The 288,358-nt window shown below is 40.8% G+C and overlaps 3 protein-coding genes and 1 non-coding gene across 8 annotated transcripts; 2 read left to right on the plus strand and 2 right to left on the minus strand.

Annotated features, from left to right (window-relative positions):
* The first annotated feature begins 7,727 nt into the window (after window positions 1-7,727).
* Window positions 7,728-7,800, plus strand: TRNAV-UAC (transfer RNA valine (anticodon UAC)). The gene has a single exon. It is a non-coding gene; the product is annotated as a tRNA-Val (tRNA).
* Window positions 7,801-9,661: 1,861 nt separating this feature from the next.
* RS1 (retinoschisin 1) lies at window positions 9,662-35,974 on the plus strand. Its single transcript, XM_019431639.2, has 6 exons — window positions 9,662-9,773; window positions 18,937-18,962; window positions 19,841-19,946; window positions 27,314-27,455; window positions 29,723-29,918; window positions 32,000-35,974. The coding sequence occupies exons 1-6, from the start codon at window positions 9,722-9,724 to the stop codon at window positions 32,150-32,152; spliced, it is 675 nt and encodes a 224-aa protein (XP_019287184.1). The 5' UTR covers window positions 9,662-9,721; the 3' UTR covers window positions 32,153-35,974.
* CDKL5 (cyclin dependent kinase like 5) lies at window positions 21,953-235,953 on the minus strand. Of its 5 annotated transcripts, XM_053891794.1 has the most exons (21): window positions 235,828-235,953; window positions 166,567-166,786; window positions 164,033-164,067; window positions 110,796-110,841; window positions 99,595-99,731; window positions 94,359-94,479; window positions 91,528-91,587; window positions 89,037-89,127; window positions 85,357-85,546; window positions 79,916-79,996; window positions 74,709-74,860; window positions 68,768-69,734; window positions 64,064-64,165; window positions 63,665-63,770; window positions 60,083-60,206; window positions 53,034-53,133; window positions 49,302-49,424; window positions 48,026-48,145; window positions 45,286-45,502; window positions 26,130-26,174; window positions 21,953-22,142 (listed from the first exon to the last, which is right to left on the minus strand). In XM_053891794.1, the coding sequence occupies exons 2-21, from the start codon at window positions 166,628-166,630 to the stop codon at window positions 22,054-22,056; spliced, it is 2,970 nt and encodes a 989-aa protein (XP_053747769.1). In that variant the 5' UTR covers window positions 166,631-166,786; window positions 235,828-235,953; the 3' UTR covers window positions 21,953-22,053. The 5 variants fall into 5 exon arrangements, with proteins under 5 accessions (XP_053747769.1, XP_053747768.1, XP_019287173.1 ...); XM_053891793.1 differs by lacking the exon at window positions 21,953-22,142 and having other exon boundaries at window positions 25,994-26,174; XM_019431628.2 differs by lacking the exons at window positions 21,953-22,142; window positions 26,130-26,174 and having other exon boundaries at window positions 45,067-45,502.
* LOC109256389 (gap junction alpha-1 protein-like) lies at window positions 139,499-142,281 on the minus strand. The gene has a single exon (XM_019431638.2). The coding sequence runs from the start codon at window positions 141,761-141,763 to the stop codon at window positions 140,864-140,866; it is 900 nt and encodes a 299-aa protein (XP_019287183.2). The 5' UTR covers window positions 141,764-142,281; the 3' UTR covers window positions 139,499-140,863.
* Window positions 235,954-288,358: the final 52,405 nt, after the last annotated feature.

Consider the following 288,358-nt stretch of genomic DNA (forward strand, 5'->3'; position numbering starts at 1 on the left):
ATACACTTTAAGAAACAAAACAAAACAAAAGAACTCCCACACTACCCAACACTGTGCTCCTAGACGTGTTGCAGCCATGTGATAATAGACAACTTGTATCAAGGGACTGCAACGCGGGGAGTCCTTCAGGACGCCTTCCATTGCAAGTACTAGTAAGCCCAAATCCGGCTGGCCTAAACAAAACCAGGAATGCATTCTTCAAACAACTGAAGAGTCAACAGGTGTACTTAAGGCACGGCTTGGTCGAGGCTTTCCAGGACAGCACCCGGTCGGTCTCTTTCTCAGCTCTAATCCCTTGCTCTTGGCCCCATTCTCAGGCTTCAGCAGGCAGCAGATGACTCTCGTGCTTTGTGGTCACCCACCAACTTCTCCATTCGCCACCTTTGACTCCACTCCCACCTCCTCACAGGAGAAACAAGAAAGTCTCTCTTCTAGCCTCTGCCAGAGACCTCAGCTACGAGGGCAACGCGAGGAGGCAAGGGGTTGCGAAAGCCGTCTTGTGACAACGTTAGTGGCTCAGGGGGCCAGTTTTCAGAGACTTGGTGTCCCGTCACTGGCTCGAGTGTACTCCGTGGGGCAGCAGTGGGTGTCTTTGCCGGTGCAGCCCCACGGTGAGGTCAAGACACTACTCCTGGCAGGGCTCCTGGGTAGCTTGGTTCGATGAGCTTCTGACTCTTGATTTCGGCTCAGGTCGTGATCCCAGGGTCATGGGACTGAGCCCTGTGTTGTGCTCCATACTGAGCGTCAGTCCGCTTAGGATTCTCGCTCTCTGCCCCTCACCCTTCTCCCCCTCCCCCCCTTCCACGTGCTCTCTCTCTTAAAAAAAAAAAAAAAAAAAAAAAAAAAAGACAGCATTCCTGGCTTTGGAGTCTCCAAGGCCTTCTTGGAGATCCTGTGAGCTACCAAATATCCTTTAATAAACTCATTTTCTTTTTAAAGTAGCAGGAGTATTGAGTCCGCTTAGGTGATGTTACGCTTTGGTAACAATCGACCCCCGAATCTTAGCGGCTCACACTCCTCAAGGTTTGTTTTTCACTCCTATGCCATGGCCAGTGCAGGCTGGCTGCGGTTCCATCTCGTGGGGTCTTCTCTCTCTCTCAGGCCAACCTCCCTCGCAGCGTTGCCGCTCCCACAGCAAAGGGGAAACACTGAAGTAGCAAATCACAAGCTGGCTCTTCACACTTTTACTTGCAAGTGATACACCTCACTTGTGCCCACATTCAACCGGCCAAAGCAAGGCACTCGTCGAGCCCATCCCTGGGGAAACGGCGTAAACCTCGCACATGGGCGAGAGCAGTGAGTACTGTGGACAAGAGGGCCCTGCTCTGCACGCTGAGGGTCCGGCCTGAGGCAACGCACCAGAGGAGGGGCGGCAGAACCTCCAGCCTCTGGATTATCTCATGTTCAAGTCAAGGGCGAACTAGGAAATGTCTCCTGTCACGAGTGTATGCAAAGGCCCCAGGATTAGCTCTGATTGGGAGCAACTGACTTGGCTTGAGTCCTCCCCAGCCCTGAACAGGTTCATTCAGGACATATTTATTGGACACTTACTATGCATTGGGCACCACATAGGCTCTGTGGAACATACCAGTGAAGAGAACCAGATCTAGGCCTTCGTGGAATTTTCATTCTAGCAGATGGTGGGGGACAAGCAAATAAAGCAAATAAGTAAATATCTGGGAAATGAGATGGCGATAAGCATAGCAAAGAAAAATAAAGCGGGAAAGGGGGATACTGAGTTTCCAGTGTGAAGGAGAGAGGAAAAGAGTTAATTCTAAATAGGGCAGTCAGGAAAGGCCTCGCTGAGAAGATATTTGGGCAAATACCTGAGCAAGGTGAGAGAGTTAACAATGGGATGGTGGAGGGAAAGAGCATTCAAAGCTGAGAGAACAGTGGGTTCAAAGGCCCTGAGGCAGGGGCTCCTGGGTGGCTCAGTCGGTTAAGCATCCGACTTCTGCCCGGGTCATGATCTCACATTTTGTGGGTTTGAGCCCCACGTCGGGCTCTGTGCTGACAGCTCAGAGCCTAGAGCCTGTTTTGGATTCTGTGTCTCCCTCACTCTCTGCCTCTCCCCAGCTCACGCTCTGTCTCTGTCTCAAAAATAAACAAACATTAAAAAAAAAAAAAAAAAAAGGCCCTGAGGCAGAGGAAGCCCAGCCCAAGCAGGCAAGTGTGGCTGGAGTATAGTAAAAGAAAAGGCAAAGTAACAGGATATATCATCAGAGAGGTAATGGATGGGTGGTCAGATCATGCGGGGCCTTGCAGGCCCTGGCTTTCACTCTAGTTATGGTGAGGAAATATTGGAGGTTTTGAGCAGAGGAGTGACAAGATCCAAGTTGATTTTATTTATTTATTTATTTATTTATTTATTTATTTTAATGTGTATTTATTTTTGAGAGAGAGAGAGAGAGAGAGAGACAGAGAGACAGAGCATGAGCGGGGAGGGGCAGAGAGAGAGGGAGACACGGATTCCGAAACAGGCTCCAGGCTCTGAGCTGTCAGCACAGAACCCAACATGGGGCTCGAACCTACAAACTGCGAGACCATGACCTGAGCCGAAGTTCAACGCTCAACCGACGGAGCCACCCAGGTGCCCCTACTTAGATTTTAAAAGGATCACTCTGGCTACCTCGTAGAGAACAGTCTGTAGGAGGAAAAGGGCAGAAGCTGGGAGACCAGAAGATAAGGTTTTTGGCAATGATCCAGGCAAAATGTGACGATGGCCTTGACCAGTGTGGTAGCAGAGGAGGTACAGAAAGTGATTAAGCATATTCTACATAGATCTTGAAGGTGAAACCAATAGGGTTTGCTAGTAAGCTTAGATCTGGGGAATGAGAAAAAGGAGAGTCAAGTGTGATTCTACGTTTTAGGCCTAAATAAGTGGCAAGGTGAGGAAGACGGGAGCAGATGTAAAGGTTTAGCTACAGATATGATAGGTCTGATATGCCTCTTAGGCATCTAAATGGACATGTTGAGTAGGTAGATTCGGAATTTGGGAGGAAAGTTTTGACTAGGGGTATAAGTTTGAAAATCATCTAGGTTGTTGGTGTTGCAAGCCTTTCAATTGAATGAGGTCAGTGAGGTGGTGAGAATGAATAGAGAAGTCGAAGTGCAAAGGTGGCTGAGAAGGGGCAACCAGTAGGGCAGGAAACAAAAATCAGGAGAGGGCCGTACCCTAAAAGCCAGGAAGGGAAAGTGCTTCCGAAAGGAGACGAATTGGAGAGAGTGTCTACAGACACATCTAAGAGGTCAGCTGTAAAGGAGAGCAACAAAACAGAAGTAGCTAGAGGCAGAAATGGGATTAAGGTATTGTAATGACGGGAGAAGTCCCAGCATGTTTGTATGTCTGTCGGAACGATGTAACAGAGAAGGTGGATGATGACGTAGGAGAGAGGAGGCCAGAGCAGGCGGAGGGCTGGACTTGGGTGGGTACGCAACCAGTCCGTCGAGGGCAGGATCTCTCAACTATAGCACTCCTGACATTTCGGGACTGGGTCACCATTCGTTGTAGTTGCCGTTCTGAGCGTTGCCGCATATTTCACAGCATCCCTGGTCTCTCCCCACCGGGTGCCAGTCCTATCCCCAACCCCTGCACCCAAGTTATGACAACCAAAAGTGTCCACCGACGTTGCCAAGTGGCCCCCAAGACTTCACCCCCACCAGGGGACATTTTGGGTTGTTACAAGTCAGGAGAGGGGTGCCGTGGACATCGGGTGGGTAGAGGCATCCTACAGTGCACAGGACAACCCCCGCGACAAAGAGCTACTCGGGCCCAAATGTGAACACAGCTATGGTTGAGAAGCCCTGATCCACAGGAGGGGCCCTGGTCTAGAATCCACAAGTACCCACTGTTCTCTTCTGATGGCTTCCATCTCTTCACTGAAAAAGGCAGCACGTTCATCAGCGGCAAGTGAGGCTGGAGGAGACACAGGCAGTTGAGGGAGAGAAGGTACGAAACCGCCCTTGAGGAGAGGTGGAGAATGAATGGACGGGGGAAACAGACATGATTCTGTGCCGCATTAAGGGTTCGCTTGAGGTTAAGTGGTCAAGAATCTAGAGTGAAACCAGTTGGCCTGGATACGTGTTCTTCTTGGGACCACGAACAGGGGCAGAGTCGGGAGAGAGCTGGATTTCAAAGACGGTGGTCTTGCCAACAAGTACAAGCAAGACGAGGGCAAACGAGTGGTAAAAGTGGCCACAGAGTTTGAGCTAGGGAAGAGGACAGAGGGGTACCGAGGACTACGAAAAGGTAGGTGGGCAAAAAGGGCAACAGATATCAAACACCCATTCCAGTGGGCTAATTGCAAATGTTTTGAACAGGAGCTGCAAAAGGGGGACAAGAAGGTAAGCTCTGACCTGCTAAGGTAGGGACTTATTTTCTCAGTAAAACTTGGGCAGTGACTTATTTTTCTCAGTAAATACTGAGCACACTCCTGAAAGACCAAGCATAACCGTTTCTAAATGAAATCGGATAAATTGAGCTTCCTACGTGAGCTCAGTGTTCGGGGAGGTGGTTTCTTTGCTTGAGCTGCTTTCCCTCAGTGAAGCCAGACCCTGGGGAAGCCACCTAAACATCTGAGAGATGACAAGAGTCAAAAGTCTGTCCTTGTTTACTAGTTTGTTGAGGTAGTTGCCTTACAGTTGCTCGGATGCTTATGGGCATCCCCGGCGGGGTGAGAGGCCTCACACGTCTCACTGAACTGCCTGAAGTGCCCGGCAAAACCGTGGCCATCTGAAGGGATCTCCATGATGGGGACAGTTTCAAGGTCAAAGCCATCAACAGTTGTTTCCGGCAGGCTTTTGGTGCCTGCTTTCGAGGATTTCATTTTATTTCTTTACTTCTTTATGTATGTACGTATATATGTATGTATGTTTATTTTTTAATTTTGACAGAGAGAGAAAGAGAGAGACCGAGCAGGGGAAGGGCAGAGAGAGAGGGAGAGAGAGAATCCCCACACTGTCAGTGGGGAGCCCTACGCAAGGCTTGAACTCATGAACCGTGAAATCATGACCTAAGCCAAACCCAAGAGTCGCATGCCTAACTCGCTGAGCCCCGCCATGTGCCTCGAGGATTTCATTTTAACATGACAAAAGAAAGAATAAAAGGGATCCATTTCCTCCCTGCATACACATGAAATATTACCAGAGAGCAACGGCACTCCTCCGGGAACAACGCATAGCCTTCACGCGGACATGGGTCCCATAAATCACTTCGGTATCATAAGACTGAGTATAAGCCCGGCCCTGCTACTCACTGGCAGAATGGTCTCAAGCAAGGCCTTCAAACTCGTCGGCTTTAACTTCTTCAGCTGAAAAGCAGAGATGGTAACACTTACCATGGCTGCCTCACGGGAATGTCTGCAAAAGTGCCTTGTAAACCATCTTGTGCTTTACTAACAACAGAGATCGTGACTACACTTGCAAGGGCAGCGGAGGAGTGGAACAAAAGCCTCCCTCCTCATCAGAATGGAAAAAAGAAGGGGCGCCTGGGTGGCTCAGTCGGTTGAGCCTCCGACCTCAGCTCAGGTCATGATCTCGCAGTTCGTGAGTCCGAGCCCCGCATCGGGCTCGGCGCTGACCGCTCGGAGCCTGGAGCCTGCTTCGGATTCTGTGTCTCCCTCTCTCTCTCTGCACCCCCACCCCCACTCACGCTGTCTCTCTCTCCCTCGAAAATAAATAAGCATTAAAGAATGTTTTTAAGAAAGATACTATAGAATGGAAAAAAGGAACAAGAGTTCCTCCCGAGGGGCAGAAACCGACCGACGTGGCATGCATCAGAGGTGAACCAGCTTCTTCTCTCTGTGACGTAAGTGTGGGAACTTGGCTAAAGCCTGCACTCCCTTTAGAACGACGGCAGACAGAAAGCTGGAGGGTCAGCAAACCATGCCCTAGAGAGAAACCGAAACACAACTGGCCCAATTCGTGGCAGCCTTTTCTCGGGCATCCTGGGAGTCACGGTTCGCTGACTGGCAGGAAAATGGAGCTTTCATGAACCCAGACTCCTACCCACTCACGGTCGTCCGCATCAAGCGCTCAAGAGGCCTCTCGAAAGGGATCCGCAAAAAAGGCATTCTGCACCGGGCCCCATGAGGAATATCACAGGGAGCTAACTAGGACACGGGAAACCTGGCACGGGAGAACCCAAGCACTAGCTGCAGGCCTCCCTCTATTCCTGGGAAAAAACTTCCGTGGCCGTAACTGCCTCCTGCCTCCATTTTCCCACGGGGAAAGCAGCCATAACAGTGAGACTCAGAGGGGGAGTGGGGGCGTCTAACCCAACCCATGCATCTCACAAAGGAGGACACTGAGGCTTGGGAGGTGGCCCGAGGGTACACTGCTAATGAGTAACCAAGGTAGGACCAGAATCCAGATTATGCCCCTCTCCCCGGACTAGCGCGCCTTCCACCCACCTGTTTCTTCCAGGGGTCTTCCCAGGAAGACAGCAATTGGCTGAAGGGGTTGCTTTCAAACAATCAGTACCATTTCTCCATCATTCTGCCAGCTGCAGGGAAAGACACGGGTGGGGGGATGGGGGGAGACAGCCGCGGCCTTCAGCCATGTTCAACGCAGCACCTAAAGATCCCCCCCCCCCACCCATGGTTTTAAGTAAGTTTTCAAGTCCGAGGATGGTGAGCAATCCTAGGACGGTGAGGAAGATCCTTCCAAAAGCACTGGGGAGGGCAATGGCACTGACGATGAAAACCAAGAAACGAGACCATACAGGAGCCCTTCGTAATAGCAGCGTTTGGTTACAGCACCTTCTCAGGCCCGCAGTCCTGGAAGCACAAGGACAAGTTCATGGGCCACGACCTGTGCAGTCGCAGGGACCTGCGCTGGGTTCAATGCTCTGCTGTCACCGTTTGGGAATTCTTAGTAACTCATGAACAGGACACCTGGAATGTTCATTTTGCACTGGGCCCCTCAAATCTTGTAGCTGGTCCTGCTTCATCACCCTCAGCCTTAAAGGGGTGTCCCATCTACACCGCCCCTCCCACCCCCACCCCAGCCCAGCCAAATAGGAGCAAACAAAAGTCCTGCGCCTCTCGGCCCACGTGGGCGCGGAGGGTGGGGGGGTGTCCGGGGTTCGGGAGACGAGGAATCCTGTGACAATGTCAGAGGAGCAGTAGGAGCCTACATCCTCGGGGAAGAGGCCCACTAACCAGGGGTCTCTTCCAGCCCTGGCAACATACACGCCGCTATGACAATGACCCCCAGCCCACCCCCCAAACCGCGTGCTGCCGGAAGCTTTGGTTCCAAGTGATGCTCCCGTCCGCCCTGCTCCGGACTCAAGGTCCCCAGTGCTGCCGGAAGCGACTCAGCGCGCCCAGGGGGAAACGGGGAGAGCACGCGTCCCTCCTGAGCTGAGGGAAGCTGCCAGAAGCTGCCGGGCCCGCAGCCTGGTCCGCTTCCGCCCGCTGGGCGGTCCCGCCGACGTCGCAGCTGAGAGAAAGTTTGGGACGGGTGATTAGCGGGGCGGCTCTCAGGAGAGAAATCCCAGCCCTGGTCTCTCCCTGGTCACAGAGGCGACGAATGTGGCGGGCAGGCTGCCCGAAATGCCCAAACGCCGCAACCGGAGCGCGGGACTCGGCCGCGAACACCTCATCTTACAAGCGGGGCAGAGCCACGGCGGGGGGTGGAGCTACCGAGGAGGGGAGGGGTTTCAGCAGAGGCGTGGTTTCTGATGTGAGACTATGAATAAGCTAATGATGCCACCGCTCTGCCGCGAAGGTTCCATAGTGTAGTGGTTATCACGTCTGCTTTACACGCAGAAGGTCCTGGGTTCGAGCCCCAGTGGAACCATGGGTGGAAGCGTTCCTTTTTTTCTTTTCCTCTTCGACTTTTAATATCCTTTGAGTGCCCAGGTGAAAAAGCGAAAAGCAAGACAAAGTTCTTTTCTTTCCCTTTAAAAATAATAATTATTTTAATTTTCCATAGGGGACATTATTTTTTTTTTCTTAATTTTTTTATTTTTGGGGAACAAGGAGGCATGCTTTATCGCAGAAGCATAATGACAAATACCCTCTCCTCCCATCCCCGCCTTCCTGAGAAACCTCAGAGGTGGGAGCCCGGCCGTGGCGTAGTCGCCGGGACGTCCCCGCCTCGCCGGGGCCGAGGCAGCCTCGGAAAATCCGGAGCCCCTGGGAAGCAAGATCACCTGGGGAAGCCCTTTTCCTGCAAAGCCAGGACAGACCTGCCCCACAAAGCCTCCAACTGAAATATGGCAATGCAAAAGCGCTTAGGCTGCAGTTGAATTATTACAGGTTTATGATTATTATTATTATTAAAGGGTTAATGTTTCATTAAACTCTGAAATGCAGAGCAGGGGGAAAAAAGTCCTTTTCTTTTTAATTCGGCAGTAGGGTTTGTGGAATGTGACCTTCGTCTGTGCAATGACGAATCCATACACAGTATAGAATAAATGTCAGGCTTCTGGACCCCCAATAAATGCTGAGTAAATGACAACGTTTCTCTAGCTCCTGTTTGTTCCTCTTTAGAGTCCATGACAGTTTCGTTTGGGGGTGGGGGTCATTGTTATCCTTTTGTATTGGCCTTTTTCATCTTTGACAAGAGGAATGAAGGAAAGGTATCTGGGACCCTGGGGGCTGCGGTGGAATAGTGGCGGCCAAAAACGAAAAAGGGAAGGGGAAACCCAATGTTTTTCCCTGCATTTTTCCACATTGTTTTGCTCATACACTGTGTAAATTTGCGTCCTTTTCTGAGTCAAGAGTATAACACATGATTGTCCCAGTTATCACCATCGCTTCATGAACTTAATTTTTTTTTATCATTATAACCATTTTTAAGTGTACAGTTCAGTAATGCTAAGTATATTCACATTGTTGTGAAAAAGATCTCCAGGACTTGCAAAACTGAAACTCTGTACTCGTTAAACAACTCCCATTTTTACCCATCGACTTTATTATTAATGGCTGTGTAATAATGAATTATGTCTAGCACTGCTTTAAGTATATACGTAATCGTCCCATTTGAACCTCTAACTCTATGAAGTAGGCATTGTTATCATCATCTTATAGATGAGAAAGTTGAGGCATAGAGACCTCAAGTGACTTGCCTAAGGTCACATAACAAGTGGTTGAGCTGACATTTGCACTCAGTCTGGCACGGGAGTCTGTGCTCTTAACTCCACGCTCAGCACTGAACCCCCTAATCTTGGCCATGTAGATCGGTTCCTATTTTTTGTTATGATAAATAACACAGCAAGGTACCTCTTTGTGTGTAACTGTGTCCCCCCTCTCAAACTGAGTCTTTTCCCGAGTGAGTGGGTCTGAACGGGAGGCCAAGTTGCTTTCTAAAAAGGGAATCCATGTCCCTTTTATAGAATTTGACAATGTCAATGCTTGGTTAGCAGGAAATTGCTCAAGGTCACCCGCTAGAAGATGATGGCAAAGAAAGGATTAAGACCTGGGTCTTCTGATTGTAGTTTCTATTGCCCTCCCCTGCTTCCCTTGAATTTAAAGGTAGCATAAAATGCCAGTATCTTCCTTTGCTACACAGCAACGTCAGTTGACATTAGCTTCTTCTCTGAGACTTCCTTGTTGAGGCAGGTAACTGTGTGGGTTAACTTAGTAGGGCTCAGCCAAATCCCTAAGAACTAAATGGAATAAGATGCTTAATGAGGCCAGTGCTCAAGTTAAGCTCCTGCTTCTGAGGAAACCCTCCACTTGGATAAGGTAGAGCTACAGCCAAGGACAAGGGGAGAATGCCACGCAAGATAGAAGGTTTCTTGTTCTTACTTCTCTTTGGCTATGAAGGTATGTGCTGCCCAACCATTAGCATTTATCGAATACTTAAGTACAATTGAATGAATAATTTAGCTGGTTAATAGCAATGCAACCTGAATAATTAAAACATCATTAATTAACAAGGCATGTTAATTAACCAAGGTGCATTGTTAATGAATAACGGTTGTCTTTATGTGGAAGTGATTCTCTTAGTCTCTCACCACTGGCTTTCTGGTTCTCCGAGGAGCCTCCTAAAGTTCAAGGGATGCTCTAAATGGGACAGAAAGAAGGAAGGGTCTCAGAAATCATAGAAAAGAGCTATAAATTGCCACGATTGATAAGGAAGTGTGGTGTGTCCTTGAAAATTTTGAGGAGTCAAAATTAGAGTGATTGTAGAATTTAATCTTCCAAAGTAGGACGCCATCGAGAGTGGAAGACGATGCTATTAATAATTCTGCTGGGGCAACAGGTGTAAACCAGGGCTGTCCCGGGCAAATCGGGACGTGAGGTCACTCTCGTTTAAACATGGATTAACATAACACGCCAAGTCCCACTGGACTCTAATAGAAAACATAATCCAACTGAGAGTCAGGAATCTCCAAAGACTCTGTAACACTCAGTCATTTTAAAATGTCTAAATATGGCCCTGGCAGGAGTAATATGCCTAAATAAGAAGAAATTAAAAGCAACTCTCTAAAACACCATCCAATTCGACGATGAAATTCTCTCTCAGTCTTTGAAAATAACACTCTTCCATGCCTCTCTCAGGTCTCAAGGACCTGTTAGCTGAGAATTCCTTTTTAGGTTCATTCTGGACATTAGCAATTGGCAGGATGGCTTCTTTGGGTCATTGTGTATTTGTGTGTGTCACAGGAAGTAAGTAAGGAGGGCAGGAAGGAGGAGGCCTCTCTGCTCTGCAAATGACCGAATACACAGTCATGACGCAACTCACGCAAGTAGAGTCAGGATCCCTGGTTTAAATCGCGCTCCTCGCTGCCCTCTCCTTAGATGTTATTGCTAGAGTACGTCCTTTCATATCTCCCATTCTCATGACTTTTTTAGTCACCTTTCTCAGTATTTGGAAAGATCTGTATGAATATAATCCCAAGGTCATTTTACAAACCCAAATATATTTCTTTTTTTTTTTTAATTTTTTTTAATGTTTATTTACTTTTGAGACAGAGAGAGACAGAGCATGAGCGGGGAAGGGGCAGAGAGAGAGGGAGACACAGAATCCGAAGCGGGCTCCAGGCTCTGAGCGGTCAGCACAGAGCCCGACGCGGGGCTCGAACTCACGGACGGTGAGATCATGACCCGAGCTGAAGTCGGACGCTTAACCGACTGAACCACCCAGGCGCCCCACCCAAATATATTTCTAAGTAGGGATCGTGTAGACCAATTGTCTGGGGTTTTTTTCCTCTTTGCAATGAAGAGTCAGTCAGCAACTTGTCCCAGTAACTCTCAACACTTGAAGGTGCTTCGGGCGGTTTGTTGCTTTTCCTTAAGTCCTTGCCCTTTCCCTTTCCTCAGCAAGAAAAATCTAAACAGAGCCTTGCAAGGCCTAGATTCCAATACCTCTGGTTGTCTGAGGGCCGTAGGCCTCCCCCTCAGATTTCTGTGTGATAGGCATTGAGATTCATCCATCCATCCATCCATCCATTCTCTCTTTTGTCAGCTCCTTAAAGAACCCATCCCTGAGTTCCTGTTATAGGCCAAACATCGTGTAAGGACGCAGGGCAGATCTTTGTTACTTTCCCAGTGCTGAGCCTAACGACTGTGCTCTGTGACCCCCACGTGAGAAGAAGCCCTATAAAAGTTTCCCAGCCCATTTTTATATTAGACCGGCCCTTTCGGGAGATATCTGTACTAAAACACACACTGTCCCGAGGCACAGAGCACAACATTAGTTCCTGTCCTAGAGCTTACCAATCTGTGTGCGTGGCTGAGGAGCTCCAGGAATTTCCACGAAGAGCAGAAAATACCATCTGTCTAGGCAGAATGGCATGTGGTCCACTGGGTGGCCTGGTGACCATTTTATGGTCAGTGTGGCTTGGCGACCTGTGTGTGCTCTAGCCCGAACTAGAGGGGTTCTCGGGAGACAGAGAAAAACTACAGGATGCGGTTGCTGTATTTAATCAGCTCACCATCCAGATAGAGAATCGAGGCCAACGCAGACGGGAAAGATGTTTTCTATTGCACAACTGGGAACCTGAAGACAAAGGTTCTTTGTCTAATTTATTCTTCACTGTTTCTGTTCCACGGTGGCAGCAGCTCCTTATTACAGTGAAATAAGATAAATAGATTGACTCCACTTAGGCGTCTGACGAAGGTTCATTTGGGAATGCACAAATGATCACAGCCCAAAACTCCGTGCATCTTATAACTGAGGCAGGCTTCTATTTATCTTCCGTTGGACATTTTGGATTCAGTGCAAATGATGGTTTTTAAAAATCCACCTTAGGGGCGCCTGGGTGGCTCGGTCGGTTAAGCGTCCGACTTCGGCTCAGGTCTTGATCTCGCTGTCCGTGAGTTCGAGCCCCACGTCCGGCTCTGTGCTGACTGCTCAGAGCCTGGAGCCTGTTTCAGATTCTGTGTCTCCCTCTCTCTCTGCCCCTCCCCCGTTCATGCTCTGTCTCTCTCTGTCTCAAAAATAAATAAACGTTAAAAAAAATTTTTTTTTTTTTAAAATCCATCTTATTACAATATATAGGTCTATTACTTGGTCATGTTCATTATATATATAAAAAAATCAAGCCTCATCTTACAGGTGTGTCAACCATAAGGGACGTAGGGTTTTTTTTAAGTAGCTGTGTTGAGATGTAATTCTTTTTTTTTTTTTTTTAATGTTTATTTATTTTTGAGAGAGAGAGAACGCAGGGGAAGGACAGAGAGAGAGAGGGAGACACAGAATCCGAAGCAGGCTCCAGGCTCCGAGCTGTCAGCACAGAGCTCGACACGGGGCTCGAACCTGCGAACTGTGAGGTCACGACCTGAGCCGAAGTCGGACGCTTAACCGACTGAGCCGCCCAGGCACCCGGAGAGATGTAATTTCTATACCATTAAATTCACCCATTTAAAGTGTGCGATTCAATGGGTTTTAGTATATTCCTGGATGTGTGGAGCACACAATCCAATTTTAGAACATTTTGTCACCCCCCAAAAGAAACCAGTAGACATTAAGCCCATCTCCCCCTCTCCCCAGCCCCTGGCAACCACCGATCTACTTTCCATCTCTGAGGATTTGCCTATTCCGGACATTAGGTTTAAATGGAATCATACAACATATGGTCTTTTATCTTTCACTTCGAAAATGTTTTTGAGATTCATCTGTGTTGAAGCATGTACCCATGAATGTGCCTGTAGCCAAAAATAGCAACATTTTCACACCAGAACAGTTTCCTTCTTTCTCCTTCTTTGAGAGGGACATTACCGCAGCCTGCTGTTTTCTTCCCGTGTCTTACCCTTATTTCTAAAGTAGATGGGAAGCTAGTTACTGACACTTTTTGTCATTCGTAATCTTATGCTTTTCTCCTCAGCTTCATCTGTTTCCATGGGAAGGAAGGCTCTGTATTTAGTGACATCCATCAAAAGGACTAAAAGAGTCTTTCCTGCGCGTGTCTAATGCCCACTTTTCCTCTTGAGCTTGCAAGGCACACTTTGAGAAACAGCAAAGCCTCGAATTTTCTTGCTGTGGTGACGGGTTTCCCCACGGGGTGGCCCTTTGGGCAAAAGGGCGGCATGAGCCCCTGTTGCACACACCTAAGGTCGGTGTGTGGGGGACATCTCAGGCGCTCTAGTGGAAACCCGTACCATGGGGAGGAATCTCGAGAACAATCCACGTAGGGAGGAAAACACACAACCACATAATCAAAATCTTTTCCTCTTTCTCCTTTAAAGGCTGACCCGTTTTCTTTCGCTCATTCCAACAATGCTATTTTCTGGTATTATAAAATGTTGCAGCCAAACAGGCTTTTGCTTTGGTTTGCCAGCGTTTCGGTGATCAAATCATATTGGGGGCCACACAGCCGTGTTGCTGCTCCCTTGGGAGCAGCTTTTCCTGTCAAGCGCTTGTTGTCCTTTCTCTGCTCATTTCCGTAAGGATCCGGTGCCTCAGATCCCCAGCCTGTCTATAGACAAACACTTTCCGCTTTCCAGGGGGTGGAGGCTGGGAGGGAAAACACATCAGAAATCTGCCCGACGTCTGACCGAACACAGGAAGTGGCTCTGAAACCAGGTCTGCCTCTTAGGACTCTTCGTCTCCACAGGCAGACGGTGGCAGTACGTCCCCCTCCCTTCTTTTTGGCCTTCTCTCTTTCTGCAGAATGCAGAACCCAGAAGGCTCTTATCTGAACCCTGGGTTTGCTCAGTTGCGGCTGCATAAACCCACCTCAGTGACAGACGCAGCCTCTGGGCCAAATTGATCTGGTTATCAAGGCCACACTGTCAGTGACCCACAGGCTTTGTCTTTGACGCCCCCCCCCGGCCCCCAGAAAGAGGATCTTGGCACGACTGACGTTGGCCCCACTGACAGGGCCTTTCTGTACCTCAGCCACGCCCAGCTTCGCTGGAAGGTGGGGCGGAGTCAAGCGTTTCCTGGATTAACAACCCCCAAATCGACTAGATGCCAATTGCTCGTGCGCTTTGCAGTTCTTGGGGAGCAGCTGTGAGACTAAGGCGGTGGCTTCACGTGTGCATTCACTCCAAGGGCCACGGGGCGCCACCGAGCCTGTCTGGGCTTCCCAACCAGCTGCCCGCTCAGCCTCAACGAATGGAACATCTTCGCGCCATTCCCCCCCCCCCCCACCCCGCCCCCCCGTTCCTCCTGGAGCCTTCCCCGCGCCCAGTAAACGGCAGGTCTATCCTCCCAGTGCCTCAGGCCTTGAACCTCTCTTTCGGTCACACCCACGTCATCTGTCAGCAAGTACTCTTGGCATTGCCTTCCAAAGACAGAAGCCAGCCACTTCTCATCACCTCCATTGCCACCACCTGGGTCAAGCCCCCATCATCTCCCTTCTGGATGACCGCTGCTTGCCCGCTTAGGCTCTCCGCTTCCGGCCTTGCCCCAGACCATCCGGTCTACACCCAGCAGCCCGAGGGAGCCTCATAAACCATGATCTGTCTTGTCCCTCCTCTCCTCGAACCCTCGTGAGGGCCTACTCAGGCTAAATGCCAAAGTCCTCACGTGCCCACAGGCCCTGTACTGATTGCGTCCCATACCCCCTCTCTTCATCTCCTAAAACCCTCTTTCATTCCCTGGCTCCAGCCCCAGAGGCTCCTTGCTCTCTCTAGAACACGCCAATTACCCACCCACCGCAGGGTCTTTACACTTAGTGTTCCCTCTGCCCAGAATGCTTTGCTCACAGGGGTCTCACCTCTTTCGGGTCTTTGCTCCAACATCACCTTCTCACTGCAGGATACTTCATTCATTCATTCATTCATTAGCCCTCACCACCCCCAGCCTAGACTATATACACCCTATGAAGGTGGGTACTTTTCCCATTTTGTTAAGGGCTATATCCCCAACGCCTAAAGCCAGGCCTGGACTATGGTAGACACTCAATGAATATTACTTAATGAATAAACGCTTTGGGGCCAGTCACCATCAAGTATCTTCCATATCAATTTCTATAATCGTACAACTGCTTAGATAAACCTGTGCACAAGAAAGGGGTGGGGCATAAAGGCCAGAGCAAGTGGTGAGTTGTACACGGGGGACAGAAAAAGTCCCCTTCGCGGGGAAGGGAATAAGCTGGCACAAAAGTTGGGAGACGAGGGCCTTCAAAGCCAAGAAATCATACAAAGGCATGGAGGCATGAAACAGCCTGGCACGTGTGATGAGTTGCAGGTAGTAGAGAACGCAAAAGACGAATCTGGAGAGGCAGGCAGGAGAGAGATGATGGAGATTTCCTTGAGAGACACATCGTTATCATACTCATTTTAGGCATAAGGAAGTGGAGAGATGTGGCCACACAACCAATAAATGTCACAGATGGAGCCTGGACCCTTGCACCGGGGACCCGCCAAAGGGTTTGGAGCAAGAAGGTGGCACAATCCGCTCTGCGTTTCGCCCCACTGGCAGCGTGAAGGGTGGATGAGGCAAGGTCTCTGTTCAGCAGGGAGAGCATCCAGGGAGAGAGAGTAGGAGCCCAACACAGGCAGTGGCGGCGGGGGCAGAGAGGATAGAGGCCCCTGGGAGACGTTGGCTATGGGGGTTTAGAGAGAAAGAAAGGGGACTGAGACACATCCCAAGTCTCTAGATGAGATGCTAAGTGGACAGGGAAGCCACTCAGTAGGATAAGAAATAAAGGGGAAGAACAATTTGAGGAAGGTCGTAATGAGCTGAGGTATAAAACAGAGTATTGAGGTAAGATATACATACAGAAAAGTATCAAATAGCAGAATATTGCCAGCCCCCGACTGGCAACCGTGGGCTTTCACCTTGCTGCTCCCCACGCCAGCTGTGACCAAGACCCTGATGTCTAATGGCATAGATTACTTTTAAATGGACCCCTATGGTGTGTCCACTTGAGCAAGGGACCCTCCACTCAGCCCTGCAATGTGGTGGCCCACTGTATGAATTTGCCACGCGTACCCATTCTACTCTTGATGGGCATGCGGGTGTTTCCGATTTGGGGTTACTACAAAGACTGCTGCTGTGAGGAATCCAGCACGGGTTTTGGTTAGCTGGAGAACGTATGCACGCGTTTCTGGTGGGTACTTAGGAGCAGAACTGCTGGGTCCTAGGGCGCATATACATTCAACCTTCCTATAGGCTGCCACGTAGTTTTTCAAAGAAGGTAGACCAATTTACATCCCCACCAGCAGCACAGGAGAGTTCAGGTTGCTCCATGACCTTGTCAAGACTTGGTTGTGTCCAAGTTTAGATAGGAAGAGACACCTATGGGGAGATGCCCGGTAAGCCATTCAAAGCAAGAATTGTAATCTTGGGTCTAGCAACATTTATGAGGCGGGTAGAAGAAGCAGAGCTCTCAGAGAAGACTGACAAGGGTATTTAGAGTGATGGGAGCACCAGGTGAACTGTGTGATGGAAGCTAAAGGAAGAAGGAAGGCACTGAGAGCATATTGGAGCATGAAGACATAAGGTCAGTGTTGGAAAGAGTCCATTGGGGACGAAAATAAGAAGTCATTGGTAACGTCTTTTGCTAGCACAGGGCTTGGCCTCCAACCAAGATGGCGCTCCTAACCTTCATTGCTATCTGAGAGGATTAATTCTGCCCATGGCAGGTAGGCCAAGGAATCTCTAGGAATGAATAACCGGTGTACGAGGGCCCAGGAGAGACAGCAGTTTGGGGCCGCAGGGGAGGCGTAGCCCTCAACTGCTCCGACTAAAACATATGCTCCCCTTAACTCCCATTACAGCCTATGCAGAACCCAGTGGAGTGCTCACCGTGTGCATCGTCCAGGGGTCTGTCTTCTCATGGGTCCTCCAGCCCCTTGTGGGCAGAGAGCAAGGCTTCCATTTCAGAAGGCCCAGGCCCTGGGGCAGTGCCAGGCTCACAGTGGACACAAAAAAAGGGGTTTGCAGAAGAAGTAAACATGTATTATTTAAATGAAGGCACAGTTTGAAAAAGATAGCTTTTATAATTGTGATACAAAAGACGAGACCATTTCTCTACTCTCAGTAACAATCTGAAAGGGGTGTGTGTGTGTGCGTGTGTGTGCGTGTGCGCGTGCGCGCGCGCGGGGGCGGTGCATAAGATTCAGCTTTTAGATAGGAAAGTGGTTGAGGGACTTTTATTTCCTATTGCCTACACTCCAGTTTTGGTCAAGATTTTTATAATAGGTATGTGCTACTTTTGTAATCAGAAAAGAAATGAAAATATCCATTTTGTTGAAAATGGAAAACGGAGCTTTGGTACTTTAGCAAGCACTGCCTAATGGAATCTTCTGCTGTGACGAAAATGTTCTGTACCTGTGCTCTCCGGTACATCAGCCACTAGCCACATGTGGCCAGGAAGCACTGAAATGTGGCTGGTGTGACCGAGGAATTGAATGCTTAATTTTATTAATTTTAATTAATTTGAACGCAAGTAGCTTCATGGGACTAGTGCTTATGCATTGGGCACCAGAGTTTAAACAATCAGTTTATGCTAATGTATACAAACTCTTTTCCTATTAAATTGTGCATTCAGGGCACTCACTCTTAAGCGTCCGACTTCAGCTCGGGTCATGATCTCATGGTTTGTGGGTTCTAGCCCCGCGTTGGGCTCTGTGCTGACCGCTCAGAGCCTGGAGCCTGCTTCGGATTCTGTGTCTCCCTCTCTCTGACCCTCCCCTGCTCGTGCTCTGTCTCTGTCTCAAAAAGAAATTTTAAAAAATTTAAAAATTTTAAATTGTGCATTCATTCTCTTTATTCGTACTTCTATAAAGATACTTTATGTGTTAGTTTTGTGTTAAATTTGACATAGTTTTCCCACATTAATTATACAGTATTTACACTTTGTGGTTTGATATTTCCTGTACATTACAGACAAACCTTAACAAGATTTTCTAAACAATTTGTTAATCCTAAATAACCTAAATGTGTCAAGTGCGGGGGTGCCGGGGGGGGGGGGGACTAGGAATCAGCTCCTGACTGGCACATAAGGCAGACCCTAGGGATCCTGTTGCTGCTGCTGCTGATGAAGAAGAAGAAGTAAGTAAAGGAAGAAGGTAGCACTTAATGTCAAATTTAACAATGTAAATTGTAAACATTGTTTAAATACTAGGTTCTCAAGTACGTTTTAAAAAACACACATAGAAAAAAGACTGGAAAGATTGATATGAAAATGTCAACAGTGTTGCCTTTGGCGATAAGAAATACGGGTGCTTCCCCACCCCCCTTTGCTACATTATTTTCCAAAGTTCTATAAAGAATGAAAATAATACAGGCACCTGGCTGGCTCAATCGATAGAGCATGTGACTCTTGATCTCGGGGTCTTGAGTTCAAGCCGTGTGTTGGGGGTAGAGTTTACCTAAAAAATAATAATAATGATCCTTCTCTGTTTAATTTTACTGCCCCTGGTTTCTCAGGATCTGTGGATGTTTTTCCTGACATATATATTTACTTAGTTTGACTTCTTCCCGAAGGGGCTTTGTTAACTTTTATGTGACTATTTTCATTTCACTTCTCCTTGTTGAATTTGTTTCTTCTTTTAACTTGATTTTCTCCTCTCTTGTCCTTTTGCTTAGCCACACTGGGACTGTCGTCTACTGAGGTATGTTACAGTAAGAAGGCTGGGATTTACATGGATACTGTTCTTAAAGATTTTCCTAGCTCAAAATAATGTTTAGGATTATCCTTTTTTTTTTTTTAAGGTACTTTTTAAAGGTACTTTATTCTGGTGGTGGCAAGAGCCTATTTTATCTGGGCAAGTTCAAGATTGGTGTTTTAATGAGAGAATGCAAGTGAACCAGGTCCTAATTCAGGTGGTGTGATCATGAATCCATTACCTTTTAAAACCGGATCCCTAAAAGGGACCTCCAGAAGTGAGCAGCCTGACCTTGAACCGGGCCCCGCCCCCAAACCCTGAAGGTAACTATAATGGGGTGAGCAGTGCTCCCCACACGGTGCGTCTGTGAGATTATTAGCTGTCCATCCACACTGGTGGACATTTGTTTATCTGGACTCAAAGATGAGTGGCAACTGTATGTCTTAAGCCTGGATTAGTATGCCAGTTGTGCTGCTCTTGTGCAAAAGTGGCCACAGAATACAGGCAATGAATGAGCAAGGTTCTTGAACACAAACTCTTCCAGTGGCCAGAGCCATGGTTGCCTTTGCCTGTGATCTTTCTTTCTTTCCCCTGAAATTTTCATACCTGGAGCATTCTCTGTATTTTTATAATTTTTTAAATGTTTATTTATTCTCGAGAGAGAGACAGAGCACAAGCGGGGAAGGGGTTACAGAAAGAGGGAGACACAGAATCGGAAGCAGGCTCCAGGCTCCGAGCTGTCAGCACAGAGTCCGACGCGGGGCTCGAACTCACAGACCGTGAGATCGTGAGCTGAGCCGAAGTCAGACGCTTAACCGACTGAGCCCCCCAGGCGGCCCTGCCTGTGACTTTTCTGACACTCCTTCCCCTCTGGCTTCCCGCAGGATGAGGGTGAGGACCCCTGGTACCACAAAGCATGCAAATGCGATTGCCAAGGAGGTGCCAATGCCCTCTGGTCTGCTGGCGCCACCTCCTTAGACTGCATTCCGGGTGAGTGTCTCCTCTGCTTAGGGCACCGGATCCTCGCGGTGTCCTGGGGAATGTTGTTTCTCCTTTTCCTTTCCGCCTGGCCGAGTTAACCCCCCAGCACGCTAGGCTCTGGGTTTCCTGCAGTTGGCCTCCGAACTTCAAATCCCACAACGGCCACTGCTCCAACATACCACATGGATGTCATTGTTCAGAAACAGCTTCCTGCCTCTCTCCCTGGCCTGGGTGAGACGGTGAGATGGCGCCTATTTTCAATGAAATGGACTAATGGAATTTGTGAAAATAAGTCAATGGTAGGAGGCAGGGCGTTCTGAGAAGAGGACAGCCTTTTGAGTCAGAGAGTCCAGAGCTGGAATCCTGCCTGCCTCCCTTCTTAGCTCTGGGACTCCCCCTCGGGTCTTTTTCTGTCAAAGGGAGGTAATAGGACTGTGCCCGAGGGTTTACTGCTCAGCGAACAACCATGTTCTCCCCCACGTTCCGGCCCCTTTAGAGTGGCTCCAGCCGAAGCGAGCCGCGTCCCTTCCAAGATGAACATTTAAGGGCTGGTACTTGACTCTCCGGCTTTCCCTTCCCTGCTTGAGAAATGGTTCCTCCTCCAGTGTGGGTCCCAGGAAATTGAATGGAGCAGAAACCCTGCCAACCCATAACGGACAAGTCACCTGAGTGAAAAATAAACAGCTGTCGTGTTAAGCCTCTGAAATTTCCAAGACAATTTGTTCTGCAGCCTGACATAGCCCTTCCTGGCTAATACGAGCGTCTTCCTGTAAGGTTCCTGCCAGCAAACTTTGTAAAGGACCAGATGCTAAATATTTGTGGCTTTGCAGGCCCTAGGGTCCCGACTCCTCAATTCTGCCTTTGTAGTACGAAAGCAGCCGCTGACAATATGTAAATACATGCGTGTGGCTGTGTTCCAATAAAACTTTATTTACAAAAACGGGCGGTGAGCCACATTTGGTTTAAGGGCCACAGTTTGCTGACCCCTGCTCTTAGGAGTTGTCACGAGGAATAGATCCTCGTAGGCATGCGGGGTACCCAGCAAACTGTAGCTTACGAAAGGTCCGCTCCTTTTCTTCCTGCCTCCTGAGAGCTCACACTCTGACTTTCAGGGACTTGGGGGCCCAGAAAATCCTTGCAACACTCAGTGCTTTGCACGGCTCAGAGCCTCTTTTGCTCGAAACTGTGCTCGTTACCCTCTGCAGGGTACATAATCACCTAATAATAGCTCCGCTAGAGACAGTATGTGTGTGCGTGTGCGAGCTTCTCTTCATTATTTCATTAAATTTGCATTAAAATAGCATATTGTGGGGGAGGCAGCGGAGAGTCTCCGAGGGCCTTTGCTGCCTCCCCTCCCCTATTTACTGAAGGGGTAGGAAGTGGTTTGTGAATTCAGTCTATCGGAAAGGAACAGTGGGGCCCCTGTCATGAGGAAAGCAGCAAGTGCTGTGCAGTCTGGTGGGCTTCTACTGGATGCCCCACTGTGCTCCGCGGCAGGAGCTCCTGCAACCATTATATACTGGTGTGGTCTGCCCAGTCAATATTGAAGCACCCTCCTTAATAATCCATTTAAAATTCAGTTCCACCCTTTCTCATCATGTGTCTATTATGTGCCAGGCACTGATGGGGAGACAAAAAAAAAAAGAAGTCATTATCTCCTCCCTGAAGGAGTTTCCCATGCAGTGGAAACAAACGTTCTCTTCACTAGAGACACGAAGACCTTACTGGAACTCCATTCCGAGTTCTAAAAAAACCCACCAACTTGAAAAGAGATTATTTATGCAGATTGACCCAATCAACTGTGAAGTTGAGGAGGGCTGTGTGTTTGGGGAATGTGAAGTCGACCGGGGTCCCCCGAGCTCTCTCCCCTAAACATTTGCCGTGCACTCGAAGTTCTGAAATCGGAAATTCTTTTAGTTTACGTGTTCTCCACTCCCCACCATCTTCTGTTTGTCTTTCCTCTCATTTTATTTTTTTAATGGAACAGACATTTCCGGGAAGAAACAAACACAACCTAAGGGTTACACGGTTGATTCATTGACGTGAATTGGTCTTTTTTCCGTGAAAGAGATGGTTCAGGGCAGCAGGACTAGACGCCCATCAGTGCCTCGGGTCCTCAATGGAATCTTAAGAACGCTGCTTGGTCTCTCTGGATCCTGAGACTCACTGCTTCCATCACAGGCCGCCTTAGGAGGGAAGAAGAGCCTAGAAGATACAGAAGGACGGGAGGGAAGGTCACTGGGAGCTGCCCGGAGGTACTCTCGGGTGCACACTGGCTGCTACTGTCTAGTGGTCCCACCCACAGAGGAGAAGGTGCATTCTGGCCTCCTTAATCTTCATCTTAACACTATCAAAACGACTAAAAGGTCTGTCCTCCACAGTTAGCTAAGATCACCTTGGCCCTCGGAGGGGGAAGAATAGGGTAAGGAAAGTATCCAAGCCTAAGAAATCCAGTGATTCGTGAATGCTTTGCCTTTACTCTAGATTTTATACCTCTATATTATCTTCGAGTTTCTACTCCATTCTATAAACATTATTCTATGTTCCACTACACTGTCATGTAGGTTCAAGCCTAATACATGTGCATGTTAATATTCATGTCTCTCTTGTCAAGAACGTCCCTGAACTTCCCTTGTGTTCCTCTAGGTAAATGTTCTTTATACCCATGTCTGGCTTTCACGCCTCCCGACCGCGAGATTATCTACTGAATAAGAAAGGCTAGTGTGCTACGTATAGTCTGGATTCGCAGCACATTATGAACACGCCTTTATCCACGTAATATCCGTGCTTTATCCACTTGTACCACACACGATGTAGGTTTCTCCTTAAGATGAATGTACAAACGTTCCTTTTCTACTTAAGATGAGCATACCAACAGGCTTCATAGCTACCCTAACAAACTGGCATTGGGCAGAAAACGTGGGAAGGACATATTCCGTGTAAGTCTGACGAGGATCCCCTTAATTCCTCCAGCAACATTATTCGTGCCGTTTAATCCTAGTTTATACTCAATTGACAGTTTCCTATGGCTTAGAGCAGTAGGTGTTCTCTGGGCCGGGCGACCTCGAGTTCCTCCCTGAGCTTTCCGCTTCCTGTGTCTGCTGTCTTCTCTGCTTGCTCCTAGAGGCCACCCGAGACGGGTGATAATCTGTGTTTATCCCTTCATTCACCATCCAGTCAGTAACTATCGAGTGCTTAGCATGTGCAGGCATTCTGCTCAGCTCAGAGGATACAATGGTGAGCCAGAGAGCCCAGAGGAGCCGATAAATAATGACAAGGATGGGGAATAAGTGAGAGGAACAGGGTGGCCGGCAGACATCTGAAGGATGAGCAGAGTTGGCCGGGTGAAGGGGGAAGAGAGGGGACGGGAGTGTCACAGGCAGAGGGAACAGCCTCAATGGAAGGCCTCCAGGCTTGCATGAGGACCCAAAGGGAGCCCAGCCAGGACCGTGGAAGGAGGAGGAGAGGGGAAAGGAGGAGTCGGGCAAAACAATAACATAACTTGACTGCAATTGACCCCACGGTCCATAGAGCGTGAGAAATGCCACATTTTCTATTTTTCCAAGTTTAAATAACTCCAGTTTGAGTCCTCCTCATGGCTAGCGAGGAGTCTAAAGACAGGACTGTTAAAGGTCCTTCCTCTCTCCTTGGACTGCATCAAACTCCCATGGGTTTGCAAGGGCTGCCTGGGGGCAGGGCGCAGACTCAGGCTCAGGCTCAGGCTCAGGCCAGGTGGCAGGCTCCCTGCCTGGCCCACAGCCCCACTTGAAGGCCAACACCCCATTGGGGGGTCTTCTCCCTCTGAACCAAGCTCAGCTCAGTCCCGGGGACCTTCCCAAGTTTCCTGAGGGTGTCCAGAGCTCAGGGCTCCCTGGCCCCATCTGTGGTCCAGCCCCCTCAGAGGAAGCATGTCCCTGCTGAGCTCAGGCCCCTACCATGAGCACGCCCCTTTCCCCCAAAAGGGCCAAAGCCCAGATTCTCCAGTCCCCTCCTGTAGCACAATCAGCTAATTCCTGTTGACACCTAGACCTGCCAAATCCATAAATCTGAGAGATGCTATGTGGTCTACAGCCTTTCCTCTCTCAAATCACACACACACACACATGAACACGTGTACACACAAACCCAAGAAGAGCCCAAACCCTTAGGAACCCTCTTTCTTGGGGAGATGTACAGGGGATGATGGGGGCAGGGCAGAGTGGGAGAGGGGGGAGTTAGATTTCTTCCCGGGTGAGTCTTCGCCAGAAAGACAAACATGAAAAACTCAAGAAGACATCAATGCACTCCCACGAATTCACCCTATTACACCGATATAATCTGTTGCTCTTGGCCAGCGACATCGTGGAGGCAGGTACTGCTGTGGGTCCCCTTTCACAGATAAGGAAATTGAGATCCAGAAAGGTTAAGCAGCTTGCCTAAGCTCACACAGAGACGGGGATCCGATCCCAGCTCACACTGACTCTAGACAGACATTCTTGACCTTGGCTGCCCATTACAATCACTTGTAGCTCTACCCCTCACCCGGGTCCTACCCCAGACCAATGACGTCAGAATCTCTGAGGGAGTGACCTGAACGTTAGCACTTCTGTCACTCCCCCCCCAATGATACCCAGGTTGAGACCCATCAGAGAGTCTCTGCTTTGTGCCCTGGGCCACACCACTGGTTTCTGGGTTAGCAGCTGGGTAGCTAGAGGCACCAATACCTGACAGAAGCACTGTACAGGGGCAGGCTTGGGGCTTGGATACTGAAGGGTACCGTTTGGAACGTGTGGGTGTGAAGCATCTTTGGGTCACCCGGGTGGAACTGTTCCCCTGGAAAATGGACAATGGGATAAGGCTTGGGGCCTGGGAATCAGGCACTGACTCCCAGACGCCGGGCAAAAGCCATGGAGATGGTGAGATCATCAATTTCCTGGAGAGTGTGGGCAGGGTCCGTGTCTGGACAAGCCCTCACCAGCCTCCAAGGCCACTGCCACTGGCTTCGTCTCCCTAGGTTTCCACTCTTAACCGTTAGATGGGCAAATCGGAAAGAAATGGCAAAAGAGATTTAAGGGAAAGACACAGAAAGAGCAAAATGCCAAGAATAAAGCCATCAGGAGTGGACTTTTCCTTCCCCTCTGCTTTTCCTTCCCCTCTGCTCCTTCCCTCCAAGCTGGTGGCCCTGGAGCAAGAAAAGGAAGGTTCAAGATGGAGGGGCCTTAGAGACACCCACAGTTAGCATTTAAGTGACAACCTTGGGCCCAACTGAAAACCAGCTTTCTGATGTCTTGTCCCACCTTCTGGTGGCATGGGCTTGTCCTCCAGGTCGGAGGGAAATTGAGGAGGTAGAGGGGCCCCCAAGGCCATGGGCACCAGGCCCCTGAACCTGCCAGCTGACAAATGCCTTCTCTCACAGGCCAAAGTTTCCCCAGTATGCTTTGAAAGTGTGCTTGTTAAAGATGAGGCTGCTCTGGGGGTGGGATACTGAAAACTGCATCCTTAACAAGCCCTCCTGACGATTTGACCGCACAAGGCACGATTGAGGGGCCCGTAAATCACTCCTGTCCTCTCCCAGGAATTCCCGTGATTTTAGTAGGCTCCATCAGCCTTGGGGACTTGATAAACCACAAGTGCTGTCCCCTCACTTCCAGCCCCACTGAGCTACAACTAATGGTGGAGGTTGGACCTTTTCCTTTGGTGCATCGGGCAGAAAGGCAGTGAAGCCTCCCTGGTCAGAGGCCTGAAGCTGTCTTTCTGTCTTCACTCTCTGAGGACAGGGCATGACTGCCTCTGCGGGCATTCTGGTCTCAGGATGCATGGCATTCAAGCTTTTGCATGCTTCGTTCAATTTTAGTGACTTTTGGAAGCTATCCTCCAGAAAGACCCCAGCACTCGTTTCACTGTTGGAAAGGGATGATGCCCCAGTCAGTATGTTCAGCTCTTTGATCTGAACTCAGATTTACACATGGACAAAAAATAATTTCACTTACTTGAAGTTTATTCTTCACAATCGGAAAACTAAGAGAATGTGTAAGTTTACCATTTGTTTTTTACAGAAATATAGCTAGACTTATGTTCGGTTGTCAATAAGGGATCCCCTGAAGAGTGGCTTAGTGAATTACTTTTGTTTTGACTCCCGTAGTAAAAAGAGTAGGGGTAGGGAGTTGCTTAAGGATATCAGGGCTGAGGTCTCGGCGCTTCTTTTGGCCTTACCCCCGTTGTGCAAGAAGCCACTGCGCCAGCCATCAGGTCTTCTTTCTAGGCAACGGGAAGAAAAAAGGGGTGAGCAAAAACGGATCAGAAATCCCCAGCAGACATCGTCGTATATCTCAGTGGTCAGAAATTGTATCACGTAGTCGCTTCTAACCGCGAAAGAGGCCGGGAAAGATTTTTTCTAGCGCCTACATTGCTGCCTGACAAAGTTAGGGTTCTTTAGTCGAAAACAAGGGGAGAACGGATGCTGGGCTGGCAATCGGCGAAAGTCTGTGACCAGGTAACCCAACACTAAATGTGTTTAGAAATACATGAGAGGGGTGCCTGCGTGGCTCAGTCGGTTAAGCGGCCGACTTTGGCTCAAGTCATGATCTCGCGGTCCATGAGTTCGAGCCCCGCGTCGGGCTCTGTGCTGACAGCTCAGAGCCTGGAGCCTGCTTCGGATTCTGTGTCTCCCTCTCTCTCTGACCCTCCCCTGTTCATGCTCTCTCTCTGTCTCAAAAATAAATAAATGTTAAAAAAAAGTTTAAAAAAAAATAGAAATACATGAGAAGCAGTTCCTTTCAACTGTACCTTATTCAATAGTCACTCAGGTACATTTCACACCCTCCCCCCACACACACACCTTTTTTTATTCATCAGACTAGTGAGAAGACGGCACTTTACGAGCGAGAAGTCAGTCTCAGTATATAACTGCCCTTCTTGCCTCTGACCATTGCTTTGTTCCTATAATTAGCATCATATGCTGCCCGAAGACAGCTGGGGCCCCTGACGTCATCACGCCAGACGGCTAAAAGTGTGTTAATGAGGAAAATAAAGAGTACGGCATTTAACTATGATATTTCCCTGGGAACCTCTTGGTTTTGCAAATGTCTAAGTTTGTGGAGGAGGTGAAGTATTTCTCCCTCCCTCCCTCCCCCACCTCAGGTTGCCATAGAGCCCCTTTCCTCTGCTTTTGCGAAGGTTGAGTCTCTATGGCAATGCTTTGACTTCATCTTCACTCTCTCTCATAAGAGCAGCGAATAAGTTGAAGACCCATTGTGGAGTGCGCTGACGAGCAAAACACTCTCCACCTACCAAAGCATGAAGGAGACGGTCTGACTTGGCATGTCAGTCATGTCGGGTTTGTGGAGTGTTGCGATGTGATATGAGTGTTTTGAGGTGCGTTGTTTTTCCCTTTCCAGAATGCCCATATCATAAGCCCCTGGGTTTCGAATCAGGAGAAGTTACACCAGATCAGATCACCTGCTCCAACCTGGAGCAGTACGTGGGCTGGTATTCCTCGTGGACCGCTAACAAGGCCCGGCTCAACAGTCAAGGCTTTGGGTAAGCAGGGCAGGTGGCTCAGGCGGTTTTTCTCACGTGATTTGAAAAATGTAGGTCTCTGTAAGAAAAAATGGCAGAATGCATTTATTTATTCAACAAATATTGACTGAGTGCCTTCCGTGTGCTGAGGACTGTGGGCAAGGTGGCGGAGGTCCTGGCCTTCAAGAAGCACACAGTTTAGACGGGGAGAGGGGCTCTACCTGAAGGGCACGGATGGGGATGGTAAAGGTCAGCAAAGTTAGGGCACAAGTGAGGTAAGGCCAGAGCTCTGGTAGGCAGAAGTCAGATCTCAGATCGTGAAGTCACGTGAAGAATTCTGGTAACTATTTTAGGCATAATGAGAGGACCCAGAATGTGCATTAGTTAGAGTGCAAGTTTGTACTGCTGTAACAAAGAGCCCCAAAGTACAGAAACTTAAATAACATAAAGGTTGATTCCTCGGTCATCTAAAAGTTTCATTAGGCCATGTAGTTTCATTGTTATGACGGCTGATGGTATCAGGGGTCCAGATTCTTTCTACCTTTTTCTGTCATCCTTCACATGAAGCTGCCATCTCAGGGCCCAAAATGGCTACCCTAGCTTCCACTAGCACATCACATTCTAGCCAGGGGGGAGAAAAGAGGAGCAGAGTGCACAAGCATAATCCTATTGGCTACTTCTGCCCACATCTCACCAATCAGAATTTAGTCAGGTTGTCCCACCTAGCTGCAAAGGAGACTGGGAAATATGAACTTTTCTGGGTGGCTGTTTGCCCAGATAAAACATGGTGGTGGTGGTGGTGGTGTTCTATTGCTAAAAGAAGACGGGAAGAGGATACTGGGGGACAATTAGCAGACTCTAGCAGAGAAAGATTTAAAGCTGGGGAATACTACAATAAGATTTGTGTTGTAAGAAAATTCTGGCTCAGGGCGCCGAGGTGACTCAGTCAGTTGTGCATCCAACTCTTGGTTTCGGCTCAGGTCATGATCCCAGGGTTGTGGGATCAAGCCCCATGTCGGAAGCTATGCTCAGCAGGCCGCCTGCTTCAGATTCTCTCTCTCTCTCTCTCTCTCTCTCTCTGCCCCTCTCCCTTGTGCATGTGCGCTCTGTCTCTCTCAAATAAAAGAAAAAAGTAAAAAAGAAAAGAAAAGAAAAAAGAAAAATCTGGCTCTTGTGAGGAGAACTGTTTAGTTGGGAGAAGTAATTAGTGAGGTGAGCTAAAGTAGCAATCCAGGCAAGAATTGAGGATGATGTGGGTCAGGGCAGTGCCAGTGAAATGGAGAAAAGTAAATGACTTTGAGAAACATTTGAGATGGAGTCAATAGACGGATTGGATGTTTGAGGCGACAAAGAGAAAGGGACAAAGATCTCTCTCGGATCGCTGGCATGAACACCCCAGAGGATGGGGGTAGCATTCTGAAAGATGAATATTGGAAGGAGGGGCTGGAGACAATTAGGAGTTTACTCTTGGACATGTTTCTTTGGGGACGCTGTACAGCATCTAGAAGTTGTCTAGACAGCAAATGATTCTCAGGTTTCGGGATTTAGAAAAGGTCTGGGATGGAAGTTAAGATTTCAAGAGCCACGCAAGGAGCAAGTCTGGAATTAGAAGAGAAGGCAGCCAAGGACTGAGTCCCGAGAAGCTAATTAATATGCAAAAAGTAAATAAAAACCTCAAAGGGGAAATTATAGGTTTCCACAATTCATGAGAGACATAGCTAAAAAACAAATCAGTTCCCTCACTGGTTGGTTTGCTTTATAATTGCCAAAAGCTCTTCCAGAGCCACTTGGATCAGTGTTCTGCACATGGGAGACACTCTCTGAAAGCCATGAATGACAGCACTGGAAGGAGACGCAAATATGTATAAAGGGACTGAAATTGGGGTGAGACTCATGGAGAAAGAGACATCAGGAGAGACTAATGAAAAGGGAAGGGAGCTGGTGGGTGCAAAAACCATGCATTTTCATGATTTGAAGACAGACATACTCAACCACACCCAAAGGTGATTTCAGCAACACTCAAAGGCACTTCTCTGACAGATCAGTTGAATCTGGCCATTGTTCTTTGGTCAGTGGAGATGCTGGGAGAAAGAGAATGATACAAGTATGACAGAGGCTGCACACTTCTTGGAGACAGGCCTTTTGGTGCTTAACAGATTGCAGCTCAGACTGCCCGCGCGTTGCAGGGGTTCTTTAGGCACTGGCGACCCCTCAAAGGGCCGTGCCTCTCAGCTCTTTGGAGGCTCTCATAGGAAAGGGCTCCTGGTGATTTGCTGTGTTCCTGGCAGGTGCGCCTGGCTGTCCAAGTACCAGGACAGCAGCCAGTGGCTAGAGATAGATCTGAAGGAGGTCAAGGTGATTTCAGGGATCCTCACCCAGGGGCGCTGTGACATTGATGAGTGGATGACCAAGTACAGCGTGCAGTACAGGACCGATGAGAACCTGAACTGGATTTACTATAAGGACCAGACAGGAAACAACCGGGTAAGTTGGACTTACCCCAAACCACCTTTAGCTCATACTCTATGGGACTTCCCTCCCGTCCCTGCCCCGTCACGCCACTGACTCCATGGCAAGGGAAGTCATCCATGCTTCTTCCCCACAACATGGTCTACTCTCTGACAAGGCAGGGTCTTTTCTTGCTGTATCCTGTGTGCCCAGCAGTTTGTGAGTGAGCACCACTCTTGCATGCAAAAGAAATCTTTGTTTGAATTCTCCTACCAGCTTATAGTTGCTCAAATGATCAAAACTGGCCATTTGGACTATTCCAAACTCCGTGGGCCATTGAACACTTTGCTGCATACATGTGACTTGACCTATTATTGATGTGGCTAGGCCCTTGTCCATTTATGTAGATATGGCCTCTCCTTACCATTGAGACTGACTTCCAGGAAGATCTGGACAATCCAGCAAGTTAGCCACTGAACCATGTAAATGATTAAAATGACTCCAGCAATGAAGACACAGAGGAACTTGAACCTTTGAGCAATTTTATATCCTACTAACCTCTAAAGGCCAAGCCCCAAGTCTTGTTCACAGTAGGCTCTTGATTAAGTGTGTGTGTGTGTATATATATATATATATATATAACCAATATTTTATATATATAATGTCTATTTGCAATGAATTAAAAACTCGCTAGCTGTTTGGAACCGTTAACTGTCCTTTTGCCTGAGAGTAAGGACTTCTGAGGCTAATTTGGACACTTAATCAGATTAAGCAGACACGTGTGCCTAAAAATCAGAAGGCTTTGTACTCTGTGATGACAAGTTGTACAGCAAGACAGCCACAGGTTGAGATTTCAAGGAGTTTGAATACAATAGGAGAAACCATCTTGATACTTAGACATTTTATTTCATTTTTGATCTTGTTAGCTGGCTTTTCAAAAAGAAACGGAGAATTCATTTTCAAGTCCTGCCTGCATTTCTGAAGGCCTTGACGGTTCTTTGCAAAGAGGTACTCCGCTTAGGCACTTGGGCAATCTGCAGGAGCCTGTTCCAACCTCCCTCTTCACCTGTCCCAACTTGAATAGATTCAAGGGCAAACGGCAGAGAGAAGGGGATGTGGGATGTTGCTATTGGGAAGAAAGGCAAGATCATGGCACAGGAGGTCCTTCTTGTTTTGTAGATAGATGAGGCCAAAGTGGCAGCCAGATTTTTTGCAGGAGATAATCCCGGAAAGAAATGAAACGCTCCAGTGTCATCAGGCAGAGCTCTATGACTCTAGAAAGACTGCCAAGAATGATTTCTTTGGAAACGCAGCCGAACAGCCACGGCACCTTTTTCCGTCATGGCCACTGCATCATGCTATGCTGCATCCCAAAACACACGAAGCAGAACCTTTTCCTCCCTACTTTGGGTACTGCACTCCCCCTTCCAGAATCTTCCCTCTAGTTTTTATGTCTTTTCTTTTCTAAAAGCAGTCTTCCAAGTCTAAAAAGTATTTGCCATTGGTATGGAGGTAGAGATACACACTTAAGCTTTGGCTCACAACTTCAGGGCCAGCTCACCAGTTTTTACTCGAGCCTCACTTTGGATCCCTTTGGAACAGAAGAACATTCCTCCTGTAAGTGCAACGCGGTCCTTTTCAAAATTGGTCAAAATGCAAAGAATCAGAACACAGAATTGGTGATGAGAATCAAGAGGCATTTTCCATCAGTGCCATCCAATAGAACCTTCTGTGACAATGGAAATGTTAGGATCTGCACTGTCCAATATGGAAGCCACTAATCACACACAGCTATCGAGCACAGGAGCCGTCACCAGCGCGGCTGAGGAAGGAAATTGTTACCTAATTTTAATGCATTTAAATTTAAATAGCCACGTGTGGCTAATGCTCCCATACTGGCTGGGGAAGCTCTAGATGTCCCCAGAGAATCACTCGGAGATGCCTAGAACATGCAGGCACTAACACACAAGTTCAGATTTCGGGCATATGCAATTCTCTGACCTTTAACCACTTTCTGAGATTTCCCAGACTTCAAATTTGGGGCCAGCTTCAGATAGGAATTGTTCTTCCTTTTCCCTCCCCTGATGTGATAGTGATAAGATTTCCTCTCTCTTTAGGTCTTCTACGGCAACTCAGACCGAACCTCCACGGTCCAGAACCTCCTGCGGCCCCCCATCATTTCCCGCTTCATCCGGCTGATCCCACTGGGCTGGCACGTCCGCATTGCCATCCGGATGGAGCTGTTGGAGTGCGTCAGCAAGTGTGCGTGACGCCTCCTTTGGCTCGGCACCTGCCAGGTGGGGTGGAGGGCGCAGAGCAGCCTGTAGGGGAATATTGACGCGACCAGGGCTTGAACAGGGTGACAAACAGGGCTGAATTTTACAAGCTCTTTTCAAAGCAGAGCTGGGCAGAAATAATTTCTTTTTTTTAAGATATAGTTTCCAATGTCAATGAGAGAGAAAGAAAAATGAACTCATTCCCCACTCAGGGCCAAAGAAAATAAGAACAAAGAAAATGTCCCTAAAGACAATGTTCATCAAAAGCCTAAGTAGCAGGGGTAATTTTCTGCTCTCGGGTTTTTGTGTTTGGCCTGACAGTGTGAAAGGTGTGGTCTCAGGGAACACAAAGGAGCCCAGATAATTTAAAAACCCTTTTGTTTCACCACCCTGAAAACAGGAACAGAAGTTTCATAAAACCTTGATTTGAACACAAATGGGGAGCAGGCTTGCAGTCTCTCCGGAGTTTTCACCGAATCAGGGCCTCTCACAACTTTAGAGCACCGTGTATGCAGAGGGAAAGGTTTTGGGGTGACCGGGGGGCCGAAAGGCATAGTCGGGAGCCTGTGTCCTGGTCTCCTGGAGGCTGGCACCATCGCCCCAGGTAGGAGGGCCTCCCCTGCTCTGCGCCTTCACCCCCACACACACAAGGACTGGGGAGCCACAAAAGCTCTCATCACATACAGATCCATTCTAGCAAAGTTTTCCAGTCTGTGGTCACTATTTGGGTGAATACATGGGACGGGCTGCATGTGGAAGTAGCAAAGTTTCTCTGTATTTAGGAACCCCACAAGACCAAAGCACACCAGAATTTCCCTTCATCTAGGGCTACCATTTTTCAACAGGATTCACATTTTAAAACCAGTTGGCACAGGAGCTAGATCACTGGCTACACGGAGGAGGCCCATCAGCTAACCACATGCTTTGCAGGAAGTGGGCAGACCGCAAGTCCTAAGAAGGGATGTGGATACGTTTCTTGTGACCCACGGTTAAACTTCACCCCTTGCCTTGCAACACACAAAACAGGCCTGCTCCTGAGGCTGAAACCTCCTTGGGAAGGACCGGGCCTGGCATGGGCCTGGCCTTCCCCCTCCTGGAGGAGCTCATGAAGCTGGGACCTTTCGGGAACAGTCTCAGTCTCCTGAGTTTTCAGGCCCTTCCCTGGGGAGAGGCTGATGACATGGGGAGTGGCAGGAGAGGTATATGAAAGTAGGAGCTGAGAGGGGGTGAAACTGGGGGATGAGGGCCCTCTGACAAGACTGGGGAATCCGAGACTGTCCTGGCCCTGACACAGCACAGCCTCTACTAGAGGCTTTCTCCTGAGTTACTTTCTGTTTTCAAATGCCAAGCCGAGTGAAAACTCACACTAACATGATCCTGGACATCACATTCACCTTCTCTGTGAGGGGGGAAGCCTCCTAAAAACCCCAAATCTCTTCCCTGGTGTTTTGGGTTTAGAACAGCTCTATATTTAACCCACCATCTTTTTTTTTTTTTTTTTTTTTTTTTTTTTTTTTTTAACGTTTATTTTGAAAGAGAGAGGAGAGAGAGAGAGAGGGAGAGAGCATGCATACGCACGCGAGCAAGCAGAGAAGGGTCAGAGAGGGAGACAGAGGGTCCGAAGCGGGCTCTGCGCGGTCAGCAGTGAGCCCGATGTGTGGCCGAACTCGTGACCTGTGAGATCATGACCTGAGCCGAAGTCGGACGCTTAACCTACTGAGCCGCCCAGGCGCCCCTAACCCACCATCTTTTTAATCCCCCAACTGTATACTCGGACCTGGAAAAATGCTTCCCTTGCTCAGTATTCTCTCAAATACAAACATATCAAATTCAAGGTGGGGAAAAAACAATCCTTCTCCGGCCTTTGGACACATGAATAAATCCATTTAGAGCAGACGCCTCATCAGAGCCCCTTACTGAAAAGCTGAATGAACTTTCATCATGACACAGATTGTCAGAGAAAATGGTGGTAGCCTAAGAGCTCAGGTCCTCTACAGTGGTCACATCAGACACAGGAGGGGAGTACGGTTAAGAGGAAAGAAGAAAAGAATGAAACTGTGAGGCAGTGATAAAGGTTCTCCAACTAATTGTTCATGTTGGAAATGTTTGCTTTGTAAAGGTTTAATGAGATAAAGTCACATACCGTACAAATTTCAACCATTTCAAGTGTACAATTCAATGACTTTTAGTAGACTCAGAGTTGAGGAACCATTATCACAATTTTAGAAAAATTTCATCACCCCACAGAGAAACCCCGCACCCATTAACCATCACCTCCCAACCTACTCGTCCCAGCAGCCCTAGGCAACCACTGATGGACTTTCTGTCTCAGTAGATTTGCCTATTCTGGACATTTCATATAAATGGGATCATTTTCTGCCTGGCTTCTTTTGCTTAGCATAGTGTTTTTCCAAGTTTCATTCAGGTTGTAGCATGCACTTAATTCCTTCTTCTAGCTGAATATCATTCCGTTATATGGATAGGTCACATTGTATTTATCCGTTCATCTGTTGATGGACATTTGGGTTGTTTCTACATTTTTGGCTATTGTGAATATGCTGCTATAAACACCTGTGTACAAGTTTTTGTTTGGACATATGTTTTTATTTATCTTGGGCATATACCTAGGAGTGGAATGCTGGGGTCATATGGTAACTCTACGTCTAACCTTTTTAGGAACTGTCAGACAATTTTCCAAAGGGGCCACACCATTATGCATTCCTACCAGCAACATATGAGAGTTTCAGGTTCTCTACGTTTGTTATCATCTTTTTGATTAGAGCCGTCCTGGTGTGTATGAAGTAGCATCACTCTGGTTTTTGATTTGCATTTCCCTAGGACTAATGATGCTAAGCATCTTTTTTATGTGTTCACTGGCCTTTTGAATAACTTCTTTGGAGAAATGTCTTTTCCGATCCTTTGCCCATTTAAAAATCAGGTGGCCTTTTTATTAACAAATTGTAAGAGCTCTTTAGTATTCTAGATACAACCCCCTTAGGAGATACGTGCCTTGCAAATACTTTCTCCTATTCGGTAGGTCATCTTCTTACTCTCTTGATGGAGTCCTTTGAAACACATTTTTAAATTTTGATAAAGTCCAATTTATTCTTTTTTGTTGCATGTGTGTTTGGTGTCATATCTGAGGTACCATTGCCAAATCCCGATCATGAAGATTTACTCCTATGTTTCAACAGTTTTATAGTTTTACTTCTTACATTTAGACCTTTGATCTATTTGGGGTTACTTTCTGTATATGGTATGAGGTAGGGGTCCAACTTCAGTATCTGCACGTGGACATCCAGTTGTCCCAGCACCATTTGTTGAAAAGACTTTTTCCCCACTGAATGGTCTTGGCATCCTTTTTGAGAAATCAATTAACCATAAAGGTGAGAATTTGTTTCTGGATCCTCAATTCTATTCCATTATAGGTCTACCTTTATACCAGTACCACACAGTTGTCATTACTGTAGCCTGTTTAGTAAGTTTTGAAATTGGAACAGGTTAACTCTCCAACTTTGTTCTTCTTCAAGGCTGTCTGGGCTACTGAGTCCTTTGAATGTCCATATGAATTCTAGAATCACTGTGTCAATTTCTGCAAAGAAGCCAGCTGAGATTTCACATCAGAAATCGCTCCATACTTGAGAATAAACAATGAGATACTGAGATCCATAATACGTTAATCTGTAGGTAAACTGTGTATAACAGCATATTAATTATTTACTTCATTTAATTTAGAACAGAAAGTATAAAAACAAGACTTTTATTGAGGGGCATCTGCAGCCTAACAGAATCTTGCTATTAAACACATGAACTGTGTTTGGAGTATGATTTTTTTTTTTTTTTTTTGGTGCGGGAAAAATCTTGATTAAAAAACATACATATAGTGTAGCACAAACTCATTATTTTACCTTATGTTAACATGTTTACTTTTATTCTCACAAATGCTAGAGTGTGGTCTACACTTTCAGGAGATTCTTTTTGTTTTTTGTAATTTTTTTTTTTTTTTTTTACACTTCTTCATTTTTGAGAGACAGAGACAGAGCACAAGTGGGGGAAGGGCAGAGAGAGAGGGAGACACAGAATCGGAAGCAGGCTCTAGATTCTGGGCTGTCAGCACAGAGCCCGACGCGGGGCTCGAACTCATAAACCGCGAGATCATGACCTGAGCCAAAGTCGGACGCTTAACCAACTGAGCCACCCAGGTGCCCCGTGGAGATTTTTTTTTTTTTTAATTACGGTAAAATATATATAACATATTGCAGGAAACTTTTAAACAACTAATAACGTGCTATGAACAAAGAAGTAGCATTAAGTGTTGCCGAGATGAAAAACAAAAATCTGAGCTGATTTTGGTATGGAGTGTAGGAGAAGGTTACTTGGACAACGCAAAGGTATTTCAAAATAAAGGTACCACTATGAATTCAGTGTCCGAGGCCAGAAAATTACACCCCTAAGGTGAGCCTCTGAACAGGTGCTGACAGAAGCCCATCTTTTTGTCTACCTGGAGTGTGGGGTGCCAAGGCCTGCTGACAAATGTACAGCTGTAAGGGCTGTGGCTTCCCGTGACCCCAAGAACAGCTCCAAGCTGGGTGCTTCTTAACCCTGACAATTTTACAAGGCTGATGTAAATATCAAATAGGATAAATACATGTAAAGTGCTTAATGAGCTCTCTAGAACTGGCAGTCAAGGTTCAGGGACATTGCTTCTCAACTTCATAGGGCTGCCAACCGAGGCACAAAAAATAGCTAGCTAATATTTACCTAGAACTGATAAAGTGCCTTGCAGGTTATCATCTTGTTAAATCCTCACAATTCTATGAAGTAGGTACTATTATTATTTCCATTTAAAGATAAGGAAACTGAGGCACAGAAAAGTGAAGTAACTTGCCTAAGGCCACCCAAGATCTAGGTGATGGAGCTAGGATTCTACTTGGGCAATCGGACTCCAGAGCCTGTGCTCTTAGCCACTTCACCGGGCCCTGGACCTCCAGTGACTTGTTTCAATGAAATGCTCGAATTCTCAAGTCAAATCAATTACCACCCGCCGGGAGATGAGAGGAAACATGCGTTGCTCCATGTCATGAGCCCCACATCAGTTTTCTACACACGGAGATGCCGGAACTGCACGGCTTACTAGTTGTTTACGGGCGTGGGTTTCACAGCGAGCACACTAGGCTTCAAATCCTAGCCAGGGGACCTGGGGCAAGGTAACGTAAAGTCCAGCCTCAGTCTCCTCGTCTACAAACTGAGGATACTACTCGCTTCACTGCACTGCTGTGAGAAGTGAATGTAGTAATAAAAGTGAAACCCTTGGCATTGTGCCCCGCCACAGTAAGTGCTGCAAACAGAAAAATTATAAGGCCTGCGTGCTTTGACTCAGTCTTTATAAAAATTATAGTTGAAATCACAGGCCACAATTTTCTGGGACAGTAAGGAGAAATTTGGGAGTAAAGAAGTTGGTGACACAGTGCTTTTAAGAATGCCAATCACTGGGTTTTAGCTCCTACCCTCTGTTTAGAAAGATAAAGAACACTGGAGAATATTTATACATGTTCTCACACAAGTGAAGTTCTTTCCCCCATTAACAATAGGACCCACTGAGCAAATGCCCAAAGACAAAAGTGAGGGCCCAAAATGGTCAGTGTATCTGCCCCCCGCCACCTGTTTTTGTAAACAAAGTCTCACTGGAACACACCAGATTCATTCCTCTGTCTACTGCCTGTGCTGCTCTTGCACCACGACGGCAGAGCCGCGTGGAGGCAGAGTCGAGTAGTCAGAGACCTATGGCCCACAGAGCCCCAAATGTTTACTATCCGGCAAAAAGTTTGCCAAGCTCCTTCATCTTTGCTTTCTCCATCACACTGAGCAGGAGGCACACATCTTCCCATCCTCCCAAACCACCAAGCGAGCGTCTAGCAATGTGCAAAGGAGACGACACAACACCGAAGTGTGAAAGAAACCAGTTTTCAAAATGCCAGGAGGAGAAAAAAGCTTTATAAATTGGAAAAAAAGAGAATATCATCATTAAATAACAGGATTTGCCCTGCTTTAACATTACTTTCTGTCCCTTAAACTGCTTCCAACTTCAAAGGCCCATTATCCCCCATTTGAAATCAAATGAGTTCTTTACAAAGAAGGAACTAACAAGGAGCTGCTTGCTGTTCAAAAGCGAGGGACCACAGTGCTCAAGATGGGGACGGCCTGGCAATCACATCAGTCAGTGCAAAATCTGCATTTTATTAAAGACATTTGGGAAGATCCATTCAAAAATACATTGTGCTCAGTAAAAATTGACCATTTCATGCTGATAATTAAGGTTACCACGGAATAGATATTTGTATAATATTTACAGCAACAATAGAAATTTTACAGAAGTTTAGAATGGAATACATGCCAGAAAAAACTTGATAAGATGTACCAACACATGATACAAAGAGTTATATAAACACTTTACAAATGGTTCATAATTAGCTTGTGAGGAATTTAAATATTCAACACTTTAAATTCAGTTTGGATTCAAAAATTAAAAAGGTTAACACCACGTCACACCCTTGCCACAGTAAAAAGTATGGAATTACACTCTGTATTATGGATTATAAAGTCTGTGCAATTAAGAATTTCCACTGATTCTTCATCTACCACAAATTTGGATGTTACATCATTCTGGCTTATCCCTATTTTTTATTTCATGCATGAGTAGGGTTCTCGAAGTCACCCTGCCCTGTGTCTTCCCAGATACCCCCTTTGAACTTCCTAGAGATTGAAGAAGCTCAGAACAGTCTTCTAAGTATATACAGAATAACTACCTGAATTCGAAATGGCACAAAGCAATTCTTGGAGATAGGAATTAGGGGCAACTATTTTGTTTGGTTTTATTGTTTCTGTTAATCAATCCAAGTTTACAGTGAGAATCCACTTCTCGCGATCATAGCTTACCCCTCCAGCCTGACTCAATCAGTGACCAAGGAGGAAACAAGGAGAGGGAAAGAGACTGAGAGGACTATACTCACTTGTGTACCTCTAGTGAAAATGGAGTTCGTACGAGCTTTGCTTTCCATTTTGGAAAATCTAAGCCACGGTGGAGAACTTAAAAGTTCTCCAAGAGAAAAAGCTTCATTTTTTTTTTTTTCTTGAAACTCTGAATGCTTTATAACTAGAGCTTTTGATGACTCTGGCGATAAACACTTTAATCCCCCAACAGGGACAAAAGTCAAGGCATCTACCTTTTCTATTCCTGGGTTTCGTCCGATTAGCCCTGAAGCAGGGCACTAGGACAAACTTGTCTATGCCTGAAACGAATCAGATCAGGCTTTTGGGAAAGTAACATCCCAAACCAAAGGAAGTCCTGAGGAATTCTTAGCAGTCTGTCAAAACGGAAGGGCTGGAGGAACAGATAAGGCCTCTTTCTCCCTGATACTCTGTGCTGGAAGAGTAGCAAACAAGGCAACTTCTAATCTGCATACAACATGGAAACTGATTTTTTTTTTTTTTTTTTTTTTTTTTTAAGATTCCAAAGGAGGGTCAAAATACAACCCGAGGATCAAATGGGGTTCAGAGAGCGTAACCTTATGGGTAATGGAGGGCCTTAGAAGTGAAACCAGTTTCACTGCCGCAGTTCTCTGGCCCTGGAAATCCAACGTGCAGACTACTACAAATTTTTTCTGGCAAAACAAAAGACAAACTCCCTCAAATCTGGGAGTGAACAGTTATTGAATGAAGATACAATGTAGGTCATGATCATCTTTAATATCCTATAGGAAATACACAGAAAGGTGGGCCAGTGCCTGGAGTAGAGAAAGGTGGAGTCAGGACCAGGCCTAACGCTGATGAATCAACAAAGCACTAAGAGAAATGAATATTTACGTAGTAACTGACTTGGCACAAGTCTATGATCTTTTATAGTACATTCAGTTAAAAAAGAATAGAATAGAATAGAATACAATAGAATAGAATAGAATAGGATAGAATAGGATAGGGCGGCAGGCCCAGAGTTTCCTCGCCACCTTACTTCTACCACATTGTGTGTATACAGACAGACAGACAAGGGACTCGCCCTGTCACGGCCTCATTTTCTTGCATTTACTTATGGTTTCGAAGACGGAATTTTTTACCCAGCTGATGGGTCACACCTCAAGATATTCTATATATCTCAGCTGGTTAAGATACAAAATGAAGAAATCAGAACCACTTACAAGTTTTTGTTTTGTAAGATGGTTCTTTAAGTCTCTGAGAGAACGTTCTTGTGAGATTCTGGCCCTGGAGATTAGCAACAGGACACTTTTCTGCAGGCCCTTTTAAAGAAACCATTTATCTATTTATTTATTTATTTTTTTTTTTAAGTGTAAATCAGTTTTCTCTGCCTACACACTTTAATAGTGATGAACTGAAGGAGGCAAGGAAATATTTCAATATGCTCTGACTCGGTTCAGTGTATCACATACCACATCCCCAGCTCACAACAGTATGAGTCTGTGGATCTCAGTGCTCACATGGAGCTCAATATCCCACTATAATGTAGGAGTTAACGAACTTCTAGATATAAAAGCAGTGCTCTCCAGAAAAAATGTTGTGACCAGGAGAGAATATGCAGATTTCTGAGTCCCAGCTGAACTCTGGGAATAAGTCGCAATGAGCGATTGATTGCCCTTGCTGAAAGTTGGGTCACCACCAGGACCTTGGTGAACAGAAATGGACAGAGCCTTCTACACACTTGAAAAGTAACCCTCTGGCCGTTAAAAAAAGTTGTACACTTATTGAGTCATTCTCAATACATAGCTAGAAGAAAAATAAATGGCTTTTTTTCCTTATTTACTCTAAAAACTAGTTTAAGAAGTGAGGATACTATGACGTTAACTAAGATAAGGGGTGCTGGGAAGGGAAAATGGGATAGCATTTCCTAGCGAAGTCCACTAATTTTCAGATTAGGAACATGCTAAACTGGCTAACTCTACAACCACAACATACTTTATAATACATGACACGACTAGAAACTAACCAGCACAGCTCTGAGCTTAGAATTAAAGCACAACTGCATATGGCAAATCTTAAAGCAGGTTTTAAAACAGATTTAACCAAAGCGTACAGCACAAACACTCCTGTAACAGCCACATCACAACCACCAGTAAAGAGTTTTTTGCTTCTAATCGGTCTGTCATACGCCAATATTTGTAAAGAGCTATTAAATGACTTGAATAAAAAACAATGACATTTTCTTTTGGGAGACACAGCTAAAAGCCATGGATGCCTTTGAGCAGTTGGTAAAAATCATGCCAATCTGCCAGGCTGCTGCTTGCTTCTAAATATAAGCCTCATGGCTCTGTGAAAGATTTTCTAAAGATGGTGACCTAGAATTTAAGTTCTCAAACACCTATAAAGCCACTCTGGTCTCCTCCCAAAGAATGCACCGTTTAGCAGGCCCAAGACAATGAAAACAAACAGGATTCCAGGGATTCAAAAAGAGTGGTAGAAGATTCTTTCAGAGACTAGGATACTGAAGAATTCATACCCGCAGTTTCTCCCGTAGCCTGGAGAGAGCCAGGACAGAGCCAAGCTCTGCAGACGAGTGGGCCTGGAGTACAGTAGAGCAGGGTTTCTCAACCTCCCCACTACTGACATTCGGGGCTCATCATGCTTTGTTTGTGGGGGGGTCCTGTGTACACAGGATGTTCAGCAGCATCCCTGGCCTCCACCCACTAGATGCCAGGGGCACCCTACCGCTCCCAGTTATAACAACCAACCATGTCTCCTGACATTGCCAAACGTCCCAGGGAGGCAGAACTGGCCCTGACTGAGAACCACTGCTACAGAGACGACTCACTGGAGCTCCTTAGCACGGAGCACTTTTGATCTTGGGCTCTGAAGAGGCTAACCCTCAGACTGAGACCAAGCAAGGTTCAGTAAAGTTCATCCAGGACTTCAGAGAAGAAAAACGAGGATGGCGACAGAGCAAAAGTAGAAAAAGAGCGAAGCAGAGTTTCTTTTCAAAAGGTGATCAGCAACACTTCTCTAACACAAAGTGACTCATAAGCCTTCATTCAGCCATAGTCTATCCTTTAGGAAGTAAGGGCAGAGAATAGAACGTGGACATCGTAACTTTCCCTTCCTAAAGAAAATGTAGACTTTCGTGACTTTAAATCAAGTCCTTCTCATTGTGGATGGCAATTTTTGTGAGGTCAATGATTCATCAACCGGAGGAAAACAACAGTTAAAAGCTAAGAGAGGGCCCATTAGATTTGAGAGAAAACTTGACCATCCCCCACAGCGAGCAGGAAGAGAATTATACATGCCAGAAGTGTGGATTGTAGTTCACTTATTACAGCTTACTGAGGTCGATGAAAAGTCAGAATGGACAAAAGCTGAGAAGAGGATAAAAGAGCTACCTCAAAAATACTAGTTGAAAACACTGTAGATATTTTCTGGCTCAAATCTGGGAATGTACGAAAAGTATGTATTGACTCTTCATCAGTTAGGTTTACTTTGCTCTAGGTAGAAGGCAATTATTCTAGCCCTTCTTTGAAGAACCATCATGAATATAAATGTTCTGCAAACATCTGAGATCCCAGTGTTAGCAAGGATGAAAACATGGGAAACCAGCCCCTAGGTGACAACGAGCCTCAAATGCCACAGCATGGCAATGTGACTGCGCAGTTCCTAAGCGCACAGCACAGTGAGAAGTCTTTCCGGAGGAAAAAATGTAGTTTCTGGTCTGCAAGGGGGGGATACAAGGTACAAATTTAGTATGAAAAAGAAGAGTTACACACCCTTTCAGAGTCATTAGTGTCCAGGCGAAAACTGCTAAGGTTCGCGTCACTTATATAACTGAGCAGCTGCCTGGGAAAAGCCAGAATTCAGAGCTACTTGAACAGTACAGAACTGGTGAAAGAAACAAGATATAAAAAGAACTGAAGAGCATGCAGACTATTGGTTGGAATCAACTTGTTTTAATGATAGTACCCAGTTGAGTTTCATTTTAGTGCCTATTATACTTATTAAAACCAAATAAAAAGCACCTTAAAATGACCTCTATATATAATCAATACACATCATTATAGTAGTTATATAAAAATGTAATATGCACACAATTTAAGCTTCAAAGAAACCAAGACCTTTTCATTATAATCTTCATAATCATCAGAGCTGATTCTCAAAATCTCGGGGGAGGGGGAACAGTAACTCAGCACATTTCAATTATCCTGACTTGATTCAGGGGCTTATGCTCTCAGAATCCTGGGACAAGTAATAAATATTGAGAAGTTACCCCTTTGAGGGGTGTGGGATGGGGGAGCTTTAGAAATATTATTGCTAAGAGACTACTTCCAAAAATCTAATTCTTTTGATGGACGGCGTTGAGGTGATTTCTGTCAAGGATGGCCCAGAGACACTGGGCTATAACCCTTGCTGGCGAAAGGCCTTGATGACGCTTGGGAGTAACTTGGAAGTTGAAGGAGATCAAATGAGGAAAAGAAGTCCTGTTCTGACCGTGTGTGTGTATATACTGATGTACATGCTAACCTTGTTATAAATGGACAGTCCCAGGAAGAAAGAGTGAATACAGCAATTTTCTCTACATCTGGAATTGCTTCTGGAGCCTTTGAAATATACTGGAAAGAGCAACAGCAACAACAACAACAACAACAACAACAACAACAACAAAACACTTAGAAATAGAAATGCCGCACATGTATCTCACACCCCACCAGCCAAAAGTCTCCGGTACAGTGCACAGGATTCAGGAGCATAGAGCTGGTCTGCAAGACCTGCAGACAGGTGCCTCTTACGAACTTGCAACTAGGAATGTTCGCTGGCAAATCTTTGGTCTACACTCTACACTAACGCGAAGGAGAAGAGCATATTCTCTCTACGAAGACCCATGAGTCACCCTGGATCTGTTCTCCCCTCAGGTACAGGGATCGTCCCTGGATGCGAACAGGAGCCAACCGTGAGGACGGAGACGAGGCGTGCTGAGCTCTCACTGGCCTAGCTGGCTTTCTTGCCTGTGGGTTCGGAAGGAGATGCTGCATCTCATCTGCTACCAAGGACCACGTCTAGAGGCTACTGCTGGGGCCTAAAAGTTGAGCACGGTTCCCACTGTTGGTCACACAGAGCCACAATTCAACTCCCTTGATTAGAAGTATAATACTCACTTCATATCACAAATGTATAAAAATATGGCAGATAGTGTCATAACGATACTTTCTTTAAATGATTATATTTAGAAAACAGACAGATATTTACCATATATATATATTTATATATAGAATAAAATACTCCTGATGCAATATATAAATGTTACTGTTTAGTTTTTATAGAAACTACTGTAGCTGTCCCACTGCTTCACAATGTTCCAAACAGCTCAAAATAACTTTACATTTAACATAAAAGGTATGATTAGAACAGTACAATATTAATTATAAATAAATGTTACAAATCCTATCAAATATGGGAGTTTAGAAAACAATTTAAGACATACAGTTAGTTCATCTGCTAACCCTTCAAAGGGATATGCTTGGATTACAATAAACCCCACGTTTAGTTTAGGCAAAAAAAATCTGTGGTAAGGGCATCGGTCAACATGAATTCTTCTATCCCTTGCAGTACCAGAACATGCCCTGGCTTTCCCAAGTTCAACAGGGATTGCACTAAAGCTGGAATGTACAGGGGAGAAACTGGCAAGAATGTCTTCTTCCTCAGTGGCACATTCTATCCATTCTCACACGAGATCCGAGGGGACTGGTGGTCCCTAAGGAACTCCTGTGCCTCTGAGATCCCTGACTAGCATTTGTGGCCGTGAGGAGCCAGAGGGCTCCACACATACAATATTGCACTCACCTTCATAAAGCTGAAAATACTGGCTGACCACCCCAGCCCAGCCCAGCCCAGCCCATTCCCCACCCACCCACACCCTCCCGTCCCCTCTCCACTGGCTTACCTACCCCCCATCCCCTACCCCAGCGCACACTACAAGGCTGTCTCTTTTAAATCATTCAGATTTGGCATTCGAGACCGATTTGTTCTGTTATAAGGGTGCCCGTTTGGCCCACTCTTGGCACCCAGCTGTTCAGAGTAGGAGGGCCCCTCTGTGGCACTCCGGCTCACAGAGGACACGTGCCAACCAGGGTCCATCTGACCTGGCAGCTGGAGGGCTGGCCGGCCCTTGGGTGTGGGCTCCTGCCGGATGTTACTGCTCCCGCCAGAGGCCTGGCTCAGGGGGTGGATCCGAATTTCTGAGAAGGAATTTTTGGCTTGTTGAGTTGTTAAGGGCTGGAAGCGGGGGTCTGAGGAAGCCGGGTGATTTGAGGCTGAAGAGAGATGTAACAGCTTGCGCAGTGATTTTAACGGCTGGCTCTGAAAGAAAAGAGGAGAGCGCACATAGGAGTTCATTTAGAGTAGACTGGAGAGCTGCGAGAAGTGAGCACAGATCTGAGATGACTGCTTGTAGCCAGCACAGAGGGCATGGGGAAGGAGGGGCTAAATCCAGCCTTATCTGTCCTTCTGTTCATTTTCAGATAAGATCAAAGTTATTTATCTTTAATGACAACTAGCTAAGAAATCTAGAGCTGGTGTGGTGGCGGATCAAAGGCTTAGGCACCTTCTATCTGGCTGCATCCCATCTTCACAGGGAAAGGATCTCCTGCTTCAGCCAGCAGGGAGCAGCAGAAGGAACATGCCTCTCCCTTTTTGAGAAGACTCCCCAACAGCTCCGCATAAAGCTGCCACTTATTTTTCACAAGCCGGGACTCAGCCATTCAACCATATCTAGCGGCAACAGAGAACTGAAGAAATGTAATGTTTCAATTAGGTAGCAGCGTACTCAGCTACAAATTGCATATCCCCCTTCTGTTCTTATCTCCCCGATTTTCCCTTTCCCTTGACATTGCAAAAATCTAAACGTTCCCTTTCCACACTTTTACTTTTTGGGGGGTAGGGTAAGATTTGAACACTGAAAAGTGAGCAAAGCAGAGAAAAAGGAGCAAAAGCCCTACAGACGCTAAAACACAGTTCACTCACAGGAGGTTCTGGATTTCTAACATGGGCTTAAGAGCTGCCCTGCTTGTCTGCTGCGTGGCTGGAGCCCAGACCCCACTGGTGCTGTACTGCGCAGGGGGATTGTGCTTCAAGGCAGAAGGGAGGGTCCTGGCAGCCATCTGCCCCACACTGGCCAACTATTCTCAGGCAACTGCTGAAATGTGGGCTTCCCCACTGGCGAAAGGTGGCTCACTCCTTCTCCTCCTCTATGTGCTGTGTGATGAGGCCACCATCAGAAGAGGCATGTGAAAGCATCCTGAAATTCAAGGTCCAGGGACCCTGCAATCAGGATGTAGCCCTAGCCTCGGGGCACCTCTGGCTGCCAACCTTCAAGGGCCATGCGTTTAAGGGCTCAACAAAGTTTTAATAAAATGTCGATGATCTCAAGGAACAGAGCACTGAAATCAAAGGGAAATTGCTTGAGAATGGACTCAGGTAGAAACTGCTCCTGAGGAAGCATCCTACGTGGCCATTCCAAAGTCTGCCTGAGAAAGCTCTGTGGTCCCCAGGGAAGGTGGCACAGTACGGTACACACCGTAAGTGTGTTTTTTGTTATTGAAATTGGTATGATAACACAATGCGATTCCTGGTGATTTTTATGGCCCTGACCACATGTAACTATCGAGCAATTACAATAATTTGGGTCCAGCTGGATATATAAGGTAACCTGAAAAGAGCTTCTTAGCGAAACAAATGGCTACACAAAGAAGGTTCTAAAGTCCCACGTTCTTTTTTATAAAACTGGGAAGAGGATGTCAGGCCCTCACTCAGAGCCCTGTGCTCTTAATTCAGATACATGTCCAATAACATGGATATCTGGTTCCCTACACCTTCTCTGTCCCCTTCCCTCCTCCCAGCCTATACTATGTGAGAAGCAGAAAATATAAAAGGTTGGGCAAATGCAAGTGAAATCTGGGAACTTGTGTCAGTGGCTCTAAGTAACAGTTAAAGAAAGTAAACAAAAAACCTATGGAAATAGACCCTCTTCCTCCGAATCACAGAAATCTGTGGCCATCTATAGGTACAAGAAGTCCTAGAGCCTCAAAAGCTCATACAGGCTATCAGAAATTATAGTACAGAGGAATACTGGGTTTATAAAAATATTAATATGATCAAAAAACTAGTTAGATTATGTTACTGGGCTCATTATGGGATACTGAAAAGATGCAATATTAAAACACTCCTAATCAAAACAGTTGTTCAAAGGAGATAAACCTCAGTTACCTAAAAAATTTACTGATTGCATTTTCTGCTTATTCCCCCTATGGCAGATAAATGTGATTGCACAATACTGTCTAATATGCAGTTCCTAATGCAACTGCTCAATTTCTATCAAAAATAGTATTGATTTCATAAGTTTATTCTTTCAAGAAAGGTTATCATGTCTGTCTTTCAAGGCCTAATTCATATGCTACCACATTTAACGAAACCTTCATCTTCCCACTCTCACCTCCCCTGCATTTGATGGCATGTCTCACTTTTTACCATGAATGATGATTATTTATAGATTCTCTCTCTCTCTTCTAGGATATGTAGTATTTATGGGCTGGGACCACACCTTAATTATCCCTCTTAATCCCCTCCAACATCCACCCACCAAGCCCAGCCTGGGCTAGCTGAAGGCTAATGGAACCTCACTTTTTTTCCCATGAGGACATGGGTCACTGAAACAAGATTCATTTGGACTCCCGAAATGCATCTGGCTATTAGAGAGGGTATATTCTGAGGAGGCTCTCAGCCTTGTTGTAACACAGAGGCTAAATTCCTCAACCCTGCCCTCCACTCAAGAGAGACAGCCACTGCAGAGTCTAAGAATCTAGGAGTGAGGCAGGCACCGCTCACTTGGGTCTGTAAATCAGAGATCTTGTCAGGACGCCACTCCTTTGGTCTGCTGCCCGGGGTGCTAGCAGAGTGAATGGCTTTCTGTAGTGTCAGAAGGTCAGGGCCATCAGGATTGGGTACCTAGAGCAGAATATGGACAAAGATTCAGTAAGAACCCCAATAAGCCTAATTAAGATATGCAACCACACCCAAGAGGAGAACAAAAGCAAATCAAACGAAACCGAAACTCGACCCCGCCGCCCCCCATAAAAAAAAGAAACCAAAACTCTCCCGACGTTCACAATGCAAGTGATGCCAGTTAAATTCTGCTGCCCTCTTAATAATTTTCCCTGCATTAGGAAAAATTGGCAGATGTCATGCAGCTTTGTTAAAACCTCAACCCTTAAAGCATTCCCATGCTGTTAGTTTTAGTCGCTGTAAGAGAGAGCAGTTAAATTGGGCTGTACCAGGAACTGCTGTCGTATCCTCATTCCATATTGCAGTTAGGTTATGAACCAGTTCAATAAAACAAAAATTTGCTCCTGCTGGGAAAATGACCCAAACACTGTATTTGGCGGTGCCCAAAGAAGGCTAGCAGGCTTTCAAGGATACCATAGTGGGAAAAGTATGGTTTGAATCATATTCCCAAGACACCGCCCAGCATATCTGGGTCTAGCGTTATACACTATAAAAATGCTGGAAATTTGTGCCACAAATTCCAGATGAATGCAATTGGTCCATTCACCGATTTTGGTGAACACAGAATAATGCAAATGCCAAGCAAAAGCCCTGGCTTTACATTAAGTGACCAGCAAAAGCTAGAGCCAGGCAAGGAAAAAGCAAATCACCAACCAAGAGAAGGTGTTTTCGTGGAGCCTGCTAGCTCACTCAATTTGGTCAACTCAACTTGGTTTCAAAGAACAAACTGCCAACCAAGTGTTAACAAACTTTGTGAGTCAAATGAAAAGACACTGTTAATTGTAAATGTTAATCAAATTCTTTACAGGAAATAAGGGATTTTATGAATGCCATCTGCCGACAAGTGGGTAACCAGACAACCCAAACTAGTTCTTCCACTAGTTTGTTTAATAGCTTTTTATGCTTCAACTTCCTTAACTGATTCAGAAAATCCAGAATGGCGAAGAATTGATATTTCAGTGAATTTATGGAACTGGCTCAGGTACTTAACTAGCACAAAGAGAATATGACCCCATGAAAATAAAAGACATGCTGTTGTCATCAGTAAAACAAGTTTACTGGAGCAGTTTTCAGGGCTACCATACATAAAAATGGGTACCATGGGTGGAGTGACTACAGGAAGCTTTTTCAAAGAAGAACTATGCTTTAAATGATTCTTTGAATTAAAAAGAGGAAAGAGGGATTTCTTGATGCTTGGATTCTCCCCGTTGGTGGAATCTGTCTGCAATATAAGATACAAATAAACTAATTGCAAAAAAAAAGAAAAAAAAAGAGAAAAGAAAAAAGAAAAGAAAAGAAAAAAGAAAAAGCAAAGAAAGAGAAAAAAAGAAAAGAAAAAAAGGTGTTCTTACTGAAACTCCTAGCCCTTGGAAGCCCTGATACTGTTAAATATTGATAGTCACTTAAGGAATCCCTGTGCTGTTGTGTGCACCTAGAAGAAGTTCTGTGTCATTTCTCACTTGGACATGAAGATGCCAACAATGTAAATTCAAGACCTACAAAAACTTCAATGTATATAAAGAACGTGTGGTCATGATCCTTACCTATAGTAGGAATGCCTAGAAACCTACACATATTTATTCACATTGAGCTTAACAAAACATTTAAGGATTTATTTATTATCAGAAATACGATTATTATAAAGAACTATGTTTAAAGAGCTACTGATGAACTTCAGTCTTTTCCTAATTGCTAGAGAGGACTTCAGCAACTAAATAATTGACCATGTAATCTGCCTATAGGGGGGAAAAAAAGAGAAGATACTGCAAACCCTTTTGAGCATGGTCTATTGAACCAGAAAACATCACTTGGAAGAGGTATTATCACTGTTACAGGATTCTACCATCAAGGAAGAAGCCTGGTTCCACGCTGTTAAAGAAATATTTACCCCATGGAAACTATGTGGCACAATTCAGAATACAGGTTTTCAAAGTGAAAAAACAAAATTCAATCTTTAAATTGACGCATGATTACCAATTGAGATACTAACTAACTAGGCTACAATTACCAAGTTGGCAAAGTCACCATATGCTCTGAGGGCTTATGCAACTCTGGATGTGGAACTGAGGCCAGATTTCCCAAGGCGGCTTCCAGATTTGCTTGAGTCAAAGCAGGCACCTTTACAATACAGAATTATTTTTTGGCACCACTCTTCCCTGTTTTGGATAGCTCAATTGTCAGAGATTGAGAATATATATGAAGGCATTCATACCACCTTGTATGAAGCCATTCAAGGAAGATAGCCCATGAAGGATTCTGTTCCCATGATGGGATCCCAGGGAAGAATTTAACTCACATCGCTAAGGAGACCACAAGAGAATTCCCAGGAATCAGTGGCCAGAGACTCTCCACCAGAGATAGGCCTGTGGCATGGACTGAGTCTGGGCCTGTTATTTAGAAGACCCCACCTCTAGTTCTCCCAACTGATTATGTGACTTTGGGCAGGTCACAACTGGCCTGGGTAGTCTTCTACCAGTGAAATAAAGGTGTTAAACTAGATTTAGGACCCACTGAGGTTTTAAAATGTCCTGTTTCTCTATGTGCACTGGGCATTACACTTCTTTTTTATTTTTTTTAATCTTATGCAAATGCCACAAAGCTTTAAATCTTTCAAAGCTGGTTTACCTAGTTTCCTTTTGCTGAGTCATAGAAAGTGAAAAACAAAACAAAACAAACAAAAACAAAACAAAACAAACTACCTTTAATTCTGTTTCAATACTCACTTGAAGGAGGCAGAGTTAACATAATGCCAGGCTTAGGAGCCTGAGATCTGGCAGGATATAGAGGGCTCTTTGGAAATCTTACTCTAGATACCAAAGTCCTTAAAAAATTTTTTTTCTTTTAATTAAAAAATGCAGAGGCACAAACAATTTTTGACTTGGAAGGCTTAAAGCATAGTGGCCTATACAGAGATATTTTGCAGTTACATTACATACCGAAAACGAAATGTATAAAAACCTAAAAAAAGTTAAGTTCAAGTGGAGAGACTGTTAGAAAATAATTTTCTTATTTATACTAACCTATACTTTTTGAAAATCTAAAATTTAAAAACCTAGAATTTGAACCAGATCCTGAATAACAGAGTCAATCAACATATCAACTCAGGCCGTAGTAGGCCAGGGGCTTTAGGTTTAATGTTAGTCTAATGCAGACTGACATCAAAAGCCAAATCTATACACAAAACACCTTCAATTCCTTGGTTCCTGCTACGTTCTTCCACTTAATTACCCCACAGTGGCTACAGACCTGAGGTTAAGAACAAAAACAAAATCCTCAGAATAAAAATAACAGTGGTGAGGAGAGGTAGCCTAAGTTCAACGTTCATGATGGATAAGTATGTTCTACAGACAATGATAAAAGTTTTACTTTATTAGCACTTTAAATATTTTAAGCTCCTCTACTTTAAATAAATCTGGCCTATTTTATTCATCCAGTGTAAATAATAAATGTAGCAATATTTGAGTGGCATTTTGATTTAAGTGAATTTCAGTTAAAGGCACAGGTAGTGTTTTTTTTTTTTTTGTTTTTGTTTTTAAACACTTCAGGAATATTGTGCCGCGATTAAAATGAAGATAACAAGATCTGTGTGGTAAAATATATATTGTGTGTATGTGTGATTGATAGATAGATATATTTACTATTAAAAGCCAGGACACAAAACTATACTACAAGGATTACTATTATTTAAAACAAACTTAAAAACCACCTTCTTTCCGCAAACATGCATAGGGTAAAAGCTAGGAGAAATATACCAAAATCTTAATGCTAGTTGCAATAGGGTGATAAGATTAGAAAGCATTTTTTTCTCAATTTTTCTACAATGAGCTCATTTATTTTACAATGAAATATATCAATGTAACAAATAAGCAAATGAAAGAATAGTCTAGAAAGGTAATCTAGAAAGATCTTTATTAATACTTCTAAAACATCTGTGATCCTTACTTTGGGTGTTCCATTCTTTTTCCTACTATCATCTATCTCATCATTACTTACCAATGAGTCATAATCCTAGAATCTTTTTCCCTTTTAAAATAAATGAAAGTCAATCATGTAAGATGTAGAAATAGAAACAAAATCATTTAAAATAGCTGACTCAACAAGCAAAGGGGGAAGCAGGCCTCACGTGGGTGAAGAAAGCTCCCGCTGGCCTGGAGGCCTGGCTTCCCCATGTTTCCTCACGTCACTAACCAGCAGAATCCTTGCTTGGGTGGTTCAGTGATGTGATGTGCACGGTTCCATGGAGCCAAACCTTGGTTCAGGCAGCGGGCTCCCAGGAGATAAGACTCGTTCCATTTCACAGTTCAGTCACAAGATAAACATGTCTTCCTACTAAAGCAAGCCCTGAAATGTCAAATACTATTCTCCTCTCTGTGATTAGGCAGCCCAGAAATGCATTTGTCAACAGGGGAACTGGAAAACCAGCCAGGGAAGAATAATGAATGATGGTTAGTTATAAACTTCCAGGATTTAAGCATAAACAAAACCACTTCCTAAGTTTTCACATATCTTTACTCCCCAAAGAAAACTAAATCCTGCAGCTTCATAGTTTTTTTTTTTTTACATGGATAAGGTGTTTACTGAGAGAGGTTTAAAGTGTTCTCTGTAATCCAAATTAAATTTCTTCTATTCTTAGAGATTCTGTGGAATCTGGAAAAGGCTCTTTGAGAGGAAAATAGTTGTATAGAATTTAGACAGACACATATACAATGTATGCATGTCAAATCTCAATAAGAAAATAATTCACTTTGATTGCCACATACAAAATGTAAAGTACCCACAGACTAATGCAGACTCGTATGTCACTGTATATAGAAAGTACCCATCTACTTACTGTTTGAGATTTCTTCTTTTTCTTTTTCATTGACCTGAAAAAACCTTGTTTTTCCTTTTCCTTGAGTTGTTCAGAATGACTAATGTTTTCAGGACTTTTCCTAAATGGGAAGACATTTTTATCATATTGATCTTTCAATCGTTCTCCTGCCATTATATGACAAATATAATGAAGACTAAAAAATGCATGAAACCAGATTCAAACAGCCATGAAAAATCAAGCACGTAGGTGAAGAGCCTCTACAAAGCACAGGAGGAACTGAATCTAATCAACCATGGTTAATGATTAGCCTCTAGCACAGGCTCACTTTGAGCTATTATTACAAATGATCTGGTAACTGTGCTGCAGGACCATTTTCATGCTGTCGAAAACCTCTGAATTTGAGAGTCTGAAAAGCACACAGTTTAAAGGATGCCTTTTCCATAACCCTCCAAGGGAAATAACTGAAACATTTTCAATATCTTCATTTTTCTATTTACCTTTTAAAGACCAACTCAACAAGTTCATTATTAGTGGCTTGCCAAGATATTAAACATAAAAAACAAAACAAAGCAAAAAAAAAAAAAAAAACAAAAAACAAAAAACGGTGCTACAAAAGCATTGTAAATAAAAGCAAAAATTGCCTTGAACTGGAAAATTCCCTTATAAAAATGTTGTATTTATTTATTGAAACTAAATTGAAAAATAGATCAGGTAAGAAAAAAATATAGACAAGATGAATGCTTTAATACAAAGCACTCTTGGAAAAAAAAGCTTCTAACTGAAAATACTGACAACTTATTAAGCTTCATAGCACTGACGCCACCAGGTATTTTAGTACAAATAGAAGGTATGAATAGACAGCAAACGGGACATCTTGGCCCTAATAAGTTGTGACTTGTATGTTAATAGGCCCTGTATTACTTAATTTACAGTCTTTAAAAAGCAACCCAACTGGTGTTGTTCAAAAAGACACATTCCATGGGCTCTACTGAAAATGTTAATATGTATGACTGTGGAAAGCCATTTTCTAAAATGATTGAATTCCTTCTATTAGCTGTTCCCTAAAATCAAGAGTAAAGCATTAAAGGTGAGAGTGCATTCATATTTATGGTTTTAGAACACCTAACGGTGAAGAAGTTACTAAAACTTCTAAGACAGTATGAGCAAAGCAGCATCCTTTACTTGATTAAATCTGTGTGAAGGCAGAAAACATCTATATAAACTATTACAGAGCCACATGATAAAAAATACCATGAAGCTATCAAAAATAAATCACATCTTCAAAGAATTTTCAGTCCTCTAAAGAAATATTTAAACTATAATACTAGGTGAAAACCACAGGATTCAAAACTTCCTACATAGTGTGAGCCCAACTGTATTTTAAAAGGGGGGCATATATGTGTCTATACACACATTTTTTTTTTTTAAGGCAGGAATAAAATAAAATCTTAATAGCTATCATCTCTGGGTAATAAGATTATTGGTGATTTATAACTCTTCTTTTTAGTTTCAACATCAAACATGTACTACAGATATAATAAAAAGGTTGGACAAACCGCAGAAAATTTATTTGAAAAATCAAAAACTCAAGATCTAAGACAATAAGGGAAGAGATTTAAAAAGAGAAACAGATAAAAAACAAAACAAAACAGGAAAACATGACTGAAAGAGCAACGATCACCTCTTCTTGCTTAGCTTAAAAGTTAATGGGAATACCGAGGAAGTAAAAACACGTACTGTACGCCCAAGTGTTCCTGAAACTCATTAGGACCTGCAATTTTAAACATCAATGAGAGAGTTCCAAGTTCGGAAGTAAAACTTTCATAATACAACACAACCAATAAAAATAACTAGCACCGGAATTCAGAATAATACATTTACAATTTGAAAGCTAGAAAACTTCAAAACCTCACACGATGGAATGGGTAAGGATGGAATAATGAAAAGTTTGATTCTAAGTAACACAGTAAAACAGTGTAGTTTGCTGGAATCACAAAAATACAACTCTCAGGATTGAAAGGAACCTCAGAGAGCATCTAAACCAACCAGCAATACAAATATTTTTACTGTCCTGTAACTTCCAGAAGTCAAAGAACTATTTGCTTATGATATAGCTTATATCCTTCCATAATGGGGTCTGTACCTAACCTAGAAGCACAGCCAAGTATTCAGATTAACAGGCAGAATTTTTTACCAGACAGAATGTAAGTCTAACAAAACGTCAAAGGTATGCCGGGTAGTAAAAGTGCTTTCTGCCAATCCAGGAAAGCTTTAAGGGGGACATGTTCATCATGACTGCAAGCTCAGGACGAGAATGGGCGTTACAGTGAGAATGTTAATGCTGGCATGAGAGCAAGAGAAGGCTTGAGACACTAGGCCGGGAAGGAGCAGATTTGGGAGGGGAAGAAGAGTCTCTATCCAGTAAGACGAAAGTGAAAGGGGCTCGTAAGGGTAATGAAAGAAAAGAAGGAGCAGGACAAAAAGCCCAGGGTTTGCAGTTCCTTGTGACCACAAAAGGCAGGGAAGATGAATCAGAGACCCTCTGCAGGGTCTGTCCAGAGACACTGGATAAACTAGAGCCCAGGGGAAGGGGGAATGATGAGGAAAACATCTTCAGACTGAAGCTGAGCAGAGATGGTGGGGCCAAGATTTACGCAGAGAAAGATTCCAGAGACCAAAACAGAAAAGGAAATAAATTACTCTTGGACTAGAAGATGAAAGCTAGGAGTGAAGCATGAGTGTGCATGCATCACAAAAGACACAAAAAGGAAGTCAGAGAGAAAGAAAAAGAGCACAAGTGTGTTGGGGGGAGACAGAGAGAAAGGACAGAGAAAGGGAGAAGCTACGTGGAAAGACACACATGGCAGAGAATTAGAGAAACAAGGGAGAAAGCCTGGGAGACAGACTCAGAGAAGGGTGGACACGGAGAAAAGCTGCCTGGAACATAGGCACCTGAAAAGCTGTGTGTTATACAAAAGAATGAAGACAGAGACTTCATCATTTACAACCAGCACTACTACAAATGAGTAAGAGTGTGTCCCCATAATTTATCTCACTTGTGAATTCTAGATCCTATGATATGATTCTGTTGGTACAGGCAACAGACAGGTCCAAGAAGAGCAGTACAAGGGGAGGGTAGGTGGGTGGTCACATCCATATCAGGGACAGGACGTTTGAGAAGGACCACCCAGCTAGTCACCTGGACCGTTATCCAGGGCTGATTACACAGTTGGTGGGGGGCAGCAACCTCCCCCTGCTCTGACATCATTTAACACAACCGTTGTTTTACAGGGGGTGAAGAAGAAAGAGAAATTCAAGAGACTCTCCTAAAAAAGGAAGGAATGAAAGCTGACTGAATCAAAGTCAACCAACATTTACGAAGCACTGTGTACGTGGTAGGCCTGGTGTCAGGTGTTGGGGCCAGAGAGAAAAAGAAAACAAGGAGTGTGACCTCAAGCTGCTCACAGACTCAAGGCAGGACACTGGCAGGTTGGATAGAGGGTCAGAATCCTGGTGTGTCAGTAGAATCCCTCTGGGAGCAGCATGACATTCCCTGCTACCTCCCCTCCCCTGGCCATGGGACTAAGGTGATGTCTGAGAAGAAAATAATCAGTGAACAATTTTCTGAGTTATGGTAGCAAGCAATAACGGATGCCAACATATTCCTAACTTAACCAGAAGAAAAAGCTTGGGACTGTGCAAGCAAGTGACAGCAATCCTTCGCTTACCTTAATCACTGGGACTTCAAATTAATTTGGTTTACCATATAAACATTACTTTTAAACCCAATTTTGACAGCAGTCTTTCCAAATGTATTTATACACTTTGTCTTTCTTAAGCAAAGTAAGAGCAGCCTATTTTGTAAATATATATATGCTATATGCATTATCTATTCTACATGTGAAACCAGAAGGGCTAGAAATGATACTGCCACTGGGAGCCCGAGAAAAGGCAAAAATACCCCTCACCTCTCCCTGGCTATTATTTGGAATCCTTCTCCCTCTTCACACTGTCTCGTTACCTGGCATTATTTCTTGCCTGACAACCTCCAGGGCCAACTGCTAAACCTGTGCATAAGAGTAAACAGGCTTATAGGGAGAGTGAAGGTGTTTTCTCATTAGTAAGGATGAATCTGACTGCATTAACCCTGTTTTTCTTGTTCTGAGATATTCTGGCTTATCTCCCAGTTTGTAACTGGATTCTGGATAGCTGAGATGGCCAAAATACCCTGGATAGTATACTATGATATCTATTATTTCATGATTATTTTTTAAAAATTTCTTTATTTTGAGAGAGAGAACATAAGCATGGGCACACAAGCAGGGGAGGGACAGAGAGAGAGAGAGAGAGAGAGAGACTGACTCTCAAGCAGGCCCTGCATTGTGAGCTTGGAGCCTGACGTGGGGCTCAAACCCACGAACCACAAGATCATGACCCGAGCTGAAATCAAGAGTCAGACACCCCAACAATATCTATCATTCGAAAATATGATCTAGTAACTCGATTCTTCCATTGCACGAAGCATGTCCGCTGTACAAATATTCTCTTCCCAAAAGAAATGTGAAGTACCACTATCAAGGAGAAACAGACTGCCCTCAGGCAAGTGATAATTTAGGAACAGCGAGTCACTATGTTACCATAAGAAGGCTCGTTCACGTTTTTGTAAGTTATCAAGCTGCGTTTCTCTCAAATATACACAGTATGGTGAACCAATGAGATATCTTGTTCAAAGACAAAAAAGTTAAGGTAAGTCTCCCGAAGGACAAGTACATAGCAGTCTTAACATGAGGGGCAGTGGAAACAAGAGAATACTGCAATTCAAGCTGCTAATTCTGAAACTCTCTGAAGCCTCATAACAGCAGAATCAGAGTAGGGGTGACTCGTTGAAGACGTGTCTAAAGTTCAATGTCCCAATTATGTCTCTAATTCTTTTTAAAAAAAAAAAAAAACATCTGTTTCCAGGTTTCTACATATACCCTGGTCTAACCAAGCTCTACTCAAATGGACTATCAAAAAGACAGAAACAGGGGCGCCTGGGTGGCTCAGTTGGTTGAGTGTCTGACTTTGGCTCAGGTCATGATCTCGCGATCTGTGAGTTTGAGCCCCACATCAGGCTCTGTGCTGACCGCTCAGAGCCTGGAGCCTGCTTCGGATTCTGTGTCTCCCTCTCTCTGCCCCTCCCCCACTCATGCTCTGTGTGTGTGTGTGTCTCTCTCTCTCTCTCTGTCAAAAATAAATAAACTTAAAAAAAAAAAAAAAAGACAGAAACAGTATGTTGTTCATACTGCCTATCCCATGTTTGGTTTTGTTTTGATCTGACCTACCTAAGGTTGATAGAACCATGTTAATCTTTAATTGATGCTCTTTTAAACCATCACCACTCCATCATGCAATAACCAAGAGGAAAAACCATTTCTTCTCTACTTCCGTATTCTCACTAATGAGAGACACTACACTCATGGCTTGTCAAAGCTGGTAACTACAAGAAGTTGTAGTACAGAAGGGCTGGTCTACAGTCACACAGAAAACGTATCAAAGTTTATCAGCAAAGGAAGTGGAGGGGAGACACCTGACAAGTCATACTGAAGTCAGAGGACATTAAAGATATAAACTACTGCAGCTAACGGTAACAAGTCACGTTGTGCCACGCACTGCTTTAGGTGCTTTTGATGTTCTCCTTCATTTGATGATCACATTAATCCTCTGAGGGAGGTAGTATTCTTAGCCCTATTTTACAGATGAGGAGACTGAGGGACAGAGGTTCAAGTCACACAGACAAGAGTCCAACCTCTTAGCCATTAATGTAAAGACTTTCATTTAATAAATAAGGCAATGGACGTAAACTGTGCTTATAAAAGTATTTACAGCTTTAAAACCATCATTTTTATTATTATCTTAAAAATAATTAAATTGTTTTCACCATAGGGCACAGTAACACTAAGACCTCAATACAACCCTGCCAGCAGTGTGAAAATTACGCAACCACCTAGGGTCAGGAGTACTGAAGGACCTCAGACCCTTCTATGGCTTCTAGCAACAAACACCAGAGTTGAAATCTGACAGGATCGTCTACATTATTATTATTATTTTTTTAAAGGTCCTTGGGGTGCCCGGGTGGCTCAGTTGGTTAAGAATCCAACTCTTGATTTTGGCTCAGGTCATGACCTCATGGTCTGTAAGTTCGAGCCCCGCATATGGTGCTGTGCTGACGGTGTGGAGTCAGCTTCGGCTTCCTTATCTCCCTCTCTCTCTCTCTCTCTCTGCCCCTCCCCTGCTTGCTCACCGGCTCAGCTCTCTCTCAAAGATAAACATTTAAAAAAAAAAAAAAAAAAAGCTTATAAAATAAAACAAAATGTCCTTATTCCCCAAACACATCTGCTGATGAGACTTAATACACAAAATAATTCTCTCCCTACCTTTTTACTACATATGACGCAAAGGACATAAAAGGATAAGCAAAGCTGGCACATCATTTTAACCTTTGACTACCATTATGCTTTTGTGGTGGCATAAAAGGTGTTGCCCTATTTCTATCTTTTCACCCTGAATGAAAGACAGGTGGCATCGAGGTGAAAGCTACAAGCTTTGGAGTCAGACCTCATCTAGGTCTAGATCCTGGCTCCCCTCTCCCTGCAATGGGCCGTCCAGCGCCAGGCAAGCGCTTTCCTTTTTCTAAGCTGCAGCTTCCTCACTTACAGACTGTGAGCCGCCCCTGTCTCAAGGGCTAACTGTAAGAACCAAGCGAGATGGTGCACACAAAGTGCTAAGCAAAGTGTCCACTATGTGATTCAACGGCAACGAAAGAGACAGTGAAGGACATCATTCCTATCAGAAGAATGCAATGGAAGATGTGAGGCATTTATTGACCCGGCAGATTTTTCTTTTACATGACATTTAATATAAACGCTGAACTTGAAATAAATCATTACAAATAATGGCAAATCGTCATCTCCTTAACAAACACTCTCTCTTGAGAAAGAAAGCAAGCTAAAAAGTGTATTCCAGATTTCTTTGAAATCTCCAATCTACAATTGGAAAAAAGAGTAAAAACAAACCAGAATACTGACCATGGATCGAATGCTGGTTGTCTTTTTGAGTGGTTAGTTCCAGAACTACTCTCTGATGGTAGGGAAGACACTCTGGTTGATACATTATTTTCATGGAAAGAATTGTCTGGACGAGGAGATGGCACTGAATAAAGAAAACATCAGTCACTGAGGTACTTTTTTGGCCAAAGCAGTTCTTAATTGATTCGATTGCATGGTCTCTCACACAAATTAAATAAATAAATAAATAAATAAATAAATAAATAAATAAATAAATAAGTAAGTAAGTAAGTCAAAATCCTCTGCCCTTTATATAACTTTTGTGTTTTCTGAGGGTGGAGGCATTCTAGGGAACATTCCCCTCCCCCCCCCCACCCCCCCCCACCCCCCCCCACCCCCCCCCCCCCCGTAATGATCACATTAACCCACATGGGTCAGTTAACGTCAGGCAATATACATTCAAAACAGAAACTGACCTGTCAGCTGATTAACTGAGGAACATCATAGGATATTTAAAAGTATGAATAGGACAGCCCCCCCACCGCTTCACTGTTTTGACATTCTTTGAAGTGGAGGCTTTCTTACATCAAGACTCAACTATGCAAAATCTATTCTTAGTCTGAAGTGACTCTTAACAATATGTGTGCTGGAATATACTAACTGTGCTTTAAGCCTTACACTTGGGAGGCAGAGTCAATTTTGTATTGTTTAAAACTAAATTCCAAAGAAATTCGGTTATTTGCAAAAAATACTATTTTCCTCTAAGTTCTTAATCCAGGAATGAACAGAAAGACAAACCATAACATACATGAGTAAATACTTTCCTGCCCTTTGCAGTGGGGGTGGGGGCGTTAGCATCTTTTTCTGTCAATTTCTAAGCTTGGTCATAAATCAAAATATATTGCAAATTTCACCACAAAAGAAATATACAGGTTGAATATCAAGATAAATGACACCATTTCACTTGACTTTTGACCAGCAGGACTGAAAACAGGAAGTATTCTGGAAACATCGGTCATTTCTATGATATCACTAAATCTTCATCCAGTTAAGATTTAGTAGAATCATTGAAATGACAGATCTCTCCAGATGTTTCACCCAGTTAAATCTTTTCCTTTTATTTCTGGACTTTATAAAAAAAAAAGTTCTACCTGCCAAACCCTGAAGTAGATTATGAGGAAGACAAATGAGGGGCTTTGCTGATATGAACCAATTTAATTTACCTGCAATCAAACTAAAACTGTCTTTCCTAATTAATCAAAACTTTGTGAACATTTTATATTAAAGTATATACCCCAGACATCTATAGAAATAACAAAGGTATGGTCCATTTTGGAAGTAAAACTTACAGTGAAAGAAGAAAAGGCATTTGCTCATATACACTAGAATATTTTAACTCACTTTAACCTGAATTAAAATTTTAGTCCCTTAAGATTCTAAAGTAACCATAGCATGAGAAAAAACAGAGTGGATTAAAGGTATATTTATTGCCCTATGCTCTTTTCAAATGCGGAGGTGGGAGGGAACAAGTAGCCTAATCAACATACATTTAGTCCTAGATAACACTTCAATACATTTATTTAGCTCAGGTTTTGAGTTAAAATGACCAAGCAACTGTCTGTGTTCTCCCCCAATTCCTGCCCCTTTCCAGCTGTCCTCCCAAATCAACAGCATAGTGAGAAGCCAAAAGATGGGGGTGGGGGCGACTGTAGAAGGTCATGATGACTCTTGGAGGCTTTAAGAAGCTGAGCCTCTGGAACACCCAAGACCTTGCCCCTTCCCTGGTGGGCTTCCTGTTAAGTCTCCCCACTAGGGGCTAGGGCTCTGCAAGGGCTCTCATTCTATTACTGCATAGCTCTTCAAAGAGGATCCCTTTCTCTGTCAACATCTCCTAAATCCATACAGCCTCCAAAGCATCTGTTTTAGTTGCCAGTTAACCATCAAAGTATATTTAAAAAACATTTTTTTAGTTTTTATTTATTTATTTTGAGGTGGAGGGCAGAGAGCGAGGAGAGAATCCCAAGCAGACTTCCGCTGTCAGTGTCAGCTCGACACAGGGCTGGAACCCATGAACCATGAGATCATGACCTCAGCTGAAATCAAGAGGTGGATGCTTAACCGACTAGCCACTGAGGCACCCCTAAAGTGCATTTTTTTTTTAATATTTATTTTGAGAACGCACACGCAAGTGCGGGAGGAGCAGAGAGAGAGAATCCCAAGCAGGCTCCACACTCAGCACAGAGCCTGTCTTGGGGCTTGATCTCATGACCGCGAGATCATGACCTGAGCAGAAATGTTCAACTGACTAAGCCACCCAGGCTCCCCTCGAAGTATACTTTTTAAGGCTGTGCAAGTGCACTTGAAGACTTTCTCTCATTCAATCAACAAATATTTATGAGGGGCATCTGGGTGGCTCAGTCAGTTAAGCATCCACTTCAGCTCAGGTCATGATCTTATGGTTAAGTGGGTTTGAGCCCCACATCAGGCTCTGTGCTAACAGCTCAGAACCTGGAGCCTGCTTCAGATTCTGTGTCTCCCTCTCTCTCTGCGCCTCCCCCACTCATACTCTGTCTCTTAAAAGTAAATAAATGTTGAAAACATTTTTTTAATTTATTAACAACAACAACAACAACAACAACAACAAATACTTGGAAACTGCTAGGCAGTGTGCTAGTCAATGAGGGTAAAAGAGGAAAATATGATAAAGGGGCTTGCAACCTTGTGAGAGAGAAATGTAGACAAAGAATCAGTACCATGTAGTCTGTGTCATGTTAGAGGCCTAGACAAGGAACCATGGGTAGAACAGAGAAGAACACACTGGACTTTGGGTGGAAAGGGAAGACATCATACAACAGAGGACTTCAAAGGAGGCCCTTTAAAGGGACAGGAACAAGCGATCCCAGGACGGGGAGGAGTGTGTTTCAAGATGGAGGAGCAGCAGCTAGAGAGGATGGCAAGGGCCAGGGCATGGCATGTCTGGAAAGTCATCTTAGGGAATTCACATTTTGTTCTGATATCAATGGGAAACCACCAGAGGACTCTTAGCAGGTAAGAGGTAGAGGCCTGGGGGCAGGGCGGGGGGTGGGGGCAGGCAATGAGTTGCCTTGCTCTATTTTTCCCCCTGTAGCATTTATCACCCTTTACTTTCTACATAATTATTACATTTAGTGTGGTTCTCTCCTCGTTCTCACGTAAGCTCCGTGAAGGTGGAGACCTTTGGCTGTCTTGTTCATTGACATGTTCTAAATTAGAACAGTACCAGGTACACAGGTGACATCAATAAATATGACTTAATTGAATGAATGAGTGGTATGGTCAGAACACAGCTTCAAGTGGATCATTCCAAGGACTGGTTTGATGGCAACCCTGGGAGACAGGGAGATCAGGTGGGAGGCTACACAAAGAACCTAACTCAGAAGCCATGAGGGCCTGAACTAAGACAGTGGGACACAAAGCAGAGAGAAGTGTTGGAAGGCGCCAGTGCAGACAAGACTGGCACTGACCTGAAGTCAGGGCAGTGAAGTGTTGTGGAGGCCATGGGCTGGAGGTGTAGTGAGGGGGAAGGGAGAGAGGACCCCAGGGGGTGCTAGGGGCTGGGCTTACCTCGGTAGAAACTGCCAACTCTCCTCGGAACAGGATCATTGTACAGGTGTCTATTTTCTTTGGGGGCGGTGCCATCATCAGAGTGGGGGTCATGATATGCTCCACCCTGAGACAAGAAACAGGTTTATAAAAAGTAACAACAGAGCGATGATGATTTGGCCTATGAACTTACAACAGTGCCTAATTGATCCATAACTTAACTCCAGCATCTTTTAAAGAGAACTCAGAATTATGGCATGAGGAAGACTACTTAACTTTATAAGCCCTTACATTATTTGTGGGAGAAGGACTATGAAGAAATTTGAAGAAATTTGAAAAGATAGGCTGTAATGATGTCACATGACCATTCTTTACAGACAAGTTTTAGGGTAAAAGTTAGCAACTGTGGAGAATTCAGACCTCAGACTTCTGCCTTGCGTGGAATGAAGAGGTGCCTTCTCTGGAGGATTCTTTAACGGAAGATCGAGCCACAGTCATCTCCGGAGGGAGCTGTTCTCCAGGCTGGAAGTCAAATTTAAAAGGATTTATAAGAGTGTCCTATTCCTAGGGATGAAAATCACCTAACTCGCCATGGGCTTTATTTGGCATAATTACTACCTTCACCAGCTAAAATAAAAAATGTTAGTTGGCTAAAACACAAATTGTCCCATAAAAGAGTGAATCATCTGATGAATGTAAAATAATTCAAACAAATGTCACACAGATGGAAAGTGAAATTCTCATTAAAGTTAAGGCAAGCAGGGAAAGAATTACGCTGAAAATAGTTCAATTAATTATTAAAAACAAAGAAAATTATCTTCCCAATATCTAGTCATGTTTCTGTGCAGCACTCTAATTAGAGATTCTATTAGTTAATCCAAAATTTCTCTAGCAGATCCCAAATTATTTTTCATGAAGAACTTAAATGGCAGATTCAGATGAAATCAAATATTCTTTGGATATATCAAGGAATAGAATCAGCACCCTTAATAATAGGGCTTAAAATTTCCTACCTACTGTAATGTATGTACTTAAATTTTCTTAATCTTCCGTACGATAACGGTATTTGTATTTCGTGTATTTTCTTAATCATAATCATGACAGCACACATCTCAGGAGACACTACCTATTTCTCTCAAGGAAGTGAGACACAAGCTAAGAGCAGCCTTGGTCCACAATGGTGTGTACTGAGGGGAAAAGTAGCATTTTCCACCCTTGAAGAAAACAAGATTAAGGAACAAAATTACCAAGCCATGAGGAGGAGTTGGCTGCATTGTGTATTTGCACAACACACACACAGAGTATTATCTTGAGCCTTACGTGATGTATCAAAAACACTTTACTTGAATTTTAAATAGGATTCTCTCGGTCTTCGTCTCCCTTGCTCCCCAAATATACTATGAAAGAATATTTTGGGCAGGAAAATCATCCGATGTAGCCCTTCTTCCTACTTTGTGACAAGATCTCTTTTGAATTTTATCACCTGTATTGTTTACAAAATCCTCTAGAAAAGTTTATTTATTTTTTTAATGTTAATTTTGAGAGACAGGGAGTGACAGAGTGCAAGTGGGGAGGGGCAAAGGGAGAAAGAGACACAGAATCTCTAGCAGCTTCCAGGCTCTGAGCTCTCTACACAGAGCCCGATGCAGGGCCCGAACCCACAAACCGTGAGATCATGACCTGAGCCAGTGTTGGATGCTTTAACCAACTGAGCCACCCAGAAGCCCCTAGAAAAGTATTTTAGAAGACAAATGATTTACATCTAACCTAAACTCTTAAGTGACAGTGCCAGTTCAGTCCCCTTCCTCTTGTAGGTGGCCGCAATACTTTGTAAGAGAGCAACTCCCATCGTTTACTCATGGCTTTAGTTACTTGTCAAGCCATCTGCCATCTTTGTGCCTTTAAACTTGTACTGTCTTGCAGGTTGGCACTGTACCTCCTGAACTGGAGTTAAAGTTCTGTAACAGTTGGATCTGTGTTGAGTCCACAGTAACCATTCATAGTTAGCTCATCTCCACCAGGTTCACAAAGTCGGGGTTTTTTGTTTGTTTGTTTGTTTGTTCTGGAACTGTGAGAACCACTCCATTTGTCTTTTCTCCCAAGTTATAGCTTTCTGTTTTTCTTACTTCTTCTCTATTTACACTATGCTTAGTGCCAACACACTTTACCTGGTTTTGACCTCCATCTAATGTCTAGGGGCGGCTGCCACATTCTGGAGATCTTTCTAGGCCCTACGGGTTCTCTCTAGGTGGACTCCTCTGACCACTGCTCTGACTCCAATCATGGCATCTCCCACCACGTGCCATCTCCTCCACATGCAAGAGTGCATCTCTTGCTCCCCCTCTCACCTGGGCACCTGTCCTTCCAACCTCATGCAGAACAGCTCTGCTTAGGGGCCCAGGGTCACTTCAGCCTCAACAGGTCAGCACACTGCAGTGCTAAGAATGCTGGCCCTGAGACCTAGACACTGTTCTCATGATCCCAGCTCTGCCCTGGACTAGTCGGGTAAACTTGGGCAACCCATCTAACTTCTAGGAGCCTCAGCACACTCATCCACGAAATGAAGGGACTGAATTAGGTGACTTCAAAAGTCCTCTCTTGGGGCGCCTGGGTGGCTCGGTTGGTTAAGTGTGTGACTTCAGCTCAGGTCATGATCTCGCGGTCAGTGAGTTCAAGTCCCATGTCAGGCTCTGTGCTGACAGCTCAGAGCCTGGAGCCTGCTTTGGATTCTGTGTCTTCCTCTCTCTCTGCCCCTCCCCTGCTCACACTCTTTCTCTCTCTGTCTCTCTCTCTCTCCCTCAAAAATAAACATTAAAAACAAAAAATAAAAATAAATAAAAATAAAAAAGTCCTCTCTCCTACTCTGAAAAGGAGTTCCTAGGAAAGGAGCCCGAAGGCTTCCTTCTTCCTGTATTTAATCCTTCAATTCACACATCCTGTTGCATGTACTTCTGAGGAGTCCTTAGGACCCATGATTTCTGTTTCCCACTGCAGTGACTTTGTCTAGAACATACTCCCATCACCTCATACTTGAATTACTGCAAAAGCCACCTCAAATCTTGCATTTTTCACTGCAGCAATATGGAACAAATTGCAATCCCCAGAGCACACCATGCTGTTTTACGTCCCTTAGCTTTTGTCTTTTCTGCCTTCCCTTCCATCCTCTTTCCTAACATCAACTCCACTTTCTCCCCCTAGGTAAGCCCTAGAAATCTCTTCTCAGATGCCACCTTCCCTGGGAACCTTCCACAACCCCTGCCTGAACTGGGCCGTGCCTGTGCGTGGCACACTCACCTCTAGCACAGTGCGGGCACACAGCCTCACAGTTATTGCCATGACTGATCCCTGGCAAGTGTGCCCTAACATGCACTCCAAGAGGACAGGGACCATACCTTTTTCCTCTTTCTCAGGAGAGCCTATCATGGTGCCTCGGTCACTAAATACTTGAACACCATAAGAGACTCTTAAATACAGAGAACTAATTGAGGGTTGCTGGTGAGGTGCTGGGTGGGGATGGGCTAAACAAACGGGTGAGGGGCATTAAGGAGGGCACTTGTTGGGATGAGCGCTGGGTGTTATATGTAAGTGATGAATCACTTCATTCTACTCCTGAAACCATTATTACACTATATGCTAACGTGGATTTAAACAAAGTAATTAAAAAAAAATGTAAAAGAAACAAAGGAAAAAGAATATACTTGAACACATCCTCATTCTTTAGCCATCAAAAACTTCCCTCTACATCCTAGCTCAGGGCAAGAACTTTAGTTGCTCCCAAAGCCATTTCTAACTGCTCCTGTTCATGATCTTTTCCTGTTCTCAACTCCTATTTATAGCCAGTGCCACAGTAATCTGCTTCTTAATTATTTCATTGTTATTATGTATAATTTAGTCTTCCCTGAAAGAAGAGAAGTTTCTCAAGGGCAAGGACCCCTACCTCAGACTCTTTTGAGTGTCTGAGAACACCCAGAATAGAGACAGTGTTAAATGTCTAGAAAATAGGTCCCACCATCACAGAAGCAGCAACAACTAAATTTGTTCAAAACTCTGTGCCAGCCACTGGACACGGTGCTTTATACACCATGTTTCAACCTCACAGCACCACTCAGATGAGGAATCTGAGGCAAAGAGAGATTATATCACTTTCCCAAATTGACAGTCTGAAGCAGACCGCAGAACGAGGATACAAACTCAGGTCGGCCTGGCTTCCCAGCCTGAGCCCTTGGCTATGCAGACTGCTCATTTACTGACAATCTCCACCCCACCTTCAGCACCCATCTCGCTAAGCCCCCCATTATATATTCCATCCATATTTTCTGGAGTTCTGACACACGCTGATAAACCTGTTTTCACATCTTCTAAAAGGGGAGTACAGTACTTTCCCTCCATGAAATGCTTTTCTCCTTCCGACATTGGCTTATCTCTACTCTCATTTCTTTGATGCAGATGAATGTTTCATAGCATGAAAATATAATTGAAAAAACATGTGTTCTGTTGTAAGAATGCTACTTCTCTTAAGCAGGTTAGTGTCAGCAGTTCTAGAGTCTGAAAATCAGTAAGATGGAGGAAGCATTACGATAAAAATATTGCCTAGAGATTTACAAAAAATCCAAAAGACTGCAAATTAACATTTATCTTGGTCTGAAGTCAAATTTACCTATAGTTCTAGAAAAAATTGAAATTTTTCAATTCATTGAAAATGAGTAAGGTATAAGTAAAAAGGGTATGTTTTAAGCAAATGTGGTCTGGAGAGACTGAAGAAAATCTCCACAAATCACACTAAATTTTGAGAAAATTAAAAATGAACCCATATAACTGATGAGTTCTGTAATAAATCAAAACAGGATTCTCTCAACAAAATATGCCAGAAAGGAACACTTAAGAATAGCCCCAAATTTCTAAAAACATGGTTTGTTTTTTTTTTTTTCAGTTCTCTTGAGTACTCAACAATTGGCTTAAATAACTAATTATTTAAAACAGTCCTTTAAGTATTGCTTCCCTAAATGCATTTTATCAAAAAAGCACAAGCTCCTACAGTAAGGAAACTTGCACTGACCCCATTCACACCCCTGCACCACCTTCCCATGATGAGCCAACAGATCCAGTGAAGGTCCTAAGCTGTACCTGAGGTGATAAGAGCTGCAGGCTGTTGGCCCTGGCCGCCATTCCTTGCCCTACGCTCAAGTTTCCGTCCAAGCCTTTGGCTCTCACTTTGTCCCGGGTCACGTACATGGAATGCCTGTGTGGACGCTGCTGGGAGGAAAAGGGGCTAGTGTAACCCAGCCCATAAGAAAAAGATTCGTGAGGTGCGGACAGAGAATGGGAATGGCTGCTGTCCATGTGCTCTGGCAGCTTTAATTCCTCCATCGTTTTAGAATGCCTGGTTGTGGTTCGGCGGGAGTCAAGAGTGCCCTCACTTCGATTATTTCTCCCCGAGGGGCTCAGCAAAGTTCTCGTGTCGCTGTGCCTGGTGGGGGTCGGGCTGGTGGGAGAGTTCAAGTCCAAGCAGCTGGATGGGAAGTACCTACTGGTACTAGACTCTGCAATTTGGGCCCTGGCTTCAGAAAGGTTGCTCACAGACTTGGAGTCACTCAAAGCCCCGTGGCTTTTGGCCTTGGTCCTGTAGGAGGGACTCCTAGAGGACTGGGGAATAGTGTCAATGTAGCTATGCCGGCTCTGTTTTTCACTGGGCTGCAGCGTCCCGGCTTTGCTCTGAGAGCTTTCCATAAATGAGTGCCGGTTCTGCTGAGATCTGCTGCTTGACTTGAGGTACTTTGTGCCTGGGCCTTCCGAAGGCTTCGGGTCAATATTAAAATCAAACTCTGTCTTTGACTTAGCTTCTTTTGGGCTGAGAAGATGTGGTATATTGTTGTTGGTAAGATCTTTGCTGGTAGACCCAGGTTGGCTGCTTCCTTGATAGGTTTTGGTATGCATGGGACTAAGAGTAGCTCCAGCAAGATTTCCGTTTAGGAAAGTTTCATTGGCGGGAAGGCCTTCGTCAGCCCGGGGCAGACCCACACTTAGGTTCTGGATATCCTTGCTGTTGGATCTGTGGTGAGACTGCAAAGCAGTACTTTTACTCGCTTGATTTCTATGTTAAAAACAAAAGAAATACATCAGTTTCCTTCAATAGAACACACACAAAAAGTATTGTTTAAAAAAACACCTCAAAGACTAAAAACGTTAACTCACTCAAACGTGTCAACAAATCACAAGTAACCATAAGAAGAAAGCTGCTTACATCAAGTCAGTCTGCAACAAAGCACTGGTCCTGATGAAATGATTTTGGCATCCTTAAATGGTCAAGTAACTTGTTGCCAACCTCCTGTAACTGATAATCTGGGAAAGCATGTTTTTGCTATACTGGTGTTCACATGAGTGTTTGTTATAAGACGCCTGATAGGGAGAGAGCTAAGCTATAACAAACTCTTTGTAACTCTTTGTCTGCTCGAATATCAGAGGCAACGTTTAGATTTGAAGGTCATGACGTTCCATCCTTTTTATCTGTAAAACTTATTGCCTGCTTCAGACATAAATACTAACAGCACATACAGACATCAATATCTCTTTTTTAAAAAAAATATTTATTTATTTATTTATTTGAGAGAGTGGGGGAGGGGCAGAGGGAGAGAGGGAGAGAGAGCATCCCAAGCAGGCTCCACGCTGTCAGCACAGAGTCTGATGCAGGGCTGGATCTCACAAACCATGAGATCATGACCTGAGCTGAAATCAAGAGGCAGACGTTTAACCGACTGAGCCACCCAGGCACCCCCATCAGTATCTCTCTTGTGTTTAGTCTGTATCATCAAAGACTGAAAATTCTTGCAATATACTCAATAAAATAAACACTCTAAAAAGAAATGTAAACTTTGCTGGAAAACACGATGATCAATGTTTGTTTTAGAGAAGTGGCAATACTTGGGGTACTTAGATAGCTCCTTGTACACTAAACAAAAACGCGTCTCCAACTGGATCACAGGGATCTGGAGAGTTAATTTCTCTCCAGAAGACACAATTTATTCTCTTCTTCATCATCTCACATGTCATTATTCCAAACAGACTGAGACCTTCTTTAGGATTTAAAGCTTCATTTCCTATTTGGCTTAAAATACAAAATATGAATCCACAGGAAAACCTTGTCCTCCATTGGAAAGCTGAAACTGACCTCACAGCAAGTTTAGCTTGTTCTACTGTAACTATTTAAAGAATCAAATTATAGTTTAAGGTAGGATGTTTTTAAATGAAAAATAATTTACACAATTCCCTTTTTACTATGCATTCAGGAATTCTGCTGCAAATATTGCTATTGCTAAAGATGGTGTGATATGGGGGAGTTTTGTTCCCATCACATAACTGGAAGAAAAGTCAAATTTTTTGTCTGTATAATGGTAATCTGTGAAACTATGCCTTCCCATTTTCCCAGAGAATCCACTGCTCAGGCATCAAAGGTTAAGGGCTCTTTTCCTGTCCTCCCACGTTTCAGAGTGTTAAAACAAAAAACAAAAAGGGTATCTGGTATCAAGCAAGTCTAGAACAGTTGTGGAAGGCTTCATCTCCTAAATGCACTCTCTCATCTCTCCCAGTTCAGTCACAAGAACTGCAGCAGAAAATAAGGTCCCTTAAATATGAGCTAACTAGGTGCGTCTGGGTGGCTCAGTCAGTTAAGTGACCAACTCATGATTTCGGCTCAGGTCATGATCTTGTAGTTTGTGAGTTTGAGCCGTGCTGACAGTGTGGAGCCTGCTTGGGATTATCTCTCCCTCTCCCTCTCCCTCTGCCTCTCCGCTCCTTTTCTGCTCGTATGTGTGCTCTCAAAATAAATACATGAACTTTAAAAAAATCTTAAAAAAAAATTCGCTAATAGCAGATCCCAGATCTACAAAGAAATGATAAAGAAATGAAAATTTCACTTTCTATTAAATGATGTCAACAGACTCTATCCCCAGATCAATAAAGGGCAGTTAACATATCCTAAAGGCATCAGGTTTTAAACCATCAGAGTCATCTGTCAACTTGTATCTTGGTAACTAAAATATCTTAGCAACTTTTCAAAAACCCAAACAACAATACACAAATAGTCTAACCCATAAATAGATCTACGTGCGTTGGTTATCCTCCATTTACCCAACCTCCAATCTGTTCTCCATTTCTCTCCGCCCCATGCAAGGCCTTAGAAGTCTAATGCTGCCTACTGCATAATCCCGGATCCCTTGCCACCTAACTCCCAGTTGGGCTTAACAGTGCAAGGGGCTGGGTGCTGTCTTCCCTACCCCTTCCTAGCGTCAACACCCTAACTCAGATCATAGCTGTGTCTCTCCACATTATAGCTCTCATGGGATGGATCCTTCTGCCTAGCTGCCCTGGGCTCTCATACTCCTACTTCCTCCCCTTTCTCCTTCAGGCCTAAAGATGGTAATAGCAGAGGTAACACATGCAGATGTTGGGCAATGTCCGAAGCTCCAAAGAAAACCAGAAAAGGAGTGAGAACAGTGAAGACAACCGCTAGAGCTTTTTGAAACTGTTGGAAAACACTGCTCTCAAAGTAGAGCATAAACCTACATGTTAGGAAGAACCTATTCAGAGCAATGTAAGATACAATTTCTAATGTGAAAAGGAAGGCTATAATGTTAAGGTAGAAACATTTATCAAAGAGTTAGGTTTCCCATAAAAGTACAAAGAGCCTAAACTGCTATTCTGAAAGCTTCTCTTAGTATTAATTTGAAGCCATTGAGCTTTGCACATAATTCTCAAGTAGAAAGGGCATCAAATTGTCTTCAAATTGGAGTTCTGCCAAAGCACAACAATAAAAAACTGCTCCGAAAATTCCATAGATCTCTTTGGCACACAACTGTAAGGAATCTGTGTTAAACTGCCAAGCACTTAAGAGGATTTTATATATAAACCCTTCTGAGATGGCTGGCAGGATAATCTCTTTAGTTAAAATAACTTTTCAAAATAAACATCAAAGATGCAAAGCTACATTTTTATGGAGAAGGTTGGTGAGGCAGAAGTAGTGAGAGGGCAGGGCAGACTGAAGTACCATCCCATCATGTCCAAGGGAAGCAGAAGCTCAGGACAGTCTGAAGGAGACTTAGGCAGGGGCAAGGTAATGCATGGGTCCACTGCCTTTTCTACAGAGATATGAACTTGGACAACAGAAGACAAGGTGTGTCAATGTGTCTTGGGGACGAGGCAGGGGAATGCATAAGTGGCAGCCAATGTGCTATGATGCTGTGAACACCTCTACAATAGTGCTGGGAAGTCCGAGTTAGCCATGGTTTGAGTAGAATTAGTGTCCCCAACAAGAAGGGATTCCATAGTGAAAATATGAACCATAGACAAGCAGAGAGAAAAGGACATTTCCAGATACATGCAAATTGAGCTGAGATCATTCCTAGAGAAACCACTTAGGCCCTTTTCTTTAAAATTCTATACAATGTTAAGATCCAAAAAACCCAAATTCTTCCAGAGATTTTATTTACTGCTAATTTCTATTCTGGTCTACCTCAAAAGAAGATTTGGGCAAACTCCTTAAAGACCCATATAAACCATATCCTCATCACCACACACATCCTCCTGGACAGATTCCTAAAGGGGTTTCCCAAGGACAGCCTCGGATCCCCACCGGGGATCTCTCAAGGCCATGAGAGGACGAACACACAGGCCCCCTTTCATGGTATGGGTTATACCACTAATTACTATAGCATGAAGCAAAAATTTATCATCTGTCTACTGAAATTGACATCATTAGGGTCCTTTTTCTTTGAAAATGTAAACTAGGGGAATCAAGTGATAATTAAGGTAGAAGAAAGACAAAAGCACCTGAATGAGGAGTGATCCCAGATAAGACACAGGCATAATGTGAACTTCCTAAATGCAAAGGAGCAACTAAATGATGAATATTATTCCTTAGTGTGCTAAAATCTCATGGAAACAAACAACAAAGTGAACACAAACTTGATTAAACAGAATTTGAATCTGCTCTCAGGTCTCCTTGGTGGGGGAACAATATAGGATAAGTGGTTACTGCCAATTCATGGATATGCTCACAGATCTTGAAAAAGTAGCAGGTTTGGGACTTTCAAAATTCCAATAGATTAAGAACAATTGTTCTATGTGGAGAGAAAACTGCGGTAAAATGAGAAAAATTTATATTCAAAAAGCTTCATATTAAGAATTATCATTTTCTGTTTCTCTTTTGACAGTAGATGAGATAAACTATTTCCTATCTTCCAGAATCTGAACAATACCAGATGACAAGACCAGCTTCTTGGTAGAGGAAGGAAGCTATCCCCACCCTAACTCCCTACCCCATGACACCCGGAAAATAGCTTCTTTCTAAAGATTATGCTAAAAAAAAATTATTTTAAGAAGCACCAATTTTAATCACTATCTACCAAACTGACTTTACTATTTCCATATTCTTATTCTTATGAAAAAAGAACTCTTCAACTCAACGATTAAAAGAGCAACAGGGGCACCTGGCTGGCTCAGTTGGAAAAGCGTGTGATTCTTGATCTCAGGGACATGAGTTTGAGCCCCACGTTGGGAGTAGAGATCACTTAAAAATAAACAAAATCTTTAAAAATAATAAAAAATAAACAAAAGAGCAACAAAAACACAAGACCCTTCTAATAGAGTAAAACCTACTTGGTTCAGTTGCAAAGACTGTCCTAGGTGACTTCCTACCCACATGTGTTTGGCATCCTCTTCTCCCTGAGATCCCTTTACCCTCACCTACTCTTTTTCCTCCAAGCATCACACCTGAGTCCCAGATACACACACTCTGGTAGCTCATGAAGCTAGAAATCCTCTTAGTTGCTAACCCATGCTATCTTTCCCAGAAAATGCATAGGTTTCCATAATATACTTGGTTAAGAAAGTCTTTAAGACCCACACAACTCTTTAATTGTGGTTCTGAATCATGTAATAAGCATAAGGAAGATATTTTTGAATAAAGAGGGCTTTCCTTCTTTTCTCTAATTGCATCATTTAAGCAGCCACCTCCTCCACCTACGTGTAAGACCAACGCTGCATCTGTATTTCCTTAAAAGGGAATATTTACCTATTAGACAAAGTGCTGCTTTCCACGTGGTAAGGTTTTCTTTTTGCTGACCTTGAAGGGGAGCGATCCAAAAGCCTCTGGGTTTGAAATGTAGGGTGATTCAAACACTGTTCTGTCAGGTATCTGTCAGCTGGGTCCAACTTCAGTAAATTCTTAGGAAATAAAGTTAGGATTTAAAAGAACATTATAAAGTCAAATTTAAATTGTAATAAAAACCTTATTTATTTTCTTATAAAAGAAATGCATGGTCATTGCAGAATATCTAGCAAACACAGTTTAGTCCAAAAAATGTTTTTAAAAATCTATCTATCTAAATTACCGATTAATTTTACTATTGTCTTCTGGGAATAAGCCTTCTCAGCCCTTGTTTTGAATATCATACATACACATTTTTTAAATAAAATCTGGCTCATATTATACATATAAGTTTTGGATCCTGCACTTTTCAATTACTAATAAAAAACATTCTTTAAAACATAATTTAAACATTTTTAGTATATTTTGCAAATATATATATTCACATGAAAGAATATACATTCATTTTTCTCAGGTCCCCCTCCTGGGAGGCAGCCCATGTTACTGGTTTCTTGTGCATCCTTTCCATAGACACAGTATCTCTATATGTTCCTTTTATTTTACCCAAATAGTAGCAGACACACAATGGCCTATACTTAGCTTTCTTTACAATGGACGTTAGATCTTAAGAGGTCATTCCATATCGGTTAAAAGCTTTAACTCTATGGATATACCTTAGGTTGTTTTTATCAATTTCCTAATGATAAACATTTTGGTTGCTTTTTTTATCTTATTATTATGAACAATACTGCAACAAATAACTTTACAAAGTTTTTAAATGACTGAAGAAGTTTATGGTATGGATGGGATGTACCATCATTTATTTCGTCTCCTTCTATTGGACATTTAGATGGCTGCCGCTTTTTCACTATTATAATTAATGCTAAGATAAACACCTGAAATCCTTGCATGCATCCACAATCCCTTTCATAGGATACAGTCCTACAGATGGAATTGGTAAAACTATGCAAATTTTTAAGGATTATTTTCTATGTGTTGCCAAATCAACCCCTAGGGAGGTTGTCTAAAACGATACTCCTCAGCAAGTGACAATCTACCAATTTCCTGGCACCTGCATCAACAATAGGCATCATCCTTTTTTTCGTTTTTTTTTTTTTTTTTAAGTACTTGTAAACTAGAGATTTAAAAAATGGTATCTAGAGCCACCTGGGTGGCTCAGTAGGTTAAGTGTCTGACTTTGGCTCAGATCATGATCTCACAGTTTGTGAGTTCAAGCCCCACGTCGAGCTCTGTGCTGACAGCTCAGAGCCTGGAGCCTACTTCAAATTCTGTGTCTCCATCCCCCCCCCCCCCCCACTCACTCACTCTCTCTCTCTCTCAAAAATAAATTAACATTAAAAAAATTTTTTTAAGTGGTATCTCCTAGCTGGTTTTTTTTTTTTTTTTTTAAACATTAACTGCATTTCAGTCGTCTTTTTTTTTTTTTAACGTTTATTTATTTTTGAGACAGAGAGAGAGAGACAGAGCATGAACGGGGGAGGGGCAGAGAGAGAGGGAGACACAGAATCGGAAGCATCTCCTAGCTGTTTTAATTTACATCTGTGATTACTAATGAGGTTGAATATTTTTATGTTTTTTGGTTATGTATATTCCTTCTTTTCTTACTTTTCTATTTGTATATCTATCCTAATTTATAAGTGTTCTTTATATATTACGGTAGCTAACCCTTTTATGTTGCACATAGTAGATGTTTTAACAACTAAAATGCTTTCTTCTAATATTATTTATCTAATTAGTAATTGGACAAGCTTTTAAAAGGTGAATCATTATAAAAACTGATTTTTGTTGGCAAATTAAGCAATTACATAAAACATAAACCATAATACCTAACACAATTCAATAGAGTACACTGGAATTTGCTGTGATGACATTCTTACAGCAAATTTCAGGAGCAGCATTCTCCCTCAGATACGGGAAGAATGTTGAAATTCCAGCATTCCCAAATCCATCTCTAGGCTATTTTCATTGGTTTTTCCCACAGTTAATCTCTTTTGATTCACTGTTGAACAGTGAGAGCAAACTCAGATTTGCTTCCAGTAAGCCAAAATTCAATTTCAGACAACCGTCTTTAACCTAGCACCACAGAAAATTTGAATTCTGATCCTATCACACACTGAAACATTCACTTTGGGTCAAAAGATTCTAGTAACCCACACCACTGCTTACATGCAAGTGGATCGACATTCATATTAACTCAGACACAATTCTACAATTATCTCAATTCCTTCTTCTTCTTCAGAAAATAAAAAAAACTGTGGAGGTATATAAAATGATTTTGGTCTCACTGGCAGTTAAAACAGTTAACATCGAAGTTGGCTCCTGAGCAGTATTTTCAATTAGAAGTACATATGACTTTTCACAAACCAAATATCTACTAGCACCAACATGCTATTTTAAGATTATCAACTGTAGAAATTACTGCATATACACACAAAGAACAAATTTTATATTTATAAATACAGCTGTTAATTTTCAAATTACCCAAAAGGAAGAGGTCATCAATAAGAAAGTATAAAACTTACTGAGTAAATAGTTTCAAAACTCAGTATTTGGGGGTAAAAAAACCCAACATTTTTAAAAACTAAAATAGAGTCCACATAAATTATTTTAGGTTAGATTAATTCTGGTAACTTGTATCTCCCCTAAAATGGCTAATAGGTATAAAACAGATGCAGGATGAGATGGCCAAAATGAATAAATCTGCTTTAGGGAACAGCATAGAGAATATAGGTCTTCATGAAAGGATAAATGATGTTATTTACTTGTCAAATTCACTTTAAAAATAGCTAAAAGACAAAAGGAATAATTGTATTTATATAATACTCAGTAACAAGGTGATATCATCCTTTGCTACAAGAACTCAGAATTATGGTTCTCAGGAGTGGGGAGGGGCAGGAGTACAGAGCCAGGGAGAGGGTCATGAAGAGGCTTCTGGGTGTTAATAATTTTCTATACCTCAATCTTGATGTGGTTACATGGATATGTTTACATTATAAAAAAATAACCGAAATGTATACATAATTTGCATACCTTATGAATATACATTCCAATAAAAATATTTACTTAATGTTAAAGAAATTTGAGGCTAAACATATTAAACAAACAGGAATTGGGCTGTTTAACTTCCAAATTGGTACAAATACAGAAAGATTCAGGTTTCCTTTGTACTTTTATCTGCTATATTTTAACAGGTACCAGACGAATATTTGGTAATTACATTTGGTAACGATTTAACAAAGCTCAATTATTTTAAAAAAACAGACAAAAGCCAGACAACATGAAATTATATTTAATTCAGTTCTTCTACTTTATCCTATTTACATTTTTTTATTAAAAAAAATTTTTTTAAGGTTTATTTTTGAGAGAGACAGAGGCAGAGCATGAGTGGGGGAGGGGCAGAGAGAGAGGGAGACACAGAACCTGAAGCAGGCTCCGGGCTCCCAGCTGTCAGCACAGAGCCCAATGAAAGGCTCGAACTCAGGAGCCTCAAGATCATGACCTGAGCTGAAGTCGGACACTTAACGGACTGAGCCACCCAGGCGCCCCCTATTTACATTTTTTAAGTTACCAAATCATTAAGCCCTGATAAATAAATACTGATTGTGTCAAAGAACATATTGACAAAATCCGACTGATTTAAGAGACAATTTATGCCTAATTAACGTGAAAGAGACTTGAGGGCTATCTTTTTAATAGCATCTCTCAATCGGTGTTCAGAAGAACAGCAGTACTGTAGAGTTGTAGTTTTTTTTTTTTAAGTATTCAGCATTTAATTAAATTTGGGAAATGTTGAGCGAGACAGAAATGCTTCTTCACTATGAGATTTTTGAAAGCCTCTATAAGTTAATGAATATTATGAATCTCTACAAAAGGTTATGTGGTATGTGGCCTTTCCAAAAGCCATGCCCCCCACCCCACAGCCCCCACACCAGTCTGTACAGTGTTCCTTAGGAGAGAGATGAACATAATTTAAAGCACAGCAAAGTTCTGAGAGTGCTGCTCAGCAATTTTCAACTGTGCTAAGTATACCTTTAAAGACTCTATGCACAGTGTAATCTTACTGATTTTGAACAATTAAGTAAATGGGCATAAAATAAAAATGATCCATTAACAAATGTTTTTTGAAGGTCTACTATCAAACAACCAGCACCTGCTTATGCACTGGCTGGCTGCAATGAAAGCTAGAGAAATAGGAAAAACTAGTTCTCGCTCAAGGAGCTGTCTACTGGGGAAGAAAACCTTGAAGAAAAAACTGTGAGAATGCTTCCAAGAGTTCAGAGCAGGAAAACCTTCAGGACAGGGGCGCAAGCATGAGAAGGCATGCTCAGGTGTGGTAGGAGCAGTGATCCTGCTGCGTCAAAAAGGGTCAGAAAGAGCCTCTCCATCAGGGACAGAAGAGGCCAAATTTGAAAAAGGGCAGAACTACGTTCACTGACAAAATAATCTTATGAGAGGCCTTAAAGATCACGTTAAAAAAGTCAGAACTTCTTTTCTTTCAACATTCATTTTAAAATTTGTTTTGAAACTTTATGCCTGAGCAGCTCTTCAATGCTGAATAAATTTTTACATTATTTATCATTTATATCTAAATTGTTTTTATTCTAGGGGCGCCTGGGTAGCTTAGTCGGTTAAGTGTCCGACTTCAGCTCAGGTCACGATCCCTCGGTTCGTGGGTTCGAGCCCTGCATCGGGCTCTGTGCTGACAGCTCAGAGCCTGGAGCCTTCTTCAGATTCTGTGTTTCCCTCTCTCTCTGCCCCTCCCCTGCTTGTGCTCTGTTTGTCTGTCTCTCTCTCTCTCTCTCTCTCCTTTCTTTCTCTCTCAAAAATAAATAAACATAAAAAAAATTAAATTGTTTTTATTCTACCCATTTTAGGCATACGATTGAGGTATCTCATGGTCCTGTCTAGATGGAAAGTTACAACACTGGGTACTGCTGCTATTTTAAATAAAGTGCATGTTTTTAACATAACATAGTCCCCCACGATTCACTATTACGCACTATTAACAAAATGTATGTTATTTCACAAAAGTAGGCTCCGGTCACGTGCAGACACAAAAAAAAAACCCCACAAACCAAAAGACATTTTATAGAGACATCAACTTGTCCCACCTTCATTAAGTCAAGTAAGACGCTATTTAAAATTCCAAGGTATCTTCTCTCCAATGTCTGAGGATGGTTAACAGCTGGAAACTGTAAGAATGACACAAGAGGAGAGTTAGCACAGGGAAGGGAATGTATGTGCATGTGCTGTGAGCACCGGCAAAGGCAGCAAAAGAACAGGAGTTTCTGCCCTAGCGCCAAAGTCAAGTTTATTTTATCTATTAGTTTTGTGTCTATGTATTTGAGGTATGGGTTAATAGGACCAGGTGCTAAATAATGGGAAAATTCGCAGGTGAAAGACGGTATTAAATCTAGTCAGACAATGAAGCATGTAAAATAAACCTAACTATAAAATTTTGAGACTGTATTTATACAGTTTATACAGTACTGTCTGTTTATACAATTTAGTAACAATATAGTTTATACAGAATTTGCTTACATAGACTATTCTTAAGCCTTTTTTACAACATCATTTACTCCTGAAAATTAGAGAAGTTTAAAAAAAAAGAAAAAGAAAAAGAGGAAAAGGCAGAGAGGCCAGGGCCCGAAAGGCCACAGAAATAAAAATAGTGAATTTGGACCCACGTTCTATCATTGTTTTTAAAATACTCTTTTAATGACCTGTTTTCAATTCCTTCCTTTATATAAGCTGGAACAGAAAGCAAAGAGGCTCCTAAGTTAACAAATGAATTTTTAAATAAAATGAGGGAAGAAGTCACATTTATTTAGGTGCTCTGTCCTCTCTGCCACCTCACATTCTGCAATATCCAAGTGGATGAGAAAGTATTAGAGCCCAATACCATGTACTCTCTTGCAATGGGAAGGCTACTTTGCTTTCAATACATATTTCCTTTATACCAACATAAGAACATTTCAAAGTACTGGAATCTGTAAACATGTTAAAATAAGTGGATGGGAGGACTAGTTATGGAGGAAAACTCAAACAAGGCACTTAAGTAGTGATTATGACCTTATCTGCATACTGTGCTAGGTACGGCAGGAGATACAGCATATGGGTCAGACCTAAACCTTGCACTTAAGCAACCCACAGTCTGGCTGGAACAGCACTCAGCACTGAAATGTGCAGCCAAAAATTCTATTTGAAGCTCAGAGAAAGGAGAGACCAAGGTGGTTTGCAGCTGGAGGAAAAAATGAATCCACAGATAATATTTGAAGTAATTTTTGAAAGATAAGAAAAATGGGAGGACAGAGAAAAGTAGGACAGCACCCCAGATAGAGGAAGTGGAAGGAATAACATGAACTTAACACAGACACACAGGCAATAACCTATAAGTGATTACGGAGGGAAGTGATGCTATACAAGGCATTTTAGCAATTCTTATTTTAGAGATGAAGAAGGTGACACTCACAAAGTTCAAATAACTGGTTCAAGGCAAGTTACGTAATTAAAAAGCAGAACTAATATTTGCACCCAGGGCTGTAATCCAAACCCACACTCTTTCTGAACCTAGGCACCTCTCTCAAGATAGGTACAGAGGTTCTTGTGGATGTTGTTGGAACATTGAATATCAGCCCAAAGAGAGACACACCTGTCACGCTGTGATAAACAACTAGGTACTGCTATATTTTAGTTAATATTTTGCTTATGAGGTCTATCTTATGCTACCAGATATCCCTTTTTTTCTCTAGAAGTAACATTTCACTGGTAAGAAAATTATTGCAGAGTCAAAAGGTATCAAAAATATTATGATAAAAAAATGACCAAACTCCTAAGTTTAAAAAATTACTTTATGTGCTTTTGAATGAAATCTACTATTCTCATGTGATAATTCCACAAATAACCAAAACCCAACCATAGAAGTTTAAATTATATCCCAATGAGTAGCCAGTCTCCCTCCCTCCCTCCCTCCCTCCCTTCCTATTTGAATACCTCTTTCCCGACCACTTACTATGTACCAGGCACTGGTATGGGCATTTTACATATAACATTTCATCTTCACAACGGCTCCATCGGATAGTACTTCTTTTATCAGCATTTTATACATGAAGAACACAGGCACAAGAAACTTGCCGAAGTCATTCATGTAGTAAATATGGAGTCGGGCTTTGAACCCCAGCAGTCTAACTCCAAGAGTCTATGCCCTAGACTATGGGACATCAATTGCTAACTTTTTCAAAATAAAGCATACCATTAGAGCAGTATCTTGGCGGCTTTCCCATCTCTACACAACTGAATCAAAATGCCAGTAACAGCAGACTGGTCACTGGTGAGTTTGTTTCAAGGAAGTGACAGGTCACACGCCCTACATGCTTAGCTATCTGTCACAGATATTCTCCAACAAAATGACATTTCCCTCAAATTGCTAAACCTCCAAAAAGATTAAGCTAATTTAGCTAAAACACCACAAACACTTTCAGACTAAATTGTAAAAATATTAAGGTTTATTTAAAAATGTCACGGAAGCAGCAATTTCTCTGAAGGTTATTTATAAGCAGTGTTGTCATGTGCTATCTAGCATTTTACAGATACTATTTAGTGAGGAGGTCTGTGAACAAAAAGGACCACACACAAATGAGGAAAAGATATCCTTCGTTTGACCTATCTAATCCAAATGCTCTTCATTCTTCAGTATCCATTACAAATTTCAAATCTTCCATACATCTTTCTCTAGTGAATCCAGACAACTATGATTTCTAACTTGCCAGAATGTTTAATACTCTCATGGTCTCAACTATCTTGAGAGATGTATCAGAAAACAGTACAATGCGGTAAAGAATGAGGTACTTTATTATAGACCATGCTTTATTATAAGTTATGCTGCTTTCCGATTATTTCATGCACAAACATCTTAATTCTTCAGCTAGTCTGTAAGTTATTAAGGCCAGGTACCATGACACATCTGTTTACACGCTCTTTGGAAAATCCAGCAAGGAGCCTCTTTAACCAGGCAAAGAACAGGCAGCCAGCAGGCCAAGCTTGATGTTCCGGAAGTTAATGTTAAAATCCCGAGGTCAAATATTCAGTCTTTCAATACCATTCAACCTTGAAGGCACTATGGTAGATGTGTGGTGAATATGACGGTGGATGGGAGAGTTCGTTTCCTTGAGGAGTTCATCAGGTCAGTGAAGATACTTTTTTTTTTTTGAAAACAGCTATTTAAAAGCAACTGCAACAAATGCTACAAAGGTGACACGACCACAGTGCTACCGCAGTACAGAATGGGGAGTCATCCACTCCCTGGGGGAGTCTAGAAAGGCTTCCCGGAGGGAGAACACTTGACCTCAGTCTCAGGGAGGGAGGAGGAAGAGCTGTGTAGGAAGTAGAGCAAGTACTGGGAGCATCACAGAAATAAAAATACAGCACTGTAGAAGCAACACGTCAAGGAATTGGTGAGAAGTTCAATATGGCTGACAAGTAGGGAGCAGTGGTGGAAATGAGTTGGAGACAAGGCTGGAGGGCTAAGAGCAAGGGGTTCTTAATGCTACCCTAAGGAGTTTAAATGAAAGCAATCCTGTAGAGGCTTCTTAACACCAAGGAGAGAGAACTGAATGTGTAGCTTGAGGGAAGATTCCTCCAAAGGCAATGTAAAAAGCCTGAAGGGAAGACGGAAAGCCGGAGAGACGCATTTAGGAATGGTTGTCAACAGTGCAGGTAACAGATGCTAAGGGCAAAAGAAGCGTTAGAGATGGAGAGAAGGGAAATACAGTTGAGCTTGAGATGTGATGACACAAACTGGCTCAATCGATTGATCAAATATTCACTCAGTCCCTAACAAGATGTGCTGGGCTCTGCTACAGGTGCTGGAAGTACAGTGATAAAATAGGTAATTTCTGCCACTGGGGAGCTTATACTCCAGTAGTTGAGAACTAGCCAGATAATAATTAACAAGTAAACAACACGACTACATCCTAGGAAGATAAGTGCTAGGAGGGAAAACAGCAGGATTGTGTGCTATGGGAGACACTAGAAAGAGGGAGGGGCAGTACGTTGGGGGCATGAGAGAAGGGGCATTCTTGAGCTGAGATTTACAAAGTGAGAAGGGGCCACATAACAGAAGCACCTTCCCAGATGGAGCCACAAATCCCAAATTCACGAAGCTGGAAAAATCTTAAAATGTTTACAGAAGTCAAAGAGAAAGAAAGACAAGCGTGGTAAGAATTTGAAGAGAGAGGAGAACTGAGAAAGGTATGAGCTGAGGTCAGGGATCTAGAAGGGCACAGATCAAGCAAGGGAGATGGACTATAGGAAGGAGTTGGGATGTATCCTCAATAAAACAGAAATTTGTGAATTATGACTTTTTTTCTGAATAGATTTCACTTTCTACTGGACTGAGGATAAGTCTTATTTATTATTTCCAGCATCTAGTATAACGAATGTTCAGTAACTGTTGAAGTATTTGCATCCTCAATTAACGGTTATAATTTGGCTAATTTTCACCTCACAAAAGCAAAAATAAAAGGAGAAAAGAGAAAATTGCCTCAGGGAACTCAGACATATGAGAGACAGAGAGAGAGAGAAGAGAAAGCAGAAAGGAGATGAGGAAGTGTATATGCTCTGTTTATTCATTTCTTCCACAATGAGCCTCACAGGAGCGGGTACGATGTCTGGCGCTTGTGTGTGAGGAGGGGTGCTCTTCAAAGTGAAACGAACCAAGGTCCAGAAAGTCAAAGGACAAAAGGAAGCGCTGTGCAAATATCAAGGAAACATGGTTTGAGAATCATGCATTTGAGAGAAAGAAAGGAAGTGGTGGCAAGCTTATTTTATAGTTGTCACAATGGTCACCAACTGGCATGTCAGCCCTGAGTAGCTGAAAACTTACAAAGGAGCTTTTGGGGTGGATAGAAGAGAGAAGCAGCCTCTAACACACTACTCTAATAAGGTGCCTCTGCAAGTTGGCGGTCTCTCATCTGGGGAAAGTTTATCCTTGAAGACCCTTTTTAGCATATTCTTCACAAACAAGCTTTGTAAAAAGTTAGCAAGTCTAGAAAAGGCTGCCCAAGACAATAGACTAGTTTGAAAAGAAGATGTGATGTTTCACTGTCAACAGACAGACAAGAAATACTTGCTAGAACACAACCTTTAAATCTGTGCAATGCAGGTACTCATAGTCTTCCTCAAATCATTACAAATTTGTTTGCGTAAATAAGAATCATTTATACGTTTGTATATCTTTGGGGGATGCTTAATATTGTAGACAAACATTCTGAGATAACCAAAGTTTAGAATATAATAATGCATATGCTAGAAGAGGTTTTAAAAATTTGGAGCTTATAAATTAGGAAAAACATTAGCAACTTCCACTTTCAGACTACTTTAAAAAATTCACAAATATTATAGAAGTTTCAAAAATATTATAATGGGGATTATAAACATTGTAATGGGAAAGGGAATAGTATTCAGTGGATGGCTTAGCATTCCATTGTGTAATGAACAATGATTTAAATACTGCTATATTGATTCCATCTGGAGTTTTAGTAAAGCCTCTTACCCGGAGCCCATGGAATCGAGGATTACTGTAGAAGAGCTTCATCTGCTCAGATGGAAGTGGTCCTAGCACCTTCTGAATAGTAAAAAGTTGGTCGATTTCACTTTCTCCAGGAAATAAAGGCTGTCCATCACTGAGCTCCCCAAGAATACAGCCCACTGACCACATATCTACGGACTTTCCATAAGGAGCTCTGAAAAGCAATTGGAGAGATTATTTTGGAAAATGAAGAAATAGGTTTTAATAATTTCCAAATTATTATGAAAAGATTCATGACTTAAAGCACATTTGTGTCTTTTAAGGAATTAAAAGTGAGGCTGACAAAAGGACTTATGGATATCCAGGTAAAGACTCACAGCACAAGTAAATAAATCTATGCTAATAAAACCATCAGTTTAATAACAATTTAGTTAGTATACATGAAGTTGAAATCTATTCACATCTGGGCATATTTTGAACATGAATGGCTTAATAAACCCTAATACAGTGCACATGTCTGATGAGTTAATACTTCACTTGGAAAATGAAATGCTCCCAAGAAATGTATTTAATAGGTAATTATCCTGTAGCTCTCGAAATGTTACAAAGTTAACACCTCATCCATCTTTTGAGTTCAGTCTATTAAAATGTACTACTGACTTACAGGTCTTCTTGAACAACAAACACAGAATAACCTCTGATTGCACAGAGTCACGATTTCAAATACCTAAGAGTGTGCTATGCTCTACTGTATTATTTACCTGAAACTATTCGTACCCTACGTATAGGGGGCTTTATGTGATAACTGTTTGTCTCAAAGCATTTTTGCCCCCATTTCCTTAAGGGTTTACAGCTCTCCTCTAGGATCTGAGTTTACCAAAGGGTTTTAGGAGTGTTACTGTTATTAATAAATGGAGGCTATCTGTGAAAATCTAACTTTTCCAAAACAATTTTACATGTATCTATAGCCAATATCTACAGCCTTAAATCAAATTATATGTGGCAAATTAAGAAACCATATTTTCTTTAGTTTCAAACACAAATAATACAAGTTTTAAGAAGGCAAAGCCAAAATAAAGTATCTGAAAAAAAATATGGGATGAAATTCTAGAATGCTATAATGATACGGCAGTAATACAAAACTTTTAACAAATACTCTAAATGAAAGCAATGTTAACCCCACACAAGACTATGTTGCTAGGACAATAAATCATTATAACTGTAAGTTGGTATTTTATTTATCTCATGTCCTTCCCACAAAAACCTAAGGACCATATTAGGAAACTTCACCTAGATTTTTTGGGTAGCTTGTGGGGGAGGGATGGATACTGACCTTTCTTTAAAAGTGCTAGATGAAGAAACCTATGGACAATCTCTACATACCCAAATTGTGCTATTTTTCTTCTGTCAACGAATTTGAGTAATTTATGCAGCTGGAACTATTTTGAATGTCAAGGACAAAGTTTGAGGAGGTACAAAAATATAAATTCTTAATGTTACCCAAATATCAACTGATTTCAATGGGACTTTGACACAAACAATATGGTTCTTCAACTAGTACCTGACAATCATTTAATTAGCAATATATAATTTGGCTCAAATTAGTTGGGAGTCCCCATCTACTTTTGGTAGCTCCCACACATCTCTAAACATAACTGCAGTTTTCTGACAGGTATTATTAGGCAACAAATACTCTCTGAAGGTCTGCCCTAAGGCTGTCCTCAGAATGAACCCCTTGGGGCCATCTTATAGACAAAACTATATTACAAAAAGTCCTCTAGCATACTTGAATCCTCAGATGGTGTTCTAAGAACAATCTACGTCATACTCATTTCTTTGGCAAATCTGTCCAGTAAATTCAAATTTCAATCCCTCCCAAAAGAAAATGGACTATGCATCCCAATGAGTCCAGACAGAGGTACACAGAAAAAGGAACAAAGACAAACATAAAAGAAAATCACTCCTAAAACAAAGTTTAAAAATTAGCACAGAAATCCTAGGGGTGCCTGAGTGGCTCAGTTGATTAAGTGTCCGACTCTTGATTTTGGCTTAGGTCATGATCTCATGGTTCATGAGATCAAGCCCCACATTGGGCTCCACGCTCAGCAAAGAGCCTGCTTAAGATTCTCTTTCCCTCTCCTTCTGCTTCTGCCCCTCTCTTGCTCTCTCTCTCTCTCCAAAAAAATAAATAAAAGATATTCTGAAATCTACCCACACAAAGAGAGATAATAAAGTGACTAACCATCATTTGTTTCCCAGGATAAAGCAAGCTTTTGATTTCAAAAAAAGAGTAAAGCTTTCAATAACTGATATCAATAATTCTTATAGGCTCTATGTCAGCAATGGATCAAGAATCACAACCAGATGGTTGATAGACAGTAGGAAATCAATTGTGAACATAAAAATAAACCTTCAGTAACTTAAACATATAGTCATCATGATCGTCAACAAAAGAAACATAGAAATTTATATTCCTACTATATCAAAAGTAACTTTTAAAAATTAAATTTCTCATGTACCCCAGATACATGTACAGCACACTAAAGAGATGAAACCTATAAATAGTGCACCAGTCACCATTACCACCATTTCTAATTCTGTTTGTAGAGTGTGCCTTCTCTCTCCATTCTTGGATGGTCCCCAAGAAGGAAATACAATCTAGGGAAAATAAGAAAATGCTACAACAAAGGTAAGTAGAGGATTATTAACATAACTATGTGATCGAGTTCAGGAGGATTGGCTCCTTCTGAGGCTCTCAAGTTAAAACAAACTAAAAAGAAAAGAAGAATCTTACCAGAAACCCTATCCTGGTGTTAACAGGTGAATGAAAGAGCACTGAAAGTGGAAGGATGGGCACAAAGTGGGTGGATGTGGAGATACTGCTGAGAAAATCAACAGTGCAGTATGTGTTTGAATAGCCATTTACCATCAAACAGGATTTCTCTATTCAGAAGGAAATTGGCAACTGGTTCGATATTTACATCATGTTTTTAGCAAAGTGGTTAAATATAAGAGATACTTGGTAAGTGTTTGTTGAATAAATGAACGAAGGAATGAACAAACCAACCGACAGGCAGAATGTGAAACTCCTCTTAATGTGGAAGATTATTAGCAAAGGTGGAGGCAATAATTCCCCCTATTTCTGTAACTGTGCCACTCCTCCCATGAAGACGTGGAGTTTATTTCTCCATCCCTTGAATCAGGGCTTGGCCATGTAATGTGTTTTGGTCAGTGAGGCAAAAGTCATGCAATCAGAGGCCTGAAAACCACTTTTGCTTTGGGGCTTGCCCAAAAACAAGCAAAATTCTTGCTGCGGGGAGTTTTTCTGTTCTCACGTGAAGAAACTAGGACTAGCCCACTGGACGATGAGCCTCCATGGAACAAAGATGGTCTGTCCCAGTTGAGGCCTCCAGATGATCTGCTGAGTGACTGTAGCTACCTCAGCGACTCCCATGGAGACCGGCGAAGAACAATTCAGCTGAACTTCAATTACTGACTCTCCCAAATCACTGGCACCCAGAATTGTGAGCAAATAAAATGGTGTTTTGTTTTACACCATTAAGTTTTGGGGTGGTTTGCTACACTGCAATAGGTAACTGGTATTTAATTAAATAAAGTTCTTATCTTTCATTGATGACCCCAAAGCTAATGATATAGGATCAGCAGATACATAAATGGCATTTTATTTGGGGAAGGTAACTCACCCAAGTAAGAGTTCTGGAGACCGATACCACCTGGTGGCCACATATTCTGTATAATTAGCATTATTGCCTTCTGATAGATTCCGAGCAAAACCTGAAAGAGAAAAACCCAAAGGTGTAACTTTGAAAAAGAAAGAATTTCATATTGGCAAAGTATTTCAGTGCTAGTAATATTTTAAAGGAACATCAAAGAACATAATAACTGGTACTGAATGGGTTGTTTATTAATGGTGACTTCGTAATTTTCAAAGGTTAGTGTGTGCATATGTCACTGAAAATATGTAGTGTATTCACTAAAAAAAAAAAAAAAAAGTCTCCCCTTACACTGCAGAAGTCCATGTTTTTGAAGTTATCACATGGTTTTATAAGCATTCAGAGCCTACTTTTAAGTCAGCTCTCTCAATAAATGCAAATCTTAGAAACAAAATGAAGTCCCCACAAGAGCCCAAGTCAAAGCTAAAATACTTTGTCACAGATGGTCATCATATTCTGACCTGTGGGACTTAATACAGTATTTGTATATCTACTGTTGCTAGTCAGTTCTAGCCATTATATAAACAACTAAATAGTTGGTGATGATGGAAACTAAGCAGGCCAAAATTATTTTCATCTCCTAATGTGACTGAGAAGCATATTAGGGGTATCTAAATTACTTATACAATCTACCATTATTTTCCTTCCAAACCCTTTCAAAAGTTTTGGGGCCAAAAACTAAGCCAATAGGTAAGCTAATTAATTACCCACCTAACTCACCCAAAACATTATGGATAGTCACAGAGAACCAGAACATTAACATAAGGGGTAAAAATTAAGGTGTATATCAATTTTGAAAAGTAGAAAAATCATGTTTCTTAAAACGGAACTGTAAAAAATAAAAACCACAGCAAAAATCAAAGCCCTAACTCCAATTAATATTCCTTTGTAAGACATATTTAAAAGAAATATTCCTATTTTTGAATGGAATTCTTCAAGCCAGACAAAGGACCTCATGTTGTGGGAAGAAAAGCAGTTCAGAAATTGTCACTGGGGATGCACAGGGCACAGAGTACCACACGCAGTGCTGCCATGTGAAACTTCCTCACCGCTAAAAATTGTCTTTCCTTTACAAAATGAGGCCAGACCAGGAATACTCTTTTCCTATTATTAACCATTCCACTGACATCTCTTTTGTAGTTATTACTTGTTTACAAATTTCAGTAATTTGGGGTTTTAAGCAGATCACCAACCCATAGAATCATGGAGGCATAGTCAAGGGTGCATGAGGCACACAAAGTGGCAGTATTTGGTGGTAGTCTCACAATTATGGATAGGAAGCCAGAAATAGAACCACAAATACTCCTTTTAAATAACTGTATTTCAGTATTTCTTTTTTATTCTCCTAAACACTTCTTAAGATGCTTAAAATATAGCAGGACTCTTCTTTGTAATATGCCTTACAAAGTATGAAGAAAAGTAAAGCTACCTGTGTTATATTAAAGATATTAATATTCAAATTCTTTGAAAGCACTGGGTGAAAACAGTTACACATGCTTCTAATAGCTACACGGGACAAAACTGGTCACTCACACAGTGAATTCTTAGTATGCTGCCATTTCCCATTTGTTTGATTCACCTTGGAGGTACCAATCTAACTTCTGCTTATGAAAGGACACAGTCTCATTTACATATAGAGGTTTACATTATATTTTTGGTTATATTTGAATACATGAAAAAATAACATTAAAAAAGTCAAGTTGTTGTTTTTCAGCATATGGATTAAAGAAAAGAATTTTTAAAAGTGACCTATAACTTAAACACCCTAATTTATAGTTTTATAACCTTTCTGAATCATTGTAATGTAAATTTTTAAGAGCACTTAATACATTTTTATATATATATGGAAAACAATACACAATTTTCTATTAGGAGATAGTACAACTCAAAAGCTTCCTAATACACTCAACCAGGAGCTGGAATGTTAGACATCAATTACTAATCTCATTCACTCAACATTTAAAGGGAATAAATGGAACTGTTCTAAAAATGTCTTTGACCTGTACAGGTATGTAACTACTGCGCACACATGATACACATGTATTTACATAGGCATATTTTTAGTGTTTATGATTACACCTAAGATAATTCCTATCAACATTTAAAAATATTTTTAAAATATTCTTTTATCCTACCCAATACAGAAGGCCATAGTGGTATTTCATAGAAAATTCTTTTTCTAGAGTCATTAAGCACTGGGCTTATGAATATACACACATGCACATATTTGCTTTGCATTCTCATTAAGCAAATACTGCATTATGACTTTTTAAAAATGGTAGGCAACACCATGCAAAGAGAGTATTCTCCCAGCAATCAATTTTCCAATATATGACTGAAAAGAATATTCCTCTAATTTAAGTCAAAACATAAGAAATACTTTTAATAAGCCTTTAAAAAGCTACCTATGTGTTATATTAAATTAATTCTACTTATAAGTTTCCATTTCTTTTTAACTTACCAAAATCACACAGTTTCAAAACATCATTGTGGCTGATTAAGAGATTTTCTGGCTTGATATCTGAAGTATGAAGATTAAGAAACAATTGTTAAAAAGTGTTCCATGTACTGCTGACACTCTTGGATCACTATAACAGCAGCTAATTAGAAATATCCAGAGTAATTTGAATAGAAACCTGTGGCAGCAAAAAGCAGAGTAACACATTTTATGCTGGTACATAAAAGTTTCCATTTGTTTTGGAGAAGCATGCAGACCACAATTTCAAAAATATTTTTTTGCTTTAAATCTTAAAGGTATTAATGGAATCTGTGAAAGGAATTTAAAAATCATTGAATCTAGGCCACCATGTCTCAAGGAACTATCTACTTTATAAAATACTAATGACATCAATTTTGGGAGTTTGAATATTAATTTTTTGGAGATAGAATATACATACACACACACACACACACACACACACACACACATATATATATGTGTGTGTGTGTGTGTGTGTGTGTGTGTATGTATATATATATATTCTAAAGTTCATGGGGTATCTGGGTGGCCCAGTTGGTTGAGTATCTGACTCATGATCCCAGGGATGTGGGACTGAGCCCCACGACAGGTTCGTGCTAAGCGTGGAGCCTGCTTAAGATTCTCTCTTCCCCCACCCCCCGCCCTTCTCCCCTGCTCGTGTGTTCTGTATTAAATAAATACACTTTAAAAAAAAAAAAAGAAATCATTTCTCTTGTCATTTTCTATATAATTTCTATATTTATATCTCTCTTTAGCTTTTCTGTGTAGTTCACAATTATAAATGTCTAATGCTGAAGCTATACTGGATGAGTCAAGAAAAGATTTCTCATTTTTTCCATGGATGTTCTGACGATGTGGTGGGAGCTAAGTAGAAATACACAGAAAATGCTATTTAATTCCTACCCTGGGAGACATCTCACAATTCTATTTTTTAGAGTATCAATCATTTATATCATATGGCAGAGGTGAAAAAGGAGAAAGGGAAGACGGAGGAGTAAAATCTGTAGATTTCAGAATCGTGGTTTCTTTTTTGTGTTGTTTTTTTTTTAATTTGAGAGAAAGAGAGAGCAAGGGAGAGGGGCAGAGGGAGAAAGAATCTTAAGCAGGCTTCATGCACAGAGTGGAGCCCAACACAGGGCTCAGTCCCCAACCCTGGCATCATGACCTGAGCTGAAACCAGGAGTCAGATGCTCAACTGACTGAGCCACCCAGGCGTCCCTCAGAATCATGGTTTCTACTGTGAATTCATAACCATTGATTTACTGTATACTTAACCAAATCACAGCAATACCACAGAACTGCAGCTAAATCAGTTCCTTATTAATATCCTCATATTGCAGTATACACTGTTATTAGAATCATTACCCCAGACACTAGATGTGCGGTTGGCTTGAAGACAGACCTATACTACCAACAACCTTTTTAATATAATTTATTGCCAAATTGGTTTCCATACAACACCCAGTGCTCATCCCAACAAGTGCCCTCCTCCCTGCCCATCACCACTTTCCCCTCTCCCCCACCCCCCATCTACCCTTAGTTTGTTCTCAGTCCTTAAGAGTCTCTTATGGTTTGCCTCCCTCCCTCTCTGTAACCTTTTTTCCCCCCTCCCCACCCCTCCATGGTCTTCTGTTAAGTTTCTCAAGATCCACATATGAGTAAAAACATATGGTATCTGTCTTTCTCTGCCTGGCTTATTTCACTTAGCATAATACCCTCCAGTTCCATCCACGTTGCTGCAAATGGCCAGATTTCATTCCTTCTCATTGCCAAGTAGTATTCCATTGTATATATAAACCACATCTTCTGTATCCATTTGTCACACCAACAACCTTGATATGGTAACTGGTATGAAAGTCAAATCCAAGAGAAATATAAACTTTTTCTAGATATAATTAATAGAAGTTGGCATTCTAAACGTGACCTTTAAGCTATTCTTAAAGTGACACTATTTTTAAAGGGATATCCTTGTATGTCTGTACAGGTAAATTAAAAGTTAGTATTCATTTATTTGATAATTCAGAGACAAGAAGGAGATACTGTAACATTTTCCGATAAACATCTTTTAGCTTCATTATTTTATCAATATGTGTCCCATTACTGTAAAACTCTAGAATTCAAGCAAGATTATCAGCAGAAGATAAATGGTGTAGAGTCAAAGACAGTGCTGAACAAGTAATTTCCCTTTTATTACTATAAATCACTCACCTCACAGCAATAAAGGACAAAATAAAACAGTTTATGGAAGCATAATCATGACCTTTATGCAAGGTTGATCATGCCTACAACTTGCAATGGGCACTTTCCACTCATGGGTAGGGCAATTCAGGAGGTAAAGGTACATACCAGAGGTTGTTGGTCTAAGAGGGAATGAGAGGTGACAGTCAATGGGGGAGGTCAGTGACTTAGGGACCACCTTTAAAGCCTGATTCTGAGTGGTTTCACATTACCTGGTCTACCAACAGAACCAAAAGGCAATGGAGATTACCCCTTTGCTCGTTTCACCCCAAGTAAGCTTCAAAGTTCCCATTTGTCAAATTCTTTACATCCCAAGGCATTTCTAAAGTTGAGAATAGATCTGGTTATACAGATCTCACCATAATATCCAAATAAACTTGCAGTCTATCCTTTTGATAATTCAAAAGGAGACTTGGAAGGTAAACGATGTTCTCATATCCTGTACATTCGAAATGTATTTAATTCAAAGGGAACATCAGCACCCATGGAAATATTCTTAAGAGAGTAACATGTAAAATATTTCATTACATTCGATGTTTTCTTAATATTGTCCATTTCAAAACTTCCATACTTACCTCTATGTACAATATCGTTCTTATGGCACCAGTGAATAGCTTTGATTAGCTGATAGATATAACTTTTAACTTTTTCAGGTGGAACTCCATTTGGCATTTCTTCCAGCAGTTCAAGCATATTCTAAAAATTAAATAGGGAGCCATTAATCTCCACAAATTAGGCAGGCCATAAATCATGTAGTAACAATTTAAAAAAGCATCTTGGGGTGCCTGGGTGGCTCAGTCAGTTGAGTGTCCGACTTCAGCTCAGGTCATGATCTCACGGTTCGTGAGTTCAAGCCCTGCATTGGGCTCTGTGCTGACAGCTCAGAGCCTGGAGCCTGTTTCAGATTCTGTGTCTCCCTCTCTCTTTGCCCCTCCCCCCCATCTCTCTCTCTCTCTCTCTCTCTCTCAGAATAATTTTTTTTTTTTTTAAAAAGCATCTTGGATGATAATTCATCCAGTACACAGCATGCATTTTAAAAAGCTGTTTTGTTTTCCATCTACAACTTTTTTCATGAAAAAGCAGGATACTCTATTAAATCAAAGCTCTCTTTTAAGAGAAATTCCATTTTTACTATTCCTCAGTGCTGCCCCAAATAATAACCCTGGTACTTTCCACTCTCCCTAAAATGTTTAAGGCATCATTTTAGAATATTTTCAAGGCAAAAGCAATACAAAATAGAGAGAAGATACTGTGATGTATAAAGGAGGGGGTAAACAAGCATTTTTAACACAGTGCACTGTGCATGTTTAATAGCACCTTGCAATAAAATCAAGCCTTGAAAATATTTCTGGAGGACCTGGAAAATATTCTTAAAAGAAAATGATCCTTAATTTTAGAAGTGATCCATGCAATCGGTACAAAAATTAAGATAGGCTAGAAAATGCTGTTGAAATAAACACAGACTCCCAACAAATCAATTTTTGAAACTCTTAGCCTGGAGTCAGAGATCATTCTAAAACTCACGCAAAATTTTTTTACTAAGGAGAAACCCCACTTAACCAGTTTCACTGAATTTCCAGATTAACTACACATTTTCCATTCCCTCTGTAAAGCACCACATTAAGGCCCATAGCATTGGAGTTTATTGTTTGTAGACGACCATCTAGAAAAGCAGTTCTCAAAGTATCATCTGTGTGTGTCTTAGGGGTGGTTACCAGATCTTACAGAAGGCCCATGAAGTCAAAACTACATTCATAGTAACACTCAGCTTTTTGGCACTTTTACTATGTTTGCATTTACACTGATGACTCAAAGCAAGGATGGGTAAGCTGGTGGCACCCTAGCATAAATCAAGGCATTGGATTCCTCAATGCCACACTCTTACAGTTAAAAAGGAAGACAAAAAACCAGTTTTAGTTAAGGATGTCTTTCTTGGGGCGCCTGGGTGGCTCAGTTGGTTAAGCGTTTGACTCTTGATTTCGGCTCAGGTCATGATCTCACAGTTTGTGAGATCGAGGCCCCCCACTCCCTGGGTTGGGTTCTGTGCTGTCAGTGTGGAGCCTGCTTGGGATTCTGTCTCCCCCTCTCTTTGCTCCTCCCTGATATGTGCGCATGCTCTCTCTTCTCTCTCAGAAAAGGATGTCCTTCTTTGATTAAGCAGTAAAAATTATTACTTGTATTAAATTTCAACTCTTGAGTACATGTCTTTTTAGGAATCTACACGATAAAATGGGGAATACACATAAAGCACTTCTGCATAACAAAGCATGATGGTTATCTTAAAGAAAATCACTTGGGTGATTGAGTTGAAAGCTGAACTAGCTGTTTATTTTTGATAGAATACCATTTTTTATTTGAAAGTATGACACACAAATGTAGTTATGTTAACATGTAATGGGATTCTTATTGTTATTTTTAAATGAATTACCTTTATATTGTTCAGTTCTGACTTGTAATATGATAAGTATTAATAGATAAAGCCCAAATAAATAATAAGCTTTTAGGGTTTCTAAAAATTTTAACAGTGTAGGAGTCCTAAGGACCAAAAAGTTAGAAAACCTCATACTTGCTCTAATACAACCTCACAATTTTGTTCCCACCAGTCAAGCTGCATATAATCAGTTCTTCATAACACTCCCATACCTATTTGTAACAGATGCACTTCTTTTAATACAATTAAATATCATATAAACCAATGAAATAATGTTTTAAATAAAGAGATTTGCTGTTTGTAAGAAAGCAAAATTTAATACTTTGGAAAGACTGAATGGAGGACAGCCACTAAACATACTGCTGTCTAATGGTATGTGAGTGCAGCAACTAAAAAATGCTGGCAAGGGACAGGTGGTGATGGTGATAAGGATTCTGCACTGAGGTTACTTTTTAATGTTTTTAAGCTTTAGTTTGGGTTTACAGAAGCTCTCACAGGCTATCATAGTTGATGCATTATGGGTATGATGTATCTAAGAAAGACTCATCAGAACTCCAATCAGAAGATCAATGCTCCAAAGGCCCTGACCCTATCCCTAAGGAGTAAGAAATGAATATATACTGATATATTTTAAGTTAAAATGTTTCAAGTATGTATGCATGATTTTTTAATGATTCTCCACTTGAGTTGCCTTTTTCAATTAACAAATGCATAGGAGCTCCTAAATGCACATGAAGAATAAGAGGGCTTTGCAATACAGAAAATAAATCGTATGTCTCATTTCATATCATGTTCTAAATCTGTCAGTGGCAGATAGGAATGCCCCTCGATAGCCATTCTTCCCTTCAGTCCACAGTAATACAATTTGTAAGTCGATACATAGGTGCTCAGAATGAAGAGTACATTTCCCCTCTGCCTTGCAGCTTGAGAGGCCATGAAAGTAAGTCCTGGCCAAGGGGATGTGATAGCTGGAGTGTGATCTTGACCTTGAAGACAAGGGCCACATCTCAAGGGTGGCAGAATGGAAAGGCAGAAGCAACCTAGGTCTCACACAGCTGTGGAGCAGAGTTACCGTACCAGCCCTGTACTGCCTACCTTTGTATTTGTATGTGAGGAAGAAAGAAACTTCTATTTTGTTTAAACCACTGTAATCCTGTAACAACCCCACTACCCCTTAAGAGCACCATTTTCTTGCCCTCTTGAGACTCTTTGTTAATCTCGTTAGGCACTGTTGCTGATGGGAGGTCACCTTCCACGGAAAAACCACAGGGTCAGGGCAAGAACCCCAGGTCTGGGGGACACAAGACAGAAGGTCTGGTAGCAGCTCTGCCACTTATCGGTAGAGAGATCTCAGACACGACAAAACGTCTGGTACGCAGAGGTGATTTCCCCATGTGTTCATAGCAAATTGTTATTAATCATGAACCATCACCATGAACAGAACAGAAATAAAAAAGACAAACCGAAACAGATCTGTCAGAATTGCATTATTGGCAGTGAAAATGGTAAACTGCATGATTATTCTTGCAACTAAAAAATAATATAAAGAACATCCGATTTTTACAGGAATCCTTTTTCTTATAACTTTTTATAAATATCAAATTTCAGTTTAATTTTGGTAGGGAAGGTCCTTTAGGAATATACCTAAACTGACAAAGAAAAAGAAACTTTTAAGCAGATTTTGGAAAAGAAACACAAAACAGTGTTTTATTTCTATTTTAAGTTTCTTTCTTTGTTTTTGAGAGAAGGAGAGCAAGCAGGGGAGAGGCAGAGAGAGAGAATCCCAAGCAGGCTCCAAGTTGTCAGCACAGAACCTGATGCAGGACTCGAACGCACAAACTGTGAGATCATGACCTGAGCTGAAACCAAGAGCTAGACGCTTAACCAACTGAGCCACCCAGGCATCCCCATGAAACAGTGTTTTAAAATGACAAAGAAACTTGTAATACGTTTCAAGTTTTGCTTGAATTGAAATTCCTATGTATATTTATTTTCATTAGAAAAATAATTTGTAGGGGCACCTGGGTGGCTCAGTCGGTTAAGCATCTGCCTTTGGCTCAGGTCATGATCTCACAGTTCATGGGTTCAAGCCCCGCATCAGGCCCTCTGCTGTCTGCGCAGAGCCCACTTTGGATCCTCTGTCCCCCACCCCCACCCCCCACCCCTGCCCCACACTCTCTGGCCCTCCCCACTCACGCATTCTGTCTCGAAAATAAGTAAATAAAAAATTATTAAAAAGAAAAAAAAAGAAAAAGAATTTGTAAAGGCTGAATTAATTCAAAAGCCACACTCCTGGGTCATCTTGGCAACACTGCTTTCTATTTTGTGATGATGATGGTGGTGATGACACTATCATTTATGACATAGAAGGCATCTGACAAACATAACCCTCCCCAGCCTTCATGTTCATTAGAAAGCCTCATTTTATCATGTACAAATTCCTGATTTTATCATGCAGATTCCTACAAAGACATGTACTCAAGAAGTGAAATATAATAAAAGTAGTAATTTTTAGTGTTGTTTAGCTATTAACAGGAAATCAGGAACCACATATTTATTCATCAAGGAAACCTCTAAAAGGTCCATCTGGCACCAGTTTATTCTACTCCTGTAAAGGTACTTATTTAAGTTTTGGACAATAACCAACCACTGTAGGGCAGCTACCCTCAAAGAAATTCAAAGGCCCACCTATTGATGACTGCAGCATACATTAGCCCCTAGGCCACACATCATTAAAACTGTCACTAATCATCACCAATTAAAAAAAAAAAAAAATACCAAGGCAAGTATACAGATAATTTGAACCGTGTGTGCTTTTCTTCTTTTCTCCCATGCTTCCAATTCATTATCTGTGGCCTCATCTACCTCCTCAAGCCTCACCTTATGCCTCCTGGCACATCTTCTTCCCTCAAAGCCAAAGCACTGACATTTCATAAAAGGTTGCTCCATGAGCCCACTCATTCACCACCCTAGGTCTGATTTAGGCAGCCACCCTAAGCTCCCAGGCTGCCTCACACATACCTCTGTCATCTTATGCCATCACTGTCAACTACTTGTCTCTCCCTCAGAGGCCTTGCCTCGGTTTAATTTAAATAAAGTACATCTAAAAATTACCTGTTGAACACAGATTCTAAGATTTTAGAAGCCAAATCAATACACTGTGGAAATTTAAGATGATCTCTGTACAGTTAAATTGCGCAAAACCCTTCAATATATTTCAGGGCTTCTAATGATTACGGATAAAAAATTCATTTTTAAAGTACTGAGATTATGAGTACATTGACAAATCATACTAGACAATAATACTTCCTTGAACAGTGTCAGAAATGACCCTACATAAAAGAATCAGGCAAATTCCATACTATCAATTAGTGACTTACTTTTTCAACATATTCAAACACCAAGTACAATTTCCCCCTCCGACGAAAGGCTTCCTTCAGCTCCACGATGTTTTCCTGCTTGAGAGTACGCAGCATTTTAAGCTCTCGTAAAGTCGTTTCCTTGACTTCTTCATTTTCTAGAATGTAAACAACGGTGGAGAAAAGTAAAATTAAAGCTTTCAAACCACTGTTAAAAAAATTCTAAAAACAATGAAAACATACCAATTTTACTTTCCACTTTGAGTACTTTCTGCATAAGAAGTTCAAGGATGGAAGAATAAATATCACATTTTCTTGTTGAAAGGATCAAGAATTAGCCACTTAAAGAAGAAAAGGCTTACTTGACCAGCACGAACCTAATTTTCCCCTTATGTTTTCTTGTACTCCGTATTGCAGAGGGTATGTGTAAACACAGACTTACAGATACAACGTATCAATCTACTGTCATTTTAATTCTAACACTTCCTACTGACAAAGGAGGAGTTGAAAAGAGTAAAAAGGAATCAATGGTATCAGTGTGCAGAGCAGCCTCTAGGCAGCATCTGTAGCAGCTGATGTTTTTAACTCTAGCCGGAAGCTTTGGCTTAAAAGAACATTTTATTTCTCCGGCTGCATGTGAGTCACCTCAGTGAGCAGAGGTCATATGCCAGGCACCCACGATGCAGCTCATAGTCAAGTTGCAGGGAATTCTAGGAGAGTCTGATCTCTCTGAACAGCAGCTGCTATAGGTTCCTGCTGTCCTCCTGTGGCATGTCCACCTGTCCATCCCAGATGGTGTAGCTGTACTGGGACGGAGAACTTATGCTGAACCAATATAGCCTTCCATATGATCAACTTCACTCACGATAACCCCCACAGGCATGGAGGAAGGACAGAAGTCACATTAACTCTAATGGATGAATTGGCAGGGGAGTAAGGAAGGTAATACTTTTCTTTTTTAGTGAGTTTTTATGATACCTTTAGATGTAGCCTGGAAATGCCAACTACCATGTTTACATATATACATATATGAATGCGTACACACACACACACACACACAAGAATACAGGTTCATAATTCTTTTATCTGCAATTTCAAAAATCCATCTAAAAACTGAACACTTTCTCCAAGTGTATGGCAAATCTCTTTAGAGGTAAAACCTAAACTGACATGAGACCACCTAGTCTTTGTTTATCCCACTTAGTAAGAACATTCAGGTGCTTGCTTCAGAAATAGTGTCTTACTGGGGCGCCTGGGTGGCTCAGTCAGTTAAGCGTCCAACTTCAGCTCAGGTCATGATTTCATGGTTCGTGAGTTCAAGCCCCACGTCAGGCTCTGTGCTGACATCTCAGAGCCTGGAGCCTGCTTCAGATTCTGTGTCTCCCTCTCTCTCTGCCCCTCCCCCCACTAATATTCTGTCTCTCTCTCAAAAAATGAATAAACATTAATAATAAAAGAAACAGCATCTTATTACAGGGTGCTAAAGTAGCATGCCATATTTCCATTCCAAAACCCGGAAGTTGTGAATTCTAAAACACATTTGTCTCCAACATTTGGGGTCAGAGTCAAAATCCTAGCTTGAGAATCCAAGTTTTATGACCCTCAGGTTCAGGTATATCCAACCTCCTTCAGGTTCAGGGAAGAAGAAAATGAGAGTTTGGGGATGAGGATGAGAAAGATTAAAATGCCTTCTAAGAAGAAATGCCTCCTAAAGCAAGGTACACAAGAGGGAAAAGGCTGATGGGGCTAAATGGGGAGAGAAGATTCTAAATTAGGTGCCAGGAGTACTTCTCAGATTATTTTCTATCCCAGCCTATCTCCCAGCCCCCATTCAAACGGAGTTTAAAGAATCAAGAGACTGTAATAAACGCAAGGGCTTTGTAGCATGAGAGTATCTGTAATAAACAGGGAACAGAAAGTCAACACTCCTTTGTGAACTGGTTACACAAGTGAAATATTCTCCCTACTTCACACACACACACACACACACACACACACACACACACACAAACACAACTGTTGGGGAGCCCTGGAGCACAGATTAGGAAAGGACACAGAAAGATACTATCAGAAAGCAAGAAGTAGCAGTAGGATAGGTTGACAGTGGCATAAGCAGTGAGCCAGCCCAGCCAACATCAGGAGGGGGGGGCGACTGGGAACTAGGGACTCACAGGGCCCCCATGAGGGGAAAAGAGTATGACACCATGGGGGTCACCTGGCAGTAGGGGGAATGTGAGCAGGGGACCTCCCAAAGTGGCTTACAGGAATGTGGTGGGACAGAGGTCCAGCTGTTCTGCAAAATGGGGCTGAGCCAGATAAGTGGTATTTGGTGACTTTTAGAATTACTAAAACACTAACAGCCTTTAGTCTTATGAGGAAGGCTACCCCATCTGGGTTACTTTTGAGACTGAGATAATCAAACCAAAGTTCACCTATCTCTAAGACACAGAATGCCACAAAGGTCTCGATACAAAGCAAATGATCTTCTAACAAGGAGATAATCCAATACAAATATAGTGATTACTCACAACCTGGTTCCTGTCTGCTTTTCCATTCCCCATTTCATATCCTTCCCACCTCCCCCCCCCACCCCACATTAGTCTTTCAGTTCTCCAAATAGCCCCAACTTAGTTTTTTCAACCTTAGGGCCTTTTAACTTGTTCCCTCTGCTTGGAACTCTCATTCTACAACCCAGACTCCTTACAGGGCTGGCTCTTCTTCAGGATTCAGTTTGAACAGCACTCCTCACAAGCATCGCCCAGATCACTAAACCAAAGCAGGCTTCCACCCCTATTATTCCTTACCACACTGAACCTATTCTTTTGCAGACCAAGAGCTGCTATTCTTTCTGTTAAACCAAGAGCTCTAGGAGGAGAGGCCTAAGTTCTGCTGTTCAACAATACACACTCAACCACCTAGGACTGCACCCGGCACAAAGAAGGGATCAATAAATACTTCTGACACAAACACGTCCACTGATGTCATGAGGAAATCTTCACTCCTATGTGGCTAGCCCTCATTCACTTAAGACGTGGGAAGCAGCAATGTGATGGCAAACAAGAGGCACTTTCCCTCTCAGTTTTGAGTACGGTACTTTCAATCTTCTCTCTGGAACGTTGAGAGGGCAGCTTTTCGGGCAGTAAGACAAACCAAATTTCTTTTTCCCTATATACCACTATGCCTGGTTGTCTTCTACAATATGTGATTATAAAAAATGGGGCTCCAGAAAACTTAAAGTACTAAAAAGGGTCACGAACACATATATATTTAACCATTCATTAATAACATCCGTAAGCTATACTGGAGCTGGGTACAAAAAAATGTTGCAACCAGGTCAAAAGTAAATACAGCTGGTGTATCTTTTCTAGTCAACTGCTTGGTGAATTCCTGGCACTCGAAAAGCAACTGAAAAAAGAGAGCTTTGAATTATTAGCAACTTGTGGCGATTTTACTTTGCTAACAGATAAAGCTACCTCAGAATGGCTGAAGTAGAATGGTTTTAGAAGAAGGAACACTGGAGTAGGATTTGGGAGACCTAGAGTTTGGATCCCGTTAAATAACCAACACTGTGACATATGATGTTGGGCAAGCCACTTAACTTTTCATTCATAAAATAACAAAATAAATGGGCACACTCCCCGTCCACACACGCCCTAAAAAATCCCATGGCTTTTTCCAAATCTAATAACCAATGATTTCTTTCCATTAAAATCTCATTGATTATGAGCCTAAACCTCACCGAATTTTGATGCTTTGTTATATAGACATCATTCAAATCTATACTGACTCTACGTAAAAATGGCTAGAGAGAAAAGAAAAATTAATCTTGAAAAAGAAGTTCACAAAACCACTTAGCATGTGGGGCCAAAACCACCTCATTTGAGCTGCCTATCTTTTTTTAGGAAATGAAGGCTTTACTCTAATTTATGCCTGTCATAGATATCCAAAGTTGAGGTAAGCACTTCAGCACTAAGAATGTAATGAATGGGAACAGGCAGGAAGCGGAATTATTAATTCCCTAAGTGCAAGTAAAATGCACACTCTTCATTACTTGGTATATCCTATCATTTTTGTTTCTCTAAGTACTTTTAAGGTTCCTGGCTTACCCTGTACTTTGATGAAATTGCAGCACTAAACGATCGGATGATGAAGAAAAGGAATATACTTTCCACTTACACATGCTTCTCACCTCAGAGGTTCAGAAAGTAGCCAAGCTCTTTAGTGAGGCAATTTTTTAAAGGTGTTGGCACAGCCTACTCAAGTGAGCACAAAAATCCCTGCCTTCCAGTTGAGATAATCCTGTGGATTCTTTACATAGGCAAGGCTCCTCCAGTTTACAAATGAAGAACCCAAGTCTATAAAGAATAGCTTCCTCGGGGTGAGGGAAGGGAATGCCACACTAAGTGGAACAAAGGGACACAGGCAACACGGTGGATGGTAGTGAGCAAGCTTTAGAGAGTCACTCGAACACCCAGGTCCGGGTCTACACTCTGCTACTGCTGAGCTGAGTGGCAAAGCAGCATGGTATGGATGGAAGAAAAACTCAAAGATCCTGAGGCCTGCATCTTTCCCAGTTAATCACATACTAACTGTACAGCTTTGGACCGTGGGTTCCTTGGCTATAAACAGAAATTGGGCTTCTACTAGAGGATTCGAAGGTCCTTGCAGCTCTAAGACCTGGTGCATCCGAGCAAGTCCTGCTTATGTGCATGCTAATGGGCTTGGTCGTCAGTTTCCACTGAGGGTGTTTACCTTAGTACAGGCAGCAAGTCTGACAATGTTACATACATTTTTTTGACTGATGATTAAATGGCAGGGTAGAAGAAGGACGTTAAGTAAGAAAAAAAACAAAGAACTAACCCGCTTTTAGCTTGCCAGTTAGGCAAGTTAACACACTAAGAATCAAGAAGGGAGATTCACTAAAGTTAAAAGAAAAACAATTTTTAAGAAAAAAAAGTCACAGGAGCAAAAGTAATGCAAAGTAAGTAATAAAAAGAGAAAAACCTAAAGATGAACAGAAACTCTATTGTAACTCTATTTTTAAAGAACTGTGGGCTTGGAAAAGAAACCCAGAAATAGCTGTAACCTACTTTATGAAATCATAAACCTGACATTCTTGTATAGACAAAGAGGCCCCCCAAAATGGACCTTTAAACAGGTACAATGGGAGGGGGAAAAAAAGCCAACCCATCCTTGTACAAAATCATCAGGATACCATAAGGGTTGCCCTGACTGAAGAAGGAATACCAACAAGAGGGCGATTCACACGGCCAAGGGGGTTTGAATGGTGGTGCCGCTATCATATATACTAAAAAAGATGAATTCAGCAGAGACTGGGTAGAGCACAATGGAAATGTATTACATTATGAAGGGTGCAAATGTTCATCAAATCCTAGAAGAACCCCTGAAGCTTGAAGAGATCCATTTTGGACATTAAAAGAAAGTCTGGTGAAATCATGACTAGCCAGAATGTTCAAGCTTAGTTAATTGAATTCTGTTTAACCAAAGGTGGGAAAATTTGTTTCAAGGCCTCTCCTACAGAGAAATCAAGTTCTTGAATTTAAGGAGCAAAGACTATGAGCTCTTGTTTTATACCATTATGCAAAAATGTGACCAGAATTCCCTCAATCCAGAAATCAGGATAGAGCTTTCTAATGTCTGAGTAGAAATAAGGATGAAATAAATTGGAGGAAAGAATGGATGACCAATTACACATTCTCTCATGTTTAAACAGAATATGTCCGGGGCACCTGGGTGGCTCAGTCGGTTAAGCGGCCGACTTCGGCTCAGGTCATGATCTCACGGTTCGTGAGTTCAAGCCCCGCGTCAGGCTCTGTGCTGACTGCTCAGAGCCTGGAGCCTGTTTCGGATTCTGTGTCTCCCTCTCTCTCTGACCCTCCCCCGTTCATGCTCTGTCTCTGTCTCAAAAATAAATAAACGTTAAAAAAAATTTTTTTAAATAAAAATAGAAAGAATATGTCCATTCCAAGAGAAAAAAGTATTTATTTACAGAAAAGATAAACAGCAGGATATGAAATGCAAGCCTTTTAATTTGATATAAAAGCAGAGATACAACCTAAATTCCATCTTAACTGTGGACTGCTATACAGCTCCCTGAGAATCAGCCTCCTTGCCATGTAACAAGTAGGGAGGATCCCTCCTCACCCCATCACCCGTACTTTTAGGAAAAGACTGAAAGTCCTAAGAAGCAAAAGATGTTGTCACACCAGAAGATGCAAATATACGTCAAAAATAAATCCTAGGAGCGCCTGGGTGGCTCAGTCAGTTGAGTGTCCGACTTTGGCTCAGGTCATGATCTCGTGGTTTATGGGTTCGAGCCCCGCATCAGGCTCTGTGCTGACAGCTTGGAGCCTGGAGCCTGTGTCAGATTCTGTGTCCCCCTCTCTCTATGCCCTACCCCTGCTTGTGCTCTGTCTCTGTCTTTCAAAAATGAATAAACATAAAAAAAATTTTTTTAAATAAAAGATAAATCCTAGATCACAGGACCTCCTCAAGTAAAGGATGAGCAGACAACATTTTTAACTCTTGTTCACTCAAATCTATCTTTTCTAAATCACTGCTCTTGGATTATTTAATAAATTGAGGATGACAGACATTTGTACACGTGTGCGCATGAGAATGCTGGTCCAACAGTGACAGAAGATTATCATTCGGACATCTAATCTCATTGTAGAGAATTGTAGTTATAGGAAGGGGAGATGAATTAGGCTAAATCTATCATTATACATAGTCCAAAATGTATCTTTTAACTAAATAATCTCTAGTACCTTTTTAGTCTGGGGTCATTTTTCTCTTCTCAGAAAACCCAAATACTGAATAGAACTAATCCTTTGAAGACTTCTGGTTGGTTAGGTGTTTATAGTTAATGTTTCTCTGTGAGAACTTACATTAATAGACAAACTCATAATACTATATCACTCAGGGTATCATTAAGAATTCATCATCTGAAACTCTGCATTTATAATGATGTATAAAGAAGCAAAAGTCAGGGCGCCTGGGTGGCTCAGTTGGTTAAGCGTCCAACTTCGGCTCAGGTCATGATCTCACGGTTCATGAGTTCAAGCCCCGCATCAGGCTCTGTGCTGACAGCTCAGAGCCTGGAGACTGCTTCGGATTCTGTGTCTCCCTCTCTCTCTCTCTGCCCCTCCCCCACTCCCTCTGTCTCTCTGTCTCTCTGTCTCTCTGTCTCTCTCTCAAAAATACAAACATTTTTTAAAAATATTTTTTAAAAGCAGCAAAAGTCAATAAAAACAAAAAACTATTAACTAATGAAGTGATCTCAGATAAAAGTGTCATCACTCACACAGTACTCATTTTTAACATGAGGTTTTAATCCCTACCCAGTATGTAGGAGAATCATAGACAAAAGATATGAATAAATGATTGTTAGAGTTCTAATAGCTAACAACTAGAGAGCAAAATACTGACAAGGATGTAGTCAGAAAGACAGGGACATACAAAAATAAAGATAAAACTGACAAAGTTTTTTGTATATTTTTTAATAAGCCTCTTTTTATCATTATGAAAGTCATTCATTGTCCTAGCCTATAATTTTACTGCAAAAATTACCCCTCCCTCAAAAAAGTTAACACTGGATTCTTTTTTCTAAGAAATAGCTATTATAATCTAAATTGTGTTAACTATAAAATGAAGTAAACATATTTTCATAATTTTTGTTCCATTTTCTCAACTTAAAAGTCCCAATCTAACCTTTTATTTACTATTTAAGGTTAGTTCCCATTTTAGGTAGTGATCTATTATCCTGGGATAACAAGGACAGCTTGAACAAAATACTGGTCCTACCTTATGTAGTTTCAAAAACATTTTATAAAAATGTGTTGAAATATTTACAAATTTAACAAGAAAATAGGACATGATCATAATCTTTTAAAGCTAACAGAAGGTAATATATACTCATAAAATATCCCTTCATATCATCAGTACGAGAATACTGGATTAGCTTGAGTGCAAATCAGACCAAGTTCAGATCCTATTTCAGTGTAACAATGTTTTTACAGGATTATGTCATGACCTTCACAAAAATTTTTAAACACTGGGTTTAGAAGGGTCATATAATATCAACAGAATATTTTCAGAGAAACTAATAAAAGAGATTAATGAGAGCTATATGACATTAAGGATATTCTGATGAAACTCTACTTTTTATTAGAATTTTCCTGATTGAAATTTAAGGTGATAGAATGGTTCAGAATTAAGTGGTTTACATAGGGGTTGAATGGACATTCTCATCTGTGCTAAACTATCTATATACACTTCACATTCCAAAAGGATTGTTCACCACACACATTCCATTAAGCAAGATTCTACTCAGGCAGTGGGGTGCCTGGGTGCCTTAGTCAGTTACGCGTCAACTCTTGGTTTCAGCTCAGTCAAGATTGCATAGTTTCTAAGTTCAAGTCCTGCCTTGGGCTCTGTGCTGACAGCAGCACAGAGCCTGCTTGGGATTTCTCTCTCCTTCTCTCTGTTCTTCCGGTTTGCCTTCTTGCTCTCTCTCAAAACAAACAAACAAACAAACAAACAACTATTTAAAAAAGCTCTTGCTTCCATGTTAACAAAAAAAAAAAAAAAAGATTCTACTCAGGCAGGAGGGAAAGAGTTAAGACAGAACAGAGAGTATGATATCTCCCAGGGAGAGCTAGAAACAGTTGAAAAGTGTGCCTAGAATAGAACTGGAACTAAAAAGTTATGAATAATTGCATGTCTTTAGATTCTATCACAGTAATGTTTAGGAAGTATCCAGAAGTATATATGGGCGTACCTACAAAGGTGTCCATCTGCAAGGCGGATGGGTGACAAGGCTGCAATGCCTGTAAGGTATGGTAACTGATAATGGTCTGGCAGAGAGGAGGGTAGAGGGGATTCATGCTTTGTCAGTGCACAGAAATAAGGGCTGATCAAATGTTTCCTATAATGTCTACACTATTCATACATTCCCAGGATACCACAGCTAGAAACAATGTCTCTTGCCTCAAAATTAAACAAATTCATTCAGGCACTGACTGCTTTCTACTCTGTTTTACTGCTATTTACTTACAGGTCTTAATTCTACTAAGCTTCTTGAAATCACCCTGATTTATTCTTCAGGGCTTTCATAGCACCTGTCTCAGGGCTCAATACATTTAAACAGATGTTATTGATTACCACTCTGAAGGTATCATCACAACAGGTACAAACACATTGTTTAACTGAAGCTAAGAAATGGTATGAACAGAACAGAGATTGTGAAGAATATGGCAGGTTTTTTTTTCTTTAAAGCAATGGCATACGTGGCCTAGTTTGTACTGCTTTTCAAAAACTTCATGACAATTATTATTTTTGGTGGTTAACTGATGCTTGACGACGTGCCTTACAAGATGAATGCACAGCCAGAAGTCTTTACATGAAGGCAAAGGTTATGCTTTGATCTACTGTTGCAACCACTCTTTTTAGTAGATCACCATTTGTCTCTTGGACACCTGTGGTTAGCCCAAAGCCACTGCTCAAAGAGCTCATTTCCAATGGTCTCAGAGTGGACTGGCCTGGGGCTATTGCTTCCTGTCAGACTACAGGTATATCCTTTGAAGCAGGTCCCCCCCACCCCCACTTTAGAACAAGCTAAAAGCTTTTTTTATTGCATTCTCTTTAAGGCTGGCAAGACAACGGCTGCTAAGGTTTCCCAGATGATATGCGTATGCTCCACATAACCAGCACATCAGAGTTGGGATATATCAAATACTACTGAATCTACCCCAGGACCTTGTTAGTGAGCCCTTTTTGTTATTTAATGTTCGCTAAGTGTCTAAAGTATGGGTGATGAAACTGTTCACAAATATAGAGGCTTACGGTGTGTAGTCAATGTGTGCTGATAAAGGTAGGCTACGACTGCCATTGTCATACTTCCAATTTGATACGAAAGTTAATGCTATGCTGTGCCTCTTACCCTGGGGCACTATTTTCCACAAGGCAGGTTATGATTCAGTGGTAAAATCGATGTTATCTGATGCCACAAATAGGCATTTATGTGAATTTATATGAGCAGGAAACAACAAAAAATGAAGAACCTCCCATTAGTAAAATAGTTTTATGACACTTTTACTTCAGTTATATATAGGACATTATGTATGTGGATACTGGATTAGGATGTAAAAAAAAATATTTCTGTGGATCTCTGTAGGAAGAAAATTGGCAAAATGCTGCCTAGAGCTTCTCAAAGGCCATGCATGTCTTCGTGGTAAGTTTTTCTACTAGGCTATCCTTAGATGGCCAATAATCTAGATTTAAAACCTAATCAACTACTGAAACGCTTTATTTATTTATATTTTGTACATTTTTTTTTAAGTGCTTTATTTAAAATTTTCTTGCCCAGCATAGGGTAACTTTTTTAACATTTCTTTCTTTTTTAAAGTTTACGTATGTATTTTGAGAGAGAGAGCTCGCGTGCATGTCCATGCAAGCTGGGGAGGGCCAGAGAGAGCGGGTGAGAGAGAATCCCAAGCAGGCTCTGTGATGTCAGCGCAGAGCCCCAGCACAAGGCTTGATCCCACAAACTGTGAGATCATGACCTGAGCCAAAATCAAGAGTCAGACGCTTAAACAACTGAGCCACCCAGGTGCCCCAGCATAGGGTAATTTTAGTACTCCATCTGAAATGGTCTGGACATGTGACCAAGGACCCCAACTACGGTATTTCTTCTTGAAAAGCTTTTATTCTTCCAATGAGTCATTTTAAATACAAAATCACTTTCTTGATACCATTTACATACTACTTATCCTTGTATTTCTAACTAAGAACTGAAGATCATAGTAATCAATACCAAAGCCCTTCACACAGCCCTTCCTACTTATGTGAACTCACAAAAATATTTATTTCAAATCAGTTTTCTCATTTTAATAATATTTATAAATAGCATGCCTTCTACCTAGCATTTGAAGCAAGATTTCCAGTGCTGACTGTACCTTAAAATACATAAATTTTCTAATATCATGAGATTTGATTTACACAGAAGGAGCTAGATGTTTCAAAGCAAAGCATGATAATAAATATGCTATATTCACTTTCTGAGATGCAGATGTTAAAATTTCAGGAACAAAGGCTAATCAGCTAGATCCCATCTCTTCTACATTCTGTTCACAAGGACTAAACAACAAAAAGACAGATACACACACACACACACACACACACACACACACACACACGTATACCTTCACTGTCCTTGAATTTCTTGATTGCCACAATTTCATGTGTTTCCTGCAAAGGAAAAAAGAGGCAGAAAGTCATTCCTCAGTGTTTTTGAAACTGGGAATCCCATTGGTGTCGGGGTATATTTGGAGACTGAGGGCAAGAAACCAGAGAGTAAAAAAAAAAAAATCCTCTTCTTTCCCAGCCCCTCATTTCCTGGTTCCAAAACTCTCTTTCTAAGCACCCTGCAGACATTGTCAGAGAAGGGAAAAATAAAGGGAGAGAGAAGGGAACCGAGAGCAGAGATGGCAATTGACCATGAATAAACCATAAGTGTTAATGTCTGGACGCTAAAAAAAAGTGCCAGGATGACTGATATGATATAATATTTACCATCATCTGTAGTTCCTTCTGAAACTCAGGGGCACATTTTAATTAGGCTTCTATAGCAAAGAAAAGGCTTCTACAATACTTGGTAGTTGCAGGTAACAGAGTTCCCCTTCTAAGTCTCCGCCCTTCACTTTACTTTTCCTAACAAGCCTAGTTCCCCAGTTCTTCTCTATGGATAGTCATTTCAAACCCAAAGAGAGACAAACATCTGCTGCCAAATACCAATCACTACCCCCACTCTTGCCTTTATTTCCTTCTCCTGAACACAAGTGGGTTGTGAGCAAAACCCCACTTTAAACGGAAACATTGCAAAAAAATTTTTGTGTGTCTTTTTTGGTTGGAGAAGAAAATGAAGGCTGGAAAGGAAATGAAAATGCTCAGAGCTAAGTACCACGAGGTTAAATAACTCATGTCTTATTCTGGTCTAAAAAAGGAATAAAAAAGCTTTTGGCAAAATAATATATACATTCTTCAAAGCCAATATGTTATAAAGAAAGGTCTTCTGAATGACTCAGGTCTGCTCTTTTGTACTCTAAGTGGCTATACTTTCAGATCTGTAGGAGCAAATCTTTTAATAAAAGATTGTCACTGCATCAAAACAAAGTCTTTACAAATGCATGCACTAGCAGGCAATAACCAACAAGGTACAAGGTATAAGGGAAAGAACACGCCCTATTGGGAAACTGCTCCCGGCACAAAGAAAGAGGTAGCACTATACACGCATTCAGGGAGAGTCAAAATGCTCGCATTGCAGGGCAGAGTTCTTCCAGGTCATGCTTCATCCTATACTGCACTCTAAATGGAGACCCACAGGCATCCTTTTGCTGCATCCTAAGTATTACCTTTGTCTGATTTTATAAAAGGTCTCACTTAGTTCAAATCATGATAGGACTACAAATTTAAATTGACAACGAACTTATTTACATCACCTTGAAGAAAGAAATGCATTAATTTCTGGCATCTCATAAATAGAATTCACTGTACAAAAGTTACTCTTTCACCAATATCATGGAAATCCTCTCAACTCTCTCTCTCTTCCTCCCTCTCACTCACTCACTCACTCAATACAGTTTATATATTTACTTAAAGAATGAAGCCAAAGAGATGAAGCTTTCTATATAAAATCACTTCGATGTCTGGTGGAAACTTACATGCACTTAAGAGCAGAAGGTGCTGGAAAGAAATTTAACATTTCACTTTTATTCAAACTGCTTATAAAAATAATGTAAACTCATTACAGAAAACCTAAAATATAAAAGGCATAAAACCCTTGCTAGTATTTTGGTTTGTATTCTTCCAGTAAAGTTTTCTCAAATTGGAATTGTAATATTGTATATGGTGTTACATGTTGCTTTTATTTCACTTGATATTGCATGAGGTACATTTTAACCTGTCATTGAATAATTTTTAAAACCATCATTTTTAATGTATCGTTATTTAACTGTTTGGTCAATGAACATACTTTAACATCTGCTTCTTTATTTTTCATAGAGTAAATTCGGCGGGTGATATAACTGGGTCAAATGGTATGAACATTAAAGGCTCCTGATACTGCCAAAACTGATATCCAAAATATATCATTTCACAGATCATTTCAGCAGTATATAAGAATACCCATCCTATGACCACAGCTAACAGTAAATACACAGTAAATACAATCATTGAAAAAAGTCTTTAGACATCAGTGAGGTCAGAAGTTTCCTTCTATCAACGGGTAAGTGAAAAAAGGTCTACTAAAGTTAATATTTTTCTTGTTGATTCATGGATGAGAACCTGTTGCCAAATTTTGTTACAAATATTTTCCCTAGACTAACGTGATCATTGAATTATTTAGGGCTTGGTTGTTGTTGAATATAACTTATTATTACAGTCACATTTATTGATATATGCCTTTATGTCCACTACTTTTGTGTTCAAAGTCCTTACTCAGCCTGAGTATGGTTAATATTCATCCACAGTTATGTCTCAATATTCTAATGATTTAATTTCTTTCCTTAAGTCTTTATCCACCTATAATTTATTTAATCCACCTGTAATTTAACATAGTGAGGGAATCTATATTCAACAGAATTCTAAATACTGAATCAATTTTCCCAATACTCTTTACCATGAATTTTTAGTTCTTTGTTGTTTCCTAGCACTCTTACATATATGCTCTAGATTTTCTTTCAGAGCTTTCTAGTCTAGTCTATACTATTGATCTGTTGATTCTTATATCAGAACCAATTTAGATTGTTGTGACCTGAAACTGTTTTAAATTAATCTGGGATTATAGACCCTGGTTCTTCTTTTACCATTTTGTTAAATTTATTTTTGAGAATAGATTTTGGCTGTTGTATTTAATTTGTAATTATACACACATGAGCTATTATATGTAATCTGTATTTCTTTACATATTTTATTAGCTTCAACCTTTACCTCCGGTCCTTTTCTACTGTGGTTTTCACACTTGTTTAGAGCTCAATTTGCATGAAGATTCTGCTCAGTGTGCATCTTTGAGTAGCTTTCTGAGGAAAGTCATGACATATGTCCAAGTTCTCTCACACACGAATGGCAACTTGGCAGGCACAGAATTCCTGGGAAGGCGACCTTACGTTCTCCACCATCTTCGGGGTCCCTATAAAATCTTATGCACTGCAAAGCCCTGCAAAGTGCCATGCACATCACAGACATTGTACGTTTGTACATTTATTAAAGCAACTTTCCAGCACATAGGAGTAAAAAGTCTCTAACAAAATCCATGTACTTCTTCTCCATACACTTTCTTCTTACAAGAAGAAGAAAATAAAGTCAGGAGCCAATTTGATTTTTAACATAGATAACTTTGTTTCTGCCTAGATCCTGTTAGGACTTCTTTTCTTTGGAATAAAAATTTTAAATTAACCAAAGTATGTCCAGAAGACAGTATCGGGGGGGAGGGGGAGGGGGAGGTTTTGAGCTAGTATTACCTGGAAATCAATGAACTTAGAAAAATTTTCTTCTAGCAACCTTAAATGTTGTTTCTAAACCTATTTTCCTAATATTTTTTCCCCAGAAACCTTGTAACTTTTAGGTTGGATCTTTCATAATTGCCTTGTATGGTTTATTCACTAGTGCGTAAGTGCCTAGAATAGCAGGCACATAGTAGGTTCAATAATATTTCACGAATGACTATTTCACGAGTGAATTAATCAAAACTGTTGCATCAATTGTGCTCTTTTACTTTCTTCATTTTTGGCTTATCTTCTTATTTCAGCTGGCTTTGATAATTTTTGCCTTGTTTCAACTTGTTCTCACCATAGAGGTCATATCCTTCTGGCTCTCCCTCAGGAGTGTTCATCTGCTTGTTACAAAAAATCATTTTTAGAACTATGTGTTGCTTCTAAATCTTCAGAGCAGTGTTTTCTTTGTCTTGCCCTATCTTTATCTTTTCATAAGGTACACCTCCCCGCTTGTTTTTTTTTGTTTGTTTGTTTGTTTTTGTTTTTTTTTTGTTTTTTTTTTAAAGATTGGAAGAGATGCACTAGGCCTGGCATCTGACAACCAAAAAGCTAGTTGGGTTTTTCAGCCTCCCGAGCGTCAAAAGGCCGACTGATGCAACCGAGCCCAATTTCAAAACCTGGGTTCCCAGCAAACACTCCTCTGGTTGTGTTGGCTGCTCTGAGGCTGGATCACCTGGGGAAGGGCTGTCAGAATAAGTTGTTCGCTGGACCCACACTTGCCTAGCACATCCTGTTCCCTCTACTCTACACTCACTACACCTTGCCATGGGAGTCTGTGAATCCTACGACTCAACTTGCTGCCTCCTACCTTCTCTGCTTCATGCCATACTGTATTTGGGGTGCTTCGTTGCTGGAAAATTCTGGCAATACAGGTACTGATGTAGGCTAGTTGGGGGACAGAGAACTCCAGCTCTCTCAGGGTCAAATGACAATTACCACCATGAGACGGCTGCCTGTTTCCAGCTCCAGCGGGCATGGGCGCTACCCAAAAGCAGTATGTGTCCCACTCCTTTTTGACAGTTTGCCCTATGCTGGTTCAGAAAGTAGAATAAGGAGCATGATGTTCAAGGCTATGTTTTTCAATCCATCTCCCTGGACTTGGCCAACAACCAATTGTTAGCTTCTTAATTAACAGAAATTTTATCAGTTTTTTTTGGTTTTCTTTTTAAATCTCTTCATGGGTATGTCATGGAGAGGTAAGAGGAGACACACCAAGTTTTATTACTTGTACTACCACCACCCTGAGATGCTACACATCATATAGGTATAGACAAAGAAGAAAAATATATGAAAAATAGCTCTGAAAAACTGTTTTAAATTCAATTTATTCACAAAAGCATGCCATTGCCCCCACAACGTCTGCAACAGAATGTCACCAGCTGTAGTCAGCATGATAGGCATAATTTGCTACTTGTTTCAGTATCTCCCTTTGTTTAAACAAGGGGTTAGTTAAAAGCTGACATTTTGAACAACAAACTAAGGATGTGATAAAATATATGTTATTAATGGTAATTCCATACCTCACCCTTAATTTTGTCTCAAAATTACAATTATATGATTTTGGAATGCAAAAAGAAAGAGGTTCCTGAATTGTACTGCTATCTCCATGTGTGAACAAGCTATATCAAGGCATTTAACATTTACCAAAATAAATTTCCTCCGTTGAAAAAAATTTAGAAAGAGAATGAAAAATAAATTTTATGAGTAGTAAAAAATAGAAAAATATCCAGAGGGTCTATATTTCTTTCAGCATTCGCAAGATCTCTACCCTACAAAAATCATGCCTCAATCACTGAACAACCATCCTGAACACAGAGACTTGTAACCCAACCTTACTCCTGCTAGTGACTATCTAAGGCTCCCTAGTCAATGGTTTATGGCCAGAATCAACCGTTCCCTCAGATGTTGGCAAAACATGGGACACCTGAGTGGCTCAGTCAGTTGGGCATCCAACTTCGGCTCAGGTCATGATCTCACAGTGAGTTCAAGCCCCATGTCGGGCTCTGTGCTGACAGCTCAGAGCCTGGAGCCTGCTTTGGATTCTGTGTCTCCCCCTCTCTCTGCCCCTCCCCTGCTCATCCTCTCTCTCCCTCTCTCAGAAATAAAAACATTAAAAAAAAGATGTTGGCAAAACAACTAATTGGTATTAACAATCATAAAATTTACTAAGTTATTTAAAATATAGTTACATAACTTGATTTAATTATGCTCTGGAAAACTGAATTCTCTAAATTGGTAATATACTTTATAAGGAAGCATCAGGAATCTTTTTTTTTTTTTTCATTTTATTTATTTGAGAGACGGGGGAGAGAGAATGGGGGAGAGGAGCAGAGGGAGGGAAGGAGAGAATATCAAGCAGGCTCTATGCTCAGAGTGGAGCCCGAGGCAGGGTTCAGTCCCAGGACCCTAGGGTCATAACCTGAGCCGAAATCAAGAATCAGGCACTCAACCCACTGAGTCACCTAGGTGCCTCAGAAATCATTGTTTTAAATGTTTTGCTCTGTAATTTAAAATACCCAACATGCATTATAAAGGAGAACAGAAAAAAAATAGCGATTCGATTTTACTATTCATGGATTCCAAAGGTTATACCGTACAATTCATTTTGTAATTAATTCCTCCCTGAGGAAGCCATACCTTGGGAAAAATTCTTTATTTCTTCATCCAAATAGCAGGAAATACAACTTGACTCTTAAGTATTTTAAAATACTTCAATCCACATTTTTTGTATGCAAATATCCCAAATGTCCTAAGTGCTTTTACACAATGAAATGCTCCTCCTTCAACAGAAGCAAAACCCTACAAACATAGACATTGTTACAGTATAGACCGATATGGTACCTGAAAAAGCAAGGTTTATTTTAGGCTATTTAAGTATTTTTGTGCCAGGCCCTGTGCTAAGTGCTTCCCATGTATTTAATACTCAAATCACACTCTGAAGAGGATCTTACCCTCATGCTCATTTTTATAGATGAGGATATACTGAGCTGTGTGGGGTGGGGGGTTGAATATAGTTTGACACACAATGTTACATTAGTTTCAGGTGTACAACATACTGATTCAACAGTTTTAATGAGGTTCTATATTTTACCCCAAGATCATACAGCTGAGAAGTAATAAAGCTAAGGCTTTAAACCCACGAAATCTGATTCTGGAAGCCATTTCTCTCTCATCCATGGTCATGCTCTACCACCTTTGCAAGCCATGTATGTTAAGTTCTGTTGCTAAAAAGGACATATTTTGAAACATACACACCTCCACAGTGGGGAGACATCATTATTTCTCATCTGTGTTTTTCTCAAAAATACATGCTATCACCAATAAAAATTTTCTAATGGTTTCCTAATGTCTGCTCTATTTTCATCTTTATTCTGACTCTTATTTCATAGAAACCTTCTAAAATAAATGATTAATTTTTACATTATGAGCACACTTATAAAATAGGAGTAAATTCAAGCACAGGATACATTCCATGGCAGGTAGATACAATGGAACATGTGTTTGCCAAGTACCATAGAAATACACATTTTTAACCAGGATACACAAGGATAAAAACTAGACTGCTTTCCAAGAAATCTCTTTTCCTATATTATTTATCACCTATAAACTACCATAGTTTGCCAATATTAAAAGTTAGATCAACTACTAAATTGAAGTACTTCAGACCATATCAGGAAGGAAAACAATCTATAGCCAATAAGAAGAGCATTTCAGTCAGTCAACTAAGAACAGTTTATTGGGCCCCTGCTTTCTTTACATGAGGTTTTATGTGACATCTTAGGTTTGACGTGAGTAAATGAAACATCTCACATACACAGAAGTGTATACGTTAGTAATAATGTATGTCAGTAAATTAATGTTTATGAAAATAGTTTAAAAGTACAACAAATGTTATATGATAGGCCGCAGGAGTTCAAAGCACATTGACCATGTAAATATACAGAAAACAGGTCAGATTGAAGTCGATAATATGTTGGTTTATTTGCTTCTGATCACTCGCGCTGAAATGTAAAATGTCATACATATACCTTCATTCATTCCCATTCCTTCTCTCCCCAGAGGGAACTTCTATCCTGAAATTGTTATGTAGCACTCCCATGCATGTTTTTATTTTTTTTTTAATTTTTTGAAACATTTATTCATTTTTGAGAGACAAAGACAGAGTGTGAGTGAGGGAGGGGCAGAGAAAGAGGGAGACACAGAATCCGAAGCGGGTTCCAGGCTCTGAGCTGTCAGCACAGAGTGTGATGTGCGGCTGCAACCCATGAACCTCAAGATCATGACCTGAACCAAAGTTGGACACTCACCCGACTGAACCACCCAGGCATTCCCCCATGCATGTTTTTATTATCACAAATGGATTTACCCATAAACGATTTTACTGTTTTGAACATTGAAAATCACGTAAGTGGCATGTTACTGTGAGCATCTTTTTGCAACAGCTTTTTGTTTTTATTTATTTATTTATTTATTTATTTATTTATTTATTTATTTAACGTTTATTTATTTTTGAGACAGAGAGAGACAGAGCATGAACGGGGGAGGGTCAGAGAGAGAGGGAGACAGAATCCGAAACAGGCTCCAGGCTCTGAGCAGTCAGCACAGAGCCCGACGCGGGGCTTGAACTCACGGGCCGCGAGATCGTGACCTGAGCCGAAGTCGGACACTTAACCGACTGAGCCACCCAGGCGCCCCAGCTTTTTGTTTTTAAACACAACATTGTGTTTCTGAGATTTAAACATAAACCTAGTGCAGTGGCACTCAACTGGGGACAATTGTGCCCCTCCCCTTGCCTGGGGACATCTGGCAATGTCTCTAGACCCTTTTGGTTATCACAATGGGGTAGGGTAGGAGGCTATTGGCATCTACTGGGTAGATGCCCAGGGCTGCTGCTGAACATCATACACTGCATAGGACTGCCCCCATGACAAAGAATTACCCAGCCCCAAATGTCCAAAGTGCCGACAATGAAACACTCTGCTCTAGTTTATTCATTTTAACTGTTTTGTGGTGTTCCACCGTTAACACTCCCCCTTAAAAGAGACAATGGTCACTTTGAGGCGATCAAGTAAAGCTTTTAAAAAGAATTATATAGGGGCGCCTGGGTGGCTCAGTCGGTTAAGCATCTGACTTTGGCTCAGGTCATGATCTCGCGGTCCGTGAGTTCGAGCCCCGCGTCAGGCTCTGTGCTGACAGCTCAGAGCCTGGAGCCTGTTTCAGATTCTGTGTCTCCCTCTCTCTCTGACCCTCCCCCGTTCATGCTGTCTCTCCCTGTCTCAAAAATAAATAAACGTTAAAAAAAAATTTTTTTTAAAAATTAAAAGAATTATATACCATGAAAAGAAATTTTAGGTGAAAATGAGATGATTAAAAGACTAATTCTTCAAAAACTAGTAAAGCTATTAATCATGGGACTAAAATGTCTACACTCATCTCATTTTCACAAAATGAGATTACGTTTACTTTTATAATAACTTTTGTAACATGGCCCCATTTAAACATTATACAGTGAGATATACCAAAAGATAGATGAAAATATATTATTTACTTTTTGTTAAAAATTCAGTGATGCTTTTCAGTCGGCCAAAAGCAATTTAGCAGTCACACAAAGTCTACACCAATAACTAGCAAAACTGCTACAAAGGTTTACATTATGGGGATACTGTCACAGGAAATACTGGTGTAAATTCTAAACTGTCTATGATTTGTATGCTAAGAGTACTTCACAAAAATGCTAACATCTTAAAAAGCATTACAAGGAAAACTCATAATGAATTTACTTCATGCTTAGCCTCTAGTAAGAGGACTGTCTCATGAAAATATTAATACATTATCAAGAACACAAGACAGCAAGCAGCCAAAAAAGGAAGATGGGGGAAGTGGAATCTTAAGACTCACATAGAAAACAACTGCCTTCAAGCCAAGTCGGTAGTAAAATTCCTCTGTAACAAAATCTAGTTTCTCATTTATTTCCATAAAAAAATTATTTCCATCAAATCCCTTCTACCCCCCTCTGTGCTGGAAATGCCCTCCATAAATCTTTATTGAGATGTAAGAGGACAATAAATGAAGTATAAAATATCTAGAAAGAATGCCTAACCACTCCCTCTTTTCCTGGTCCTGGCTCCTGTCCCCACAGCTCAGTGACCAGATAAATATCTAGCTAGATATTTAGGGTCACTCTTGATATCTCCCTTGTCTACAACCCCAAGTCTACTCAAGTGCTGTTGAATTTAGCCTCCTAAATAAATCTTTTCCAAATCAGTCCACAGTTCTGCTCTACCTGACTCCCATTCCAATCCAAGCCTTTCACATTCCCACGTGGAGTACTACCCAGCCTTCTAACCCTTCAAATATAAATGTGTCTGCCACTGGGAAAGCCAGGTGGCTATTTAGAAATGGAAATCTGTTTCCACTCCACCATTCCCCTTAAAACTCTAGTAAAACTCCCTTGCCCTTAAAGACTATGTCAAAGCCCCTTCACATAGCCAGCAAGGCCCATCAAGGGATCACTCTGGGCACACTCTCCAGCCTCCTCTCCCTAGGTCGTCCTTGCTTGGTGAGCGACAGCCATCGTCACCAAGACCTCCCCTACTATAGTTCCCTTTGCTCCTAAAAGCTTTGCCCTCCCCTGCCCACTCAACCCTAAACTACCTCTCTCTCAGACCTTGGCACAATTCCTCACTTGCTCAGGGAAGCCTTCTCACAGCCTTGTGACTAAGTCTAAAGCCCCATATGTTCTCTTGGCAAACATCTCTTCGTAATTTTTACTAAAGTGACACTTTCACATATTTTATGACCACTTGGATAAAAGTCTGACTCTACCACTAGACTACAAGCATGTGGGTGAAAAATAATGTATGACTGGTCCCAAAGTGTACCGAACAAGACAGAGAAAGACCCAGTGTAAATGTCTCACTGTACGGCAGCACCAATTCAAAATTTACATCCTGCTGGCCCAGGTCATACTTATTTTTGGGCATCATTTACTAATCCCACTAGAGCCTAACAGAGAAATACCTTTTCCTAGCACAATTAAAAAAAAAAAAAAAAAAAAAAGACATTCTTTAGTATAGAGGGACTTTTTTCAAAGTTAATAAAACATGAGAACACAGAATACAAACATATGCATTTAAGTTTTTAAAAGAACAGTATATCCCTAGGAGACATATTAAGATAGAACTGTTTGTTTCTTTCTTTAAAAGGTTTCAAAAAATGAAGATAATGAAACATAAGACTCTTTAAAATTTCATCTGGCCCTCTCCAGAAGCCCTTTAGTAGGCAAGAATTTGAATAAGCTCTTAAAGTTCAGAGGGAATTACAGTATCTTGATTAAAAACCTATTTTGCTATTTGCTATGCTAGCCTCCAACAAATCACAAAAATGCATTGCAAAACTGATACTGCATTCTTTCTGTTAAAAACCTCTTCTTTAGCATTACTATATAAAATGGTTGCAGTTACAAGGTTGCCAATATTTATCAGGTTATATAAGAAGCCCTACTAAATTAAAAAATTAGCACTTATTGATTTATTTCTCCACCTGAAACAATAAAATAAAGATTGTTATCCTTCACCATCACCTCTACTCCATTCTATGATAAAACTAGTGACATTTCCTCCAGCCTGAAAAAACATAGTATAAAAACAGAGATGTCACATAACTACTAATATCTAACATTTCTAGGACATGAAGCTTTCCCATGACAGAAATAGTCACAGATCTGAGAACTGGCCAACATGTTGCTTATGGTCCTGTTTAGTAATGAGGTCACCAAATCCTTAGTGGAAACATGCCACAAACATCCAGTCATTTTGTATTAGCGGTGCTTTGGCAAAATCAAAGAAAAGCGGTAAAGCTTGGGTCCATGTGGAACAGAAAGAAGGGAAGAGCCTCTAGAGGTGAGATAATAGACCATGAGTTTTGTGGGAGGAGAAAATCAAAAGGGAGGCTCTCCTGTAAATGTAAGCCATATTCTTAAGGAGGCCGCTGGAATTCCTACAATAAAGTCTTCAACGACTTTAATTTGAACATTAAAAATGAACATATCCTATACTAGTGTGAGACTTAGAGCTACCTAAATGGCCAACAATTGGGTGCCATAAATATAAGAATAGAAACCATAAATGTCTTCAAACATTTACTTGATAAATACAAACAAATCCACATATCCAGAAAGGCTTTGTAAGTACATCTAACAAGGCCCAGTATGACTGTTAGTGGATCAGTGTCAACCTGGACACTGGATAATAGAAATGGATATTTCTATTGGAAATTTACAATTTCCAATCTACATTGGATATAGAAATGTACACTTCAAATGGGTACATCTTGTTGTATATATGTAAAATATACCTCAATAAAGTTGATTTAAAATGAATTATTTAAAAATAATTCACCTCATAGTTATAGACCAATATGAATTTGCTATCCTATGTTAATATTATAGATTAGATAATACAAAGTTCAAAAAATAAAATGCAGTTATTAAGAGGAAAATTTAGGCATCCAAAGAACAATTTCCACTAACCTCTATGGCAGGGCAAATAGCAACTCTTTTCAATAGAAAGGGAGAGACTTTCAAAACAATTTAGCTCCTTATTTATAGATCATACAAAATTCAAGATATACTTAATTTTCATAGAACTCTTTCAGACATTATATACAGATGCTCTAAAACCACTTTGTCTACACCACACTCAAACTGTGGTTGTGTCTGAAAATGAAAGGTAATTTCAAAGAGTACATGGTAATGATGCCTGCCAGACAGCAGCATTTCAGTTTAGTAACATTAACTATCCTGTCCATACCACAGCTGTTGCACAACTGTGTTAGAACTTTATTTCATTTTGTCCTTATTTTATAACAGTAAGTAGATAATGAGAAAATGAAAAACTTACTTCTAGTGATCAAATGAGACAGAACATTAATTAGGCATGCCAACTGCAGCAATCTACATCCCCAATCAGATAATCATTGACTTAAGCTGTGCTCAATAATGAACAGAGTACAAAATTTAAATTTAACTTTGGAAATATATCCTCAAACTCTAGATCTAAGATGTGCCAAGAAATTGCAGCTTTTTAACTTTCTATAACTTTTAACCTTTCTTTACTAGCTCTGACCTTGATTTAATTTGCATTCTGTGATACCTCAGTCTTTTCTGGTTTATAGTCTCTTTGATTTTTATTTTTTTATATGAAATTTATTGTCAAATTGGTTTCCATACAACACCCAGTGCTCCTCCCAACAGGTGCCCTCCTCAATGCCCATCACCCACTTTCCCCTCCTTCCCACCCCCCATCAACCCTCAGTTTATTCTCCGTTTTTAAGAGTCTCTTAAGGTTTGGATTAGTTGGCCATGCTTTTGTGGGTCCAATTCTAGAGTCTCTATTCTACTGGTCTATGTGTCTGTTTTTGTGCCAATACCATGCTGTCTGGATGCTTACAGCTTTGTAGTAGAGGCTAAAGCCTGGGATTGTGATGCCTCCCGCTTTGGTCTTCTTCTTCAATATTACTTTGGCTATTCGGGGTCTTCTGTGGTTCCACACAAATTTCAGGATTGCTTGTTCTATCAACAATAGCCAAATTATGGAAAGAGCCTAAATGTCCATCAACTGATGAATGAATAAAGAATTGTGGTTCATATACACAATGGAATACTGCGTGGCAATGAGAAAGAATGAAATCTGGCCTTTTGTAGCAACGTGGATAGAACTGGAGAGTGTGATGCTAAGTGAAATAAGTCATACAGAGAAAGACAGATACCATATGTTTTCACTCCTATGTGGATCCTGAGAAACTTAACAGAAGACCATGAGGGAGGGGCAGGAAAAAAAAAGAAAGGTTAGAGAGGGAGGGAGCCAAAACATAAGAGACTCTTAAAAACTGAGAACTGGGGCGCCTGGGTGGCTCAGTCGGTTAAGCAGCCGACTTCGGCTCAGGTCATGATCTCACGGTCCGTGGGTTCGAGCCCCGCGTCGGGCTCTGCGCTGACGGCTCAGAGCCTGGAGCCTGTTTCAGATTCTGTGTCTCCCTCTTTCTCTGACCCTCCCCTGTTCATGCTCTCTGTCTCAAACATAAATAAATGTTAAAAAAAAATTAAAAAAAAAAAAAAAAAAAAAACTGAGAACGGAGGGTTGATGGGGGGTGGGAGGGAGGTGAGGGTGGGTAAGGGGTATTGAGGAGGGCACCTGTTGGGATGAGCACTGGGTATTGTATGGAAACCAATTCGACAATAAATTTCATATTAAAAATAAACAAACACTAAAAAAAAAAAAAAGGATTGCTCGTTCTAGCTTCGAGAAGAATGCTGGTACAATTTAGATTGGGATTGCATTGAATGTGTAGACTGCTTTGGGTGGTATTGACATTTTAACAATATTTATTCTTCCAATCCATGAGCACGGAATGTTTTTCCATCTTTCTATCTTCTTCAATTTCCTTCATAAGCTTTCTATAGTTTTCAGCATACAGATCCTTTACATCTTTGGTTAGGTTTATTTCTCGGTATTTTATGATTCTTGGTGTAATTGTGAATGGGATCAGTTTCTTTATTTGTCTTTCTGTTGCTTCATTATTAGTGTATAAGAATGCAACTGATTTCTGTACAATGATTTTGTATCCTGCAACTTTGCTGAATTCATGTATCAGTTCTAGCAGACTTTTGGTGGAGTCTATTGGGTTTCCCACGTATAATATCATGTCATCTGCAAAAAGTGAAAGCTTGACTTCATCTTTGCCAATTTTGATGCTCTTTCATTTTTTTAAAATATAATTTATTGTCAAATTGGCTTCCATACAACACCCAGTGCTCACCCCAACAAGTGCCCTCCTCAATGTCCATCACCCACTTTCCCCTCTCCCCCCATTCCCCATCAACCCTCAGTTTGTTCTGTGTATTGAAGAGTCTCTTATGGTTTGCCTCCCTCCCTCTCTGTAACTAATTTTTTTCCTCTTCCCCTCCCCCATGGTCTTGTTAAGTTTCTCAACATTCACATATGAGTGAAAACATATCTGTCTTTCTCTGACTAACTTATTTCACTTAGCATAATACCTTCCAGTTTCATCCATGTTGCTGCAAATGGCAGGATTTCATTCTTTCTCATCGCCATCTAGTATTCCATTGTATATATAAACCACATCTTCTTTATCCATTCGTCAGTTGATGGACGTTTAGGCTCTCTCCATAATTTGGCTACTGTTGAAAGCGCTGCTCTAAACATTGGGGTACATGTGCCCTATGCATCAGCACTCCTGTATCCCTTGGGCAAATTGCTAGCAGTGCTATTGCTGGGTCATAGGGTAGGTCTATTTTTAATTCTGTGAGGAACCTCCACACTGTTTTCCAGAGTGGCTGCACCAGTTTGCATTCCCACCAACAGTGCAAGAGGGTTCCCGTTTCTCCACATCCTCGTCAGCATCTATAGTCTCCTGATTTGTTCATTTGAGCCACTCTGACCGGCGTGAGGTGGTATCTCAGTGTGGCTCTGATTTGTTATGGTCAGTTTCCCCCCTCAGATTTTCTCCCTGTTTCTACCAAGATGGCAAATGGGTGTATGGATGTGGGTGGGATTACAGAACTTCACTGTAAGGGAAGGGTTCTCAGACAAATATACAGAGGCCCTTATACTGTCCCCTGAGACTCTGGTCTCCAGGACAAGATGCCTTATAGCCCTGGACCCCAGACACTGGTTGATAATGCTGTTGGACCCCATGGGGACTGTGGACTCAGGTTATGTGTGGGTGTCTGGCCTGGTTGTTTGGCTCATTCACTGCTTTAACTGAGGGTGAAGGCATCCAGACTCTCATTTATACCCACAACCTGGCTATCAACTATAGTGCTGTTGGCTTGCCCCTCAATACAGCATCCCACTGACAGGTTCATTGGCTTTCAACCCAGCTCCCTGGAGTGTGAAGTAACTTGGAGATTCCTTAGGGGCCAATCACAAGCTGAAGGAGACCCAGGAATCCTCTCTCCACCTAACCACAGCATGCCACATTTTACTCTGCTGTTGCTGCTTCCATTGTGATGAGGCAACTTTGCAAGGCAGTTTCCTCAGTTCCAAAAGGGGAATGGAGCATAAGCTTCCTACACTTTTGGCTTTACCCTCAACCTACTGTCTCCCTAAATCCAGAATTTCAGTTCCTTGAGGTAATGGGGGCTGGGGGGAGAAAGTCAAGACTTGCCTGCCCTAACTCTGCCTGTTCTGCTCACATACATGTCTTTGGCACCCGGAAGGGGCCTGCCTATCATTTCTCTTTTAAGTCTCACAATAATTTCCCCTACACAGAGGCATTCACCCTACTCTCTCACCTGGAACCAGGATAGAAGAAAAAGTCAGGAAAAAAAAACCAATTTATTCACCAAAGATATATCACCAGGTATTCCAGAAATATTACCCCTGTTAAATACATAAGTATTCAGATACAATGACGGGGGGGGAAAAAAAAAAAGGTTTAAAATTAAACAGACTGATGATCAACATAAAAAACTATGGTCCAAATGAAGACAAAAATCTACTGTCCTGTTGAACTAGTGATAGACAAGTAGCTTGCTACAGATTCCTTTACTGAAGGAAGGAATGACTGTGCCTAACTTTCTTAGGGCCAATTTTTTCCAAGAAATTATGTAGATACTATTGAAGTCAGCAGACTTAAGTTTTTCAGACATCAGTGGGTAAACAATGTATAGAATGCTAACAGTAGCAGAGCTACAATAGAGGCAATTTGCTCACTGCTTCCTAGAAGTGCTAACAAAAATCAGGCCCATGAGTATAAGCTCACACCTGCTGCTCAAGTTAGAAACAGTACTGCTAAAATGACTGTAAAACCACTGCTTAAGAATGTCTGATTCTTGGGGCGCCTGGGTGGCTCAGTCAGTAGAGCCTGTGACTCTTGATCTCAGGGTTGTGAATTTGAGCCCCACGTTGGGTGTGGAGCATACTAAAAATTTAAAAAATATGTATCCAAAAAAAAAAAAAAAAAAAAAAGAATGCTTCATTCTATTTTCCTTTTATTCATCAATAAGCTGATGGGATCATACATGTATATATAAAATATGAAATCTATAATCCTTGATTTGGGGCCCTACTTTGACATTTTCCTATAAAGAAAAATGGGAATACTGAAAACTGGTAAAGAAAGCCAAAACAACGTGTTTTTTTTTCCGATTCATGAGAAATATGCCTGCGTTTTTGGACAGAAACTCCAAAGTTTGGGGCACCTGGGTGGCTCAGTTGGTTACGTGTCGGGCTCTTGATTTCAGCTCAGGTCATGATCTCTCATGGTTTGTGAGTTCAAGCCCTGCATTGGGCTCTGTGCTGCAGGTGTGCAGCCTGCTTGGGATGCTTTCTCCCTCTCTCTCTCTCTTCCCCACCCCTACTCATGTTCTCCTTCTCTCCCAAAATAAATAAACTAAAAAAAAAAAGGAAACTCCAAAGTTCAAAAGCAACAGAAATTATGTTCTGTATAACATCTTTAGGTTCCTAAGGCATAAGGTCCTTCAGTTTACTATAATGTTGCCCAAATGTGAAAGACTGATAGGGAGAGTGAGAGAAACGTAGAAGCTCTCTATTCAAACAACTGAACTGGATTACCTCCAGGGACCATGTGATCATACCTTCTGATAGACATGCTCACACATATGCAGACAAAGATGGTATAACTAACATCTGAAACAAGTTCCAAGTCCCTGCTTTTTGCCATAACCATATTCATGTAGAGAACTGAAAATTACATTCAACATAGGGAGCAAATTTTTCTTAAAAACTTACCTTCCAAGTATCTAGAGTTCAGTTAGTTAAAACTTGTTTTATCTTTTATGCGTTGTGGAGCAAACTAGAAAACACCACATTCACTTTCTCTTACCATGGAAAGAGATGAATATCAAACATAAAACAGCCTAAATATTTTTGAAAGAACTAAGTCTGGTTTGCTTTTATAGACAAGTACTCAGCACTTTATCTTACATGTAATAGGTATGTAACAAAAACGTCCACAGAAATGAACTGTACCACCTTGTCATACAGGCATGGAACTCTTTACCACCATCACATAAGGAAGCTGAGCCGGCCACCTTGAGTGCGAAAGCAAAAGAGGAAAGGACAAAAATCCCAAAAGTGACCATGCTTTTAAACTAACTGTGGAAAAGAAGTCTCAAACTGTTCACTTTTTCAAGAGAATTAGCCAAGAAACACTCTATAAAATGAAGAAAATTATTGTGTGGCTAGTTATTTGATGCCAAAAATATCACTCAAGCATTCTGGTTGAAATCCTCTTCTAGTAAGATTCTCTAAGACCTCAGTGAGGTCATCAGTTTGCACATGATAGATATTTCAAACATACTCTGTTGTCAATCACCAGATTGAGGAAAAGAAAGATGTGTTACATACCATGCAGCCTGGCAGCTTTCCAAGGTTTCCAGTATAAAGTTTTAACTCCATGCTTCATCTCCTAACTTCAAAAAAACCAAAAACCAAAAACAAACAAAATGCCCCCGCTCGTGTTATAGCTAATTATTTGCAATTTCTCAAGTGAACCTTCCCAATACTTGCTTACACTCTGCCTCTAGCATTCGTCCTTTCTTCATTGATTCATTTATTCAATCAACAAACATTTTCCAAGCTCCTACCAGGTAAGAGGTACTGTGCAATTCAGTAGAATATTTATTTGGGTAAGGAAGTACCCATGAGGTGACTTTATTTTTTTATTATTATTTTTTTTAGCTGCTACTTAAGTCACAAGAAGCAAACCCTGCTAATTCTAGTTAATTCTTCTTTTTTCCTTTAAAACTCTCCTTTGGGAAGCACTTCAAGATCCTCCAGGTTGTTTTGTGGTCCCTAGCACTACAAGCTCTTACCACAGCCGCAGTGGAATCTGGGATATGCCATTCAGCCTCACGTCCCACCTCAGACTGGAATTAAGCTCCATCAGCCCACACACTTCACATAACTCTATGCCCCTAAGACCTAGCACAAAGACACTCCAAAAGGGTAGGCTAAATGAGTTAGGCACTTTAGCTGCTCGAAGTACCTCTTAAGAATCTTACAGGGACCAAGAAGAAATGAAGCAATGGAGACAGAGAGAATAGAGGTATGTACATTTGAACTAAAAACATCACAGAAAATAAAGACTGAAATATTATCTTGTTAAAAAGACCAACCACCTGAGTTTTGAAAGGAATGACCTAGTTGTTTCTTTTTTTTTTTAATGTTTATTTATTTCTGAGACAGAGAGAGACAGAGCATGAGTGGGGGAGGGGCAGAGAGAGAGGGAGACACAGAATCCGAAGCAGGCTCCAGGCTCTGAGCTGTCAGCACAGAGTCTGACGTGGGGCTCGAACTCACAAACCGTGAGATCATGACCTGAGCTGAAGTCGGTCACTCAACCCACTGAGCCACCCAGGCTCCCCCCTTGACATTTTCATTCTGACAGCCTATGAACTCTTCAAGGGCAGAGACCACATCTTTGTGGTCATGTGGTCAGAGATGAGGTCTCTGAGGCATGTCCTGAGCCTTCTCTCTATGGGCTCTCCAAATTATGCATCATGCCCTTTGTATTCTTTATTCGCAACATCCAGCAGGACTCACCACAGCAGGCATGTCTGCTTAATGAATTACTTTTAAGTTTTCTGTGGCTTCTCTTGAGCTAGAACTAACAAAGATCCCTTTATATATCAACTAAGAACATATTTAAATGGCATTGATGATTTTTCTATATGAATTTGAAAGATATTTGATTCAGGTAAGTCACAGAGTGGTTAAATGCCTGTGGAAATTTAAGCACCGACATCCATTTTGAGTTTATTTTTGTGTATGGTCTAAGAAAATGGTCCAGGTTCATTCTTCTGCATGTCGCTGTCCAGTTTTCCTACCACCACTTGCTGAAGAGACTGTCTTCATTCCACTGGATATTCTTTCCTGCTTTGTCAAAGATTAGTTGGCCATACGTTTGTGGGTCCATTTCTGGGTTCTCTACTCTGTTCCATTGATCTATGTTTCTGTTTTTGTGCCAATACCATGCTGTCTTGATGATGACAGCTTTGTAGTAGAGGCTAAAGTCTGGGATTGTGATGCCTCCTGCTTTGGTCTTCTTCAAAATTACTTTGGCTATTCGGGGCCTTTTCTGGTTCCATACAAATTTAGGATTGTTTGTTCTAGCTCTGTGAAGAATGCTGGTGTTATTTTGATAGGTATTTATCCAAGGGATATAGGTATGCTGTTTCGAAGGGGCACACGCACCCCAGTGTTTATAGCAGCACTATCAACAATAGCCAAAGTATGGAAAGAGCCCAAATGTCCATGGATGCATGAATGGATAAAGAAGATGTGGTATATATATATACAATGGAGTATTAGTCAGCAATCAAAAAGAATGAAATCTTCCCATATGCAACTACGTGGATGGAACTGGAGGGTATTATGCTAAGCGAAATTAGAGAAAGACAAATATCATATGACTTCACTCATATGAGGACTTTAAGACACAGAACAGATGAACACAAGGGAAGGGAAGCAAAAATAATATAAAAACAGGGAGGGGGACAAAACATAATAGACTCTTAAATATGGAGAACAAACAGAGGGGTTATTGGAGGGGTTGGGGAGAGAGGATGGGCTAAATGGGTAAGGGGCATTAAGCAATGTACTCCTGAAATCACTGTTGTACTATATGCTAACTGACTTGGATGTAAATTTGAAAAAAAAAAGCACCGACAACATGAAAATTGCAAATTAATGAATTACCTTAAGAGAAATTACACATTATTCTCTAACAAAACATGACAGAAATTTTATATTCAACACTGTGTTTATAAGGAATAGAAAATACTATGTTTATAAGGAATAGAATAAGCTGTTAGGTTATATTACCTGGTACACAGAATATGCATGTGAACGAAACTTGATTCCACATTTATATGAATGAGAAAATTTAAATTTTCACTGAAAAAGCAAGGTAAAGGGCAGCACAAACCTCTTCTGAAGAGGAAAACCTGACTACATTTTAAGTACTTTACAATAAGTCCCTAAAGTAGAATTTAAGTCTAATGGCATGGATAACATTAACATGATGACTCGTGAAGTATATCCTTCTAGTTATTCTACTAACTGCATTTGAACAAAAAGGCACCTAAGGCAACAGAAAACATCATAGATGTATAAATAAATGTGACAAATGATAGATGTATATAATAAAATATAACCTGGCTAAATTTTCTCTTGAACTCTGAACTGAAAAAAATGCAGAAATTTCTAACAAAATCATTATTTCCTACTGTCTGAAACAAACTAAAAAAAAAATCTGATTATTAGAGGACTATACTCCAAACAGTTTAAAATATAAGATATGTACTGGTTATTTTTCATACTCTCAGTGCCAGATCTATCTATGTGATTTCATAAGAAAACTAAATGTGTTTCTAAAAAGGGGTCACACATCTACAAGAAGGTTAAGAACTTCAGATCTACAGCCAAACTGCCTGGATTTCAATCATGGCTCTACCACCCACTAGGTGAGTGACCTTTGGCAAGTTACTTAACTTCTCGGTGCCTCAATTTCCTTTTCTGAAAACTGTGTCTAGTAATGTCACTTACTCCTAAGGCTATTAGGATTGACTAAGAAGATACAAGGAAGATCGAAGTAAAATGCTCACAACACAACATGAGCCAAATGTTGTTGTTATTATTACTATCATCAGGGATAAAGTTCAAAATGCTCTACTTCAGACACTCCCAAATCACCAGAGCAAGTTTCCAGAGGAACTCAGAGAGCACGGGGTTTGTCCCTGGGAGCAGAGGAGGGGGTTCCTTCTCCTATACCTTGGGAGAACTAACGGTTCTTTTTATTATAAAGCCCAGACTCACAAAGGCAGTGGAGCTGAACTTCCCATCCAATAGGCTAATGTCAAAGAGAGCTGATGTCCCTCCAGGACTAAGAGGGTCACAGGGCTGGGGCTGCTGCATGAGGCAGAGGGCTGTCCAGGACTTCGGACAGTGGTGGTACTTGGAGAGATTCCTCCAGTCTGATCATGAAGCACCACAGCCTGGAGAGCTGGGGCCAGGGGAACAATGCCCACTGGAGGGTAGTGCCTGGCAAAAGGTTTAATGGTAACCCAAGTAACACAATGATAACCATGAGAACAACAAGGCACTTAAGGGTTAGGCCCCTTCCCCATTTGCCTGGTACTTCACAAACCAAAGGCAGCTTGTTTCAGCCAACGGGAAGCAAAGGAGCTTCAATAATACCACAAGCCACATGGTGTGGAGCTAGATTTCTTTTCCTCTCTAAAATAAAGAATTGTTTTCTACATGAGTGTCATGAAGCAAAATAAAATGTATTTCACAGGTCTTTGAACTCTACAAAATGGCAAAGTGTGCGACGGTAACAACAACATCTCGGTCCCATCTGTATAGTCCCCAGGGCCAATCACAGTGCCTGACACGTGGTATATTTCAGGAACAAATTGATGTTATCATATAAACCAGTGTTTGCAGAATTTTTACACACATGTGGAGATTTGTGTTTTGGTAAAGATGGAGTAGCCCCGTTTCTCCCAGGTCCTTCCTCTTAAATCTAAAACTCCCTGTATATAACATACAATCAAGCATAAGAAGACAAGGTGGCAAAGAGAAAGCTGACAGCCTCAGGACTTTGGGACTTGAGGAACACTGTGGCAGGAATTCCCTGGGTTTCCCCACTGTTTCCCAGGTATCCCCAATAGAGTGCTGCAGAATCCTCCAACCCAGAACCAACAAGAGGCGAACATAAAAACGTGCCAAGAAAAGTCTACTCTTAGCGCCCAAGGAGCAGGAAAAGGATGGGCCAACAGAAAATCTTTTGGGCAATACTCCCCCTACTCTAGGCAAACATAAATGGAAAAACTGCACTACCATCCCACTGAGGTTTCAGGGGGGCTGAGCAGGCAGGCACTCTGTACTGATACACATATGCATGTGCGCACACAAGCTCCAAAGAAGCAGGCAGCAGGGCTCCAACTCCCTAACTTCCCACCTGGTGCTGTCCCTGAGCGGGGAGCTGATCTCCCATTTCCTGCCTCACAAAAGCAGGCACAGCTTCCGTTCCCCATCTTGTCATATTGGCAAGTCCGGTCAGGGGCTGATCTTCCACCTCCCTCCAGGCGGAAGCAGCCAACAGTACTCTGGCCCCTCTGCCACAGTGGTGTCTGCAGGACAGAGCAGAGGCAATAAGGGCAGTGGAAGCACTGGTCCACTTTCTCTGGGAAGGGGTGTCAGCAGGGCCAAGTGAGGTAAACATCCACTCCCCCCCACCCCCCGCCATTCTGCAAGGAGGCAGTACGACTAAGAGCAACACCTCCTCTGTGGAGGTAGGGGTGGGGGGCGCCACGCAGGAAGCTGCACCTAGCCACCTATCACGCTAACTACCACTCAACAGGGGGGCTGCCTGAACAGAAATACAATACAATACAATACAATACAATACAATACAATACAATACAATAAAATAAAATAAAATAAAATAAAATAAAATAAAAAAAAAAGAATCTAGCGTCTCATAATATCCAAACTGCCCAGGATACAATTAAAAAAAAAAAAATCACATCATACCAAGGGCCATGAAATTCACAACTTGAATGAGAAAAGACAAGAGACATCACCACAGAGATGAATCAAACTGGAATTATCTGACGACGATTTTAAAGCAACCCTACTAAGACTACTTCAACAAGCAACCCAGAAAAGCCCATGGGCACAGATTTAAAAATAGCCCCAACAAAAGCCTGCTCTCCAGGTAAAGGACCAGGCAAGGAGCAGCCTAGGCAAGAAAACTTTTAGACAATAACCATCCACTCTACTCCAGCCAAATGAAAAAGTGGCTCCATCCACACCAGTAAGGGCAGAATGGGGAGCATGTCTAAGCCCCTGCCAGGGGATTGTCAGTGGAGGCCACTTAAGAAGCCAAACTCCCATCCACACCAGCAACAAGGAGCCCCTCCCCAGTGGGTATCAATGGAGGCAGAATTAGCAAAATGAACTACCAGCCCCGTCTGTGGCTGTCACCTTACCAGAGCAGACCAGATAGAAGATTAAGTAAGATACAGAGTCTAATGACATAATAACCAAAATGTCCAGGTTTCTACAGAAAACCAGTCATCATACTAAGAACTAGGAAAGCCTCAACATGAATGAGAAAAGACTATCAAGAGATGCTAACACAGAGATGGCAGAATTATCTGACAAGGATTTCAAAATAGACATCATGCAAAGAGAAACTCTCAAAGGAAATTTTAATTTCAAAGAACTTAATGAAAATACATTAAATCAAAACATGGGTATAACTAAAGCAGTACTAACAGAGAAATTTGTAGCACTAAATGCACACGTTAGAAAAGAAGAAAGGTCTCAAATCAATAATCTAAATTCTTACCTCAATACTGGCAAAAGAAATAAGCACAAAACAAGAAGGAAGGAAATATTAAAGGTAAGAGCAGAAATCAGTGAAATTTTAAACAGGAAAATAAAGAAAATTTTCTTAAAAATTTTTTAATTTAAAAGATTAAATCAATGAAGCAAAAACTGGTCCTGCTAAAAGATTAATAAAATTGATAAACTTCTAGCAAGATAAAGAAAAGACAAAAATTCTCAACATCAGGAACAAAACAGGAGAGAGATCCCTAGAACCCTACAGCCCTTACCACGAACTTTACACTCCTAAATCTGACAACTTAGAAAGAATGGGCCAATCCTGGTAAACCACAAACTATCAAACTTAACCAAGATGAAATCAACAATTCAAATTGTTGCATAATTATTAAATAATTGAATTTGTAATTTTATTTTTTTAATGCTTATTTATTTGATGAGAGAGAGAGGTAGTGTATGCATGTGGGGGGGGGGGGGGGAGAGAGAGAGAGAGAGAGAGAGAGAAAATCCCAAGTAGGCTCCCCACTGTCAGCGCAGAACCTGACCCAGGGCTTGATCTCATGAACCATGAGATCACGACCTGAGCCCAAAATCAAGAGTCAGATGCTTAACCAACTGAACCACCCAGGTGCCCCTGAATTTGTAATTTTAAAGTACCCAATAAAAGAAATTTTCAGGCTCAGATGGGCTCACTAGAGAATTCTATCAGACACTTAAAGGACAATTAACATCAATTTTACACAATCTCTTCCAGGAATGAGAGGAAGAAGAAACACTTCCCAACTCATTTTATGAGGCTACTAATACAATGATATCAAAACCTGACAAAGACAGCATACAAAAATCCAAAAACTATAGACCGGTATCTCTTAGGAACTCATGCACAAAAACACTCAACAAAAATATTAACAAATCAAATCTAGCAATGTATAGAAAGAACTGTACACCGTGACTGGTTGGATTTATTCTACATATGCAAGGCTGATTCAACACCTGAAAACCATGTCAACAGGGTAGGAGCACCTGGATGGCTCAGTCAGTCGAGCGTCTGACTCTGGATTTCAGGTCAGGTCATGATCCCAGTGTCATGGCATTGAGCCCCAAGTTGGGGTCTGCGCTGAGCATGGTGCCTGCTTAAGATTCTCTCTCCCTCTCTTTCTCTCTCAAAAATAGGAAGGAAGGAAGGAAGGAAGGAAGGAAGGAAGGAAGGAAGGAAGGAAGAAAGAATGTAAGGTATCTCCTCAATACTTCAAAAAAAAAAAAAAAGAAAGAAAACCATGTCAACAGAGTAAAGAAGAAAAATCACATGATCATATGAACTGATACAATAAAAGAACTTGACAAAACCAAACACCCACTTATGACTAAAAGAAAAAACCTCTGGCAAACAAGGAATAGAAGGTAAGTTCCTCAACTTTATAAATACCATCCATAATACCGTATAGCTAACATCATATTTAACGATGAAAGACTGAATGCTTTGCCCTTAAGATCGGAAACATGAAAAGAATGTCTCCTCTCATCACTGCCACTGAACACAGTGTTCAAAGTTCTAATCAGAGTAACAAGCCAAGAAAAAGAAATAAAAAGCATACTGATTGTAAAAGGAATAAAACTGACATTATTTGCAAATGACATGACCACCTACATTAAAAAATTCCAAGAATCCACCAAAATCTCCTAGAACTAAGTTTAGCAAGATTGTAGACTATAAGGTTAACGAACAAAAATCAATCACATTTCTATATGCAAGTGACAAAAATGGGAGACAGAAATTAAAAGCAAAATATCATTTACAATTACTCCAAGGAAATGAAATAGATATAAACAATGAAATATGTACAGGATCTGTATCCTGAAAATGACCAAATCTTGATGAAAAAAAACCTGAAGAAACCCTAGGTAAATTGAGAAACATACTGTACTCAGGTATTAGAAAACTCAACAAGATGCCAATTTTCCTCAAATTGATAATAAAGGTTTGATGCAATTACAATAAAAAAATCCCAGCAAGTGTTGTGTAGATATAGGCAAATTTATTCTAAAATGAAAATGGAAAGGCACCTGACCTGGAATAGCTAAAGAAATTTTGAAAAAGCAGAATAAAAATGAAAGGAATCATCACACCTGATGTTTAGGGTTACTACGGAGCTACAGAATGGTAATCAAGACAGTGTGATACTGGCCGAAGGATAAACACACACATCAATAGGGCCATGCAAATACACCTGATTTTTGCCTGCAAAAGTAATTCAGTGGAGGAAGGAGAGACTTTTCCATAAATGGTGGTGCTATAGCAATTAGACATCCACAGCACCCTTTCCCCCCCAAAAAAACAGAGAGAGAGAGAAAGAAAGAAAATGCCTCAACCTAAAATCTCACAACTTAGACAAAAATTAACTCAAAATGGATCATGAACTTTAATTCAAGATCATGGACTTATATTTACTTATATGTAAATCTATAAAACTTTTAGAAACAAAGAAGAAAATCTTTACGATATAGGACTAGACAAAAAGTTCTTAGACTTACCACCAAAAACACAATCCATAAAAAGAAAAATAAATGACCTTATCAAAATTAAAATAATTAGCTCTGTGAAAGACCTTATCAAGTGATGAAAAGACAAGCTACAAGCAGGGAGAAAATATTTTCAAACATACCCAACAAAGGATTTTAATCCAGAATAAATATATGTATCTATCTCTCTCACTGAAGAGGATACACAGATCCCAAATAAGCACATGAAAAGCTACTCAACATTATTAGCCATTAGAGAAATGTAAATTTAAACTACAATGAGATCACCTACATATCTATTAGAATGGATAAAACAAAAACCAGTGATAATACCAAATGCTAGGGAGCATGTAGAGAAATGAAATCACTGACACATTGCTGATGGGAATGTAAACCACTCTGGGAAAAGAATATGCCAGTTTCTTACAAAACTATATATTCATTTACAACTCAGCAGTTACACTCTTGGGCATTCATCCTGGGGAAATGAAAACTTTTGTTTACAAAAAAGCCTGTACACCAATGTTCATGCAGCTTTATTTGTAGTAGCCAAAACCTGGAAACAATCTTCAACAGGTCCTTTGACAGGTGAATAAACAGTGGTACCTCCATTCTATGGACTACTACTCAGCAATAAAAAAGGACAAACTAGTGATTCACACAAAAACTTGATGGGTCTCAAGGGAGTTATGCTGAGTGAAAAAAGCCAATCTCAAAAGGTTATACAGTGTATCATTCCATTTAAACAGTATTCTTGAAATGACAAAATTATAGAGATGAACAGACTAGTGGTTGTGAGGAGTTAGGGAGAGGGGAATGGAGGGGTGCAGCTGTGGCTATAAATAGCACAAGGGATCCTTATGATAAAACTGTTCTATATCTTCACTGTGGTGGTCACATGAATCTACACAAGTGATAAAAACTATACATATGCATGTGCATGCACACACACAAATATGAGTGCATGCAAAATTGGTGAAATCTGAATAAGGTCAATGGATTATATCAATGTCAGTTTTCTGGTTGTGATATTTACTATAATTATGCAAAATGTTACTATTGGGAGAAATCAGTTGAAGAATATATGGAATCTATTATTTCTTATCGTTGCATGTGATCTGTAATTATCTCAAGATCAAAATGTTAACAAAGAGGGGGCACCTGGGTGGCCTAGTAGGTTAAGCGTCAGACTCTTGATTTCAGCTCAGGTCATGATCTCGCCGTTTGTGAGTTTAAGCCCCATGTCAAGGCTCTGTGCTGACAGTGTGGAGCCTGCCTGGGATTCTCATTCTCTCTCTCTCTCTCTCTCTCTCTCTCTCTCTCTCTGCCCTTCCCCCACTCACACTCATTCTCTCTCTCTCTCTCTCTCTCTCTCTCTCTCTCTCTCTCAAAATAAACAAACTTAAAAATTGAGGGGGGGGCACCTGGGTGGCTCAGTCGGTTAAGCATCCGACTTCGGCTCAGGTCATGATCTCATGGTTCATGAGTTGGAGTCCCATATCAGGCTCTGTGCTGACAGCTTGGAGCCTGGAGCCTGCTTCCTGCCTCGAATTCTGTCTCCCTCTCTCTCTACCCCTCCCCTGCTCATGCTCTTTCTCTCTCTCTCAAAAATAAACATTAGGAAAAAAATTTTTTTCTTAACAAAATCAAGCAAGCAATTATGTGAAAATCAGTGTGAAACAGGAAGTGAGCGTGGCAATGTCCAATCCAAGGTTTCAGAGGTTTTCCAGTGCCCCACAGAAACACACATCCCATTAGTAAATAACTGTGCTTATTCCTCACGAAATAATTTGAGAGAAGGAAATCTGAACAATTCTTCAATGAACCAAGAGACTGGGTTTTACAAATGAGACCATTTACACTGTCACAGCAAGAGGCTATTGATTGGCAGGTTTACCATTTCAGTTGTCCCTATCTTCCTCCTTCAGAGCCCTGTGGGATGGGAAGAAGCTTCTGATAAAGAGTAGATCAGTTAATGGGGCGCCTGGGTAGCTCAGTAGGTTAAGCGTCCGACTTCGGCTCAGGTCATGATGTCACAGTTCATGGGTTCGAGCCTCACGTCGGGCTCGGAGACTGGAGCCTGCTTCAGATTCTGTGTCTCCTTCTCTCTCTCTCTCTGTGCCCCACCCCCACTCTCACTCACTCTCTCTCTTTCTCTCTCTCTGTCTCAAAAATAGACATTAAAAAAAAAAGAGGAGATGAGTTAAAAGAAAAAAAAGAAGCTACATTTTTTTGCACATCCAAGTAGTGGGTATATCTCTGATCGTACTACATATAACTAAAGATGCTGATACTAAAACCTTCTGTAATGGAATCACTGTAATTCCATTTCTAAAACTCTGCAGTAGATTTTGCTTAGATTAAGATATACTGAATGAAGAGTTCAAAAGACTAGGAAAGATGACTGCAGCCAGAAACTCTCAGAGGCAGACATGCAGGTTGTTCTCTTAAACTTTATTAAAGAACATTCTCTAGACTATATGATGGACTAGGTCTACATTTGCACTAATAAAGCTGAACATGACAGTAGTCTAATGTGAAATATTAAACTATTTAGTGTACAAAACTGTTGATGTAGCTGTCGCACAAGAACAAAGTATGAAGCTCGGCATTTTCACCAACCATCTGTCAGTTTTAGAAAAGGTATTTGAAGAAACAGATTTCTTTAGTGTACATTTCCAACACATTAGTTACATGGGTAATATTCAAACCTCTTTCAACCTTTCTTGCACTCCAAATCTCAGTACAAACATCAAAAATGCCAGCCACCCCAAAAGACTGCCCGCCAAACTCATAACAGAATACAAGTTCTACAATAATGCTTGTTATGTAAGGTTTATTAAGTAGAACAAAGCCAAGAACTATCAGTTACTGCAAAATTCATGTAAGAACATTTAATAGTTCAGCTCTATTCGTTCCTTTTAAGTTTCTCACATTGACTGCTGTTCACAGAACTAAAAGTGTATCATTCAAGTATCAATGATTACATTTCAGAAAAAGGACATCATTCCCGACATCTTTCTACAAAAGAAAAAAATCATAATGAACAGAACCAGTGTCCCTAATAGAATAAAGTGGCTGAAGGGGGGGCATCTGAGTGGGGGAGGGAGGAGTGCTTCACTTTCACAGTAGGAATTATGTAATGTAAACATCATATGGCCCATACCACAAAATCTGTGACAAAGGCTCAAATTTGAACACTGCATTATTTTAATAATCCATGTTCATGAGTTTATACTGTGTCTGTTTGTACCAACACATCACAAATATCTATCACTCCTTCATATACACTGAACCATTCGTGGGGAATATGGGAGAGAAAGTCTTTACTTATGTACCACCTGATGGAGACTTTATTTAAAATGTAAATTCTTCGAGTCAACCATTTTAAATACCAAGATGTTCCTCTGATTAATTAATCCCTCCCCGTCTCTCCCCTCCTATCCCAGATACTCCAAAAGAACCCTGTATGTCCACTAAGCCTCGTGACTGACAGTGTTCAGTACTGCTTCCACTGGAACAAAAGTACACTCTCCATTGTACCTTCCTTTTACTTTAACAATTGAGCAAAATCATAATGCTTTCAAGCATGTGTCTAGATCTCTAGGTCATCAAGGCTGCTGCTGGCATGACTGCTGGCTTTGCAGAATGGCTGCTGTCTACAATGGCTACTGCCCAGTAGCTAGGGTTTTTGTTTTTTCCCTCAGAATCTGCTTATCATCAGGGAAATTAAAAGGCTGTGTGAGCGAGTGGAGAGGCGGTGCTTCTTGCCTGCCCCATTAAACCTTGCTATGCACTCTATTTAGCACGGTTTTGCTCATTTCCTTGTTTGCTGTAACTGAGGCAGGAAGAACTGTTTGCGTTTCCGGGAACAAGCTTGTTCCTGGGAACGGACATGTCAGAGAGAGCAATAACTGATGAACTGTCTTTGGAGGGACCCAGCAGACCAGATATAACATAGTAAGACTCACTCTCTGAATCCTTCACGCGGTCCTTAATGCTCTTGACGAAGACAGAGAATAGCTCGACGATGTTCAAAGCAAGAGACACCAAGGACACCACTAGCATGAAGAGAATGAAGATATTTTTCTCTGTGGGGCGAGAAAGGAAGCAGTCCACTTGATGCGGGCAGGGGTCTCGTATGCAAGTGTAAACCGCGTTTAGACTGAATCCATAGATGTACCACTGGATCAGCAGGAAGACCACCTCGAAAAGAGACTTGAAGAAGATGCTGACAGTATAGATTCGCAGCAAGTCCCTTCTCATTTTCACCTTATAGTGTTCTTCAGCGCTGAACTTGAACTTCTTGATTTCGATTCTGATTTCCTCCATGTTGACATCATTGGTTTGAGCAACTGTGAGTTCCTCCCCTTTCTTTTTCGAATTATGTTCCTTGCGCAGCAAGTAGAATACATGCACTAGGTACAAAAGTGAGGGGACAGACACAAATATGATCTGCAGCACCCAGAAGCGCACATGAGAGATCGGGAAGGACTTATCGTAGCAGACGTTTTCACAACCGGGCTGCCGAGTATTACAACGAAAGGCAAACTGCTCATCATCCCAGGCTGACTCAACTGCTGTCCCCAGGAGCAGGATTCGGAATACGAAAAGGATGGAGAGCCATACCTTCCCTCCAGGGTTGGAGTAGGTTTGAACCTTGCCGAGGAGCTGGCCTAAGGAACCCCAGTCACTCATGCTGCCTGTCCGCTGTTCTTTCGCTTAAAAGAAGTGAAGTAGGCACACCAAGTGACTGTGCTCCTTAGAGGATGAAGTAAAATGAAAAAGTAAGTTCAAGCACTGAAAACCCGGTAAAGTTTATAAAAGTCGGCTACACCCTTTGGTACCTTCCTCACTCTTCCTCCTAATGAAAGACAACTGCTGATACCCAATAAAAGCTTATGTGGGTTCATTTTCATACATGGTGAGTAAATACTCTTAAATAAAGATGTACATATATCAATAATAGGAAGAGTTACAAAAATGAGGGAACAAAATAAACGTATCTAAAGGTTTCTTCAATTCCAGAGTAAAGCCATCTCCAAAGATAAATACTGAAACAGAGAAACTGAATTAAAATTTCACAAGCAGGGATGCCTGGGTGGCTCAGTCAGTTGAGCATTCAATTCTTATTTTTGACTCAGGTCATGATCTCACAGTTCATGAGTTTGAACCCCACGCTGGGCTCTGCACTGACAGTGTGGAACCTGCTTGGGATTCTCTCATTCTCTCCCCCTGCCCCCCGCCCATCTCCACCACTCGTGCTCTCTCTCTCTCCCCCAAAATAAATAAAAATTAAAAATTTTTCACATGCATATATTGACCACTTCATCTTCAAACTTATTACAGCCATCATTTCCTAAATACATAATGATAGGGGCACCTGGCTGGCTTAGTCGGTAGAGCATGTGACTCTTGATCTCACGGTGCTGAGTTCAAGCCCCATGGTGGCATGGAGCCTATTTAGAAAAAAAAATTTTTTTTGAAAAGGGAACAACCAAGTAAATAATGCTATTCATTCGAGCATTATTTATTCAGTGCCTACTAGGTACCAGGTACAGTACTGGACACTGGTCCCTATGAGTGAGTAAAACAGAATTCCTGTACTTGTGCAACTTGCAATTAACTAGGGGAAACAGAACGTTAAAAGTACAATATTTTATTAAATCTAAGACACAAGTGATTGTAAGATACACTATTACATTACTTACCATTCAGAAAGCATTAAGGGCATCTAGTGTTAAGATGAGCCTCAATTTCAGAAATGTGAGCAGAAATGTACGTCTTAGAATCGATGAAAAAGGCTAAGTGAATGTACAATTGCAATTTTACATAAGTACTAAGAAGTAAACAAATAGGCACTGACAGAAATTAACTCAAGGAAACCCAGATCAGCCTGAGCACGATTAAACTGTGATACTGGGGCAAGACTGAAGCTGAGGGAGAAATTACTAATGGCAGTTCAGGATCTCTAGGGGACAGTGGGAAGATTGGGGGAGAACATAGGACACAATTGAAAAGTACAGGGATGATGGTTCTGTGCTAAAATGGGCAGCCAGTGAGTTTTAGTGGCGACAAAAGTAGAAGAGGATGTCAAGAATCATGGGGGTGATCCTGAGAGTCTCTCACCCTGGAGAGGGAAACAATCCTGCCACTGTGGTCCTGAATGCTGTGATGAATGAAGGGACATTTTTGCAAGGGTGGCTGCCAACCCAGTTAGCATAGAGTAGCAAGATCAAAAAGAGAGAGAGAGAGAGAGAGAGAGAGAAGAGAAGAGAAGAGAAGAGAAGAGAAGAGAAGAGGGAGAGGAGAGGAGAGGAGAGGAGAGGAGAGGAGAGGAGAGGAGAGGAGAGGAGAGGAGAGGAGAGGAGAGGAGAGGAACTTATCTGGAAATTGGAAGTCAGGACCCCACCAACAAAGGCCTCAATTTAAAAACTTATTTACTAAATGTAAATCATTATCTCAGTTGAACTGTTAGCACATAGAAGCTTTTTTGGTAAGACTAAAATACTGACATACTATGTTCATGCATGTGGATTTCTTCTAGGAGATCGTTTTATCAACAGGTGTTTTGGGGGTTTGTGGGGGGTTTTGGTTTTATTAAGTTTCAGGAGGAGCAACATGGATACTGACCACTAATCTATTGAGGCTGGATGGGACTTGGCATGGGGCACAACACATAAGTGTGCCACTACTGAAGACCTGTTCTTCTCTCTCCATTTTCTCCCAACAGCCTATTTCTTTATAAGAAATGTCTCTAAGCAAAAGCCTAAAGAAAGACTTCTGCCTCCAATTCAAATCATGCTAGACAAATGGATCTTCTTTTGTTGTTTTTTTTTTTTTAAGATTTTATTTTTATTTTATTTTTACGTAATCTCTACACCGAATGCAGGGCTTGAACACATAACCCTGAGATCAAGAGTCACATGTTCCAACAACTGAGCCAGCCAGGAACCCTGGATCTTATTTTAAAACAAATCACAGCTAATTGATTATTACATGGCAAAAAATAATTATTTTCAATCAAATTCTTTCAATACAGCATGAACTCATCATTTCTAAAAACAAAATTTATTTAGTATATTAAGATAAAATCCATAATATGTAATATTTTAATTCTCCCTCCTGAAAAACTTTAATTCCCAAAGACAGATATTCATTTTAAGCAATTAAGAAAATTAAGAGAAAAATATTTCTTAAATATGACATGAGTTTGCCAGCTAATAAGCAATTTTAAATACCATTCAGCTAATTTGTTTCTTGGTTTAACAGCTATTCTTCACAGTAGATTCGGTGAGAAAAATAAAAATTAAGAATGAAACCTAAAAAAAGGGCAAGGTTAATGCAATTTACAATGTCTCAATCGCCCAAGGTTCTGCAAGGATAAGAACTGAAGGCTCCCAAAATGCATTTTTTTTTAGCAAGCAATCAAATTATACGGCTCTTAAGTATATACCATACTTTCTCAGTTGCTTAAATAACACATTTTAGCCAAACTGCCCTCTATCACACAGATTCTAAAAGTGATTCTATTAGGCTAAAGTCACCAAGATCTACAGTTTATGATTAATACATTCTTCAAGGTTAATTGAAAATAAATCACTGGCAGCATAAGAGTTAGGCATTTATTGTCATTAGTTTTTCAAATTTAAACACTGGCTTCGTCTCCAGAGGTTTCAAAGTGCCTCAGAAAATTGAGTTACTTTTTCAAAAACAAGTGGGGTAAAAACACTAAGTGAAGGTTAAACACAATAATCCCTGAAACTACTTTAGCATGGATTCTAAAAGATACCTGATTAAAAAAAAAAAACAAAAGCCAGTGCGGGGCGGGGGGGAATCAATAATTCCAGTTAATTTTGAGTAAAGTTATTAGCAATTTTCTAGAACTACAATAAGTTCTTAAGTTTTTCAAATATTTTGTTCTAAAAAAGTTCTTGCTATAAGCACTTTGAAAATATACATATCTGAAATTCAAAGGGATGAAAATAACTAAGAATGAGTCATCTCAGCTAAGCAAATGGTTCACAGAAAAGTTAAAAGCCTCTTGCTGAACAATTAATTTTAAACTGGACAAGGTATTTCCAATTTTAAAACATAAACGTAAGACTTCAGGTTTCAGTTCCTACAAATAAACTGCTTGAATATTGTCACTCCTGTCCTTATAACAAGAGGGAAAAAAACTGAAAATCAACTTTCCTTAGGCTTATCAGAGAATTAAGGACATAAAGCAAACTGAACTCCTGAAATCTGGAGAGAAAGGCAAATACAGAGAATCACACCCAAGAACAGCTTACCTGGAGCAGAAGGTGCTAGAGAAATACACTGGGGAGAAAACTTAAATGCTAATTTCAACAAAGGCTTGCAAGTAAGAACTCCAACGGACCCAATCCAACGAGAACCCTCCACAATCTTTTGGCTTTACCCTCCAGGACTTCACCAGGTTCTGAACATGAAGATCCAAGAATGATCTCCTCCCCTTTTTGGTAAGGGGAGGAGAAAAGTAACAATGCCCAGGATAAAGATCCAATAAAAATCTTCTCCCTTTTGAGTAAGGGGAAGGAGAACAGAACCCTTTTGAAAAACATCCAGGGGAAAGTAACGGTTTTGAAATAAGCTTGCACTGTTCTCCATGACAAAAGCCAACAGTCCAAGGGAAAATTTACCAGAGCCTTATATGCTGTCCTGGGAGAGGGGAAATTAGCCAGCTATAGCCCCTCTACCCTTCTTGTTTCACCTGAAAAGAAGGGGAGGAAAGGGCCAAAAAATATTTGTGAGAGTTGCAGCCCAGGACTCCAGCCCACCAAAAGACTAAGATTTGGTCCTAAGATTATAGAACACTTCCTCGTCCTCATACTCTACCACCATGTCACCAGGGTTCTGGTACAGTAACAGTGGATTTCAACTGAACAAGTTGCAAGAAACAGACCATTTAAAAAGGAATTCTTAGGGAAATGCAAAGACAATGGGGGAGAAAAATAAAACAAAAAATAAAGACACTAGAGCAAACTGAAGCCTCTGGCACCTACCCCTACAACAAACATTTAATGGCCCAGACCCTAGTCAAATTAACGTAAAACATTACACTAAAAGCCTATTTACCTCAGTTCCCATTGCCCAACATATCCTGGCTTTTAAAAAACAGTAAAAAGCATGCTAAAAGGCAAGATAAAAGGCAATCTGAGGAGACAAAGCAGGCATCAGAATTAGACTCAGGTATGGCACAGATTTGGGGGTTATCAGTAATAATTTCAGATACAGAATATAAAATAACTATGATTACTATGTGAAAAACTCTAATGGAAAAAGTAGACAACATGTAAGTACAGATGGGTAATGTAAGCACAACTCGAAGAAAGAATGAAAAGAAAATGCTACAAATAAAAATCACTACAACAAAAATGAATAATGCTTTTAATGAACTTATCAGTAGATTGGACATGGCCAAGCAAGGAATCAGTGAATTTAAAGGCATTTCAATAGAAACTTCCCAAACTAAATGCAAAGGGAAAAAAGAATTTTAAAAAGCAGAACAGAATATCTAAGAACTACAGAACAATTATAAAAGGTATAACCAGAATACCATAAGGAAGAGAATGAGACAAAGGAGAAGAAATATTTGAAGAAATAATGTCCAAAAATCTTCCAAAATTAATGACACCAAACCACTGCACATCAAAAAGCTCAGAGCAGACCTAGCAAGATAAATACCAAAAAACTACACCTAAACTACATCATATTCAAACTACAGAAAAATAAACATAAAGAGAAAATCATGAAAAAAGCCAGAGGGAAAAAATATCTTACCTACAGATAACAAGGATAAGAAGTACATCCAACTGTTTTCAGAAGCTATAAAGTAGAATATTTAAAGTGTTGGGATAAAAAAATTATTCATTGAAATTACCTCTCAAAAGGAGAAATACTTTTTCAGATAAACCAAAACTGAGTGAAGTTTTTTAACATTGGATCAGTCTTGGGGCACCTGGGTGGCTCAGTCAGTTAAGCGTCCAACTTTGGCTCAGGTCATGGTCTCACGGTTCATGAATTCGAGACCCACGTTGGGCTCTGTGCTGACAGCTCAGACCCTGGAGCCTGCTTGGGAATCTGTGACTCTCTCTCTCTCTCTTTCTCTCTCTGCACCCCCTTCCCTGCTCACGCTATCTCTCAAAAAAATAAACATTTAAAAAAAATTAAAAAAAAACAACAACAGTGGATCAGCCTAGTAAAAACTTTTAAAAAGTTCTTTAGAGAAGGAAAATTATACAGGTCAGCAAGTCAGATCTAAATGAGGTAAGAGCACTGGAGAAGGAATAAACGAAGGCAAAATAAAATGTGTTTTTCCTATTCTTAATTAATAGATAACCATTCAAGGGCACCTGGGTGGCTCAGTCGGTTGAGCATCCGACTTCAGCTCAGGTCATGATCTCATTGGTTCGTGAGTTCAAGCCCCACATCGGCCTCTGTGCTGACAGGTCAGGGCCTGGAGCCTACTTCAGGTTGTGTGTCTCCTTCTCTCTGCCCCTCCCCACTTGTGTTCTGTCTCTCTCAAAAATAAATAAACATGAAAAAAAAAAAATAGATACCCATTCAAAGAATAGTAACAATGTATTCACTGATTATAGCATAGGGATAAGTAAAATGAACGAATGACAGCAATGTTACAAGGGGGATGGGAGGGAGGAATTCAGAAAATTCTAGTTTAAGGTACACATACTGCCTGAGAAGCAGAATAAAGTTATCTGATAGCAGACTTAAAGACCAACGTTGTATGAGACAAGCTCCAGGGCAATGACTAAAAACCTTTTTTTTTTTTTTTTTTAATGTTTATTTATTTTTGAGAGAAAGAGAGAGAGTAGGAGAGTGTGAGCGTGGTAGGGGCAGAGAGAGAGGGAGACAGAGGATCCAAAGCAGGCTCTGCGCTGATGCAAAGAGCCCAATAAGGGGCTCAAACTCACAAACCGTGAGATCATGACCTGAGCCACCCAGGCGCCCCTGACAAACTCTTTTTTAAAGAAGTATAATGGACATGCTAAGACAAGAGAGAAAATAGAATCACATAAAACAGTCCATTAAAACCAGAAGGAAGAAAAGGAAAGAAATGTTTTTGTTAAAAAAAAAAAGGGGGGGGGGGGTTGCCTGGCTGGCTCATAACCCCTTGATCTTGTTGGGTGTAGAGATTACTAAAAAAAAAAAAATTTTTTTAAATAAAAAAAGAAGAAGTGTAACAAACAGAAAAGTTACAAAAATGGTTCATACTGATCCAAATATATTAATAATCACCTTAAATGTGAATGGCCTAAATACGTCAATTAAAAGAGATTGTGAGAATGGATTTTTAAAAGCCACTTTAAATAAAGACACAGATAGGTTAAAAGCAAAGGGATACAAAAAGGTATATCACATTAACACTAAAGAAAGCTGGAATAACTATATCAATTTTATACAAATCAGATTTCAGAACAAAGAAAATCATCAGGAATAAAGACGGACATTATAAAATGATACATTCTCCAAGAAGACATAATAATCCTTAATATGCATATGCACCAAACAAGAGGACATCAAAATTCATGAGGCAAATATTGACAGAACTGCAAGGAGAAACAGACAAATCCACCATTATAGTTGGAGACTTTAACACCCGCTCCCCAACTTCCAGTAACTGACAGATCTGCAGATAAAAATTGAGTAAGGATATAGGTGAACTGAACAGCACCATTAACTAACTAGACCTACCAGACATTTACGTAACACTTCTTCCAACAGAAGCACAACACATATTCTTCTCAAGCTTATATCAAGCATTCATCAAAGTGGACCAAATTCTGGGCCATAAAACACAACAAATTTTAAAGCATAAAAATCATACAAAGTATACTCTCACAACACAATGGAATTAAACTAGAAATCAATAACATAAAGCTGGGAAATCTCAAAATATTTAGAGATTAAACAAGACACTTCTAAATAACACACAAGTCAGTGGCTCCTGGCTATCTCAGTTAGTGGAGTGACTCTTGATCTCAGGGTCATGAGTACAAACCCCACATTCAGTGTAGAACTTACTTAAATTTAAAAAAATAAATAAATAAAATAAAATAACACACAGGTCAAAAAGAAATCTTGAATTTAAAAATATTTTGAGGGGCGCCTGGGTGGCGCAGTCGGTTAAGCGTCCGACTTCAGCCAGGTCACGATCTCGCGGTCCGTGAGTTCGAGCCCCGCGTCAGGCTCTGGGCTGATGGCTCGGAGCCTGGAGCCTGTTTCCGATTCTGTGTCTCCCTCTCTCTCTGCCCCTCCCCCGTTCATGCTCTGTCTCTCTCTGTCCCAAAAATAAATAAAAAACGTTGAAAAAAAAATTTAAAAAAAAAAAAAAAATATTTTGAACTAAATGAAAATGAAAGTATAAAACAAAATTGTGTGATGCAGCAAAAGCAGTGTATAGAAAAAAGTTTGTAGCATGGAATGCATATATTAGAAAAGAAAACAGACCTAAAATCAGTAACTAAAATAAATAAATAAAATCAGTAACTAATCTTCTATCTTAGGAAATAATACAAAGAGGGATAACTTAAGCCTAAAGCAAGAAGAAAAGAATAATAAAAATAACAGAAGTAATCAATGAAATTGAAAACAGAAACTCAACAGTGAAAATCAATGAAAACAAAAGCTGGCTCTTTTAAAAGAACAGTAAAATTCATAAACCTCTAGCGAGGCTAACCAAGAAAAAGAGAAAAAACAGAAATTATTAATATCAGATATGAAAGAAGAGTCATCACTACAAATCACATGGACATTAAAGGAATAATAAAGGAATATTATGGAGGAATATTATGAACAAATCTATGCTATAAATTTAGTAACTTAGGTAAATGGACCAACTCCTTGAAATATACAAACTATCAACATTTATCCAAGGAATAATAGATAGTCTGAATAGACCTGTATGTATGGAAGAAACTCAACCAATAATAACCTTCTAAAATAAAAGTCCCATATCCAGATAGTTTCACTGGTGACTTAAGGAGAGATTATACTAATTCTCTACAATCTCTTCCAGAAAAATCTCTCTCTTCCAGAAGTAGAGGAACACTTCTTAACTCACTCCATGAAGCCAGTATTACCTTAATACCAAAACCAGATAAAAACATTAAAATAAAGGTAAGCTACAGGTGAATCTCTCTCATGAACATAGATGTAGAAATCCTCAAAAAATATTGGCAAAGCATAAACAGCAATGTATAAAAAGAATGATACACCATGACAATGTGGGATTTGTCCCAGGTGTGCAAGGTTGGTTCACCATTCTAAAATCAATTCATGTAATCTACCATCATCAGTGAGCTAAAATAGAAATGTCACATCATATCAATTGATGCAGAAAAACAATGACAAAACCCAAACCCATTTGGATGTAAACTCTTAGTAATCTAGGAATAGAAGTTCCTCAACTTAATAAAGAACATCTACAAAAATCCTACAGTTAACATCATGCTTAATGGTAAGAAACCACATGCCTTCCCACTAAGCTCAGGAATAAGATAAGGATGACCCCTCTTACCACTTTTTTCTTTAATGTTTTTTTTTTTTTTTAATTCATTTCTGAGACAGAGAGAGAGCACGAGCAGGGAAGGGGCATAGAGAGAGGGAGACACAGAATCAGAAGCAGGCTCCAGGCTCTGAGCTGTCAGCACAGAGCCCGGCGCGGGGCTCGAACTCACAGACCGAGAGATCATGACCTGAGCCGAAGTCGGTCGCTCAACCAACCGAGCCACCCAGGCGCTCCCCCTCTTACCACTTTCATTCAACATTTTATTGGAAGTCATAACTAATACAATAAGAAAAAGAAATGAAAGGTATACAGATTGGGAAAGAAAAAATAAACTGTTGTGTTCACAGATGATTGGCTTGCCCATGAAGAAAATCTCAAAAAACCTACAATGAAAAACTCCTGGAACTAATAAACAGTTCTAGCTAAGTCACAAGTTACAAGGGTAATATACAAAAATCAACTGCTTTCCCACATACCAGGAATGAATAATTAGAAATAAAAATTAAAAACAATACCATTTACATTATCACACACACAAAAGTACTGAGGTATAAATCTAACACAACATTTGCAAGATCTGTTATGCGAAACCCTACATAACTATGTTGAAAGAAATCAAAAGATTTAAATAAATGGAGAGATATTCTGCACTCATGCATTAGAACACTCAGTATTAGGATGTCAATTCTTCTCAACTTGATCTATAGACTCAGTGTGATCCCAATTCCAGTAAGCTATTTATTTTCTGGATGCCAACAAACTGATTTTAAAAGTAACATGGATGGTGCCTGGATGGCTCGGTCGGTTAAACATCTGACTTTGGCTTAGGTCATGATCTCATGGTTCTTAAGTTCGAGCCCCACATCGGGCTCTGTACTGACAGCTCGGAGCCTGGAACCTGTTTCAGATTCCGTGTCTCCCTCTCTCTCTGCCCCTCCCCCCACCTCCAAAATAAACAAACATTAAAAAGATATTTTTAATAAAAATAAAAGTAACATGGAAAGGCAAAAAGACAGAATAGTTAACACAAAATTGAAAAGGAACAATAAAGTTGAAGAACTGATATCACCTGATTTTAAGACTTGCTATAAAACTATAGTAATCAAGACGGCATGATATTAGGTGAAGGAAAGACAAATAAATCAATGGAACAGAACAGAGCCCAAAAATAGACTCAACACAAACACAACTGATTTTGACAAAGATGCAGAAGCAATCCAATGGGAAAAAAAGGTCTTTTCAACAAATGGTTCTGGACGTTCATATGTAAAATAAAGAATCTAGACACAAACCTTGTAACTTTCACAAAAATTAACCCAAAGTGGATCACAGACCTAAATACAAAATTACAAGACTTCTAAAAGGTAACCTAGAAAATCTAGATGACCCTTGACCTTGGTGATGTGATTTTGTATATTGCCAAAAGGACAATCTACCAAAAAAATTGATAAGTTGGAGATCAATGACTGGGAGAAAATGTGTGCAAAAACAGAGTGATATCACCAAAAATGTCAAAATAGGGAAATCTAGGACTCCGTCCTTTCACAGAAACAAATAATGGGCTGGAAAAAGTATTAGAATCAGTTTCTAGAACTCTGCAACTAGTCAAAACCTTAAAATGACCATGAAAAAACTTGATAAAAGAGGTAACTACTGTGTGATATGAGCTCAATGCGCATTTTAAACTGCCTACCTACTTTACCCTACACACCATATCCATGATGGACAAGCAGACAATAAATAGAAGACAACTTCCTCAACCTGATAAAGCACATTTATGAAAGATCAACAACTAACATCATGCATACTCAGTGATTTAAAAGACAGAAAGCCTTCTCCCCAAGATCAGGAACAAGGTGAAGGTGTCCACTTTTGCCACTTAATAACACTGTACTAAAAATTCTAGCCAGAACAACTAGGCAAGACAAAGAAATAAAAAGTTTCCAGATTAAAAGGGAAGAAATAAGGGCACCTGGCTGGCTCAATCAGCAGAGCACGCGACTCTTCATCTTGAAGTTGTGAGTTCAAGCCCCACGTTGAGTGTAAAGTTTACTTAAAAATAAAATATATAAAAAAATAAAAATAGCACACCTGTGTGGTTTAGTCTGTTAAGCGTCCCGACTCTTGATTTTGGCTCAGGTCACGATCTCATGTTCATGAGTTCAAGCCCTGCATCGGGCTCTGTGCTGACAGTGCCTGCTTGGGATTCTCTCTCTCTCCCTCTCTCTCTACCCCTCCGGCACCTGTGCACTCTTTCTCTCTCTCAAAATAAACTTAATAAAAATAAAAATAAGTAAATAAAATTTTTAAAAGGAAGAAATGAAACTACTCTCATCCACAGATGATATAATTATAGAAAGAAAATCCAAAAGAATCCACACCTTACAGCTAACAAATTCAGCAAAACTACAGGATAAAAAATCAAAACACGATAGCCAGTAGTCTACAAAATGTTAGACACATAATTACATTTGACCCAGCAATTCTATTCCTAGGTATATATACAAAAGAATTAAGAGGAAGGACTCAGATACTTGTATGTGAATGTTCATAGGAACATTATTCACATTAGCCAAAAGTGGAAACAATTCAAGTGTCCATCAACAAATGAATGGATAAGCAAAATGTGGTATATACATACAACAGAGTATTATTTCGCATAAAAAGGAATGAAGTTCTGACACATACTACAACATGAATGAACCTTGAAAACATTATGCTAAGTAATAGAAGCCAGACACAAAAAGACAAATATTGTATTATTCCACTTATACAAAATATCTAAAATAGGCAAAACTGTAGAGACAGAAAGTAGATTAGAAGTTGCTACATGCTGGGGGTAAGGGGGAATGGGGGAGTTACTGCTTAATTGCTACAGTTTCTTTTGTGTATGATAAAGAAAATTGGAAATATATTGGTGATGGTTACATAACACTGTGAATGCGATGATGCCACTGAACTGTACACTTAGAAATGGTTAAAATGGCAAATCTTGTGATACATATTTTACCACAATAATAAAAAATCAGTATTTCTACATACTAGCAACTGACAATCCAAAATGGAAATTAAGAAAGCAATTCCATTTAAAATAGCATCCAGGGGCACCTGGGTGGCTCAGTAGGTTAAGCATCCGACTCTTGATTTCAGCTCAGGTCGTGATCTCGTGGTTCATGAGTTCAAGTCCCACATGGGGCTCCATGCTCATAGCATGGAGCCTGCTTAGGATTCTCTGTCTCCGCCTCTCTCTGCCCCACTCCCCACTCATCTCTCTCTCTCAAAAAATAAATAAACTTTTAAAAAAAAGAGCATCCAAATGAATAAATACCTAGGAATAAATGTAACCAAGCATGTAAAAGACTAATACATTGAAAACTACAAAGTACTGATGAAAAAAGTTAAAGACTTAAATAAACAGGTCTTACATTCACAGATTGGAAAAATTTATATTGTTAAGGTAACAATACTATGCAAAGTAATCCACAGATTCAATGGACTCTCTATCAAAATTCCAATGGCCTTTTTTTTCAGAAATGGAAAAGCTAATCCTCAGATTCATATGGAATTGCAAGGGGCTCTCAATAACCAAATGAGTATTGAAAAAAGAAGAAACAAAGTTGGTGGATTCATACTGATTTCAAAACTTACTACAAATCCACAGTAATCAAAACAGTGTGGCACTGACATAAGGACAGACACACAGACCAATGGAATAAAATTGAGAGTCTGGAAATAAACTAATATACTGATGGTCAACTTATTTTCAACAAGGGTGGCAACACCAATAAACAGGGAAAAACTGTCTCTTCAACAAATGGTGTTAGGACAACTGCATACCCAACATCCAAAAGAATGAAGTTGGATCCCTATCTCATACTACATATAAAAATTAACTCAAAATGGAATAACCACATAAATATAAAAGCTAAAACTAAACTATTAACTTTTAATTTTTTAAATGTTTTTATTTATTTTTGAGACAGAGAGAGCATGAGCAGGGGAGGGGCAGAGAGAGGAGACACAGAATCCAAAGCAGGCTCCAGGCTCTGAGCTGTCAGCACAGAGCCTGATGCGGGGCTCAAAACTCACGGACTGTAAGATCATGACCTGAGCTGAAGTCGGACGCTTAACCGACTGAGCCACTTAGGCGCCCCTAAACTATTAAGTTTTAAAAAGGCATAAGCCATCATGACCTTGAATTTGGCAGTGGTTTCAAAAACATGAGCAATAGAGGAAAAAATAAACTGGACTTTATGCAAAGGACACTATCAAGTAAACAGACAATCTACAGAATGAGAAAAAATACTTGCAAACCACACACTTAATAAAGGACTTATATCCAGAATATATAAAGAACTCTTGCAACTGAACAATAAAAACCCAATTTAAAAATGGGCAAAGAACTCAAAGAGACATTTTTCCAAAGAAGATAGGCAAATGGCCAACAAGTACAAGAAACTCAACATCACAAATCATTATGGACTTGCAAATCAAATACACAATATGCTACCACTTTATGTCAGCTAAGATAGCCACAACAACAACAAAAAAATAAGAAAACAAGTGTTGGCAAGCATATGGAAAAACTGGAACACTTGCATATTGCTGGTGGAAACAGTTTTGTGGTTCCTCAAAAAGTTGAACACAGAACTTCCATATTACCTAGCACTTCTACTCTTGGTACACACCCAGAAAGAATTGAAAACAGGAATTCAAACAAAACTTGTACATGAAAATTCACAGCAGCACTGTTCACAATAGTCAAAAGGTGGAAACAACCCACATGTCCAATGACAGACGAATGCATAGACAAAATGTGATATATTCATACAATGGAATATTATTCAGTCGTAAAGAGGAATGAAGTATGGATACATGCTACAATACGGATGTATCTCAAAAACATTATGCTAAGTGAAAGAAGGCAAACTACAAAGGTCACACATTGTATGTGATCCCATTTACAGGAAATGTCCAGAATAGGTAAACCTATAGATACAGAAAGTAGATTGATGACTGCCAGGGATGGGGAGGAGGAGACATGGGGAATGGGCACTTCATGGGCATGAGGTTTTCTTTTCTTTTTTAATGTTTATTTATTTATTCTGAGACAAAGAGAGAACAAGTGGGGGACGGGCAGAAAGAGATGGGGAGAGGGAATCCCAAGCAGGCTCCATGCTGTCAGCACAGAGCACGATGCGGGGCCCTATCTCACAAACCTTAAGATCATGACCTGAGCCCATATCAAGAGTCTGACGCTTAACCGACTGAGTCACCCAGGTGCCCCACGAGGGTTTTTCTTGAGGTCATGAAAATACTTTGTACTTGACAGAGGTAGTGATTGCACAACACGGTGAAGGCACTAAATGCCACTGAACTGTATACTTTAAAATGACTGATTTTATGTTATGCCAATTTTACCTCAATTTTTTAAAAAAATGATGGACCTAAAATGTAGCTTAATTCCAGGCTCTTCCACTTCCTAACTTGTATGACCTTCAGGAAATTAACCTATTGAGGATCAGTTTCCCCCACGTAAAAAGAAGGTAATATTAATTTATAATTGTTAGGAAGATTTAAAGTAATGAAAATAAGGCATCTAGCATAATACCCAGAAGTCAAGAGGTACTTGAAACAGAAATTACTACTATTTCTTGTTAACTTCTCATTTATTTTCACTTGAATTATATTAGGAAGATACCTCCTGGTTTTAGTCTCCAAAGAATTTTACTGTTCATATTTGTGAGAAATCTCTTTCTCTTAAACTCAAGTATTCTTTCATAGTCTCAGGGAAGACTGTTTTATTCTTTGTATTCACCTTTGGATGAAAAGAGTTACTCAGGCCAGTGATGGGACGTAGTCTATGTAAATACGCTGTGTCTCTGTATGCCCAGTCCCTAGCAAAGTTCACTTCTGTGACAGCTGAAATGTGAGAGGTAAGCAATACAAAATTTCCTACACAGCCATCCCAACAATTTATCCAAGCCCAGCTCAAGGGAAAAGCAATTTTCAGTGGAAGTCCCACACTTTATTAACTCTATTTCTCAGGCTCCAAGAGCACAAAGGGCAAAGAGACAAATAGAAATTGAGATGGATGATCCACCGAGACCACTATGCAGTCCACCGTATTTTCCCAGTTGGGGCTTGTTCAACATCAGGAGTCAGCAAGCTCTTTCTGGTAAGGGCCACAATAAAAATTGTATGCTTTGTATGTCATACAGTCTCTGTCGCAACTACTCAACTATTATTATTTTAATACAAAGCATCCATAGGAAATACAGAAATGAATGAGTATGGCTGTGTTCCAACACAATTTTATTTGTCAAATAGGCAGTGGGCCACGTTTGGAGCACGGGCAGAACTCCAGATCTACACTGTCAGGGTAGGCACTCCTGCCCATCCTAATATGGCGGTCCTAAAGGAAATGGCCTGGGCCACGTGGATCAAGTTTCAGCTGTGCCATTTGGGGAAGGTTCTACAATCCATCAATACTCCGCCTAGGATTCTGGGCCCTCTGGCACTCAGAAGTAAACAAAACTTCCCACTTGTACCATTCTTATTCAGCTGCCCTCAACTAATAGCGCTACTTCCTAATTTATTCCCATCTTTGTGGTAGTCCTTTTACGGGGTTCTGGGAAATACTGATTTCTTTTCTTTTCTCCTTTATTACTGACATGAGTTTTTTCCTAAGCAGGCTCTAATGAAGAATGTATTGAAAAATGGGGGAAAAGCTTTCACACTATCATTTCCACTATAATCTTCTCTCAAATTATCCTCTTCCAATTTATGTGTTAAGCTTCCTGACAGAAGTAAACATGATCTTGTATTTGTTGATTTATAAATAATAGACTAAATTCCTCAAAAGTAGGAATTATTTATTGATTTCTACAGAGCCAGTTCCAAGCAGAGTACCTGACATTTTGTGGGCACTCAATAGATTTTTCTCAAACAGATATTTGATTGAATTTTACTTTATAATGCCATGCCTAGAACACAGTGCTTTCAATACAGGAGGTACAAGAAAATGTATTTAACTGGATGTTTTAAAATGAAAAGGTTTTAACATATGAAACAAACCTTTAAATTGGGAAAGAGTAAAGCTCAAAAGCATTTATAGAATATAAACTGTAGCTTCTAATAGTATTTCAGGGTTGGATTACTATTTATATAGAAATAGATCACTGTGTACTACTTTCCAGCTAGTGATTTCAACAATTGTTAAGCTTAACTACTTAAAAGTATCCACCATATGGGCATTTGTTGAGCCGTTCCTTTTCCTGTATTACCAGTGAATACATATTTCAAGGCTGTGTAAAAAAAATTATTTACTTTCATTTTTGCTCCTGAAGTTTTGAAAAGTTGCATTAAAGAGCTAGTATAAATCCCTTAAGCACAGACATGTATCAGAGGCTAACGAAATTACTCATCTGAAAAAGGTATAGAACATTCTTTTCTTTGAACTAATTATGTTTTTACAATTAGCACACAAAGAAGACTTTAACGTCCATCTAGTGCCCCAGCCAACTCATCCCCTGGTTGGGAGGTGGAGGAGTGTGTGCAGGAGGGATGGACAAATCATTTAGGAGTTCATTGTGAGAAGGATGAACAAGCTAAAGTCTTCCGTGTGTAGACAATGCATGCATAGTTAGTACCTGCCAGTTCTAACAGGACCATTTTTTAAATCCCATTTACTAAAAAACAAACAAACAAACAAACAAACAAAACAAATCTAGATTAGGATGATGACGATAAAGATAACCATGAAGCTGGTAAAAACTAAAAATTCTTTTAGTTCCTGGAAGAAGTTAGACTCACCTGGAAATTGACACATAAGCCATTATTACGTTTATTGATAACAAGACAACAAAAACATAGGTAGTTTGTCCCATATCAAAAGACTAGCAGAATTTAAAATGCAAAATATTATAATACACAGAAATATGATTTTGGTAAGACTGCTGTAGTGTTCCAGGAACTTTTCCACAATTAATTGATCAGTAAGAAAAAATCGGTCAAGAGAGGAAACCACACAGAAGTAATGGTTCTATATAAGTGCATCTTTAAGAGTAGACAGAAGAGGTCTTCCCCAACTGATGATTCCTATTATCTTTGTTACCGACCCAAAGCCCATTTTAACATTGCCATCTCGTTAATCTCCATAACGCGCAATAAATTAAAGTCATTTAGGGAAGTGTAATCACTTCAAAAAATGATTATGGTGAAATAATCAATACTTAAATATTTCCAGCTTCCTACAATCTTTATTAAAAACCGAAGCCTCTCTCTAATTTTCTTCAAATGCTAGAAATTTTATAGACAAGAAGCAGGAACACACATCTTACTTTTATTTAAATAAGGAGGAAAATAATGACAAAGAAAATAATCCCATATATTCAATTTCTCATTGTTGATTCATCTAAGTTTTATTCTAAAAACTCAATTCAGGGGCACCGGGGTGGCTCAGTCAGTTAAGCGTTTGGCTCTTAGTTTCAGCTCAGGTCATGATCTCACGGTTTGTGGGTTCGAACCCCACATCAGGCTCTGTGCTGACAGCTGCAGAGCCTGCTTGGGATTCTCTCTCTCCCTCTCTCTTTGCCCATCCCCTGATCGCTCCCTATCTCTCTCAAAATAAACGTTTAAAAAATTTTAAAAACCTCAATTCACATGTAAAACTTAAATCTAAACAATTTAAGACTTGTTTCATTTAATGTGGAAAAAAACTGAAACAAAGTTTATTTTGTTTTAGTAGAAAATAACTGTGTGGTTTTAGATGGTGGACTATAATCTGTTAAATTGGTGATGGTTCATGGACTTTTCCTCAAGTATCTTCTTTAAAATAGCGCGTTGGTTTTTTTTTTTTGGTTTTTTTTTTTTTTTTAATGTGACCAAATCATATTCAGCTTTTTGGTGGAAAACAAAACTAATGTGAAAAAGAAAAAGAGGAAATCACTAATTCAAAATACATAAAGCTTGCTAAAAATGAACTCTTACAGCAAAAGACAAACTGCTCATAGTAAATGATAACAACCAAAGAATGGCTTTTAGTAGGGGAAAATATGGGTATTGCTGAGTAGTGAATTTTTTATTAAATATATATATATATTTTGCGAGAGAGAGAGAAAGAGCGTGAGAGAGGGAGGGACAGAAAGAGAGGGAGACAGAGGATCCAAAGTGGGCTCTGCATTGACAGCAGTGAGCCCGACACAGGGCTCGAACTCATGAACCGTGAGATCATGACCTGAGCCAAAGTTGGATGCTTAACTGACTGAGCCACCCAGGTGCCCCTGCTGACTAGTGAATATTTAATCAAAACTATTCCTCCTAGTACTCTCAATCTCAATTTCTCAACTCTCAAAATGGAAAATGGCACAATCCAGATTTTTTCTGCTTACTCTCTCCTTAACCTCTGACTTCAACGTACCATTTCACTTAAAGAGGTCATTACTAAACAGCAACGTTAAATGAAATGGATTTTCTCACCCCTCAATCCTTATCATCATGCATCCTGTTATGGATTTTTACATTGTTAGTGAATACCATTTTACAAAATCTTTCTTCCTTGCTTTCTAGAGGTGTGCCTCCGTCTCCTTTCGGTAGGACTATTTAAGGATGCCCTCAACTCTGCTCTGTACTCACTTTTGGAAGGTCCATAACATTTCACAGTTCCACCTAGTTCATGTTCAAGTTAGCGATTTCTGATATGAGACCAAAACCTGGTTCTACCACTTCTTGGCTGCAAAATCTTGGCCCTAACACATAACTCTGTATAATGCCTCAGCTTTCTTATCTGTAAAATGGGTATAAGAGTAGAAATGTTGTAGGGAGTAAATGTAAAGCATCTAGCAGAGTTAGCCAGCATGCGTTAGATGCTCAATATGTGGTACTTATTACCAGGTTTGGTATTCTGCTGCCATTTTACTCTTTTTTCATGAAAGCCAAACTCATTATTTCTCCCTCTAAACTTATATCCTTTATAAGTTTTAAATCAGATAAATGATACCAATGATTTTTCACTTTACCACAAACCCTTGGGATCATCTCTAATCTTTCCACAGGAACCTGGTACTCTGTAACAGCTCTCAAAAGTGCCCTTCATTTTTGGTTCTGTAATTTAAGTCCACTTTATTATTTATTAAATATTTATAGGCTCTACCCCCAACACTGGATTCTACATGGCTTTGTATAACCAGTTATCCCAAGAGCATGTCACCTACTAATTCAAAACAAACAAAAATTTCTCCTGTGTCAACCCCAGCCACAGGAAAGGAAATACATGAATCGGCATTTCCCTGTCCTAGAATCAGTTAGCATTGCCCTCCAACCTCTCAAACAGGTTGCACAATGTATCATCTCCAGTTCTAATCACATCTCCTTATGTCACTGCATTCCATTTTCCCTGCTTTAAGGATGACCTCCTTTGAGCTTCTGCAAAGAAAGTATGCAGTAAAACATGCCTCCCCTCTCATAAGCACTTCAAAGCAGACATGCAAATAAAAAGAAAATCAGCACTGCATATCTGGAGAGCAAAGGTCCAAACCAGAACCTAAGTAGTCCTGAGGTATCATAAGTAGCCTAACACTTAATATACGAATTTTCATATATAAAACTCCAATGTGTGTGTGTGTGTGTGTGTGTGTGTGTGTGTGTGTGTACACACACACACACACACACACACACTAAACAGAAGCTGTGGAAAAGAGTACAGTTACATTTTTCTTTTCAATTAGGCAGCATTTCAGTAAATTAAGAAATATGGTCTTTGGCCTGGAATGGCCCAACATCATATTGTGTTCACAAAAGACAAGATACATTTGTTTATAAACATGACCTCTAAATTTCTTGCAATAGGACCCAGATTAAAACAGTAACTTTCTTTCATATTTGCTCAAATATATAATGTCCTAGGAATTATTTAATTGTATATACACCCATGGCCAACCCTCTCTAAAAGATGGCAAATTTATGCATAAGTGATCGCACATACTTATGCACACATAATCACACAGACCTGATTTATACATTTTATAAGCATTTCCCTAAATTTGTAAAAGCTATGCAAAATATACAGGCATGATCATTTTACATATAATGGATACAACAGGGAAGATGAAACCCATTTTTAACTATAACATGAGATTTCATAGTAATCCATTTGATTGATTCTAAAGGATAAATCTTAGAAGCATCAAATTCTCTACTTTTGGATAATGGGGTAAAGATTTGAAGGTCTGATTCTAGCTGAAAAAAAGAATATATCTATAACAAGTCTAATGACTAAACAGCTGCAGATTCTAAAAAGAGTTTTATATTACTCTGAGTTGGGCACTAATTTATGCTTTACATTTTCCACCCAGCAGTATCTTTTTAGATGCATGAAAGGAAAAAGCAACAATACTTTGAGCTAGTCTGCAAATCTCTCATTTAGTGAAGGGTCGTAAAAAGAGGTACTTTTTAGATGCAGTGTCATTTGCAGAAACCTCTTGGGTTATTTTTTTAAGTATCTATTATTCTACCTCTTTAGACCATAAGCCATACAAAAGAAAGAAAACTATGGTTTATTCATCCTTATAACTAAGTGCCCTAGGAATCAGAGGTCACATTTAGAGTTGGCTTCCCAAGAGCAGAGATACCTATCTATCCTCATGTACTTTCACTCTGGGCCAATCTTGCTGGCACTAACAGTGTGTATTATGAGAACCAGGTACAGGTAACAAGCGTATCTTCACAAATGAGTAAACCAGACACATGGGAAGATAAAAACATGTATTAGTTGAATATATTCAATTAATAAAGTTTATTTTTACATAAAAGGCAGAAAGAGAGCTTAGATAAGGTTAAAAAAAGCATAGGGGGAACAGTCACAGGAAGAAGTGTGACAAGACTGAGAGAAAACACTGTTAGAAGACTTGCATTATGTATCAGAAATCTTTCAATTTTAAAACTCAAAGATTAAAATTAAGAACTAAAGCTTCCATTAGCTATGCCGTATCAACAGAGCCAAGGTATAAGAGGAAGTATTATGTTCATGAAAGAGTCAAATTTAACTTGGAAACGAACAACCTATTTCCCTTGAGTAGTATCCACCAAGGAATTTTATTTTTTTGAAGCTTCAAAAATTTAGTGTAACTCAAGGCAACTCATTACCGGTATAGAAATTCATTAGAGAGCTTTCCACTTGTTTAATTTCCAACTGCAGTAATATTTCTTAATGAGGTATTCAAGGTGCTAAATTTATTTTGATTACATTTATTATTTTAAATTCTTAATCATCCTGAATCAAAAACCACAGTATTCCACCCATTTTTTTGAGGATTTACTGGCAGACATCTTCAGATAACTATTACCAACATAAGATACTTTGAACACTCAATTTCAAGAATAGAAAATTCATTGAACCAAATTAAGAGACTTATGATCTAAATCCCAAATGTACATCAACTGCCATGAAGACTTAAATCTAAAACATACGATTTTGTACAACAGGAAAGAAAAAATAAACATAAAAATGGTATCCTCTTTATTTACACATATATACACATACATATATGTTATGATAAATAGATTTGAGAATTTAATTAAATGACCTGGACTAAATTGTTAAGCTCATCTCAGACATAAATTAAACCATTAGAAAATACCACAAAAAACTTTAACCTTTGGTCTTAACAAAATTATACACATAATAGCAAGAGGCCAGATTTTAATACTCAGACTAGGTATATCATGACAGAAAAATATTTAACCTAACATTTAAAATTGTTACAGCTTCATCAACACTTGCCATGTTAAAGTTAGTCTCTGAGTAAAACACACTTACCTCTGAGCAACAGCTGTGGGAAACTTGAAAATAACTTCCCTGAATAATTGGTGATTAGTGTAACAAATAATCTAGATCGTAAGATCCATCACAAGGTTTAACAAGTGTGATCAACTACAACCAGTAATGATAATCATGTACTATTATCCAAAGCCCTATTTCATACCAAACACCCATCCACTACCTTTCAAAATCTGGATTCAGATCCATCAAGCAATCTAAGTTACTGGCTCCATGCGAAAAATACTGACTGAATACTCCTTCTTGCTCTTAAGTGTTTCAACATAAATCTGTCACTACATTGATTTCTTCTCTGTCACCTTTTCTCTCTTCCCATTAGGAATCTTTTCACCTATACACATAGCTCAACTGAGAAAAAAATACCATATGACCACAAATAACTAATGACTACCTAATCATGATAGAGCTTGTCCAAAAGTACTCTCCCTTTTCTGGGTTCACATGTTCATTCCACTTTATTAAGCATCATTATTATAGCCAACAGTTTTAATTATATGCCCACATGCACAGAACAATACGTTCATTTCTAAACAGTTAAACATATACAGTATTTTCTTTTTAAAAACCAGGTACTTGCCTTGTGTCTGCATTTAAGCACAACTCCATAGGCTCCTATAATAAAAAGAAATAAACAATTAGGGGCACATATACAAACTATAGCTCTTAGAGAAATAAAAGTTCTGTTATATTTACATTGGTTATCAATAAAATGTTATACTATCTTGTTATAATAATGAACGCTAAAGTGATAGTACTCTGCAGAAATTATGCAATGAGCCACATACAGAGAATGGATATTTATGTTTTTTTTATAAAACAAGAGTATAAGCAACCCATTTTCCCAACAAGTATTGTTAAACTGTTTCTCTCTTTTTAAAAAATTGTCGTTATTTTTGAGACAGAAAGTGCGCAAATAAAGGAGGGGCAGAGAAAGAGAGAGGCAGAGAGAGAGAATCCCAAGCAGGCTCCACACTATCAGTGCAGAGCCTGATGTGGGGCTCGAACTCACAGACCATGAGATCATGACCTGAGCCGAAATCGATGTTTAACTGACTAAGCCACCCAGATGCCCCTGAATGTTTCTCTTTTTAAAGAACATTTCACTTGAGACATTTTAATTTAAGCTTAAAAGTTCTGGAGACAAGATGTGGACCTAAGAACTTTAAAAGTAAAGGAAAATTAACGCAAAAGATTCTAGAAAACTTAAAATTTAAAAGCTAATGACCTCAGTCCTAGGAGACATTTAAATCCTCTTCTAGGATACCTGAATGTCTTTCCTGACTGGCAAAATAGTATAGGCTTAAACATTCCAATTAATAACTAGTAGGAATTGCTACAGTTTTGCCATAAATCAAAACTCAGTACAAGGACACAGACCACAAGCAGTCCAAGGCTTTTTGGCCATTTATAGTCATGTACTTCTCTACTTTCTTCGGTCTATTTTGATGAGATTCATGACTACCTTTTGGGTTATTCATCCTCTTTTCTAGCCAAAAAAACTACTTCCTCACAGGCAGAACAGAGTCAACAGCAAGGTACCCAAGAAACTGAGGTTACAGTTATATTGTGACAACCTAATTAGTAAAATCAACATGTAATGTATGATACTTGAGGTATGTATAAATGTCAATAACATTAAAAGACAGGCAAAGCCTGCACACATCTATGACAAAGGGACTTAAGAGAGATGAAATTGGGAAATGTGTCTTGAACAGAATCTAGGGAATGAGAACAAGTTTCCCTCACTTTGGTAGAGATGGATGAATCGTTATTATCATAGTCAGGATGGAATCAGCTACTACAACCATCCAACTTAATTCCACCATCACCAGACAATCCTTTAATCCAGATTTAACTGCCCATGCCATTTCACTACAGAGTGAAAATGCACTAGGTAGGCTACAGGAATGTAGAGTTTACTAGACAGTTTTTAATTTACTTAATATATATGTATGTCTTAGCCACTCCAGATCTTAAAGCAAGCACCCAATGATCAGACTGTATTTTGTTTCCATTTATTTGAAAAGGATTTAACTTACTATCTAGAACAGCTTTATTGTTCACATAGGTAAATCTTTAAAACTTCTTTTAACATTCACAATTTATTTGAAAATTCATAAGATATAAAATTTTTATAACATTTGCTTTAAAGATATAGATGCTAAGAAACCATAATTATAATCACTCATACCCTATTAAAAGAATCATTTCTCAAAATCCCCATAAAGTTATCTTTAAGTCAAAAGCAAAAATTACTAAGAAGGAAAATTCAGGAAGACTTATGAAAAATGAATTACCATATTTCATCAAATTAATGATGTCACTGATCATAAGCATTTTATGTACTAGTGGGGGGGGGGAAGTGCTACCAATTAAACCATGACATGCTATAAATTATAACACACATCCTGATTTCAGAGATGTTAAAATCTGATCAAGTTGTGAGCCTCAGAACTCATAAAAATGTGGTTTACCATTCTCAAAGACAAACAGAGAACAAATAGATAAGTTATTCATTTATTTACTGTGTATTTAGTAAAATTTAACTTCTAGAAATAAATTTTAAATTATTCAAAATAAGCCTGATATAAAAATAAAATGTAACAAAAAACTATAAAGAAACCATAATTGCTAATTAACACAATGAAATGAAGGCAGCCTTCAGAAATCTCTAATTTGGGGCACCTGGGTGGCTCAGTCAGTTAAGTATCCAACTCTTGATCTCAGCTTAGGTCATGATCTCAGTTTGTGAGTTGAGTCCCAAGTCTGCTCTGCACTGACAGCAGGAAGCCTGCTTGGGATTCTGTCACTCCCTCTCTCTTTGCCCCTCCCCTGCTTGCTCTCTTTCTCTCTAAATAAATAAATTTAAAAAAAGAAAAAGACAAAGAAAGAAATCCGATTCATTAAATTTTAAAAGGTTTTAAAATGTTATTAACTTTCAATTGGAGAGTAAAACCCAAATAGTTTAAGCACAATTTTATTTTTTATATTTTACTCAAACACATATCTCAATAAATATAGGTAAAATTAATAGGATCTGAAGTAGTAACTTTTGTAGTGGTAGGTATAACTACATACATTAATCACAAACTCAAGGAATGCTGAACTTACCTTCACCTACAACCCCAAGGATCTCAAATTTATTCATCACATTACCAATGTTAGGAATCTTCATGAAGACAAACTCCTCTTTTGATGCAAGCCACAAAACATGGCATCAAAAAAGAACTGAGAAAGTTGTGCAGTAAATAGAAAATGTTGAAGGAAGAAATTCTCACAGGTTGGCAGGAACTTTCACATTTTGTTGTAATGTGAAGTATTAAATGATTCCCTGAAAGAAAAAACACAAAAGCCCTAAATTTTATATTCAGCACTCTAATAATTTATCCTTTGTGTACATTTTTAAAAAATCATGTTAATGTTTCATATACTAAAAAAAAAAGAAGAAAAATAATAATAAGAGAGAAGAACCCAAAATGGAACAAAAACAAATGTGCCTAACTGTATTTGAAATGAGTAACATAACCACTCTGCAAAGGGGTCAAGGGAAACAGAAACGACTCCAGGTAACTTCTAAAAACAATGTTTTGGGGTGCCTGGGTGGCTTAGTCTTTTAAGCTTCCGACTTCAGCTCCGATCATGATCTCACATGATCTCACAGTTCCATGGGTTCGAGCCCCACATCGGGCTGTGTGCTGACAGCTCAGAGCCTGGAGCCAGCTTCAGATTCTGTGTCTCCCTCTCTCTCTACCCCTCCCTTGCTCGTGCTCTGTCTCTCTCTCTCTCAAAAATGAATAAACATTTAAAAAAATTTTTTAAACCAATGTTTTAACTACATACTCTCTTTAAGCTATAAACAAAAAATTTTTTTTCTAAACATATACTTAGATATTTGTTTTTACACAAAGATATGAAAACTCTATGTGTATTCTTGGATTGAGCAAATAAGTAAATAAATACATTGTGGATGATGAGTTTGGTTTCTTATTCTCATAAAATGAAGTTACAAATGGGAAAAGGGTGAAGGCTTGGAATTAGAGCTAAACATATCAGCTCAGTTCTCAATACATAGATGCAGAAATAGATGTAACTGTGTATGGAAATATATATAGACATATACATATATTCCCTAGCTCTATCTGCTGAGGGGGCCTAGAAGCAATGACACTCCAACATTCATGGGCACAGCCAGTGCACCAATGAAAGGAACCAGGGTTCCTCAGAGAAACGGCTGATTCCCAGGCAAGAGCAAGGAAAAGTACACTATGGGACCAGGATATATTTTTGTGGTGCCAGAAAAGAAGGTAATGCTCAAAGAATGATGGGGGCATGTCTAAAGGACACAGGAGTCAACTTGAGTCACTTCGGTTCAAATGAGAAACATCTCAACAGCAAAATTAATAAAAATAGATTATAAACCACAGAATAAAATAAAAACACACCAGTCCTTACTTACACAAATAAATGAAGGGAGAAGGAAAAGCTCTGAGAGTATAATTCCAAATAATAAATGTAGTGATGGAATTAGAAAATCACCATTTGGCAACCACCTTGGTAATAATTATTTCAGGCAAGTATCATCAACATATGCTGAAACTAGTGGTTGAAAGTCTGATGGAAAACAGGATATTATCTAGTCTCAAAGTAGCTCCACTACAAAATACCCATTAATTAAAAGGGGAAAAATAGTAATTTCATAGTGTAGAATTCTGTCAGACACCACCTTAATTAAATGATCAAAGTTAACATCATCAATAATAGGACAAGCCAACATCATATGCCTCCTGATAGGATGCAATAAAACACTTCTGTGGCATTCCTTCCAAAAAGGTAAAACCTGAATCTAACCATAGGCCGCAACAGACAAGCCCAAACTGAGGGACATCCTACTAAATAACTGGACTATATTCTTTACAAAATGTCTAGGTTATGAAGGACAGGGAACCAAGTAACTGTTAAAAGAAGCTTAGGAGACATGATAATTAAATATAATGTATGATCCCGGACTGGACTGAAACCTGGAGAAGAAAAAAATTTTTTTGCTATAAACTATTATGAGTGATGTACAACATGTGACTGTAGTTAATAATTCCTTATTGTCTATTTGAAGGTTGCTAAAAGAGTAGATCTTAAAGGTCTCATCACAAGGAATATGGGGCACCTGGGTGGCTCAGTCTGTAAAGCGTCTGACTCTTGATTTTGGCTCCAGTCATGATCTCACAGTTCGTGGGTTCGAGCCCGAGTCGGGCTCTGCATTGATAGTGCAGAGACTGCTTGGGATTCTTTCACTTTCGCTTTTGTTTTTGCTTTCTCTCTCTCTCTCTCTCTCTCTCTCTCTCTCTCTCCCCTCCTCCCCTGCTCGAGCTCTCTCTGAAAATATATAAACTTAAAAAAAAAAGTTCTCATCACAAAGAATAAAAATTGGTAACTGTGTGTAGTGATCAATGTTAACTAGACTTACTGTGATCATTTCACAATATATACAAATATCGAATCATTGTACACTTGAAACTAATATAATGTTATGTCAATAATAGTTTGATTAATATTAATAAAGCACCCCAGAATCTCTAGAATAAGACAGTCTATTAAAAAATTTAACAAACAAAAAAAGAAAGAACACCAACATTTTTAGAGATAAAGTTTGCAACTTAAATCACTCAGGGCAAAGAATAAGTACATGTGTATGGAAAAAGAGAAAAAGGATGATTAAAATGTTAACATTTGGGAAATCTGGGTCAAGGGTCTATGAAACACGAACTTCTTTGTACTATCTTTGCAACTCTTCTCTAAATCTGAAATCATTTTGTTTCAAAAACTACGCTATCTTTATGAAAAATAACAGCTGTGCTAACACAAAATATTGGTTTAAAATGAAGAAATAAAAACCAATAAAGAAATTCTTTGTTGCCTATAAAATTTGAAACTTTTCAAAAATCAGTACCCATGCGGTGTGGAAAAGTACTGACTTGAAGTATGCCTTTTCATATGCTGACGTTAGGAATACAAACTGGCACAAACTTTCTAAACAGCGGAATGCCCATAATTAAATGCTTTTAAAATGTTCATATCTTTTTTTATATAATTTTTTAACATGTTTATTTTATTTTTTTATTTTTAGACAGCGTGTGAGCAGGGAAGGGGCAGAGGGAGAGAGAGAAAATCTCAATCACACTCCACACTCAGCGCAGAGCCTGACGTGGGGGCTCAATCCCACAACCCTGGGATCATGACCTGAGCCAAAATCAAGAGTCAGATGTTCAACTGGCTGAGCCATCCAGGGTACCCTAAAATGTTCCTATCTTGATAAAGTATCTGACAAAAACCTACAACAAACATCATTCGTAAAGGCAAAATCTTAGACACAGTCCCTTTAAAAATTAAGAATATGACAAAAAATCCTACTTTTAATGCTTATTAACATTATTACTAAACATTATCCTGATGAATTATAGCCATCTCAGTAAAATAAGAAAAAATAAACGAATAGAACATATTGGATTGGAAAGAGAAGCAAAATAGAATTTACAAATATTACTGCCTACACAGAAAATTCAAAAGAATTTACAAATCACTTGAATGATAAATGTTAACAAGGTAGCTGAGTATAAGCTTAATATACAAATATCAATTGTATTCATAAACATCAATAAACAGAAAATGTAATTTTTTAATTAAATTAAATTTTTTAAATTAAAGTTTTTTAAACCACATTTACAACAAAAGAGGCACTACAGATTTAGCATAACAAATATATGTGTGTATGTGTGTATATATATGTATATATAACTTTTTTCAAAGGCACCAGAAAAGACCTAAATAGAGTTATCCCAATTTTAAGGCTGGAAGAGTCAATACTATAACGATGTTAATTCTCGGAATGCCTGGGTGGCTCAGTCAATTAACCAAGACTTCGGTCTGGCTCAGATCATGATCTCACCATTCGTGAGTTCGAGCCCTGCATCGGGCTCTGTGGTGACAGCTTAGAGCCTAGAGCCTGCTTCAGATTCTGTGTCTCCCTCTCTCTCTGCCCCTTCCCCGCTCATACTCTGTCTCTGTCTGTCTCTCTCTCTCAAAAACAAATAAGCATTAAATAATAATAATAATCAATGGTAAATGGCAATGACATTTAAAATGAAAAAGATGTCAACCCTCTCCATAGTAATCTAAACCATCAACAAAATCCCAATCGAAAACCCAACAGGGCTGAGGAATTAAAACAAGCTGATTCTAAAATATATATGGAAGAACAGAGTTCCAAATACTGCCAACACCCTCGTTATAAGAAAAGTAGGAAGACTCGATCTTGAGGGTAGGATCTGGGAGAATGTCCTACCAAATATATTCAGGCTTAGAACTCAGCTATAGAAATTAAGACAGGATGAGGTGCCTGGCTGGTTCAGTCAGTTAAGCATGCAACTCTTGGTCTCAGGGTCATGAGTTCAAGCCCCATGTTGGCTGCAGAGATTACTTAAATAAATAAAATGTAAAAGAAATTAAGATAGGGTGGTCTTGGCACAGAGATAGACAAATTTGCCTTTGAAACTGATGTGAGAGCCCACAAGTAGACATACTTCAATATCCCTATGGCTCCACACTCACCTACCCCTTCAATCTTGGTCTCCACACAAAATCTTTAGAATAAGTCACATCATGTCACTGCTTTGCTCAAAACCCTCAAATGGCCTCCCACATTATGAGTGAAAGTCAAAGTCCACATGAGTCACAAGGCCTTTAAACTCCCTTCCTCTGACATCCAACTATTCTCTCCCCCTTGGCTCACTTCACTCTAGCAACACTGACCTCCTTTCAGTTCAATATATAATAATAATGTTTACTTTAGGCCAAATTCTTATTATCTGATTTTTCATTCAATATTTACAAATAATGTTTTTGCAAATTAGAAGCAAAAGAAAACAGATACTATACTTGTTTTAGAAAACTTTAGTTCAATGGAATAATAAATTTTTAAAGTACTACTGACATTTATGGGGCACCTGGGTGGCTCAGTCGGTTGTGTCCGACTTCGGCTCAGGTCATGATCTCGCGGTTTTTGAGTTCGAGCCCTGTATCAGGCTCTGTGCTGACAGCTCAGAGCCTGGAGCCTGCTTCAGATTCTGTGTTTCTTTCTCTCTCTGCCCCTCCCCCACTTGTGCTCTGTCTCTATCAAAAATAAATAAACGTAAAAATAAAAAATAAAAAAAAAATAAAGTACTACTGACATTTAGAGAAAATGTCACAATTTCAGAAAAATATTTTTTTTAACATTTGAGAAAGAGACAGAGAAAGAGGGAGAGGGAGAATCCCAGGCAGGCTCTGTGCTGTCAGTGCAAAGCCTGACACGGGGCTCGATCTCACGAACCATGAGATCATGATCTGAGCCAAAATCAAAAGACTGATCCCTAACCAACTGAGCCACCCAGGCGCCCCAGAAAAATATTAGTAAGTATATCATTCATTGCTTAAATAATTACTGACTGCCTAATACATTTCAGAAAATGGGTAAATAGGACACATAAGATAGTAGTGAACAAGATAGACAATGTCTTTGCCTCATGGGGCTTCATATTTTGTTGGGGTGGGGGAACAAGATTATCATCAGATACTAATATTTGTTATGAAGGGGAAAAAATGAATGACTTTTAATTTTTTTTAATGTTTATTTATTTTTGAGACGGAGAGAGACAGAGCATGAACGGGGGAGGGTCACAGAGAGAGGGAGACACAGAATCTGAAACAGGCTCCAGGCTCTGAGTGGTCAGCACAGAGCCCGATGCGGGGCTCAAACTCACGGAACACGAGATCATGACCTGAGCAGAAGTCGGACGCTTAACCGACTGAGCCACCCAGGAGCCCCAAAAATGAATGACTTCTCAGAGGCCTCTCTAAAAAGGTGATATTTGAGGTGAAATAGATCAGTAACAAGAAGGAGCCAGCCATACGAAGATCTAAGTCAGTCACATTACAGGTAAAAGATGCTCAGAGTGCTTATGAGAATGGATTATTCTTTCATTTTCTCTAGCTTATTTGGAAGAACACCCAGGAAACATTTAAATATCCAACTCTCTGACAATAATGGCATGGCTCATTTCAAAGGAAACTTGAGGTAAAAATTAAATCATCCACACTAAGAAGACCTCGCCGCCTCCCCCCCCAAAAGTTATGCACATAAATATATACAAAGAAACATTAGGTCCTACCTATTCTCTGTAGAAATCAAAATTGAGTAATACAAACTGGAAATCAGAATTCAAATGTGTGAGTAAATATATAACATAGATGTTAAGAACAGTCTTTTAACTACCAGTATTCATACAGAGAAATAAACTTAATGCCAAATTGAATTTCACTATAATTTTATATGAATAACACTGAGTTTTTTTGGGAGAGAGAGAGAGAGCGTGCACACAAGTAGGAGTAGGGGCAGAGAGAGGAGGGAAAGAGAATCCCAACCATGCACTGTGACCATGAGATCGTGACCTGAGCCAAAATCAAGAGTTGGATGCTTAACCAACTGAAGCCACCCAGGCACCCCTGAGAATTTTTAAGACCTAAAAACTCAGACAACCTTAGCTTCAAACAACTAAGTAACTTGGATGAAATGTCCTTTTGAGGACAAATACAAATATTGGAGGAAGTACTTTTTTTAAATGGCCTAAAAATCCCAAAGACAAGATCGTAAAGTATTAAATGGCTGAAATCAAGGCAAAAGAATAGGACCCAGAAAGGTAATCCAAACCACCCAAAATGGTTTCAGCTCTCAGGCACTTGAAGATCCAGAAAAAATGGGAGAAAAACAGGCTTGCTCTTGAAATCTTTACAAATCCAGGGGCAAAAGTCAAAGGCAAGATTATGCCACAAGGAACAAGTTTAATAAGCCACCACTCAAAGTAGAAACCTCAGAGCTACACTCCCAGGATAAAGGAAAACAGAAATAAATCAATCCTTGGATAGACTTGAATTCTAGTTTCATATTATCTGAGTGACCAAAATAAACCAAAGTTACTGAGGTGGTCTCACATTCAGACTGGTAATGTCACCAGCTGTCTGGTGTTCAAAAAGGGGGGATGTGAAAAAAGGCAAGTCTCTGCAGGAAGATAACATCAACCTAGGCCTCACAATATTGCTACAGATAATTTCTCATTTACAATGAGCAGTACATAATATAATACCAAGAACAAGAACCAATAGAAATGTGTGAAGCAGAAAATGACCCAGAAAGACATGCAATATTAAAATTATCAGGAATAACCTATACAACTATAGGGTTGAATTAATCAAAACACAAAGGTTGAACATTTTGACAGAACTAGTAGGTCCAAAAGGTAGAAGACCAAATTTGAAAAATAAATGAGAATTCTAGAACTTAAAGACTGAGTAACAGCAAAGGAATTCAATAGATAGTTTGAAGAGAAAGATATCAGGATACAGAAGATTTTGAACATATTTTTTAAACTTGACCAAATGAACACTGTAGACTGTAGCAAGACTGTAGCAAAGAACTTCAGAATGCCTTTCTTCCCCCAAGCACGCACAGAACATTTACAAAAACTGATAATGTGCTAGGCTGTAAACCAATTCAAAACACACTACAATCATTGAAGTCTGAAAATGTTCTCTGAGCACAAGGCAAATGGGCAAGAAATCAATCACAAAATAAGGAACTAGAGAATATTTGTATGTTTGGAAATTAATACAGTCTTAAAATAATCCATAAGTCAAAGAACAAATCATAACAGACAATTAAAAATAACAAAAATACTGGGTGTCTGACTGGCTCCGTCAGTAGAGCATGCAACTCTTGATCTCAGGGTTGTGTGTTCAAGCCCACGTTGGGCTTTGAGCCTACTTAATTAAAAATAATAATAATAGTAACAAAAATACAAATTTACAGGAAGAAGCTAAAGCAATGGGGGGGGGCGGGCTGAGAGGCATACATGCATATATCACAAAATATTAAAAAATTAAAATTAATAAACTAAACATCAATAAAGAGGTTAAAAAAAACAGTAAAATAAATCCAAAGAAAATATAAAGAAAGAAATAACCAAAAGCAGAAGTTCATGAAATAGAAAACAAACAAAGAAATTAAAAAAAAAAAAAGAGCTGGATGTTAGAAATCAACTTTGGAACTAATCAAGGAAAAAGAGAACTCAGCCCAGCCAACATCTGATAACAGGCTTATGATATCCTAAGCCGAGAACCAAGCCACACCATGCCCACTTTTGACATATAGAACTGTGAGCTAATATATGGGTGCTATTTCAAGCTGCTAAGCTTGTGATAACTGATTACAAAACAAGAGAAAACTAATACAAGAGTATTGTTTCATTTATACCATTTTAAAACAGGCAAAGCTGAACTACAAACTATATTGTTTAGCTACTTATATAAATGGCAAATCTATTTAAAAAAAGAAAAGAAAAGAAAGTGACCAATGAAGGGTTTCTTATAAAAATCAGGATATTACTTACCTATAGAAGGAGTTGAAATCAACAAGAGATAAGATAAATAGAGGGCTTTCTGGGACACTAGGAATGATCTATTTCTTGACTTGAATGATAGTTAAACAGACATATCCATTAGAGTGTACATTTATGTTTTATGTATTTCTAAGTTGTTATATCCCTCAATAAAATAAATTTTTAAGAACTCGAAGAGTTAATTCTGATAGTGACATCATCTATGAATAGTTTCTTGGTCATCTATATGGAACTAAAAAATAACTTTTTATCAAAGATAAAGCACTTCAATATGACATTAACCAAAAAACTTTAACTGAAGTTTTTCTAAGGTTCAAACTTCACATAGTATACAGTCTCGAATGTTGGGTATCAACAAAACCAAAAACTCTCAGTGATGGATAACCTGGATGGCGACCACACTCCAAAACTATGCCAGATAAGGAGCTGGTAAGAAAACTGGGCAAGTTTGATTTTGATTAGACTGACATCTAAATGTCTGAAGACTCTTTGAAAAAGAATAGAGCAGATGATTTGAGTTATTTTAGGGAGAAGAACTAAGATCAGTGGTACAAGTGAAAAGGAGACAAAGCTCAGTAGTGACTGAACAACAATGAACCATCAATGATTATTCATGCATTCTATAAATATCTGTCAGATACCTACAGTGGGCCAGCCCACTGTAGATGTTTCAGGATACAGCAGAGAACACCATAGACATGGCCCCTGCTCTCATGGAGCCTAATGAGGGAGACAAACAATAAACAAACATGATCATTCCAGGCATTGATAAGTATTATGAAGGAAACAAGACAGTCTTTGGATAGTTATTGCAGGGGGGCAGGACCTCTTTTAGATAGGGTAGCCTGGGAAAGACCTGTCTGAGGAGTTAAGATTTGAGTGAAATCTGTTTAATGTAAAGAAACAAGGCACAGGAACAAGGATAAGTGAAGAGCGAGTGCTCAAGGAAGTACAAAGACTCTTAACAGAGCTTGATACATTCGAGGAACACTGAAGACCTATAATCTGAAGCATAGCAGACAAGAAGGGGACCAGCAGGGGGCAGAAAGAGGCTGCTGGAGGCAGTTTGACCTGGCCATGGTAGAGAAGTCATGTATTAAACTAGATGTCCTCTAAGGTCCCTTCCAACATGAAAATTTTAAGAATCTCTAAAAAAAATCTTTGCAGTCTTTTACTACTATTAACTTTGTAAGCAAATAAGTAAGCAAACTTTAACGTGACTGTGTTCTGCACTAAGAAATACACCTGGAATTAAGCAATCTTGTCTCTGCATTGGCAAGCAAGTACCTACAAGAACTGACATAAACAGAAGGCTTATAATTTATTTCATATATTATTAGTATCGAATTTAAGAGGTGCCTGGGCCTTAAATGTTTCCTTTGTGCTGAAATTATAATCTTCATCTGAACGGGTCTTTTCTTCTTCCCAAAGAGAGTACAAAATAAGTTGAATCATGAGTTTTATTCTCGTCTCTAGCATTGTTTTTATACATACAAATGAGAGAACCATTTTGTCACTGAAAACTGCATAGGAATGAATTTGGTACATGAAAAAACTTGTTGTAAGAGAGTTTTAATAGTTTGATAACATCTTAAAACTCATGATCCATGTATAGAAAGAAACCATGTCTATGAAAAGCACAGCCTTGCAAAAAAAATCCTAATTACAATCTTGTTAGAGAATTTCTCCATGTTGCATATAAGTGAGGAGAAAATGCACTAGTTTTCCTCCTAGATGTGACCACATGACCCATAAGTGATAATTCTGCTTTATTCTCCCAAAAGTGGAGAGAGTAATTTATCAATCCATTCTCCATAAACCAGTTCCCATTATTAAATCCAAGTGACATTTGACTATCATAAGTAACATACACAGTTTAATAGCATAAAAATTTTTAACTTCCAAATATGTAGCTTACCTTCCCACTCTTTACCTTTAGAATCCTTCCACGAGGTAGGAAATCTAGTAACAACTCAATGGACCTCCTACCTAGCTACTTCATGTTTTGCCTAAGCACTGCCAATCCTACAAAACTCTTTAGTTTTCTGAGAATTTGAGGGCTTCAGGATTGACTTTAAAAAAAAAAAAAGCTAAACCCTGTTCAGAGTAATTCAGGGTTCATACTATTGGAGTTCTTTTGTTTTTTGTTTGTTTGTTTGTTTGTTTGTTTGTTTAAGTAATCTCTATACCCCACATGGGGCTCAAACTCATGACCCTAAGATCAAGAGTTGCATGCTCTTCTGAATGAGCGAGCCAGGTGCCCAAATGTTGTACTATTTAAGACATACTGTTGGTTAAAAAGGTTTTGAAGGTACCTGCATGAAAATATAATTATTAACTTTATCATGGTTTCCATGGGATAATTTGTTCTGGTCTCCAAATTCCAAATAATTGATTTTAAAGTAAACTTACAAAAGTTGGGAACCACCTAGATTTTGCTGGGTTGATGTGGATCAGAAGATGGATCTAAGTTATTGTTCTTTACTCAAAAACAACAACAACAAGAACACTAACCTTCAGCTGAAAAATCGATAGAAAGAACTGAAGTCCACGACTGTTGAATACCCAGAGGATTTAAATGAATTCAAAACCATTGGCCTAGATACACTTCATCCCTGAAATGCTTTAAGACTTTGGAGATCAGATTGCTGAACCTTAGTGGTCTTTGGCAAGTCCTAAAGAAAAGATGAAAAAGACTGGCCTAGAGCAAATGTAGTCATGTTTTTCAGAAAGGGTAAAATGGTACATTCTGTAAACACTACACTTGAAAACTTTTAATTAAACATTCAATAAATGTCTTGAGAGCTAACTATATGCCAGGCACTGACTGGAATAGACACTAGGAACATATCAGTAAGCAAAACAAAGACTCCTTATTTCATGGAGTGTATCAAAGAATCACACAATAAGCATAAAATTGCAAATATAAGTCCTATGGAAAAGAGATATAAGGCACTATAAGGGCTTCTAACAGAGGGTTCCCACCTAATTAGGGAGGGTTGGCTTTTCCAGAGAAAGTGTCCAGTGAGCTAAGATCTGTAGGACAATTAGACATCAACTTATGGAGGGGGAGGAATGCTCCAGGAGAGAACAATTTATTTGCAAGTCCCAAGTCAGGAGGGAACATGACACCAAAGACTGAAAGGTGGCGGGGGTGGGGTAGTTAATAAGCTAGTATCAGGTAAGGCTGGAAAAATAGGTTGGGTTATTTTATATAGTTTTACCTTTATCATAAGACATTAAGGAGCCACAAGAGGGTTTTGGACAATGGGAGAGGTGGGTTCAGGGGGTGGTATGACAATCCGATATTCTGTGTTTGGAAAAAATCATGTAAACTATGAAGCAAATGGCTCAGTACATGGAAGAGGAGATGCCAGTTTGGGGGCAGAACAACTAGAAAGCCACTGCAGATACCAAGGTGAAGGATTAGGGCAGAATGGACTTAGTTGGGGGATATAAAGAAAATGAATTGATTCAGAATATATTTGGAGGGGAAACCAATACAATTCAGGATGGATTAGAGATAAGAAGTAAGGATAGAGAAATCAAGGATGGGACACCTGGCTGGCTCAGTCAGAAGAGCATGTGATCTTGGGATCATGAGTTCGAGCCTTATATTGAGGGTATAGTTTACTCTTTGAAAAGACTGCAAAGCCTCATTCCAAATCTCTGTACTCTGTACCACCCCACTGTGCCAATACCCAAAAGGGAGTAAATCTTTTTGAAAAAAGAGAGAGAGAAAGCAAGGATAATTCCTTGGTTTAGAGTTTGGAGTAATTGAGTAAACGGAGGTTGTTTCTTCATTTAGGAAAACTACAAGAAAAGCAGGTTAAAGGAAGGGAGGAGAGAGGAAATCCAGGATTCCACTTGAGCCATGTTAAGTTTGCATTTAGACATCCATAAAAATGAAACAGGCAAAAACCAAAGGGAAAAGAGAAGTAAAAATCTGAGGAAAAGAATTCACAAAGTTAATATCCTAACACATAAAACATTCCTACTGCTCAATAAGACAGGAAGAAAATGATTTTTTTTTAATGGGCAAAGTGCCATGAACAAATAGTTCACAGAAAAGGAAACACAAACAGCTCTTAAATGTATAAAAAGTTCCTCAACTTTACATATAATAAAAAAGTGAAGATTAAAACTACACTTGAGATTTTGGGTGCCTGGCTGGCTCAGTTGGTAGAACATGGGACTCTTGATCCGGGGTCATGAGTTTGAGCCCCACGATGCGTGTAGAGATTACCTTAATTAATTAATTTTTTTTTTTAGTTTATTTATTTTTGAGAGAAGGAGAGAGAGACACAGAGCACAAGCCGGGGCGGGCAGAGAGACAAGGAGACACAGCATCCAAAGTGGGCTCCAGACTCTGAGCTGTCAGCACAGAGCCCTACGTGGGGCTCAAACCCACAAACCACAAGATCATGACTTGAGCCGAAGTTGGATGCTTAACTGAGCCACCCATACTCCCCAATAAAAAAATTTTTTTAAAAACTACACTGAGATTCAAGTTTTTGAATTTTTACTAATTAGTGAAAACCAAAATTAGTAAAAACCAAAAATAATATGCCATGTTGCTGAGAGCATGAGGAAATTATGCTTATTCATACACTGCTGGTGGGAATGTATATTAATACAATTTTTGGAGGCTAATTTGGTAATATCTTTCAAAACTAAAAATAAACGTATCCTAATGACACAATTAAATTTCTAGGAATTGATCATCAGAAATACACCCACAGAGAGATAAGCATACGTGATTCACAGCAGTATTGCTTGTAAAAGCAAAAGAACGGAAATAACCTTCAACTATGCATCAATAAGGTCCTGGTTAAATGATGTGTGGTACATCCATTCATTTTTTTTAAGCTAGAGACAGAAATGAAATATGTATATTTCACATTTGAGTTTTTACTACTTTTCCAATAAATCAAAATTATACTTAAAATTACATTCTAATTAAATACCACTTACATCAGTTTTATAAACTGCTTCCACGTAAACTTATATTTGAAAAAGGATATTTAGTGGCACCTGGGTGGCTCAGTCGGTTAAGCGGCTGACTTTGGCTCAGGTCATGATCTCACGGTTCATGGGTTCGTGGGTTTGAGCCTCATGTCGGGCTCCATGCTGACAGCTCAGAGCCTGGAGCCTGCTTTGTATTCTGTGTCTCCCTCTCTCTCTCTGCCCCTCCCCTGCTCATGCTGCATGTCTCTCTCTCAAAAATAAACATTAAAATAAAATGTGTTTTTTAAAAAAAGGAAAAGGATATTTATTGCTATTTTTCGGAAGTTTGAAAAATCTACTAATTGAAAAGTATAAAAATACATGGTTGAGTTTATTGAACCTGAAAACATCAACTGATTTCAAACACTGCCAATAATCTGGAAAATTCACAAAAGCTGCTTCCAGGCTAAATAGCGTTAATGCTGTCACAAATTGACTTTCTTATCATGTCTCCAGATTCCTGGTCCTTGTAACTATAGACTGGAGATTACATCAAACAGACTCTGAATCCTGGGTTACTCTTATCAAGGCAAAGTATGAGATTTATAGTTGACTTTGACACTTTCATTTCCCTGGTTAAAAAAAAAAAATAAAGCTCCTCTGTTGGATGATCTCTGAGGTCCCTTCTAGCTTTCATACTTTTATACTAGTATAGTATACTAGCATAAAATACATATACCCTACCCTCTCTCTTTTCATTATGGTTCTAAATCACTTACCAAAGTAAGTTGCAAGAGCAATTGAGTAAAATCAGCTTAGAACAAGGGAAGGAATGGCATGATTACCTTTCAGCCTATTTCAGAAAAACTGCAAAACCAAAATAAGTGGAATGCTGCTAGCCAAACATCTGGTGATTAAACTATTTCTGGGAGGGTCACTTTTGTTAAAGGGAAAAACAAATAGTAATAATAACTAAACAGCAGCAACTTCACAAGGCATGAAGAAGTCTAGGATATTTTCCAAATGGGTTGGGAGAAAGTTATTTTCACTTAGAGATTATTTGTGTCCTATTTAAAATATAGAAAAACTGAAGAAAATCAAGCTAAATATCTTACACTTCCTCAGTCAGCTGTCTGTTCTAATTTTAGAAAAGTAATAATACTTTGACCAAAAAGGTTAACAGTCAAAATTACAAGCATTTTATCAAGGTAAACATTAACTGATTATTCAATTAAGTTCAAGAGATCTGAACACATAACTAGTAAGTAATAAAAATTTAATATTTTAAAATGAAAGATACATAGGTTCTTTCCTTTAAGGAAATTACAATTAAAAACATATGGTTAGCCAGGTCTTTTGAATTATAGCTCTCCCACATAATGTTGAGCTGAAGCTTTGGTTTGTTTCCACTTATAAACTGGGATTGTGACCTTGACACCAAATATATGGCATCTTTTCCAACACCAATTCTCTGACACCAACTGGGTGTCCCTACAATTTATTCTAACACTAACTACCCAAAGTTAACATCAGACTCCACAGATTTAAAGGCAAGGTCCCACAGACTATACTTTAGACACCAGTCACAAGTCCCAGGTCCCCAGGCCACCTGCTCTTCTGTCCAACTTGGCTAAAAATGCGGGGATTCCCACCAACTCCTCCCCAGGTTTGGTAATTCCTAGAATGACTCATAGAACTCAGGAAAACACTTTACTTACCATTGCTAGTTTATTATAAAGGATATAACTCAGGAACAGTCAAATAGAAGAGATGAATAGAACAACGTATGTGGTTCACAAAGGGATTCCATGCCCTCTTATGGTGCAGTGTACCACACTCCAAGCACCTCGGTGTGTTCACCAATCCAGAAGTTCCCCAAACCCAGTTGTTTTTTATGAGGGTTTCATTATGTAGGCATTGCTGATTAAATCACTGACCATGGATAATGGAAGTCAATCTCCAGCCTCTCTCCCCTCCCCAGTGGTAGAGGTGGGAGAAGGGGGCTGCAAGTTCTAACTTTCTAGGAGCTCCTGGCTGGCTCAGTTGGTAGAACATACGTCTCCTGATCTTGGGGTCATGAGTTCCAGCCCCACATTAGGAATAGAGCTTACTTTAAATTTAAAAAAAAGTAAGTTCTAACCTCACCATGACTTATCCTTCTGGTGGCCAGGCCCCATCCAGAAGTTAGCTAGGGAACTCTCACTGGAGTCATCCATTAGCATACAAAAGACACTATCACTCAAGAGATTAAGGTAACATTTTTAAGACAAGAACATAATACTGAATAGACAAAGGGTAAGGCATTCTAGGCAAAGTGTTTGCTAATATAGGCTAAATAAATAAATAAATAAATAAGGACTGTTTTCATTCTGCTTCTCTGAAATCCAGGGCACAGGTCTAGGAATGGCAAGAAATGAGGCTGGGACTAAGGCCTTATATGCCAAGCCACAGGTGTGTTTCCTTATATTTAAAGAAAGGATTCAACTACAGTATAAGAAGTTTGAAGGCCTCTGCCACAAACAACAGTAAATCAAGAGAAGACTTTTAGGTGAATATTTATCAGTGTTGTTTTAGAAAAATCCTCATGGAGACAGGAAGAGGGTTAGGGCAGAGACACTAATCAGAAAGCTACTGACTGATAGACACAAAGCACAAACTGAAGCACCAACAGTAAGAACAGAGAAAGGAGGATAAACTTAAGATATTTAGAAGATGTATTCAAAAGATACAGTGACAATTTTGGGGCGCCTGGGTGGCTCAGTTAAGCATTTGACTCTTGATTTCAGCTCATCACGATCAAACAGTTGTGAGATGGAGCCTGGCTCGCGTGCGTGTCTCCCTCTCTCTCTGCTCCTTCCCTGCACATGCTGTCTCTCAAAATAAATAAATAAACATTTAAAAAAAAAAAAAAAAAGACACAGTGACAATTTTAAAATAGTTGATGGAAGAGAAATGGTGAGTGTAAAAGCCACTTTTAGGCCACCAACTTGAACAATGGAAACCTCAGTAAGGTAGAAAGGTCCACAGTAATCACCTACCCCTGGCTGAATGCAAACAGGCCCATTAGATGACCTACCTCAAAATATCCCTAAGTCCTAGCTGACCAATGGGTTACTTACACCCAGACACAGGTACCAAAAAAGGAAAATTCCTTATGTTCCCATACCTCCTCACCTTCGCCGTTAACTACAGCCCCCTACCACTGCCTTGTGACAGACAATATCTCCTTTGCTGTCCTGCCCACAGCTCCCTTGCACTGTATTCGACAAACTCCCATCTCTTGTTCTGCCTCAGGTGAACTCTTTCACCACATGGCCTGTGAGGCCCCACAAAGAAGTCTAGATTATTATAAAACTTCTGCCTTGACTACTAGATATATTGGAGGCACTGCTAGCAATACAAAAGAGCATTAAGGAAACAGTATTACATGTTTGACAATTATGGGGCCTTACATATGGGAAGTTTTGTGTTGCACAATACAGATAAGTTATGGATAGCTGAATGAATACAAAGTTGAACTTTAGGTCAATAGTAAGGAATATATATAAATTGAAAATATGAAAAACTCAAGGCTTAACATACTTAATTTCCAACTTCAGGCAACCTCATAAGGAATATAACCTGCTCTGAGGGTAAAACTACCTGTCATGTATTCTCAACCTCAATTTTTTTTTTTTTTTAATTTGAGAGAGAGACAGAGAGAGAGAGAGAGAGAGAGAGAGAGAGAGAGAATATCTTAAGCAGACTCCACGCTTGGCATGGAGCCTGGTGTGGGGCTTGACCCCACACCCTGGGATCATGACCTGAGCTGAAATCAAGAGTCAGACACTCAACCGACTGAGCCACCCAGGCACCCCCTCACCCTCCATGATTAAGTCATTTTTCAGATGAATACATTATAATCACATCCTTATAGACTCCTTAGAAAAGATGCCTTGGAAAGAGATTGATTCAGGTAATCATGGCACTTTGATCGACACAAAGCCAGAAACTTTGGAATCATTTAGACCAGAGGTTCTTCAACTATTTGCATTAAAAGTCTTAAGGGCGCCTGGGTGGCTCAGTCGGTTAAGCGTCCGACTTCAGCTCGGGTCACGATCTCACGGTCCGTGAGTTCGAGCCCCGCGTCGGGCTCTGGGCTGATGGCTCAGAGCCTGGAACCTGCTTCTGATTCTGTGTCTCCCTCTCTCTCTCTGCCCCTCCCCCGTTCATGCTCTGTCTCTCTCTGTCTCAAAAATAAATAAACGTTAAAAAAAAAATTAAAAAAAAAAAAGTCTGCCTTGTTTGGGGTGCCTGGGTGGCTCAGTCAGTTAAGCATCTGACTTCTACTTTGGCTTAGGTCATGATCTCACCGTTCATGAATTAGAGCCCACATCAGCTCAGAGCCTGGAGCCTCCTCCAATTCTATGTCTCCGTCTCTGCCCCTCCCCCGCTTATGCTCTCTCTCCCTCTCCCTCTCTCTCTCAAAAACAAATGTTAAAAAAAATTTTTTTAATAAATAAACATTTAAAAAAAATTTTTTAAGTCTGCTTTGTCTTTCAACCCCATATAAATTGTATTGTAAAGTACAGTAAAAATGGTGTGGCAATGTTAAGTTATCATGAGTTTCTAAACTCTTACTCTCACTTTTTAAATACTTTTATACAGAAATACTTAATACTTTTAACACTCAATATTTTAAGTGTTAAAAGAACCCTGGGAATTCATAATCCAAACAGGAATCCACTAACTCCAACAAAGAAACAAATTTAAAAACACATAAGCATTATTTATAGTAAGAGACCATGACTTCCTCCTTTTACACTAAGGTTGTTACATCATTTTACTATCAAAAATTTAATTTCCCACTGCCTACCCAAAAAAGTCTAAATTCCTAAGGCACTAATGTCAAGGAAAATACTTAAAGACATCTCTTTCACTCATTCACACACATTTATTCATCATTCAACAAATACCTACTTAATACCTATGAAGTAGATTAGAGATCATCTCATCTGACTTTATTTTAAAGAGGGAGAAATTTAGGGGCGCCTGAGTAGCTCAGTCAGTTTAAGCATCCGACTTCGGCTCAGGTCATGATCTCACGGTTCGTGAGTTCAAGTCCCGCATCAGGCTCTGTGCTGACAGCTCAGAGGTTGGAGCCCGCTTCAGATTCTGTCTGCCCCTCCGCCACTTCCACTCTGTCTCTCACATTGTCTCAAAAATAAACAAACATTAAAGAGGGGGAAATTTAGGCTCAGGGTAATCATGTTACTTAATGTAAAATTAACTATAAGCTTTGGCAATTGCTTTCCTGTGCATTTAGCACAATCTTTGGCAATCACCCACCTTCCCCTCTATACGAATCCTTGGCTCCAAACCAACTACACTTACTCATCAACACCTAGAATATGCCTTTCACTTTCCCACTTGTGTACTTTTGTTCAGATCATTTCCACACCCCTAGCCCCAGTCTTTGCTGACTGAAATGTTAGCCATCATTTTTTGGAAATCGAGTAAATTATAACTTCCCCTCTACTTAGCACAGTTAAATGTTATTCTTAAAATCTATAAATTTGGGGGTTTTTTTCTTTAGTTAAGATTGATAGATTCCTAGATAAAAATTCAAAAACTTCAAAAGAATAGTCTGTAAATTCTTACAGCATTTACATGACTTTAATCATGTATTTAAATACTTATTGTTTACATACATATCTGTATCCCTTAGGTTAATCAAAATTTTGTAGAAATTAGACACCATACCTCTACTAAATGCTGTGTCCAAGCCATGCATATAAAATAAGTACTGTACTCAAAAAAAAAAAAAAAAAAAAATCTTTTTCGGGGCATCCAGCTGGCTCAGTCAGTAGGCATATGACTCTTCATCTCAGGGTTGTGAGTTCAAGCCCCATGTTGGGTGTAGAGACTACTTAAAAAATAAAATCTTTAGAGGCACCTGGGCAGTTCAGTCAGTTAAGTGTCCAACTTTGACTCAGGTCACGATCTTATGGTTTATGAGTTCAAGCCCTACACCAGGCTTTGTGCAGACAGCTCAGACCCTGGAGCCTGCTTCAGATTCTGTGTCTCCCTCTCTCTCTGCCCTCCCCAGCTCATGCTCTGTCTTTCTCTCTCTAAAATAAACATTAAAAAAAATTTTTATATAAAATCTTTTAAAATATACATTGTTTTAAACTTCTAAAGCAAAACAGAGAAATAAAACTCAGGTACTTCCGAAGCTGGGGAAGGGGGGAGGGGACAGTTTTGTTTTCATCCCTATCAAATCATTTTATGAAGTATCAAAATAAAAATCAATCCACATTTCAACTCTTTTCTGCCTGTCAACAGAAAAAGAACTTAATAATGATCCACATTTACAAAAATAATTAAGAACTGACTATGCATATTTAAAAGAGTAACTGACAGAGACTGAATTTGTAAACAATATTAGTCAATTACCATCTGTATGTGGATTATCCATAGTAAGTTTTACTTTACAGACCCATAATAGTAACTAACTTAATTACTTGTGTTTTTAATTCCATGCAAATAATATGTAATGCCCTTTGAAATACAAACTACCATCTTTCTGTTCAGGGAATCATAGAATCAAAAACTAAAATAAACATCACCTATTCATTATATAAATTAGGAAACAAAGCTTATATCCAGGTCTCCTAATTAGCTTATTAAGGAGGAGCTCTGTTCTGGCTTGACTGAAGGGCCATTGACAGAGCAAGTGGGAAAACTAGAGAGCTTTCTGGTGTCCCCAGAGCCTGCTTTTCAGTATGTTATCATCATTTTCCTTGAAGTAGCTCCCAGTTTACTTAATCAGAGACACAGGACTCAGTACTTTAAAGAAACCTTGAATATTCAAAATTTAAATAGTCCCTATTATCTATTTTGAATTATTCAAACATGTTTGACTACATTAACATAGGTTAAAATATGCAAATAATTTTAAAAATCAAAAATGAGTTTTTAGTTTCTACACTTTAATATGTCTTCCTTAGAAGATGAAAATTCATTATTTCAATAAGCCAAGACCAATTAGGATGATGAAAAAAATCAGGCTCATTGCAGTGCTTGTTGGCACAAACCCTTCCTCTACCTGGACCCTCTTCCTATTCTTTCTATTCTTCTCAGAATACATACCAGAGTGTCAGCCCTGAGTGACTATGTGACCATGGACAAGTTATTGAACCTTTATAAGCCTGTTTTCTCATGCTCTAAGAGGGATGGATACCACCTACTTACAGGCTAATGGGGAGGATTCGAGGTTATATAAGTAAAGCCTCTGAAGCATAGTAAGCACATAATAAAAAACAACTATTATTAGCAATTAAATAACAACACTAATTTAACATAATAAAGGAAATAAGAAGGCTAATAACTCTAGAAAGTGGGATTTACCACCTCAATTATGAGCCTGCACTTGAAGAAATTCCCCAAATGAGACAAGTAATTTATGTCAAGACCCAAAAAGAATAGATTCATGAAATGTTATTAGCATTTTTAAGAGCAATATTTTTGTTGAAGTAAATAAGACATTTTTAAGGCAAGCAATATCTCAGTCTTGCCAGTTCTGATGGCAATTACATTATTTGCAAAGCACTGTTATTTTATTAAGTTGCATAGTATCACTGGAAAATTTTGTACTCAGCCTAAACAATTTAGGACTATGCTAACTCCAGAACCACTTCTGAAACTGCATTGTACTATCAACATTACTGATAATGTATGGAGTCTTATAAGTGAAGATACCTTCCATTAACTGTATAAAGTAAAACCCCTTTCACTGTGCCAAGACAAAAACCGAGAATTGGCAGATTGAGAAGCATCGATAAGCAGAAGTGCTGAGGCATATTTGTAAAGCATATGATTTGGAGTAAAAGCAAATGTACTTCAATTATCTTTAGCTGAAAAAGGTTTCATGAAAAAATCACAGAAATGAGACAAACATAAAAGGTATAGTTAGTGGGAGAAGTGAGATGATTCATTTTCAGAAATACCAAATAAAAGCTGTGCTGTCTAGTTACAACCAATAGGTTGTAAACCTATTGGAAATATGTATTAACCCCCCACCTCCCCCATACACAATGGAGTCCCAAACCCTTAGACACTTCACTTCATGGTCCTTCTTCCCCTCTCCATTTCGTGGCCTTAATTTTCGCAGGCTTTGCAATGAGCATGCGCCAAAGAACTTAAGTCTCTGCATCACCTCAAGGAATGTACATGTGTTCCAATCAGACTACTTTTTGCCTTACTTGGGCATAGGCAACTTCCAGGTAAGGCTGTAACTTCTGTAGTGCTCAGCCAATGAGGATTCAGGGGAGGGACTTCATGCCAGGAGATAAACTGCCTGCTGTAACTGCTTCAACTGTGCCTGTCCATCAGACACCCACTCTTGCAAGAACGTTGATTAAAGCCTCGCTTCACTGTGCTCTGAGTCCCTGCATCCCTCCTTTGATTGGGTCAGTGGGCTTATTTCTCACAGATACTAATTCTGTGGACTTCGGTAAGTCACTTCCATTTAATATGCAATAAAAGGACCTTGACGATAATACTACAGGGTATTAGAAATTATTGAAGGTTTTATAGGGGAGCAAATGTTACCACCCTAAAAATATGCTTCTTTGGCATATCATTTTAAGCTGGTTATTTTTGAGAAACCGCTAACACAGAAGAAGCTTTAAAAACAAAGTAGAAGTTACCCTTTTTTAAGAGACATTTACAAGGGTAATCTCCATTTGTAAATGTGTCTCCCAGGCGCCACCCAAAATCTTTCTCTCAAAAGATCAGTTAATTATTTGAATATGGAAATCTAGAGTTTATATCTCCACTTCTGTTTTGCCCACCAAAAAATATCCTGGGGGGGGGGGGGGGGGGCGGTATTTAGCATATATTTTTTAAATTTTTCAATTTTATTGAAATCCAAGTTAGTTAACATATAGTTTAATAATTTTTCTTTTTGGGGGCGCCTAGGTGGCTCAGTTGGGTAACCATCTGACTTCTGCTCAGGTCATGATCTCAAGGTTTGTGGGTTTGAGCCCTGCATCAGGCTTTGTGCTGACAGCTCAGGAGCCTGCTCCGGATGTTTCTCCTTCTCTCTGTCTGCCCCTCCCCTGCTCACACTCTGTCTCTCTCTCTCAAAAATAAACATTTAAAAAAAAATTTTTTTTAAAGACTCTTGAACAATTTTTCTCTTTTTTTTAGGTTTTAATATTTGAGAGTGCGCGCACAAGGTGAGTGTAGTAGGGGCAGACAGAGAGGGAGAGAGAGAATCCCAAGCAGGCTCCATGCTGTCAGCACACAGCCCAATGTGGTGCTCAATCCCACAAACCATGAGATCATGACCTGAGCCAAAATCAAGAGACACTTATCAGACTGAGCCACAGGCAACCCTCTGCCCCCACCCCCGTTTTTGTTTTTTTGTTTTGTTTTTTTTTGTTTTTTACAATTTTTCTGATACCATCCTTGACCATGAGGTGGATAATCACTGCCAGAAATGCCTATAAAAATGGACAAGGAACAAAAATCATCATTTTGGGGGTGCCTGGGTGGCTCAGTCGATCTCATGGTTCATGAGTTTCAGCCTTGCATGGGGCTCTGTGCTGACAGCCCAGAGCCTGGAGTTTGCTTCTGATTCTGTGTCTCCCTCTCTCTCTGCCCCTGCCCCGCTCATGTGTGAGTGCTCTCTCGCTCTCTCTCTTGCATGCTCTTTCTCAAAATAAATATTTTAAAAAAATTTTTTTTGAAGATCATTTTAATACATAGAGATTAAAGTTCCTTTGATGGCCTATTTTTCTGTATATGATCCTCTCCCTCTAGGCCTTTAAAAATTCAACTTTTTAAAGACCACAATTCTTACGCTTACAAAAAAATTAGATGTCAGAGACTAAATTAGGCAAGAAGTAAAACTGAAATTTTGTCTTAAAGGAATTTTATTTATGGTTAAAGAAGTAAAAAGCTTTGGTTTCATACACCAAATTATAACTAGGATTTTTCTGGACCACTAAGATACTGAAATGAAATATTGGGGGTGGGGGCACACAAAACTTTTTTGTATAGTATCTTATTCTACTTCCCTCTTTGAGGTCACAACAACAAATACCATGAGGCATCTTCACAGTCACTAAGCAAGGGGTCCTGGCTGCCTCAAGAGCTTTTGGTTTAAAAGTGTATAGGTATAGAGTTGATGCCTGAACAACATGAGGACTAGGGGCACTGAACCCTGCACAGTCAAAAATTCATGTGTGACTATGACTCCCCAAAAACTTTAAGAGCCTATTGTTGACCAGAAGCCTTACCAATAACATACAGTTGATTAACACATTTTGTAGGTTCTGTGTATTATATACTGTATTCTTATAATAAACTAGAGAAAAGAAAATTTTATTAAGAAAATCATAAGGAAAATACATTTACAGTACTATCATCTATTTATTGAAAAAAATCTATGCGTAGGTGGACCAGTTCAAACCCATGTTGTCCAAGGGTCATCTGTAATTCACAATTACCTCCCTTATATATTCTAGTAAATAGTCTTTAATTGTGTGCACAATAAAAAATAAAGTGCTTGTGTTAGCTTTATTTTTCCTTTTTGCATGAAAGCATAGAAGCATCTGTCCTATTAATTCAGTTTTGATCTGCATATAAAGAAAATTTTCTAATAATCCATAAGGAGTACTACTTATACCTCTTAATACACATTCCTAATTACAAACAATAGGTCTATCCACAGGGAGAAGCCCAAGAAACATTTCCAAAATTCAGAAAATAAATTTAGTATGGAAGGCTACCTCATTGCCAACTTTACCCAAATTGTTTCAGATTAAGGTACCAAATAGATACTACACCCTATTATCTAATGAGATAAATATAAAAGGAACAAACTCCTTATCTTTCAATTTGTATCATCACTTTTCCCATCTTGTCGAGTAACAGAAATTACATTTTTTTAAACTACATGGTGTATATAATGATTCATGGATTTATAGGATATAAAGGCTTATGACCTCACACTAAGACACTCTGAGGACTCCTGTAATATTTCAAATCTTTTACTTTTTCAAATGTTACTGGTCCCAGAAGCCAGTCCTACATATCATAGGACACTGGTCCTTGGCCAGAGCTTATTGGACTAGAGAAAAGCCTCATGCTAAAGCTGGGAACTATCATATTCTCCTTTCTGGGAGATGGGAATTCAAACTCTGAGACCAAGACAGTAATTAGCTATTAGAGAACTGAAGAAGATCCTATAAACTCAGGGGCTTAGGCTACTATTTTGAGGCAACTGTAATGTACTACCAGAAAGTGAATGAGTGAGAAATTTGAAACTGACTTAAAGAGAAGCAATTCTGAGAGACAAAGGGAGGGAGAAACAATTGCTTGATTATTTCCTGCAATTGAGTCCAAGAGATATGCCAGGTTTTTACAGTAAAATCTCATTTTACTTATGTTAAGGAAGTTTCTATTCCTTAAGATACTGCTTAATTATAATATGAAGCATATCACATTAATATGTTAATATATGTATTAGGTAGTCAATTTGGTTGCTCTAACAGAGAGACCCAAAATAATAGTGGCTTAAATAAAAGAGAAAGTTTATTTCTCTCTCATGTAAAAGTCTAGATGAGTGTCTACTGCTTTCTGGCTCACAGACCAAGATATCTGCTTCATCTCTCACCATGTTGCCTGCATCCCAGACACAGGAAAGAGGAAAAAGTCGGGTACAAGGAGGGTAAAACTCCTTTCTTCTTAGGGAACACCACAAAATATGTACCCAGCACGTCCCTTCATATCCTATTGGCCAAGACTTAATCCACACTTTGCTGCAGAAGAGACTGGGAAATGTAGTCTTTATCTGGGTCACAAGTGCCTGCTAAAAAACACCAATCACTATTATAGTAAAAGTGAAGAGATATTGGAAGCCAACTTAAAATATATTAGTCTAACACTATGTCTAAGCAGTACATCTACCTCTCCAAAATACTTCAGTCATTATCAGTAAATGTTCTTAAAGGAAATTAGAAGATTGTCCAACGCTTGAGAAGAAAAAAAGGAAAATTAAATGGGAAAGAGACAAATGAACCACCCACACACACATACATTATGGATTGCAGGAAGGAGATAAATGAAAACTATTTTCAGCACTTTCTATCTTTTATCATGTCCTTACCCCTTTACCCTTTCAGATCATCCATTAAAAAAAAAAAAAAAAAAAAAAAAATCCAGGGTCACCTGAGTGGCTCAGTCAGTAAGCGTCCGACTTCAGCTCAGGTCATGATCTCACGGTTCGTGAGTTCGAGCCCCACATCAGGCTCTGTGCTGACAGCTCAGAGCCTGGAGCCTACTTCAGATTCTGTGTCTCCCTCTCTGCTCCTCCCCCACTCACACTCTGTCTCTCTCTCAAAAATAAATGAACATTAAAAAAAAAAAATTAAAAAAAAAATCCAGGGGCATCTGGGTGGCTCAGCTGGTTAAGTGTCAGACTCCTGTTTTCAGCTCAGGTCACAATCTCACCATTCATGGGATCAAGTCTCACATCAGGCTCTGTACTGACGGTGCAGGGCCTGCTTGGGATTCTCTCTCTCCCTCTCTCCCTGCCCCTCCCCCACTCGTACTTGCACTCTCTCTCTCAAAATAAATAAATAAGCTTAAAAAAAAAATCCGGAACTAGCAAGGTAAGTATGTGACACGTGTACTGCAGAAGACAGAGGCAGACCTGGAGTGCAAAGGATGCAGCAGGGGTCTGAAAATAGCATAGCATACCACTAACTTTGCTGGCTGAATGTATCAACCTAGCTGACAAAATTTTGAGACTCTGTATTTCAAAGAACCTGAAAGTTCTCAAATTAAAATCTCTTGCAAAAGATCTCCTTTTAATTACCATTAGTAAAGCATGAACATTTTAGAAAGTCAACAATCTTAGGACACATTTGGTTAGTTTTAACCCCACATCCACCAAAGACTATGTAGAATATTCATATTTAAATTCTGTACCTGTTTTCTTTCCCAAAACTTGAAGATTTTCTGACCTGGAATTCATTTACTGGGATAGTAAAATTTTTTAATTTTTTTTTAATGTTTTATTTATTTTTGAGAGAGACAGAGACAGAGTATGAGCAGGGGAGGGGCAGAGAGAGAGGGAGACACAGAATCCAAAGAAGGCTCCAGGCTCCAAGCTGTCAGCACAGAGCCAGATGCAGGGCCCAAACTTGTGAACTGAGAGATCATGACCTAAGCTGAAGTTGGACGCTCAACCAACTAAGCCACCCAGGTGCCCCAAGGGATAGTAAAATTTTAATTACAACAAGACAAATCAGTGAATAAAGAGAAATTACATCATAAAATACAGTAGGAAAAGGCCATGCTGGGGTTTTTTTTTTTTTCGGTTTATTTATTTTGAGATAGAGCAGTGCACATTCGTGGGGAAGGGCAGAGAGAATCCCAGGCAGGCTCCACAAGAGCCATGAGATCATGACCTGAGTCGAAATCTGAGGCTTAACCAACTGAGCCACCCAGGTGCCCAAAGGCTATGCTAAAAAAAAAAAAAAAAAAGTTAAAAAAAAAAAAAAGTTATTCAAAGTACAGCAGTTTAAATGCTCAAATGATGACAGCATATTTCCTCAGTAAATACCATAAGAAAATGGAAATCTTGAGGCTCAAAATCTAACATCCCCACCCTCTACTGATGAAATGAGGCCAAAAGAGATGTCCAAAATGGGAAACTCAGTGTATGAGATCATTCTGTTGTGAACCTGGATCCAGCTGGAAACTTGTTTCCCAGAATTCCCTTCCCTGTATGTACACCAAGTTAGAGATGGCCAAACTCTTGGAAGGTAATCTTTATGGTTAGACATGGTAAACACAAATGTAGATGCGCCTGGCAGGTTTCAGCTTGTCCTCACCTTCCTCTTGTCCCTCTACGTCTAGCTCTTCTTCCTCACCTGACCAACAGTGGCCCAAGACCCATCAATTATAGACAGGCTATAGGCTTTGGACCTACTGAGGCAGTAGCTACAAGAGGAAATAGCCTTCCACAGACCTCTCCACAATCACGCTCTTTGCATTCCCACTTAGATGGCTGTACACATATGGCTTATTAAAATTTTCCCAGTAAGCTCTGACTTATACACCTGTACCAGTGCTTCTGGAGGATCTGTTATCCCTCCCTTTCCTGATTTCCACATCCCCAGTAACTCCTACACCTGTATAGTCTGCTTACTAATTATAGTAATCCCTTATCCCAGAACACTCACAGTGGTTCTATTTCTCAGAATGAATCCTGACTAATATACTCAAAATTCAGCAATTTATGATCCAGCAGTATTGACAAAAAGGAATTAATTACTGAAAGCCATTTCCCTGTTACTACTAAGCTCAATTTTTCCTGAGATAACCAGGTTCACTCCACCAAACTACTTCTATATGTGAGAAATGTTTGTTGTTTTCTATCAAGTAATTTCTAAAGGACTGCTCTGTGACTTTTATCTTTATTTCCCTACATATAGCACATTAAAAAAACATTTTAAAAACTTATCAAATAATCCAAATTATAGTATTTATTTTGACTTGTTTTCATAAGAATATTAATATTTATTTTTTAAGTGTCGTTTAACCAATTTGTCATTTGAGAACTTGCTAAGAGACAAATGGACTAAAAAGTAGCAATTTTTAAGAGGACTTCTCTGAAAAGGGCCCATGAAATCTAATAATAAAATAATAAAAATGCCAAAATTATGGGGTGCCTGGATGGCCCAGTCGGCTAAGCTTCCAACTCTTGATTTCGGCTCAGTTCATGATCTCACGGTTCATGGGTTCCAGCTCCACATTATGCTCCAGGCTGACAGTGTGGAGCCTGCTTAGGTTTCTCCCTCTCTTTCTCTCTCTCTCTCTGCCCTCCCCATCTCAAAATAAACTTTAAAAAAATGCAAAACTGATGAAGTAATCATCAGAAACATCTCTCCCACTTCCCCCACCAAAAAGAATATATATACTAAGCACTCAAGTCTTGAACTGCACACTCACAGGTCTCATTCAATGATTCTTTTCTTTTTTTTAGTTTTTTTTTTTTTAAGTTTCTTTATTTATTTTTAAGAGAGGCAGAGACAGCACAAGTGGGGGAGGGGCAGAGGGAGAAGGAGACAGAAAACCCCAAGGAGGCCCCACACGTGAGCACAGAGCCTGATGCAGGACCAGAACTCCACAAAACCATGAGATCATGACCTGAGTGAGCCAAAACCAAGAGTTGGATGCTTAACTGACTGAGCCACCCAGGTGCCTCAATGATTCTTTTTTTTAAGTCACTTTTTCTAAAGATTTCCCAAGCTCAGGGCACCTGGGTGGCTCACTCTGATGAGCCTCCGACTTCAGCTCAGGTCATGATCTCAAGGTTAGTGAGTTTGAGCCCTACATCGGACTTGTTGCTATCTACCTGTCAAAGCACATAGCCAAAAATATTAAAAAAAAAAAAAAAAAAAAAATTAAGATATGTCCAGAATGCATAAAAATATATGTACATACTAGTCTGTTGTATCATTTACTAAATATCCACAAATCTAGTATAAAAAGTTAAAACTTACCAAAACTTATTCATTCTCGTCTTACAAACGAGACGTGCTGCCATTCAGTTGAGAGACATGTAAAGGTGTAAACAAATGTGAAGATGCAGTATTAAGTAACTGCATAAAAGTAACTGTAGTACATACTGTACCACTATAATTTCCTAGCTACCTTCTTTTGCTTTTGCTTTTGAGGTGAGCTCAACTGCAGTATCTTCTTAAAATGCTATGTGATACTAAATATCTCTGTGTGAGCAGTTCATCCCTTCAGTAAAACGCTTATCACAATAAAAAGTGATCTCTCACACTTCTCACGTGGTGTTTAGTGCAAGACTGTGAATAACACCACGGAACCCATACAAAGTGCCACTAAAGTGCTTCCAAGAAGCAGAGAAAAGTCATGACATTAAAAGACAGAGTTGAATTGCTTGATATGTACCACCCAGGCTGAGGAATGCAGCTGTGGTTGCCCAACATTTTAAGAAAAATGAATCCGGCATTGAGGACCATTCTAAAAAAGGAAAAGAAATTTCATGAAGCCATCACTGCAGCTAAGCCAACATGCACAAAAACCTTGCACTTTTTGTAAAATAGCTTTTTATCTCCTATGGAAAATGCAGCTTTTATGTGGGTGCAGGATTGCTAGAGATTCTAATATGATTCACGAAAAAGCAAAATCATTATATGACAACTGAAAGCAAAAGAAGGTAAAGGATCTAATGTTGAAGATTCTTTGCCAGCAAAGGATGGCTTGGTATGTATACATGTATGTATGTATGTATTAATTTATAAGAGCTTTGGCTTTAAAAATGCCAAGATAACAGAAGCAGCTTCTGTCCATCAAGACACAGCAGACGAATTCCCAGATGCCATTAAGAAAATCACTGAGGATTACATATAAGGGGCATGGGCAGTTAGGATCCCACCCCCTTTTTAAAAGTTGAATATAAACAGGGGCCCCTGGGTGGCTCAGTTGGTTAAGCGTCTGACTTTGGCCCAGGTCATCATCTCATGGTTCATGAGTTCAAGCCCCACACTAATATGTGGAGCCTACTTGGGATTCTCTGTCTCCCCCTCTCACTCTGTCCCTTCCCCACATGCACTCACACACACACACACTCTCATAATAAACAAACTTTAAAAAGTTGAATACAAATAAACTCATGAGCACTTTAGCAACTTGACAACTTATTCACATGGAGAAAATAGTTCTTTCAAGTTATGCGAAAAAGAAAAAAAAACAGTAATTCTGGGTATATCCTTACAGGTGGGTTTATTGTTCACAGTAATGTTGTCAAAAAGACTGAAGAAACAGACTAGTCCAATGGTACAGAACATAATAAAAAGCCTCCTGAGCAGAAGTCCTATGTCAGTTCCTTTTCCTGTATATGTTAGCAATGTGTAGCTGAACTCTTGGCATTGAAACTAGAGAAGCCAATAATAGAGGAGCATGCACTTTTCAGTACTGGGTGTAGGATGTGGATCATAAGGTAGATGAAGGACGCAGAGTGCTATATTAGAGTGGCAGAAGTGTTAAGTCATTGAGGGAAAAGGTTAGCGAAAGAAATCTAGATTCATGACAACGACCTCAATTTTCTTCTATAAAATGGAGATAAACAGTAAAGGGTGGGTGGGTGGGGCCAGTACTGCTTACTCACCTATTTTGGTGATAAAAATGAGTCTATCATTAATTTCATTTTAGGAGAAGGTTGATAGACACTGGCCCTTGGATTCAGTGTTCATGGTCACTGTTAAACTGGCATAAGACAATCTAGATTATTTGTTTACTTCTGAACCTGTTTCCTGCTAGAATTAGAACATAAGCTTCACAAAGACAGTCATATTTGTTGAATTACAATGAAGAGGGTTGTGGTGGAGATTAAGAAATGCACGTAAAACCCTCACAGTTGACCATAGGCATTGCTTAACTAAATGTAAGATTCAGTTCACCTATAGCCAATATGAGTATCTGGCAGATTTGAACTTTTGCATGGACTCCTGTCAGGTGTAAGTTTTTGAAAACTTTTGAACAAATTATAAGAGAAAAAGAAGAATCATCGAGGAGAAAGGATATCTGACTGAACAGGCTTTTAATGAAGACAAAAGTGCCCTCTTCTGGAAAACAAATACCACAAAGGACATTTGTTAGTAAGGAAGAGAAGCACGCACCAGGATTTAAGGCAGGAAGGGATACGCTGACTCTGTTTTGTAGAAGTGCAGTTGGGTATATGACCAGGACTACTCTTACCTATAAAGCTGCTATCTCCCATCCTCCCACCCCTGCCAAGACTTGAAGGGAAAAGATAAACACCAGCTGCCAGTCTTCTGGCTGTACAACAAGAAGGCCTGGACAATGAGAACACTTTTTCTGGACCGGGTCCATGGATGCTGAAGTCAGGAAGTACCTTGCCGGTAAGGGACCACCTTGCCTTTTAAAGTTCTTCTGACACTGGACAATGTGCTACCCAAAACAACATGAGTTCAACATCAAAGGCACTGAAGTAGTCTAGTTGCTCCCAAATACATCTATATTTCAGCCTCTAGATCAGAGGGTCATAAGGATTTTCAAGGTTCGTTACACACAGTATTATACCGAAAAAATTGTCAACAGTATGGGGGCAAGCCCTGATAGACATTACATCATGAAAGTCTAGAAGGATTACCCTACTGAAGATGCCACCATTATAGAAAGAGCCATGAAAAGCATCAAGCCTTAAAAAAAAAAAAAATTCCTGCCAGAGAAAACTGTTGAGATGTTGTACATGACTTCACACAGGCTTTATGACAGGGCCAATCAAGGAAGCCATGAAAATGGCCAAAAACAGGTGGGGGGTGGTGAGGGGCAAAGAGTTTCAAGATACAGATCTTGGGGAAATTCAAGATCTGATAAACACCACATCAGGGGAATTAACAGAAGACAACTTAATGGAGACAAGTTGTCTGAACCAATGCCAGATGATGAGGAAGATATAAAAGAAGCAGTACCAGAGAACAAATTGACATTAGACAATCTGGCAGAAGGGTTCTGATTATTCGAGTCTGCTTTTGATTTACATCACAGACCTTTCTATGATATGGGCACTAAAACTAAATCGAACAGTAGATGAAGGATTGGTACCATATGGAAACGTTTTTAGGAAAGTGAAAATGCAACAAAGTTCACCAAATTATGATATATCTCCATAAAGTTAAACACAGTGTGGCTGCCTCTCCTTCCATCTCCTCCACCTCTTCCGCCACTGCCACCCCTGAGACAGCAAGACCAACACTCCTCTTCCTGCTCCTCTTCATCCTCCTCAACAGGAAGACCATAACGATGAAGACCTTTATGATAATTCACTTCGACTTAATGAATAATAATCACCATGCCATACAGTTAATAAACTTCTCTATTGTGTGTGTGTGTGTGTGTGTGTGTGTGTGTGTGTGTGTGTGTGTCTTCACAGGAAAATCTAACAACCGTATGTCAGGAACTGTAGGAGATGTTTTGTGTCATCATCATTGCCTAAGTAGAACATATGTGCGAGACTTGTGCAAGACACAAGGTGAGTGATGTGGGTTTTTTTTTTTTTAGTTTATTTATTTTGAGAGAGAAAGGAAGAGAGAGCAGGGGAGGGGGATAGAGAGAGGGAAAGAATCCCAAGCTGACAGCATGGAGCCTGACACGGGGCTCAGTCTCACAAACTAGGAGATCATAAACTGAGCCAGCATAAATCAAGAGTCTGATGCTTAACTGACTGAGCCACCAAGGTGCCCTGAGTGATGTTTAATATAAAATTAATAATCTGTTAGTTTTCTTACCAGTTTATAACTGTGCTTTCAAAAAAGTACATTACTGTACAGTATTGCCTCTCCCCCTCTCATAATTGGAGAAACTGCCCATTAGCCTATCAACACAGGTAAGTGGTTTTTTAAAAAATGTAACCATGTCTCCAATACCGTATATCTGTTTTGTCTCATATAAGATAATATTAATATAAGTACTGACACAGATGACTCATCCTGTAAACAGATCATGTAAATTTGCAGTATTAATAAATACAGTACAGTACTATGAGGGTATTTCCTCTTACGATTTTCCTAACATTTTCTTTTTTCTACTTTAAGAATACAGTATAATACATATACAAAATATGTGTTAACTGACTTTATGTTGTCAGGCTTCCTGCCAACAGTAGGCTGTTAGTGAAGTTTTAATTTTTTAATGTTCATATTTTTTGAGGGGAGGGGAAGATAGAGTGCGAGCAAGGGAGGGGCAGAGAGAGAGGGAGACACAGAATCCGAAGCAGGCCCCAGGCTCTGAGCTGTCAGCACAGAACCCATCATGGGCTTGAACTCATGAACTACGAGATCATGACCTGAGCCGAAGTCGGATACTTAACCGACTGAGCCACCCAGGTGCCCTAGTAGTGAAGTTTTGAGGGAGTTACAAGTTATTAAGAGGATTTTTTACTCTGAGGGGATTAGTGTCCCAAACTCTCATGTTGTTCAAGGGTCAACTGTATATATGAAAACCCAGTCCTATATGTAGCTAGAATATGTACAGGGGGAAAGATTAGGAGATATTCATGCTAATAAAAGAACCCTTATTTTACAAAAGGCTTTGCTTCATAATTTATTTGAAGGGAAGATTCCAAAGCGTGTTTAAAATTATTCCATCTAGAAAAACTCTGAGAAACAAACTATAAGATAGTGTTATTCTATAAAAACACATATAATTATAAAAGCCAGCACTTGTACTTACCAAATTCTCACTATTGAATCCCTACCCACAAAATAGTATATGGTTTATATTTTGGCTGGAAAGGATTTAAGCCCCTGCTAAATTTCCAACTCAAGAAAGGCACATACAACTAACAAAATGACTCAGTAAACCACCACTGGGAAAAACAATAGTAAGTAGCATTTGACTCTATGTGGCTTCCTAAAGAATCCTGAAACATATACTATATTAAATTTTACAGTGCCAGTACATTTTGAAATGAATAGAGGATATTCTGAATTAATTAACTTAAGGTCACAATTTTTGTTTTTAACTTAAACCAGTCTCACACCCTATCCATTTGCTGTTTATAATTACAGCTATAAATTTTTTCAAACTGGAAAACTGCAAACTGAATTTAAATATAGCATGCTCCGAAATTAGAATAAGATTCTCCTCTATACTTGATCTTTAAAAATTTTTAATCTAGAGGAATAGTGAAATTATTTACCCTGCTAAATTGATTAAAGATACTAATTTTTTTTAATGAGCACATTTGGAGTCCTAACTTACAAGCCTCAAAAAGTTTTCTAGTGTCTTAATGACAGTTCACACACATATGACATTAATTGAATACCTACCATGTGTAATGTGTAAAAGCACTGCAGAAGAAATGGGGAGGGGGGGGCAGGTTCATTCCACAATGCTAATTACAGTTTCAGCCTCTGTTTGTCCACTCCCATGACTGACAAAACAATCAATAGAACCCTTGTTCATTATAAGTGCCTTTTTTGCTGGTCCATCCCTACAGCTCCATTATGTGACTGTTAATATTCCAGAACCAGGATGACACAGACTCCCCCATGGAGATGTCCCTGCAAAAGTTGACTGAAGTGGTAATCACTTTCCCAAGCTTGATCAACATCTGTTGACTCCCTTGATGATGGAAGCCCACAGAATCCCGCAGCTCACACAAGCATGTGTAACAGTGCCAGAGCACAAACTACAACAAAACTCCGATACCTCAGTTGCAATCAGTCCACCAAGTAGTTAACTTGGAATTTTCCTCTATGAAACACTATGTGACACTTCCCCACACTGACCCCCATATGCCACTTCTCTCCCCACACAGTTTCAAGAGTTCTTCCCACAGTTATCTCTGTTGGCACCACACAGCACTACCTGAGCAAGCCAATGCCCTCTGCAGAAGTGGAGAACTCCCTGGGCTATTTCTGGTACACGACTTCTAAGATGATGCTTAAGAAAAATTAGTACATCAGAAGTACCCTGTGACTCTACTACTTCGAGGAATTCTTTAAATTACTCATAAGCTTTCATATATACACAAGTCCTTGGGATACATCAAGAGTTATCACCATCACAATTAAATTCTAAACATTTAAAGATTTCATAAAATTTGTTTATACAGGCCTTAGGAACATTTATGATGTCTCAAAAGATACTATTACCTTTCACTGGGCCTCATGACTTTTGGGTTTAAATTCAAAGATAATCCAGTCATGAGAATGGGAAATAGTTTTAATTTTTCATTTAGGAAGAATTTTTGCTTCCAATAATGCTGACTGTATAATTCAGGCAAACCGTTCCACTACAAACAGAAAGCTGGGCGAAAAAATGAGAATGAAGGGAAAAAACTATCACTAGTCACAGACTACACATATAGAAAATCCAAAATAATCTACAAATAAACTATGAGAAAAAAATGAGTATCAAAGCTGAGGGATATAAAAGTTAATATTCAAAAATCAATTTATTTATATATACCAGCAATAAAGTTAGAAAATGAATTTTTAATACCATTTACAATACCATCAAAAAATACCAAATTTCTGGGTTCCTGGCTGGCTCAGTCGGTAGAGCATGTGGCTCGTGATCTCAGGGCCGTGAGTTCGAGCCCCACACGGGGTGTAGACATTGTTTAAATAAACTTAAAAATATATATATCGGGGGCGCCTGGGTGGCTCAGTCAGTTAAGCATCTGACTTCGGCTCAGGTCATGATCTCGGGGTTCGTGAAATCGAGCCCCGTGTCAGGCTCTGTGTTGATAGCTCAGAGCCTGGAGCCTGCTTTGGATTCTGTGTCTCCCTCTCTCTCTGCCCCTCTCCCACTCATGCTCTGTCTCTGTCAAAAATAAATAAACATTAAAAAAAATTAAAAAATATATATATATATACATATCAAATTTCTAGAAGTAAACAAAAAGAAAAGTGGAAAACCTTTACACAGAAAGCTATAGAAAACAGTATATTACAAAATTAAAGGAAACCTAATAAGTAAAGGGATATTCCACGTTCTTGAGACTTACCATACTTAAAGATGTCAATTCTATCCAAATTGATCTAGAGACCCAATACAACCTCAATCTGAACAAGTTTTTTTTGTTTTTTTGTTTTTTTTTTTTTAACATTTATTCATTGTTGAGAAGGAGAGAGACAGAGCATGAGCCGGGGAGGGGCAGAGAGAGAGGGAGACACAGAATCCGAAGCAGGCTGCAGGCTCCGAGCTGTCAGCACAGACCCTGATGCGGGGCTTGAACTCATACCGTGAGACCATAACCCGAGCTGAAGTCGGACGCTCAACCGACTGAGCCACCCAGGCGCCCCTGATCAAGTTTTTTAATGGAAATTTGCAGGCTTATTCAAAAATGTATTTAGAAATGCAAGCAGCCAAGGAAAACAAGACACTCTTGAACAAGAACACAAAGACTTTCTCTTCAGGTATCAGGACTTATTATAAATATAAAGCACAGTCATTAAGACACTATATTAGGCAAATGGATGAAAGGAAAGAACAGAAAGCACAGAAATAAATTATATATGGAATGAATGGATGCTTGTTGTACAACAAAGTTGGCATCACAGACCAGAGAGTAAAGTTCAATCTTTGCCAATAAATGGTGCTAAATCATTTGGATATGCATAAGGAAAACAAAATCAAACTTAACCTCTACCTCATAACATACATAAACATTAATTTCAGGTATGTTCTAGATCTGAATCGAAAAGTAAAAACATAAAGCTCCTAAAAGATAATGTAGACTAGTATTTCTCTGTACATACAAGCACCAACCATAAAGGACAGCACAGATAAACTGGACTGTATTAAAATTAATAACTTCTGTTCACCAAAAAAAGAATGGCAAGGTAAGCCACAAAGCAAAGCAGATATTATTATACAGTTTTTTTAAATGGTCAACAGGGGGCGCCGACTTCACCTCAGGTCATGATCTCATGGTTTATGAGTTCAAGCCCTGCGTCGGGCTCTGTGCTGATAGCTTCAGATTCTAAAGCCTGCTTCTCTGTGTCTCCCTCTCTCTCTGCCCCTCCCCTGCTCAGGCTCGCTCTCTCTCTCTCTCAAAAATAAACATTTAAAAACAATTTTTTTTAAGAAATTTAAAATGGTCAACACATGATAATGATAAAAAACAGACCAACTTTTAGTCAATAAATTGTACTGTTTTTAAATTCTCTATAGAAAATGCACTCAATTATTGTCTGAACCTGGAGCAGACCATATCCATCACTCCCAGCCCTTGATATACCACTAACTTTTAGAGATTTACAAGGTTTAGGTCTTCACCTGGATCAAGTTACAGAAGTGTTGGCTTTGTGAAAAATACACTGTGGTGTTCACTGATGTCTCATATACCTCGTTAACTGTTTATCACGCTTCACTACAAAATAGTTTAAAAAGTCAAAGGGTGAGTATGTATACCTCCTGATTTACAAAATAAAAAAAAAAAAAAATGAGACAAAGATTGTAACTTCCAATCAACAGCCAGTCAGTCAGAAGCCCAAGTGACCATACCTGGACTTGGATTGTCCTCAGAAGGGGATTATGGTGGGGCACACAGCAGTAATGTTGTAGGACTGAGCCCTTACTCTATGGAATCTAATGGTATCTCCAGGTAGATAGTGTCAGAATGGAGTTGAATTCTAGAACACCCAGGTGGTGTCTGGACAACTGCTTGGTAGTGTTGGAAATACACAGTACACACACACACACACACACACACACACACACACACACACACACACACACACTGGAATGTGGTAAAGAATCCTTGTTGATGATCTGAAGTTGGAATGACCCCAGAATTGTGTTTAGAGTCTTACAAATTTTCTTACAAAAAGACAGATATAAACAGGCCTTTAACAAAACAAATATAAATACCTAATAAATCTATGAAAAGCCGTTCACTCTCACTAGTAACCAATTAAATAAAAAAAGAGACACAGTGAAATCATTTTTAACCTAATATGCTGGTAATGATTACAGTAACTAACAAACATCTCATGTTCTTTCACAGGTATGGGAATAGGTGAATTCATTCATTGCAGGTAGGAATATAAAGGTTTCTGGAGGGTAATCTGGCAATAAGTATCAATATTTTAAATTTATGAGTACCACTGGATTTAAAAACCCATCTACTACTAGAGATTTATGCTAAGGAGAATATCAAATGGGCAAAAATGGATACTACAAAAGTTGTATACTAGTTGTATACTACAGCAGTGCTGTTCACAATAATCAACAATAAAAAAAAAACCCAATGTTGTCAATGTAGGATTGATAAAGTAAACGATGTCACAGAATACACAGAATCATGCCACTATTAAAATTATTTAACTAGGGGCGCCTAGGTGGCTCAGTCGATTAAGTGTCGACTCTTGGTTTCAGCTCAGGTCATGACCTAACATTTGCGGGTTTGAGCCCCACATCAGAGCTCCACACTGACGGCTGAGCCTGCTTAGGATTCATTCTCTCATTCTCTCTCTCTCTCTCTCTCTCTCTCTCTCCCCCACCCCTCCCCCACTCATGCTATCTCAAAACAAAACTTTTTAAAAAGTTTTAAAATTATATAACTATTGGGGCGCCTGGGTGGCTTAGTCGGTTAAGCGTCCGACTTCGGCTCAGGTCATGATCTTGCGGTCTGTGAGTTCGAGCCCCGCATTGGGCTCTGTGCTGACCGCTCAGAGCCTTGAACCTGTTTCAGATTCTGAGTCTCCCTCTCTCTCTGACCCTCCCCCGTTCATGCTCTGTCTCTCTCTGTCTCAAAAATAAATAAACGTTAAAAAAAATTTTTTAAATAAATAAATAAAATTATATAACTATATTTACTGATATAGAAGAAGAGCTATAATATCTTAAATAATCACGGTATAGAACATGGTATATTCTGTGAATGAAAAAAATTTTTTTCACAAAAACAAATGAGCAAACTGTATTCCACAACTTCACTTGTTGCTTAGGAAATTCACTGGCATTTAGCTGCCTATTTAAGAGGAGAATTTTGGGGGCACCTGAGTGGCTCAGTCGGTTTAGCATCTGACTTCGGCTCAGGTCATGATCTCATGGTTTGTGAGTTCGAATCCCACTTCGGGTGAGCTCAAGCCACACCTCAGGTAAACCATGAGCCCCACTTTGGGTAAAACCATGAGCCCCACTTTGGGTAAAACACAAGCCCTGCTTCAGGAGCCCGGCTTCTCTCTCTTCCTGACCCTTATGGGATTCTCTCTCTGTCCCTCACTCACTTGCGCCCTCTTTCTCTCAAAACAAAACAACAACAACAAAAAATAGAAGTGCTTTACTATTTAAAAATAGTAATAATGAAAAAAAAAAGGAAAATTGTGTAACTTGGTATTGAGTTCCTATGTATGAGACCATGTTATGCCCAATACTAATTGATTCTTCTAAGACACCAGAATAACTTTGTTATTCTAATAAGTGCCATAATGTTTCATCTTCAATATAGTTGGGGTTCTTCTTCCAAGACTAATGTTGGCAAACAGAACATCTCATACTGTTTCACCATAGATTTCCTCTGTAACACCTGATATGGAGAAGATGTTTTTATGACCATGTGAAATGAAATTGCCATCTTTACCAACTAGCTGCTCCTATAAACATGGTTTCCAATATACAAAATCCATCAATTTCTAAACATACATTAACCTGTATATAATCTTTCATATGTGAAACATTGGCAGGTGTTCAAGATCAATTTAACTTGCCTAAGGAATTGTTTTCAAAACTGTATAATTCCATGTATACAAAACTAAATTTAAATCGATACTCAAATATTTAAACAGAAAAATGTACTGCTTCTAATGTGGCATTTGAGGGGATTTTGCTTTCTTCTTCACCTTCCCTAGAGTGTCTAAATTTCTTGTGATGGGTCTGTATCAATCAAGAGAAGAAGCTATCCATTTTTAGAAAAAATGACCTTCCTCCATACCCTACTTCCTGTACCACGTGGCATCTCCACCTTCTGCCTGCACTACGTTACGAGGCACCACTATGCTCTCACCTAGCACCAGGTTCAATGCCTCAGCTTCTTCTCAGACCATTGCCTCTGTCTGGACACTTACCCAGCTGGCTATAAAGGCCCAGCCATATCACTCCTCAGCAGCAGTCTCCTTTCAATTCCCAAGATGACTCCTCCCTTTAATTTACCTCACAGCTTCCAGTATCTTTTTTTTTTTTAAGTTTATTTATTGTGAGCGAGACAAAGAGGGCAGGCAGGGAAGGGGCAGAGAGAGAGAGGGAGTAAGAGAATCCCAAGCAGGCTCCACACCACCAGTGCAGAGCCCAACATGGGGCTTGAACTAACAAAACTGAGATCATGAACTGAGCTGCAATCAAGAGTCACACACTTAACCAACTGAGCCACCCAAACGCCCCTCCAATATCTTTTAGTTTTAATTCACCCTATAAAAGTGTGTCAGCTTACAGATGCTCAACATTACTAATCAGGGAAATGCAAATCAAAACCACAATGAGATATCACCTGACACTAGTTAGAATGGCTAAAATCAAAATGAGAAAAAAATAACAAGTATTAGAAAAGATGTAGAGAAAAAGGAACCCTTGTACACTGTTGGTGGGAATGCAAATTGGTGCAGCCACTGTGGAAAATATGGAGGTTGCTCAAAAAATTAAAAATAGAAATACCATATGATCCAAGAATTTTACTACTGGGTATTTACCCAAAGAAAATTAAAACAATTCAAAAAGATATGCACCACTACGTTTATTGCAGCATTATGCACAATAGGCAAAATATGGAAGCAACCTACATGTCCATCAATAAGTAAATGGATAAGGAAAATGTTGTGTACACACACACACACACACAACACTAGAATATTACACAGCCACAAAAAAAAAATGGTGATATCATGCCATTTGAGACAACACAGATGGACCTAGAGGATATTACACTAAGTGAAATGATTCCGACTGAGAAAGATAAATACCATTATGAGCACTCATAAATGAGGCTAAAAAAAAAAGAAGAATCAGACCTATCATTGCAGAAAACAAACTGATGGTTGCCAGAAGGGGGTGGAGAGGGCTTGAGCAAAATGGGGAAAGGAGAGAGGGAGATAACAAGCTTTCCAGTTATGGAATAAATAAGTCACAAGAATAAAAGACACAACATAAGAAACACAGTCAATGATATTGTAATAGCAACATAACAGGACAGATGATAGCTAAACTTGTGAATATAGCATAATGTATAAACTTGTCAAATCACTAAATTGTACACATACTAATGTAACATTGTGTGTCAACTATACTCAAAAAAAGATAATAAAAATCAAATAACAGTTGTCACGAAAAAAAAAATAAACAAACAGGGGCGCCTGGGTGGCTCAGTTGGTTAAGCATCTGACTTTGGCTCAGGTCATGATCTCACGGTTCGTGAGTTCAAGCCCCGCATCAGGCTGTGTGCTGAGAGCTCAGAGCCTGGAGTCTGCTTCAAATTCTGTGGCTCCCTCTATCTCTGCTCCTCCCCTGCTCATGCTCTTTCTCTGTCTCAAAAATAAATAAATATTTTTAAAAAGTAAACAAATAAATAAAAGTCTGCCAGCCTACTCTCCCTAAAGTAAGCTCCCAGGATGTCCCTTAACTAAAATGATTCCCCAGCCCCTGCATACTCACACGCTAGTCTTCAAGGTCCCTGCTATAATCCAGCCTTCTTATTCTCATCTACTACCTTTCTTAAACCTTACTCTCCAACCAAAAGGCAACTGACTATTCTCTGACCAATAAGGGTAGACCAGTGGTTCGCAGATTTTAGTACATCACAATCACCTGGACAGTTTGTTAAAACCCACATTTCTAGGATCAACTCCCAGAGTTTCTAGTTCTGTAAGCCTGAATGTGATAATAATGCTGTCAGTTTAGGGATCACACTCCAAGAACCACTTGGTATAAATTATAGATGGCCCCCAACTGACAACAATTCAACTTATGATTTTTCAACTTTACAAAAGCAATCCAAATTCAGTAAAAAGTGTACTTTGAATTTTGATCTTTTCCTGGGCTAGCAATATGTGGTATGATACTCTCATAATACTAGGCAGCTACAGCAAGCCACAGCTCCTAATCAGCCATGTGATCACAAGGGTCCACAAACCGATACAACCATTCTGTTTTCCACTTGCAGTACAGTATTAATGAGATATTCAACACTTTATTATAAAATAGGTTTTGTGTTCGATGACTTTACCCAACTGTAGGCTAATATAAGTGTTTTGAGCACATTTAAGGTAGGCTAGTTAAGCTATGATGTTCGGGTGTAGGTTTGGTATTAAATACATTTCCTACTTAAAATATTTTCAACTTACAATGGGTTTATTGGGGGGGGGGGCTGGGTGGCTCAGGTGGTTTTGGCTCAGGTCATGATCTCACAGTTCGTGGGTTCGAGCCTCACATCGGGTTCTGTGCTAGCAGTGCAGAGCCTACTTAGGATTCTCTCTCCCTCTCTCTCTGCAGCTCCCCTGCTCACACTGTCTCTCTCTCTCTCAAAATTAATAGTCTTTAAAAAAAATTTTTAATAAAACAAAATAAAATAAAAAACAATAGGTTTTTACTCCATTGTAAGTCAAAGAAGAACTGTAAACTCTCCTGCTCCATGACTCCATCAAGCAATTCCCTTCCCCTGGCAAGCAAACCACCGCAACTGAAATCCTTTCAAAGATTGACCTCATACACCAACACCGCACCCCCCAAACAAAGCCAAACATGGTACCTTCCTCTCTCTGCAACCCAAGCTAAGAAGTGATATGCTGTGATATGGAGGTCCCACAGCACTTTATTTATAACTCTAGTGACAATATATTTGGTCTTGTATCATTATGTGTGTCTCCTATATCCATTAGACTAGGATTGTGAGGTTTAGAGACTCATCCTTATGGGTCTTTCCTTAGACATGGAGATGCCTAGGACAGAACCTTGCAAGTATCAAGAACTCAGTTTGAAACTTTCTGAATTGAACTAAGAGCATTTCAAAAGGATCTTGTTCCTTATTCAACTACAAACTTCACACTGTAGGCCCTCAAACAGTAGCTAGTCATATCGATGCCATGCAAAGTACACTAGTTCCCACAGCATACAGCAACAGGGTAACAGCACTCAAAACAATTTACAAAGGCAAGAACCAGTTTCTTCAAAGAACTCTGTGTCTTAAAAGTCAATCAAGATTGTTAGCAAAGGAAGACAGAATGCTTAGTTTTTGTACTCTTTTAGGGCCATCTAAACGATATGAAAGATCTGTATTATTTTCAGATTTATTTGGAAATGACCCCAAGGGTTCATGACATGTAGTGATTAATGACTTAACTCACACAGGCTTGAGGGAAATAGAACACTTAGACAGTAAATATACCTAGATGACAAACTTTAATCTTTTGTGTGGTATCAAAAAGAAAGAAACATAAACTGGTATAGCTACTTTAGAAAGTTGTTTGGTATTATGTACATATGCTATGGCTTGGCAATTTTCCTCCTAGGTGTGTACCCAAGAGAAATGAAAACATCTGCCCACAAAAAGACATACATAAGAGTTTATTTGCATTAGCCAAAACCAAGAAACCACCTAAATATCCATTAACAAGAGAACGGATAAATTGTGTTTTACCATAAAATTGAGTTTTCCATAAAATGGAAAAAAAAGATTCAGGAAACTTTTGCTGCAATCATTGCAAAACCACTCTCACTGAGAAATCCATGGGAGTGAACGGTTCACAGAAATGTTTCTATCTATCATGTCCAATTATATCTTCCCTGAGAAATGACATGTAGTACTGCAAATACCAAAATTAGAAACCTGAAAATTTTCACTGGAGTGCATCCCATCAAACCATAGCCTTCTAACAGAATGGGTCACCTGCTGAAACCCACTTGCTAAGTGGTAAGATAATAATTTCAATATGATGAAATTTCTTTTAAAAATCCTCCAAATCCTGGGGCACCTGAGTGGCTCAGTAGGTTAAGCGTCTGGCTTAAACTCAGGTCATCATCTCACAGTGCATGAGTTGGAACCCCACATCAGGCTGTCTACTGTCAGCACAGAGCCTGCTTTGGATCCTCTGTCTCCCTCTTTCTCTGTTCCTCCCTCTCCTCAAAAATAAATAAACATCAAAAAAAATCCTCCAAATCCTCAAAAAAAAAATTAAAAATAGAACTACTATACAATCCAGTAATCTCACTTCTGGGTGTATATCCAAAGGAAGCAAAATTAGTACCTTGAAGAGATATCTACATTCCCATGTTCACTGTAGCATTACTTAAATAGCCAAGATATGGAAACAACCTAAACATCTATCAGTGGATGAATGGATAAAGAAAATGTGGTACGGTTCATGAGTTGGAGCCTCACATTAGGCTCCACGCTGACAGTGCAGAGCCTGCTTGGGATTCTCTCTTTTCCTCTCTCTCTGCCCCTCCCCTGCTCACACGCTCACTCTCTCTCAAGAATAATTTTTTTGGGGGGGCAGGGGCGCTTGGGTGGCTCAGTCGGTTGAGCGTCTGACTTCGGCTCAAGTCATGATCTCGCGGTATGAGTTCAAGCCCCACGTCGGGCTCTGTGCTGACAGCTTGGAGCCTGGAGCCTGCTTCGGATTCTGTGTCTCCCTCTCTCTCTGCCCCTCCCCCGCTCATCAAAAATAAATAACATTAAAAAAAATTTTTTTTAAAGAATAATTTTTTTTCTTTAATGGTGTGTATATACAGTGGAGTAGTATTCAGCTATTTAAAAGAGGGGGAAGGGGCACCTGGGTGGCTTAGTCAGACTGAAGTGTCCAACTACTCAGGTCATGATCTCGTGCTTGGTGGGTTCAAGCCCCACATCAGGCTGCCTGGAGTCTGCTTTGGATTCTATGTCTCCCTTGCTCTCCACCCCTCCCCCGCTTGTGCTCTTTCAAAAATAAATAAACATTAAGAAACTTTTTAGGAAATAAATAAAAGAGAGGGGAGGGGGCAGGAGGAAATTCTGCAGTTTGCAACAATCTGGATGAACGTAGTGGGCATAATACTAAGTGAAATAAGCCGGAGAAAGACAATACCGTATGGTATCACTTATACGTGGAATCTTTAAAAAAAAAAAAAAAGTTAAGTTTGTAGAAACAGAGAAGAACAGTGATTGCCAGGGGGTAGGGAAATGGAAACATGTTGGCCCAAGCATACAAACTTTCAGTTATAAGATAAATAAGTTCTGAAGGTCCAGTGTACAGCATGGTTACTTTGGTTAATAATACTATATCGTATACCTGAAATTTGCTGAGAGAGATCTTAGATAGCATGCTCACCAAAACAAAAAACAAACAAACCAAGGAACTGCGAAGTGACGGATGTGGTAATTAACTTGACTGGGGTCATCACGTCACAATGCATACATATATCATCACATGGTACACTTTCATTATATACAATTTTATTTGTCAATTATATCTCAATAAAGTGGAGAGGAATGAAAATAAGTACTCTGCTTTAAAACAAAATCCCTCTTTAAAAAAGGACACCAGGATACACTGAATAAAACCAACGAAGCTACCTCCTGTAGGGGAAAATGCAGAGGCTTTCCCCTTTTATCCAAACTCTTCAACTCCAGTTAAACAACTCCAGTTTTTTTCTGGGTACCTACTACTTACTATCCTATGCCCTGAGGTAAAACCAAAGAAACACAGAAGAAAACAAAGAAAAGACAAGTTCCCTGACATCCTTGAAAGAAGAAATACATATGAGAGCAATGCCAGCAAGTAAATGCCTAAAGCTTCTCCAACTCCACATCTCCCCAGGTGTAACTGTGGAAACACACTCCACAATTATAATCATAAACATTCTGCAATGGTGGAGATATTCTATACCTACACTGTCCAATACAGGACCCACTAATCAAACAATTGGGTACTGGAATTGTGGCTAGTGCGACTGAAGAACCAAATCTTCATTTTATTTAATTAACCTTAAATTTAATCAATTTAATGTCTAATTACAGTTTAAATTTAAGTACCCACATGTGGCTATAAGCTACCATATTTGACAGTACAATTCCACACATACTTCTATCATACTACTTACCATTGATATACAGTACAGTTCCTCAACTATAAGGTTCTACTAGTCGTAAACACCATCAATTTAAAAGCTCTTGAAAGGAGAATAAAAAACTATATTAAACCATACATGCCTGGCTTAAGACTCATCTGGATTTCAGAAATGCTAAAGCCTGGGAGGCAAATGCACATTAGAACAGAGGATATCCAGGAGCTGTTGTTTTCTAGGCCTCTTCCCCCTGGAGTTGAGCAGCCTGTGGAAAAGGACTCCATAATACATTCATGCTACAACAGCACCCAGCACAAAGAAGTGTTCAATAAACACGGTCTCAAAAAGTGCCAGATGAACTCTCTCTTTCCCGCTGGTATTCTTACAGCAAGGACTAATCTGTAATACTTGTATTTCTAGCACCTATACAGATATAACATGCACTCTGTATTTGGGTTTTGTTTTTTTTTTTTTTTTTTTTTTTTTGACTGGCATGCATTGATGAAAGTGATAGGAATGGTGTGGCTACAAATAACATTTTGAAGACAGAAGCAGCAGAACTTCCTGACCAGAATGTGGAATTAAAGCAGAACTCTAGGACCATGAACAGAAAAAAGAATGTCTGAAAGAGGTGCTGAGTTTGGGGAAAGAAGCTAAATTTAAAAGATAATGTGGTACCTACTACTTAAAAAACTATATACTAGATACTTTTAGAACTACAAAGATGCAACTTGCTCACAGAAGTTACAGTCCAGTAGCGGGTATGTACATATATAACTATAGTGCAGAGAGAAAGAGAGAAAGAGAGACAGAGAGAGAGAGAGAGAGGAGAAATGCTATAAGAGGAACAATGATGAAGTGGTGTGAATGTGCAGAAGAGAGAAAAGCATATTTCCAGAAGTTCAGGGTTAGGGTTAAAACAATAAAGCACTACACCAAGGGCAGAAAGAGGAAAGTGGCCAAAGGCAGAATGTTAAATAAAGCAAAGATACTGCAGGGGAAGAAGGCTAGAAACAGGAGGGGGAAGACTGGGAGCGTGTGACAGAAAAAAAGCAAGAAGAGTTTTAAGGACATCCAGACTACCATCCAAATGCCATAAAGCAATAAATTTGTGCTTAAAAGCTCTAACTGGTGTTAGCATTCACAGCCCAATTCAGGTACTATCTACCTTGAACACTGCACAAATTCCTCCAGCCTCTAATTACTCTTTCCTCTCCATATAGTCCCACGGTACTACTAAAACACATGTCCACAGACAAGAACCAGTATTATTTTAATTTTTTTAATGTTTATTTATTTTTGAGAAACAGAGACAGATCACAAGCAGGGGAGAAGCAGAGAGAGAGGGAGACAGAATGTGAAGCAGGCTCCAGGCTCTAAGCCTTCAGTACAGAGCCCGACACGGGGCTCAAACTCACAAGCATCAGATCATGACCTGAGCCAAAGTTGGACACTTAACTGACTGAGCCACCGAGGCACCCCAAGAACCATGTATTATTAAACTCAGTGCCTTTGTAGACATAGTACGGTACATTGCACATATGGAATATAACATACTCAGTTGAGTATAATTATACTAAAATATTTTCTGAACTAAATTTATAGATACTAATGGCTTATTTTCTTATAGCACATCAATGAAAACGGTATCTCCCAGCAAGACTGGGTTGTACCATCTGTTTAAATGGCCAGAACTTCTCCAATTTGTTGGGCACCAACTATAGATCAGACATGGTATACAAAAGTTCCTCAAAGGAAGAGCCTGTGGAAGAGGCAAAGAGGTGAATTAACTATATGTGAGAAATGTAAAAAAGGTATATGCAAGGTGTTTTACATGCCCAGAAGAGGTAGAAACTATGTCCAGGAGAAAAGGAAAACTCTATTTGGGGAAAAGGTTTCATGGCAATCTTATTTGTACAGAGTTATTTTCTCCAGGCACTCTAAATAATTCAGTTATCTTTGTTACATTGTTTTTAAAAATGTGTTATTCATGGAAAATGGACTTTCTGAAAAGTATAAATGTATTACAAAAGCCCATTTGCACCGTTGCACTCAAGCCATATTGGCCTCCAGCATTTCTCTTAACAGACCTAACAGTTACCAACTCCCCATTACTTCTGTGAAACAGACTGGCTAATGCCAACTGCACCAATGTTTTTGGCTAATAGATAACTGTTTAGTTCAACTTCACACTTCTCCCTGAAATGGAGCTGCTGCATGCTTAGCATTCAAAAGTCAGTTGCATTTCTTCCCCAAAACGACATCAACTCCTCTTCTAATAGCCATTGCATGGTTTTCAACTAACTAGTATATAAACCAATTAAAAGAAAGTTGCAGTTGCTGTGAAAATTAGGTTGGATGCTTTGGTAAGATGTGATAAAGGTGATGGGTCACTTTAGAAATGTGAGTGGGGGGAGGGGCGCCTAGGTGGCTCAGTTGGTTAAGCGTCTCACTTTGGCTCAGGTCATGATCTCGCAGTTGACGAGTTTGAGCCTTGCGAGTTCGAGCCCCACATCGGGCTCTGTGCTGACAGCTCAGAGCCTGGAGCCTGCTTCAGTTTCTGTGTGTCTCTCTCTCTGCCCCTCCCCCACTCATGCTCTATCTCTCTGTCTCAAAAATAAAATAAACATTAAAAAAATTTTTTTTAAATGTGGCTGGGGCACCTGGGTGGCTCAGTCAGTTAAGTGTCTGACTCTTGATTTCAGCTCAGGTCATGATCTCACTATCATGAGATCGAGCCCCACATTGGGCTCCTTGTTGGGCATGGAGCCTGCTGAGGATTCTCTCTCACCCCCTCTCTCTCCCTCTGCCCGGACCCTACTTGCACATGTGCGCTCTCACTCGCTCTGTCTCAAAATAAATAAATAAGCTCAAAAAAAAAAAGTGACTGTCAGGGCACCTGGTTGGCTTGATTTCAGGGCCAGGAGTTAGAGCCCCACATTGGGGGCAGAGTTTACTTTGAGAAAAAAAAAAAATGTCAAATTGGGTATGAGTTAGATAATGTTTAAAAAAAAAAAAGGAAAAAGCTATTAAAATCTAAAATTCTGCACTAGACTGTTTCATAACTTGTCTAAATTACTGCTCCACTTTCAAGAAATCAAAACTGGACCCACTACACAGATAGAATGGCCTAGGAGTACGGTTCATACAAGACAGAGGACACTGGTGGCAACTGGCTGGCTCAGTCAGGAGAGCATGCAACTCTTGATCTCAGCGTTGTCAGTTTGAGCCCATGTTGGGTGTAAAGATTACTTAAAAATAAAAATTCTTAAAAAAAAAACAACAGGCAAGATTAGACGATGCAGGTTCATGATTACCAAATAAACCATACAAGTCACAATGGCTATAAATGTTCAAAGAAAAGTGTGCTTGTTTTAGACTGGAGAGGTTATGTTTTACATAGGAAAGTGGATCTGAACTAGGTCTGGGAAAACGTATGGGGTTACAGTTAAGTTGTGTGAGCCAACAGAAGAGAGAACATTCCAACAAAATTTAGTTAAAAACACTTAAGGATTATTATAAATAATGCTGATGATGATATTATATAATTTGCAAAGTGCTTTCATGTTTACCATTTCACTGACTGGATATCACAACAACCCAATTAATTAATTCACAACCCAGAAGTTCATACATCTGAAATGAGATAGAAAAAGGATATCTGGACAAAACCACATTGTAAGCGGCACCTGAGTGGCTCAGTCAGTTAAGTATCTGACTCAGGTCATGGTCTCACAGTTGCCTGAGATCAAGCTCCACATCAGGCTCTATGCTGACAACAGAGATTGGGATTCTTTCTCCCTCTCTTTCTGCCCCTTCCCAGCTCCACATCTCTTCCAAAATAAATAAAGCGTTTTTTTTTTTTATTATTATTTTAATGTTTATTCATTTTTGAGAGAGAGAGCGAGAGTACATGAGCAGAGCAGGCGCAGGCACAGAATCTAAAGCAGGCTACAGGCTCTGAGCTGTCAGCACAGAGCCCGACACCGGGGTCGAACTCATGAGATGTGAGATCGTGACCTGAGCCGAAGTTGATGTTTAACCAACTGAGCCACCCAGGCACCCCAAATAAATAAACATTTTAAAGAAAGAAAGAGCAATGGATCTTACATTTGGTAGTGTTTGCTTATTTCATGTTAAAAGCAAAGAAATGAGTCAACCCTACAATGAATTTTTTTTAAGCCTTTAACACGAAAAGAAAATGTACAAAGTACAAATGGCCAATAAATAAATTTTGTAAAATGTTCAATCTTAGAAGTATTTTTTTTTTTAAATCCAACGATAAACAATAAGGAGAAACCATTTGATCACATTGGCCAAAATAGTAAACATTTTTAACTGGCAACCTTTCCTTTAGGTGACTCAGCAGTGTTTGCTTCACAACCTTCACAGGTATGGCACAATCTCGTCAGTGTTATCTATCACCACCCCCAGTGATTCTCAAGGGATATCTACGACTAGTGTCCTAAGAACATGATCAAAGATACATGTAAGGATTCACTTTAAAAGACATTCTTGGGGCCCCTGGATGGCTCAGTTAAGCATCTAACTCTTGATTTCGGCTCAGGTCATGATCTTACAGTTAGTGAGTTCAGGCCCCATGACGGGCTCCACGCTAACAATGAAGACCCTGCTTAGGATTCTCTCTCCCCCTCCCTCTCTCTCTCTCTCTGCTCCTCCCCCACTTACTCTCACTCTCTCTGTCAAAATAAATAAACTTAAAAATTTTTTCAAAAATAAAAGACATTCTTTGCAAATAAATAAAATTTAATAATAAAAGAGATTCTTTGCCATGATGTCTACAATAGAGGAAAAAAAGGAGAAACCACATGAGGTACAGAGTAGTGAAGTTCTGCTGCAAAATGGCTGACCAAACACGTTTACCTTTCCTTCTACACTAAAATCCACTTAAATAAGGGGGAGGGGGGGACAAAACAAAACCCCAGAGCAGCCCTGGCCCTGGGAATGCAGGAAGTACCCCCAGCAGGCAAATCAGTGAGGAATTCTAAGGAGCTACAAGGCAGCAGGTTAAGATTTTACAGGTGGCAAGGGCACCTGGCTGACTCAGTTGCAAAGCATGCCATTCTTAATCTCAGGATAGTGAGTTCAAGCCCCACACTGCGTGTGGAGCCTACTTTAAAAAAAATTTTTTTGAATGGGTGGCAAAGCCCAGTAGAGCTGAAACACCCACATCTTCGTGTAGGACAATAAAAGATATCTCCTCCAAAAGATACATTTTTCCAGAAGAATCCTTGAAAGATAATAAAACTACAGGTAGCAGGGACTAAGAAAAGAAATGGCTTAATAGTAATCACATAATTGAAAAGCTGTAAAAACTACCCGTACCCATTCCCTGTCCTCTTTCTGCGAGACTAATGCCACCATTTACCCAGTCCTGGACCTCCAAAATCATAGTTCAGACAAAGAATATTCAATAACATTGAGGCCAGTGAAGTGGGGATAGGTGCCAATTAACTGTAGCTTCCATGAGGAATAGGGAATCCCACCATCCACAGAGGTAGCAACTCTACAGAAAACCACTGCGTTCCAGGCAAAGGAGAGAGCACAAGCAAAGACAGCACATTTGAAACAGAATTTTATGGGGAGCTCTCCCTGTCAGAGCATAGTGTTTGAGGCTGACAGGGAAAGGATGTGAGGCTGGAGAGGTAGGTAGGCAGAGAACATACCAAAGAGAACCTGACAAGCCATATAAGGGAATTGAGTCTATCCTTTCTCCTTCTGTCAGCAAGAGAGCACAGTTGCAGGCTTTCAAGCAGATCAGTGATATGATCATAATCACATTTTGTATCATATTAGCAACTCTAGATAATGTATCCGGAGTTTGACAAGACCCAGCTAACCACCTTAGGAGACTAAGTGGACGATGGAACCAGTAAGAGATTTTTTTCTTCAATTAAGGAGGACAAGTTCAAGGAAAGGATGCTGTACTTCACATTAAACATGTTCAGTACAAGGTACCTGTAAGAATGCTGAGGTGTAGATTTCCAGAAGGTCATTAAGAAGGAGTCTGAAGCTTGTAGGGAAAAATGGGGGAGGAATTTAGAAAAACACCTGCATATAAGTCAAAGTGAAACTCTGGATGTAATTGAGATAATGACCTATGATTACACTTGGCCAAGAAGTCAAACCCAGGTAACAACAGTATATAAGGAGTAACTGGACTGGGACAAGCCAACAGAGCTTGTAGACAAAGAAATGTAAGAGTAGGACATGGAGAACACAGACACCAAGGGAACACACTGCTTCAAGGAGATAGTGATTAACGGTGTCAGGTGCAACAGAAATGTCAAGTAAAATTGGAACTGAATGAATCTACTAAATGGAGCACACAAGAGATCACAGGTGATCTCAGCAAAAACAGTTTAAACAGCGTTGAGAGTGGGAAGTCACAGAGCAAGAGCTGAAGTTTGAGAAGTGAATGAGAAATGGATAGACTACATACAGACCACCCTCTCAGAAGTCTGGAGAAGGGGAGAAGATTAGGTAGATAGGAATGGGGAGGGGACCTAAGCAGTTTAGGGAGGGTTTTCGAAGACAAGAACCTTAGGAATAAGATCAGAGTAAAACAAAGAAGTCAAAAAGCGAGACTAAGGATGTAACAAGGTTACTCAACTTCAGCACTACCAACAACATTTTAGAACAGATAAGTTCTTTGCTGAGGGGGCGGGGAGGGGGGGGAGGAGGCTGTGCTGTGCACTGTAAGATGTTTAGCAGCATCCCTGGCCTCCGCCCACCAGATGCTAGGAGCATACATACCATCACCCCCACCCCAAGTTGTGACAACCAAAAATGTCTTCAGGCATTGCAAAATGTCCCCTGTGGAGCAAAAAGGCCCATGGTTGAGAACTACAGGGATATAGGATGAGGAGGAAGAGGGGGAATAACTGATGGAAAAACACTGCTAAGGCAGCAGCACTGAAGCAGAGGGCACCAGGCAAGGGACTGGCCTGGAAGAACAGAAGCACCTCATCTTCTGAGACAGGAGGAAAACAACAGCTCTGGAGAGAGAGGGACTGAGAAATTTGTAGATGGAGCCAGAAGCTGCAGAAAATCTGCCAAAGGGCTCTCAATATTCTCAGTGGTGCAGAGGCAAGGTTGTGTGCTGAGTAGGAAAGGAGATGATTTGGTGGCAAGTTTGAGAACAGTGGCCAGACTTGTTTTTTTTAATGTTCATTTATTTTTGAGAGAAATAGCATGTGCATGCACATAGGCAGGGGAGCAGCAGAGAGAGGTAGACAGAGGACCTGAAGTGGGGCTCCGTGCTGACAGCAGAAAGCCTGATGTGGGGCTCGAACTCATGAACCATGAGATCATGACGCAATCACAACCTGAGCAGAATTTGAACGCTTCACCAAGTGAGCCACCCAGGAGCCCCCAGTGGTCAGAATTTGTAACAATTAACAGGCACTGGTAGCTGGCAGGTCACAACCAGAGAAGACCAAATCAGGTTGGTAACTACCAGACTCCCCTCTCTCACTGAGAATGTTAAAATGCACCTCCCCACAAAAATCACCTACTACATACTGACTACAATCCCAAAGAGCTCACATGTCTATGTGAATTTCAACTACATCATGAAAAGAACAGACTCCTAAGGGTTACCTGGGAAACTAACCCATTTTTTAAAATAACATGCATAGTTCCTATCAGAGAATATGAACTGTTCTACACAACCAATGTATAAATGCACTTCTGGTGAATAATCTATTCAACTTAGAGGATGCCTGTGGTTGCAATTACTTCCTAGTTCTTACCTGGACGAACTATTTCCTGACCAACAGGGAGACCAGAATAGAAAGGAGTGGCTGCATAAACAAGAGCTTATTAAATGAGATTCTTCCTTAACATAGGACAAAGACCTTTCTCTTCCTTGTCACAAGACAAAGACCTGCTCACTCCTGCTGTCTAAACCAATGGCTACAAACTCAAATGATTAATCGGGACCAGGAAACCAGAGATTATCCCTAAAGTCTGTGCATGGGAAAGAAGATGGAAGTGAACCACCAGCATAAAGTCAAGAGATACCAAGGGCTATCCTTGGATGTATAAGAAAAAAAGAGGGGCGCCTGGGTGGCTCAGTTAAGAGTCCAACTTCGGCTCAGGTCATCATCTCACAGTTCATGAGTTTGAGCCCTGCATCGGGGTCTCTGCTGTCAGCACAGAACCTGCTTCAGATCTTCTGTCCCCCTCTTTCTCTGCCCTTTCCCCACGCAGGCATGCATGCACTCCTCTCCTTTCACTCTCAAAAATAAATAAATATTTTTTTTTACCTTTTTTAAAGAAAGCAAAAAGAAAACTTACACACAGAAGCCTAGGGCTGTGTGTTGTAGGAATGACCAAAGCAAAAGGGAAAACCCAAGTCTTTGCTCCACCACAGACAGGGAGTCCAGTTCACACCACTCTCTGGATTTCAGAAATCTGTCTCAGAATAGTTGGAAAACTCTCCTGGAACAGTGACCCCAAAGAGTCCCATCAGAGACAAATGCAAAACCACTCAAAAGAAGCATCCCACAAGCCAGGAACAAGCAAATAATCCCCAAAGTGTCAAATGTAGCAAACTCTGACAAGCAAAACTTAGAGGGAAAGCGGGCAAACAAATCAGAGATCTCACTCCTCAAGAACTACAACAATCCAAAGGAGACAAACATAATTATATTTTCAAATGTTCAAAGAAATAACAAGAAAATGCTCTTATGAAAATCTAAAAGTAGACTTGTACAAACACAGTAATTTTTATATTTAAAAAAAATAGCCAAGTGTTTTTAATGAAAATTCTCAAGTAATGGTTTAACCAAATGACTAGACACAGGTAAAGAGAAATTAGTCAATTGCAAGATGGGTGTCAGGAAATCACCCAGAAATTTAAAAAAGGAAAACACTAAAGCAAATTTAAGCAACAGGGAGGATACAATGAAAAGATACAACACATTATCTAAATAGTTCTAGAAATGGAAAATGGGAAGCAAGAATTTAAAAGCTAAAGTCTAAGTTTTTGTTTTTTTTTTTTAATAACTGAAGGCATCAGGAGTCTTCAGACTGATGGAGTATGCCAAATAAAAGCAGAATAAAAACAAATCCACAGGTAGAAAGATCAGAAAAAAACAGCAGATCAAAAACAAAGAGCAAAATCTTACAGGTATCCCAAGAGAAAAGATAATTACCTACATACAAAAAAATTATACCTGAACTGACTAAAGACTTCTCATTAACAAGACTTGTCAAAACACAAGATAATAACATCAAAGTGCTGAGGGAAAATAAGTATCAACATAAATTCTGTATCCAGCTCAACAATCATTCAAGAGAAAAAGTGAAGTCAAGATTTTCAGAAATACAAAGATCAAGTTACTAACAGGCCTTTAGTGAAAGAACTACACAAAACATTCTTTTTGAAAAAGGAAACTGAGCCCACAATGAAGAAATGGGGTGAAGAATGGTAAAAGAAAGAAATTTGGAACACATGTTGATGAGTAAACATTCACTATTTTTATATAGGCTTAAGGTGACTTAAGCAAAACTAAGGTATAAATAACTAACATGGAAGAGGGGATGGGGGTTAAAAGGTAAGCCATTCTAAAATCTTTGCCTTATTCAGGAGGTTAGGGATAATAATTAAGTTTAGACTTAGTTAAATGTGCATGTTAAAATTTTAAGGGTAACCAAACTTGTCTTCCACCCCAGAATAAGAAAGCTGGAAGGAATACAGCTGCCCACCCCTACAATGAAAAATACCTGGACTAATTTCAAATTCGTAACTTTTTTTAAACCCATCGGAGAACAACCAACTGGCTCAAAATCTCGGGAGACAGTACCTGCAAGGAGACAGGAGACAACCTTGTGCTCACCTGGGGTAGACTGCAACTGGACACTGATAAGAAGAGCGCAGCTAGAATAATTGGCAAGTTGATAAAAACCCGATGTGGCTTAGCTGAAGGGACAGTGTGAAATCACTGAGGGGGTCACAGAAATTGGGGAGACCCCAACCTTCAGCAGGATCTTCCTCCACCAACCCCACCAGACACTCACAGAGAGTAAAGGGCACTGAGGACGCCATTGTGATGCAGACCTGGGGGAAGGGAAATGCAGCTGTGCCTCAGAAGCAAGAAAACACCCAGATCCTTCTCTCCCTATCTCCACGAAGGAAGAAAATCCCTCATCAAGGCAAATAAGTGCTTCTACCCTTACAGCATTGGTAAAAACTCAATGCAGCTAAGGGTGGGGCAAGACTGTGGGACACTAATGCAAGCCTAAACCTGAGGTTTAACCAGAACAAAAGATGACACCCCACCATCACTCCCCACCTCCAAGCTAACCAACTTCCAATGACCAACTTCTAGTAAACGAAAGACTACTACTGGCAGAGGGACAGAAGAACAGGGCATATAAAGAGACCCTCCCTAAACCACAGTTCAAAAGGAACACCTGAAAGTCAAAATAAACCAACTCCCACCCTAATCATAAACTGTCTCTACCAAGAATCTGAAGCCTGAGGTACACTAAGGGTAACCATAGCAACAATCAGACTCAAACCCAGCCCAAATCCTAACTAGACTAACTCAAATCCCTACACCAAAGGCCTAGCACAGGAAAGATATGCCCATTTACAGACATAAAAGTTATGTACCTCAGTCTTTACTGTTCTACAAAATAAATCAGGCTTGCAACAAGGAAAACAAATCACGAGGCATAAGAAAAGGCAAAGAAAAAACAACACTCAGAAAAGACAAAGAACATATCAGATCTACATACAGAATTACATTTTGGAAATATCCACAATGAAATTTAAAATATTATGGGTAACATGTTTACAGCTCTAACGTAAAAGAGAACAACATGCAAAATCAGGGGTAATTCACACCAGAGATGGAAACTGTAAGAAGCAAACAAAAGTGCTAAAAATGAAAAACACAGTTAAAAGAAATGAAGAGTTGTTCCTTCAACAGGCTCTTCACTAGACTCAACTCAGCCAAGCAAAGAATCCATGAACTTGAAAATTAGCAGAAATTACCCCAACCGAAACACTGAGAGAAAACAGAGTGAAAAACCAAACAAAAACATTCAAGAGCTGGGGGAAAATATCAAAGTTTCTAACATATTGATAAACGGAATCACAGAAATGGGAGAATGGGAGAGAAGAAATATTTGAAGAGATAATGGCTGAAAATATTCCAAAATTAATATAAGACATCTAACCACAAATCCCACATGATCAGAAAATATCAGAAGATAAATACCCTCCCCTCAAAAAAAATCTATTGTCACTACTCAGCACCAAAATCACTTGAGACTGAATTCCATAAGCTCTGCAATTGCCACTACTTTAAAAAAAAAAAAAAAAAAAAAAAATCAGGGGATACCTAGTTAGGTGAGTAGGAAGAGTATGGCTATTCTTGACCTTGGGGTTGTGAGTTTGGGACTCATTTTGGGTGTTGAGATTAAATAAATAAAACTTTAAAAAAAAATCAAAACATCTCTGTCAATATGATCACTAGACCATCAATTCAACTACACATGATGGCCACCTCACAAGGCTCACTTCCATATACAAGTCTCACTCTGTCTAAAATGACTGTCCTAACCTAGGTCAGAAGCCCGTATCCTACCTGTAAAACAGACTGGGGATGTGAGTTTTCTGAGCAGGTGGGACCCAGATTACAAGAAATTACCAAAATGTAGACAGAGACAGTAAATAAAAGTCTATGACAGCATGCTTTAAAAACAAAAACAAGAGCACCTGGATAGCTCAGTCAGAAGAGCATGTGACTCTTGATCTCAGAGTCAGGAGTTGGAGCCCCACATGGGTGTACAGATTACTCAGAAATAAATCAACTTGTTTTTTAAAGTTATGTTTAAAAAACTAAAAAATAAAAACAAAAACAAAACTCTTCATCTAATTAACCAGCTAATATTGTATAGTGAATTCCTTGATGAAGTCATTGCATCCCTAGAGGGCCTTTCTGTAAGGCACATATTTTTATCTCCCTATGGGAACACATTTATCTATTTGTTTGTTTTTATGTTTTTATTTATTTTTGGGAGAGACAGCAAGCACACGTGCAAGTGGGGGAGAGGCAGAGAGGGTGACACAGGATCTGAAGCAGGCTCTCCACCAGCAGAAAGCCCGACACAGGACTCAAACTCACCAACTCTGAGATCATGACCTGAGCCAAAATCAGACTCTTAAGCCACTGAGCCACCCAGGCACCCCGCTATGGGAATACATTTAAAACCAGCCTCCCAGGGTGCCTGGCTGGCTTAGTCAGTAGAGAATGCCAGTCTTGATCTTGGGGTCTCAGGGTGGTGAGTTCAAGCTCCATGTTGGGCATAGAGATAACTTCAAAAAAATAAATAAAATCAGTCTCCCAATCTGAGAGACATGAGCAATAATCTGGAGGTGTGTGAAGCCACGGTCACGGGATCAGGCCCCGCGACAGGCTCTGAGCTGACTATGGGGGCTGCATAAGATTCATTCTCTCTCTCTCTCTCTCTCTCTTCTCTCTTTCTCTCTCTCTCCCTCTGCTCCTCTCCCCTGCTCACGTGCTTACTCTCTCTCTCTTAAAAAAAAAAAAACTCAACACCATGCCTGTAGGAGCTTACAGTAGAAAACGGATACCATCTGTTTATCCATTTTACCAAAGGTCCATTCCTATTTAAATCCCTGGTTTCAGTATTTCCTATATATAAAACATAGTATTTTCCTATGTAAAAGTGAAAAGTCAAAAGATGGCTATAAAGAAAATCAAGATCCTGGGATGTAGATGAAGTAAATGCATCAAAACAAAGCATGCAATAAATAAATCCATGTTACTTCTTGCTATTTTCCCAATTTTATATGCTCGTTCTCAGACCCATGTCTAAGGGGAAAACCCCTTCCCTTCACTTGACATTCTGGGCCTCCTTTAAGACTCTTCACACTAAAGAATCACTGCCTTTCCCAGTCCCCATAAGTCTGCGCTAAGGGCACCTCTTCTGGCCTAGAGTACCAGCACCCTGTATTTCCATCTGAACATGCATATCATCCTGCACTTTACTGGTGGCTTTCTGCCTCTTCTACTGGATTACAAACTCCTTAAGAGCACAACACCACAGCCTGGCTTTGTATCTCCATCACCTACCATGATGCTGACACCAAGATACCCAAATCATCACCCTATCTTAAAGTCAACCGAAAACAAATACGGCCTTACTTTACCAACCGTGGGCAGAAGGACAGACTCAAAAGCACAATTCCAAATCAAGAACAATGACTTTGAATGGTAGAGAAACCAGTAGCATAAAAACATCACTTCCAAACTCTAAAATCTAAAATGAGGCAACTCTAAAATAAATGTCCTGGGCTGAACAGGAAGCAAAGAAAGTAATGCAAAAACCACTGCAAACTTCACGTTACCAGCACCAGGAAAAGAAAAAAAGTGATTAAAGCAACAAGGAAAAAAAAACACAGAGCACGTACAGAATGGTTCAGAAAAGCCTAAGAACTCAGGGCCAAAGTGAGCTATTTAGAGGCTATATCAAAATAAATTTCAAAGGAAAAACTTGAAGAAGGAAGTGATGCTGTGGCTATTCTTTGTATATATGGATGGTGAAAGTGCACAACAGCATTCTATACAGGCACAAACTAACAACTTTACACCAAGGAAAACCTAAATAAATGCTCATTATTTAATCATAAAGACAAGTAAAAATTTAGCATGGCTGACGATTTCCAAAAAAGAAGTGAGCATGTAAGGACACCTAACTGTAGGAGAAAGAAATCAACATATGTAAAATAAAACCTCTGTAGCACTTTTATACACATAAGCTCACTTGAACATAAGAAGCTCAACAAAGACCAGTTTAATATAAAAGGTCACAGGATGTGAACCAGATTTGAAAAATGGTACTTAGACCAAAGAATCCTATTTTTTTCCTTTTTAATGTTTATTTATTTTGAGAGAGAGAGAGGGAAAGAGAGAGAGGGAGCATGAGTGAGCAGGGGAGGGGCAGAGAGAGAATCCCAAGCAGGATGTGAGCAGTCAGCGCAGAGCCCAATGCAGGGCTCAATCTCACAATCATGACGAACTGAAATCAAGAGTAGCACACATAACTGACAGAGCCACCCAGGTGCTCCCAAATATTCATATTCTTAAACAATAGTAATAAAATTCTCTAAAAACATTACAGGTGTCCAAATGAGATTTCATAAAATATGAAATAGCATAAATGCTGAGAAATATTAAACTAAACCTAAGACATTGTATTTAAAAAAAAAAAAAAAAAAAAAAGAATAGAGGCGCCTGGGTGGCTCAGTCTGTTAAGCGTCTGACTTCAGCTCAGGTCTTGATCTCACAGTTCGTGGGTTCGAGCCCTGCTTCAAGCTCTGTGTGGACAGCTCAGAGCCTAGAGGCTGCTTCAGATTCTGTGTCTCCCTCTCTCTCTGCCCCTCCCCTGCTCCTGCTCTCTCTCTCTCTCTCTCTCTCAATAATAAATAAATGTTAAAAAAATTTTTTAAACAATAAAGCAAATTTAATGCTCATATTTAATGAATCATTTCATTAAAACAGTAAATACCTTGAGCAGATTAAGGGGAAGAGGGCAATGAGGAATTTTAAGTTTAAATATGGAAGGGAGCTAACACTATCAGAAAAAAATTTAACTCAGTTATAAATAGAAATGACATCCCTATATAAGGTTAACAGAATGGTGAAGGATATAAGGAGCTTTTAAAAAATTAAAGGTAATTTCCACAAAAACAATGAAAAGAGTATCGCAGATGACAATCAAAGAAGCAATTGCAAAAATTTTACTGAAATAAGGGAAGATTATTTTACCTTGCACAGATTATGGACTTTTTGGTAAAGTATCAAGGTTCCATTGAACTAAAACTCTTGATTTTTGTTTTGGGTGTGAGGAGCATTTCATTTCATATCATACCTTCAATAGCTTCCCAGGAGCCTTAGGACAAGCTCAAAAGTCCAGTAGACAGCCTACTAAGCCTCTTCAGGACCTGGCCCCTGCCTAATTCTGCTTCATCACCTGCTTCTCTACTTTCCAGCCATTGTGGATTTCTCTCAGTTTTTTAAAAGGTTGTTTTTCAGAAGCCTGTCTCCGTCTCCGTCTCTCCCTCTCCCTCTCTCTCTCTCTCTCTCCCTGCCTGAGGGCATCTGCACCTTCTGCCAGGAAAATTTATTTCCCCTACTAGACCATGTCTTTCTCATCCTTTAGGTCTCACTTAAATGTTAACTCCTCAGTGTGGGCTTCCTGCCTGCTCCCCCCAGGACAGATCCCAATCCTTACCCAGTTACATAATCCCATAGTACCTTATACTTCCCCTGTGACTCCAACTCAAGACTATAAATTCTTTAAGGGCAAGGCCTCCTTACCTTTTATCTACCACTCCATCCAACCTCTATCATAGTTTAGTACACAGCAGACACCCAATAAGTATTTGCTAAATGAAGGATAGATCCACAGGATGTAGGACAGGGTTATTTTTAGAAAGAAATAATTGAGAGGCACCTGTGTGGCTCAGTCGATTAAATGTCTGACTCTTGGTTTCAGCTCAGGTCATGATCTCTTGGTTCCAAGAGTTTGAGCACCACCCCAGGCTATGTGCGGTGGCACTGAGCCTGCTTGGGATTCTCTCTCTCCCTCTCTCTGCCCCTCCCCCACTCTCAGTGTCTCTGTCTCTCTCAAACAAATAAAACTTAAAAAAAGAAAAGAAATAATTGATACAGTAGGAAACACCAATTTGCACAAAATTAGATTTTGTCTACCTCAACTATTTTCAATTATTAACAATTAAAATAGAACTTTCTTGGGGTGCCTGGGTGGCTCAGTAGATTGAGTGTCCATCCGACTTCAGCTCAGGTCATGATCTCACAGCTCATGAGTTCGAGCCCCGCGTCGGGCTCTGTGCTGACAAAGCCTGGAGCCTGCTTTGGATTCTGTGTCTCCCTCTCTCTGCCCCAACCCACTCACATTCTGTCTCTGTCTCTCTCAAAAATAAATAAAAACATTTTGTAAAAATTTTAAAAAGTAGAACTTTCTTTTTGTCTGCAATTGCTAAACTTAAATTGTAGTGGTAATATTACTGATAACAATTACATAACAGCAGGGTGCCTAGCTGACTCAGTAGCTAGAGCACGCAACTCCTGATCTCAGGGTTGTGAGTTCAAGCCCCACGTTGGGCATAGAGTGTACTTTAAAAAAAAAAAAAATGTGTACATATATATATATATATATATATATATATATACACATACACACACATATATATACACACACACATACATACATACTAGTAATTAAAGTTAATACATTCTATGAGAGGCTAACAAACCAGGAGGGGTGTGTGCATAAAGTCTAGGATATGTCACACCTGAAACAACTTTTGTAATCTCTGAAAAATTCTATTCATCAGGAAACAAGTTTCCACTTGGCCAATATCAGGGTAATTGGGCAAAGCCAAGTCAGTAAGTTGTGCTTCAACTATTACTTATCACCATTTTTTATCTGCCATATCTTCCACAAGTGAATGTGTGTGTGTTTAATCCGATTATTACAATATGATCTTACACTGCCAAGAACCTAATCTTTAGGCATAATATAAAATCTAAAATGGAAATCTAAATTCGCAACTTACCTAGGGGGCGCCCAGCTGGCTCAGTCGGAAGAGCATGCAACTCCTGAGATCTTGGGGTTGTGAGTTTGAGCCCCATGTTGGGTATAGCAATTATGTAAATAAATAAACTTTAAATAAATAAATAAAATTGCAACTTACAAAAAAAAAAAAAAGGACTCTTTAAAAATATTCATCCATATGTTTTGTTCACTTCCAGAAAGCAAAGTTGTTACTTTCAAAAGCACTATTTCCCTCTAAATCAAAAAGGTTACAGTGTCAGAAAGCACTTCATAAGTTACTGCTTGATATTAGGCCTTTCTCTTACAAAGGATACAAAGTAACAACAGAATCCTACAGCCATAGCTGTTAAACAGTTTAAAAAAAAAAAAAAGTAAACCTATATCAAACCAGTTATGATTGAATTTACAGTAAACTATTATTATCAGAGCAGTGCTGTGTCCAATCTGTTATTAACAATCCAGACACAATCTACCACACAAGGAGTTATTGATTTACCTGCCTGGCACTTGTAAGGGTCACTTTCTATAGAGAAACATTCATCTAAAAGCAAAGAAAGTTAGACACAATTTCCAAAACACTTAGCTTCCAACCAAACCAGTGCATTCTTCCCTTATGTGTACCCAAAAACTAATAACCCCAAGCTATCCTATCAGCAATGTCCATCTACACATGCAGTACATTGAGCAAAGGAGAGCAAGTGGGAGCATGGAGATCAGCCTATACTGTACAACTCGTTCCCAAGGTAGCTTTACTCCCACACCTACCCTTAAGGGTAACTAAAAAGAAAATGATGCAGGCAGGAAAACAGTTGTAGCTACAGTACCTTGCAGGGTAAGTGTCTAAATCCCACAAAAATCCAGTCTGAAAAAAACACAGAAAGGAGACAATGTGTTTGAATACCTGAATTTAATGAAGCCTGCTAGATGGGCATGCATCATTGGCATGAATTTCTCAAGGGGGATTAGAGGTCAAACACTAAAATGCACAATGTTATTGGTTTAAAGTCAAGAAAACCAATTATTTTACCCATGGTCTTAAATCTTAAAGGCATTTTTTTTTCTTGCCCAACAATTATTATTACTTTTACCTTGATTTGTTTAAGTAATCTCCATGCCCAACTTGGGGCTTGAACTCACAACCCCGAGATGGAGTCTCATGCTCCATGGACCGAGTCCGTCAAGGCACCCCTACCTTGATTTCGTATTCCTGCTTTTCCAACATATCACTAAGAACATTATGTTTTATCTGCTGGTTTAAAAAAGACCAAAACAAAATCAAATCAAAACCACAAAGACAAGGTAATTTAATACCATTAGCAGTATTGTCCTTTATATTCTGCTATATATTATGTTTAGGCAAAAACTTTTAAGTTCTTATTTATTTAAGCAATCTCTACACCCAACATGGGCCTTGAACTCACGACCCCAAGATCAAGAGCCATAAGCTCCACCAACCGCTCCACCAACTAGACCAGCCAGGTGCCCCTAGGCAAAAGCTTTTTAAAATACAAAAAACAGGGAGAAATTGTAATATATGTAAAAAAATATTTTTAAAAGACCTATCTTTTAAGATCTACATCATTTTGTTTATCAGTGTCTGATGATAAAGAGATCTAGGTGGAAGCAAGTACGTAAGATTTTTTAAAATGCACTTAGCAGGAGGGTTCTTTTTAGGGTGATGGAATGTTCTAAAATTGGACTGTAGTGATGATTAGACAACTCCATAAATTTATCCAAAAAAATCACTGAATGGTACACTTAAACAGGTAAATTTTATAGTATGTAAAGTATACCTCAATAATGCTGTTTAAAAGAAATATTGAAAACCTACACTTGGTAAAGAAATAAATCCACAAGAATTTACGTATAGGTCCCATCTTCATAGAACAACCGTCCTGCTGTGGCCAAGATGATTTCTAGCCCTGAGTTTCTACAATATTTAGACTGCTTCTAACTTCGATAAGTGACAAAAGTGATTCTCATCAATTACAGAATAAAACATTAAGTCATTTTCCTCCCTCATATAGACCTCTGAGCATTCCTTTGGGCTAAGCAACTGTTTAGCTCTCTGAATGATGGGTCTTGTTTTAAAACCGACACACACACACACTCACAAGAGGCTTTAAGTAGCAGAAAATTCTACTTTCAAGTAGGAACATTTTTGTCAGAGCCCAACTTCTATGTATTAAGAAGCAACAATGACACACCTCTGTGAACTTCATTCACCTCCAGGTTTTATTTCACTTAAGTCATTACAATTACAGAAGAGATACCCATCTGCAAATTGCAATGGCTGTCATTTAGAGTGCATCAAAACCACAAAATTGAATTCAAGGAATATCTTCATCGCCTTCATTAGTGTAGCAAATTTAATCAAAGTCAGTCGAAAGTTAACAGTGGAACATGCAGAAACATGAAACACCAAGTAGTTAATTAGAAACAACGACCTCATTTTGGGTGTAAATAATCATGTACAACCTTCATTTATGAACTAATGACTCTGTTAGAAAACTGTGCACTTCCAGTTGTCCTATCTAGCAGTGCCGATGGACCTGAGTCCGGCTTCCCATGTGACTAAAGGTCAGGCAGCCTCACCAGTGTAGCCTGTGAACTCCAGGAGGCATATTTATACCTCTAGAACCTCCCCAGGAATGACTTTACAGTAGGACCTCAAAATATGTTTGGGCAGTCAGATTCCTAAAGAGAAGCAGAGAGAGCATGGTTTTGAAGAACAAGGGTTCAAGTCAGACCGGTTTGGATGGTAGTTCTGCCTCTGCTGCTGAGTAGCTGGGTAATCTGTGCATACTATTTTCTCTCTCTGAGCCCATTTGATCAAATGTGTTGGGAAAGAAGAGAACCGTCTACCTCACACAAGTGTTGTGAAAACACACTTTGCATCTATCCATGCAAATGAATTATTTGGTATTCAGTACCAAATATCTGGTATTCAGTAAGGCTCAAAAAGTAGCATATTATAGTTTAATTATTATAAAGACTGCCCAAAACAGAGACCACTCCCAAAACTCGACCTTAATTAGAACTGTCTTGAACGCAAATGTTTCTGAGAGCTTAATTCAAATGTTGACAACCAATTTCAAAGACCTGAATGCGCTAGGTCCTTTTAACCTAATAAGTAATTTTCTGTTAATTCCCAAATCCTAATTTTCTAAATGTTACCCAGGCTCTTTACATAGAAAGTCCTCACTCTCAGCTTTCATACCCACTGACACAATTGCACCCAAGCTCATGTCTCAGTATTATGAAGTAAATGTACAAACTCAAATGAGAAATGAGGCCAAACCTTTGAGTAATCCAGTCATCCATGCACTGCTCCATATGAAGGAAACATTCTAGAAACTATCAAGAATTTAAATACAAACACAAAAGTGACGTATTGTCAACAAAAGATTTCTAATGTTGAGTTTAAGATAGAAAGTAAACTGGCAAACCCCTCCAAACAAGAGTTTAAATTTAGTCTTTTAATTGCAGTATTTTCATAAGTTGAAATATGTGACCCAATTGACAACATCAGAAGATAAAGAACCTTTGAGATTCTATCTCCTCCTCTACTAAGGAATTTGAAGTTGCAAACAAACAAACAAAAAAAAAGAAACAAAAAAAGAAAGAAGAAAAAAAACTACCTTTGGAATCTAAAACTATCAAATTCTGAATAAACAGCCTTTTCTACTTTAGAAAGCAACTGAATACTTAAAAATCTGCTATTCTTATACCAAAGTTAAGGGTTACCTAAAAGATTTCCCTTACATTTTGGGTGTGTGTGTATGTGGGTGGATTCATTTGTTCTAAATGCCTTATTATTTGGTATCAACTTATTACATGAAAAAGTCTCATCCCCATACTTACTGCCAAAAATAAAGTACTATGCTAGTGTACCTTCTAATACCTAGAAGAAATAAAAGAGATAACCACCAAAGTTATCAAAATGGAAGGGGAAAAAAGGTGAACTTTTAACAGACACGCTGAAGAAGGCTTATTTTTCTTGGTTCACTTCCTTACAAATTTCCTATAGCCGTATTCTTAGATATAGCTGAATTTTCTATCACAAAGTAAATTGAAACGCAAATCATAATAAAAGGTTAAATTTCTGCAACAGAAGCCACTGTCATTTCCAACAATGCAACTATTGTTGACAGAGAGTCTCTCACAGATTCTTGGACACAGTGGTGAAGCAAGGCTGGGGGGAAAAAAGCATACTTGAAGCAATTTCTCCACCTCTGTATTTCAGTTTGTAATGGAACAACACTGCACCTTCAAAGTAGAAATACCATATAAAATCTGGTTCTCATTAAATGACTGCTTTAACCCCATGCAGCATATTTGGAACAGAATAGACCTGATTCGCAATCAGTCAACCTTCTATTACTCATCTATGCGAGATGGCCCAGCAATTTCCCTCAATGGGAGCCTTTTCTTTTAAAACCCCGGGGAATACTGTAAATGCCACACTCCAATTTAAATGACTACAAGAAAATTACAATGAAAATAATGGCAGATTTAGTCCAGGGAACTCATATTAAGTAAACATCAAAAACCTGAGATAAGGGACAAAAAACCTTTCTACAAGCCCCTAAATCATGACTAAATTATAAATCTGAGCAGGAAAAAAGAAATCTTCTCTGAAGAAAGAATGTTTATTTCTAACGTTTTTTAATATATCAAGTTTTGTTTCCAAAAAAATGAGGGTTAGGAAACATGCTAAATAAGCAAAACTAGTATACAAAACTTATACACACACACACCAAATTAATCACTGTATTATGTTTAAAACACAAGACAATTTAAAAAGATTTGACACTCCAGTTGAAGACCCTCCAAACTCCTCTCAAATGGTAGATTATTTAACACTCTCGGGATGATTAACTTTATTTAGCATGCCTCTTCTGGAGTTCTATTATTTAATACAGGCAAACTGAAATTTTTTTTTTTTCATCCTAATTCGGTTTCCTTGTACTTGTGAAATGCTCAGCATACTCTGTGCTGGCATCTTTAGTTCTGCAGCTTCTTTCTTCTGGCTCCTTCTCCCCCCCCCCCCAACACCCCTAACCCCCCCCCCCAAAAAAAATATTTCCTTCCCAAATGTTCTCTTCTCTGCATTTGTCAACAGAAACACCCACTGGTGGTGTCAAACTGGTAATACTGCTGCAGGCTTCCTTACTCCTGTTCCAGTGTCAAAGCCAAAAATGCCGAAACCTAAAATAGTACTTTTAATAAAGAAATTAAAAGAATTGCTAAGGTATTCAAGTACAATGTTCTCAAAAAGAGGCACACCTTTAAAAAAAATTAATGAACCCTAATTGGGTTGTTAAATATAAAATTATACTACCCCCCCCCCCGCACTAAACATACAGAAACAAGTAAACACGGGTTCTTCACATTTTATGAATAAAATATTTTAAAACACTTAAATTAAAAACAAATTTACATCTAAATGTCATTCACATATAATTCCAAATAGCCTCTGTAAAGATGCTTTTGTAACCCTACAGCAAGAAAGGAACAAGCCGGAAACGTTACCTAAAACGATAATCCTATTCTATACATATTTATGTCTCTTGTTTTAGTCAAATGTTCTCAGACAAATTAATTTGTGTAATCTTTTACATTAACTACATAAGCATTACGTCCAAACAAACCTAATTCAGATTCACGGGAAGAAATTATTCTGTGTGTGCAATACTTTCTAAAATCAGCCTAAATTTCAGCCAATTAAAATAGATTGTGTTAACAGAACACTGATCTGCAACTACTTAAATATCACAGCATCCGTCTAATCTCACGGTGGAAATACTAAGGTCAGGCTTTTCTTATTCGGGCATCTGGGCTTTAACACTCAAGTGAAGCGAAGGAAAAAAAAAAAAAAGAAAAAACACCTCAAGGAAGATCTGCCTTTTTACACAGAAATACGTTCAGGTTATTTTTTTCCCCCAACGTGGGCATAAAACGTGTCAACGCGAGCAGGACCTGTTCGTTTGGAAATGGTTCCAAACCCTAGGATTTAATTTCTATGAGGGTCCAAAGGGTACGAAGGTCTGGGAAGGGGCCAATTTCTGCTTCTCCCCACTATGCCAGTGGTGAACTTCATAGCAACGCCCGAAACTTGTTGGGAGGAAGCTGGAAGAGCCGCGGGGCAGGCGGTGGGTCACTCGCCCACCCTCGCGGGCAGCCAAGGTCAGTCAGCAGGGCCGGGGCTCCGGCCCCGGGCTCGCAGCCCCCGGCGGGTCCCCGACTCTCTCGGAACTCGGGCTGGGGGCTCCGGCGCGCAGGCTCCTCCTCGGCGCCGGCGGGAAGGGGCTTCCCTCGCCGCAAGCCCGGGGGAGCTCGCGCCGCGGGGGCGGCGGGGCGGGGACGCCGCAGACCCGCTGCCGAGGGGAGCCCCGCCGGGCGGCCTCGACCCGCCGCCCCTCCTCACATCCTCCCGTCTCCCCACCCCCCAAAATACAGTCCCAACCCCTCGCTGGGGAAGCCCTTCCACTGGCGCAATGGGGCGCTGAAGAGAGGCCACTCCAGGCTGGGGCGCCCTCGCCGCGTCGCCCTGTTCTGGAGGAGACCCGCGCCGCCGCCCCTTCTCACGTCTGCCCGGGGGACCGGGTGGGTCCCCTCTCTCAGGATAAGCTGGGTGGCGCGGAGCCAACGTGGGAACAGGAAGGCCTGACGGGCGGGTGGCGGCGCAACTACTCACCCCGCCGAGTCTCCCACCTCCAGCCGGGGACCCCACAGCTCCTGAGGCCGCCGTCGCCGCTTTACCTTTCCCAGTGGCAGGGACAACTAATGGAAACCTCCGGCCCCGCCCTCTCGCAGAGGCGAACGCGCAGCCTAATTTGCTAACTGGCCCGCCCCGCCGTCCGTTCGGGCCAATGAAGAAGCTTCTAAGACTCCGCCAGGTCCCGCCTTCGCCCCGCCCACTTCTGATAGAAACCAATGCGGAGAGAGCGCTCGTCCTCGAGCGCGGGCCTGCGCGCCCCGCCCGCGCCGCTCGTGCTCGGACCCCAGAAGCCGAAGAAGGCTCGTTCCTTGTATAAACTCGCCTGAGCGCGCACGCGCGCGCCGCACCACCTCGCGGGCCAGGTTTGGTTGCCCAGCCAGGCCCTAGCAACCTGGGCTGGGTGTCTGGGAGGGGCGGGGCCCGAGCTTCGAGCGTTCAGGGGAGGGGGGTCAGGAGGAGCTGGGTGGGGGGAGGGGGAAGAGGGAGGGGGAGGGGCGGGGAAGATCGTGACTAAGAAAGGGGCGGCTGACGGGGTGGAGGGCCGTAGAGGCCCGGGAATCCGCCTCTCACTGCGGAAAAAAAGGGGGAATCCTCCCTGCAGCTCAGCCAGCCTGGCCTCACTCCAGAGGGACACGTGCGGAGGGTTGAGGGGTCGTGGAAGAGGGGGAGAACACATTTGGGGCGGGAGCCGAGGCACTGCTTGGAAATAAAGGACGGAGGACGGTTTATCTCTGTCTTTGGTAAAAATGATATCGAAGTCTATTGCAGCTGCTGCCCAACTGTTGCAGCTGTGCGTGCACACGCACATATGCACACATTCACACATTCACACGTACACTCATCCATCAGCCTGCGATCCCTTGGGTGAATTGGGAGCAAAGAACTAGTAGCCTGAGGATTCCTTACACAGCAGCTGGATGCATGCGAACGGCTGTGGCAGCAGCGCCAGCGGCAGCATCAACCCACAGCTCTGCTTTGGTCCAATGCTCCGCCACACAAGATTCCCCAGCTGGCAATGAAGTCATCCCTCCACCGGTAGAAATGGAAAGCTCTCAATACCTACCAATAATCAGGTTTCCAATGAGGATGAAGAGGTGATGAAATGGAAGGAGATACATTTCCAAAGCCACTTTTTGAAAATTAAGAAAAATAATAATCCTGTTTAAAGGCATTGTGGACAAATCTATGAAAAGCTGCATAATAATTTCCACTTAAAGCAAAGAGGGAAAATACGGTGTTTTTTTTCTGGTTTTTAGGAAAAGCACGGAAAATAAGTGTGTGAGGTCATAGCAGCTACCAAATTAGAAATAGATATCTTGGATTAAATCCACTTAATCTATTCCTGTCGTGAATCTGGTAACAATATGTAACAATATGCTGGTTTTGACCACTTGGTGCCAAGCCACTAGGGTTTTCTTTTTCATAACATGGTGAATATTTGATGAGGGAATGAAGGTGCCTTTCTCTTCAGCTTTTCAGGAAGCATATTAGAAATTTTTTCAGGTAGGAACAGTGAATTAGCAGTGAGGGAAAATGGAGTCAGAGGCAACAGCAGGGCTTTGCAGAGTCTCCTGCCTCCTCCAAGATGCAAGGTAACAGTGCTGTGACCTCAAGCTTCACCCATGTGGAGCCAGCATTCCTGGGCCAATCATGCCATTTTCATCCCTGAGCGTTAGTGCCTTCGTGCCAGGAATTGCAGCAACATTACTTCTGGACCAAATGAAGAGTGGTTTATCTGTGTAGGTTAAGAAAAACCAATAACCGAATATTCATTGGTAGAGGTCCAATTTAGTTCTAGGTAGTAATATTGAAAGCTTTATAATGTGCCATCCCATATATATAACTATGACCTTCCACCTGGGGACATTTGCTTTGATCTGGTTTTGAGGAGCTGGCAAAGGGTTTCTTAGAATCACATCCAGTTCAGTTCATTTCAATTTTGATCAAAAGCGTGTATTTTCTAGGTCAGTAAGAGTTAAAAAGTACCATGCCACCATTTAACTGAGCTCCTTGTTTATGAAGAAAGAACACTAATACTTAACCACTGAATGAATGCCTGCTATGTGCCAAGAATTTTCCATACATTTAGAGTTGCCAGATAAAATACAGGAGGCCTGTTAAATTTGAATTTCAGATAAGCAAAAAGTAATTTTTTAGGGTAACTATGTATTTTTATCCTGGATATGTGTGGAACAAGGGTTGAAGACTAAATAAGCTTTCTAATCATTGTCCAAAAAAGCATTTTTGAAATTGCCCCTCTAGGCCCAGAGCTCATAATGAAATCAGGATCTGGGAGAAAAGCTTAAGAACCAAATCATTGTGCAAATGTGTAATGTTTGTAGAAAGAGGTGCACATACTTATACTAAAAATTTTTTTGGTTTTTATCTGAAATTCAAATGTAACTTGGAATCCTATATTTCTATTTGCTAAATCTGGCAAACCTACATACATTATCTCTGAGGCTTCAGATTCTCTGAAATGTTTTCTCTTAGGTCACCTTTTTCCAGATGAAGCAATAGCTTCAGAGGCTCTCCAACATCTATTCTCTCCATCCTCCTTCTAATAGAACCCCAACAGTGTTCAGGTATCCCCACTTCCAAGGTGGTGTGTGCTTATTAGTCAGTCAATCAATGACTAGGGCCCATTTAGACTGAAGGAAAGGACGTAACATCCTATGATTTGAGGAAGAGGTTTTCCCTTCTATCCTGCTGGATGAACAAGGAAGCAAGTACCCAAGATGCCACTGGCAGCCATTTTGTGACTAGAGGAAAACCATCCTTAGGCCAAAGCCTGTGCCCTACCTAAGGCAAAGTTGAAAATTAGAAAAAACAAGCAAAAAACCTGCGTTCTTGATGATAACACCTAGTTACTTAATTAAACAAATTCTGCCTTTTCCTTGCATTTAAGACAGTTTGAGTCAAAGTTTCTATCAGATGCCTCCAAGTGTCCCACTACAGAGCCCATGTGTGCTACTCATGATGGGTCTCAATAGTAAATAAATAAATGGCCATGAAGATGTAAGACATTTTTATCCTGGATACACGTGGGACAGGTATGGAAGACTACATAAGCCTCCTAATCATTGTCAAAAAGCATTTAGGATGATACTTACCTACCAGGGAAGATATCATGATCACGAAGGTGGTTCTCTCAGGGTAAGTCTCATCCACTGCACTCAGGTCATTCTGACTCCAGCAATTTCCCCAAACACGGAAAACGCGACAGCAATTTCTGTTAGTGAAAGGCTACATTTGCGGGGCGGGGTGGGGTGGGGGGGGTGGGGAAGCATCTATAAAGTGCCCACTGGGCTTAGACTTCATAATGCAAGATCTAGAAGAGGTGCGCCTGAGTGGCTCAGTCGGTTAAGCCTCTGACTTCAGCTCACGTCATGATCTCATGGTTCAAGAGAACCATGTCAGGCTCTGTGCTGACAGCTCAGAACCTGGAGCCTGCTTCAGATTCTGTGTCTCCCTCTCTCTCTGCCCTCCCCGGCTCACGCTCTGTCACTCTCTTTCAAAAATAAAATTTTTTTTTAATTAAAAAAGCTCTAGGAGAAAAGCTTAAGAATCAAGTCGATATGGAGGCACCTGGGTGGCTCAGTTAAGCATCTGACTTTGGCTCATGTCATGATCTCACGGTTTGTGAGTTCGAGCCCTGTGTCAGGCTCTGTGCTGACAGCTCAGGGCCTGCTTGGGATTCTCTCTCTCTCTCTGCCTCTCTCTCTCAAAAATAAATAAACATTAAAAAAAATCAAATCAATGTGTAAATTTCTAGTGTTTGTAGGAAGGGGTGAGCATTAGTTGTTCCTTGGCCCTAATCAGAGCTTAAATCAGTCTGTTAGATCTTACATGTTTTCATTTAAAGTTCATGCCATTTGAGAAAATGTCATTTTAGAAATGCGAGTCCAGTACCTCATTTTAAACTATTAAAACCTCTATCCCTATCCTCCAGGCACTAAGTTTAACCACAAACAGTGTAGAAAGAACAGAAATGTCAGCCTCAAAAGACCCAAGAGGGAAAACCACACCAGAATAGAATACCATATGAAAGTGGATGGTTGGCAAGGCAGTGTAGTTTAGTGGCTAAAACCATAGACTTAGGGAGCCAGATTGCTGTATTCAAATGCCAGCTCTAGTTATGGCCTTGGGCAAATTATTCAACTTCTTTGTGCCTCAGTTTCTTCCTCTGTAAAATGGGATGATAATAGTTCTCACCTGGTAGATCTGTGTGAGTGACTGTGAAATGCTTAGAGTACCTGGTCTGTGGTAAGGATTTTATAAGGATTAGCTGTTATTGAGCAGGCTCAATTCTGTGGAATATAAACTTGAAGCAGTTTATTTTTCTCCAATCACTACTTTGAACCATGTATTTTTTATGTATAAGTGACATATATCCCATTAGTTTCAGGTGTACATCATAGTGATTTGATATTTTGATACCTTGTGAAATGATCACCACAATAAATCTAGTTACCATCTGTCACCATACAGTTATTACAGTATTTCTAGGAGATATATATATATATTTCCTATGCTGTACATTACATCCCCATAACTTATTTGTTTCATAACTGGAAATTTGTCCCTTTTTAAAAATTTTTTTAACGTTTATTTATTTCTGACAGACAGAGAGAGACAGAGCATGAGCAGGGGAGGGGCAGAGACAGAGGGAGACACAGAATCCAAAGCAGGCTCCAGGCTCTGAGCTGTCAGCACGGAGCCCAACGCGGGGCTCGAACTCACAGACCGCGAGATCACGACCTGAGCTGAAGTCGGACGCTCAACCGACTGAGCCACCCAGGCGCCCCGGAAATTTGTCCTTCTTAATCCCCTTTCCTATGTCACCTAAGAATCATGTTTTTATGGTAAATTTGCCTTTCATGACCCTTCACATGTCGGATAGTTTTTCTGACTTTTTAGGTCTTTTTCAGCTATTAAAAATCAACCCAGTTTAAAACTCGAATGTTACACTTTCTTTAAATTTCATTTCCCCCACCTGTTTCCCACCATCATCACCTGCCAGGCTTGTGGCTCAAGGCACCTGAAGTGACCAAGGGCCGTGGCCAGCCCTTTCACTTCTACCTCGGTTCCTCCGAGAGCATGGTCAGTCCCCTCGCCAAATCTAACTCCCCTGACCATAGGGGTTCCTAGGAGGTAGAGGGGAGAAGCTCTTCTCTTAACAACCCATGAACATCACCCTGCTTTCCTATGCTCGTCTCCCCACCCTTCATCCTGGCCATAGTTGACCTCTGTGTAGAGGGCATCTGAAGGACAGGTGTAAATCCTCCTTCCGGCTCCCGTCTGCAGAGCCACTACCCACGGCCTCTGGCTGTCACTTCTCTGACAGAAGCCCTCTGTCAGAGGAAGCAACAGGAAAAATCTCCCTCAAGATACTTCACCCGTGTGTCAACAACATACCGAAAACCAGCCAGAATCTCCCAAGGTTAACTCAATAAAAGTCAGAGTTCCAATAACTCAAAGAACCATTCCAGCATCCTGAAAGAATGTTTCCACATTCACTGCTTGGGTCTGAATAATGGTTCCAATGGTTCGAATAGTATGTGATCTTGAAGATTCTGTCTCGGTCTCCTCATCTGTAGTAGAGGAATGATAATAAGCTGTCATGAAGATTAACGTTGGGTTAGATGAGTTAATGCACGTAAGGTGCTTAAGGCTGTGCTGGCACAAAGAAACTGATCAATAAATGCTAATTGCTATTATTATACACCAGGCATTGGGCATACATTATCTCTTTTAATCCTCACATTGACCCTATGAGTGATGTCTTAGTTCGGGTTTCCCCAAAAGAAGACCCTGAGACAACAGTTTGAGTGTTAGTAGTGTTGTCTGAGAGTTAATCCCAAGAAACACCAGAAGATGAGTGGGCTGGTGAGACAGGGAAGAGAAGGAAGCCAATAATAGGTGCGTTATCAAGCCACTTACTGCTGTGGGTAATTGGAGCTCAGGAGGACTTGCTGGGGGCTGCTGGGGACTGCTGGCAGATGATGTAGAACCTTCTTCCCTTCCAGGAAGCTGCGCTGTTTCTCCAGCATACTGAAAGGTCTTCCAGGTATTAACTCCCCAGCATTTCTAGTTCTCCCAATGTGCAGGCAGAGTGTGCTGCCTCAGCCTGGGAAAGAACCTTTGGGAAGAGTCCCAAGTGATCACAATAAGCAGCCCTGGGCAGATGGAGGTGAGTGCCACAGAGATACAGCTAGGGTAACAAGAGTATGTCCCCCAGGGAAGAGTATTATTACACCCATTTTACCGCCTGGCCACACTACTGAGCCCACCACTATGACCATTTTACAGAACACGTTTTTCAGAATTATAGTCATCATTTTTTTTAAAGGAAAGATTACGTTGACTTACTGCCTTTTAACTATTTATTTATCTATTTATTTATCTATTTTTGAGAGAGAGAAAGTGCAAATGAGGGAGCAGCAGAGAGAGAGGGGAGAGTAAGAATCCCAAGCAGGCTCTGCACTGTCAGCGCAGAGCCCTTCTGGGGGCTTGAGCTCACCAACTACGAGACCGCGATCTGAACCGGAGTTGGACACTCAACCGACTGAGCCACCCAGGTGCCCCAGAATTGTAGTCATCTTTAGAATTTTCTCCAACCACAGGCTGCCAGCAGAAATAGTGGAGAATAATACGGGCTCCACATTTGATGAGGGATCTTGGAAAGATTTAAACCTCTGAGGAAGAAGCCTGAAACTTGGCTAGTTTGAGGATCCTCTGAGATAACAGTTACATATAGAAGCCTCTCCCAAACCACCACCCCTTCCCCGCCCCATTTTCAATCCCATAGGGTGGCTGTGGATTCCTTGGTCTACCCTAGTCTTGTCTGCTCAGATCATCTGAGATCAGCAGTATCCAGGGAGCTGGAATGTCTCAGTGCTAATAGATGTTGTTGCTGATGTAGAAGGGCTTTTTATTTCAAGAGGAACATCTAATAAAATAATGGAGATGCACTGTCTTTGTCTTTGTAAGCAGTGAGCCAGCTAATTTTACGGATAGCAACAGGAAAATAGTGAGAATTAGGACACACAATGAAGAATAATTCTAGGGGCGCCTGGGTGGTTCATTCGGTTGAGCGTCTGACTCTTGATTTCAGCTCAGGTCATGATCCCAGGGTCATGGGATCAAGCCCCACATCGGGCTCTGCACTGAGCATGGAGCCTGCTTGGGATTCTCTCTCTCTCTCCTTCTGCCCCTCCCCTGTGCTTTAGTGCTCTCTCTCTCTCTCTCTCTCTAGTAAAATACAATTAAAATATAAAAAAATGAAAAAATAAGAATTCTAGCATCTTTCCATCTGGCCTAAATAATTTAATAGTTGTATATATCCCCAGCCTGATGATTTTAGGTATAAAGGCAGGTTCCCAAACATCCAGTTTCTCTTCCTCCCCAACACAATGCACAATAAATTATGAAAGTCTTTTTTTTTAATTTTTTTTTTAACATTTATTTATTTTTGAGACAGAGAGAGACAGAGCATGAACAGGGGAGGGACAGAGAGAGAGGGAGACACAGAATCCGAAACAGGCTCCAGGCTCTGAGCTGTCAGCACAGAGCCTGACTCGGGGCTCGAACTCATGGACCGCAAGATCGTGACCTGAGCCGAAGTCGGCCGCTTAACCGGCTGAGCCACCCAGGCGCCCCTATGAAAGAGTCTTAAAGCCAGAGGAGTTGGTCAGAAACACTTATTGCCTCAGACACCTCTTTCTACTGAACATTCATAATTCTGCACAACTTTTAAATACCAATAAATTATCTTTTCTTATGTTAATGTCTTAATCCAGATGAAACCATACTTCCCTAGCTAAACAGCAGTCTATTCATCTTCCTCTAGAAATAATATTAATCAACATTTCCTGAGTGCTTACTGTGTGCCAGGCACTGTGCTGAGCATTTTGCATGGATTATCTCATTTAATCCTCACAATATCCCTGAGTGCCTGGGTGGCTCAGTCGGTTAAGTGTCCAACTCTTGATTTCAGCTCAGGTCATAATTTCACAGTTCTTGAGTTCAAGCCCCATGTCAGGCTCTGTGCTTATATATATGTGTGTGTGTGTGTGTGTGTGTGTGTGTGTGTGTGTGTAATTTTATCTCAATATTTTAATTAAAAATGGAAAAATTAAAAACACACACAGCATTTAACTGGTAAAGGAAACAAATGAGTTCATACAGTCTAAGTATTAAAATGTAATAAAATGGCTGTGCTTTTCACTTCCTAGGTTTACTATCTGACCTCATTCAGTGCAATTTTACAGACTTCTTATAAGATACCTTGGACTTCTGAGCTAGTTATATAAAAACACACACAGTGGAAAGCATATTGATCTTGCTTCTTCTCAAATCCATAAAACAATTCTCACTCCCTAAACATGTTCTCATATAGTAATGCATCATTAGCAAACATTGGTCTTCTGTGTATACTTTTCTCCAGTACCTACACAACATAAAGCAGAGATTAGGTAAAGAGCAATAGCTACTGCCCTTGGCAAAGCGGAAAAAACTCTTCTAGCAGTCCTCAATTATTTAGTTTTGTCACCTATATTGATCAATGTACCATATTAATGGCTTTGCATTGAAAATAAAGATTATGTCTTATTCATTTTTGTTTTTTGCCAATGCCCAGGACAGGACCTGATGCTCAATCAGCATTTGCTCAATGAGTGAACGAATCCGTGAACTGATCAATGAGTTCCCACATCATTTTGTACCGTGTTGATGCACGATAGAGGAAAATTAAGGATTTAGACAATTACCTGAAGAAAAAAAGAAGGATAAATAGAAAAGTGGCTAGGTAAATTGAGGCTATACCCTTTGGAGGAGGCAGGTTGGAATAAGAAAGCATGGGAGCTGTGGAGTGACCCCGATCTCCTTGCACAATTGCCTCAAGGCTTGATTTCATTTCTCTAAAAGAAATTCTTGACCAGCTTTACACATATAAATCCAATATGGTTTCCAACATGCTTAAGGAAGTGAAAAGGTACAATGCACAGAAAATGAAACATGATAGCCTTTTCACTATCAAGGGACACAATTATTCAGTTCAGAATGTATAAGTTTTTATTATGTTCTCAAGCAAAGGCAAGGATATGATGTGAAGCACATTAAATAAGATGTGTCACAGAGCAGAATCTTTACAGTTTGTTTCTCTAGCAACTTCTCCACTAAATTCTCACAGATTTCATTTTTATTTTTATTTTTATTTTTAATTTATTTTTGAGACAGAGAGAGACAGAGCATGAACAGGGGAGGGGCAGAGACAGAGGGAGACACAGAATCGGAAGCAGGCTCCAGGCTCTGAGCCATCAGCCCAGAGCCCGACGCGGGGCTCGAACTCACGGACCGCGAGATCATGACCTGAGCCGAAGTCGGACGCTTAACCGACTGAGCCCCCCAGGCACCCCACAGATTTCATTTTTAATACAATGACAGAAGATCAAGTCCACGTGATTTTATACATTTGTCAAATACAATTTTTACAAGATAGATTGAAATAAGAAAAATGGCTACATTTCTAAACAGAACTCAAAATATGTCTGCTGATGACTATAAGTTACTTTGCAATGTCTAAAAAATCAAGATGGATTTGTGGATGAACGGAGGGATGGATGAACGAATAGGTGTGTGATGAAGTAAATAAAGTAAAATGTTAATTGCAGAATCTGGATGGTGGGTATGTGAATGTTCACTGTGCAACTCTTTCAACTTTTGGTATTTTGAACATTTTGATAAAAATGTCAGGGAAATGCTACTTTGATGGAAATATTGTATGTTGCTTTATGATTTCAAGTTTCTCTTGAAGTTATGACCAAATCGTTGCTAATCAGCTTTAGTACTCCAACTTAACTGGGACCACTTTCACACACACACACACACATACACGCACACACACACACACGGCATAAATCATTAACTTGCATTGCCATAATAACCCCAAAATAGAGACCACTTTTTATTCTACATGTCTGTAAGATTTTCAGCTGAATCCACCCATCACCTGCACCATAGAACCTTCCAAGAATTGACTTAAAGCTGCCAGGGCAATATATCTATCTACATCTATATCTATATCTATATCATCTATATCTATATCTATATCTATCTACCTATATATTTATCTTCTCATTTATTTTATTTATTATATGTAGGGCTATGCCTGTGTGTTAGTCTCTTCTCCAAACAAGATAGAGGTAAGAATTACATGGAAGAATAAACCTAGCTGGATACACCCCTATCCTAGAAAGTTGCTTGGCATATGCCTTTAGTGTACCAGAAAGACAATTCTCTATGTAGAAGTTATTTTAAAGAATCTTAGCTTCTGAGGAGTGTGTGGCGGGCTCAGTCAGTAGAGCATGTTGACTCTTGATCTCAGGGTCGTGAGGTCAAACCCTGTATTGAAGCATAGAGCTTACTTAAAAAAAATTGTTAGCTTCTGAGATACTATAGCTACAAAGTTTAGAGGGGGCAGGTGGGGAAAAAAGATCATAAAGACAAATAGAGGGGCACCTGGCTGGCTCAGTTGGTAGAATGTGCAACTCTTGATCTCGGGGTTGTGGGTTTGAACTGAGCCCTATGTTGGATATAGAAATCACTCAAAAATAAAATCTTAAAAAAAAAAAAAAGACAAATCGAAAAAAAAATCTTTAAATGTAGGAAATTGGGGGTATGAAGGAGGATCATAAATAATCCCCATGGCAAACTGTATTTTCCAAAGATGGCTGCAACAATACCTCTCATCCCACACGTCCTTCTTACAATGTGACTTTGACACTCTGCCCATGGAGAAGTGGGGGTCTATGTCCCTTCCCTTGAATCTTAGCCGGCTTGTAACTGTGGTGAAAATGACATCAAGTGATTTTCAAGGTCAGGTTAAAAAAGGCAATATAGCCTCTGCTTGGTTCTTTTGGGGAGTTCATTGTTTTTATCCAGCTATACTCTTGTGAGAAAGCCTGGAGAGGAATCAACACCCAGTTTCAACTTACCATGTGTGTGAGTGAGTCACCTCTGGAAGTGTATCCTCCAGCCCTAGAAAAGCCACCCAAGTTGATTCTGCCTGAATTAGAGACAACCAGTCTACACCAAGCCCTGCTCAAATTGAGATTTATAATCAAAGTAAATAATCAGAAGCCACTGCTTCTGGGGGTGATTTGTCGTGCAGCAATAGGAGACAGAGATTTTGCAACCAACTGACATCTATCAATAATCCAGCTATTTCAATTAAACTAATTTTGTTAGTCTGTCACATATGAAACCTTTTTTTCATGAAAATTACTATCAAATGGCCAGGTTGGCTTGAGTTCATCCGTCCAACAAAGATTAATGAGAGCCTGTGATATAGAAAACACTGTACTTATCACAGTGGGGATACATAAATGGAGCAGCCAATCATCATAAGCTATATTTTCCTTGTTATCTCTCCTCCAAACTGCTAATAAACATGGACATAATCAAAAAGTAATTGTGAGAAAAGAAAGAAAAGGCTGTTACTTTACTGATTCATAAGCAAGGCAATCAACTCCTGAAAACATCACATAGTCTAACCAGAACAAAACCTAAGTTTATTTTCTAACTAATCGATTTCACTAATGTAGAAGATAAAACTTCAGGACTTTGTTGATAGGCAATTTCAATGCGTCTTGTTGTCTATTCTCTGGCTTTCAAGCAAAAGAGTATCTAACTAAATATATCCATTAAATGGTTACAATGTCTCACTCCCCTTTGGAAACTTTATCTATAAAGGATGCATTTACCCAGGGCAAGATCAAGGAATTGTATTCGTGTTAGGAGCCCCAACCTCCCTTTTCTGCTCCTTTTTCCAGCCTCCATATCATTACAGATTCAGTACCCCCTGTGTTCTCCTACCCTCTCCTTTTCAAAAGTAGCTCTGGGGAAAACACCTGATGAATTGATTGAAACCAGCCTATAAATGGCTGTTAATATGTTATATGTAATCAGGAAGCTTACCACTCCTCAGAATGGAAAGTAAAAGGGCAAATGAGGTGCCCCTGAACCCAGAAGGTTGTGCTGCCTGGTGGCTGGAGTTCTGAATGCTATGCTACTTGAAGGAAGCCAAGAACCTGTATTCCCACCAACATTGCAGGAACCCTATGATGACCTCAACAAAGGGGTTTTTTGGTTTGTTTGTTTGTTTGTTTGTTTAAGTAGGCATTCTTGTCCAGCGTGGAGCTCAACGTGGGGCTTGAACTCACAACCCGAGATTGATACCTGCGCTGAGATCGAGAGTCGGATTTAGGGGCGCCTAGGTGGCTCAGTCGGTTGAGCATCCGACCCTTGATTTCGGCTCAGGTCATGGTCTCATGGGTTCACGGCTCAGAGCCCCGTGTCAGGCTCTGTGCTAATAGTGTGGAGCCTGCTTGGGATTCTCTCTCTCTCACCGCCCCCCCTTTGTCTCAAAATAAATAAACTAAAAGAAAAAAGAAAAAAAAGAGTCGGATTAGCTTAACTGAGCCACCCAGGTGCCCCAGAAAAAGGTTTTTTTTAATGACATAGGGAAACTACGATATAAAGTTTGGTGAAAAAAAAGCAAAATTTACGTGACAAGATAGTAACTGCCATTTTGGGGGTCATTACCAGGTGTAGGCATTTTGCAACATTACCTCATTTAACAAGATAATAATTCTCACAGAAACCCTATGGGATAGGTATTATCTCCACTTCACAGGTGAGAAAGTGGAGACCTTAAGAAAGGGTAAGTTTCATTAACATGTGAGTTCATGAAGGAAAGTATCTTTCTTTTTCACCCACATATTCCCAGTTATTTTTTGAAGAAATGAAAGCTTCACCACTAATAAGGGGCACAGACCGAATTCAGATCAGGTATTCCTGCCTTCAGAGTTCATGTTCTTAATCACAACATACTGCTGCCTCCCAGAAGTCCAGCATGAGTTCAACTATGGGGAAAAAATATTTGTTTGTTTATTTATACGAAGATTAGAGAAATATGCTAAAATGTTGACAATGATTTTCTGATTACTTCTGGTTGTTGGGCTATGGTACTATAAATATACATATACATTTATATATTTTTTTACAGCAAACATAATTTGCTTTTGTAGTCAGAATAAATAATAGAATTCACCTCTTTTCTTAAAAATAAATATTGAAGAAGGGCACCTGGGTGGCTCAGTCTACAAGGGTCCAACTTCAGCTCAGGTCATGATCTCACGGTTGGTGGGTTCGAGCCCCACATCAGGCTCTCTGCTGTCATTGTGGAGCCCACTTGGGATCCTCTATCTCCCTCTCCCTCTGCCCCTCCCCTGCTCGTGCTCTCTCTCTCTCTCTCTCTCTCTCTCTCTCAAAAATAAATAAACATTAAAAACAATAATAAATACTGAAGAGAGGCAGACTTTTCTTTTTCCTGGCTGTCATGGCGTGTCTGCTGGAGGTTGCCATGGGAAAAATCAAGAAGACCCGGTCTCAGCCTGACTTCTGCACTCAGCCACAGGTAGGTGAACAGGTTGGCCCATGGAATGCAGTCTGTTGCTCCTCCTATTGAATGAATTAGTGCAGACAGGAATAGCAATTTAAACAGGTGTACTTTTTGATTTTACACTGTAGAGTCCTAGTTATCATCCTTTTTTTTTCTTAAAGTTTTTAAGTAATCTCCACACCCAACATGGGGCTCAAACTCACCACCCCGAGATCAAGAGTTGCATGCTCTACTGAGCCCGCCAAGTGCCCCATCATCCTTTTTTTAAAATTTTTAAATGTTTATTTACTTATTTTTGAGAGAGAGAGAGAGAAAGCGTGCGTGCGCGTGCGCACACACACACACACACACACACACACGCACAAGTGGGGGAGGGGCAGAGAGAGAGAGAGACACAGACTTTCCCGAAGCCGACTCCAGACTCTGAGCTGTCAGCACAGAGCCCGACATGGGGCTCGAACCCATGAACTGTGAGATCATGACCTGAGCCGAAGTCGAACGCTCAACCGACTGAGCCACCCAGGTGCCCCATCCTTTTTTTATTTTGAACATCTCAATAGCTACCTTGCTGCACCATATCAAGCCCCTTTCAGAGTGAAGGGCTGTTGTCCCAGCAGCTGGGACTGCTGTTGGCAGGAAGACTGGAGCTATTAGCCGTTTAAGGAAGCGCCTCAGCTTCACCGAGCCACCTGGCCCAGGTGGCCTGCATCCAATGACTGATGGATTGGGCCTGTATGACAGATGGACTTCTCTGCCTGCCCAGTCCTGCTTTCTACCTCTCCTTTCCACAGGAGTTGACCCCTAGAGCACTCCCTAATAAACATTCTATGTCAATTTCAGAAGTCTACTTCCTGGGGAATCCAATCTGTGACAAATCTCAATTCTTATTTTATTTTTTCACCAAAAATCCATCTCATATTCAATAGAGAAAGAACATTATAGGAGGAAATGAGGAGTGGAAGGGCATTTTATAATCTAGCAACATATCAGTACAGAGAGTGAGCTTTTCCATTAACCCAAAAAGCTCTGTTATCACTAGGCAACTGTGGCTAAGATATTGTCCAGGTATCACTACTCTCCAAGGAATCTGGAAAGGAAGAATCTTCTTAACTTGCACCTTCCCTAAAAAAATGTAATCTATTGAAGATACGTTAGGACTAGTGGCCCTTCTGTGCCACTCAAATCTTCCTACTGGTCACAGTGATGTCACCATTTCTATCATCTGCCTCCCCAGTGGCCCCAGGCATTATCCAACTTGTCACCAAAAGAAATCCTTATAGCTCTTGAAATAAAATGCAGGGAAAGCCAAAGTCTGACCATTCTTCTAAAGTAGACTAAATTTCTAGGGTGGTAAATGCTTATTTCAAGGACAAGAATATCCAGAAGAAACACGGAGGCCACGTGCTGCTCCAGAATGGGCCAGGGAAGAAAGAAAGTTTTTGGAAGCATTGGTTGGTAGTAGCCGTAAGGGAAGCAGGTGGGCCCTCGCTGGGTCCAGCTAAAGAATGAATAAAGGACTGGCAGAGCGCCACACACCCAATAAAGTGCTGTGTTACAACTCTCCACTGTTCCCCAGGGTCCCAGACCTGCTCCCAGCCCCATCTGTCTATCCCAGACCACTTCCCATCTTGCACCTCTGCTCCCGGGCACAGAAACCTCCATCTGCACTTGGATGTTAGGGAGATGATGGCTTCCACTGCCCTGCAGGTGGGAAGGAAAGAAGAAGAGGGTCCACAGGGACAGTCATCCCTGGCATTCCACGTCTGAACCTTCAACACGTTTTCTCACAGAAACACTGCCGTTATAGAGCAGTGTTCGGGCTCTGTGATACTATGGTGCTTCTGGAACATTGGTTAAATGTGCCCTTAATCAAGTTCTACAACTCCTTTTTTTTTTTTTTTTTTTTTTAGTTTATTTATTTTGAGAGGGGGGAGGGGCAGAGAGAGAGAAAGAGAGATTGAGAGAGAGAGAAAGAGGGAGAATCCCAAGCAGGCTTCTCACTGTCAGCACAGAGCCCAACGCAGGGCTCGATCTCACCAACCTTGAGATCATGACCTGAGCTGAAATCAAGAGTTGGATGCTTAACCGACTGAGCCACCCAGGCGCCCCTACCCTGTTTCTGAGAGAAAATGCCATTGATTTAAAAATAAACTTTTGGGGGCACCTGACTGGCTCAGTCCCAAGGGTATGCAACTCTTGATCTTGGGGTTGTGAGTTCAAGCCCCATGTTGGACATAGAGCCTACTTTAAAACACACACACACACACACACACACACACAATAAAAAATAGTGATAAAAAAAGAAAAAGAAAAAAATGAAAATAAACATTGGCAGCAAAACCTCTTTGTGTATTGAAACCTCTCCTCTTCCTCTTCCCTCATATACACACATATATATTTATATATATTAAGCATTAAGCAAAGGTTGTAACCCATGCAAGTTTCTAAAAATATGAGTTTCAGATCACGTGAATGAAATCCTTTCGTTGATTAATTAAGCTGCAGCAAATTTCTATAGACAGAATGTACATTGAAGGGAACCTACGTGCCGGCCATCCCTGTGGCACAGTGCTCAGATGACACACGCTTGCCCTCAGCTGGCCATGAGCTCTGCAGCTCACCAGCTGGGCAGGTGACTTCACCTCTGTAAGTCTCCCTTTCCTCATAATTTCACCTTCCTTAGAGTTAGAGCTGAGTCAGAGCTCAGAACGTACCAGGTTTTTGGGCACCTGGCTGGCTCAGTCGGAAGAGCATGTGATGACTCTTGATCTCAGTCATGAATTCGAGCCCCACATTGGGTGCAGAGATTACTAAAAAAAACAAATAAATAAGCTTAAAGAAAGTATCAGGTTTTATCGCCATAATATGACTGCCACTGAAATGACTACAACCAGCCTTATATTAACTCAGCAACTGAAGGTTTCTTGGCCTCTATTTCAGATTACATATGTCAAATTGAGGGAAAGAATTAGTCATTGTTAAACAATTTGAGGGAGCAGTGGTGCGAAACTGACACCATTTGGGAGATCCTCTGTCTATATTTAATGTTTAATTTTTTCTTTTCTTTTCTTTTCTTTTCTTTTCTTTTCTTTTCTTTTCTTTTCTTTTCTTTGCATTTGGTCCGGTTGAAAGCTTCCAGTTGTACTGACATCCATTACTCAAATACCCAAGTCATAAAAACGTGCAAATCATGGGCAAGAAACCCTGACCTCACACCTTCTTTCCAGTTTCGTGCACGTTGCTTCTTTTGTAACCCACATAAAAGTCAGCACCCCACACAATCCAGTCTGCACACTGAGTGACATTCAAAGCAGCCCAGCTTCCAAAGGTAACTGCACTTACTGGAGTCCCTGAGACAGTGACAAGTCAGGCCCAATTTGCAACTCTTACAATACTTACAATCCAGTTTTCTCCTTCCTTTCACTTGCAGTATCTCTCCCATCAGGCAAGGGTCATGGATTTCTCAATCCCTCGTTCTCCACTTCAATTTTTTAGAAGTAAGCTCTGTGCCCAATGTGGGACTTGAACTCATGACCCCGAGCTCAAGAGTCCCCTGCTCTACTGACTGAGCCGGCAGGGCACCCCTCCACTTCAAATTTTTAAAAAATCTTTCTACAACAGCTAACCTACATGATTTTCTCCCTTTTTTTAAAAAAGTATTTTTTTAAGTTTATTTATTTATTTTTTTGAGAGAGAGAGCAGGGGAGGGCCAGAGGGAAGGAGAGAGAGAGAATACCAAGCAGGCTCCACACTGTCAGCATGGAGCCCGACTCGGGACTCGAACTCAGGAACGGTGACATCATGACCCAAGCCAAAATCAAGAGTCCGGTGCTTAACCGACTGAGCCACCCAGGCGCCCCTCCCCCTCTTTGACTAGACGCTCTAGTTCAATTTTCTTCACCCTGCTAGAAGCTCTTGCTCCCCTTTCCAACGCAATCTTATTAAAACCGCCATGCACCTTGCAGTTCTCCAGCTCTTCCTCTTTATTACAACCACAGCCTCAGAATGTTTCTCAGGAGAGGCTTCATGGAAGGAGTCGTTACACCAAAATTTGTGTGTTGGAGCTCTGACCCAACTGCATTTGGAGACAGGGCTGTTAAAGAGGTAATTCAGCTGGGGCACCGGGGTGGCTCAGTCGGTTAAGCGTCCGACTTTGGCTCAGGTCATGGTCTCACAGTTTGGGAGTTCAAGCCTCCGCTCTGTGCTGTCAGTGTGGAGCCCACTTGGGAACCTCTGTCTCCCTCTCTCTCGCCCTCCCCTGCTCGTGCTCATCTGTCCTCTCTCTCTCTCTCTCTCCCCCTCAAACATAAACATTAAACATCTTATAAGTTTAAATTGTCCAACTTCAACTGGATGTTAACACTACTGTGTAGTCTTCTAATTTATCTCTGTCGCCAACATTAAGACATCTCAAGGAACACCTGGCTGGCTAAGTTGGTAGAGCATGTGACCCTTGATCTCCGGGTCATGAATTCAAGCCCCATGTTGGGTGTAGGGTCTGCTTTAAAGTAAAAAAAGACAGCTCTTCAAAAACTTCCCTCTCGCTTCAAGTCTCCAGTTCTATCTACCTCCCTTACCCCCAATTTATGTCCTCCCCTCTACTGTACTGACGTCAGGTCAGCAAATATGACTGATTATCTCCTTCTCCACACTTATCCCTTTCTTCCTTCTTTACTGTTTTAGTAGAAGTGTCAGTCCTCTTTTTAAAGGGAAACCCCTTGGGGCCCCTGGCTGGCTCAGTTGGTAGAGCACGGGACTCTGGATCTCAGGGTTGAGAGTTCAAGTACCACTTTGGGCATGGGTTCTACTTTAGAATAAAAAATAAATACAGGCCCCTGGGTGGCTCAGTCAGTTAAGCATCCAGCTCTTGGTTCCGGCTCAGGTCATGGTCTCACATTTTGTGAGTTCAAGCCCCACACTGGGCTCCATGCTGACAGTGTGGAGCCTGCTTGGGATTCTCTCTCCCCCTCTCTCTCTGCCCCTCCCCTGCTCACTCTCTCTGTCTCTCTCAAAATGAATAAACTTATAATAAATAAATAAACAAACAAACAAATAAAATAAAAGCAAACCTCTCATGAAATAAAATATAGTCCATACTCCTGGGTTGGATCTTGCATGGGGGGACAGGGTGGGAAATGTTGCTATAAAGAACACTATTGAGACACTCTGTGCAATTTTTATATGAACTATATATTAATTAGGTATTGTGTATTAAGTTTCCTGAGTTTGATGATTACAGTATGGTTACATAAGGAAGCCATATGGTTTTTAGGAGCCATAAACCTATGTATTTAGAGGAGAAGGTGATGATATCTGTAATTCATTCTCCAACAACTGAGCAAAATATATATATGTATATTTTTTACGCATCTACATAAATAATAAACAGTACTGTGTATATTGTTATATATACAGATATTTGAAGAACGAGATAAAATGCATAGTACATGATGCTAACGATGGCTAGATCGGGGGAAAGGAAGTCAGGAGTTCATTGTAATATTCATGCAACATTTCTTACAGTTTTGAACTGTTTTCAAAATAAAATTTTAATTAAAGAACAAACAGAAGAACCAGACTGTACTCCAGGTGAGTTCGGTAGCTCATTAACTTCTGTGAAGTTCCTCTTGAATAGAATTTCTCAATAGAATCACTTGAGTTGAATGAGTTTGTTTCATCCTTTTTAGGCATACATGGACAATACAAGTGCATATACCTTTATCAGTTTGTGCACGAAAATGTCAAGGATTCGGTGAAAGATCAGTTTGAGGAATAATACATTTGGCATGATGGCTTTCTGGAAAAGGCTTTTGCTGTCTTCTCTAGTTTCCATCCCATTTCTCTCAGTTCTTTACTGCTCTGGTCCTTGAATGTGTGGTGAGTACCCCGTGGTTTTCTGCTGCAAATACCATGGTGTGGACGGAATGAAAACATGGAGACGAAGTAGGAGTAGCGTGTGGGGTCAGAGGTTTTGCAAAATCTGATTCAACTCAATAAATGTTAACAACATTAGTCACTGTGTCAGGCCCCCAAGATACAAACTGAATCAAATATGGCAGGTGTAGTAACTGGCTTAAGGTCATGGGTAGTAATCGATGAAGCCTAGGTGTAAACCCAGACGTGTGAGTCTAGAATCTCCTTTGGGGAGATTCATTTGATGGTCAATGGAGGGGCAAGAAATGTGCTGTGGGGTTGTGGAGGAGGACACACTTAATTGTTAGTGTCATTTCAAGATAGGTGAGGAAGGAGAGAACTGATAAAATGATAATTTCCTGAGAGAATTAAAGACTGGTCAAGATCCAAAGATCCTGGGTGCTTGCGACCTGCCAGAGCAGACCGAAAGCTAGAAACCATTAGAAACCCTCTTCATCTGCTTCTCCCTTTGATCCAGTTCTACCGCTTTCTCTTTCCCTGGTTCCTTGCATCTTCCCACTCCTTACTTTCCGAGAAAAGGCCTTTGGTACAATCCTGTGACTTCTAAGACAGTGCCTGAATCTGAATCGGCAGCTATGACTTGCCCCCAACCGCCCGGTCTCAAATCTCCTGCTTAACAGACTGGCTACTTAGATGTCACTTTATGCTCAAAATTTATACATATGAACTTCTAATCTTCTCAAACCTGCCTGCCCCTCCCAATGCTACTTGTTGTCCTTAAGAGCATCACTATTCTCCCAACCCTTGAAGCCCTCTTCGATTTCTCCTTAGTCTTCTGGATGCACCAGTTGCAAAGTTCTATCAGTGATTTCCAAGTTCCTTTTCCTTTTTTTTCCCATTTTCACTCCCTGGACTATGGTTCCAGTTCAGGCCATTGCCTCCACATATCTTTCAACAATGACTTTGACTTCTCAACAATTTCTCTCGCCTCTAGCTGTCTCTCCCCTTCAGTCCACCCTGTGTGGAGTTGCCAAGCTGATCTGCCTAAATCACAGCTTGGATCCTGTCACTGCTTAGCTAAGAAAAGCTAGGACTGCCCACGCTCTACAAAGAAAGATCCAGGCTCCTCAAGGGACTTTGGAGGCCTTTTGCAGGCTGCTTTTCGCCTGGAAGCTGGAGGCATGAGCAGAATGATCCAGATGGGGAGAAGCTTCAGGCGTAAGAGAGTCCTGCTCCACCAACTCACTCTCCTGGGCCAGAAGTGCAGACCCACCCAGCACTCTGCGGGCCATCCAGGATGCCCGGCTCTGTGACCACCACGCTTCGCAACATTCGGTTCTCACTGTTGGGAGTGCTAACCCTAATCCTCTTCCCATCCGCTGTACAGATCCCAGCCAGCATCAAGACCCCATTCTGTTCCCACTCTTCTGCAAAGCTTTCCCAGGACCTTCCCAGTGTCCCTTCCCTCTTGTGAATACCTTTAAAGCAGTCTATTTCGAATACCTCTCACGTGAGCATCAATCTTCTATTACCATTGCTATATTTCTTGTGTTGGCATGTCAAATTGTCTGTCTTCTTTGGACAGTCAGTGCCAAGCAAGCACTGACATTCAATATAAGAAGTTAGATTCAACAGCTATGTGCACAATAGTTACCATTGTTAAAATTTTAACTATTTCACACACTCAGAAGAGTAAAGACACCAGTATAACAGAGAACCAAGCTACCAAACACCCAGATTTAAAGGATGCCAATATTTCACAAAATTTGTTTCAGAAATCTTAAAAAAGAAATAGAATTAAAACATTATGGAGAACACTTCAAGCCCACCTCCCTCCCCCAACTCATATATATACTTGCCCCTCCCCTCGCTCTTCAGAGGCCACCACTGTCCTCATTCCCATGAATGTGTGTAATTTTAAGAGATAGGAAGGCACCTGGGCTGCTCAGTCGGTTAAGCGTCCAGCTCTTGATTTCGGCTCAGGTCACCATCTCAGATCTCACCGTTTGTGAGTTGGAGCCCCGGGTCGGGCTCTGCGTGGACAGTGTGGAGCCCACGTGGAGCCTGTTTTCTCTCCCTCTCTCTCTGCTCCTCCCCCACTCCCGTGCACTCCCTCTCTCTCTCTCTCAAAACAAAATAAAACTTGAAAGAAATTTTTAAAAGATGTGTGTTTTTGTAAAGAATATCAGCAATTGTGTTTTAAAGGTTTACACAAATGTCATGCTGTATCTGTTCTGCTGTGGCTTCTTTTTCACCTAAGGTTATGTTTTTGAGATTTCTTCACGTTGATACCTTTACTCGTTGTGCCTGTCATTCATTGTAACAGTTGAATCAGTCAGGATCCCCGTGAGAAGGCATATCCAAAAGTATTAACTGGAGAGACTCCACTAAAAGGACTCTTTCTAGAGTGGGCAGGGTTAAGGGAACCAACAGGGGAGAGCGAGACCCCAGGGACTAGCAGCATCGGGAAGCTTTTGTGTAGATTAGCTTTGCTCCAAATCCTGCGTTGCTAGCTCTGTGGCAATGGATCTGAGCCCTTTAAATATCTTGCCTCGGCCAACTGGCGTGGTATCAGTCGAGAGTCTGGGTGTGACATTGCAGGAGGAAAGGCTTTTGCTTCCTGCCGTGCAGGCTCCTGCCGGGGACACAGCTTCTCCAATGTGCAGTTCCTGCAGCGCCCACGACTTCCGCAAGCTCACAGTAGCCAGCAGGCTCCCCTGGCACCCATCTCCAGTGGGTTTGCGGCTCGGTGATACACCTCCCTGTTACCAGCTTCGCCTGCCGCCCTGCAAAGCCAATTCCCAGCAAGTTCCAGAGCACAGATTTCTAGTAGGTTTCACCGGGGCAGCACTGCAACGACTTCCTGCCGTTTAATGAGCCACAACTGTGCCCTCTTGCAATGTTTGGAGGGGGAGGGACTCTTGCTTGGGTGCTCTATGGTGGCCAGAGGGGCAGTGGCTGCTCTTCTGTCAGTTATGCCTGTATTCTCTGGAGTTGTTTTTTTTTTTTCCTTACTAGTCAGCCTTTTATTACTCCAACTCCCTGTTATAGTTAATAATTCTTTATTTCTTATCTTTATTTTATTCTTATTTTTAATGTTTATTTTATTTTATTTTTTTGCAAAAGAGGTTAAACACAAGCAGGGCACGGGCAGAGAGAGGCAAAATCTGATGCAGGCTTCAGGCTCTGAGCTGTCAGCATAGAGCCCGATGCGGGGCTGGAACTCACAAACTGTGAAATCATGACCTGAGCCGAAGTCGGACGCTAAACCGACTGAGCCACCCAGGCGCCCCAGTTAATAATTCTTTACATTAAACTTTCTCTCCTCAAACTACTGTGTGACTCCTCTCTCCTGATTGGCCCCAAACTGATACACAGTCGTCACTCCTAAGCCTGAAAGGCCCAGGGGAGGAGACAGGTAATGAGCAACAGAGGTATGGGAGACTGGTTAGGAGAATTGTTCATACGCTAGAATATGACACAAGAGTTATGCCAGGTCGTCTCCATTTTCCCTTCTAAACACATTCGCAACCCTTCTCCGTCTAGCTTTGTGCCTGGGAAACTGACGGTGCAGTGCTGCTAAGTGGTTAACGTAAGCACCATTGGGAAAAAATTACCCTGATTTGTAGGGTTTGCTGATTTCTGTGGTGTAAATACTCCCACCATGGCCAATTTCAACTTTTTATCAACGTATCATAACTGATCAAGGAGCGGGAAGGAGGGTTGCCTGCGTGGCTCAGTTGGTTGAGCATCCGACTTTGGCTCAGGTCATGATCTCGCTGTCGACGAATTCAAGCCCCAAGTCAGGCTCTGTGCTGATGGCTTGGCGCCTGGAGCCTGCTTCACATTCTGTGTCTCCTTCTCTCTGCCCCTCCCCTGCTCGTGCTCTGTCTCACTCTGTCTCTCAAAAATAAGTCAATGTAAAAAAAAAAAATTTTTTTAAAAAGGAGTGGAGAGGAAACGTTCACAATTGGCCCCAGCACATCCCCGGAGGCCAACCTCTGAAGACTGCGAACTGAGGCTCCCTGGGTTCTCTTGCTTGCAGGTGGGAGATGCTGCAGGAGGTAGATGAGATCCCCAGTCTCAGGCTGAATTTGGCTGTGACTCTTGAAAGGGAGCAGAACTTGCCACCCCAAAATAAGCCTCTTTGGCATAAGGATTATTTTGAGCTGGTTATTTTTTAAGAAACAGCAGACATGGAAACACTAAGAAAACCAAGTAGTATAAGTTATCATTTTGTAAGAGACATTTACATCTTTAACAGAAATCTCCATTTGTAGGGGTGTCTCCCTCTCTGTACCAGAAAGAGGGGGATGACTCTCAGTCTCTAGAAACTCTTAACAGTGGAGAAGGCAGTGACCTAAGTCTGCATAGCAATCACACCCCTGTTTACTGTGCTTTGCCAGGTGACTTCCATAACTGCCCCCCCCCCCGCCTTGCCCCCCCCCCCCCCACCTTCTCCTGTCTTTAGCTGGAGATGATGTTTAAGGCGGTGACTTGGGCCATTTCGCAGAGTTACTCAGTTTTCCTGGGTCTCTCCTACATATCTAGGAGGTATATGTGCTATTAAATTTCTGCTTGTTTTTCTCCAGTTAATCTGACTTTTATTACAGGAGGGTCTCAGCCAAGATACTAGAAAAGTGGAGGGAAAATTACTCCCCCCCCCTCCCCGACTGTGTTTCTCTCCTCACGATAGGCCTAGTTAGGTTGATACTGTGTCCTATTGCGTAACAAGGCTGTGACAGGCATCTAGGTGCGTCCGCTCGGCCTGTGTGTGAGAATTTCATTGGTGGTAGGGTTGCCAGGTCAAATATAGGATACCTGGCAAAACTTGAATTTCAGAAAAGCATTAAATAATTTTTTACTTTAAGTTTATCCTAAATAGTGCATAGAACCCATTTACACTAAAAACAACCATTCATTGTTTACCTGAAAATCAAATTTAACTGGGAGTCCTGTTTTGCTTTCGTTGTGCCTAAATCTGACAGCTCTATGTGGGGAGTTGCATTCCTGTGTGAGTATTGTTCTTCCTGAAACAGTGTCTCCAACGCGGCTTGGGTTCCGGACATTACATGTGATGAAATGGTTTCAGGTTCTTCAGATGCCCCTTAACGTAGTTTTCAGTCTTGGGGATCCACACCTCTCCCACCCCCCACCCCCACCTTCTTGGGTCTTCCTTTAATAGGGCTTGACAGTGGGTGAGGCCATGAGCTCACAAAGTAGACCTAGGGCTCTCAGGTGCGGTTGAGGCCTGTCCCTGAAGGAGACTCAGGAGAATGCTACCGTCTCAAACTCCGGATTTATAGATTCAGCCTCCCCCTTACTCCCTCCAGTGGCGGAAGCCTCCGAAGAGGCCAGTGGGAGTTTACATTCGGAGCCCAGCTCCCTTTCTTTCCTGAGTCCCCTCATTCCCCCCTCACCCCTGCGGGGCAGGGTGGGAAATCCCACCTGGATTCATACCCCTGAGCATCATACTTAATCTCCCTGTCTTCGGGCAAATCTTAGGGGGGGGGGGTGGAGCGTAGAGAAGTGGGGGTAGGTGGGGGTAGCAGTTTTTTTGCTGCCAGGGAGTGACCTTTATTACAAAGCAAGCTGACAAATTAATGCCCAGAAAGGCATTAACGGTGGTGAAATGTGTTGCCTCCTAGGGGCTTTTGTGCCTTAAAAGCAGTAATTCAAAGGGCCGGAGTTCTAACAATAGATTTTACGAGACAATTTCAGAGAACCTTTCTGACACAGAACATATGTGGATATGACTTCTTTCTCTTCTAAAGTCCTTGTCTTCTTTTTCACCACTTCCTCTACACGCTTATTTTATTTTCCCTCAGCCAGAAGAGTTCCTAATCTTCTGACCTTGGAGATGTAGATATTGAATAGATCCAGATCTAGCCGAAAATTGTTCTGTTGAATTCCCTCTCCCCGACTTTGTCCTAGCTGCAGGAAAAAACCTTTGCTTTAGAGTTGTCCCACAGTGCCATCTGCTGCCTGAAAGCAGGCACCGCAAGTTTCTTTAGCGTGTATTTTTACAAAAGCAGTTTTTTTCTTAAAGGGAACCAGGATTATTTCGGTTTGCTTTGTTTTGTGACGCTGATGAACATCTGCGCTTCTACACAACTAAAAGCATTTCCAAAGCTTTTGGTCGGCTAAGAAGACCTTGCCCAAGTAGTGGCTTCTGTCTCAGGGGCCTGGGTCCGAGATTCTGCTTTTCTAACACGCTCTCAGATGACGCCCGCGCTGCTCGTGCCAGGAACGCGCTTGAATAACAAGGGAATAGACCAGAGTAGCACACGCACCTGAGCAGGGACTTTTATAGACAACCCTCCTTGGAGACGTAGATTTTATGGATCCGGAACCCGTGTAAGATTATACAGTGTGTTTTGTTTCTTTCCCCGGGCTGGCTCTTAGAGGGAAGAGGAAAATGATCGCTTATAATTGTCCCACAGTGCCATCTATCGTCTGAAACTGGCAGGCACCTGAAAGTTACTTTCTGTATTTTATCGCAGCAGTTCCTTCTCCAGCATATGGACCAGTTTTGTTTTTTGTTTGTTTGTTTGTTTGTTTGTTTAAAGTAGGCTCCACTCCCAACGTGGTGGGGCTTGAACTCACAGACACTGAGACTGAGTCGCATGCTCTGCCCACTGAGCCAGGCAGGCACCCCTTACCACAGTTCCCTCTCTGGAAGGGAACCAAGATTGTTTTTGTCCACAGTGTGTTTTGTTTTGTAACACTAATAAATTTATGCAGGTCTATATAACTAAAACTTTTTAAAGCTTAAAAGTTCTATAGAAGCATTTACATAGGGATTTTAGAATTTCTTTGAGCACTTGAATGACCTAAAGTTTTGATCTTTATTATTTGATGATGTCAGAAATGATGTTTTCATTCAATCAGGGTATTGGGGGAGGAGAAAATAATAATTTTCTCTACCCTTATAGGTTCTTGGCTGAGACCCTCCTGTAATAAAAGATTAACAGGAGAAAAACAACCAGAAATGTAATAGCACGTATACCTCCTAGATATGTAGGGGAGACCCAGGAAAACTGAGTAACTCCGTGAAATGGCCCAAGTCACCACCTTAAACATCATCTCCAGCTAAAGATAGGAGAAGGTGTGTGGGGGGGGGGAGAAGGCGGGGGGGGGCAGTTGTGGAGGTTACCTGGCAAAGCACAGTAAACAGGGGTATGGTTACTATGCAGACTTAGGTCACTGCCTTCTCTACTGATAAGAGTTTCTAGAGATTGAGTCATCCCCCTCTTCCTGGTACACAGAAGGGGACACCCCTACAAATGGAGATTTCCATTAAAGATGTAAATGTCTCTTACAAAATGGTAACTTCTAACTACTTGGTTTGCAGAGCATTTCCTTGTCTGCTGTTTCTTACAAAATAACCAGCTCAAAATAATCCTTATGCCAAAGAAACATATTTGGGGGTGGTATATTGTATCACCCTCAAGACTTTCATCCCATCGATATTTTTGGAGTGTCAACTGGGGGGCAAAACTCTGTGTTTGGACCTTCGCAGGGACATGCATGTAACCAGAGCTCTGGAGATGGGGCCCGAGGGAGCTACTGGAGGGCTGAGTTTCCCCCTGAGAGAGAGAAAGCTCCAAGGTGCTCCTTGGTGCCATGTGGAAAAATGCCAGAGAGGGCCATGTCTCTACCTCCAGGATCTGGAAAGGAATCAGTTCTAGCAGGATCATTTACAGGCCACCTCCAGCCTCAGGGCACCCACCAGAAAGACCCTCCCCCCACCACAGCATCAGCTGCGGTTTGAGCCAGGGTTCTCTATTCTGCAAAACCCCAGTTGTGTTTTGTGCCAAATCTAGGAAGTGCCTCCCTCTCCGCTTGGTTTGACTCATTGTCACAAACTCACAAATTCAGGATTGCTTTTGCCCCAAACTCCTACAGAATTTATAATGAAACCATTTTACTACTTAAAAACAAAAACAAACCAACAAAAAACTTCCTTTACCCACAGGGCTTAGGCCTGGTTCTAAGGGAGAGAGGCCATGAGATAAATATGAATGACCATTTCCTTTCTGGGAGTCACTCCTTACACAGTTAAGGCTCTGTCAGGGCACCAGGTTTGGTTCTCTGTTCCTATAGGATGAGTTTGTTCCCAGGAGGCTTCTCAAGCTGCGCCTGATTCCAGGCCCAATCAGCTGCAAGAGTCAGAAACCCAAGTCAACTGGCTTACGCCAAAAAGGAGATATGGAATAGTTTGTGTTACTGGGAAATGCAAGGGTGAACTTCAGGCCTGGAGGGATCCAGGGACCCACAAGATGTTAGCAAGCATTTCTCTATTTCCAACTCTCAGCTCTGCTTCTTTCTCTGTTTGGCTTCCTTCTCTCCCAAGTGATAAGGGTTTCCTTCACATGGTTGGGAACACGGGCAACAAAACCTTCAGGCTCATGGCATCGCAGCTTCCGATGCAAGGAAAATGAAAGTGACTCTCATTCCTGGCATCCATAGATGTGATTCTGAGATGCAGTCCAACAAGCCTCATTTGAGTCATATGCCCAGCCCTTGAACAAATCAGTGGCCAAAGGATGGGGTAATGAAGTCGAACGCTGCAGTGGCCTGCCTCCAAGGTGGCCCCAATGAACCCCACCTCTTGGCATTAATGCCATAGTGTGATGTCACCCTGAATTGTATCGGGCTGGTGGTCCGTGTGGCCAGCAGGAAAAGCAGATGTGATGGTATGTGACTTCTGGTCGTAAAAGGCCGTGTAGCATCCTCGTGGTCTTTCTTTTGGATCATTCTCTCTGGGCAGAAGCCAGTTGCATGTCTGGAGGAGAGGCCCACGTGGTAAGGCACTGAGGCCTCTGCCCAACGACCAGCAGAGGACTAAGCAGAGGACTGAGGCCTGCTAACAGCCACGTGAGTGAGCTTGAAAGCAGATTGTCTAGCCGCAGCCGATCCTTCAGACGGCTGTAGTCCTGGCTCATATCTGGACTGCCACCTCATGAGACAGCCTGAGGGAGAGCTACCGAGCTAAGCCACTTCCAGATTCCGGATCCATAGAAACTATGAGATAATAAATGTTTGCTGTTGTCCGCTACTGAGTTTTGAGGGAATTTGTTATGCGTCACTACATGGCTACTACACGTGCCAACCTTTGTGGTCAGGGAGACCAGGCGATATCATTGGAAGCTCCGCCGGAACCGAAACCGAACCAAATGGAACAAATGGCAGTGTTCCCAAAGGAAAGCCGGGGTGCTAATCTGGGAGGGTGCAGATCGTAGGAATTCACCTGCCTGCTGGGCCTTCGAACCTGCCCGGCGAGGCCCACGGCTCAATGGTGGACGGGGCCTTGGCTCCAGTTACTACGACTACTAGAGGGTTAATTATCGAATGGACTAAGTTATTCCTGGTCCCGATTTTCTCTGTTACCAAGAGGTGGGGCTTGGGTGCCAGCTCTGTGACCATGGGCAAGGTACCTCTCGAAGACTCATCTGTATCCACCTCTCGGGGTGATGGTGAGGATGAAGTGAACATATGTGCTTAGCCTAATACTTCTCCTGTGATGAATCCCAATGTACGTTGCTGTTAGTGTTATTGATATTTATAGCAGGCTAAGTAAGGCCCCCTGACTGTGTCAGACCCATTCCCTGGAGCTCGGGAATACTGCCTTATATGGCAAAGACTTGGTAGAGGTGATCGAGCTGAGGAATTTGAGATGGGGCTGATTATCCAGACTGACCCGAACTGCAGTCACAAGGGTCCTTATGAGAGGGAGACAGAGGGAGATTGTGCACACGGAGGAGGAGACGGGGCCGTGATCACAGAGGCAGAGGTTGGGGTGATGCCGCCGCGGGGCAAGGAGTGCAGGCAGCCACGAGGAAGAGGAAGAGGCAGGGAACAGAGTCTCCCCAAGAGCCTCTGGAGAGAGAGTGGCCCTGCTGACACCGCGATACTGACCCAGTAAAACTGATTGCAAACTTGTGGCCTTAAGAACTGTAAGAGAAAACATTTTTGTTGTTTTAGGCCCCAAGTTTGTGGCAATTTGTCATAACAGCTATAGGAAAGCAATCCAGTGGTATTATCTAAAAAGCAACCTGCAGCTGTCCAGTCCGTGGCAGGCGATATAAGAGAAGTTGTAGAAACGGGGGTGGTTTGGAAAGTAGACTTTCTCACCATTCCTGACCCTTCCTATAAAATATATAGAAATATCCTATATTACATAAATGCAGATGCTCAATTCTACTTGGCAAGCTAAAGGGATAAGAACCTGGCAGAAAATTTGACCTGAAATTTGTAAAGAGGGGAAAAAATGTTATTTCTTTTTTCTTTTTTTAATTCTTTTTTTTTTTTTTAATATATTTTGAGAGTGAAAGAGAATGCGAACAGGGAGGGGCAGAGAGAGAAGGAGACAGAGAATCCCAAGCAGGCTCCATGTTGTCAGCACAGAGCCCGATGCCGGTCTCAATCCCATGAACCGCGAGATCATGACCTGAGCCGAAATCAAGAGTCGGATGCTCACCTGACTGAGCCACCCAGGCACCCTGGGAAAAAAATTGTTAAATGGTACTTACGTTTCCTTACTACCAATAGCACAAACTTCTGAGGTACCTACCACCCTAAAACAATCTTTAAATTATATTTACACCTTAATTTTCTATCTCTTTTCTGACGATCTTCTGTAGAATGCTTCTTTACCAACTTGTTATCACCTTCAAATTTTGCTAGACTGAGAATATTGCTAGTAAAATTTGTAAATGGAGCAAAGATTTATCTAAGCCATTTATTCAAATCCTGTTTGCAGGCTTCTATTTCAGGAATGTAATTAAAACCGACTACTGCAGCTTGAATTCTCACTGGATACAATCTCTGCTGGCCAATCTCTTTTGTGGATTCCATTTCAATGTTATGTTAATTACAAGCTCCATCTAATTAAAACTCCTACGCTGTGGTCTTTCTCTTACCCCTTATGCCCCAATATTACTAAATTGAGCTTGGCAGTGATTGTGACGGAGGTGCCTCATTTCCTGGAGTAGCTGCAGGCAGTTCTATGGTGTAGAAAGTTAGAATTTGTGCCTTAAAATTCATATTGTCTGAGGGACTACGTGCAGCAAATGTTGCTCCCATTGATACATTGATCTGTAGCTTTAATATCTGGGTTCTCACTGGGGCACCCGGGTGGTTCTGTAGGTTGAGGATCCGACTTCGGCTCAGGTCATGATCCCACGGTTCGTGAATTTAAGCCCCGCGTCGGGCTCTGTGCTGACAGCTCGGATTCTGTGTCTCCCTCTCTCTCTGCCCCTCCCCAGCTCATGCTTTCTCTCTCTCTCTGTCTCAAAATAAATAAACATTAAACAAAATAATAATATCTGGGTTCTCACCAAGCCACCTTCAAAACTACCTTATCCTGGGTGCTAGGACCAGTATGTTAGAACTGCAGGACACAGATGCCTGGGTGTTCTGCAGACAAAACCCCAGATGGTACAGCCACAGAGAGAAGAGATCCTGCCGCTCGCTGATTTAATTGTTGTGTGTGAACACCAAAAATAGAAAGCAGATTCTACCTCTCCATTCATGGCTTCCCACTAATGACATAATGATGGAGCAAATGTCAAAACTTCCAGAACCTAAAATCCTGGTTTCACAGTAATTGAGCTCCTTTAAAATTGTCGTGACCATGTGACACAATGACAAAGGAAGTGGTTGTGAGAGGCACCAAACTAGCAGAACGGTAGCAGACACAGGAGAGGACCGCAGCCCATACGCCCATCACATATACACCCCACGTGGTAGATGGGGAAGCCAAGGCTCCTAGGGAGGAGGGGATCTGAATGGGAGATTTTTGTAAACATCAGATTACATGTGATGATTTTTAGTGTTTAGATCGTGTGGGTCGTGATGCTTGTATCTCGTGGATGATGATATTTTATCATGACTTTTCATCTGTGGCCAGATGCATGCTCTTTATCTTTCGCGGCTGACTGCTTTGGGTTCATGTTCAGTTTGTTCCAAGCTGAAAATAAAATCATACTTAAAGACTTTTTTTAACTTTTATTTATTTTTTTAAAGTTTATTTATTTATTTGTTTTTGGGGTGAGGAAGGAAGGGCAGAGGGAACGGGAGAGAGAGAACCCCAAGCAGGCTCCACACTGTCAGCACAGAGCTCAACAAGGGGCTCAATCCCACAAACCGGGAAATCATGACCTGAGCTGAAATCAAGAGTCAGGTGCTTAACTAACTGAGCCACCGAGGTGTCCCAACTTTTTTTTTTTTTTTTTTTTGAGTGCCCAATGTGGGGCTCAAACTCACAACTCCAAGATCAAGAGTTACATGCTCTACCGACTTAGCCAGCCAGGTGCCCCTAAACTGAAAACAAAATTACATTTAAAGATAACTGCTCAGGGCACCTAAGTGGCTCAGTCAGTCAAGCGTCAGACTCTTGATTTTGGCTCAGGTCATGATCTCACGGTTTGTGAATTTGAACCCCACATCGGTGTGGGACCTGCTTGGAATTCTCTCTTTCTCTCTCTCTATGTGTCCCTTCCTTGCTTGTGCTCTCTCTCAAAATAAATAAATAATTTTTTTAAAACGAGAGAAAATAAAGGTAACTGCTCAAGATCAGAAACTTGGTGGGTAGTCGGGGAAAGGGTGGTCCCTGAAGCCAACAAGATCCTTCCAGTATATCACACTGCCTGCCTACGAGGCAGGACACAGATTTATTTATGTAACCTATTACTCATTAGAATATTCACAGGCAATACAAGGAAGCAGGTTGTTGGTTACAGTGATATAATATTTTTTTTCTCAAATTATCACTGTAGTTGTTACCGTGTCTAATAATTACAAATAAACTTCCTTAATGACTATACCAGTAACATTGACTTTGTGGTTGAGCTGAAACGTACCTTTGCATTTCCTATAGTGAAAAGTTTGTTAAACGAATTAATTGTGTAGACAAGACTACTGAGTGGAAAGGCTGTATTCAATCCCTTTAGAGGCAACCTTTTACAAACAACATGCAAACACTTGATATGCCAAATATAAGCACTAAATCAGTATGCTGATGGCAAACATTTTTATCTGTTTGCTACAATTGGTTTCCTGGGTAAGACATTGTAAGTCTAATTACAGATGCTATATGTTTTCGAAAGCATGAAAACCTGATTTAGATCACGAAATTCCTGTTTTCTAAACAAATTATGCTGTTCTTACTTCATTGTAATTATTAAATTTGACTATTTCTAAAATAATAGGAGTCTAGCCTAACCATGTCATTTTATGAGTTAGGAAACTGAGGCTCAAAAGCTTCGGTGATGGAAATATACATCCCCTGGTGACATTCAGTTTATGTCACAGTCTTGAGCAGTTTGTTTCATGAGTACAAAGAAGGTTCAAAGTCACTGGCACTTTCCTGCTGCTGCCGCCACTATAAGCTTCTAATTCTGCCATCTATTTGTCCTACACCAGTTTGGCTGGTATGATCAATTGGCACCCGGCAGACATTTCAACCTCCTTCTCGTGCGTACCCTGTACCGCAGAAGCTAAAAAGCTGAAAAGTACATTCCCCAGGCGGAAGTGAGGTGGAAACCACCTTCCTCTTGCTTCGGGGCTACCACTGGTAAGCACGATCCTGACGACGTGGGGTTCATGCACCCAAGACCTGGGGTCTAGTTGGCCTGGTGAGCGTAAAGAGGCCATTGTAGCCATGGAAACTAGATTTCAGCTGGGCATCCGATCACTACGGTAGCAGGCCCTTACTCCTCACTTTCTTCCTCACTGCACTATGTCGTCTAGTCTCCCAGGCAAAAGTGGCCACCAGGACTTCCTTTCTCCCAGTGTCAGCTACTCTGGGCTACCCTAGGACAGCTGGAGAAGCCAGGGCTCTGCGCCCTCCTTGCCCCCTGCACTCCCTGCAAATGAAAGCTGGTGGGAGCCCCGGGAGATCCAAATCTTTTCTTGCAAAAAAGCCCAAACACAAAACCATACATCATTTCTGGAGGAAAAAAAAATGTATCTTCCTCATAATACAAAAGCTTCCGTGAAGTTAGATCGCGTAGGAAAAAACTATGGATTCCTTGAACACTTTTGTACTTGACCTGTAAGAAACAGGGAGAAATGAAGTGTTTCTAGCATGACCACAGTGCTGTCTTAGAAAGATAGATCTAGCAAGAATTAGAGGAGAAGAAGGTGGAATCAGGTAAGCTATGGGGGAGGCTGTTTTCATAACACATTGTGCGTTCATTCACTTGATATACATTTATTAAGCTGTTATTACTCCCCACTCATCGCACCACATGCTGAGGATACAGCCGAAGCCAGACTGCCCCTGCCTTCGAGAAGCTTACAGTAACCAAGCGGGAGATGGCAATCCAGCAGAGTCAACACTAAATAGAGGATACTCTGAAGACACAACCAGAACAACCAGAGAAAACAACATTTAAGTTGACAACCGAAGGATGAGTCAGGAATCGGCCTGGGGAAGGGGTGGGAAGAGCCCCTCGGGCAGCAGGAAGAGCAGTTCAACTGAGTTCGGAGTTCAAAGTTCGGAGGCGAGGGAAAGACAGCTTCTTTGAGGAACTGAAAGTTCAGTGTATCTAGAGCCTCTGAGTTGAAGGTGGGGAAGAAGAGGATGAAATGGGGAGAGATGAAGTTGCAGAGAGAGAACGAAGCCTTGAAGGGCTTTCCAAGCCTGTTAAGGTGTTCCGGATTTCTCTGGGGACCGACAGGAAGCCACTTAAACAGCACAGTGAATAATTACATTTGCTTTGCAGAAATTTATTCTGGCCGCCATATGGGAAATGGACAACCTAGGAGGAAACTGGAGGTTGAGAGACCAGCTGGGAGGCTGCTGCCAAAGGCCAGGGGCAGGACAACGATGGCCTAGATTCAGGCAGCGGCAGATGGCGATGAAACAGATGAAAAACACCTTTCAAAGAGGAATCTTCAAGGCATCCCTTTGTACCATTCTTCTAAGAAATGATTTTGCTTTTTCAAAATCAGGTAAGTGGATGGGGCGCCTGGGTGGCTCAGTCGGCTGAGCGTCCGACTCTTGATTTCGGCTCAGGTCATGATCTCACAGTTGGTGGGTTTGAGCCCCGTGTCGGGCTCTGTGCCAACAACGTGGAGCCTGCTTCGGATTCTCTCTCTCCCTCTCTCTCTGCCTCTCTCTCTCAAAATAAATTAATTTAAAAAAATTTTTAAAGATCACGTAAGTGGAAATGTGGATTTTGACACACCTCTCATTGTGCACATTGGAGTGCCTAACCACTGGCTACCTATTAAGACACCAAAATGAATGGCTTATGGCCACAGAGAATAAAACTGATTTTTATAGGGTAGTCTTACAAAATTAAATCAATTATGTGATGCCAAATGTCTATCTCATTTCTCCAACTGAATTCTTAATTTCTGTTTTTTTAATATGAAATTTCTTGTCAAATTGGTTTCCATACAACACCCAGTGCTCATCCCAAAAGGGGCCCTCCTCAATACCCATCACCCACCCTCCCCTCCCTCCCACCCCCCATCAACCCTCAGTTTATTCTCAGTTTTTAAGAGCCTCTTATGGTTTGGCTCTCTCCCTCTCTAATTTTTTTTTCCTCCCCCTCCCCCATGGTCTTCTGTTAAGTTTCTCAGGATCCACATAAGAATGAAAACATATGGTATCTGTCTTTCTCTGTATGACTTATTTCACTTAGCATAAAACTCTCCAGTTCTATCCACGTTGCTACAAAAGGCCATATTTCATTCTTTCTCATTGCCACGTAGTACTCCATTGTGTATATAAACCACAATTTCTTTATCCATTCATCAGTTGATGGACATTTAGGCTCTTTCCATAATTTGGCTATTGCTGAAAGCGCTGCTCTAAACATTGGGGTACATGTGCCCTATGCATCAGCACTCCTGTATCCCTTGGGCAAATTCCTAGCAGTGCTATTGCTGGGTCATAGGGTAGGTCTATTTTTAATTTTTTGAGGAACCTCCACACTGTTTTCCAGAGTGAATTCTTAATTTCTAAAAGGCAAGGGTTGTGGTGTGAGTTGATGTAGAGAGAAAGGAAGGGGAAGCTTACCAGAAAACCTTATAAACCGTGGGAAGGACTTTTGTCTTTACCTGAAGCATAATGGGAAGTTATGGAGGGATTCTAGGTAGGGAATTCACAGAATCGGCATGCATTTTTTTTGTTCATATATTCAAAAATATTTTATTTTATTTTGAGAGACAGAGAGAGAGAGTGCATGAGCATGGGAGGGGCAGAGAGAGAGGGAGAGAGAGAATCCCAAGGGGTGCTGTTACCATCTCAGAGCCCAACTCGGGGCTCAAACTTGAGAACTTTGAGATCAAGACCTGATCTGAAATCAGGAGTCGGATGTTTAGCCAATTGAGCCACCCAGGCGCCCCTATGATGGATATTAATTCCTTAACTGTAATATATGTCACACACATTTTTTACTGCTCTACTGCCTGTCTTTTTTTTTTTTAATTTTTTTTTAACGTTTATTTATTTTTGAAACAGAGAGAGACAGAACATGAACGGGGGAGGGGCAAAGAGAGAGGGAGACACAGAACCGGAAGCAGGCTCCAGGCTCCAAGCCATCAGCCCAGAGCCGGACGCGGGGCTCGAACTCACGGACCGTTAGATCGTGACCTGAGCTGAAGTCGGACGCTTAACCGACTGAGCCACCCAGGCGCCCCCCCCCCTTTTTTTTTTAATTCATTGTTGGGAGAGAGTGTGTGAGCGCCAGCAGGGGAGAAGCAGAGGGAGGGAGACAGGATCTGAAGCAGGCTCTGAGCTGACAGTACAGAGCCTAATGAGGGGCTCGAACTCACGAACTGGGAGATCATGACCTGAGCCGAAGTTGGATGCTTAACTGACTGAGCCACCCAGGCACCCCAATGTTTATTTTTGAGAGAGAGAGACACAGAGCATGAGCAGAGGAAGGGGCAGAAAGAGAGGGAGACACAGAATCCAAAGCAGGCTCCAGGCTGTCACCTCAGAGCCCAATCTACTGCCTGTCTTTAAATTTGTAGTGTCTTTTTGGGGTTCCTGGGTGGCTCAGGTGGTTACGTGTCCAACTCTTGGTGTCGGCTCAGGTCATGATCTAATAGTTCATGGGTTCAAGGCTCTATGCTAATGGTGCAGAGAGCTTGCCTGGGATTCTCTCTCTCCCTCTCTTTCTACCCCTCCCCTGCTCTCTCTCTCTAAAATAAATAAACTTAAAAAAATTTTTTAATGAAAATAAAAAAATAAACTTATAGTGTCTTTTAAAATGGGACAGCAGGTTTTAATTTTTACTTAGTCAAAATTACAAATATTTCCCTTGATGGTTTGTGAACTTTTTTCTTGCTTAGGATGAGTGACTCTGTAGCAGGTTTATAAGCACAATCCCTTATGTATCTTCTTTTAATATTTTTAGAGATTTTTTTTTACAGTTACACCCTTAATCCATCTGGAATTCCTTTTTGTTTATCATAAAGTATGGGTCCTTTTTCCCTACTGGATAACCAATTGTTCCAACCCTTCTAACTGACCAAGCTATCCTTTGCCCACTGATTTGAAATACTACCTTTATCATACATTAACTCCTCATATAAATAAGTCTATATTCAAATTCCCCATTCAGTTTCATTGATCTGGTTTTTTCATCAGTACCATATTATTTTATTTATATAGTTTTATTATTTATTTATTTATTTATTAAAAAAAATTTTTTTAATGTTTATTTTTTTCTGAGACAGAGCACAAGAGGGGAAGGGGCAGAGACAGAGGGAGACACAGAATCTGAAGCAGGCTCCAGGCTCCGAGCTGTCAGCACAGAGCCCGACTTGGGGCTCGAACTCACAGACCGAGAGATCATGACCTGAGCCGAAGTCGGATGCTCAACCGACTGAGCCACCCAGGTGCCCCTATTTATTTATTTTTTAAAGAACAGCCTTCACTGTTTTTTGTTTTGAGAAAGAGAGAGAGGAGAGAGAACGGACAACCAGGGGAGGGGCAGAGAGACAGGGAGGGCGGGGAGGGGGGGGACAGAGGATTCAAAGCCGGCTCCGTGCTGACAGCTGAGAGCCCGACGGGCTTGCATTCACGAGCGATGAGAACATGACCTGAGCCAAAGTTGGACGCTTAACAGACAGAGCCACCCAGGTGCCCCCACTTATATAGTTTTAAAGAATATTTCATATCTAGTGAGGTGTTATCTCTAACTGGTATTATTGCGATTTTTAAAATCCTGTATGAAAAGCTGCATCCCTTCATTACGTGACTAGTAACACCCCCTCCGTGTTACCATGAAGACCGAACTGGCTTCTTGCTTGAACACTCCTTGCTAGGGAAGAATACCAATTGAGTCCCCCACTACTGCAGCTGGTGCAGCCAAGTCCCAGGCATCTGGGGAAGTAGCAAGGACCCATGTGTCTCCTGTGTTTCAGGTAAACCCCCAACTGGGAAATGTGCCCTCGTATAAATCTCTAACTGGTGTTATTAAATTCTAGTTCTGAGATTCAACCCTCCTCTTCTGTTAAAGAATCCCTAAGGTCCACTGTCTGCTTGCATCTGTCATTACAAAATCTCAATGCACATGTTACAGTTCCCAGGTTTACTAGAATTTTTTCTATACATTTTAGGTTGAGAAGAGATTGTAATCTTTAAAATCAGTCGGTCTTGGGGTGCCTGGCTGGCTCAGTCGGTAGACTATGTGACTCTTGATCTCAGGATGGAGTTCAAATCCCACACAGGGCACAGAGATTACCAATAAACAAACAAACAAACAAACAAATAAATCAGTCCGTCTCAAATGACACCTTGCTGTTGGATCCTGGGACACATCCTGTCAGCCAACCTTTTCATGGGTTCTAGATCCTGGTGAATTTCTAATAATATTTCTTTCCTTTTTTTGGGTCTGGATTTGGGAGTCTTTACATGTTAATTTTGTTTTGTTTTATTTTTTTAAGTAATCTCTACACTCAACATGGGGCTCGAACCTACAACCCCCCAAGATCAAGAGTCTCATGCTCTACCTACTAAGCCAGCCAGGGGCCCCTTTCCATGTTAATTTTGATTAATCTCTAGCCACCTTCATCAGACTATGGAAGTGAGGTATCTCCAACTTGTTGTATTTAATTGAATGTAACCAAATGTTAGCTTTGCTTTTATTCTTTTTTTTTTTTAATGTTATTTTATTTTTGAGGGGTGGGGGGAAGGGCAGATAGAGAGAGAGGGAGACACAGAATCCGAAGCAGGTTCCAGGCTCTGAGCTGTCAGCACAAAGCCTGACGCCCGGCTCGAATCCACGAGCCATGAGATCTGAGCCGAAGTCAGAGACGCTTAACCAACTGAGCTACCAAGGCGCCCCAGCTTTGCTTTTATTCTGACAGGTGGGCAAACTCTTCCCCACCGTTAGAATTTAAGGAGCAGAAGAGTCTGACTTTGAAGCAACTTTTGAGTTGCTTTTAGAAAAATGTTTTTCAGTGCCTTCAGACAATTAAGACGGTATCTGTATGAGTGAAAGCTCTAAGTGAAGCTAACTTTGTAGCTAGAAAAAGAGGGGTGGCTTGATTGCTAAGACTTGCCTAATGCATTTTTTTTAAACTGGGAAAATGAAATATAACATCTTTTAACTTGAAAAAAATAGCACGATATTAATCTGATCAAGATGTGACTTTTAAGTTTTTACCATTCATCAAAATCCTTATCATTTTAACTATACTAAGGATTTTTTTTAATGTGAAAAACCATAATAGAAATTAGTTATAAAAATAGCCCCTGTCAGTAATCCTTCATGCCTGGAGTCTGCCACATGTACAGAATTTTGAAACTAATTAGACTTCATTTTACAAAAGGAGCTTTTTTAAAGAAAGCACTCATTTACATACTAATGAGACAAGTCATTTGCATGTTCATTGAATGCCTCACAAGTTCCCAAACTCATTTTGCCCTGTCTTGCAGAGCTCCATGATATATTTGTACGTTTCCCCTCCTCGGTCCTTTACCGGGGCTATAGCAGCTTTGTCTCTTGCCTGAAATTTTTCGCCTGCAAACTCCAATTCATCTATCAAGATCCAGTTCATTTAAAAAAAAATTTTTTTTAAACATTTATTCATTTTTGAGACAGAGAGGGACAGAGCATGAGCAGGGGAGGGGCAGAGAGAGAGAGAGAGAGAGAGAGGGAGACACAGAATTTGAAACAGGCTCCAGGCTCTGAGCTGTCAGCACAGACCCCAACGTGGGGCTTGAACTCACACCCTGCAAGATCATGACCTGAACCAAAGTCAGACGCTTAACCGACTGAGCCACCCAGGTGCCCCAATCGAGACCCAGTTCAAATGTCACCTCCTCTGAGAAGCCAACTTTTACTTTCCCGGGAAGAATTGGTCACTTTTCTCCTAGTAGACTGTCCTTCCCTCTCTTTGTATCAGTTGACTCGCTTACCTTCCTTTCAAAACTCCGAGTTCCTCACCCCCAACAATGCTCCACCACAGTTGTGCTCCATAAATGGAATGGATGAAGAAATATGAAAAGCTGAGATTTTCTTACCTTTCTCTTCTTGGTATTCCAGTCCTTATTCTTTTCTCTAATATGCTCGCAGAATGTTTTCCATAATAATAATGTGTTATTTTTGCCAGTGTTTTGCATTTTTTTAAGCAGTTTCATTCATCTGTTTCTTTTCAGCCTTTCAACTATCTTTTGATGGGCAGGTAGGTTCTCCATCCCCCCATTTTACAGAATCCTTAAAAAAAGTTATTTGTTTATTTATTTCTTTTCAATTTAAATCCAAATTAGTTAACGTATAATGTAATAATGATTTCAGGAGTAGAATGTAGTGATGCATCATTTACATATAACATCCAGTGCTCGTCCCAACAAGCACCCTCCTTATTGCCCCTCACCCTTAACCCACCCCCCACCCAGCACCCCGCTAGAGACCCTCAGCTTGTTCTCCATAGTTAAGAGTCTCTTATGGTTGGTCTCCCTCTCCGTTTTTATATTATTTTTGCCTCCCTTCCCCTATGTTCATCTGTTTTGTATCTTAAATTCCACATATGAATGAAATAATATCATACTTGTTTTTCTCTGACTGACTTATTTTGCTTAGCATAATATACCAGTTCCATCCATGTGGTGCAAATGGCAAGATTTCATTCTTTTTGATTGCCAAGTAATATTCCATTGTGTGTGTGTGTGTATATATATATATATCTATATATATATATATATATATCACATCTTCTTTATCCATTCATCTCTTGATGGACATTTGGGCTCTTTCCATACTTTGGCTATTGCTGATAGTGCTGCTATAAACATGGGGGTGCATGTGTCCCTTCGAAACAGCATACCTGTATCCCGTGGATAAATGCCTAGTAGTGCAATTGCTGGGTCGTATGGTAGTTCTATTTTTAGTTTTTTGAGAAACCTCCATACTATTTTCCAGAGTGGCTGCACCAGTTTGCATTCCCATAAGCCGTGCAAAAGGGTTTCCCTTTCTCCACATCTTCACCAACATCTGTTGTTGCTTGTGTTGTTAATTTTAGTTGTTAATTCAGACAGGTGTAAGGTGGTATCTCATTGTGGTTTTAATTTGTATTTCTCTGGTGATGAGTGATGTTGAACATTTTTTCATGTGTCTGTTAGCCATCTGTATGCCTTCTTTGGAAGTGTCTATTCATGTCTTTTGCCCATTTCTTCCCTGGATTAATTTGTTTTTGGGATGTTGAGTTTGGTAAGTTTTTTATAGATTTGGATACTAACACTTTATCTGATATGTCGTTTGCAAATATCTTCTCCCATTCTGTCATTTGCCTTTTAGTTTTGCTGATAGTTTCCCTTGCTGTTCAGAAGCTTTTTATCTTGATGAGGTTCCAGTGGTTCATTTTTGCTTTTGCTTCCCTTGCCTCTGGAGACATGTCAAGTAAGAAGTTGCTGTAGCCGAGGTCATAGAGATTGTTGCCTATTTTCTTCTCTAAGATTTTGATGGCTTCCTGTCTTATGTTTAGATCTTTCATCCATTTTGAGTTTATTTTTGGGTATGGTATAAGAACGTGGTCCAGGTTAGTTCTTCTGTATGTCATTGTCCTGTTTTACCAATACCATTTGCTGAAGAGACTTTTTTCCGTTGAATATTCTTTCCTGCTTTGTCAAAGATTAGTTGGCCATATGTTTGTGGCTCTATTTCTGGGTTCTCTATTCTGTTCTATGATCTATATCTTAAACATTGCACGATTTATTTATTATTATTTTAAATGTTTATTTAATTATTTTTGAGAGAGAAAGAGAGGGACAGAGCATAAGCAGAAGAGGGGCAGAGAGAGAAGGAGACAGAGAATCCCAAGCAGGCTCTGCACCATTAGCACAGAGCCTGACATGGGGCTCAAACTCACAGCCCATGACTTCATGACCTGAGATGAAATCAAGAGTCGGACACTTAACCAACTGAGCCACCCAGACACCCCTTAAATATTGCACAATTTAAAATTTATTAAAAGAATCGCTTAAAAAAACAAAGTCTACTCTTAAATCTCCAACTTTGAATTTTTTTTAAATGTTTATTTTTGAGAGAGACAGAGACAGAATGTGAGTGGGTTAGGGGCAGAGAGGGAGACACAGAATCGGAAGCAGGCTCGAAGCTCCGAGCTGTCAGCACAGAGCCCGACGCGGGGCTCAAACTCACGAACTGTGAGATCAAGACCTGAGCTGAAGTCGGTCGCTCAGCTGACTGAGCCACCCAGGCGCCCCTCCAACTTTGAATTTTTTTTAAACTCCTGCTCTGAACAATAGTATTTGTTCTAACTTGAAAAAAAAAACATATATATATATATATTTTTTTTTTTTTACTCATACTCTAAGAATATATACAAAAATTACACTGGCATGCTTCATACATTTTTGGATGAACCCTGTCCCTTTGTAATATCTACATGAAAAAGTGTACTAAATTACAAAAAGGGAGAAAGCAGTACCAAAATATGTCCTTGATTATTAGCCATTTCTTGAACCGGTGCAGGCAAAGGCATGAATCTTCCAAAATGATTCATCTCTTGATTTGGAACTTGGCATATATTGTTCCACATAACTGGTATTCCCAGAATTTCTTCCCTTGTTCCTCTTTTCTTCTTCAACTCTGTGTTCTCCTTGGATAATCTCAGCCCCTCCTATGGCTTCACCTTCCAGGTGCCAATTTAGAACTGCCAACATTTTAACTCTAGCTGTGATCAAAGCTCTTCCCTAAAAATTCCCTGAGGTTACTTGGTATCGTCCAGATCTTCATCTCTGGTCTAGTTTGTCCCACAGCATCTTTTCTGATCTTTTGGTCACCTGTCTTTCCCTTTTTTTTTTTTTTTAATTTTTTAATGTTTATTTATTTATTTATTTATTTTGAGAGAGAGAGAGAGAGAGAGAGAGAGAGCGCGCACAAGTGGGGGCAGGACAGAGGGAGAGGGAGAGAGGGAGAATCCCAAGCAGGCTCCATGCTGCCAGCGCAGAGCCTAATCCCATGAACCATGAGATCAAAACCTGAGCCGAAATCAAGAGTCAGACGCTTAACCAACTGAGCCACCCAGGTGCCCCATGTCCTTCTGTAGCCCATTCTTCACACCGAAGTCAGGTTCCCTCCCCAAACCAAATCTAGCAGTCCAATTTCCTTGATTAAAAACCTTCCCTAGAAAAAAGACAAATTTCCCACGCAGAAGAATTCCAAATAATTTATGTAGACACTCCAGCCTTAGGGAGGTGAAGCTTAATACACACACACACACACACACACACACACACACACGTACACATGCCTCTTGAGGGTGGGCTGCACTGACTTCTTTCCAAAGAGAAGAGTATGGAAATTGTGGGGCCAGGAGTGAGGGGAGTAACTTTACAGTGGAGAAACCTGGCAAACACTATCTCAGCCAGGTGATCAAGTTTAACATCACCAGTGATAAGTCATGTTGATAGCACGTTCCCTTAATATGATGTGGTAGCAATGATATTTTACCTCTGTGGTCTTCTTCACAGAAACGCATAACATCTATCTTCGTGAGAAAAACACAAGACGATGGGGCGCCCGGGTGACTCAGTCAGTTAAGCGTCTAACTTCGGCTCGGGTCAGGATCTCACGGTTCATGGGTTCGAGCCCCACATGGGGCTCTGTGCTGACGGCTTGGAGCCTGGAGCCTGCTTTGGATTCTGCGTCTGCCTCTCTCTCTCTGCCTCTCCCCTGCTTGTGTTCTCTCTCTCTCTCTCTCTCTCTCTCTCAAAAATAAATAAACATTAAAAAATGTTTAATTAAAAAAAAAAAGAAAGAAAAACACAAGACAAATTCCAATAGAGGGACATTCTACAAAATACCTGACCAGTCCTCCTCAAGACTGTCAAAGTTATCAAAAACACGGAAAGTCTGGAAAACTGTCACAGACAGTTGGGCCTGAAGGAGACATGATGGCTAAATGTTATCTGGTATTCGGGATGGGTTCTTGGGACAAGAAAAAGACATTGGGTAAAAACTAAGGTAATCCTAACAAACTAATATATCAATAGTGATTCTTTAGTTGTGATAAGTGTGCTAAACCAATGTGAGCTGTCAGCAATAGGGAAAGCTAGGTATGGGGTATGTGAGAACTCTACTATCTTCACAACTTTTTTTTAAGTAGGCTCCATGCCCAACGTGGGGCTCGGACCCACGGCCCCAAGATCAAGAGTCGTATGCTCTGTCGACTGAGCCAGGTGCCCCTATCTTCACAACTTCTATGTAGGCCTGAAACTATTCTAAAATAAAAATTTTATTTTAAATTTTTTTAAGGAGAAAAAAACACAACCTCTGCTGGCTACCTCTTACCTTGAGGATAAATCCAAATCCGATATTATTGGCATTGGAAAACTGTCCACAACGTGGCCTCATCCACTATTTCATACTAATTTTCTGCCACTTCCTACATGTCCAGCACTCCACTCTCGATTAGCTTTTCACCATTCTACAAATGCACCGGGTTTCAGCATATTTTGTTGGGTCAATGATTAGATGTGCCCACAAAGTCCTGTTTAACCCAAAGACATGGTATGTGTTAGTCATACTTATTCTAAAAGATATTGGGTTTGCTAAGCCTCTTGAAAGAGCAAAGTAAACTGTTTTGTCCGGTACCTTGCAATCACGCCGACAACCTCCCATAAATGTCTTCTGGCTCTACCTCTATGGGACATTGGCCTTTCAAAGAATTCCAGTAAGATCAGGGTTAAATGTTAATAAAGAGAAAAAAAAAAAACAATTCTGGCCTCAATTTTATAAGTTGTATGGTATAATCTCAATTTTGTAAGAACACAGAAAACAGAAAGGGTGTTTATGTCCAGGAAAAGAGAAAAAGAACAGGAAGGAAATCTCTTAAAATGCAAAACTATGTATATTCGCAAGTGGTGGATTATACACAATATTTTCTCTCTTTTTTGTACTTGCCCATATTTACCTTAATAAAGTAATGAAATATAACCTACATACAAAAATGTGGCTCATACATATGTGCTTTCTATTTCAAAGTCAGAAAAAGACCAACAAATACAGTGTGACTGCCATCTACATCAATAAAATAGAACCTCATGGAAGTTTTTCACAGGCAACCCCCTTGACCACGACCCTCAATCTCCTCCCCAGATGTAACTCCTAATTCCTGATAATCAAGTCCTTGTTTGTCACGTTTCTTTGTTTCTGTTTTACCGCTAGGTTTGCATCCTGCGTTTGAGTATTGGCTGAATGGAATCATACTGTTTGGGTTCTCTCTCTCTCTCTCTCTCTCTCTCTCTCTCACACACACACACACACGCACACAGACACACACAAACACACTCTCTTGCTCTTTCTCTTCTCTTTAACATTATGTTTTTGAGATTTCATCTATGTCACAGTGTGGAGCTGTGTATTTTATTGCTATAGCATATTCATTCCATTGAATAAATATTCCACAGTATGTATTTCCATTTTACCATAGATGCACTCGGGGTTTTCATTTGGGCACTATTACAAATCATGTTGCCATGAACATTCTTAAACATTTATCTTGTTTACAATGTTCATGTGTCAGTTTTTCCAGAGTATATACATAAAGAAGTGCTGACCTCAGGCTGTGTTTGCCTTCAACTTTATTAGATAATGTCAAACTGTTTCCTAAAGCATTTCTACCAATTTATAGTCCCACCAGCAGTGTATGAGTCTTCCTATGATCCACATTATTGTCAAAAGCTGATATTGTCATTTTTTTGGATTGGCGTTCTTTGAAAAGTCTGCACATTAAATTTGTTGCCAATTTGGAGGGTTTGTAGTGGTATCCCACTGTGACTTTAATTTGCATTTCCCTTATTGCTAATGAGGTTAATGACTGTTTAGTATGTTTATATTTAAAAACAAAAACAGAAAGTGAAATTTAAGTATATATACCATTTACAACACCCACAAAAATTTATCATACTTTTCCCTTTTTCCTGGAAGTTCATGGCACTTAGAATACTTTAATTCTACTTACCTACTTTTCGATTTATATTCACGATGGTTAAATACTCTGGTTTGCCCAGCAACATCCCGGTTTACGCCTGTTGTCCCTGTGTAATTATTAATATCTCCGCCTTTCACTCTCAACCATTTCTGGGTTGTATACAAAATAATACAGTCATCCTACTTGCATTTCTTTGTTTTGTATATTTTTATTTTCTTGTTTCTGTCTGTCTCTGTCTTTTTTTAAAATTTCTTTCTTTATTTTTTTGACAGAGAGAGAGGGAGCAGAAAAGAGAGAGGATCCTAAGCAGGCTTCACACTGTCAGCTCACAGCCTGACACGGGGCTCGAACTCATGAATTGTGAGATCATGACCTGAGCCAAAATCAAGAGTCAGACCCTTAACCGTCTGAGCCACCCGGGTGCCCCTGTCTCTCTCTCTATATATATATATATATTTGTGTGCGTGTGTGTGTGTGTGTATGTGTGTGTACATGCATACTGGATATTTGGTGTCCTCCTCAAATTCACATATGGAAGACTTAAGTCCCCAGTATAATGGTATTAGGAGATGGCACCTTTGGGAAGTAATTAGGTTTAGATGAGGTCATAAGGATGATGATATGATTGATTATCAACCCCATGATATGATTATTACCCTTTTAAGAAGAAGAGGCCCCAGAGCTTCTCCCCTGCCATGTGAGCACATAGCAAGAAGGAGGCCATCCTCAAACCAGGAAGAGGGCCCAGACTCCACCAGAACCCAACCATGCTGGTATCCTGATCTCAGGCTTCCAGCCTCCAGAAATGTGAGAAATAAATTTTTGCAGTTTAAGCCCCCTCACCCCCAGTCTGTGGTATTTTATTATGGCAGCCCAAGCTAAGTAGCACAGATGTATGTGTCCCATACGACATTATAATACTGTTACATGCAGCCAATATTCATTTAGATTTACCCGTGTATTTACCACTTCATTAGCCTGTAATCTTTTTTGTGTCTCTGATCTTCCTTCTGGAATCTTTTTTTTTTTTTTTTTAAACTATTCTCTGTGCCCAATGTAGGGCTTGAACTCATGACTCTGAGATCAAGAGTGGCAGGCTCTACCAACTGACCCAGCCAGGTGCCCCTGGGATCGTTTTTCTTTTGTCTGGAGAACTCACTTTAGTATTCATTTTAGTGCAGGCCTTACAGAAACTCATTCTCTCAGTTTTTGTTTGTCTTCAATCTTGAAGAATATTTTTAACCGGCATAGAATTTTAGGTTGGCTGTTACTTTATTTCAGCATAGTGAAAAAATCTGCCTTCCAGGTTTCCCTTTGTTTGTTTGTTGAAAATTCACCTATGAATCTAGCCATTACTCCTTTGAAATGGTCTATTTCCTTTTCTTTGCTGCTTTTCAGATTTCCTTTGTCTTTGGTTTTCTGAACCATAGTTTTGCTATGATGTGACTGCTTTGAATTTCTTTTATCTCACTTAAGATTCACTGATATTTTAGAATCTGTGGGTTGTTATCTTTCAACAGGTCTGAAAGATTTTCAGCCAATTTTTTTTTTGAGAGAGAGAGGGTGTAAGTGTAGGAGGGGCAGAGAGAGAGAGAGGAGGAGAGAGAGAGAGAGAGAGAGAGAGAGAATCCTATGAGGGGCAGAAAGAGAGAGAGAGAGAGGGAGGGAAAGAGAGCAAGAAGTGGGGCTCACCGGAAGCAGGGCTTATGTTTTGCTGAAGCGGGGCACGAGCTCACCTGATGAGGGACTTGAATTCATGAACTGTAAGAGCCGAAGTCAGATGCTTAACTGACTGAGCCACCCCAGGCGTCCCAGCCAACATCTCTTTATGTATTCATTCATTCATTCATTCATTCATTCATTAACGTTTATTTATTTTTGAGACAGAGACAGAGCGTGAGTAGGGGAGGGGCAGAGAGAGAGGGAGACACAGAATCCAAAGCAGGCTCCAGGCTCCGAGCTGTCAGCACATAGTCCGGCGCGGGGCTCTAACTCACGGACTGTGAGATCATGAACTGAGCCAAAGTCGGACGCTTAACCGACTGAGCCACCCAGGCGCCTCTTTTTTGTCCCTTCAAAAAAAAGTTTATTTATTTTGAGAGAGAGAGAGAGAGAGAGAGAAAGCATGAGCATGAAAGCAGGGGAGGGGCAAAGAGAGATGGAGAGAGAAAGAATCCCAAGCAGGCTCCAGACTGTCAGTGAGGAGCCCAACGCAGGGCTAGATGTCGGACCAGATGCAGGCTTCGAACTCACGAACCATGAGATCACAACCTGAGCTGAAACCAAAAGTCAGAAGCTCAATGGACTGAGCCACCCAGGCGCCCCTCTCTTTTCCCTGCTATTCTTTCTGAGTCCAGGCAAGCATTCCTGCAGAGGTAAAAGCAGTGGCAGGTTGACTTCTGGTTCACTTTTGTCCCAGTTCAGTGTGGTCAAGGTCTCCTATTGTACTCCTCTACTTTGGCTTTCAAAACCAAAGCCTGATTCTGCAACTTAGTGTTTTACAGAATGCTTTTTTGCTTAGGGCAAAAGCAGCAAAAAGTGCCCTGTTTACCTCCCTGTCTACTTGATTTCTCTTAAATTTTCACCTGATTCTTAAAATCCTGTCGGCTTTTCGATGTTTTTATGAAGTTTGTCTGTTTGTTTTCATGAAGTTTTAAAAACAGTATTTTATTTAGGCTTTGTAGTTGTTTTCATAAGGAGAATTGGTCCAAATATCATGGCCTATCACTGCAGAAATTAGAAGTCCTCTTTTCTTTATTTTCCAAAGTTACTCAGGGAAGGTAAAAAATTATCTTCTAAATTTAGAAACAAATGTTATTTTTAAAAATCATTTTATTTCGGGGCGCCTGGGTGGCTCAGTCGGTTGAGCGGCCGACTTCGGCTCAGGTCACGATCTCGCTGTCCGTGAGTTTGAGCCCCGCATCAGGCTCTGGGCTGATGGCTCAGAGCCTGGAGCCTGCTTCCGATTCTGTGTCTCCCTCTCTCTCTGCCCCTCCCCCGTTCATGCTCTGTCTCTCTCTGTCTCAAAAATAAATAAACGTTAAAAAAAATTAAAAAAAATTTTTTTTCACTTATGTCTACACCTGTGTTACCACGACCCAGATCAATACACAGGATGTTTCTAGCACCTCTAAAGTCCCTCTTGTGTTCCCAGTCAGTATCCCATCTCCCAAGGTTAACTGCTGGAACTATAGATTAGTTTTGTCTTTAAAAAAAATTAGAAGAAACCCCAGATATCTCTGATAACCTCCTAGTCACCTAAATACGGTGGAGTTTCTAGGACTTTGATTGGTGGACGCGTCATACTCGTAATTTCGAGTTTATCTTGTTTCTTGTCCAGCATCTCTTTTTCCCATCCTCTAAGTTTAGATGAATATCAATGTCCCAGATATATATTTTTTAATGTTTATTAATATTATTTTGAGAGAGAGCACGAGCAAAGGAGAGGCATAGAGAGAAGGAGAGAAAGAGAATCCCAAGCCGGCTCCACGCTGTCGGCACAGAGCCCAAGGCATGGCTGGAACCCACCAACCATGAGATCATGACCTGAGCTGAAATCAAGAGTCAGACACTTAACCGCTTAACCAACTGAGCCACACAGGCGCCCCACCAATGTCCCGGTTATTAATTTATTGACTCCGGGCTTCAAACCCACCCTTCTTTTCCCCACTTTGTAAAATTGGAGCCCGTCTCTACAAACCACAGTTCCTCCTTTGGCAGCGGGCTCGATGTTAGGCTCTGCCAATAGGGGGCGCTAGAGGACTTTTCTGCTTCCTGTTTGCTCATTCGTTTCATCTTCCCATTGCTGTGATTGGCTTGACTGGCTCAGTGAGCTACTGGTCCCTTCGGTGTTCTCTGTGGGGCGGGCTCCTCTTGACAGTTCTGCGGAGCTGCCTCCAGTGGGTTTCTTTCTCAGTCTTGCGGTGGATAATGAGTTCCTGCAGCAGTGGCCCCATCTATCCAGAGGTCTGAATCTCAGCTTTGCCGGGGCGGGAGTTGGGAGGCTCCTCGAATTTTCCAAGGTACTTCTTTGTTCACTTTTCCCTCAGCCCTGCAGGTGGTAGCCCCTTTCCTCAGTAGTTATTTCTGTTACGACTTTGAGGTCTCTACATTTCAGTAGTTAACCACCCTTCGCTTGGTTAACAACCCTTTATATTCAGTTTTCACTGTTAGGATCACTGGTGTGGTTCCTGTTTCCTGCCTGCACCCGGATTCTGCTTTTGATCTAATCCTCGCTTTCTGTATACCTCTCCCTTATAAATCTCCCCCCAAATCCATGACTTTGAAATTTATATCTCCTTTTGTACCTTTCTCTAAGATTCCAGCTTAGCATGATCAGTTGTAAGCTGGCTCTGATTTTCCTCCACTACCTCCTCCAGCTGTCATACTGCGATTTATAATAAGAAATATATATTTGGTCTTACACCAGTTCCTGGCACAGAGCTCCTAAAGCCCTTGGAATTTCCTGTGATAAGAGCCACAAAGGTGTCTTTAGTTATGTTAATGAGCGGCTTTTGGAAAGCCCTTAGGTAACTGAAATGGGGGCTGGTTGCTAGGGGAACCGACCTATGATTAGAGAGTTGGAACTTGGGATACCCACCCCCCCCACAAACCTCCGGGGAGGGAAGAAGGGCTGGAAGTTGCATCCACGGCCGGTGACTGAATCAATCATGCCTGTATAATGAATCCTCCATAAAAACCCGAAGGGACTGGGTTCAGAGAGCTTCCCGTTTGGTGAGGAAGTGCGGGAACAGTGGTGCCCTGGAGAGGGCAGGGAAGCCCTGTGTTTCCCCATGCCTGGCCTTGTGTATGTATTCCATGGGGCTGTTCCCAAGTTACGTCCTTTTGTAATACACTGGCAGCCTAGTAAGTAAAGTTTCCTGAGTTCGCCAGCCGCTCTAGCAAATTAACTGAACCCAGGAGGGGGTCCTGGGAACCTTTGATTTATAGCCAGTCGATCAGAAATGCAGGTGACAACCTGGACTTGCATTTGGCATCCCGAATGGGAGGTGGTCGTTGGGACCTCCGATTTGTGGCCGGTTGGTCCGAAGCACAGGTGATAATCTGGATTTGCGAGTGGCATCTGAAGTGTGGGGAATGGGCAGTCTTGTAGGACTGAACCCTTAGCCTGTGGAATCAATGCTGTCTCCAGGTAGGTCGTGTCAGAATCGAGTTAAACTGTAGGATACCCAGCTGGTTGGTGTGGGGGGAATCTACTCACACACATTGAAATTGGTGACCAGAACCCTAATTACCCGAATTCCTTATTTCTGTCAAACACAGTGCCATCGTCCTGGACTGCAAGTCTCAAAGTCATCTATGAATAGTGAAACCAAAAAAGAGGGAAGTATTGGTTATGACAGCCTATCTTTTAATTTTGTCTCTTCTACAACTCGTGTTATTGTTCCCCCCGCCCCATCCCTTCCCATTAGGACTGCTTTAAGTTGGCTCCTCATTACGGGCCTCCAGTTTATAAACTGTACACCTGTTCCATAAACTGTCCGCCCGTTCCATAAATTGTACACATATTCCATAAACTGAAGAAGAGCAGCTCTGATCATGTCATTCTGAAAAACCTGTAGTGACTCCCCATTTTCTAGTGAGCAATATCCAGACTCCATTGATCGTCATTCAAGGTCCTCTAGGAAACGGAATCAGCCTGTTTAACCGACTCACTCTGCTCTCTGTGCTTTGCTCCAGCCAAGTGGACTGATTTGCTCTTATGCACCTCACCAATTTCTTCACTTTTGTGCTCTTGCCTAAAAAAGCCCTTTGGAGCTTCCGCATGAAGTCTTCCCAAGTGCATCCTTTTGTCTAGAAAGAAAGCCCTCTCTTCATTTGCTTAGCTCTCTGTGCACTCTTGACCCACACTTGTTCTAGCATCTACAGTCGTATCCTAGTTTTCATCGGGGCAGGGGCAGTAATACCTGGCTGGTCGCGAGGTGGGGCCTGGAACTGACTCCTCCCTAGCTTGGGTGAGCTGGAACAACAAGGAGGGTGGACATATGAAGGGGTTTAAGGTCCAAGAACAATTATGGTGAGTCTAACAGAAACAGGGAATAGGGGACCCAGGACGATGTAGTCGGCATCCTCAACAAGTCACAGTCATTTGAAAGTGCGCATATGTAGCGTCAGCGAGCATATTCAAGAAGAACTTACAAGGCTCAATCTATTAGCTGCAGTTTGGAGACAGTTCCCTGGTTCAAGGACCCCAAGCCAAAGAAAAGACATTTTCTTTCACATACTGTAAAAGTTACTAGAACCAGAAGCGAAGGGCAGTGGCCAAGGTAGAATTCATTGATAAGCCCTGGAGCGGGGCTTGATCTCACAAACCAAGAGTCAGACGCTTAACAGACTGAGCCACCCAGGCGCCTCCGTTTTTAACTTAAAAAGGGTATCAAGGTGCGCCTGGATGGCTCAGTCGATTAAACGTCAGACTTCGGCTGAGGTCATGATCTCACGGTTTTTGTGTTCGAGTCCTACGTTGGGGTCTGTGCTGACAGCTCAGGGCCTGGAGCCTGCTTCGGATTCTGTGTCTCCCTCTCTCTCTGCCCCTCCCCCACTCACCCTCTGTCTGTCTCTCTCTCTCTTTCAAAAATAAACATTAAAAAAATTGTAAATAAGTAAATACATAAATAAAAAGGGTATCAAGTTATAGGGAATATTTGCAGCCTTGATCTACTTAGTATTATATTGCTAAGCTTTGTCCTTATTGGTATGTGTTGTTGTAGTTTATTTATT

This window comes from Panthera pardus, unplaced genomic scaffold (assembly GCF_024362965.1).
Source record: "Panthera pardus isolate Hobbes unplaced genomic scaffold, ASM2436296v1 HiC_scaffold_27, whole genome shotgun sequence".
NCBI classification, from domain to species: domain Eukaryota; kingdom Metazoa; phylum Chordata; class Mammalia; order Carnivora; family Felidae; genus Panthera; species Panthera pardus.

Bases quoted from the DNA above. Each gene is read 5' to 3' on its own strand.
- RS1 (XM_019431639.2), top strand. From the start codon at position 9,722: ATGCCACGCAAGATAGAAGGTTTCTTGTTCTTACTTCTCTTTGGCTAT. The intron at 18,963-19,840 runs GTATGTTACAGT...GGCTTCCCGCAG, and splicing joins TGGGACTGTCGTCTACTGAG to GATGAGGGTGAGGACCCCTG. The intron at 29,919-31,999 runs GTAAGTTGGACT...CTCTCTCTTTAG, and splicing joins ACCAGACAGGAAACAACCGG to GTCTTCTACGGCAACTCAGA.
- LOC109256389 (XM_019431638.2), bottom strand. From the start codon at position 141,763: ATGAGTGACTGGGGTTCCTTAGGCCAGCTCCTCGGCAAGGTTCAAACC.
- CDKL5 (XM_019431628.2), bottom strand. From the start codon at position 166,630: ATGAAGATTCCTAACATTGGTAATGTGATGAATAAATTTGAGATCCTT. The intron at 53,134-60,082 runs GTCAGTATTCTG...CTTCCCATTTAG, and splicing joins CAACCAGCATTCGATCCATG to GAAAAGTCCTGAAAACATTA. The intron at 48,146-49,301 runs GTACCCATTTTT...ATTCTGCTCTAG, and splicing joins CTGTAGTCACTCCACCCATG to GTACCCAATCCTGATGGCCC.